General features: G+C 43.0%; 2 protein-coding genes and 2 long non-coding RNA genes across 10 annotated transcripts in view; 3 read left to right on the top strand and 1 right to left on the bottom strand.

Moving 5' to 3' along the window:
• C1QTNF7 (C1q and TNF related 7) overlaps positions 1 to 113,707 on the top strand; it is a 135,017-nt gene extending 21,310 nt beyond the window's left edge. For 2 of the 3 annotated variants that reach the window (XM_081596219.1, XM_081596137.1), the window contains exons 2-3: positions 105,515 to 105,760; positions 112,722 to 113,707. In XM_081596219.1, coding sequence (XP_081452345.1) covers positions 105,515 to 105,760; positions 112,722 to 113,353 — 878 coding nt within the window. In that variant the 3' untranslated portion in view covers positions 113,354 to 113,707. Of the gene's footprint in view, positions 1 to 93,087; positions 93,554 to 105,514; positions 105,761 to 112,721 lie in introns of those variants that run through there. The other variant, XM_081596316.1, reaches the window with a different exon arrangement.
• LOC145547267 (uncharacterized) lies at positions 15,220 to 25,274 on the bottom strand. Its single transcript, XR_014083692.1, has 3 exons — positions 24,917 to 25,274; positions 23,313 to 23,475; positions 15,220 to 15,587 (listed from the first exon to the last, which is right to left on the bottom strand). It is a non-coding gene; the product is annotated as an uncharacterized LOC145547267 (long non-coding RNA).
• On the top strand, positions 37,872 to 45,773 carry LOC145510056 (uncharacterized). Its single transcript, XR_014056652.1, has 2 exons — positions 37,872 to 38,061; positions 43,151 to 45,773. It is a non-coding gene; the product is annotated as an uncharacterized LOC145510056 (long non-coding RNA).
• A 34,457-nt stretch (positions 113,708 to 148,164) lies between the features above and the next one.
• On the top strand, positions 148,165 to 281,607 carry CC2D2A (coiled-coil and C2 domain containing 2A). 5 transcript variants are annotated; one of them, XM_081593803.1, is made up of 39 exons: positions 148,165 to 148,327; positions 156,691 to 156,750; positions 159,209 to 159,292; positions 160,215 to 160,309; positions 160,701 to 160,794; positions 161,934 to 162,057; positions 185,067 to 185,155; positions 185,486 to 185,587; positions 191,012 to 191,113; positions 191,825 to 192,001; positions 195,851 to 196,013; positions 198,913 to 199,049; positions 200,919 to 201,050; positions 208,493 to 208,702; positions 209,772 to 209,878; positions 212,558 to 212,698; positions 212,820 to 212,976; positions 214,179 to 214,420; positions 216,286 to 216,463; positions 228,643 to 228,799; positions 231,926 to 232,073; positions 235,404 to 235,542; positions 238,682 to 238,885; positions 241,610 to 241,702; positions 243,824 to 243,915; positions 247,389 to 247,556; positions 250,419 to 250,524; positions 250,881 to 250,990; positions 251,885 to 251,981; positions 253,448 to 253,546; positions 257,595 to 257,771; positions 262,308 to 262,511; positions 265,842 to 265,931; positions 267,470 to 267,583; positions 270,911 to 271,045; positions 276,026 to 276,148; positions 277,620 to 277,678; positions 278,485 to 278,659; positions 281,287 to 281,607. In XM_081593803.1, exons 2-39 carry the CDS (start codon positions 156,712 to 156,714, stop codon positions 281,473 to 281,475), a joined length of 5,052 nt encoding a protein of 1,683 aa, XP_081449929.1. In that variant the 5' UTR covers positions 148,165 to 148,327; positions 156,691 to 156,711; the 3' UTR covers positions 281,476 to 281,607. The 5 variants fall into 5 exon arrangements, with proteins under 5 accessions (XP_081449929.1, XP_081450125.1, XP_081450027.1 ...); XM_081593999.1 differs by lacking the exons at positions 160,215 to 160,309; positions 160,701 to 160,794 and having other exon boundaries at positions 191,825 to 191,989; XM_081593901.1 differs by lacking the exons at positions 160,215 to 160,309; positions 160,701 to 160,794.
• Positions 281,608 to 288,358: the final 6,751 nt, after the last annotated feature.

Genomic DNA, 288,358 nt, shown 5'->3' with positions numbered 1-288,358 from the left:
TGTAGAGATGTGGGTGAACCTAGAGTCTGTCATACAGGAATATAGATGCAGTCATAGAAAACAGACTTGTTGACACGGGGAGAAGAGGGCGGGATAAACGGAGATAGTAGCACTGATGTTTATACACTACCATAAGTAAAACAGACATAGTGGGGAGCTTCTGTATAGCACAGGGAGCACAGCCCGGTGCTCTGTGATAACCTAGAGGGGCGGGATGGGGAGGGGTGGTGGGATGGAGGCCCGAGAGGGAGGGGACATATGTATACTGATAGCTGATGCACACTGTTGTACAGCAACAACTGTACAACCCACTCCAGAAACCTTTCCTGGAAAATTCCATGGACAGAAGAGCCTGCTGGCTACAGTCCATGGTGCTGCAAAGAGTTGGATGTGACTGAGTGACTAAACAACAGTATCAACAACTGCAAAAACTAACACAACATTTTAAAGCAATTATGCTCCAATTAAAAAATAAAAACGTACAGTTTTTAAAAGTGAAATATAAATTTGGGAAAATAGTGACAAAATGTTTACATTGACCCAGTAGATTTGACTTTGATGATTTCAGATACATCACAGGCTCTTGACCAAGCATGCCCTCTGCTTTATACCTCATAACTCCTCTCATTTTCATTGTCATTTGTTCAACTTTCTGCTTTCTGGTCAAACATGTCATTTGGTGGCCTCTCTTAATCCTCACAAGATCCCATTAAGAGGCTGCCTCCCACTTTTCAGATGAGGAAGCTTTCTAGATGAGGAAATGAGATTCAGAGAGGGCCCCTGGTTTGTCCAGAGTCAATAAGTGACAAACAGATTCACACCTGAATCTGAGTGACCCCAAAGCCCACAGCCTTTGTACCTTGCTTTTGTACAAATTCAATCCTTGGAGAACTGCATGCTTCCTTTGAAACCTGCAAAATGACAAAAACTATGCCCTAAAAGACTCTTGTGAAGAGTCTGGAGAAGACTCTTGAGAGTTCCTTGGACAGCAAGAAGATCAAACCAGTCAATCCTAAAGGAAATCAACCTGAATATTCATTGGAAGGACTGATGCTGAAGCTGAAGCTCCAATACTTTGGCCACCCGATGCGAAGAGCTGATTCATTGGAAAAGACCCTGATGCTGAAAAGATTGAGGGCAGGAGGAGAAGGGGGCAACAGAGGATGAGATGGTTGGATGGCATCACCAACTCAATGGACATGAGTTTGGGAAAACTCCGGGAGATGGTGAAGGACAGGGAGGCCTGGCGTGCTGCGGCTCATGGGGTCACCAAGAGTTGGACATGACGAGTGACTGAACAACAACAATGCCCTGAAGGGTGGTTCCCAGCACCAGGGCCTCTGGATGAAATCAGTGAAAGATGGAAAATGTATCAGAGGCTGCAGAAGCACTTGAGCAAGGTACAAAGCATTTCAGAGAGAGCTGGGCATGAGGTCTGTGTCATCACTGACGCAGGTGCCCAGGAAGATAGCTGAGGGGCAGCCAGAACTGGAGTTGCCCACAACTGGCACTAACCTGAAAGCACCGTGCCCTGAGCCCTGTGCTAAAGTGCAGCAGGGTTTGGGCAGGAACGGCCACTTTCAACATCATTTTCCTCCACCATCTGTCCACGCCTTCCTCCTCCCCTGGACTTGTCAGCCTTGCTAATTTCTGCCTACCCGATCATCCAACTTGCGCCCACTCATTTGGCCACCTCCTCTTGCTGAAACTGAATCTCCACATCCCCTGATTATCCTTGGAAACTGATTAGCATGCATTTGCAAACAATATTTTCCTCCTAGTACATCCAGGGGCTTTCCAGATGGCTCAGAGGTAAAGAATTCACCTGCCAATGCAGAAGTCTCGGGTTCTACCCTTGAATAAAGAAGATCCCCTAGAGGAGGGCATGCAACCCACTCCAGTATTCTTGCCTGGAGAATCCCATGGACAGAGGAGCCTGGTGGGCTGCAGTCCATGGGGTCGCAAAGACTCGGACTGAGTGACTATGCAACAACAACAATACATCCAGATATATGGGGTCCAGAGGACTGCTTTGATTTCTGGGATCTTAGCTTAGAGGGGAATGAAATGTAATAAAAACTATAATATGAGTTCCAAATAGCTGCATCATCTGTGTCAAAGAGATGCTTTCCATTTGGGCTGCCATCTGTAGGTATTATTACCAGTTATCCTTACGCTCAGATGAGGGAGTGAGCAAAACATTGTTTTTCCTTCCAATCCAAAGGCCTGGAAATTGCTGATGCAATGTCCGGCAGGAAAGAGCCAGCAACATTTTGTGTTGCCTTTTAAAAACATATTTTAATATTGTATTTTAAAGGAAACTGGCCAGCAAGGTCATTCTAGGACACGTTTTAGACTCTTTGAGAATCAAGTTGGGCAAGACCATAACAGACTGTTTAGTTTGGACAGACAAATTGCCAACATGCCCATAAAAGGAAGGGAGGGTTGGCTGAATATTTTCTTTTGGCTCTTATTTTCAGATTTTCTTCAAAAGTTAGTCTGACAAAAATTGAAGAGAAGCCATGCAATATACCCATGAAAACAAACACTTCAAATAGAACTTGTATCTCAGAACAGATCAGTCTGGGGAATTTGTGCTAATTTGGATGAGATTCCTGTCTATGAAGTACCAGGTTGATTATAAAATTCACTGATAGGAAAGATGGGGCATTTGCTGGGTGTCCACTGTGTGTCTAGAATGTGCCCAGCATCCTAACAGGTACTAGACAAGCATTATATCATTCAGTCTTCACAATTACACCTTCAGAATGGTATAGTCCCATTTGTGTGCATGCGTGCTCAGTTCAGTCACTCGCTCATGTCTGACTCTTTGCAACCCTATGGACTGTAGCCTGCCAGGCTCCTCTGTCTATGAGATTATCCAGGTAAGATCATTGGAGTAGGTTGCCATTTCCTCCTCCAGGTGATCTTCCCAACCCAGGAATCGAACCCACATCTTCTGTGTCTCCTGCATTGACAGGTGGATTTTATACCACTGAGCTACCTGGGAAGCCCCATTAGCTCCATTTATCAAGAGAGAAAAATAAGTAAAAATATGGCTAGTGTATGGGGGAGATATGAGTTGAAGAATGAGATTGAAACTATTTATTCAAAATGTGTCAGAATCAATAAATGAATGAACCTTACAAGGTAACAAAAAAGAAGAGAAATATGCAAGGAGTCTAGAAGCCCTGTATCCATTTCAACCCTTGGAAACTGGAAGCTGATGTCTCCTGTGAATCTAAACCTTCGGTCAAGGCACATCCCAATATTCATGCATCTCCCTGAAGAAGAACCACCAGCTCCTCTTCCTCCACAGCTGTTTTGTGGTCGACCAGTTAAGGGAGCTTAATCCTCATCACAACGCACTGTGCAACTAGGGCCAATGAGCGTCCGAAGCCTTAAACATCAGAAGAGAGAAGGTTGGACGAGGTCTTGAAATGATACGGACCCACACACCCAGTGGAGAACAGGAGAAAAAAGATTTACAGATAGAATCCCTTAGCCATGGACAAGTAGCCCTGTTTGATCAGAGAAGAATGTTCCAGAAGGAAAGTAGTCAGATGCAAGTCAGACAAGGGCTGGATAGGGTTCAAACCGTGAAGGACTCAGAATGTAGTAAGCCCCCTACATACTAAAAAATTTCATTCTGAAAGCGTGTTTTTAAGTCCCATTTGTTCATAAGTCCAACCAAGTGAGCCCAGGTACCCAACTAATACAATCAGCTACAGAGTACTGTACTGTAATAAGTCTATAATACTTTTCACACAAATAATACGTAAAAACACAAAAAATAAAGAAAGCATTTTTAATCTTGTAGTACAGTACCTTGAAAAGTTTGGTAGTACAGGACAGCAGCTGTCATCCCGGGGCTGGTATCCAGTGAACAGGCAAGAAGAGTTACTGACCAGAGGAGGGAGAGGAGAGGGGAGATGGTAGAGCTGAAGGATCATCAGCAATAGGAGACGGAGGGTAAGCTGCGATTTCACTCATGCCTGATGTTTATGAAATGTGTGTTTGAAAGTTCACGACTTGAAGGTTCGTATGTAGGGAACTTACTGTATGGGAGAGGTGATTTTGACTTTATTTTCAAAGAACTGAGAACCCATCAAAGGCTTTTGAGTGAAGGAGGCACGTGGGGAACAGAGTTTGAGAAGAATTAAGCTGGCCATATGGGACTTCCCTGGTGGCTCAGACAGTAAAGAATCTGCCTGCAATGCAGGAGACCCAGGTTCAATCCCTGGGCTGGGTAGATATTCTGGGGAAGGAAATGGCCACCCAATCCAGTACTCTTGCCTGGAAAATTCCATGAACAGAGGATCTTGGTAGGCTACAGTCCATGAGGTGGCAAAGAGTCGGACACGACTGAAAAACTTCACTTTCACTTTCTTTCGCTTTCAAGCTGACCATATGGGGCTTCCCTGGTGGCTCAGACAGCACAAAGTCTGCCTGCAATGCAAGAGACCCAGGTTCGATCCTTGGATCAGGAAAATCCCCTGGAGAAGGAAATGGCTACCCACTCCAGTATTCTGGTCTGGAGAATCCCATGGATAGAGGAGCCTGGCAGGCTACAGTCCACGGGGTCGCAAAGAGTCAGACACGACTGAGTGACCAACACTAGCACTTCAAGCTGGCCATGGTTTGATAGAGGGACTGGAGGTGGGGAGGCCAGCTTGGGGACTTTGCAGAGAAGAATTCCGTGACCCTCGGGGCCACAGTCGTCCGGAGGCTCTGCGTGCCATGCGGGCTGCGCCATGTGCTGTATGGTCCTGGCAGGCATCTTTAGACTGTTTGTCCTCTAATGTGGTCCCATGGAAAGGTCTAATTACCCAGGCCTTTGATGTGGCAATGTCATCCTGACAGAGAGTGGATTCCAGGAACTCTTCCAGCAGAGATCACCCACTAAAGGCAGATGACCCCGTGACCAGCATGTTAACCTTAGGAAACAAGGAGACGGTGATGAGAAGCAAACTGCTTGGGGGAAAAAAATGTGCTTGCTTCTTTTTTTTTTTTTTGTAAAATATGTATTTTCATTTATTTATCTGGCTGCACTGGGTCTTTGTTGCAGCACATGGGATCTTTCTTAGCTGTGGCATGCAAACTCTATAGTTGCCGCATGTGGGATCTAATTCTCTGACCAGGGACCCAACTTGGGGCCTCTGTGTTGGGAGCTCAGAGTCTTAGCCACTGGACTACTGGGGAAAGAATTCTTTTCCATAGAGACACTGTTGCTTCACCACACCCCTGCTCACATCTGCACCACTGAATTCTTGCCTTTATCAGAGCTATCTCCAGAGGCCATTGTACTAGGAACATCCTAACTAAGCCTTGCTTTGGGGGGCTGAGTGGATCTATGCATCTTACAGATTGTAAAAATACAAGAAAACAGTGTGGGAGAGAAGTCTGGAGAAGATTGCATCTCAGCTCACTTAGATATCTGATCTTGGGCAAATTCATTTGGCTGCAGAACAGTCATAAAAGCATAAATATCAGATGAAATAATACAGATGACAGCATTACACAGTAAGGGGCTGACTACAGAGATCAGCCCGTGCCTCCCTCCAAGGCCAGGCAGGGAATGCAAACGAATGCAGTGGGCTGAGTGAAGACCTGAAAACCAGAGCTTCCATGACCAGCCCAAAGAGGGTACCAGCTTCTCAGTCACACTCAATTTACTCCCGAATGTATAAATAATAACTAATTCAGATCATCTGTAAAACCCCAAACAAAGCCATGGATCAAACTTGGCTGCCAGTTTGCAGACATGGATCAGCTGATTGCAAACCGTTAAGCGCAAATCCCAGCTCTGCCACGTGCTAATTGTGTGTGTTTAGACACCTTTCGCACCTTCTCTAAATCTTATGTTTCTCATCAAAGAAACGTGGATAAGAAGGGCAATGCAGAGAGCAGCAGTGGAGATGGACTGAGAGGGTACACAGGGCTCTGCAGGTTGGAGCTGGGTATGGAAGCCCCTGCTGTGCCAGTCATTAACCCTTTAGTTACAGGTCTGCAGGGAGGTCTAGTGGGTGAGAGGCTGGCAGAGCAGCTTTCACCAAAGGCTGTCGTCCAGTGTTCAGCCTCTTTAATGTTCAACAAGAGACCACAGTTATTTTTAATAACTGAAGTATAGCTGATTTTCAATGTTGTGTTAGTTTCAGGGGTATAGCAAAGTGATTCAGTGTTCTTTTTCAGATTCTTTTCCATCATAGGCTATCACAAGATATAGTTCCCTGTTCCATAGAGCAAGTCCTTGTTGTTTATCTATTTTATATATAGTAGTGTGTTTCTGTTAATCCTAAACTCCTAATTTATCCTTCACCCCCTTTCCCCTTTGGTAATCAGAAGTTTGTTTCTTCTGTCTGTGAGTCTGTTTCTGTTCTGTAAATAAATTCATTTGTATCATTTTTTTTAGATTCCACAAATAAGTAATAGTAAATGATATTTGCCTTCCTCTGTCTGACTTTCACTTAACATGATAATCTCCAGCTCCATCCACGTTGCTGCAAACAGCATTATTGCATGCTTTTTACGGCTGGGTAATATTCCACTTTGTACATGTATCATATCTCCTTTATCCATTCATCTGTTGATGGACACTTAGGTTGCTTCCTGTCTTAGCTATTGTAAATAGTGCTGCTATGAACATTGGGGGGCATGCATCTTTTCAAATTAAAGTTTTGGTCTTTTCACAGCAGTTGTTTTTAAGGCTCCATTAAGGTTCACTCTGCTCCCCATCCAGAAAGATTTTTGTGTCACTCAAAACTGTGCTCTGTGTTAAGGGGGATAAAATATGAGGAGAACACAGACAGTGACTACTAGAGGACAGACAATATTTAAATGTCCAACTCTTTGCGACCCCATGGACTGTTGCCTGCCAGGCTCCTCTGTCCGTGGGATTCTCCAGGCAGGAATACTAGAGAGGGTTGACATTCTCTTCTCCAGGGAATCTTTTCGACCCAGGGATCAAACCCATACCTCTTGCATCTCCTGCATTGACAGGCAGATTCTTTACCACTGTGCCACCTCAAAGCCCTCCATCACAGTAAAGAGCAATGTCACTAGACTTGGACTGTCCCTGAGCCCTGACCTGGTTGGGTTTGGCCTCCTTCCTCAAGGTCTGGCAGATGTAAGAGGGTGGTCTAGACTCTCTGAAAAGCCTCCGGTATTCCACTTGGACAGCCAGCTGTCCTCTGAATAATCAGGGCTTTGGGGCTGAAGTGGGTGACCAGGCATCTGAGAGTTGGGTTCTATGAACAAAAGCTATCCATCAGTCTTTTATGAACACAGTATAGTCAATTCTTGCTGTTCACAGTAGCTGTTTTCTATTTAAGGTCATTCCAAAGACTGAATTAGCAAGTTCATTGCTCCTCGGGGAAAAACAGAGTTAGATTCTTGCAGCCTCTGGTCACAGCATTTTCAGCAATTGACCTACACATACCCTGGTGTGACATGTGTTTCTGCTTAAAGACACTTTATTTAGTACATATTGTTGATTCATTAGCATTGGATGCACAGCCACAGAACTGTAACTCATGCCTGAAAGACAATTACCTAACACACATATTTTCCCCATAAGGCATATCACAGCCTTCCTGCATTTAGGAACCACCAGACAGCACTCCTCTGCTCGGGGGCCATTTTAAACAGCAAAATCACCAACAAAAACCAAAAAGTGCAAAAAATGTGGCAGCCCACAGACTGTGAAACAGATACTCGTTAATAGTATGAGAGCTGACCTCAGCTGGGAACATGCATGTCAGGTGACTCAGATATTTTGCAGTTTTGTGCTTGTCCAAAAATGACCAGGAAAGCACTCTGGGTGTTGATTTGTGGGTTGCAAACAAGTTTCAGCAAGTTGGTGAATTTGCAATTGAGGAATCCATAGACAATGAGTATTGACTGTATCTAAAAGTTATTCACACACTTACCATTTGCATTTAAACTCAGCCTGGCAAGACTGGTCAATTTCTAACAACTCAATTTATTTTTAAGACCTATGGGTACTAATAGCCTGGAGGACATCATGGGTGTTGTAAAAGATAAAATGTTTGCATTGTAGAATTGGTTGTTGTTGTTTTCCTTGAAAGGACACAGACACCAAACAAAATTATCTCTGTAACATTTTGGCAAGATGCAACATCAGCCCCTTGTTAACTTTAGCATGAAATTGATTTAAAAAAAAAAAAACCTTCTTCCTATTATGGCAGACTCTCTCCCTGGAACTTCTACATATCGATCCTAGTCCTGGTGGCTCAGAAGGTAAAGAATCTGCCTGCAGTGCAGAAGACCCAGGTTTGATCCCTGGGTTGGGAAGCCACCCTGGAGAAGTAAATGGCAACCCACTCTAGTATTCTTACCTGGAGAATTCTATGGACAGAGGAGACTGGAGGGCTACAGTTGGTGAGGTCACAAAGAGTCAGACACGACTGAGCAACTAACACTTTCACTTTCACTAGTTCTGTCCTTGAGAACTACATAGGATGGGGCCAAGCCTCCTTCTACATGGTGGTGTCTCAAATACCTGAATATACAACCAATTCCCTCTTTCAAGATGCACTTTCCCACTGTTGACATCTCCATTTCTCCCAGTTACTCCAATTTCACCCTCTCTGTTGTTTTCTTAGAACAGTATGTCTAATCTATCAGAAATTAACTGCCATGTCCTGCTTAGGCTCTAGAGTGAAATGAGCAGCCTAAACTCTGCTGTTAAAGTTGTTAATTTACACAGCTTCACTGACGAGTACTATGGCAGTCTACGTGAAACTTTTCAAAATTAGCGCACTATTCCACGTCTTAAAATTTATACCAAGGAAATTGTGATGTGTATGCTCAGTCACTAAGCTGTCTCTGACTCTTTTGCAGCCTCATGAACTGTAGCCCACCAGGCTCCTCTGTCCATGGGATTTTCCAGGCAAGAATACTGGAGTGGGTTGCCATTTCCTACTCCAGGGAATCTTCCCAACCTAGAGATCATACCCAGGTCTCTCGCATCTCCTGCATTGGCAGGCAGGTTCTTTACCACTGAGTCTAAGGAAATTGTTGGGAGTCTAAGCAAATTATTATGGATATGTGCTAAAATTTAGTTATAGGGGATTCCCTTCAGTCCAGTAGTTAGGACTCTGCACTTTCACTGCCAAGGGCACGGGTTCAATCCCTGGTCAGCGAACTAAAATCCCATAAGCCATGCAGCGGGACCAAAAACACACACATAAAAAAAATTAAAAATAAGGTAAAACTTAGTTATGAAAAGATGTTCATTACAGGAGCCTTTATTATCCCAACATACGGAAACATCCAAGAATAGGACAATATTAAAGAAATTATGGCATATTCATACAACCATTGAAATGACAATATGAACAAATCTACATTGACTTACATAGGTATTTATATAATTGTAATACAAAAGATTGTAAAAGAGTGGTTATAATCTGGTTACATTTTATTAAAGCATCCATCTATAAGAAAGGAAAATATTCCCAGGATTTTAGTAAAAGCTCTTGAAATTCAAAGTATTTCCCTTGTTCTTTATTTCTTCCTACAATATGTTACTACATTCATAATAAGGAAAAACAATTCTGTCCAGTGTTCCAAAAGACTGCAATTAAAACAACACTTTGGTAGTTCCCTGTTGCTTTCAGAAAAAGGTCCAAACACCTGGCTTGAGACATAAGACTTCTTATGATCTTACCTCTCAGGTTCCATCAACTACCTGGCCTTACAAGTATTGATACTTTTCACATTGACCATAATGAACCACTTAAATTATGCCCAGTTTTTAATCCCTGCTTTCCACCTTATACGTTCTGCTTTGAGATATCCTCTATGCCCCGTTTCCCCAACTGGTTTCGGGAGACTGGCTTCCCTGGTGGCTCGGATGGTAAAGAATCTGCCTGCAAGGAGACCTATGTTTGATCCCTGGGTCAGGAAGATCCCCTGGAGAAGAGAAAGGCTACTCACGCCAGTATTCTTGCCTGGAGAATCCTCATGGACAGAGGAGCCAGGCAGGCTGCAGTTCACAGGGGCTCAAAGAGTCAGACATAACTGAGTAACACTTGAGCTTTCTTTCTTTGGCGAGATTACCCAAATATTTTACTGGCAAAACCAGTCCTGGCTGCCTGACTCTGAAGCCCACGTTGCCTCCTCTGGATCAGAATGAAAAACTGAGACAGTCAATATGATATTTTTCTAATTATCTTGGTGCCATATGTAATCTCAGCATTGGCAAGTGAATTATTAATACTTGAGCATCTACAATGTTATTCGGAAGAGAAAGAAAATCCTAACATACAGTCCATTCCATTGACATATATACAGAGAGTTAAAATGATTTTTAAAATGTGGACTTTTTCCTTTTAAAGACAAATGGTCCAGGGTATTTGGAGCTATGTTTTACCCAGACATTAAAGTCTAGTTTTCAAATCTATGCCCTGTGTGTCGGATTTCCCTAATCTGGCCCACTCTGACTCCTTTGTCTCTTTTCATTATAAGAAGTTAATATTGAATTTCAAAACCCAAACAGCATAAATAAATTCCAGATGCCTTCTCAAATCCCTAAATCTCCCATTAGAATATGGAGAAACTTTGCTGTATGTGCGTAGTGGGTTACATTTTAATTCACTGAGATGCTGAAAGGATCACTGAGCAATTCTTCAGCCTTTATTTCACCAAGAAAACACATGAATTTTTTGGACTTTCTTAAGAAGCAGAGTCCTCAAGATTCACAGCCCAGCTGTCTGACATATGTTCTACTTTATTTCTCCCCTGAAGAGGTAAAATAACATCATCATGAAAGGCAGGGCCCCCAGAGCCAGGCTGCCTTGATTCCAATCCAACTGGGTGAATTGGGGCAAGTCTTTTAACCTCTCTGTTCCTCAGTTTTCTCATCTGAAAAATGGGGATAATCATCATACCCATCTCACAAGGTTGTTGAAGAGATAAGTGACTTAATAATTTAAAGTATTCAGCACAGTGCCAGCCACACAGCAAATGTTTGCACCCGTTATTACCTAGAGGTGTATGGCAAGCTGATGGAACAGGTCTTTATGGCTAGAAATTCTTTCCTCTTCTTTTCCTCCAGATGAACAGGGCTTAATCCAAGGTTAAGGAGGCTCTCATCTTTCCATGAGTGACTAATAAGCTAACTTCAGATCCCAGACCTTTCACCTAAGCCTGGTCCACACCCAAACCTCCTTACTTGTGTCCACATCCCTGAACCTTGTGTCTTAGTCAAGTTATCCCACCAAATTTGCATCCAGGATAACGCCATTTTTGTAAATGTGAAAGCTCTGTACTAATGAGAACCTAGCGTATAGCACAGGGAACTCTAGTCAATGCTCTGTGGTGACCTAAATGGGAAGGAAATCTAAAACAAAGGGGATATATGCATAACTAATTCACTTTACTGTAGAGTGAAAACTAACCGCATTGTAAAGCAACTATATGCCAATAAAAGTTAATTTTAAAAACCTCTGTCCTCAGAGGATTTGTAGATGCAGCTTCACATCTCCAGTTCATTATAGGAGATCATATATGTAAAACACCAAAGGGCAGTGTGTGTGTGTGTCACTGTGCACTCAACCACTTTAGTCATGTCGACTCCGCAACACCATGGACCATAGCCGACCGGGCTCCACTGTCCATGCGATTCTACACACAAGAATACTGAAGTGGCTCTGACATAAAGCACAGCAGGATCCTCTATGACCTACTTCCCAGAGTAATGGAAATAAAAGCAAAAATAAACAAATGGGACCTAATTAAACTTAAAAGCTTTTGCACAACGAAGGAAACTATAAGCAAGGTGAAAAGACAGCCTTCAGAATGGGAGAAAATAATAGCAAACAAAGCAACCAACAAAGAATTAATCTCAAATATATACAAGCAGCTCATGCAGCTCAATACCAGAAAAAGAAATGACCCAGTCAAAACATGGGCCAAAGAACTAAACAGACATTTCTCCAAAGAAGACATACAGATGGCTAACAAACACATGAAAAGATCCTCAACATCACTCATTATCAGAGAAATGCAAATCAAAACCACAATGAGGTACCATCTCATGCCTGTCAGAATGGCTGCTATCAAAAAGTCAAACAATAAATGCTGGAGAGGGTGTGGAGAAAAGAGAACCCTCTTACACTGTTGGTGGGAATGCAAACTAGTACAGCCACTATGGAGAACAGTGTGGAGATTCCTCAAAAAACTGGAAATAGAACTGCCATATGACCCAGCAATCCCACTACTGGGCATACACACCAAGGAAACCAGACTTGAAAGAGATGCGTGTACCCCAATGTTCATCGCAGCACTGTTTACAATAGCCAGGACATGGAAGCAACCTAGATGTCCATCGGCAGATGAATGGATAAGGAAGCTGCAGTACATATACACAATGGAATATTATTCAGCTGTTAAAAAGAACACTTTTGAATCAGTTCTAATGAAGTGGATGAAATTGGAGCCTATTATACAAAGCGAAGTAAGTCAGAAAGAAAAACAGCAATAAAGTATATTAACACATATATATAGAATTTAGAAAGATGGTAACGATGACCCTATATGCAAGACAGCAAAAGAGACACAGAAATAAAGAACAGACTTTTGAACTCTGTGGGAGAAGGTGAGGGTGGAATGATTTGAGAGAATAGCATTGAAACATGTATACTACCATATGTGAAATAGATCACCAGTCCAGGTTCAATGCCTGAGACAGGGTGCTCAGGGCCAGTGCACTGGGATGACCCTGAGGGATGGGATGCGAAAGGAAGTGGGAGGGGAGTTCAGAATGGGGGACACATGTACACCCATGGCTGATTCATGTCAATGTATGACAAAAACCACTACAATATTGTAAAGTAATTAACCTCCAATTAAGATAAATTAATTTTAAAAAAAAAGAATACTGGAGTGGGTTTCCATTTTCTTCTCCAGGGAATCTGTCCAACCCAGGGATCGAACCCAAGTCTCCTGTGTCTCCTGCATTGGCAGCCAGATTCCTTATAGCTTGAGCCATCAGGGAAGCCCCACCAAAGTGTCATAAAAAGTGCTCAAAAACGGTCGTTTTCTTCCTTCCTTTCCCCACTGACATTAATGATTGATGCCTATGTTTGCAAGAAACATTTAATTATAACCATGCAAGATCTGCCTGCACTGCTCACATTCAACAGAGAATCTACACTCAATATATCCTTCAGCATCTCAGCTTCACTCCTCTAGAACTTGCATCCATGCCAGAAGGCAACTAGACAATTTTGGTGCTATTCCACACTTAATATATCTTTTCACCTCTCAGTAGCAATGAAAGCTTGCGTCATATTTTAGTACATACACATACCTTTCACATACTTCCCCTTAATTTTATATCAGCTCTTTACAGAGGTATTTTTGTGGTTGCTATTGTCATCACTATTATCGCAATTTTGCAATACAGAAAACTAAACCCTAAACAGGTGAAAAGTGAATGTGAAAGTCGCTCAGTCGTGTCTGACTCTTTGTGACCCCATGGACTATACAGTCCATGGAATTCTCCAGGCCAGAATACTGGAGTGGTAGCCTTTCCCTTCTCCAGGGGATCTTCCCAACCCAGGGATTGAACCCAGGTCTCCCACATTGCAGGAGGATTCTTTACCAGCTGAGGCACAAGGAAAAGGCTTATGTCAAATTCTACAGCTGGTAAGTGACTCAGTGGGGATTTGAACCTGGATTCTCTGCCCTGAAAGTCTTTGCTTTTCTTCTACCAAATTTTACTGCTGAAGTTATAGGAGTGCAAGTCTCAAAAGAAGCCACATGAATTCTTGGCTTATATCAGTTCCATTGGATGTCTTTTTTATTTTAAATTCTTTTTTTTGTTTGTTTACTCTGATGTTGCCATGGTTGGCAAAACCAAGCTCAGCACAGTCATTTAGCCAGGTTGGAGCTGTTTTTGTAGGCTATTGTGATTGTGTATTGGATGGCTGGTTTTAAAAAAAAGATGTGTTTAATTGCTGTTTTCTTTCAAGCAGAATTCTGTTATACTGGCAGCCAAATAATGCCTCATCTAGAAAGAAAAATGAGCTATTGCAGAAAGTTTGTTCAAAAAGAGGCCACATCTTTTGCAACTATGAAGTACAATACACAAATGTGAAGATCGTCCATATTCAGAACAGGACAAGGAGGGGCAGAACAGTTGCGCCATTAATGTTTGATTTCATGTAGCAGAAACACAACTTCAGTGACCTGACTCAATGCTTATGCTTCTCCTCTTTTTAAACAGAAGTGAGTTTGGAGATATGCAGTCAAGGGTAGGTACAATGGCCTCACAAGGTCATCAGAGACCCAGGTTCCTACTACCTTTCTGCTCTTCCATCTTGGCCTATGGAACTCTTTATCATGATCACAAAATGTCAAGTCTACATCAATGTCATGACTGCCTTCTGTGTGAAGGCAAAATACAAAGAGCAAAATCTGAACAGGTGGCACCAGCTGTCTTTCTCCTTTAGGAGGTTTCCTAGCAACCTTTTCCATCAACCCCTGCTTATGCATCATTGTTCCTGCTGGGTGGGTCACATGACCTTCCCTGGTCACAGAGAGTCTGGGAAGATGGGTATTACTGGGTGCCATTGCCTCTCTCAAACAGACAAGGCCTCTGTTAGTAAAAAAAAAAAAAATAGCAAAGTCAACACTGAGAATCAACTAACAGAGTTTGTCAAGAGGACTACCATTTATCGGAGACCTGCAGTGTGTTAGACCTAAACTAAGACAATGCTGATGCTGAAGTTCCAATACTTTGGCCACCTGATGCAAAGAGCCAACTCATTGGGAAAGACTATGATGTTAGAAAAGACTGAAGGCAAGAGGAGAAGGGGGCCACAGGATGAGAGGATTGCGTAGCATCACGGATTCAATGGACATGAATTTGAGCAAACTCCAGGAGATAGTGAAGGACAGGAAAGCCTGGTGTGCTTCAGTCCATGGGGTCACAAAGAGTCAGACACAATATAGCAAATGAACAACAGCAAGACAATGCTAAGAAAGAAAGAATGCTATTCTTGCATTAAACCTAAAGAAAATGATATCCAGAGAGAGGTAAAATGTGAAATGATATGCATTTTCCTTAGATGATCTCCATGTGAATTTTTCTTGTGTGACAATGCCTGGCACAGAAGAGATACTCAAAAGTGATTTCAAATATTTCCCTTCTCTTTGTCCTCTTTCGCAAATTAGAAATGCAGTACGAGCTTCCTCTTGGAGTGCTTTAATATTTGCATTGTCTGATTGTTCTTGCTATGATCTAACTTGGGCTGCTGTTCTGGCCAGTGTGTCCATATCCCCAATCTCTGGCAAACACAGCACTTCTGACTTTATTAGATCATGTCAGATCTTTTCCTGCTTGATATAGTCTCTCTTTTTCATTTTCTCTCCAGAGCTGTCATGATATTGTTTTCACTTGTAACTTCATCATCTAAGACATAAATAGCTTTTGGTTGGGTTTTTAATCAGCATCTTCTTCTGACTGGCACTTAGTAGGAGCTCAATGTTATCTGTTGAACCAGTGGATCTCAGTTTCACCGTCTGCCAGCTGTGTGAGCTTGGGCGTTTCAAACCTGCTGTGATGAGAAAAAAGAAAGGCTTGTTTTGAGGGTGCTTATCGTGCTTTAGCATCATAGCTGCAGTATCTGACGACTACAGCCCCCAGCCAGGTAGTGGTACTATCACCCAGTCGTGTCCGACCCTTTGCGGCCCCTGGACTGTAACCTGCCAGGTTCCTCAGTCAATGAAATTTTTCAGGCAAAAATATTGAAGTGGGTGAGCATTCCTTCCTCCAGGGGATCTTCCTGGCCCAGGAATCCAACCCGCATCTCTTACGTCTCTTGCATTGGCAGGCGGATTCTTTAATATTGGGTGCCACCTGGGAAGTACCAGGTAGTCAGGAAGGGAAATTCATGCAAAAGAGATGATCGGCAGATAATGTCAAAGACAGTTACTACAGAATAGCTTCCATCCTCTAAGAAGTCTTGTTTTCTGTAATTTGTTAAAATTAACAGACAATCCTGAATTGTGATAACCTTACATATAATAAATGCTAAAAAGTGACACAGGAGCTTCTCCAAATCCTACTGGGAGGTTTTTAGAGCATGCAGAACACCACCATGGAAAGAAACATTTTCCAAGCAAGCATTGTTCTGTTGTACCAGCAGGTAAATACCTAGGGTGCCTACGATAAAAGAACATAACCAGAATGCTTATCTCACTGACTAGTCCATGACAAATGCGTTAGGTTTGAGTTATGGGAAGCAATTAAGCAACCTCTGTAGAATAGGTAAAGAATTTTTCCTTTGTCAAAAATTGCGTTTCTTGATTGTCAGTGAAAATCAAAGCTGGAGTAAATTTGGAAATCTGATATGTGGTCTCCTGGAGCTTTATCCATACCAGAATGTAAATTCACACCAGTATAGAACGGGATTTCTATCTTTCTTGATATATTGAGGTATCTGGCCTCTCTTTACAATACATTCAGTGAAACTGGAACTTGGGACGCAGCAAATAGGTGTTTGGCACCATGTACAGCTTCATACACACAGGGTATGAGTCACAGCACAGTGTCTTTTCAAGGCATTTGTTAGGTAGCAAAGGGCAACTCTCTAGAGATTTCTTTTTGTCTGGCAGCATAAACAACTGGAAATGTATTCATGTACTTTAGAATCAAGCAGACTTGGATTTGATTCCAGGTCTGCTAAAGAATAAATGTGCAACAGGAGGCATACTACTTACTTACAGATGAGTTTTTTCCTTCTCTGTAAAATGAAAATACTTAAATTGAACCAAGTGAAATTGCCATATTTGAAGCCAAGGGAAGTCAAATATTCATGATCTCATATGGTTCATCCTATACCTGTGTCACAGGACCGAGTCCAGAATAGAAGATTAAGTCTATGTAAGTTTATGAGTCACAAGTCTATTGTTATATGTGACAGGCACCCAACTCAGACTAGCTTTATAGAAGGAAATATATATATCAAATCACCGCAGTGTACACTGTAAATGTCTTTTGATTTTATTGGTCAATTATACATCAATAAAGCTAGAATGTCTTTAAAAGGGGAGAGAATAGATTAGCTCATAAAACTGGACAATCTAGGAATGGTGTCGGCTTCAGGCATGGCAGGATCCAGGGGCTCCAAGGATGCTCTGTATCCCCATTCTCTCTGCTGTTCCACTTCCTTTGCATCTATTGACTTTGTCAAACATGATGGGCAGGATGACCAAGATAGTCTTCATGAGAAGCAAAAGGAACTGTTCTCTCCCAAAGGCTGTCTTTCTTGTGTGACGTGTTCAACCCTCAACTAATTACCATTTCCATTGTGTCAGGTGCCAACTACTAGGCTTGGTCCAGCCTGGTTGACTTTCTCACTTCCAGAGAGATGATAAGAGCAAAGGGACCAATACACGAAGCCTGATTAGAGCCACAGTATTCCCAAAGAATACTGGAGTGCTAGGCAAGCAGGGGAGAAAAGTCCACTACAGTATGTACAACATTTAGTACAGATGCTGGCAAGCAGATGTGCTAAAATTAACTGAAGAGTTTCCTACACTGTAGTCAGAGACGTAAGACAAAGTGACCAACTTTTCTCAATTTGCCCAAGACTATCTTGGTATTAACACTCTAAATTTCACACCCTGGAAAATTCCTCAGGCCCAGGAGAAACATCTCATTTCATCTGGACTATCCTTGGTTTAAGAGAGAAAATCCCACATCTAGGGAATCTCTGCAGTCCCAGGAAAACCCAGACAGCTGGTCAACCTGCTCCAAGATGGCACTTGTAAAGTGTAAATCTTAGCCGCAGTTGAGGTCTTGTTGGTACATACAAAGTGGAATATTGCCTGTTTGTATGCATGCTCAATCACTCAGTGGTGTCCAACTCTTTGGAACACCATGGACTGTAGCCCACCAGGTTCCTCTGCCCATGGAATTTTCCAAGTAAGAATACTGGAGTGAGTTGCCATGCCCTCCTCCAGGGGATCTTCCTAACCCATGGATCGAACCTGAGTCTCCTGCACTGCAGGTGGTCTCCTGCATTGCAGGCAAATTCTTTACCATCTGAGCCATCAGGGAAGCCCTGGAGGTCTTGTTAGGTCAGTTTATTAGTTCTTGCATCAATAGAAGAATGATGTGCCGTGACACAGCCAAAACCATTGAAACTGTAGGTAGATAGTCCCATGGAAAAATGCAACTTTAAACTTTATTTGAAGTTACAGGATCTGTCCCCTTTTCTTGGCCTTCCCCTTCTGCTTTCTTCATTTTCTTTTAGTGTTTTTCTTTCCCCTTTTCGTCTTCCCTTTCTTTTTTTCCTTTGTTCCCATCTTCCTTCTTTCTGATCTTCCTCCTCTCTATCTCTTATTTTCTTCTTTTTCTTTTCATTTCTTGTTTGACAATATAGTCACCTTTCAAATAACATGTGATTTAGATTTTGCTCCTGATCTTCAAAGGAGCTGCTATGTGTTGTTTGACTAAAACACGCCAGCCTCAGTAAATACATTTATTGTGGTTAATTCACTAAGTAAGTGGAAATTCACTATTGATTCAGACAAGAAGTACATGTGCAATTACCGTGGACTGGCTTAGCCAGCATGGTCATGATGCTGAATGTGAAGAATGAAAAAAATCAGGGGTGGGGGGAAGCAAAGCAAAGGAGAGGGTGATGCTTGTGAAATAAGGAACTTGAGATTGAATTCTTTCAAGGGACATTTTGGTTTATCTGTTTACACAGGGGTTACATCTACCACTATTGGAAATTGCTGAGATTTGGGAACTCTTTCTTCTTTTATATCAATATTATCATTAATTAACCAATGTAAACCAGGAAATCCTTCTTGGTTACAAACTATGCTTTGAAGCCAGGCCTGCAATTGAATGTCTTCAATCAAAACCTTAAAAGTAAGCTTAGGAAGAAAGCAATGTCTAGTCTTTGAAGGAGAGCTATCATTGGGGAAAACAGAGCCTTCTCAATTAAACTTTGGCAAGGAATGAGAGTTTTGTTGCCTTATTAAAGTGCTGAAGTTCTAAACAATTAACTCCAATTTTGGAAGCAAATCCAAATAGTCCCTCGTGATAGGGCTTCCACCTACAGATCAGGATCATAGCCTTGGGACTTCCACTACATTTGGGTTTTCCAGATAACAGCCTTCACATCACTTTCACAATGTTTGTCATTATGTAGTACCACTCGTACCATTTATTTACAAAACATTTTCCTACAATTTTTCTTATAATTAGTTAGACTAAGATGATGTAGCCAATGCAGTTCATTAGGGCTCATGCATAGCAGCGTCCACTTAAGAAGGTTTTCCTATCTCTCCTCACTATTATTTGGAACTCTGCATTCATATGGGCATATCTGTTTTCTCCTTTGCCTTTCATTTCTCTTCTTTTCTCAGCTATTTGATAGCTAAAAGTTCATTGCAGTAAATGATGTAATGTGACAATGCCCTGGGCAAAGACAAAGGATAGAAAAACAGGCAAGAAAAAAACTACCATTGAGCAATATGAAGTATGGTTAATTTGCAATGCTGTGTTACAGGGAGCCCAGCCAATGCTCTGTGATGGCCTCAGTTCAGTTCAGTTCAGTCGCTCAGTTGTGTCCGACTCTTTGCGACCCCATGAATCGCAGCACGCTAGGCCTCCCTGTCCATCACCAACTCCCGGAGTTTACCCAAACCCATGTCCATCGAGTCAGTGATGCCATCCAACCATCTCATCCTCTGTCGTCCCCTTCTCCTCCTGATCCCAATCCTTCCCAGCATTAGAGTCTTTTCCAATGAGTCAACTCTTCGCATGAGGTGGCCAAAGTATTGGAGTTTCAGCTTCAACATCAGTCCTTCCAATGAACACCCAGGTTTGATCTCCTTTAGGATGGACTGGTTGGATCTCCTTGCAGTCCAAGGGACTCTCAAGAGTCTTCTCCAACACCACGGATCAAAAGCATCAGCTCTGCTGTGCTCAGGTTTCTTCACCGTCCAACTGTCACATCCATACAGGACCACTGGAAAAACCATAGCCTTGACTAGACGGACTTTTGTTGGCAAAGTAATGTCTCTGCTTTTAAATATGCTATCTAGGTTGGTCATAACCTTCCTTCCAAGAAGTAAGTGTCTTTTAATTTCATGGCTGCAATCACCATCAGCAGTGGTTTTGGAGCCCAAAAAAATAAAGTCTGACACTGTTTCCCCATCTATTTCCCATGAGGTGATGGGACAAGATGCCATGATCTTAGTTTTCTGAACATTGAGCTTTAAGCCAACTCTTTCACTCTCCTCTTTCACTTTCATCAACAGGCTCTTTAGTTCTTCTTCACTTTCTGCCATAAGGGTGGTGTCATCTGCATATCTGTGGTTATTGATATTTCTCTCGGCAATCTTGATTCCAGCTTGTGTTTCTTCCAGCCCAGCGTTTCTCATGATGTACTCTGCATATAAGTTAAATAACCAGGGTGACAATATACAGCCTTGATGTACTCCTTTTCCTATTTGGAACCAGTCTATTGTTCCATGTCCAGTTCTAACTGTTGCTTCCTAACCTGCATACAGGTTTCTCAAGAGGCAGGTCAGGTGGTCTGGTATTCCCATCTCTTGAAGAATTTTCCACAGTTTATTGTGATCCACACAATCAAAGGCTTTGGCATAGTCAATAAAGCAGAAATAGATGTTCTTCTGGAACTCTCTTGCTTTTTCGATGATCCAGAGGATGTTGGCAATTTGATCTCTAGTTCCTCTGCTTTTTCTAAAACCAGCTTGAACATCTGGAAGTTCACGGTTCACGTATTGCTGAAGCCTGGCTTGGAGAATTTTGAGCATTACTTTACTAGCATGTGAGATGAGTGCAATTGTGCGGTAGTTTGAGCATTCTTTGGCATTGCCTTTCTTTGGAATTGGAATGAAAACTGACCTTTTCCAGTCTTGTGGCCATTGCTGAGTTTTCCAGATTTGCTGACATATTGAGTGCAGCACTTTCACAGCATCATCTTTGAGGATGTGGAATAGCTCAACTGGAATTCCATCACCTCCACTAGCTTTGTTCATAGTGATGCTTTCTAAGGCCCACTTGACTTCACATTCCAGGATGTCTGGCTCTAGGTGAGTGATCACACCATCGTGATTATCTGGGTTGTGAAGATCTTTTTTGTACAGTTCTTCTGTTAGGTCCATACCATTTCTGTCCTTTATCGAGCCCATCTTTGCATGAAATATTCCCTTAGTATCTCCAATTTTCTTGAAGAGATCTCTAGTCTTTCCCATTCTGTTGTTTTCCTCTATTTCTTTGCATTGATCGCTGAGGAAGGCTTTCTTATCTCTCCTTGCTATTCTTTGGAACTCTGCATTCAGATGGGAATATCTTTCCTTTTCTCCTTTGCTTTTTGCTTCTCTTCTTTTCCCAGCTATTTGTAAGGCGTTCTCAGACAGCCATTTTGCTTTTTTGCATTTCTTTTCCACGGGGATGGTCTTGATCCCTGTCTCCTGTACAATGTCCCGAACCTCTGTCCATAGTTCATCAGGCACTCTGTCTATCAGATCTAGTCCCTTAAATCTATTGGTGAAATGGTGGGAGGGAGGTTCAAGAGGGAGGGGATATAACTATATATACGTAACTGACTCCCATTGTTGTAAAGTGAAAACAAACACTATATTGTACAGCAATTATCCTCCAATTAAAAAATTAATTAATTTAAAAAAGTGTTAATTTCTGCTGTACAGTAAAGTGGTTCATATACATATGTGTATGTATATATACGCACACACACACAGTGAATAGAGATGTTATGAATATAGGGGTATATGTATCTTTTAGATTTATAGTTTTGTATGTATGCATGCAAGAAGTGGGGTTCTTGGATCATATTTTTAGTTTTCCGAGGAATTTCTATACAGTTTTCCATAGTGGCTGCACCAATTTACATTCCCACTAACAGTGTAGGAGCGTTTCTTTTTGCCACACCTTATCCAGTGTTTGTTATATGTAGACTTTTTAATTATGGCCATTCTGACCAGTGTGAGGTGGTACCCCAATGAACAACATTTTAATTGAGTAAATGAATGAATATAATGGAATGTAAGAAAGACAGCTTAACCACAAGGCTTTAAATATGAAATAAAGCCAGAAAATTATCCATCAAACCAATCATGACCGATTGGGAAAAATCACTCCAGGTAGGAATTTAGGATGAAAAATCAAAGTCTTAAACAATCATTGAAAGAAGTGTAGAGAATCTATATGTAGGATCAAATTTCATTGGACTATACAATATGCAAACGAATCCATGAAAAAAGTTATGGTCTGAGTAAGTTCTGTAGTCTAGTTAAAATTATTGCACTGATGTCAACTTCTAGCTGTGATATCCTATTACAGTGATGCATGGTGTCCTTGGGCTTCCCAAGTGGCTCAGTGGGTAAAGAATCTACCTGCAATCCAGGATATGCAGGAGATATAGGTTCAATCCCTGGATTGGGAAGATCCCCTGGAGGAGGGCATGGCAACACCTCCAGTATTCTTGCCTAGAGAATCCCCATGGACAGAGGAGTCTGGTGGACTACAGGGTTGCAAAGGGTTGGACACGACTGAGCAGTTGAGCACATATGCATGCAAGATGTCCCTATTGAGGGAGGCTAGTTTTTGTTTTATTTGGTTTTTTATGCAGCTTTTTTTCTAACTTCCTCTGAATTAAAATCATAATTGTAAATGATTGCTTTACATTCATTGTTTATCATAACATTGATTATTATATAGTATATTATTATAGTATATACACTGATTTGTGTATAATTATTTCTAAATAAAAAAACATTTTTTTAAAAGGGGGCTTTGGATCCAGCTTGGAGAAAGAATATGCTGTTTTGCTGGAAACCCAGAAGGGCAGGATTGCCAAGAAGCCACACTGATGTATGAATAGAAAGGTCCAGGGGTGGATGATGCCAGGCTGAAAGCACACATTCCAGACCACTGATATTTATAATAACAGATACCATAGATTGATAATCTAGTCTTTGAAAAGAGGATTAGAAAAAGGAAATTAGACAACATTTTCAGTTTATAAATAAAATAAATTCATAAATAATTCAAGTTCCCATCATAGTTTCTTGGTATCTCTTCTAAGCTATCTTGGCCCCAAAAAATTTATAATAAGCAAGTTTTCATAGGATTTTTCCAGTTTATAAAACAATTCCACATGAACACAGTCACTCACCCACCAAACCATGCTGAAATAGAAATAGATAATAATTAAAACACTGAATATTCATCTAACTCTTTCATTTATATTATCACATTTCCATGCACTCACCAGTAAAAGTGTGCTCCTTGTAATTCTTTAAAGAAAAAGCACCATCTTTTCCTGTCTTCGTGTCTATGGCTTCTTTAGCTGGTATAAATTTCTCCTGGAGCACCCTGTGCCTCTTCATACTCTGTTCCACCAAGATGTTGCTTCCTCTTTTTCCTGAAAGAGACTGAGTCTGATAAGATATAAACAGGCATCCCCAGATGTGCTGCCTTTGGGAGAGTCCAGAGTTGACCAGCACACCCAGCTCTGTTCCTCAGCCACCTCTCCCTACTCTAAGAACTTAATCCTTAGTCAGCCAAATCTAGTGCCCCCATACAAAATATAAAGGAGAAGAATCAAGTTGGTGGTAGGCAGAGGACTTAATAAAGGTCCCAAGTAGAAGGAGCTCTCTCTCAGGCATATATGTGCCACACAACTGTAAATGATTCTGGTAGCTTCTTTCTACCATTAACTTTCCTTGAGTCACCTTTTCCTACCCTATAGGTCTTCATGTCAGTGTTCTAACAGCTATAGATATTTCAGTGGGCAAAACCTTGCTGCTCTCAGGGAGTTTACAAACCAGTAGGAAGACAAACGTTGTGTAGATTATCTTAAAACTACTACATCTATGAAGCAACATTTATGAAGTTTTACAAAAGGAAAAGGGTAATATATAAGAGAGTAAGGGAGAGCTAAGACAGGTGAAGGGCAAGTCAAAGAAAGCATCCTTGAGGGAGGAACACAAGTTGAGTTTGAAATGATGAGGAAAAAAATGTATCACTCTAGGGACTTCCCTGGTGGTCCAGTATTTAAGACTCTACACTCCCAATGCAGAGGAGCCAGGTTCAAGCCTGATCAGGGAACTAGATCCTGCATCCACCAACTAAGACCTGGTGCAGCCAATTTTTTTTTTTTTTTTTTTTTTTTTTTAGTGTATCAACATAAAGGAGGCTGAGAAGAAAGAGAGAGAACCTTCTGGGCGGGCTTTCCAGAGCTGTCAGTCTAAACTCCATGGGGACCCCGAGGGAATCCTCAGAGCTGCCTCTACACTGTTGTCCTTCTCAGAGTACTATGGGTGACAATGTCGTCTTTACAGGCAACTGAGCTGGGAACTAGCAGGAAGGGAAAATGGAGGCTCATGGCTCTGAATCAAGGAGAGAAAAGGAGATGGAGGCAGAATGTGTCATGGAAAGAGCAGGGCTTTGGTTACCAGAGTTCACACTTGGGCACGGCCAGTTATTAGTTTTGTGACCTTGGAAAAGGTGCTATGACATCTTATACTTGTTGTGAGGATTGACTGAGAATAGAAACAAGCAGGACACTGTATCCAGTATTGGAAAAATTTGTACAACGTGAGAGTTGCAAGTTAAGCTTTATTTGGGACAAAATGAGACCTGAAGCCCAGGAGACAGTGTTTCAGACAGCTCTGAGAAACTGCTATGAGAAGGTGAGGGGAGGAGTTAAGATATATAAGAGTTTTGCAACAAAGGGTAAATAGTTGGGAACATCAAAAGATTACCGTTAATTAATCAGAAACTAGATATGTCAGGTTAAAGGATTTAGTGCTTACCTATGTATGGGAAGATGCAGGAGTCTGGGCTCACTGAAATCATTCCTTGGATACTCACCTCAGCTTTCTGGGGCCAGCATCCTGTATTTTCTCATCCTGAGTTCCCTCGGGGCTCATCACTGGGAGTGGCTGCAGTCTGACGGCCGCCAGATGGCAGGTGTTCTTCTCCTCCCTGAGTTCCCTCAGGGCTCACCAGCTCACACTGATGACAGTGACATCCTTGTTTTCTGGTACGGCAGGGAATATTTTATTTCTTGAAATATTCCATTTCTCACCAGTAAGGACTCAATAAATGTTCGCTCTCTTCTCTCACTTTCTCCAGGTTCCATATGCACTGAATATATCCACCACTCCCTGCCCCCCACAATTCACACGCTGAAGCCCTAACCTCCAATGTGGCTGTATCTGGTGTCTCTGGAGATAGGTCTTTAGGAGGTAATTAAGGTTAAATGAGGTCATAAGGGCTGGATGGGGGTGGGGGGGAGGCTGATCCAAAAGTACCATGGCCTTATAAGAAGAGAAAGACAGAGCAAGGTCTCTCCCTCTCTCTTTTGTGAACAGACACAGGAAGAGGCAGCCATCTTCAACTACCCTTGGGTTCCCATGAGAACCTGACCATGCAGGCACCTTGATCTCAAGTTTCCAGACTCTTGAGCTGTGGAATGTCAATTTCTGTTGCTGGACTTCCCTTGTAGTCCAGAGTTTAAGAGTCCACCTGCCAATGCAGGGGACACAGGTTTGATCCCTAGACTGGAAAGATCCCACATGCCTCGGAGCAACTAAGCTTGGGCACTGCAGCTGCTGAAGCCAGTACACTTAGAGCCCATGCTCTCTGAAACAAGAGAAGCCACCTCAATGAGAAGCCAGTGCTTTGCAACTAGAGAGTAGATCCCGCTTGTCACAACTAGAGAAAGCCAGCACACAGCAATGAAAACCCAGTACAGCCAAAAATAAATTAATAAAGAATTTTTTTTTTAATTCTGTTGTTGAAGCCACTAGCCTATGAAATTTTGTTACAGCAGCCAAAGGTAACTAAGACAAGGCTCCATTAGAAACTTGGTCTTAACAGATCATCAAGTGCAAATCATAACTGCAATGACATTTGAAGAACGGATTTATGAAAGGGCAAAAGAAGTGAGTGTGATTATTAAACTTGAGCTGGTTTCAGCCTTGAGCATTTTCAAAGGTAAACACGAAAGTGAAAGTCGCTCAGTCGTGTCCTTCTCTTTGTGACCCCGTGACTGTATGTTCACGGAATTCTCCAGGCCAGAATACTGGAGTGGGTAGCCTTTCCCTTCCCCAGGGTATCTTCCCAACCCAGGGATCAAACCCAGGTCTCCTGTATTGCAGGCAGATTCTTTACCAGCTGTGCCACAAGGAAAGCCTCAATTCATCGGGTATTTTGCTGGAATGACTTCCAAAATAAAGACCCAATCGGGGTCAAGACTACAGATGCTTTCCTATGTGGTTGAGCAAATATGTTTTCTCCTTGTTTTTATTCTTACTGTTGCATGAGAAATGGAAGGACACTTAGACTCTAAGAAACCAAGTAGTGGCCAGCATGGGGAGACGAGTGTCAAGAGATGGGACGATGGGGGCAAAGGAGAAACATACTCCTTAAAAGGAGAAAAACAAAAAGTCAAGGGCCCAGGATCCCAGGCACTAAGGAGTGTGACCTGATCCCACAGATGAATGGGGCCTGACTGTGGGACCACACCATTGTCAATGTGTTCTCTGTGAAGTGCTGTGTTGGACACTGGCAAACACTGCTTTCCAATTTCAAAGCCTGCACAGGCTGCTATGTAGCAACTCAGTGAAGACCTCATTTGAATCTCACCACAGCCTACAGAGGTGAGCACAGCAGAGAGGGACCATGTCCTCAGGGATGGAACTATAGTTTGGAATATTTAAATGAGGCTCCCATGGCTAATAAGGCTTCCAGGGTGGCTCGATGGTAAAGAATCTGCCTGCCAAGCAGGATGTATGGGTTGGATCCCTGGATTGGGAAGATCTCCCCAAGAAGGAAATGGCAACCCATCCCCAGTATTCATGCCTGGAAAAGCCCATGGACAGAGGAGCCTGGCAGACTAAAATCCATGGGGTCGCAAAGGGTCAGACACAACTTAGCAACTAAACCACTACCACCACCCATGGCTGGAAAGTGTGAGAGGCAGTGGCCAAACCCTCTTTTCTGATCCCCGAACTAGTGTCCTTTCCATGGCAAACGTTAAACTTTCCCCTACCTTGCCATCTGATCTTGACCTGATTTTCCGAATCGAAAGTTTTCTCCATGCTCCATCCCATTTTCCAACCTATATTCTCCTCCCTCCAAGTCACTTGATGGCTTCTTCTAGCACAGAAAGTAATATTGGTGAAACATGAGCATCTCTAGAAGAGAAGCATGTAATTTGGGCCAGGTTGGTAAAGATCCATCATATACTGTAATTGCTTTCTTCCTTGATGAAGCTTATTCACAGCAATCACCATACTACTGGGTTGACCAAAAGGTTCATTCAGATTTTTCTGTAAGATGTTATAGAAAAACCCGAACAAAACTTTTGGCCAGCCCAACATATGACCAAGCAGGGAGAGCTGTTATTAGGATCCCCATTTTACAGCTGGGAAAACTGAGACACAGAAGAATTAAGGACAGAAGTATCCAGTGATATGTGTGCTAAACATCAAGAAAGTGAAAATGCTGGTCTTTCAGTCTTGTCTGACTCTTCAAGACCCTGTGGACTGTAGCCTGCCAGGCTCCCCTATCCATGGAATTCTCCAGGAAGATTCTCCAGTCTCCGTGGTGGCTTCAAAGGTAAAGAATCTGCCTGCAATGCGGGAGATCCAGGTTTGATCCCTGTGTTGGGAAGATCCCCTGGAGAAGTGAATGGCTAATCACTCCAGTATTCTTGCCTGGAGGATTCCATGGGCAGAGAAGCCTGGTGGGCTACAGTCCATGGGGTCTCATGGGAAAGATCAAGAGCCAGATTCCAAACCTTTGTGTCTTCACCTCCAAACAGGAGACAGAGCTTTGGTTTGATGACCAGGAAGTCCTTTGGTTCCAATCCATTCCCTCACCACTCGTGTGGTCCTAGTTTAGGTTTGTTACCCCTCAACTTGATCTCTTGCCTCTGTGAACTGAAGGGGCTGGGTGGCCTGGTCTCTAAGAACAATCTCTAAAGAGGGTCATGAGAAAACAGTCACGACCCTCCCCGAAGACCTGTCAAAGGTGCCCCTGGTTTCCCCCAGCAAGAAACATGAGACACCGTTTCACGTGAATTTTACACTTTCAGAGCAAATATCATCCAGACTCTTTGTGCTGCTTCTCAAGTGCGATTCAGGGAGTGAGCCAATGAAGAGAGGAGGAGATTTGTTTTTGTTTGTGAGGTTCACAAACCCTTCTTTCAGGCTCAATCAAACCATTGGGAGGTCTGCGTAGGCCGCGGCACCTCCGTGTTGCGTGGAGCTGGCTGGTCCCTCTCCCTCCCTGCCTCTGCTCAGTCTGGGAAGATGCTTTGGAAATAAACCAAGAAATTACTTATCAATCTAAAGCCCCAAAGAGCTATGCGTCCTCCTCACTGCCAACGGGAAGAGGATTTCACGGGAAAGCTCCGCATCTGTGTGCAGTGGAGTTCAAAGACACCGGCTGCCAGAAGGTCTTGTGAGGGATGTAAGTACAGCGTCCACTCTCGCGACTGAAACGAACAACTTCAGGCTTTTTTCTCCCAGAGATGAGTATTTTTGGCTCGCGCGGGTATTCCTCTTTCTCTGCTCTAATCTGAGGGTGAGGGGGTGTTTACTGACCCGGACTTACTCAATGACACATCTCCTCTGAGGGCTGCTCCTGCGGAACAGAAGAAAGAAAGCAAAAGCCGTCAGAATCGGCTTTGCTGGGTTCATTTTGCAAAAAGCCCTGGACTGTGTAGACATGCTCCCTCGTGGCTATAGATCCATAAACAAGAGGAATGTGAGGTTCGTGTGTGCACTTGTGGAGCAAACGGAAGGGGCTCCATCGCCTCCCACAAAACACAAAATTGTCATCACGTCTGAGCCTAAATAATTCAAGTGAAAGGTGTTCCCTTTGTATTGTAGGCTTTTGAGTACAGGAGAAAGAAAATATTACCACTCTTATTCTCCTGTGGAGATTGCCGTGTAGCAGTATAAACTGTGTGCTCAATTTATTTTTGCAGTCAAATGCTCTACCACTGAGCTATACCCCCCTCAATTTATTTTGGGCTAAGGATGCTGATTTATTAACTTTTATTTGTATATTTACTTTTATTACTTTTATTTTATTACTAAAATAAATAATAAATGCATTATTATTTATTTTATTAAATAAATGTGCCTGTCCCTGCACGCGGCTGTAAGGGAGATAATACATTCATTGCAATATACGAATGTAAATATCTAGACCGTGTGCGTAAAACTGGGTTTGTATAAATGGTAATTGTATGAATGGATCGTGTAGTTTCATAAATAACACATGGCTCTGGAGCATGTGTCTTTTACGAGTATTTTCAATCAGACTGTGGTTAAGGGTTGGGAAGTCATTGCTGGAATGTAGTTCTTTTAAAAGAAATAGCTCTGTTCTGATGCACCTCTGTTCCACGGCTTTCCCCGGGACTTCGTGTCCTCGTGTCCTTTTCCAGGGTCCCTCATGAAGAACCCCATGGCTGCGGGAACACATGTGGTGCAGGGAGTCATGAGATGGAAGGATGCACACTTGGAATGTGAAAGGAAATTCTTCAAATATGGGGAACCATGTACTGAGCCTTTGCCATGTGTTTGGCGCGCTGCTTGCCATGTGTCGCGTGGTCTGCAGAGCAGGTGGCTTTTGTTCCAAAAGCAGCGTGTTTGGAACCAGAGCACTTGGAAACATGTCCCCAATTAGCCTCTGTGTGACCCAGTGTCAGTTATTTAACTCCTCTGTGTGTCAATGTCCTGTCCATAAAATAAAGGTAATGACAGTGGGGAACCCAAGTTTGATCCCTGGATCAAAGGAAGATCCCCTGGAGAAGGGAATGGCAACCCACCCTAGTATTCTTACTTGGAGAATTCCATGGACAGAGGAGCCTGGTGGGCAATGGTCCATGGGATTGCAAAGAGTCAGACAAGACTGAGTGACTAACTTTAATTGATTAATTAATTAGCAGCATTCACGTGAATCTTGAGAATTAATGGAAGTATTGTTTTCGGTTGTGTCATACATGAGCTACTGTTTTGTTGTTGTTGTCACTCAGTTGTGTCCAAATCTTTGTGACCCCGTGAACTGTAGCCCTCCAGGCTCCTCTGTCTATGGGATTCTCCAGGCAAGGATACTGGGGTAGGTAGATCCCTTCTCCAGGGGATCTTCCCAACCCAGGGATCGAACCCAGGTCTCCCACATTGCAGGCAGATTCTTTACCAGCTGAGCCACCAGGGAAGCCCAGTGAAGGATGGTGATGGTTATCCTCCAGGAGACCCTCTTTCTATGCCTACTAACCAAAGCAGGTCCCCAGGTCCCTGTGCTAATAGTTCTTCAGAGGGTTTGGATGTGCATCAAAGCTGAGCAGTTGCTATCCTCAACATGTTTTGTAAACTGGACAAAAATGGATCATGACATCTCATACAGACTTCACCTGAAGAAGGTGAAAAGTTCTGTTAAGGACAAGAGAGCTCTTTTCCCCATTCAAATTTACGGATTACCCTGTGGTCAGAATCAATGTTATTTCAGAGTTATTTACTGTCTTGTTTCTATCCCAGTGTTTTCCTCATCTCTTGGCACACATCACCTTCTAAGCCGTGACCATCTGAACTGCTTGTCATCAACCCCTCTGATTGCATCAGTCTCCGATGATCAGCAGAAGATAACATTTCTCTCCCTTAGGAGGCTTTTTGTCACAAGTCAGTACAACTTGGTGGAATTCACCACCATATTCGAATAGCATGAGCTGTGTCCCTAATATGAGAAAATGACTCAATCAGCTTTACACAGAAAACCAGCAACATAGAATGTTTACTGTGCTGAATAAAGTATCATCAGATTGATTCCTCTGGAGACTAAGGCAGCACAGAAAGATACAAGCCAACAACAGGGGGATGTCATAACCCAATCTGGGAGCTTCAGATGCCTCAGAAAGAGGCCGCGGAGGGTGTGGGAGAACAGGAACCACTGAACGTTGAAAATAATTTCTGGTGATTCTGGTGAATAACTTCAGGGTGTGAAGCGACATATCCCTGGCTTTGTATTCTGGCTTCACCACTTTCTACCTCCAAGACTTTCTGGTGTGTCACCTCTCAAGTGTGTGTAACAGGCACAAACGTCTCAGCATAGAACCCAGCATAGCAGGTGCTCAGCAAACAGGGGTTCCTTTCCTCTCCACTGTGGTCCATTCAAGCCACAAATATTTATTGAGCACTTACTATGTGCCAAGTATTATTGTAGATAGAGAAGTAAAGAAGCACCTAAGACTATCCCTTCGTATCTTTAGATGAGGAGACAACAGAATTACAAATCATAATGTAATTTGGGAAACTGAAAAGTGCTATGAAAAAAATAAAATCTGATCCTGAGACAAGAGTGACTAGCAAGTGCAGAAAAGGGGATAGTTCTTCAATTAAGGTGGTCAGGCATTGCCTCCAAGGAAGTGGTAGTTAGCACAGTCTGGAATCATAAGGAAAACACCAAAGCCATGGTTAAGCCACTAACTCACCATGTGATGCTAAACAAGTCACTGAAACTTGTTAGGTCTTGGCTTCATGACCTACAAACTGCAGAGCTGGAGAAAACCTCCGGGGCTTCTGTTAGTCCTGAAAGTGTGTTTTCACATTTCCTTTCCCTGTCTTGGGATCCTATGCCATGAGTAACTGTATGAGAAAAAAAAGTCCTTGAACTAAACTATACTACAGTTATTTCATTCTTTCATTCCATCTCCTGGGGATTTTTTCAAAAAGTTTTTCCTAGTATAGATAAATGAGTAGGTCCTCAATGAATGAAGATTAATTAATGATTCTTTTCATAAAGCTCAAATCATCACAATTCCTAGGGATTACATTGCTGGAAAAGACAAGAACCACCGTATGGCAGATTTTTAGGGATGAATTGTGTAGCTTCCCAATGACTTCATGTGTGGCTTCGAGTCTGAAATTGCACATATGTCAGCTCAGCCAAGACTCGAAGCTGCCAGAAGTTGGCTGACCCAGCGCTCTACTAGCCAAGAGTCATGTGCATGGCTTTAAAAGCCAATGCCTGGTCTGAAACATTTCCTTTCTTAAAATGGTGCAGCAGACCTCCTGTGGGGCTGATTCGGCATCCATCCAAAGTGAAGGTCGCAGTACAGATAACCTGTACTCGAGGAGTCTTTGTCTCTAAATTCGCCAAATATTTGTGGCCAGAGTATTCTTGGCTGTGATGATCCAGATGACGGTCTAATTCCTCCACTTTAGTGTGAGCACCGTGGGGTAAACCCCAGTCATGGGTCAACAGCTTAGAACAAAAGCTTTGTGTGCATGGCAACCTAAAATGGCCAGGTCAATATTTTCGATTCTCAAACACTGATATTTGGCGCTTAATTTATAAAATTGTGATCTCTCCAAATTGCAAACACATTTTTAAAAGTTGTTTTGAAGACACAGCCCAATGTTAGAAAATTCAAAGTTAGAATCAAAAGGCTGAAGAGTTAGAGCAAAGAGGATGAGACTGGGACACTGGAGTTAATGAACCAGCAGTAGAGAGACAGAAAGTCGCTCAGTCGTGTCCGACTCTTTGCAACCCCATGGCTATCCAGTCCATGGAATTCTCCAGGCCAGAATACTGGAGTGAGTAGCCTTTCCCTTCTCCAGGGGATCTTCCCAACCCAGGGATCGAACCCAGGTCTCCCACATTGCAGGCAGATTCTTTGCCAGCTGAGCCACAGGGAAGCCCTTGTAGCAGAGAGAGTTGTGGGCAATTCCGTGATGTTCCTTGAAGCTCTAACATGATTGTAAGCAGTGAACTGTTATCCAGTAGGGAGAGCAATGGGGTAGGGAACTACTATTGTGCACTTACTTTTTTTTATTAATTTTTATTGGAGTATAGTTATTTTACAATGTTGTGTTAATTTCTGCTGCACAGCAATGTGAATCAGCTGTACATGTAGATATATCCCCTCTTTTTTGGATTTCCTTCCCATTTAGGTCACCATGAAGCGCTGAGTAGAGTTCTCTGAGCTATACAGTAGGTTCTCAGTAGTTGTCTACTTTACACTGTTGTTGTTTAGTCACTAAGTCTTATCCGACTCTTTTGTGACCCCAGGACCTATAGCCCACCAGGCTCCTCTGTCCATGGGATTTCCCAGGCAACAATACTGGAGTGGGTTGCCATTTCCTTCTCTAGGTGGTCTTCCTGACACAGGGATCAAACCGGTGTCTCCTACATTGGCAGATGGGCTCTTTACCACTGAGCCACTGGGGAAGCCCTATCTATTTTATACATATTAAAGATATCAGTAGTGTATATGGTGCTTCCCAGGTGGTGCTAGTGATAAAGAATCCACCTGCCAATGCCGGAGATACAAGAGAGGAGGGTTTGATCCCTGGGTCGGGAAGATCCTCTGGAGTATGAAATGGCATCCACTCAGTATTCTTGCCTGGAAAATTCCATGGGCAGAGGAGCCTGGCAGGCTACACTCCATGGGGTTGCAAAGCATCAGACACAACTGAGTGACTGAGTGCACACACATGCACACACACACACATACACACACACACAGTAGTGTATATATGTCAATCCCAAGCTCCCAATTCATCCCACCCTCCCTTCATTTCCTTGTGCACTTATGTTCGATGCAAATGACATTTCAACCTTTTACATACATTAGCTCCTTGCCATGATCCTATTGTAGTGTGGCTATGTCTCTGCTTATTTTACAGATGAGACTCTGAGACTCAGTGTAGTTGAGTAACAGTAGTTAAGTTCATCAGCCAGTAAGTGGCGGAACTGCAAGTGGAATCTAGGGCTGCCTTAGTCCGCAACCAACCATCATGCCACTTGACTACTCTGCTTCAGAAAGGTAAAGGACCTTTTAATTCCCACATGCACTACACATCCTATTTAAGTTAAAAAACAGAATTTACTGCAAGTTTTTACATGTTGAAATGGCCTCCTGAGGGAAGAGGCAGAAGATTTGTGTTCTTCGGAAGACTATTAAAACCAGATCAGTTATCATATACATCTGGTATGACTCCAGTGTGGTCCTTCCCCAAAGTGAAAAGATAACAAAATGATTTCCCAAGTTTCCTTCTAGTTTTCCCATCTGAAGAGGAACTCTATCGCTGCAAAGCAGAAATGAGGGTGACGGGTTTAGTCCCCACTTCCTACTCTCCCTCTCCTGCTCCAAGCTGATTGCTTTGGCTGGAGGGACGGCTAGACTACTTTCTGGAAGAACTGTAGCCACCGTAGCCACTCAGTCACTGCTAGTCATTTTCCCACAATTAGGGATGGATCTGAGCTCTCTCCTACTTTGTGCCCAACTAAATGAACACCATTCCAATGAATCTATTACCTAATTTGAGCCTATACTTCAAATGCTTCAGAACTATAAATCAGGACAAAAGTTGCATTAAAATGGAACATTGTTGGAAAGCAAGAATGTCTTTTAAAATTCTAGCTATTATGTGTATCAGCTAGGATTGCATTTGTGAGTATTAGAAAGCCCAGTTTCTTTCACATGGAAGAGGTTTTTCTCACATAAGAAGAAGTTGAGAAGTAGGGGATCAAAAGATGGTGTGACATTCTCTAATCACCAAGAAACCAGAGTCCTTTTATATTCCTATTTCACCAGTGTTAGCATGTGGCTTTCATCCTCATGAGAACAAGATGGCTGCTGCAGCCCCAGGCATTGAGTGCATATCCCAGACAAGAAAGCAAAAACCTTCTTGTCAAACTTTGGCTTTTATTTGGGAAAGAAAACCCTCTTCTGGGACTTTCCATATGCCTCTTATTGTCCAAACTGTGTCAAACTGCCATCACTAGCTGCAAGGGATCTGGAAGTTTGTACTGTTTCCAGTCTTCCATATAGAAAAAAAGGCAGGGGAGAAGTGGATTGGGATGGGTTGCAAGTGAGCCAACCTACAGTATTTGTCAAAATATGCTATAAATATGTTTGTAATTTGATACTACATTACATAAAAAATTTTAGCTGCATCTATTTTAGTACTTGATTGGGAGCATGAAAATAGTTTTTGAAAAAACGTGATAAGAAGTAGGGACAAAATTCTATCTGAAGTACTACAAAGTAATGGAAAGAAGTGGATTGGATGTCAGATCAAAGTGTGAATCCCAGCTCAATAAATAATTAGGTGTGGAATGTATCTGGGCCTCAATTTCTTTTATTCAAAATAAGAGTAATAATAGCTACCCATAGGATTGCTTTAGAATTAAATTAAATAATATATAAAGAGTCTGATAGGTAATAGATATTCAAGAAATAGTCATTCTCTTCTCTTTTGCTTTGCATCTTTTATTCTGCAAGTGCAAAAACCTTTATAAAACCCAACTCAGCCAAGAGCTGACAGTTGAAGGCTCAACCCTTTGATTGCAAGAAATTAGAACAAAGCCACTAAATGGTATGTAGGCTTTCTCGATCAACACACGCCAAGATTCTTTCATTTTGGGCTTCATCACATTATCTTAGCAAACCAGACAAAAATGTCTAAGCAATTTTGTTTTTCAAGCTGCCTCGTATGCTTCAAAGTGCCATCTGCTTGTGACATGTTACAAAACCGAGTCAATAGAGCCATTTGGTGACCTTTTAAAAAGTGACTTCAGTGTTTGTTACCAAGGGATATGGTTCCTAGAATTTGTGCAATTTGTTCTGTGTTGTTGAGATGTGAACTAAAACCTTCACAGAGACATTCAGCTGTTTCAATACATTATCTTCATCTTACCCCAGGAAGCCAGGTTTTAAATTGACTTTCTTTCCATTTTAATTATCTCCCCATGTCACTCCGACCTTTCCAGTCAAAGATGGATGATTAGAGCTTATCACCTCATAGTCACCGCTGTGAAATTAGAAAGAGGAAGCAAAACAAACCGAAAAGAGCTCACAGATTTGCAGAGCTGAATCCAGCCATCAGCCAAAAGCTGATTTCTGCACTATCTTAAGGTGGAGAAAAATGAGAGAACGCAGTTCAAAGCCATGGGTTCTCGTTCACATATGAATTCTGTGACTTTTAACAAACTATTTCAATTTATTCTTTGGACCCTTAGCTGGAAGAAAAGGTGAACATGCCTGCCCCTCCTCTCTCACGTGGTTGATAGGAAGATCATTGAGGCAACATGCTAGTCCTTGTTGTTTAGTCACTCAGTCGTGTCCTACTCTGCGACCTCGTGAACTGTAGACCAACAGGCTCCTCTGTCCATGGAATTTCCCAGGTGAGAGTACTGGAGTAGGTTTCCATTTCCTTCTCCAGGCGATCTTCCAGACTCAGGGATCAAACCCATGTCTCCTGCATTGCAGGCAGATTCTTTACCATCTGACTCACCAGGGAGAGGACCATGTCCACACGTTGAGTCACCTGGCCCCAAAGTAGCTGTGCTTGTACTCAAAGACGCAAGTCTTTACTGGAAATGTCCTCCTGAAAAGTTTTCCTGGAAACACTCCTTTCAAACCCTCCTGATATTGATTATTCTGTCCATAAAAACCTCAAAACCAGAACAGAAACCATGGAGACACTCCATTGTCCTTATATGTTTCTTGCCCTATTTAGACACTTCTGCAGACACATCCTCCAAGCCTCTCACCTTTAATGGTCAGTCCCTAATTTCTAGCTGGTCTTGGCTAGAACACTGTAGAAACCAAGGAGATCTTGGAAATCTATCACAAGGTTTTGGCCTTCAACTTGGTGCAGCTTGGAAACAGTCATCACCACCTACTCCCAAGCACAGGATGGCTGGACATACACAGATGCTTTTAGGGAGTAACCTCTGAAGAGTGGATTTGCCTCCTTCACCCCTTCTGGTATTGTTCAGTCGCTAAGTCATCATCCTCTTAGGGTCTACAGTGTGCCATTAACCAACAAATTTTATTTTCTTTGAAAGAACAAAGAGCACGGTGGTTAGAGGTGGGTCAAGGGAGCCAGGTCAAGGTTATTTCAAGGACAGAAAGAGACTTGCTCCTTAGTACAGGCTGAGAGCAACCAGCCAGTGGTGGAGGTTGAAGATATAAGAGAATGAGAGAAGGTCATCCAGGTGAAGTGAGAGGTGAGTTGAAACAACCACCCCTGAAAGGTTTTCCTGTTGTTGTTCAGTCCCTAAGTTGTGTCTGACTCTTTGTAACCCTATAGACTACAGTATGCTAAGCTTCCCTGTCCTTCACTACGTCCAGGAGTTTGCTCAGATCTATGTCCACTGAGTCGGTGATGCCATCTCATCCTCTGACACCCCCTTCTCCCCCTGCCTTCAATCTTTCCCAGCATGAAGATCTTTTCCAGTGAGTCAGCTCTTTGCATCAAGTGGCCAAAGTATTGGAGCTTCACTTCAGCATCAGTCCTTCCAATGAATATTCAGGGTTGATTTCCTTTAGGATGGACTGGGAAAGGCTTGGGCTTGAACAATCATGAGTCCTGAGTCACACCTGTGTCCACGGAGAGAGGCAGGAAGTGAGAGAGGATGGATGGGAATGTGAGTAAATTAAGGATGGTTGTGTGTGTGTGTGTGTGTGTGTGTGTGTGTGTGTGTGTGTGTGCGCGCGCACATGCGCTTAGTCACTTCAGTCATGTCTGACTCTTTGTGACCATGTGGACTGTAGACCAACAGGCTTCTTTGTGCATGGGATTTTCCCAGCAAGAATACTGGAGTTGGTTGCCATGCCCTTCTCCAGGGGATCTTCCTGACTCAGGGATCAAATCTGGGTCTCCTGCATTGCAGGTAGATTCTTTACCACTGAGCCACCAGGGAAGCCCAAATTAAGGATAGGAGGGAAATTGAAGGAATCATGATGATGCTCTTTGTTCCTTCTCTAGAAGGTTGGAACTGGGACCATTGCTTAAGATCAGGACAGTGAGCTGGTTAAGTGTGTATTGCAAGCATCCAGAAGAGAGTAAGTAAGCACTAGAAAAAAAATTATATTCCCTTCTTTCTGCTTGGTAGGTTGAAATTGATAGCAAATGTTTGTCTCCAAGAAGCCTCGTATAAAAATAGCCACCATGACACCACCCATATATTTTGCATTTTAAGTGAAACACGTGAGCCTTCCCGACCGAAGTTTTATTTTAAACCCTGAACCATAAAGACCTCTCTAAACTCATCTCAGTTTTGGAAATAACTTGTCCCAAGCGCAGCCTGTGTCAGAGAGGCCCTGACCACACGTATTCTTTCTCCGTGACCCACGAGTCTGGAGAATGTTCTGGAAATTCTCCAGCAGAGAGGTGCGCGCAGGAGGAGACGTGCTTTCTTGGAGCTTTGGATTTTAGTGCTGTGGAAGTTGCTGCCGACATGACAAACGAGAGGGAGATAATTTAAAACACGGGCTGTTCGCCTGTTCGGCCTTTGAAGATTTTAATAAGCATCAGCTTTCCCGAGCGGATCAGGTTCTTCGCTCCCAACGTTTCAGATTTAGACTGTCTCCCTTGGATTATTTAAAATCGTAAGGGTCAGTTAGGGAAAGTTTTGTGCTCAGACTTGAGGGGAAGCTGGTGGAAGAAATGGAGCAGGCGGTGGCGTCTGGTGGGAGTTCTGGCTTCTCCTTTCCTGGCCCGCCCTCCCCTCGCCCACGTTATGATGGGAAGAGCACAGACAGCAGTGGACCAGGTCTAGATTCAGTCAGGGTTTCAGAAATCCCAGGAGGAGAATTCTCTCTTGAGAACAAGGGAAGGAGTTTGGGGATTCTTGAATAGTGATTTTCTCACTCTCTCTCTTTATTTCTTCCTGTCTCTCCGTCCATGCATCTCAGTCTCCTTTTCTCTCTCCCTCCCTCTCTCTTTTTCCTTTTCTCTATTCCCCTCTCTTTCATCTCCTTTTAGAATTTTTGTTTAATTTATTTTTGGCTGTCCGTGATGGCTTCCTCCGATCGCGGTGAGCAGGGGCTACTCTCTAGTTGCAGTGCGCATGCGTCTCATTATGGCGGCTTCTCTTGTTGTGGAAACACGGGCCTTCGGGCTTCAGTAGCTGAGGCGCACAGGCTCAGTAGTTGCAGCCCGCAGGTTCTAGAGCACAGGCTCTGTAGTTGTGAGGCATGGGCTTAGTTGCTCTGTGGCACATGGAATCTTCCCGGATCAGAGTTTGAACCCGTGTCCCCCTGTATTGGCAAGTGGACTCTCCACCCTCCATCACTGAGCCACCAGGGAAGCCCCTCTTTCATCTCATGTAACTGAGTAATTACTGGTCTCTTTGGCTTTCCTATTAGCTCCTGTATTAGCTCAGACGGTAAAGAATCTGCAATGCAGGAGACCTGGGTTCAATCCCTGGTTCAGGAAGATCCCCTGGAAACAGCAATGGCAACCCACTCCAACATTCTTGCCTTGGAAATCCCATGGACAGAGGAGTCTGGTGGGCTACAGTCCATGGGGTTACAAAGAGTCGGACACGACTGAGCAACTGACACTTGCCTTGCCTGTTGGGACTCCTGGTTACCACAAAACCACTACAGTCGTGGGGAAACAGGATTAAGAATCCACAAAAGGCTGGCACTAGTCTAGGCACTTGGGACAGAGCTGTAATGAAAACAAACTCCCTCCTGGCAGAGCCCATTTGAGGGACAGACAGACAAAGAAAACACAGGGGTGTGTGTGGGGGTGTGTGTGTGTGTGCGCGTGCATGTGCGCGTGCCACAAGTGATGAGGACCATGAAGAAGAAAGTGAAACGAAAGAAGGCAGGTGTGTTGTTTAGACAGATGGGTCAGAGAAGCTGCTGCTGCTGCTGCTAAGTCGTTTCAGTCGTGTCAGACTCTGTGTGACCATAGACAGCAGCCCACCATGCTCCCCCGTCCCTGGGATTCTCCAGGCAAGAACACTGGAGTGGGTTTGCCATTTCCTTCTCCAATGCATGAAAGGGAAAAGGGAAAGTGAAGTCGTTCAGTCATGTCCGACTTCCAGCGACCCCATGGACTGTAGCCTACCAGGCTCCTCCGTCCATGGGAATTTCCAGGCAAGAGTACTGGAGTGGGTCGCCAGTGCCTTCTCCATCAAAGCAGCTGGGGCCATGGAAAGCCACCATCTGAGCTGAGACTTGAAGGCAGAGGAATGAGCCACACCAGCACCTGGGCTGGGCTGTAACAAGCAGGAGAGGAGGCAGGACTGATGATGCTTGGCTTGTTGCAGGAACAGGAGGATGCCAGGTGACTGGAAAGAAGCACGTGAGGTGGACATGTGAGGTCAGAAGGGAGTGGAGGTCCAGAGCATCTCAGACCTAGGGCTTTGAGCTTCATCCTGAGGGATGCTCAAAGCTTTTCCCGGGCTGTGAACAGGAGAGTGCTGACAGGTTCGGATTTAAATTCCAAGACCACTAGGACCATTGTTCTGCAAATGGACTGTCAGGTGGCCAGGCTGCTCAGTAGATTTGCCAGGATGCTTATGGTTTCAACACCGATCGCAGGCTCCCTTGACAAACAATTCACAATAAAGTGGACATACATTGAAAGTTTGACAATCTTCACCTTACAGATTACATCTTTTTTTTTTTTTTATAAATTTATTTATTTTAGTTGGGGGCTAATTACTTTACAATATTGTAATAGTTTTTGCCATACATTGACATGAATCAGCCATGGGTTTACATGTGTTCCCCTTCCTGGACCCCCCACCCACCTTACATTAAGCCGTTCTGCCTAACGACAGACAGACCCCATCGTAAGACCAATCAAAAAATGTAATGAAGTTGACTAAGGACATTCTATTTGTGGCATTTTATTTCACCAGCCAGAAAGCTTGAATACCAGACTGTTATGTTCAAAACCAGACCTAGAAGCCAAAGGAAAAAGCTGTCTGTTTGTTTTTGTTTTCCCTGGACCTGCCTTTGCTGGCAATGGCAGTAATATCCGCAGAGAGCACGAACCATGCCTGAGTCCCAGCCCAGCCCACCAGGGTTCTGGGGTCCTTCTTCCGTGTTTGTGACCCAAGAACCAGCTCTAACAAAATGTTCCTTTGCTTGGCCTCTTTCACTTGAGACTCCTCCAGGGCCCCCGTGGAGGGAGGCTGACTACAGAAACTGTGTAATTAAAGACTTAGATGTGTGTGAGCACTCATGGGCCCCCATTAAATAGTGTTTATCAACATTGCTAGCTTTTTTAAAATTAACTTTCATTGGAAAGACCAATGCTGAAGCTGAAGCTCCGATACTTTGGCCACTTGATGCAAAGAACTGATTCACTGGAAAAGAGTGACGCTGGGAAAGATTGAAGGCAAAAGGAGAAGAGGGTGACAGAGGATGAGATGGTTGAATAGCATCACTGACTCAATGGACATGAAATTGAGCAAACTATGGAAGGTAATGAAGGACAGGGAAGCCTGGCACGATGCAGTCCATGGGGTCACAAAGAGCCAGGCAGAGTTTAGCGACTGAACAACAATGGTTGCTTTACAGTGTTGTGTTAACTTCTTCTGTACAACAAAGTGAATCAGCCCTATGTAGACATACAGCCCCTCTTTTTTAGATTCCTTTCCATGTAGGTCACCACAGGGCATTAAGTAGAGTTCGCTGTGTTGTACAGTAGCTTCTTGTTAATTATCTATTTTATGCATAGTATCAATAGTGCTGGACGGAGGAGCCTGGTAGACTGCAGTCCATGGGGTCGCTAAGAGTCGGACACGACTGAGCGACTTCACTTTCACTTTTCCCTTTCATGCATTGGAGAAGGAAATGGCAACCCACTCCAGTATTCTTGCCTAGAGAATCCCAGGGACGGGGGAGCCTGGTGGGCTGCCGTCTATGGGGTCGCACAGAGTCAGACACGACTGAAGCGACTTAGCAGCAGCAGCAGCAGCTTTAATTATTTCATCAACCTGTACACATCCCTCATACTCGCCAGATATTATTCTAAATGCTCTGTACTCGGCAACCAAAAGCATGGATGAAAATACCTACCCTCAATCATCTTTCATCTTATGAGGAGAAAAGGTGATACAAAAATAAATAAACACGCAGTGTCAATGAAAAAAACGCACAATGTAAGAGTTGCAAGTTACATTTTATTCGGAGAACTTGCTAAGAACTAGAGGCCAAGAGACAAACTCTCAGATAATTCTGAGGAACTGTTCAAAGAGGGAAAGAGGGAGCCAGGATAGATAGGAGTTTTTGCTGTAATCAAACATCAAAAGATAACTGCTAATCACAAACAAACAACTCAAGTTAATGATTTTACTGCTTTTCTATGTTCGGGTAGATGCAAGTGTCTGTCCTCATTGAAACCATTTCTGAGCTATGCATCTTAACTGTCTAGGGCCAGCGGCCTGTTTTTCTCCATGCTGAATCCCCTCAGGGTGCGCCGTCTGGGGCGGCTGCAGTGGCTGAGAGCTTGTTGACCACAACATCCTTTGTTTACAGGAATGGCAGGCAACCTTTTTTGTTTACTGAAGAGGCAGGACACATTTTTTGTCCACAATAACGTGTTAGATGACACATATGATGGAGAAAATAAAGTTTAAAAGGGTGTGGAATGGTTGGATTTGCAATTTTAAGAATAATGGTCCAGAGAAGCCTCATTGACCAACTGCAGCTTGAGAGCAAATCTTTAAAAAGTGGTGGAAAATGATGATACAAGTGCAGATACAGGTGTAGACGTCAATGTAAGTGTTGGTATAGGTATTGGTATAGATGAAGCTACAGGTAAGTACAGATGATAAACAGAAAATAAATGTAAAAAATTAATAAACAGAAACCTCAATTAAATAAAATTAGGAGACGAGAAGGGGAGGCTCTCATGCCATGTGATCAAAGACTCCTCTTCCTTTCTGGCAAGGGCTCAGCCAGTTAAAAGCCACCAACTCTGTACCAGAGCCCTCCCAACTTCCTCTTCCTCTGACCTGTAGACTGTCACACAGAGGGAAGTCAGAAAGAGAAAAGCAAATGTCCTGTATTAACACATATATGTGGAATCTAGAAAAATGATACAGATGAACCTATTCACAGAGCAGGAATAGAGACACAGACGTAGAGAACAAACATGTGGACATCAAAGAGGGAGAGGGAGGTGGGATGAGTTGGGGGATTGGGATTGACATATATACACTACTATGTATAGAATAGACAACTAATGAGAACCTACTCAATGCCCTGGGCTGACCTAAATGGGAAAGAAATTTTTAAAGAGAGGGGATCAGTTCAGTTCAGTCGCTCAGTCGTGTCCGACTCTTTGCGACCCCATGAATTGCAGCATGCCAGGCCTCTCTGTCCATCACCAACTCCCAGAGTCTACCCAAACCCATATCCATCGAGTCAGTGATGCCATCCAACCATCTCATCCTCCGTTGTCCCCTTCTCCTCCCGCCCCCAATCCTACCCAGCATTAGGGTCTTTTCCAATGAGTCAACTCTTCCCATGAGGTGGCCAAAGTATTGGAGTTTCAGCTTCAACATCAGTCCTTCCAATGAACACCCAGGATTGATCTCCTTTAGGATGGATTGATTGGATCTCCTTGAAGTCCAAGGGACTCTCAAGAGTCTTCTCCAACACCACAGATCAAAAGCATCAATTCTGCTGCGCTCAGGTTTCTTCACCGTCCAACTGTCACATCCATACAGGACCACTGGAAAAACCATAGCCTTGACTAGATGGACTTTTGTTGGCAAAGTAATGTCTCTGCTTTTAAATATGCTATCTAGGTTGGCCATAACCTTCCTTCCAAGGAGTAAGCGTCTTTTAATTTCATGGCTGCAGTCACCATCTGCAGTGATTTTGGAGCCCCCAAAAATAAAGTCTGACACTGTTTCCACTGTTTCCCCATCTATTTGCCATGAAGTGATGGGACCAGATGCCATAATCTTAGTTTTCTGAACGTTGAGCTTTAAGCCAACTTTTTCACTCTCCTCTTTCACTTTCATCAAGAGGCTCTTTAGTTCTTCTTCACTTTCTGCCATAAGGGTGGTGTCATCTGCATATCTGAGGTTATTGATATTTCTCCTGGCAACCTTGATTCCAGCTTGTGTTTCTTCCAGCCCAGCATTTCTCATGATGTACTCTTCATATAAGTTAAATAAGTAGGGTGACAATATACAGCCTTGACGTACTCCTTTTCCTATTCGGAACCAGTCTGTTGTTCCATGTCCAGTTCTGACTGTTGCTTCCTGACCTGCATACAGGTTTCTCAAGAGACAGGTCAGATGGTCTGGTATTCCCATCTCTTTCAGAATTTTCCACAGTTTACTGTGATCCACACAGTCAAAGGCTTTGGCATAGTCAATAAAGCAGAAATATATGTTTGGCATAGTCAATAAAGCATAAATAGATGTTTTTCTGGAACTCTCTTGCTTTTTCGATGATCCAGTGGATATTAGCAATTTGATCTCTGGTTCCTTTGCCTTTCTAAAACCAGCTTGAACATCTGGAAGTTCACGGTTCATGTATTGCTGAAGCCTGGCTTGGAGAATTTTGAGCATTACTTTACTAGCATGTGAGATGAGTGCAATTGTGCGGTAGTTTGAGCATTCTTTGGCATTGCCTTTCTTTGGAATTGGAATGAAAACTGACCTTTTCCAGTCTTGTGGCCATTGCTGAGTTTTCCAGATTTGCTGGCATATTGAGTGCAGCACTTTCACAGCATCATCTTTGAGGATGTGGAATAGCTCAACTGGAATTCCATCACCTCCACTAGCTTTGTTCATAGTGATGCTTTCTAAGGCCCACTTGACTTCACATTCCAGGATGTCCGGCTCTAGGTGAGTGATCACACCATTGTGATCATCTGGGTCATGAAGATCTTTTGTGTACAGTTCTTCTGTGTATTCTTGCCACCTCTTCTTAATATCTTTTGCTTCTGTTAGGTCCATACTATTTCTGTCCTTTATCAAGCTTATCTTTGCATGAAATGTTCCTTTGGTATCTCTAATTTTCTTGAAGAGATCTCTAGTCTTTCCCATTCTGTTGTTTTCCTCTATTTCTTTGCATTGATCACTGAGGAAGGCTTTCTTATCTCTCCTTCTATTCTTTGGAACTCTGCATTCAGATGGGACTATCTTTCCTTTTCTCCTTTGCTTTTTGCTTCTCTTCTCTTCCCAGCTATCTGTAAGGCCTCCTCAGACAGCCATTTTGCTTTTTTGCATTTCTTTTCTGTGGGGATTGTCTTGATCCCTGTCTCCTGTACAATGTCCCGAACCTCTGTCCATAGTTCATCAGGCACTCTGTCTGTCAGATCTAGTCCCTTAAATCTATTTGTCACTTCTACTGTATACTCATAAGGGATTTGACCTAGGTCATACCTGAATGGACTGGTGGTTTTCCCTACTTTCGTCAATTTAAGTCTGAATTTAGCAATAAGGAGTTCATGATCTGAGCCACAGTCTGCTCCCATCTTGTTTTTGCTGACTGTATAGAGCTTCTCCATCTTTGGCTGCAAAGAATATAATCAATCTGATTTCGGTGTTGACCATCTGGTGATGTCCATGTGTAGAGTCTTCTCTTGTGTTGTTGGAATAGGGTGTTTGCTATGACCAGTGCTTTCTCTTGGCAAAACTCTATTAGCCTTTGCCCTGCCTCATTCTGTACTCCAAGGCCAAATTTGCCTGTTACGCCAGGTGTTTCTTGACTTCCTACTTTTACATTCCAGTCCCCTATAATGAAAAGGACATCTTTTTTGGGATGTGTGTATCCATATATAAGAGGGGATATATGTATACAAATAGCTGACATATAAAAAGAGGGGCTATATGTATACAAATAGCTGACTCACTTTGCCATACAGTAGAAACTAACATAACATTATAAAGCAACCATACTCCAATAAAATTTTTAAAAAAGAAGAAAAAAGTTCTTCCCCTGCCATACCGGGGCTTGCACACAGTTCAGTGTGGTTTTGCAGAGCACAAATTGCAATTCTCTGCTGATCCTGAATAAACCCTTAGCTACTAAACAACAACAATAAGATAACAGAAGATACCTTTATGAGTCTCATCACCTAGGAAATTCCAAGAGTTTTAGAAGCTCTGTGTCAGAACCTAGTGGAAGAGCAAATGTATATATATCACAATATCACAATGACATAGAAACAGAGATTCAATAGAGACAGAGACACACATCTGAGGGAAATCTTTCCAGGAAGAAGAATGTAAGCAATCTTTCTGTGACAGGAATATGCTTCAGAAGCAGCACAGGGACAGTATGGTTGGAGCCACAAAGAGTGAAGGAGAGAGAAATAGACTATGAGGTAACGTGGTGGAGAAGGGCAGACCTGTGGTTCATTCTAAGCCTTTCATTTTCACCCTAAGAAGGGTCATATGGACCTCCCATGAAGGATCAATCTGGGGATCATAACAATATTTCTCTGTTGAGTGTCTTCCCCAAGAGCAGGAGCAAGAAGTCCAAATCGATGTGGTTGTACTAATTCAGGCAGGAGATTCTGTTGATAAGGGCAAAGGTGGCAGCAGTTGGAGATGCTGAGCACTGGTGAGATGCTTGAGATAATGTTTAAGATGCTTGAGATAACATTTAAGGAGAGTTGGAAGCATTCATGGGAAAGAAGAGAATCAAGGGGTCTCCAAGTTATTTGGCCTGGACATCTGAGTTTGTTATCATCTAGGGATCTGAAGAAGCAGCAGCGATTGGGGAAGCAGACGTCAGGAGCTCCTTGTTGAACACGTTAGGGTCATGGAATCTATTAGACACACACGTGGAGATGTCTAGGGATGACTGGATGTGAGTCCAGAGTTCAGGAGGAAGCTCTGAATTGGAAATAGACATCTCAAGTCATGAGACTGGATGGGCTCACCAAGAGAGAGAATGTCGATAGAGAAGAGAAAGGATCTGAGGACAGAGCCTGGGTTTCCAACATTTATGGGTTAGGAGGAGTAACAGACCCAGGAAGGCAGGCAATGAAAAACAAAAGGCAAGAGGAAAACCAAGAGACAGAGGTTCCTCAGGATGAGTGAAGGAAAGAAAGGAAGAGAAGTAAGTCAAGTACCAAGAGGACTGAGAAGGGACCACTGATTTAGACACGTGGGATTGTTGATGACCTTGACAAAGGTGATTTCAGAGGAGTGGTGGGCTGAAGCCAGATGGGGTAGGCTTAGGAGAAGAAGGGATGGATGAAACTGTAGATAGGGGTAGAGATCATTTATTCAAGGAGTTTACAATAAAGAAGACCAGTGAAATGGGCCAGTGACTGGAGGGAAAATGTCTGAAGAAGGTAACATATGAGTAATGTACCTAGTATATAGAGTAATATGTATTACTACATATATAAAATTTACTTTATATATTTCTATACATTATTGTATGATTATGTATGATAATTTCCATTCCTATACAATATATGTTGTGTGTTTATTACACTCCCACAGAAACTGTGAAGCCAGGGTAGGTGACGGGTTTTCTAAGTAGAAGATACAGAAGTCACTGAGAATTATGACAGTGATGTTGGAGAGAGTCACGGGGCCAGGAGCCAACATATCCAAAAGTGAGGCATGCAGTATAGATCAGGAGATGACTGGTGGATGGCATGGACTAATGACATGAGACTCACTGCTGGACGGATACTAGAAGGAGGAGAATGAATGATCTGGAAAGAGCAGGAAGGAGCAAAGAGGTGACCTACTTCACGTCCAGGCCCAGTGGAATGAGGAGTGAAGTAGGAAGCAGCTACCACTTGAGTGGGCTGCAGGGACAGCGATGACTGTAGTGGAGACCCAGGCTTTGGTCAGAGCAAAGAAGTGAAAGGACATCCACAAATGAGGAGGAGGATACAGAGGACTTTGCTGGCATGAATGGAACTTGAATTCCAAGGGAAACCAGGGGAGGACATCTGGTCTACCCCTGGAAGGGGTGGAAGCTGAGCTGAAGAAGGGGCTGTCAGAATGAGAGTCCATGGGATGAATGCTGACCTGGGAGCATGACGGACATGAACTTGCATAAAGGACATGATGAGGCTTCCCTGAGGGTCTCAAGGCAGAGTGGTGGTGAGTGAGGCTGACGAAGAAAGGAGAAGCAAGAACCTTGACAGATCCACAGAGGCTTGGAGCTGAGAGAGTGGGAAGCCTTACCTGATGCACTCAGGAAGTTCTGAGGTGCATTCCTTTCTCCCAACATAGACTTTCATGAACCCTCTAGAGAGGCCCAGGTGTTTTGGTAATCCTGGCTGAGATATGAAAAGGTTGGGGAGGCAGGAAATCAGGCTAATGGGGTCAGCAGAGGCAGGTTATGGAGAACTGTGCATCACGTTAAAAACTTCAGGCTTTATCCCACAGACTTAGTCTTTGTGATGGGACAAGGGCCCTTATGAACATGATGGTCTTATTTCCCCTCCCACCTGACTCTTTGGGGAGTGACAGGTTTACCAGTTGTATACGTCAGTGTTCAACCAGAGAAACAGAACCAGTTGGAGGTAATGTATATTAAGAGATGTACTGTGAAACACTGGATTACATGGTTGGGAAGATTGTCTGGAGAGTCTGAAATCTGTCAGGGAGACCTCCAGGAAAGGCAGACTAGAATTGTCAGGGATGAGCTGATGTTAAGGTCTGCAAGTGGAATGTCTTCTTTCTCAGGGAAGCCCCAGCTCTGTGCTTAAGACCTTTAAACTGATTGAACTATGCCCACCCAGGTTATCTAGGAAACCTTCCCTTACTTAAAGTCAACCAGTTACAGATTCTAATCACATCTACAAAATACCCTCTCTGCAAAAGCTAGATAAATGATTGGTGAAAAACTGGGAACTGAAGTGTAACTAACTTGATACATCAAGCTGAGCATGACATCAGGGTGTTTGTTAAAATCTATAGATCCATTTTGGGAGTTCCTTCTGTAAACAAGAAGAATTCATGGAGCATTATATGAAGAGGAGCGAGATGGTCCACCTTGTACTTCAGAAAAATCAGATCTTTGGGCTTAAGTGGTAAAAATTCTTAGGAAGGAATTTGAGCACACAGTACTAAAAATAAAATATGACTTTCTCCAGTGTAAATCCATGTGAATTATGGTTGATCTCAGAGGGAAATAAAGCAAGTTGGAAAGAACCCCAAAGAAAAGTTATTCCAAATTTCTCTGGATATTTCAAGAAAGGTCATATTTGCCCAGTGTGCAAAGATTTTTAAGCAATAGTTCAAAATTCTCATCTTCTACTAAGCTTATGATTAATGAATTGACGAATATTTATGGGCACCTAATCAGTACCAGGCATTCTAATGAAAATAGGGGAAAAATAATTAAATCATAAAATTAAAAATACCCTGAGAAGCAATTTCTCTGGAAAGGCTATTAGCTAGCACTCTCTCAACTTAAAGTGAGAGAAGACCCAATTCAAATGCTTCAAAGCAAAAAAAAATGGGGAGGAGGAATTCATTAATGCATAAGTCTGAGGCTGAACATCTACCAGGTTCGGTTGGATCCAGGTACTCTAAGGAACACAGTCTGAACTCCTGTTCTTTCTGCATCTCTCAGTTCTGCTTTTCTCTGAGGTGGTTTTATGGTTGATCAGGTCTCTCCTGAAAGAGACAGAAAGGGTCACCAACAGCTCTAGGCTCACATCTTAAAGTCATCCCAGCGTTGAGGTTCCCTAGACTCATGTAAGTCACTAGCCCTTCCCCACTCCCAAGAATGAATCACTGTGACCAGAGCAATGTAATAACCTGGAAAGGCTGGAGCATGGGTGGAGAGAGAAAAAGGTCCCCAGTGGAAAATCAAGAGGCCCTTCCAGAAGCAGGAACAGATAGCGGGTAGACAGTAAAAAGCAGGGCTCTCTGTAGGAACATTACAACGCCCAGTCCAGAAACCAGTGCCAGTCAGAAGAGAGCTGAGAATCCCACTGGGTGTCCTGCCCTAACTTTGAGGCTACATTTCCTCATCTCCATATAGGGGCCCATAACAACACTTACTGTGTCTCATGGCTACAAGTGTTATAAAAAATCAAGTGCAATATATGCAAATATGCCTTATAAATCATAAACCATTTGAAAATAAGATATGGAGAGAGCTTTATCCATGTGGTGAGGCTTAAGGTTGTATGGCAAAGAGGAAGCAGGAAGAAAAAAAGCTAACAGGAAAAAGTATCACCATCTGGGCAAAATTACCCACAGGTTAAAAGAGACTTATTCTCTTCTATTAACATAGCCAATACAGGTGCATCAGAATTTTCATCTGAGAAACCAAGTTGAAATAGTGAGAACTGGGCTTCCCAGGTAGCTCAGTGGTAAAGCATCTGCCTGCCAATGCAGGAGACACAGGTTCGATCCCTAAGTCAGAAAGATCCCCAGGAGGAGGAAATGGCCATCCACTCCTGTATTCTTGCCTGGAAAATTCCATGGTCAGAGGAGCCTGGCAGCCTACAGTCCATGGAGTTGTAAAAGGTCGGGCACGACTGAGCACACACACTAGTGAGGATTGTAGATTTGTTCCTTACTAGCTGTCTGACTTTGGGCAAGTTTTTTAATCTCTCACTCTCTCAGTCTTCTCATCTGCAAAATGGGATCATAGTAGTACCTGCCTCATAGGATAACTATAAAGACTAAACGTGTTAATACAGGTAAGGCACTGGGCATATACTGGTGCTCAGTCACTAAGTCATGTCCGACTCTTTGCGACCCCATGGACTGTAGCCCTACAGGCTCCTCTGCCCATGCGATTTTTCCAGGAAAAAATACTGGAGTGGGTTGCCATTGCCTTCTCCAGGGGGCATATAACTAAGTGTCTTATAAATATCAACAATTGTTATTGGCCCTCAAAATCATCTGGATTAGTAGGTATTTTAATTCTCATTTTTTTTCTGGATTAAAAAGCTGACGCATAAAGAAATTTAGTAGATAAGGTAAGATTTGAACCCTGATCTTTCAACTCACAACTTTACCAGGGTCCCACAAACACAGGGAGTGAGGGAGGCAAGAGACCACAGAGGGAAGGAGGGATGGGAGAAAGCATTCATGATATCTAGGTTATTCCCTGGACTTACTTTAAGCAAGAGTAAACCAACTTTTCTAGAATATTTCTTTAGCCTTGGATTGAATGATAGTGTTTGAACAGCTTTGTTGGAGAAAGTTTTCAGTTCAGTTCAGTTCAATCGCTCAGTCATGTCCGACTGTTTGCGACCCCATGGACAGCAGCACACCAGGCCTCCCTGTCCATCACCAACTCCTGGAGTTTACTCAAAATCATGCCCATTGAGTCGGTGATGACATGCAACCATCTCATCCTCTGTCTCATCCACATGGCATTTAAATGCTCTTCTTATCAAAATCCCTAGACTCTCCACTCCAGAGATGGAGAAACCTGGCTCCATTTTCTCCCAGGAGACTGAAATTGCACATTCATCCCATCGCAGTCCATGCCATGTGTATCTGTGTGTCTAGAGGCACTTACCTTACCTTGACTCATTCACTTTTCACCACAATGGCCCAGCATGGACACAACCTTCGTGTCAGCCCCACAGGGCAGAAAAGGGTGGAGAGACAGCCCTGTAGGTGAACTGAACCTTCTCTCCCAAGCCCAGCGCCCCTTCAGCTCTGTTACAGGCATCTGACCCAGAAAGCCGCCCAGCCCAGGGGTGTGAGCCCTGCCTTCCACACTCCACGAGTCCTGAGGGACCTCCCTTAGAGGCAGGCTCCTTTCTGGAGTGTGAACTGAGCCCATGAGGCTCCCAGGGAGAGGAGATTAGAGGGTATAATGGGAGAGGTGCCTGAGCCAGGAATTCCTTATGAAGTTGCTCTGTCTCCTTATCAGCATATGTCCTTTCTCCATCTCCTAGCAAGAAACTGCAATAATTCTCGTTCTTTAAAAAAAAAAAAAAGCATCAAGGGCATTTTCAAGAGGGATTTCAGTGAAAGTGTAGGGTGAGAGAAACCAGGAAGAGAGGTGAATGCCAAAGTCTGGAAGCCTGCTAACCTCCAGCAAGGAAGTATCATATGTGAAAGTCGCTCAGTCGTGTCTGACTCTTTGCGACCCCATGGACTATCCAATCCATGGAATTCTCCAGGCCAGAATACTGGAGTGGGTAGCCTTTCCCTTCTCCAGGGGATCTTCGCAACCCAGGGATCAAATCCAGGTCTCCCGTATTGCAGGCGGATTCTTTACCAGCTGAGCCACAATGGCAATAAAAGCTCAGAAATAGACTGTGAGTTTGCCTGAAGAAACAGTCTCCCTAACTGGACACTCATCCCTCGGGGCCACTCTGCAGGATTCTCCCACAGTGTCTGCGAGAGGGGGCGAGGGAGCAGACCCTCTGGGAAAGCTAACATACGTTTTAGAGGAGTGGGTTCCCAAACAGACCGTCCCCAGAATCACCTGGGAGCTTGTTAAAATGCAGGCTCCCAAGCCCTACCCCTAAAGATCCTGCTTCTGAACTGGTGGGGTGGGGTCTGAGCCTCTGTGGTTTTAAGAGGGTCCCCTGAAAATTCTGATGAGCTTGAGAACCATCATTCCTGGTCAATCCCTTGCTGTGTGACCTAGAGCAATGGAGGTCACCTCTCTGAGCTTGGGGCATAGAGAGAGCTCATAAGAAATCACTGAATTCCATAAAAAGAATGAATTTGAGTCAGTTTTAGGGAGGGGGCTGAACCTAGAGCCTGTTATGCAGAGTGAGGTAAGTCAGAAATAGAAAAATAAATACTGTGTATTAATACACATATATGGAATCCAGAAAGAAATGGTCCTGATGAACCCATTTGCAGGGCAGGAACGGAGACACAGACACAGAGAACAGACTTGTGAACACAGCGGAGGAAGGAGAGGGTGGGACGGATTGGGAGAATAGCATGGAAACATATACACTGCTGCTGCTGCTGCTGCTGCTAGGTCACTTCAGTCGAGTCCGACTCTGTGTGACCCCATAGACGGCAGCCCACTGGGCTCCTCTTTTCCTGGGATTCTCCAGGCAAGAACACTGGAGTGGATTGCCATTTCCTTCTCCAATGCATGAAAGGGAAAAGTGAAAGTGAAGTCGCTCAGTCGTGTCCGACTCCCAGCGACCCCATGGACTGTAGCCTACCAGGCTCCTCCGTCCATGGGATTTTCCAGGCAAGGGTACTGGAGTGGGGTGCCATTGCCTTCTCCGACATGTACATTACCATGTGTAAAACAGATACCTAGCAGAAAGTTACTGTATAACGCAGGAAGCTCAACCTGGGGCTCTGTGATGACCCAGTGGGGTGGGAAGAGGGGGTGCAGTGGAGGGAGGTTCAAGATTGTTATTGTATGGGGACATATGTATTCCAATGGCTGATTCACATTGTATGGCAGAAATCAACACAATGTAAAGCAACTATCTTCCAATTTAAAAAAAAAAAATTTTTTTTAAGAAATCGCTGAATTGACAAAACTTGGCAGCCTGATTTATATCCTTAGGGGAATGTCCAGATGACTCAGACTCCTCTTAGACCACAGAACCTCAGACGAGCAGGGACGGACACTCACTGAACACCATGGAGAGAAATAGCAAGTTGTAGGAGACAAGCACCCAGCTTTTTAAAGAAAATTATCATAGTATGTGCACGTGTTTATACAGAGTTTGAAAAAAAAAAAAGTGTGGAGTGTTGTGCCTATGGGTCTGTTAATGGGAATCTTTGAGAACTAGGATTCAAAGGAGGGGGTTTGTGAAAAAGGGATTCACAGTTTTCTTTGTATACCTCTATATTGTTTTAATTTTCACAACAAAAATGCTTATCTTATAATTTTCTAAAAATACTCCAGATACAAGTGTTTGGGGGCTTCTCAGGTGGCTCAGTGGGTAAAGAATCCACCTCCAATGCAGGAGTCATAGGAGTCTCGAGTTCAACCCCTGGGTCAGAAAGATCCCCTGGAGGAGAGCATGGCAACCCACTCCAGTATTCTTGCCTGGAGAATCCCATGGATGGAGGAGCCTGGTGGGCCACAGTCCATGGGGTGGCAAAGAGTCAGACACAACTGAAGCGACTGACTACACACGCACGCACGAACAAGTGTTTGATCCAAACCGGACAGGAATCTGCTCCTCCCATTTCAGCAATCACAGAAGAGATGGTGAAGAACCTCACTGCTCATGAGACCTGGTTCTAGCACTGTCTTACCTAGAACCACCTAAAGGGCCTTGGGAAAGAAATCTGCACCCAAGGGGATCCTACGCATTAATAACAATCTGAACACTCCATCAGTTTCCCCAAAGTAAGAGTGCCTCAAAATGGACCCGCGGAATTTTAAGTTATGGATGTTTTTGATGATGACACAGAGAGATCATGACCCCAGGGCCACCTGGGGAAGCCCCTGGCTAGTCAGGAGGCAGAAGAAGAGAGAGAAAACCCTAGACCAGGACCTTTAGTGCATTTTCCACAGGAAAGGTGAGAGACAGGGCAGGGTAAAGAAGATTGGCTGGTTTCAAAACTTCCAGCCAGTTTAGGGGCCTAGGGACTGCCCCCAGCTGCCTGGCACCTGTCCCTGGGTGATTTGGGGCAGAGAGAGCATTGGCTTGGTGTGTGAGCTGGATAAAGGAGCTGCTTAGGGTTCTGGGCTCTGAACTGCACTTTGCATGGAGAGGCACCTTCCCAGGCCAGCCCTTTGCTATCTCCACAAACTGGGGAGCCTTGGGAGGAGCAGGCTCTCCCAGGGCAGTGAGACCATCAATACCAGAGCATCAAGAATGTAGGAAATAAGTTGACGCATACAGTTGGCTCTTTGATGAATGAATATCAAAGAGAGAGAGTCAGAATTGAGGAAAACAGCTAGGACAATGACGCTAGGACAATGACCCAGTTAAGAGGCCAGTGTCCTGGCTCAGACCTTCTCTGCAGGAGGCATGATGGGGTGGGCATTGAGATGGAGAAAGAAAGGGGAGGCAGGGTCAAGGCCAAGGGACCACGGGCAGCTCCAACCACCCAAATGCCACTGAAGAGACAGCAGAAAATTATGGGGCCTACTATGTGCTGAGCCAATACAGAGCACGCTGAATATATTATCTTTCTCTAACCCCTTGAAACAGGCATTACTAACACCATTGCACTGATGAGAAAACTGAGGCTCAAGAAGGATAAATATCTTGCCCAAATTCTTGCAGCCAGCAAGCAGTGGAGGGAGGACTTAAACCTCAGACCATGTGACTCTAAAGTCCAGTTCCTCGTAAGTCTGGCTTGAACCTGGGCAGATGCTGCTCTGAGGGGATGGATGCCGGTGAGTCAGGGGAAGGATGAGGACTTGCAGCAATGGAGGCTTCTGATTAGGACGCAGCCACATGAGCTGCCAAGCAAGAAATTCAGAGCCCCTGAGATGCCCACGAGGATCTCAGGGCAGATGTTACTCAGTCCTGGTGAAAGTGAAAGTGATAGTCGCTCAGTCATGTCTGACTCTTTGCGACCCCATGGACTGTAGCCCCCCAGGCTCCTCTGTCCATGGGACTCCCCAGGCACAAATACTGGAGTGGGTTCCCATTATCTTCTCCAGGGGATCTTTCTGACCCAGGGCTCCAACCCAGGTCTTTTGCACTTCAGGCAGATTCTTTATCATCTGAACCACCAGGGTAGGCCCCAGTCCTGGGGGGCAGCAGGCAAGGAGGAGGGTTTCAGCCTGACGACATCCAGATGTGGGCACCCAGCCACTATACTTGCCTCCTGGACCCCACAGGTTCAGATCCCCATGAGCGGGGCCTGAGCCAGCCTTGGGCAGGTTTGGAGATAAAACTGGACCATCTGTGGATGGGAGGGGAGCAGTGTCTCCAAACAGGGGGTCCTGGTGCACACAGGGACTGACCCAGAGAGGTCCCATCCAGAGGTCAACTGAATTAGCACAATTGTGCACCAACTCCTCTGCAAACCTCCATGTTAACTGTGGTTTGGGGGAATTGAGCAAAGCTCATCCATTCCAGCAATAGTTATTGAGCACCGGCCATGTACATGATACAGGGCATCATAGTTTGGTTATCTCTAAGCAGACCCTAGACTTCCCAGGCGACTCACTGATAAGGAATCTACCAGCAAATTCAGGAGATGAGATTCAATCCCTGGGTCAGGAAGATCCCCTAGATGAGGGAGTGGCAACCCACTCCAGTATTCTTGCCTGGAAAATCCCATGGACAGAGGGGCCTGGTGGGCTACAGTCCACGGGGTCGCGAATGAGTTGGACACGACTGGGACACTAAACAACAACAAGAGCAAAGCCTAAGACAAAGGTTTGGCGGCATAAAGCAGGAAGTGAGGGAGAAAAGGGATAATAAAGCCGGAAAATAGCATATTGTTGAATAGATTAACCCTGTGAGTAGCTGAGGCTCCATCCCTCTGGGGACCTTAAGGAGTCACACAGAACACAGTTCAGAGTGGTCCCGTCAAATATGGGAGGCTAGGCTATTTATTAATATCCAACATCCTGTATCCTACATGGCTGAGGTTCTCCTCTGGGCCTCCTATCTCCAGCACCTCCTGGCAGCCCACAGTCTGGCTGAACATGCCTGAAAGCAGGCCCCTCAGGCAAGGAAGCAGAGCCCCACGGGCAACTCCAGGGCAGTTGTCAGTGTGGGTGGGGACCTCCCACCACAGCGGCGAATGGGTATGAGGTTTGGTCGAGGGTCATGGGGAAGGGCAAGCCCAGTTTCTGATCCTCAGAGAGCCCTTGCAGACTCTGTGCTTCCACGCTGACCTGTCTGCAATTACCTGGCACACCAGCTCGGCACCCAGGCCCCCATCTGATTGGGAATTCCTTCATCGCACTTCAGGACGGATCTCAGGCATCCGTTTCTCCAGAAAGCCTTTGGCGACCATCCCCTGTCAGGTGACAGTCTGCTCCCAGTTCCTCCAGGCATCACTAGAGGCTCCACAGATAGTAGTCAAACACACGTGCTGTGAGCCACAATGGGTTTGAGGACACCAAGGCATGGCCCTTACCTTCAAGGGGCTCACAGTCATGAGAGGGAAATAATCTCAGGCCTCCACTCCACGAACACGCACAAGAGTCGTGACAGCTTCATAGGCTGAGAAATGTGCTTCCTGAGAAATGAAAACAAGTAGCATTCTTTGAAATCAGCTTTCCTCCAGATCCTAGATTGTCATAGGGTGCCTAATAGCCCACCTAAAAAAGCCCCACCCATATGGTGACTCAGACGGTTAAAAATTGCCCCAGTGACTAACACACCACTATCATTGGTCTCATAAATGTCCAAGCTCCTTTATTTGATATCTTGATCAGATTCTTGCCTACTATTTCAGGCTTCTCCTTCAAAGCTGACCTTTGAAAATTCTGTGCTTTCAGCATTTCTGTTCCATGACCATCTTTGCCCAAACTCAGGTATCCCCTGAGTGGGCACCTCCTACACACACTTCAGGGCTGAGTTCACCCAGCCATTTCTCCAGAAGACCTCTGGTGAGATCTGCCCATTCACCTGGAGGCAGCGGTCAGCTTCCAGGGTCTGTGGTATCTCTGTAAGCGCTCTAGAGAACACACACATTCGGAGTGTCCCTGCCGGCACTGACCATCCCAACGCTGCTTCCATGCAGCCTGCACATGTTCCTTTGTATTCCTAAGCTTTAGTTTCCTTCTGTCTAGAATGAAGGGGCTTCCCTCATAGCCCAGTCGGTAAAGAATCTGCCTGCAGTGCAGGAGGCCCGGGTTCGATTCCTTTGTTGGGAAGATCCCCTGGTGAAGGGAATGGCAATCCACTCCAGTAGTCTTGCCTGGAGAATCCCACGGACGGAGGAGCCGGGGGGGATACAGTCCATGGGGTCACAAAGAGTCGGACATGACTTAGAGACTAAAAGAAAAAAGAATGAAGATTATGATAGTAATCGAGTTGTCATATGGATTGAATGAAATGGTCCACATAAAGATTTAGCCTGGAGCTTGAGCACAGAGTAGTCACTCAAACGTTAGCTGCTGGAATCTCAGAATACATACCCTTGACTTCAACTGGTACCTTAATTTGACTATCACCTCCTTTCGTGTGTGCATGCTCAGTTGCTCAGTCGGGTCCAACTCTGCAATTCCATGGACCGTAGCCTGTCAGGCTCCTCTGTCCATGGAATTTCCCAGGCAAGAATACTGGAATAGGTTGACATTTCCCACTCCAGGAGATCTTCCTGACCCAGGGATTGAACCCACATCTCAAGTATCTCTCGCACTGGCAGGCATATTCTTGACCACCTGGGAAGCCTCCATATGTTACTATAAATAATTATGTAGGTGTTGAGTACATAAATGAATGAATTGATACACCACTTGCAAAACTTGAAAGATGCTTTCAAGTAATCTGTCCTGAGTACCCACTTGGGACCAGGCACTGTTCCAGGGGTTTTCCCAGGTAACAGCTCATCTGCTCTTCTCAATAGTCCTGAGGGATGAAAAAGTCCACTGCTGTGATCACATTGTTACAAATGAGAGAAATAAGCCCAGAAAGTTTATGCGATTTTTCCAGGGCTGTGCCATTAAAGAATGGCAAGACAGGAGTTTGAGCCCAGATTGCCTTGCTCCAGGGACCAGATATGACTGTGGTCTAACATGCATGCTGGAGTTTAGAGAAATGAGACTGGAGCCAAGATCATCATCTCTAGGCACAATAGTAAATCAAATCAAAGATGTAATGCTTTCTTCTTAGAGAATGTCTAGGATCGCACACTCATTTTTTAATTGTGGCAAGGAGAAATACTTTATTAGAAAAAAAAAAAGAAGAAGAAGAAGAAAGTATTTACAGAAGGTAGATGGCAGGAAGACTTGAAGACAACAGCTCCCATGGCTCTTACAGGGTGAGATGATCAGGGGAGCCCGTCAGAAATGATCCGAGTTTGTTCAGAGGTAGTAAATATTGCTGTCAACGGCACTAAATTCAGCGCACAAGAAGATATATGAAAGTAACCAGAGAGAAACAGAAAAGGGCTAGATTCTATTGTTCCGTTTCCTGGTGAACACGGGAAATCCGAAACCCTCTGCAACAAGAAACGTCCCTCTAGAGAGTCTACAAAATTCCCCCTCTGACACTCAGGGAAACCATGAAGCTGATCAGAGTCCAGGACGGGTGATGAATGGTGTGCTGTGATGCACACCTTTCCAACCAGCCCTTCCAACCTCTTCAGTGTCTGCACTTCCTAACATTCCATGCAGAAATTGCTGGCTTTTCTCTCCCTTTATTAGTCAAAGAGGCTAGGTTATGCGGGAGTAACAAATCCCAAATCTCAGTGGCTTAAGACAGCAAAGTTTATATGTCGTTTATTGCTGTTGTTATTATTGCTACATTTTGTTGTTGCCACAATACGGTAATGGCTGCAAGCTCAAGGGAGATTGCAGAGTAGGCAGGCAGGGACCTGCCCATCTCCACCATCCTCCGGTATCACCATCATATCACGAGTCTTCACAGCTCACGGTGGAAGGGGAGGAGGGCATGTAGACTTGATTCATGTCCCTTCCACTCACATTCTGCTGGCCAAGCAATCCACCTGGCCATGCCTAGCTTTGAAAATGGAGGAAGAGGGTGTCTCCGAAGAGGATAGAAATGGAGATACTGGTGGGCACCAGTGCTGTGTACCTCACAAAGGAGAAGTCAGAGCATCTGTGTAAATATACAGTGTGAAAATCTATCTCCACATTGCAGACAGCTGCAGGGGAAGGGAATGGCAAATGAATGAAGAGGAACCGGGAAGACGCACCATGTTTGTTGTTTAGGAAAAGTCTCTGGTTAGGAAATCCTGGTTGGCATGCAAAGGGGTAAGTAGGACAGAGGAGAGACAATCCTGGAGTCATAGCTGTAAGTCTTTCATTATGAGCTACACTGACCCTCTGGAGACCAAAGACAACTCACCAAGACAACTCTTGGGTAGGAGGGCAGAGACCATAACCAAATTTTGAGCCCAGTTCACCATGCTCCCTGTTCCCCTCCACACTACTGTTGATCAAAAAGCTGGGTGCACCTATTCCTGTTTGAGTAACACCAAGAAATAAACCAGGCAGCAAGGACCCCAGCACGGGTATTGCAAGAAGGAAGAAACAAATACAGAACGCAGATGGCAAACATATACAACACAAATGATCTGTTCCAGACAACACAGTTTAGTTCTCTTCTGTCTTAAAGGAACAGACAGTATAATTTTTCAGAAAAGAAAGTTCAAAGAAGCAATAGAAATGATCAAACGAGAACTAAGAAGGAAACCAGTGGAAAAGTGAGCTGGCAGAGCTCAGGAAATAAGTGGAAGATGAAAAATAAAGCAATTAGAGAGATGAAACCATTTAGAAGTGACAGAAACTAGATAAATACTGTTGAAAGCACAGGCCAAGTGAAAGAAATCACACAAAATGAAATAGAAAGAACGATGAGATATAAATGATGACAGACGAGACAATACAAAACTGATGGACACAAATTGATGCTCTAAACAGGGGGAAAAAAGGAACAGGAAAAAACTTAAAAGACTCTTGAAATTAAAAAATATATATATGTCTCTAGATTTAAAGCATACACCATATGCTCGAAGGAAAAATGTAGAATTGGCAATGCAGGGATACGCACTGTGAAGACAGTGACATTCAAGGAGAAGTGTTCCATCTGCATCATGCAAAGAACAGAAATCACATGATTTTTCTTAGTCCCATACAACGCTCGACACAAGAAAACAGAATCGCATCGACCCGTTCTAAGGGGAGAGGGGTGACCCACAAGCTTTGCACTCAGCCAAATTCTGCTGTGACTATAAAATAAACAGGCAAATGTTCTTAAGCATTCAGGAATTTAAGGACTATGGTAACAAAGCACTTCTTGAGAAATAGCTGATGATGAAATCCAGAGTACAAGGCTTGATTCAAAATTAAACACACAGCCGTAGAGAAAAGGACAACAGTAAGCACTGGCTTCATTTAATCATGGAACTGAGGCTAAGAAACAGTGGGAATCCGCTAGCAGAACAGAATATAAACTTGATAACTCCAGGCAATCCAAGAATAATAATGAAACTAACTAAAAATCAGGAGACTGAAGATAGAAGGGAGCAGGAAGTACATAAAATCCTCCCCCTTCATGGCAGAAAGTAAGTATATATTATATAAAGTGGAAACACACAAGAGTTTGTTTTTCTTTAAGCAAAATAATATTAAACTTTTCATATTTTCTCAAATTTGTCTTTGATCCTTAGAAATATCTTTTAGGAATTAATCTCAGTCGTTACAAACAAATGTTTATTGGAAGTTCGACATTCCTTCAGTTCAATCCTAGTTTATTTTTCTTTGGGTCATTTCAAGTAGACAGTAAGTTTAGCATGGAGATCACGGACTCCAATCCACGGCACTCAGGCTTCCCAAGTTGGGTTCGGTAATCATCTCAATTTAATACGCATTGAGTTATTTGGAATTTTAATGATTTGCATATTATTCTGGGGAATTACTAATGGAGTCAGCTCCCACTTTTTCTCAGTGATAAATGCATCAGTTAGGAATGCGTTGGCTGCAACCAACAGAATATCCGAGGAACCAGCAGCTTAAACTAGTAAGGGTTTTTATTTTTTTCACATAACAAAAAGTCAGAGGGTCGCTGGCATGAGTTCAGCTGCTCATTAAAGTCACTGAGACCCAGGCTGCTTCTCTTTTCCCACCATTGCACCCTTAACATGTTATCGTTCATCCCCGAACTTGTCATCAAGATGACTCTACACTTGAGACATCACCTCTGTGCTCCTCACAGGACAGGCAGAGGAGAAAGTGAGGAGGCACCAATTGTGTCCAGAGCTTTCATCAGGAAAGGAAACATTTCCAGAATTCTCTAATCAATGTTTTCTTATACCTGATTGGCTAAAATCATGTAACATGTCTCCCAAGGCCAGCTGCAAATGAGACTATGTAATGGGCTTATATTGCCATCTGACAAAATTGGAATTCTGGCAGCAAAAGTAGATGGGGAACAAATATTGATTTCACAACAGCATCAGCCACAAAAAGAAACGTGGAAAGCTCAGGAAACTGAAAATTCAGTAATCCCTGTTCCTTTCTCCTAGCTAATATCTGCTGAGGAATTATCATTCTCCCTGCTGAGTGTTTTGTCATCTGGGTAATGACAAAATTGGTGTAGGATACATTTTGAACAGAGAGATCTTTTGAAAACAAAACCAGATTGTGTTTCTCTCCTGTTTCCTTCAAGATCTTGCCATTGAACTTCAAATATGATTTAACTCCTCCCTGTGACCTCCAAGTCTCAGCATGATGTAGTCCGGCAAAATCCAGCTCATCTTCAACACCCTTGTTCTTGTTCTCGCTTCCGGTCATCTTGTGTCCTTCCTGCTGCAGTGTCCTGATAGTGGCTAATCCTCTGCGTTGCTCATCCACTTAGATTCATAGGTCTCATCTTTGCTTCATTTAGATCTCTAGTCTGTCACTGCCTCCTCGGGGAAGCCTGCTTGATCTCCTCCCCAAGACATGCCATCCTCCTAAGAGTTATCTAGTCTTCCCAGCCCTTCCCGCTATTTGAGGTTATCACTGAATTGGTTCCATCAGCGGATGTCTGCCTGCCACTCTACCGCGCCCCTCCCTGAGAGCCAGACCATTTTCTGTCCTATTGGCCCTGTTTCCCCAGTGTCTGGATCCCTGCTTTGCACATCTTAGGTTCTCAGTTGATCTCTATTAGTGAGTAAAAGGATGGACCAGAGTTAAGAGTCCAGACAACAATATTGCCAATTTATAAAAAATACACAATGTCAGAGTTGAAGGTTAAGTTTTTGTTTTTAAAACTTTTAACTTTTTATTTTGTATTGGAGTATAGCCAGTTAACAACGTTGTGGTGGTATCAGGTGGACAGCAAGGGGACTCGGCCATACCTATACCTGTACCCATTCTCTCCCAAAGTCCCCTCCCATCCAGGCTGGCACATAACATTGAGCTGAGTTTCATGTACTCTACTATAGGTCCTTGGTGGTTATTCATTTTGTGAGTTAAGTTTTATTGGGGGAAATGAGGACTATAGCCTGGGGGACAGCCTCTCAGATAGCTCTGAGAAACTGCCTCAAAGAGGCAGAAGGGAAGGTCAGTATAGAAATGATTTTGGGGAATACATGCAATCAAGCACTTATTTTTCCAAAAAGTTTCTACTAGTCTTGAGAAGCTTTGCTAGTCATGAGGAGCAGTTGTCACTGTGAAGTATTTTGGTGCTTTTCTAGATATGACAGGATGCAAGAATCGGGCTCATATAATCTGCTCCTGAAAATATATAACTATCTGAAGATTTCTTCTGCCAGTTTTTCCCAGAGCACAAAATGCCTCATTTCTGCTTCTCCACCCTGAACTTCTTTCAGGGAGGGCTGAAAATCAGCAGCTACAGCAGCACACGATTTAATCTTGGAGCAGTAGATGCCAGGTGCCCATGGCAAGTGCCAATTTGTAGTTGACATTATCCAGGCAAAACCAGCAACAGTGACATGCATTCAGGGTAGCAGATCGGGTAGGAACACAGGGAGAGCCCGTAATGGTGCCATAAAGAAGAAAAGAAGAAGATGAATAACATGCTGACTACCCTCAAAGGAGCAAACCTCCACTGCACGCATAACAAACCACTCAGGGGACTCTGCAGATGGAAGCAAGAGGAGAGGAGGGTGTGGGCTGAGTATGACAGCTGCCAGCTTCAAATTTCCAAACTGGAGAATGGGGCACAAAGGTCTCACCAGAAGGATGTACTGCAATTTCACTGGCAAAAGCCAAAGTTAAAAACAACAAAATCACCCAACAATGGGGAACGAGTGAAGACCATTTCCATACATAATTATAATATAATTTTTAATTACATTGCAGAATTATATCTATTATATGCAAATATGAGTAAATATAGAGTATGTGACACAAAGATTCCCCCCAAAAAAATTATGCATAGAGTAATGGCAATTTAAAAGAGAGAAAGAATAAGTATTTTTCCAGATGTAGATGCCAAAATGATAACAGGATTACTTCTGGGTGGTCTGATTAACAGCTGATTTCTATTTTCTTTTTTGTTGTTGTTTATCTGTATAGTCTAATTTTCCCACAATTAATAGGTATTAATTGGGCAATTTTTTCCTATTTTCAAATAACCAAATTAGGATGCATGTTTTAAAGCCCATCTTAACAGCATGAAGAAGCATTCAGTATCAGAAGGCCTTTCCTTGGAGCAGAGAACAGCCTGCTGTTAAATATTCTTCCAGGCACATGCACACTTTGAAAAGGCTCGGCTGACACGGGGGCAGGAGTGTCAGGAGGGCAACACCAAGGGTACAGCCAGGAGGTGGCCTTGCAGCACTAAAATTGAGGACCAGGAGCACCACATGGACCTGGGAAATAGCTCGCAGACTCAAAATGTCACTTAGAGTTGCATCTTGTGCCAGACTCCCTTTATCTTCAGAATGTGCAACTTAGGTGTTACTCAGTTTATAGATGAGAATTCTGGAGCTCAATGAATTGTTCAATATCTTCCAAGAGTAAAAGCTAGACTGATTCCAAAGACCTTGCTTATTTCTGCACATCAGTTCATCTTCATACATGTCAACCTCAACCCCGAACAAGTGGAAGACACCTAGTGAGTAGTTTATCCAGTGGAGATCAAATATTTCATGTTGCTATTCTGTTAATCTTAGTTTGAATAAAATCTAATCAGAAACAAAATCAAATAAACAATAACTGCAATGTGGTATCCTGGGTTGGGTCCCAGAAAAGACAAAGACCGTTAGAGATAAAATCTGAATAATCTGGAGTTTAACTTAAACTAGCTTCGCTGGTGGCTCAGTTGGTAAAGAATCTGCCTGCAATGCAGGAGACCCGGTTTCAGTCCCTGGGTCAGGAAGATCCCCTGGAGAAGGAAATGGCAATCCACTCCCGTATTCTTGCCTGGAGAATTTCATGGACAGAGGAGCCAGGCAGTCTACCATCCATGAGATCGCAAACAGTCAGACATGACTGTATGACTAACTTTCACTTTTCAATTTTCAAAAAGATGATAGATAGATAGAAAAAAGATAAATGGAATGATGATTAGCTAGCTAGCTAGATGATAGGTAAATGATTAGATAGATAATCGATGAATGTGCTAAGTCACTTCAGTTGGGTCTGACTCTTTGCGACCCTATGGACTGCAGCCTTCCGGGCTCCTCTGTCTGTGGGATCCTCCAGGCAAGGATACTGGAGTGTGTTGCCATTTTCTCCTCCAGGGGATCTTCCCAACCCAGGGACCAAACAAGCGGGTCTTATGTCTCCTGCACTGGCAGGCAGGCTCTTTAGCACTAGCACCACCTGGGAAGCCCAATAGATGGATAAATGATAGATTAGATAAATGATAGATAAAAGATTAGACAGATATTTAGATAGATAGGTAGATAATAGATAAGAGGATAGATGATAGATGGATAAGTGGATAGGTAGATAGATAAAGAGGGCTGTGCTCTTGAGCAATGATGAGGATGAAGAGGCGGCTAATCTAATAAGGTAGAAATCTACCTACTCAATTACCACCACTTCCCTCCATCTCAGCCTCAAAGAGAGCTCCAGGTCTCCCTCCAGACCACTTTGGAAACTCTTGAGTTGGTCTGATCAGCTTACCTTATAAATGAGGAAACAAGCCCGACAATCAGAGTAACTTGCTTAAGAGCCCTCGCCCGGCCATTGGCAGAGTGAACTGGAAGCCTAGTGTGCTGGACTGAATGTTTATGTCCTTCAAAATTCATAGGTTGAAGGCCTAATTCTCAGTGTGATAGCATTTGGAAGTGGGGTATCTGGGAAGTAATTAAGTTTAGATGCAGTCACGTGGATGGGACCCCCTTGCTAGGATTAGTGTCCCTATGAGAAAAGGAAGAGAGACCAGAGCTCTCTCTCTCTCCATCATATGAGGACACAGCAGGAAGGCATCATCTATAAGCCAGGGAGAGGCTCTCACCAGGAACAAACTGTCTGGGATCTTGACTAGGGGCTTCCCAGTCTTAAGAACTGTGAGAGATAAATGTCTGTTCTTTAAGCAACCCAGTGTGTGGTATTTTGTTACCCAGCAGCTTGAGCTGACCAAGACACCCAGTCTCCCGCAGGTGAGTGCTCCTCCCAGGACGCCAGCTGGGGTCTGAGGACACCTGGCATCCTGAGATCATTTTCAATTCCACTTCTGCTCAGAAACATTTCCAACGAAAATGTACCACTCTCTAAAATTGCTGGATGGCACAAATCCAAGAAAAGTTGAACTCGTTTTTATCAAACATCTATATTCCCAAAAGGCTGTATGCAAGTGAAATATTATTATTTGCTATTAGCTTTTTGTATTTGATTAGGCATCACTGCATCAATGGAACAATAATCCTTAGCCCCAGGCCCTGCAACCAGATTACCTGGAAAACTTGCTGAAAATCCAGGTTCCTGGGAAAACCTAGGTTTTACAACATTAAAACTTAAAAATGTGTCCCTGATACATATATTTATTTAGTGCTCCCCATTTGCAATGATTTTCTCAGAAAAAGACAAACTGGAGAATGAGGGATGAATGTGGAAAGGAGACATTGTCATTATACATGCTTTTATTGTATGAATTTTTCAAACAGTGTTGCATGTTGCCTATCTGAAATTAAACTTAAAAATTCCCCTTGCATAGCCACACTATGGAACTACAGATCTAGTGAGACACCATTGCATCTCTTAAAACTAGTGGGAAGCTGCTGTATAGCACAGGAAGCTCAGCTCAGGGCTCGGTGATGACCTAGAGGGGTATGATGGGGGGTGGGAGAGAGGCTCAAGAGGGAGGAAATATATGTATACATATAGTTGATTCACTTCATTGTACAGAAGAAACTAAAAACAACATTGTAAAGCAATTATACTCCAATTTAAAAAAAAATTAAAAATAGGGCCTTATGTAAAATCATCTTAAGGGTCTTGGGCAGCCTAGTTTGGTCAAGTCCTTAGTTGAGCTAATGAGCTTAGGAAGCTTAGGAGTCCGACAGCCCAGGTCTGAACCTACCTCTGACCCAAAGAATATTCACTGTTCCAAGCATCTCATCTGTAAAATCCATGTAAGCGGACCCACCTAACACACCTGTGAGGATGAGTGAAAGCAACAAATGGACAGTGCTCAGCACAGACCTTGGCACATAGCCAGACCACAGTAAATAATAGCTATTCTTTCTCTTTCTTTTCTCCACAACCCCCGTGCTGGAATAGGGATTACTGATATGATCAGAACTGAATTATTTTGGAAAGAAAAGCCCTTCTTGGTTTCATGAAACCAAATCAGTTGCCCTTAAGCTAGAAATCTAGTGTATGTGCCAAAAAAGGTCTCCACCTGCCCTGCTTAGTGCTAATGACCAAGATTTCTCACCCCACGTTTCTTGTCATCAGCGCTGATCTAAGAAATCAGAGCTCTTGAGGCATTTTCATTTGGATGAACATGAGTATTTATAATTTTCCTGGACCTCCTCCATACTGTTTTGAGGTTTTGGCTTATTACTTTTTTAAACCAATTCTTTCCCTTGGATATGTAAACAACTTTTATTAGATATTTGGAAAATAAAGAGAAGAGGGAGAAAAAACCAATTCAAAATTTTACCACCTTAACACAATGGATGACAATATTTTGGTATCTTTCCTGCTAGGCTGCTAATGTGTGAGTTGTAATCATAAAAAGTGTTATATTCACACCAAACAAACCTCATCTTCTGATTTTTCTTTTAACAGTATGTTCCAAATATTTTCCTTATTATAACCATACTTTCAACTAACTGCCTGGTATTCCCCTGAGTGACTATCCCATAACACATTTAACAATTCTATTGTGTTACACTACAGTTTATTCTGATTTTTTTTGGTTGTTTTTAATGCTACAATGAACATCTTTCTATGTAGATATTTTTATTGAATCAAGAACTATTTCTTTAGGCTAATTTCACACAAACGGTACCTTCTGTTTTTCCAAAATAAAACTACATTAAAGAACAGTATGAATTTAACTAGATAAACCTAGAGAAATCACAACCATTTCATGTGAACGTGCTTTCTCCCTGGTTTTCAGAGTTATCAGGGGAATTAATTTTTGCAGAGCAGAAACGTGGCAGCCTGTGATCTACCAGAGACAAACGGAATTGCAAACAGTTCAAAGGGCAGCATTTTATTTGGTTGTATTATCTTCAACATCAATTCTGAATTTAAGCAAGAGACAAAACAGAGTTTTGAGAAGTATCAGCACCTGTCACCAGTTTGCAACCCCTTCCATACGTGAACAAGAAGGGAAAGACCGTGCCATTGGCCCCTGTGGAAAGAAACTCGCTAAGGAAATGAACACGTGCACGTGCTGTTACTAAGTTGTATCTGACTCTCTGTGACCGCGTGAACTGTAGCCTGCCGGGCTCCTCTGTCCATGAAATTTTCCAGGCAAGAATACTGGAGCAGGTTGCCATTTCTTCCTCCAGGGGATCTTCCGGACCCAGAAATTGAACTCAGGTCTCCTGCGGCTCCTGCATTGGCAGGCGAATTCTTAACTGCTGAGCCACCTGAGAAGCCCAATGAACATATATACTAACTAAAATCATTTTTCATACCATTCAAACAGCTGGAGAGTTTCAGCTAGCACCTTGAAAACAACAGTTCATTCATCCTCCACTATTCCAGAGAGACAGTCATTGATTTCAGTAGGAACTCATTTATTCTAACAATTTTTGTTGACTGAGCACTCACCATGTACAAATGGGCTAATATATCTTCTAAACGAATGCTAACTTTCATCCCATTTTATAGAAGGCACACTGAGGCTCAGCGAGACTGTCACATTCTCAAGACCACACTGTTAGTGGGTGGTAGGGTTGAACTTCAAATCATACATTCTAGCCTCAGAAACCATGTTAAGAAGCCCAGCCCCAGAGACCCCTAGTCTCGCTGTTGCCTGGGGCTCAGGCCTGGTCTGCTGGTGTCACTTGTGTTTATTTTCTGTCGCTGCTGTGACAAATTATCACAAACTCAGTGGCTTAATACAACCGGTTATCAGTCCTACAGTCTGGAGGCCAGAAGTCTGAAATGGATTCATGGCCTGTGTTCCTTTCGGAGGCTCTAGAGGAGAAGCTGTTTCCTTGCCTTTTCTGTCTCCTCTAGGTCGCCCCCATTTCTCCTCTCCTGGTCCCCTCCTCCATCTTAAAAGCCATCAAAGCATGTTCTCCCTCCAGTTCTACTTCCCTCTGCCTTTGTCTTCACATCACCTTCTCTCTACATCTCTGACGCCCCCTGCCTCCTTCCTCTCAGGACCCGTGCAATGAATGACTCAGTGGCCGATATGATCAATCGAGGCTCCTCTTCCCTCTCTCAAGACCCTGAACTTAATCACATCTGCTAAGCCCCTTCTCTGTATTCACAGGTTCAGGGGGTGAGAACATGAACATCCTTGGGGGACATCATTCAGCTTATGACCAGTAATGAAAGCTAAATGATGGTTGGAAAAGCTGCCAGTGTACCTGCAGAGTTATTTCTCAGGAGATGACACACTAGAGGAAAGCTATCCAATGTAGGATTCCAGTGGTCCCGACAGAACCAACAATAGGAGGTGGAGAGAGTATAAAAAGAGCAAGTATCACATTGCTGTGTGTAAAACAGATGATCAACAAGGACCTACTGTATGGAGCAGGGGACTCGACTCAGCACCCTCTAATGACCTATATGGGAACAGAATCTAAAAACGAGTGGCTACACATATAACTATTTACTTTCCTGTATGGCAGAAACTAACACAACATTGTAAATCAACTATGCCCAATAAAAATTAATTTCCAAAAACTTTTTAAATAAAAAAGAGCAGGTATCTCAGTTTTGAGCAGCCACTATGATCTATGTACTTCACTTCCCTTAACGTATTTCATCTTCACAACAACATTGACAAGGGAGTATCCTTGTCCCCGAAATAGAAGTGAAAAAAACTGAGGCTCAGAGTAGTTAAGTAACTCTCCTGAGGTCACACAGCTAGCAGTGGTGTTGGGCATCAGACCTGTGATTAGGACTCAGGTGACTCTGACCCCAAAGCCCAGGTGTTGTCCACTCTGCCCTGACAGTTGACACCAAAATGTATCAAAATGAACATCACCAGCAATGAGGATCTAACAAGGGCAGGCTTATGCGCACCACCCCTCCATCACCCATTTCCTTATTTATTTGTTTATCTATGTCTTTATTATCTATCGCTCCACAAAGGTAAGGATCTTGTCTGTTTCTGATTGCTGTGCCCTCAGCTCTGTGACAGGCCAGGAACAAGGCAGACACTAAATAAATAAATTAGTAACAGTCCTTTGATGCAGAGATAACCAATGTGAGAAAGCTCAACCACTTACAACATGGATGGGATGCTAAAAATTAACCAAAACCCCCCAAAAGAGTTCTAAACAGCCAAAATAAACAGCTCTCAATTCAAGTTAATGCCCTATCTCTTTGGGAAACCCCTGGAGACCTAATGCAGATCCTGTGCTCTTGTTCTGAAAAGTGATTTCTAACTAGTTTGTTGAGCTCTTTATCACTCTACTTCCTGCTTAAAAGGATATACTTCAGTTATAGTTAAAATATTAAAGGAAGGTTATCCATTTAAAACACAGGAGCCAAAGGAGCAAGGTAACTGTACTTCAATGTTATAATATTCAAGAGACACATCATTAAACTTACAGCCTCTGTAGATGGAGATACAGATCTGAAAGACTAATTCATGACATTTTCCTCGAACTGACAAGTTGCCAAGCTTCAGCTCCAACATTTGTGTGACTCACTCAGCCCCCTGCAAAATGGACCACCTTAGACATGAGATTCCATGCTCTCAAATACACACAACTAGAATAGCCCAGACTCAAAGAGATTATATTCTTTCACACATAGAGAACTATATCTTATGGTCAAGTCCTGTGCATTCATTTATTTTAAAATTTTGATTCTGCACACAAGTATAATGGCCACTGCTTTCATAATTCACACTTTGACCTCAAATATACGTCCTTCATGGCAGCTGTTCATTTCTTTTCTATTGGTCTCTTTCCCCAAGGGTGCGACAAACTTATTCATGAAAGATCCATGATTTAGTTATCTTTGAATTTCTAATCTTAGTGATTGGCATTTGTCTGTTGGCGATGGATGAGTCTCTTATTATTAAAAGAAGAAAAAAGCTTGAATTAGGAATGTCAGAAAACAGAGAAGGGTAGAGAGCAACAAACAGTTCCAGATCATAAAGAAAACACTTTTTCTTATGTTTCTCTCCAATCTTTTTTAAAATATAGACTGTTTCTTCTTTCTTTGTATTTTTTTCCTATAAAATCCAATGCATGCATTTCTGTGTCGGGATTTTCTTACTAAACATTACAACATCAGCATTGTTACATGCCATCTCATACTTCTGAACCCTGATGAAGATAAAGAATGGTCTAACATGTTTCTTGAAGGCACAAAAGAATTTAATGTCATTGAGCACATTATTAACCACAATTCTGATGTGATCCAAAGAGAATTTCACCTGCATTCCAACTATTATAAAGCAGGCTTCAGTTCTTCAGCTCTCCTGAAAAATCCCTTTGTCCTCCTTCCTCTACCTTTCAGTAGAGGTAATCCATGACCCAAATGAAAATGCTGTCATGTTTTCTGGGGGTGGTGAGCAGAAACAGCCATTCAAATCTATCCCTGAAACCCTCCAGCAGGAGTTTTTTGGTAAAACACGGTGCTGGGCACTTCTGGTTCTAGTGCTATTCTATTGAGGTTTTTCCTATTAAAATAAACGTTTTCATGAACTCACAAAATGTGTTAGTCATAACCATCACAAAGTTCCAGTCAATGATTAAAAAACAAACTAGGTTTGGGAAAAAATTCAAGATGCCTTCCATACTCCAAATTTGTTCCTAGTAAACAGAGAACAGGCGCCAATGCCTTGAAACCAAACATATTTTTATGAAACCAAACATTGTAAAACATGAGTGAGCGTACCCTTACATCACTCAGGCCCCTAAGATTAATAGACACGCTGAAAGCGTTTGCTTCACACTTGCTCAACTGAACAAACACATCGTTTCACAAAACAAATCCAAAATCGTGGCCTTTCCCAGATGCCTAAAATTCAAGACCCTTTGCTCTCAAATTCATCAATGAAGAAGTGTAGAAGAGAATTTGAGACTTTAATCAAATGTTTAAATCTGGTATCATGAAGAGAAAAAGTTAAAATTATACATTAAGTACCCCCCCAAAAAAAAGAGGAAGAAGAGAAAATACACTGAGGTAAATATCTGCAAATAATCTTTTATATTATCAACTTTCTATTTCTTTGAGAAAAAGGACTTTCTTATCATCTACACAGGATACTGGACATTGTGTGGGTAAATTGAGTTTGTTTTGTTTCTATGTAGTGTTTATTGACTTTGTAAAAACCAAAAGGAATATGCTTATTGCCCCTCATGGAAAGCCTGAAAAACACACTAGAAATAAAAGTAGAAAATACAAATCATCCATAAGCCCTCCACAAGGTACATTAGTATTTCAGAACTGAGGCATCTCATGTTTTTGATACATATATTATTTCACAAATCAAAATGAGTGTTCTAACACTAGAGACAGTATTTGGTAAATGAGCTCCCTGTAGCTCAGACAGTAAAGAATCTGCCTGCAATGCAGGAGACCAGGGCTTGAGCCCTGGGTTGGGAAGATCCCCTGGAGAAGGGAATAGCAACCCACTCCTGTATTCTAGCCTGGACAATCCCATGGACAGAGGAGCCTGGTGGGCTACAGTCCATGGGGTCGCAAGGAGTCAGAAACAACTGAGCAACTAACACTACACTACTCTTTTTTTCCTTTTAAGTAATAGATTGTGAACATTTGCCTTTGTCATTAAATGTTCTTGCAGAACATAGATTTTAATGGCTGCAAAGTGGTCCTTTTGTTGATGTGCCATTGACTTAATCAATCTATAATTATAGAACAAGTAATTTATAATGACGAAAAAGAAAGGTAACTCATTCTATGATCATCATCATTGTATGTATAGCTTTGCCTACAATTTTTTTAAATTAAGTCCTAAGAGTGGAAATGATGAGACAAAGGTTGTAAAATTTCAGACTCTTTGTATATATTTGTCAATATAAATATGGTACCACTAAGTGTATCACTTCATATTTGCACTAACAACCTATGAGCAACCCTGCCTCATGGCAGGTTTGGATTCTTTGCATCTTTACCAAGCCATTACACCATTAGAAAATGTATCTTGTTTTGCTGCCATTCATTTATTCATTGAACAAACACTGACTCAGCACCTTCTTTGTGCCAGGGGTTTTCTCAGGCTGGAGGCACTGCAGTGAACACAGGCTCTCACACCAGGTAGACGGGCTTTGAATCCCATCCCTGTCTTGTTCCCCTGTGACCCTGAGAATGGTTCTCATCCGAACCTCCATCTTCTCAGCTACAGAATGGAGGCCAATGCAACCTACCCAAGAGGTGGCTCTGAAAGCTAACCATGTTGGCACATCTTCAGTGATGGGGTCCAGGAGGGGTCCTGGGGGCTCTCAGTAAGTGTTGGTGCCTGAACCCGGCTCCCCTACAAGCCTGAGCAGCACAAGCTCTTTCCACAACATTGGATTTGGCTTCAGCTGGGGAGACTCAACCTTCCACTCATGTGCCTGGGTGCCTCGACAACTCCTCTTCCATTGGAAAGAAGAGAGACTAGAGTATCAGTACTCTATCCCTTTTAATGGCTGAACAATATTCCATTGAATGTTGACACTGTCTAATTAGGTTTGATTGAGTACCATGCTTCCCCCAATGGCTCAGCGGGTAAAGGATTCATCTGCAGTGCTGCAGACACAGGAGACACAGGTTTGATCCTGGGTCAGAAAGATCCCCTGAGGAGGAAATGGCAACCCACTCCAGTATTCTTTCCTGGAAAATTCCATGGACAGAGGATCCTGGGGGGCTACAGTCCCTGGGGTCACAAAGAGTCAGACATGACTGAGCATATGGCACATGCATTGAGTCCCATGCACACCTACTTGCTGCCTCTTGCCCAGGGCCATGATGTCTAATGTGATGACAATCCAAGAAAGGATCCTGCTTTCCTGATGGGCACACCTGGTGGGAGGTGCAAGCAGGAAGCATAGCTGGGTGACCCACACAGGGTCTTTGCCTCCAGAGTAGGGGTACAGCAGCGAACAGAACAATAAACACTAGATAGTTCATAGTCCAGAGAGGAAGCAGAGGAGATAAGATGCAGATCTTCACCCCTGTCACAAGAGGCTGAGTAGAGAGTGAGGTCCCGTGGGAGCAGAGAGACAGTGCTGGAGCCAGCTGGTGTTGAGGAGCGCAGAAGGGGCTCCCCCCAGGACACCCTGTTTGATCCTCCAGGACTTAGGCATATGTTCAAAAATCTCTCCTATTCAAAAATCTCTCCTTTTCTCTATCTCCTACCACCACAGTGACCAACATGACCATCTCTTGCCCGCTTATCTGCATCAGCCTCCCAAGTGATCAGAAATTTCCCCTGCCCAGTCCCATTGGACCCATTCTGCACACAACTAGAGCATCATTTTCAGCATGATAGAGATTATGGTTCCCCCTGACTAATGGCTCCCACTGCTCCTATAATAAAAGTCAAGCTTTTCAAGCTCTGAGATGACATCACCTTGCCTATTTCTCTGACCTTATCTCTTGTAGACTATCTTATCCCATAAGCTCCAACACACTGTCCTTTTATTTCCTAGAGTTCCCAAAGCCCTCTCCTGCCACAGGACCTTTACATATGCTGGTCTCCCTTCCTGGAAGGCTCTTTTCCTGTCTTTACCTAGTGAAGCCACTCCTAAGAATCCTCTTAGGTGTTAGAGTTGTTTGCCTTGATCCCTTGAACTAAAGTAGTTTCCCTGTTTTTCATCTCTATCACCAGCCTCTCCTTCTGCTTTGTAGCTCTTCCTATCTTCAGCATATATAGCTACTAAAAAGGGGCAGTAAAATATAGTTCACCCTCAGATAAGAGACTCACCTCTTGTAGCTTTTCCTTGTATAAAGTGAAAATACTGGTAATAGTAACTACCTTCCAAGGTTGTAAGAAGAGGAAGCAACTGAGTGTTGACCAATGCTTGGGCACAAAGTTGACTATTAATGAAGATGTTTTGAATGAATGCGAGGGTGAATCAGGTAAGGAAACAGAGAGAAAGATCTCACAGGTTGAAAGAGAGGAACAATGTGCAAAGTCACAGAGCACGGAGAGAATGAAGGGTGTGCAAGTACTAGTGCAGGCTTGTCTCCCCGCCACCCTGAGCACATGGCCAGTGGCTGGCCCTGGGGCTGCTGGATAGATCTCCATGGAATGAGTCAGCTGCCTGGAGTCGGCAGAGCAGCTTCCAGCAGGATCTAGAAAAGTGATGAGTCCTAGATAGCCTGTAGGCAGAGGGAAGGGCAGGTTGAAAGGCCTGACCCGGGTGAAAGTCATGGGTAAGTCCAAGTCAGGATAGTACCTTGAGGTGAGGGCCAGGAAGGCCTGACACCTTGAGTGCAGAAGACATAGAAATGGAGTCTACCTCCCTGGTCACATGATTCCTTCCTGATCATGTGACTCTTTGAGCAAGGATCCCTAAAAAGCTTTTTAAGAGTGTCCCACACTACCAAGACCCCTTAGAAGAGGAGTCTTGGGGACTGAGGGTGTCTGGTGCCCTTGAGCTCTGGCCATACCAGGGGCAACTGTTCAGTCCCAACACAAAGCTGCCGCTCGTATCTTGCTGGTGCTGTCTACCCAGGGGGATAGTGAGAGGGCTTCAATCAGCCCGTGAGCCTCATCATCTACATCTGATCTGCCCAGATGAATGGAGTGCCCACTGTATGTCCATCATGGGACTCAGTTCAGTTCAGTTCAGTCCCTCAGTCGTGGCCAACTCTTTGCGATCATGGGACTAGTTCTACAAAATTACAAAGACTCTGGGGCCACCCAGCCCAGAGAGTTACCAACAATGCTGTGAAACAAACTTTGACTTTCTCTCCACAAAACACACCTCTATGATCAAGTATCAGTGGAGGTCAGACTTGCTGACCTTTAGCATTACTTCCAAATGAGAGATTCTTGGCTATGCCTGTGTTTCAGGGACTATCATCGCCTGACTGTTAACGGGCTTACATTCCCGTGCCTTTGTTTTCATAAAGGGATGGGGCAGGATAAATTCACACAGCCTTTTGGAAGGCAGTTTGTCAGCATGTACCAAGAGAGACATAAAACAGCCAAATTTTTTGACCCAGTAATTCCACTTCTGGGAATCTATCCTAAGGAAATAACCCTAAATAGGGATGAAGGCTTTTGCACAAAAATTTTCAATATAATCTCATTTATAATAGGAAAAAATGGAAACAGTTTAATTGTCTAATAAAAGGGGGCAGAGATTAAATGATGGTACAATTTCTTGATGGATATTGTTTGGCTGTTAATGGTTCCAAAGAATAACAGAGGAGAAATGCTTATGATGTAATATTGGGTTAAAGAAAAAACAAGTAGATGACCCAGCAATCCCACTTTTGAGTATTTATCCAAAGGAAAGGAAAACAGGGTCTCAAAGAGAGATCTGCCTTTGCATGTTCATTGCAGCATTATTCACAACAGCCAAAATATGCAAACAACCTAAGTGCCCATCAAAGGTTGAATGGATAAGGAAGAGATGGTATGCATAATGAAATATTATCCAGCCATTAGAAAGAAGAAAATCTTGTCATTTGAGACAACACGGATGGAACCTGAGTGCGTTTTGTTGTTGTTAAGTCGTTAAGTCATGTCTGACTCTTTGCGACCCCATGGACTGAAGCTCACCAGGCCTCTCTGTCTTTCACCATCTCCCAGAGTTCGCTCAGACTCATATCCATTGAGTAAGTGATGCTATCTAACCATCCTATCCTCTGCTGCCCCCTTCTCATTTGCCTTCAATCTTTTCCAGTATCAGGGTCTTTTTGAATCGGTTGGCTCTTTGCATCAAGTGGCCAAAGCATTGGGGCTTCAGCTCAGTCCTTCCAGTGAATATTCAGGGTTGATTTCCTTTAGGATTGACTGTTTTGATCTCCTTGCTGTCCAAGGGACTCTCAAGAGTCTTTTCCAACACCACAGTTCAAAAGCATCCATATTTATTGAGGACTCTAATAAATAGTACCCACGTTCCCTGCCAGAGCTTTATGGAAATTGAGAAATAAACAAAGCATTGTTGGCATCCACACTGTAGAAATAAATGAAGACCAACTAAATGAGTACAAGGACAGGCTATTTATTCAGAGCTTGCTCTAGCAAGGAAGTCAGCCACCGACACTTGAATTTTGGCAGAGATTCAAAGGCTGGCAGAGAAGTGGAAAAGTTTATTGTGGAAGACAGAAGGGGCTTCAGGCATGCTGTGATTGGGACAAACTGTCATAGGAGAGTTGTAGGTAGGGTAATCAGAAGTGGGGCATCCTAGGTGACTGGTTGGAGCATATGTTTGGCTTTCTCTGGTTGGACTTAAGTTGGAAGTAGAGGCAATAACTAGGGAAGCTGTCAGTTGCTAATCAAGTTCTGGACATTTGAGGCTGACTGTTGCAGAGGTTATTGTTTGACTTCCTGGATTGTTACTGGAAATAGCAGTCTGATTTCCTGTGCATCTAGCATATAACAGACTGGCTTTCTTGGCTGTCATGGTAGGTAAGAGGGTTGGTTTCCTGGGAAGTTTGCCTCGGGTTGTGGGTCAAAGTCCATCATAAATATGGTCTGGCCATTGTCTGTGTATTCACAAAAAAATTAAAACTTGACCCTTAATATGCAAAGAAATAAAAACTTGGCCCTTGCCTCACCCCATATAAAAAAATTAAAAGGGATCATAAACCTAAATGTAAAAGCTAAAACTATAAAATTCCTAGGAGGATACATTTGTGACCTTGATTTGGGCAAAGATTTCTTTAACAGGATATATAAACACTAACTACGAAAGAAAAAAGTTAATAAACTCTATTTGAAATGCTTCTCTTCAAAAAACATAGTTAATAGAAGCAAATCATGGACTAGGGAAACTATTTGTAAAACACACATCTGATTTATATCTAGATATATAAATTTTTACAACCAATGATAAACAGATAACCCAAAATGAACAAAATATTTTAGATGATTCTTCAACGAGGAAGATATACAGATGGCAAATAAGTACACAAAGAGATGTTCAACATCATTAGGGAAATGCAAATTAAAACCACAGCACAATGCTGTTTGGACACACGTGCTAAGTCACTTCAGTCATGTCCAACTCTTTGAGACCCGGTGGACTATAGCCCTCCAGGATCCTCTGTCCATGGAATTCTCCAGGCCTGAACACTGGAGTGGGTTACCATGCCCTCCTCCACGGGATCTTCTCGACCCAGGGATCCAACTTGTGTCTCCTGTGACTCCTGCATTGCAGGCGGATTATTTACCACTGAGCCACTGGGCAAGCCCAGTGCAACACTATTGCATACAAATTAGAATAGCTAAAATTTGAATGCAAAACCAGTAATACAAATGCTGGCAAGGATGTGGAGATAAGAACTCACATCCATTGCTGCTGAAAATACAAAATAGCATAAGCTCTTTGGAAAACAGTTCGGCAGTTTCCTATGAAGTTAAATATACATTTAAGGTTCAGTTCAGTTCAGTTGCTCAGTCATGTCCGACTCTTTGTGATCCCATGGACTGCAGCATGCTGGGCTTCCCTGTCCATCACCAACTCCTGGAGTTTACTCAAACTCATGTCCATAGAGTCAGTGATAACATTCAACCATCTCATCCTCTGTTGTCCCCTTCTCCTCCTGCTTTCAATCTTTCCCAGAATCAGGGTCTTTTCCAATGAGTCAGTTCTATGAATCAGGTGGCCAAAGTATTGGAGTTTCAGCTTCAGCATCAGTCCTTCCAAAGTATATTCAGGACTGATTTCTCTTAGGATTGACTAGTTTGACCTCCTTGCTGTCCAAGGGACTCTCAAGAGTCTTCTCCAACACCACAGTTCAAAAGCATCAGTCCTTCGGCGCTCAGCTTTCTTTGTGGTCCGACTCAATATACTTAATACACCGAAGGTATTCACCAGCAATCTAGGTATTTCGCCAAGAGAAATGGAAATGTGTGTCCACACAAAGACCAGTGAAAGAGAAATGGAAAGACCATACAAAGATCAGTGCATGAATGTTTATTGCAGCTTTAATTTAGAAGAGCCAAACACTGGAAGAAAGTCTAACGTCCCTTAGCTGGTACATAGACAAACCACCCGTAGTACCCGCATAGAGCAGAATAGTCCTCTGCAGGGAAAGGAATGTGAATGACTCTCAAAAGCTTATGCTCAGTGAAAGAGAGAATACAGACTCGAGAGCCCACATGTTGTATGACTCCATTTCTATGACATCCTGGAAAAGGCAAAATTGTAGGGCCAGAAATAAGATCAGTGGCTGCCAGTGGCTCGAATGGGGGAAGAGTTCTTACTACAGGGGGACATGAAGAAACATTTAGGAAGGGATGGAAATGCTCTGTCTTTAATCTGTGACTTACACAACTGTATGCATTGGTCAAAACTCTTTGGACAGTACATAGAAAAGAGTGACTTATACTCTTTATAAATTATACTTTTTTAGGAATATTGCTTTGGTGTGATGGCAAAGGAGCTTCTTAATCAAGATTGCCTGAAATTGAGCAGATTTTCATCCCCAGTCAATTGAGCAGAGTACAACCTAGCTTTTCCCAAATGTTCCAGATCCATCTATACCCCTCCTGTGGGGTAGAATAAATGAAGGAGTGGAGTGTTTTGGAAAATCCTTCCTCCCAAAGACAAAAGGAGCAGCGGCAAGGCTGTCTCCTCCACCATCACCCTGTCTCCTTTCTGTGTTAACTTCGAAGTAGCACATTTTAATAGAAGTTTCCCATTCTCATTGCTGTTGAGTGTGTTGAATGTCATGAAAGACAGACTCCTAATCCAAAATTTGAGTAATCCTTGGATTTTACCCATATGAATGAGGTGATCACTAGTGAAGGTGAGGGTTGTGGAGTCCAGCTCTGCCCCTTACCAGCCTTGCCCACCTGTCCCTAACCTCAGCCCTCCTACCTTATCGTGGGCAAATCATAGTTGCTACTTCATGTGCTCTTGGTAAAGAATAAATAAGAAATGCACAGAAAGCACTTAGGACAGTGCCTTGCCATAATAAACTCTCGATGAATGGTAACTATTTTTTATTGTCTATTGCTCAAAGATATGGCATCTCAGAGTCAACGTTGAGTGTTCATCAATGAAAGAATGGATAAAGAAAACCTAGTGTATATACATGCATTTATACAATGGAATATTATTTAGCCATATAAAAATGAAGGAAATCATACTGTTTGCAATAACATGAATGAAATTTGAGGACATTGTGCTAAATTAAATAGGCAAGACAGAGAAAAACAAACACCTTATGACCTCGTGTCTATGTGGAATATTAGGAAAAAAAAGGTGAGATCATAGACACAGAGATCAGATTGTTGGTGGCTGGAGGTGGGGGTGGGAGGTAGGTGAAATGAGTGAAGATAGTCAAAAGGCACAAACTTCCAGTTATAAGATAAATAGGTCCTGAGATATAATATATAACATGACAACCATGATTAATCATACTGTATTGTATATTTGACAGTTGCTAAGAGAGTAAAAAGATTGAGGGCAAGAGGAGAAGGGGACAACAGAGGATGAGATGGTTGGATGGCATCACCAACTCAATGGACATGAGCTTGGATAAACTCCAGGAGTTGGTGATGGACAGGGAGGCCTGGCGTGTTGCAGTCCATGGGCTTGCAAAGAGTTGGACCCAACTGAGCAACTGAACTGAACTGAAGAGAGTAAATCTTAAAAGTTCTCATCACAAGAAAAAAAAAAAAAACAGTTTGTAACTACATGTGATGCTAGATGTCAACTAGACTTGCTGTGGTGATCATTTTTCAATATTGCATATATGAAACCATTATTCAGTACATCTGGAACTAATAAAATGTCATATGTCAGCTATATGTCAATTTAAAAAAGAACACACACACACCAGAATATAAAAATTAAAAAAAAACAAAAACAAAGATACAGAATCTCTCGTATGCCCAGTCTTTCTCAGGGAGGTGTGCGAATTGAAGTCAGTGCCCCAGGAAGCACAAACGTGGTTATGCAAATGCGCGGAGTTCTGGTTCCTGTGGTCCGCCTTCCAGGTTAGCGTTTCCCTGGTCTCTCTTTTCTGTCTGCAGCACTGCAGGGATGGAGCAGGCCTGTCCAGCCCCGCTGAGATCCTTCCCCAGGGCTGACAGTCTCCATTCTGTGCCTGCCAACTCTGATTAAACTCCCCAGGCAATGCACATCACTCTGTTGGCCTTCACATCCCAAGATTCCAGGACTCCCTAACATGTAAAGACGGCGCTAGTTCTCATGTGTTTCCTAAACAATCTTCGGACTGCATGACAGGTTATATTAGCAAAAGCCAAGACCCAGAGCAGCTGGCAGCAGCTTCGCCTGTCCTGCACGTGCAGCAGGACCGAGGGCCAGCCCTGCACCGTGCTCTTTCCCAGAACCCACGGGCCCACAGACAGGCCTTTAAAGATCTCAATCTTTCTTGGAATTTCTGTAACAAGACATCAGAGAGCTCCCCGTGAATTCTGAAAACTTCACTGAGAAAGCCTGAGAATTGCATAAAATTACATTTTGGAACTTTTAGTGCACAGTCTAACAGTTTGTGTGTAAAGTGCTTTTAAGACATTTATGAACTGCCTAGAGAATGCCCATTATTTTTTGGTTAAAAGGTCTCCAGGGCCAACGAGGCTGCATGGTGTCAATCGTTCTATTATTATCCAAGATGATAAAAATTCCTAGGTTTTCCTGAAATAGTTCTGAAATAGATAATATGATATGTGGCATTTGCTTCCAAACATACCAAATGCAGGGGTGAAGGACCAGTGAGTAGGGGTGTGATGAAATAATATTCCCCCTGGGAGCTGTTAAGCTGGAGCAGTGGGTGCACAGCAAGTTATTTTCCATTCAATCTCTTACTTTTCTGTATGTTCAATCTTTTCTGTAGTTTTTAAGAATTTTCTTATGACTTAAAATGTAAGAAGTGATGTTTGGGGCAGAAAGGTGAGAATCAAGTATTATGATCTGGGATAATATCATTATGTTAATTCTCAGTTATCCATAGTAATAGGTATTTATGTGTATGAAAGATACTGCCGTGTCTTCTCCAGTCAGGAACTCAGGAATCAGGTCCTGGTGATCAGCTATGCTGTCAATGCAGAGGAGTTATTGTTGTTCAGTTGCTAAGTCATGTCCGACTATTTGTTACCCCATGGACTGCAGCATGCCAGGCTTCCCTGTCCTTCACTATCTCCCAGAGTTTGCTCAACTTCATGTTCATTGAATCAGGGATGCTATCTAACCATCTCATCCTCTGACACCCTCTTCTCCTTTTGCCTTCAATCTTTCCCAACATCAGGGTCTTTTCCAATGAATCAGTTCTTCTATCATGTGGCCAAATTACTGGAGCTTCCACTTTACCATCAGTCCTTCCAATGAATATTTAGGGTTGATTTCCTTTAGGATTAACTGGCTTGATATCCTTACAGTTAAGGAACTCTCAAGCGTCTTCTCCAACACCACAGTTCAAAAGCATCAATTCTTCAGCACTCAACTTTCTTTATAGTCCAACTTTCACATCCATACATGACTACTAGAAAAACCATAGCTTGGACTAGATGGACCTTTGTCAGCAAAGTGATGTCTTTGCTTTTTAATATGCTGTCTAGGTATGTCATAGCTTTCCTTCCAAGAAGCAAGCGTCTTCTAATTTCATGACGGCAGTCACCATCAATGATTTTACAGCCCAGGAAAACGTCACTGCTTCTACTTTTCCCCTTCTATTTGCCATGAAGTGATGGGACCAGATGCCATGATCTTAGATTTTTGAATGTTGAGTTTTAAGCCAGCTTGCAGGAGAGAGGATCTTGGAAATGACATACAGGGGACCTGAGTTCTAATTCTGATCTTATGTATAAATGTAACCTTTGGAAGTGTCACTTTTCACTGAAGCTGTTTTCTCATCTATAAAATGGGAAAGTCAGGCAGATGGCATTGGAGCCACCTCTCTTTCCTGGTAACTTGAAATTCCCACTAGAGTGAGCTCAGCAGCATTAGAATCCTGTCTTCCTCTTTCAGCCCCTCATCTCCTGAAACAGCCCCTGGCACATTGGCAGAGGTCAATGTCATTTGTTCATTCAGTGCATACATGAATTGTCTTTTTTTTAATATACAGACCGCTTTTCTCACAAGAATTTACAACTTTTGGAGGCTTCCCTTGTGGTCCAGTGGCTCAGATTCTGCACTTTCAATGCAAGAGGCTCAGGTTCCATCCCTGATCAGGGAACTAGATCCTCCATGCCACAGCTAAGACCTGGCACAGCCAAATAAATGAAGAAATATTTTTTAAAAATGAACTTACATTTTTTAGTAATGAAAGCAATTCAATTCAGATGCCAACTAAATTCTCTTTAGTTTATTGACATCACTGGAAGAGCCAGGAAAATGACAGTTAGCATCACCTCTATTTGCAACAACTTCATATTGTAACCCACTCCAGTGTTCTTGCCTGGAGAATCCCAGGGACAGAGGAGCCTGGTAGGCTGCTGTCTATGGGGTTGCACAGAGTTGGACATGACTGAAGCAACTTAGCAGCAGCAGCAGCAGCATATTGTAACAGGGGTTGATGGACAGTTGACAGCCTGCCCCATAAAATCCCATTCACAGCCCTTCAGGATAAAGATCAGAACCTTCAAAGGCCAGCAGAGCCCTGCCTGTTCCAGGCACATCCTCCCTCCGAACACATGTTCTCCATTGCTCCTTTCAATGGCCTTCTTTCCAAACCATTCTCTTCTACCCCAGGGCCTTTGCACATGGCATTCCCACATCTTAGAAGTGCTTTCCACTGCTCCTCCTGGTTAATTACTGTTCCCTTTTTGTATTCCAGATCACACATCATTTTTTCAGATAAACTCAAGGTCTCATGGAGGTTGCCTTGCTAAATATTCCCATAACACTCTTTAATTTCCCTTCAGAACACTCTCTAGAGTTTCATGAATTTATCAAATGATCGTCTTTGTCCTAAATGAGATATAGCTTCATTTTTCTTCTGTCACTTCTTCGAATCAAATCCTGCTGGATCTTTGCCTCTCCCCCTTCATGACAACTCAAGCCAATTCCTTAGCTTTCTGGCCACTTTGAATAACGCAAACCTTCTTGTTAAGTCAGTTGTGACTCATTTTCCAACATTAAAAAGACAAATCAAAATCAATACCCCAATATCATATCCAGTGCAATGCTTGTCCCTTCTAAGGCATCAGCTGATAATATGTTATACTTTTCAATCTTCCCCCATCTTCTACCTCTCCTTCTACTTTGGGCATGCCTAGAATCAGAGCAGAGAGAAAAGGGAATTAGAAAAATGTGACCAAATTATTTTTACTTAATAGATGTTACTTGTATGGTTTTATCCCGGTTGCCAATACATCCTCAGGGCCCCAGGTATTCAAATGCTGTCTTTCTCTGGTTAAACGTTTCTCAGAGCCGTCAGAGGTTTTCTGAAGCACCTTCGTGCTGCACAGGTTTCTTTTTATTTTTTAATTAATTTTCTTGTCATATAACTGCTTTACAATGTGTTAGTTTCTGCTGTACAAGAAAATGAATCAGGCATACATACACATATACATCCACCCCCCCTTTTTTGGATTTTCTTTCCACTTATGTCACCACAGAGCTTGAGTAGAGATCCCGGTGCTATATAGTAGGTTCTCTTTAGTTATTTATTTTATACGTAGTTATCAGTAGCGTATAGGTTTCTGATATGGGTGATAGCATCACGGACTCAGTGGACATGAATCTGAGCAAACTCCGGGAGACAGTTAAGGATAGAGGAGCCTGGCATGCTGCAGTCCAGACCCTTTGCTGGAGTCGCAAAGAGTCAGACAGGACTTAGGGACTGAACAACAGCAATGGTGATAAACTTCTGGAAGGATGCCCTGAGTTGTCCCCACACCAGCCTCAGCTTCTGCACTTGGTGACACACTACATGGCTTCTTGGCTTCCTCATCCCAGGAGGATACCCTCCTGGCTCAAGAGGTCCCGTTGAAGCAGTCCAGTTCCAGCTGCCATCCTCAGTACCATGTGTCTCTAGGGAAATGCATACATCCTTGCCTCTTCAATAGCTGCTTCTACAATGCTCTCTCTTGTCCAAATAGCCTTCTGCCTTCAGAATTCCCTAGTTTCTGTGTTCACATAAGATATCAAACATTGGGAGGTGGGTCAACCTCCCCCACATGTCTCTGATCCATAAGAGCTGAGCAGCTTTCACGTTCACGGCTCAGTACACATCCACCTGGAGAACAAGATAGTTTCTTTCTTGTAGTCACCTCTAACACTCTCAGTGATTTCTTGGGGACCATGCCACTAGGTGGATGAGACAGAGGATGAGATGGCTGGATGGCATCACTGACTCAATGGACATGAGTTTGGGTAAACTCCGGGAGTTGGTGATGGACAGGGAGGCCTGGCATGCTGGGATTTATGGGGTCTCAAAGAGTCGGACACGACTGAGCGACTGAACTCAACTAACTGATGCCACTAGGTTAGGAGCTGGACAGTATTATTCTTCCCTCCCCTCCCACATACAAAGGGAAGGGAGAAGGCATTCCCTTATCAAGTAATAGATCTCTACCTTGATGACTTGCTTCAACTATTCGTTCAGTTTGAACGTCTAGTTTTCTCTTATAAAAGTGGTAAAAGTGGGCGATGACTAGTATCAGATCCAGCTAGGTTTTGGCAAGTCTTAAATGAATGTGTGGGCACAGATTGCCCATTATTCACTGCCTTGAGTCCTCAACTGAGACTCCGAGAGGATGAAAAGTCCCAGTTAACATCTGTTCAACACAGTCTTGTGATTATTTGATGAATGTCTGTCTTTCCCACTAGACTTTTTCTCTCTAAGGGCTCCATGCTTGCTCGCCATTGAATACCAAGATCAAAGACTCAGTATCTGGCATAAGATAGGAGCTCAATAAATATGTGATGAGGTCATGAATTAAAAAAAAAAAACAAGATGAAAGAGTGAGAAGACCAGATCAGATTTATATCACTAACACTCCTGGCTTGGAAAGACTAACAGAGGAGGCATCAGTTGAGCAGAAGTAGATAATGGAAAGATTCCCAATGCCTGGCCTTTGAGACTTTCAGAATTGCCCATACAGCCTTTGAAAAAAGTTAAGTACCTCCACCTAATCCACTGGTGTGCTGATGCAACAGATCTAGTTAAGAATCCATGAGTTAAGATGCATAAGAGAAATCTAAACAATATGTTAAGTGAGTTCAAGGGAAGGAAAGGCTGCATCTGCTGAGAGCATCAGGGAGACTTTCTGGAGAACATGATGTGTACGGAGGACAAAAGCGAGGAGATGAAGAAAAGGACATGGGACAGACATGGCTAGCAGGGACTTGCAAGCCAGAGAAGGTGATATAAGCAAGGTCCTGAGGCTGGAAAGACAAGATTCCCACCCGAACCCAGAGATGTGGGGAGGTGAAGAGGGGGTCAGGAGAGTCAGGTGTGTAAGCCACCGACTGCCAGCTATGTGTGTGGATGCAGGAACCTGGTCTTGTAAAGTCAGCAAGCCCTTAGGGCACATGGCAGAAGGGTTAGGTGGGCCCACTGTGGGTCAACCTGCCTAAATTCCTCATCCTCAAAAGACGGATGATAAAATTAATCTCCTTAAGAGGTTATGGTGAACTTCCCTGGTGGTCCAGTGGTTAAGAATCTGCCTGCCAATGCAGAGGACACTAGTTCGATCTCTGGTCCTGGAAGACCCGACGTGCCCGTGGGGTAACTAAACCCCTGCATCACAACTGCAGAAGCAACAAGAGAAGCCACCGCAATGAGACGCCCACGCACAGCAACTAGAGAAAAGCCCGCACGCAGCCCCAAAGATCCAGTACAGCCAAAAGTAAATGAATAAATAATTTTTAAAAAGAGGTCATGGTGAGGATTAAAGGAGAAAATGATGTAATGTCTTCACACATAAGCTGAGAAAGTGAAAGTCGCTCTGCCATGTCCGACTCTTCGTGACCCCATGGACTATACAGTCCGTGGAATTCTCCAGGCCAGAACACTGGAATGGGTAGCCTTTCCCTTCTGCAGGGGATCTGCAGGGGATCTTCCCAACCCAGGAATCGAACCTAGGTCTCCCATATTGTAGGCAGATTCTTTACCAGCTGAGCCACAAGGGAAGCCCTAGCACATAAGCTAGGATCTTCTTTTTAAAATAAGTCTAGTACCTAGAACTGACTTATGTCAATTCTATTTATTTATGTATTTATGTATTCTCAGTGTTGTGCTGAATTAACTGAGATCAGCAAGCAATGGGCAATTCTTCACAGCTTTGCTTTCAGTAAATCAGGTTGGTAGCTTGAAACTGGCTCTGATGGGAGTTATTTACACCAAGGAAATTGACAAAGCTACCAATCTGAGCCATTTTCTTGAGAGCTGTTTCACCAGCACACTGTGAAATGCTGCATGAACATTGATTGGACTGGTCTAGACTGAACAGAATTCAGTTGAAAAGTGAGTTAAGCCTACAGGAAAAACAAAATCACAACCTGAAAGGAAAAAAAAAATCTGCCTTAGGAAAGACAGAATAAGACCTCAGCCTGAGCATGAGTGGCGGGTGAAAACAGAACCTCGCTTCCTACTCTCAGTCACTCTGTCCTCCGCGGCTCATCAGTAAAGAATCTGCCTGTCAATTCAGGAGACTTGCAGGAAACCTGGGTTCAAGCCCTGGATCGAGAAGATCCCCTGGAGAAGGAAATGGCAACTCACTCCAGTAGTCTTGCCAGGAAAATCCCATGGACAGAGGAGCCTGGGGGGCTATTGTCCATGGGGTCGCAAACAGTCGAACACGACTTAGTGACTAAACAGCAACAACCATACTCCCTTCAGCATATTTTTCTACTCATTATTTTTTTTGCCACTGTCTAAAATTAGTGTGAAAATAGCTGAGTGAAATAGGCAATAACAAGCTTTAATTCCGTCAGGGTCTGAACACTAGGAGCTTATTTCAAAGAATTGTTCTCTCTGTGAAGAAGCGTTAAGTCCAGGAAAACACAGATTATAAGAAGTTATCTGAGATGAAAAATAATGAAGAAAAAATCATATATTGCAGAATGAAAAAATACTGTGATTTTAATAATATAACAAACTTTGCCATCAAACACTATAGGGAATTTAAGGAAGTTATGAATGATACAGAAAAAGCAAATATGAACACCCATAAATTGTATCAAAACTTGGCCAAGTTAAAACAGATAAATAAGAACACATCTATCTCTCTGGTAGTCAACGAATTTATCCATTTCTAAGCTCTTTGTCAGAGATGGTGCCAACACAAAGAGAAGTAAATGAGAAAAGCCCTTTAAGAAATCATCACTTACGTGCACCCCAATGTTCATAACAACACTCTTTGTAATAACCAAAACATAGAAGCAACCCAAGTGCCCATCAACTGATGAATAGATAAAGAAGATGTCATGCATATATACAATGGACTATTACTCAGCCATTAAAAATGAAGGAAATAATGCCATTTGTAGCAACATGGATGGACCTAGAAATTATCATATTAAGTAAATCAGAGAAAGACAAATATCAGAGGATAGCACTTAGTTAAAATTCTAAAAATTTTTTAAAATTTTTTAAAAAGATACAAATGAACTTATTTACAAAACAGAAACAGGCAAAAAATAGAAACAAACTCACAGATAAAGAAAATAAACTTATGGTTATCAAAGGGGAAAGGGAGGGGAGGGAATAATTAGGAGTGTGGGGTTAGCAGATACATACTCTTTTATATGAGGCTTCCCAGGTGGTGCAAATGGTGAAGAACCCAACTGCCAGTGCAGATGTAAGAGACATGTACTCATTTATGTACAGAGTACATCATGTGAAATGCCTTGCTAGATGAATCACAAGCTGGAATCAAGATTGCTGGGAGAAATATTAACAACCTCAGATATGCAGATGATACCACTCTAACAGCAGAAAGTGAAGAGGAACTAAACAGGCTCTTGATGAGGGTGAAAGAGGTGAGTAAAAGCTGGCTTGAAACTCAATACCCATAAAAGATCATGGCATCCAGTCCCATCACTTCATGGCAAATAGAAGGGGAAAAAGTGGAAGCAGTGACAGATTTTTCTTTTCTTGGGCTCCAAAATCACTGTGTATGGTGACTGCAGCCATGAAATTAAAAGATGCTTTCTCCTTGGCAGGAAGGCTGTGAAAAACCTAGACAGCATATCAAAAAGCAGAAACATCACTTTGCCAACAAATGTCCTTATAGTCAAAGCTATGGTTTTTCCAGTGGTCATGTACAGATATGAGAGTTGGACCATAAAGAAGGCTGAGCGCCAAAGAATTGATTCTTTCAAATTGTGGTGCTGGAAAAGACTCTTGAGAGTCCCTTGGACTGCAAGGAGATCAAACCAGTCAATCCTAAAGGAAATCAACTCTGAATATTCATTGGAAAGATTGATGCTGAAACTGAAACTCCAATACTTTGGCCACCTGATGCAAAGAACTGACTCATTGGAAGAGTTCGAAAAAAACTCATGGGAAAGTTTTTTTAAAAAAAAGAGGAGGAGGCAGCAGAGGATGAGATGGTTGGATAGCATCACCAACTCAATGGACATGAATTTGAGGAAACTCCAGGAGATAGTGGAAGACAAAGGAGCTTGGTGTGCTGTAGTATGTGGGGTCAGAAAGAGTCAGACATGACTTAGCAACTGAAAAACAACAACTACTTCATATAAAATGTTTTCATAGATGGACAACAAGATCCTACTGTACAGCACAGGGAACTATATTCAATATCTTGTGAGACACCAGTCAGAATGGCTGCTATCCAAAAGTCTACAAGCAGTAAATGCTGGAGAGGATATGGAGAAAAGGGAACCCTCTTACACTGTTGGTGGGAATGCAAACTAGTACAGCCACTATGGAGAACAGTGTGGAGATTCCTTAAAAAACTGGGAATAGAACTGCCATATGACCCAGCAATCCCACTGCTGGGCATATACACCGAGGAAACCAGAATTGAAAGAGACGCGTGTACCCCAATGTTCATCGCAGCACTGTTTACAATAGCCAGGACATGGAAGCAACCTAGATGTCCATCAGCAGACGAATGGATAAGGAAGCTGTGGTACATATACACAATGGAATATTACTCAGCCATTAAAAAAAATACATTTGAATCGGTTCTACTGAGATGGATGAAACTGGAGCCCATTATACAGAGTGAAGTAAGCCAGAAAGAAAAACAACAATACAGTATACTAATGCATATATATGGAATTTGAAAGATGGTAACGATAACCCTATAAGCGAGACAGAATAAGAGACACAGATGCATGGAACAATTTTATGGACTCTGAGGGAGAAGGTGAGGGTGGGACGTTCTGGGAGAATGGCACTGAGACATGTGTATTGTCATATGTGAAACAGAGCACCATTCCATGTTCGATGCATGTGACAAGGGCTCAGGGCCGGGGCAATGGGATGATCCAGAAGGATGGGATGGGGAGGGAGGTGGGTGGGGGGTCCGGGAAGGGGAACACATGTAAACCCATGGCTGATTCATGTCAATGTATGGCAAAAACTATTACAATATTGTAAAGTAATTAGCCCCCAACTAAAATAAATAAATTTATAAAAAAAAAATAAAAAAAATAAATAAATAAAATAAAAAACAAACAAACAAAAAAAAATATCTTGTGAGAAACTATAAAGAAACATATATGTATAACTGAGTCAATTTGCTGTGTACCAGAAGCTAATACAGCATTGTAAATCAACTATATTTCAATAGAAATTAAGTCATCACTTGTCTGCAAATATATATATACATATCCACAGGCTGGCATTCTGGTAATTAAGATTATAAGGACTGCAATTCCAGTCCAGGCTTTTAGAAGGCCTCAGAGGGGAATGTGGGGAGATTCCTTTAAGTCAGATGGTCAGGATTTTCTTACACATGATAGCGAGTTGTTTTGTTTTGCGACCCTAGGAGTGAACTAATGAAAACATTCAGCCTCTATGATCTATGTGCCAATTCAAGTTCAAACACAGTCATGCCATTTTTTTCTTCCAATTGCTTTTCAGGTTCCGGTTTGCTCTTATTGGTAGGTAGACTAGTCAAGGAACTTCCCAGGTAGCTCAGCTGATACAGAATCTGCCTACAATGCGTGAGACCCCAGTTCGATCCTTGGGTCAGGATGATCCCCTGGAGATAGGCATGGCAACCCACTCCAGTATGCTTGCCTGGAGAATCCCCATGGACAGAGGAGCCTGGCGGGCTACAGTGGACTACAGTCCACGGGGTTGCAAAGAGTGGGACACGACTGAGTGACTAAGATCACACACACACACTAGTCAAGATCTAAATCCTCTCCCTCCGTGAACAATTTAAGAATTTTAGGGGCTTTCTTGGTTTGAATGGGGTCATCTCTACTTCTAACTCAGGCAGAAAGTGAAGAACAAAACCTCTGATGGTCCACTTGCCTTGTTGTTTTAGCTTCTACCAAACTGCCTCACTCTGTGCAGAGTCTGGTAGATGCTTGTCCGTTTGCAGGAGATGTTCTCGCTGACCTCATTATTACTCACTCACCAGGCTTCAATTTAATGACCCTCTTAGTTCACCATAGTGTGTTCAACCACTGTTTCCTAAGGGAGAGCCACCGTGACAGAATGACTGAAGACAGATGAACAGTCAGCCTCATCCCCGTATTCTTCCAAAACCAGCCAACCACAAATCCTTTAGGCTTTATGGCCCAGATTCCCACACACCACCAGCTTAGTTCCATCCTGTGGTCCACAGTGGCCTTTCTTCACAGCAGACTTCGGATCAGGCCAATCCTGTCATCCGTGACTGCTCCTTAAATTTGCATCATGGAGAGAAGGATCTGGGTCCTTGATTCCTTCCTTTTCGGAAGGCGTTGGAGGCTTTAAGTAGACAATCTCAACCCCTCTCCTTCCAAGGATCCCTGAGAGGCAAGTCTTCATCAAGCCACTATCAAGTGCATCCCTTTATGCACTAACAGGGTTACCTGAGGGACTTCTCTCAATAACAAGTATCTCCTTCCAAGTGACCTGTATCTCTACTTGCAAATATGCAAGAGCTGACATTAGTTTTTAAGTTCGACCTCATTAATCATGGGATGAAACAATTTTAAGAACTATGAGAAAACTTAGGAATAATCAAACACAACCATCTTATTTTGAGGATGAGAAAAATAAACCCAAGGATTCTCTCTGGTTAACAAAAACTCTGCCTCATGTCTGTGCTCAGGGCCTTGGTTTTGCAACCCTATGTTGGCCCTCAGATTTTGCACAGCCAACAAATTCAGAAGACTATTTTCTCCAGATTGGGGGTGGTGGTGGAAGTGTGTGTTTGCTTAGTCACCCAGTCATGTTCAACTCTTTGCAATCTCAAAGACCTTAGCCCGTCAGGCTTCTCTGTCCGTAGGATTTTCCAGGCAAGAATACTGGAGCAGGTTGTCATTTCCTTTTCCAGGGTATCTTTCCAACCTGGGGATTGAACCCGTATCTCCTGAGTCTCCTGCATTGCAAGCAGATTCTTTACCCACTGAGCAATTAAACCAAATATGGGAGGACAGATAGCCAAGGCAAAATAAACCTTTTCAGAGTTAGGAGTCCACCAGTCTTCTTGGTCAAATTTGTGACTTGTGCCCACTTCCCCAACCGGAAGTACTTCTTCCAATTTGCATTCTCAGTAGCTTGAAAAGTATGGTGGGGAAAGCAAGATAAAAAACAAAATTTTTCAGTGACTTCATTTCCATAAATGCCATCATAAATTACATACTACTTTTGCTAAGGAGATACGTGAAGTTTGTACCAAAAGGACAAAAGGAAACTAATTGTGCTGACAATGGATCGTCATAGGGTTTGGAGAACCATCTGCCTTTTGAGTTGTGATCAGTTCTCTACAGGAACAAAGACCTATTCGTCTTCCAAAAATACCCAATCATTTACCCATTCAGCAGAGAACAAAGAAAACAGCAGTACAGGATTCGTCCCCCTCTTTCACTTTCCAGCACATAGAATGAGGCACCATTTTACTGCCGTATTTACCCAGAATAGGGACCACTCCCCTTGCTATCCCAAGAGACACAAGCCCAAGTCCAGAATCTGAAGATTCTACATTGAAAATGCTCAAGTAGGACATAACTGTTCTAAGTTAACAGCTAATTTCCAGTCAGTGAGTAATTTTTTTCCTGAAACATCCACTCAGTGGAAAACAAATGAAGAGGGGAAAAAATTAAGTAAACAAATCTGAAAACGAGGCCACGACACACAAGAGATGGAGGTGCCTCTGCACTTTACGGCAGAGAGAAGACAGCGCTCCCAGGTTTATCTCAAACAAAACCGTGGTTTCAACTGGCCCTGACTGAGCCTCACCCGATGAATGACTTCTGGCTCTTTGGGAGGAAAGGAGAGAATTATTTTTAGCACAACTATTTGGAAATCTCTGAGAACTTGGATCTGTTTTTCTGTCTGGTACCAAAGCAAGATTTTCTCTGAGCTCTCATGAAAGATCCTCAGTCTATTGTGGATTTAGAATTCTGGAGCAACCCCCATCCCAGAGCAAGGTATGGTGTTTACTCTTTTTTCAGAATCTTGGCAGATGGCAGCTGAAACATCCTGTTTCATTATGGCAGCTTTTAAATTTATGAAGCAAATAGCTCTGGAAGAAGAATCCTTGAAACCGAAGACCTGGGTACAAATGTCTGGTGTAGCACTAGCTTTGTGACTGCAGACAAGTCACCTGACTTCTCTGCACATGGGTTCCCTGTCTGACCTACCAGGAGAGGGTCTTTGGGAAGACAGGGCTTCATGTGACAAACAGACAACAAACTGTTTGACAAATGTCAGCACTGATTATTGCTGTACCATCAATGCCTTTTATATAAAGCAGCCAGAGCTTTATAAATCAGCAGCTGTTGATAAGAATAAATATCGATTAACTCTTTTTCTTCACTCCACCCTTGTTGAGCCTCTGCTGTGGATCAGTCTTTGCCCTAAGTGTCAGGGATGGAGTTTACATTCTGGTGGAGAAAAGGCAATAGTCAGCCATCACACCATGTGGCTGCGTGGTCATGGAGGGTGGAGTAGAGACAGGAGAGGGAGGGGCTTCATGGTCAACAAAAGAAGGCAGTCTGAGAAGGAAAACCCAGACCCCCAAGGCAGAGCTGAGGAAGCACAGACAGAAGGCACTGGGGTGTGAGCACCTCAGTTCCCATCCTGTCCTGCTCACAGCCCAGAGGACGACACAGCCCACTGTTATGAAATCCCTTCCCCTGTAAGCCAAGGATGTGTCTCGCTTTGGCACCCATGCTTACCTATCCTTCTAATGACTTCCAGGCAAAACACATTTTCAAATTGAATTAGTAATCAAGCCCTTTGCCGTGAAGTCATGCTACAGTTTCCCTCACATGATGTTGGGAGAAAGCCCAAGAGTTCAGAGACAAAAGAGCTCGGTTCAAATCCTACCCACCTGGGCTGTTTTTAGGGCTGTGTGCACGTGAGCCCTCAGGCTCTCCATGTTGTCGCAAATGGCAGAGTTTCCTTTTTTGTGGCTGAATAATATTCCACTGCATATTTTATATATTTCCTTTATTCATTCATATATTTCCCTTCTCCATTCATCTGTCATTGGAAACTTAGGTGGCTTCCATGTCTTGGCTGGTGTGAGTGATACTGCTATGAATGTTGGGGTGGATATATTTTTTGAATTAGATTTTTTGTAGGAATTCAGATATCTCTTCAACGTAATGATTTTCATTTCCTTCAGATATATACCCCAAAAGTGGGCTTGCTGAGTCATATGGTAGTTCTAATTTAAATTTCTTGAGGATTCTCTGTACTGTCTCTTCTAATGGCTATACAAGTTCATATTCTCATCAAGGGTGTACCATATTCTTTTTCTCCACATTCTCACCAACACTTGTTTTCTCTTTTCGATGCCAATCATTCTAACAGATGTGATAGCTCAACGTGTTTCTGATCCGCATTTTCCTAACGACTGGTGATGTTGAGCATTTTTCATGTACCCGCTGTCTATTCATGTTTTCTTTGGGAAAAAAAAAAACTGCCTATTCAGATCCTTTGCCCATTTTTAATTGGATTATTTGGTTTTTACTACTGAATTATACGAGCTTGTTATGTATTTTGGATATTAACCCCTTATCAGATACATGATTGGCAAATATTTTCTCTCCCATATTTGCCTTTTCATTTTGTTTATCATTTCTTTTGCTGTGCAGAAACTTTTTAATTTGATGTAGTCCCACTTGTTTATTTTGGCTGTTGTTGCTTATGCTTTTGGTGTTATATCTCGAAAACTGTTGCCAAGACCAATGTTATTGCGCTTTTTCCTTGTGTGTTCTTCCAGAGGTTTTACGATGTTCAGCCTTACATTTAAGTCTTTAACCCATTTTGAGTTATTTTTCTGAGTGGTGTGAGACAGAATTCCAGTTTCATTTTTTTTTTTTTTTTGCGTGTGAAAACCTAGTTTTTTCAACACCATTTATTTATTGAAGAGACTATATTTTGCCTTGTGAGTATTCTTGGCTTCCTTGTCAAGTATTAGTTGACCGTGTATGCATGCGTTTATTTTATTTTACAATAAAGGAAAACCGTACTATTTACAGAAAGATCTCAAACTGTGGACAGATGTTCTAAATGTTGAGCCTTTGCACTAATTTATCCAGTGTTTTTCCAAGTATTTTACATAGCTAGTTTAACAAAAACAAAGGGTTCTATGACCAAGAAGATTTGTAAAACACTGTATACTATATTCCTACATTACAGATTCAGAATACACATTAACATGACGTTTTTGAAATCTACAGTATCCACAGAGTAATTTAAAAACTACACATTTATAAGAATTAAAGTTCTGTTATTTTGTAACCCTTACAGAAAAATTGCATAGAGAGTCATTTACAATCAATATCCAGGACAGATCTGTTCAACTTAACAATAGTTCCAGACCTTTGATTTTATAGCTCCAAAGGAGCACAATAGTGGGGAAAAAATACATTTTAACACAAGTTCTACATAAATTTACATAATTCAATGCAATCTTTCAGGATATTTTGTATGAGGAGTGAGTGCTAATATGTATAAGCTTTCCTTTTGTAGTTTTGAAAATGTTCTGGAGTTAGATTGTGGTGTACATTGAGTATATATTTTAAATTGGTCAGTTTTATGATGTTCACATTAAACCTCAAAAAACTTTAAAAATGTTGTAATGTGTATAGAGTCATGACTCACATAGTTTATTCTCACCCAAAATAACCAAATTCATTGCAAACCAACGGGTGAAGTATGGATCATTTAATACAAAGTGTTGAAAATATAATGGTGCATCCTTACCTCACACTTTTTATCAGAAAAATTTCCAGTAACTCAAATTTTAAACATGAAAAATGAAACAAAGAGAAGGAAATAGCAACCCACTCCAGTATCCTTGCCTGGGAAATTCTGGTGGGAACCTGGTAGGCTACAGTCCATGAGGTCACAGTGAGTTGGACACGACTGAGCACCTAAAATTTTTAATATGTAAATGAAACAAAAACCTAAAACAAAAGGAAAATTATTCTTATTACCTTGAAATGGGAACGACCTTCTAAGCACAAGAAATTGAAACTCAAAAAAGTACTTTCACAATAAAAAGACTTTTAAAAATACACAAACAAAGTGAAAAAACAAACTAGGAAAAGCTATTGCTACTCATGTTATAAACCACATGCAAAGAATATCAGTTCAGTTCAGTTCAGTCGCTCAGTCATGTCCAACTCGTTGTGACCCCATGAATCGCAGCATGCCAGGCCTCCCTGTCCATCACCAACTCCTGGAGTCCCCCCAAGCCGATGCCCATCGAGTCAGTGATGCCATCCAGCCATCTCATCCTCTGTCGTCCCCTTCTCCTCCTGCTCCCAATTCTTCCCAGCATTAGGATCTTTTCCAATGAGTCAACTCTTCGCATGAGGTGGCCAAAGTATTGGAGTTTCAGCTTCAACATCAGTCCTTCCAATGAACACCCAGGACCAGTCTCCTTTAGGATGGACTGGTTGGATCTCCTTGCAGTCCAAGGAACTCTCAAGAGTCTTCTCCAACACCACAGATCAAAAGCATCAATTCTTCACAGTCCAACTCTCACATCCATACATGACCACTGTAAAAAACATAGCCTTGACTAGACAGACCTTTGTTGGCAAAGTAATGTCTCTGCTTTTAAATATGCTGTCTAGGTTGGTCATAACTTTCCTTCCAAGGAGTAAGCATCTTCTAATTTCATGGCTGCAATCACCATCTGCAGTGATTTTGGAGCCCCAAAAAATAAAGTCTGACACTGTTCCCACTGTTTCCCCATCTATTTGCCATGAAATGATGGGACCGGATGCCATGATCTTAGTTTTCTGAATGTTGAGCTTTAAGCCAACATTTTCACTCTCCTCTTTCACTTTCATCAAGAGGCTCTTTAGTTCTTCTTCACTTTCTGCCATAATGGTGGTGTCATCTGTATATCTGAGGTTATTGATATTTTTCCCGGCAATCTTGATTCCAGTTTGTGTTTCTTCCAGCCCAGCGTTTCTCATGATGTACTCTGCATATAAGTTAAATAAGCAGGGTGACAATATATAGCCTTGACGTACTCCTTTTCCTATTTGGAACCAGTCTGTTGTTCCATGTCCAGTTCTAACTGTTGCTTCCTGACCTGCATACTGGTTTCTCAAGAGATAGGTCAGATGGTCTGGTATCCCCATCTCTTTAAGAATTTTCCAGTTTATTGTGACCCACACACTCAAAGGCTTTGGCATAGTCAATAAAGCAGAAATAGATGTTTTTCTGGAACTCTCTTGCTTTTTTGATGATCCAGTGGATGTTGGCAATTTGATCTCTGGTTCCTCTGCCTTTTCTAAAACCAGCTTGAACATCTGGAAGTTCACAGTTCACGTATTGCTAAAGCCTGGCTTGGAGAATTTTGAGCATTACTTTACTAGCATGTGAGATGAGTGCAATTGTGCAGTAGTTTGAGCATTCTTTGGCATTGCCTTTCTTTGGGATTGCAATGAAAACTGACCTTTTCCAGTCCTGTGGCCACTGCTGAGTTTTCCAAATTTGCTGGCATATTGAGTGCAGCACTTTCACAGCATCATCTTTCAGGATTTGAAATAGCTCAACTGGAATGCCATCACTTCCACTAGCTTTGTTTGTAGTGATGCTTTCTAAGGCCCACTGGACTTCACATTCCAGGATGTCTGGCTCTAGGTGAGTGATCACATCATCGTGATTATCTGGATCATGAAGATTTTTTTGTACAGTTCTTCTGTGTATTCTTGCCACCTCTTCTTAATATCTTCTGCTTCTGTTAGGTCCATACCATTTCTGTCCTTTATTGAGCTCATCTTTGCATGAAATGTTCCCTTGGTATCTCTAATTTTCTTGAAGAGATCTCTAGTCTTTCCCATTCTGTTGTTTTCCTCTATTTCTTTGCATTGATCGCTGAGGAAGGCTTTCTTATCTCTCCTTGCTATTCTTTGGAATTCTGCATTCAAATGGGAATATCTTTCCTTTTTTCCTTTGCTTTTCGCTTCTCTTCTTTTCCCAGCTATTTGTAAGGCCTCCTCAGACAGCCATTTTGTTTTTTTGGATTTCTTTTCCATGGAGATGGTCTTGATCCCTGTCTCGCGTACAATGTCACAAACCTCCATCCATAGTTCATCAGGCACTCTGTCTATCAGATCTAGTCCCTTAAATCTATTTCTCACTTCCACTGTATAATCATAAGGGATTTGATTTAGGTCATACCTGAATGGTCCAGTGGTTTTCCCTACTTTCTTCATTTACGTCTGAATTTGGCAATAAGGAGTTCATGATCTGAGCCACAGTCCGCTCCTGGTCTTGTTTTTGCTGACTGTATAGAGCTTCTCCATCTTTGGCTCCAAAGAATATAATCAGTCTGATATCGGTGCCGACCATCTGGTGATGTCCATGTGTGGAGTCTTCTCTTGTGTTGTTGGAAGAGGGTGTTTGCTATGACCAGTGCATTCTCTTGGCAAAACTCTATTAGCTCTTTCCCTGCTTCATTCTGTACTCCAAGGCCAAATTTGCCTGTTACTCCAGGTGTTTCCTGACTTCCTACTTTTGCATTCCAGTCCCCTATAATGAAAAGGACATCTTTTTGGGGTGTTAGTTCTAAAAGGTCTTGTAGATCTTCATAGAACCTTTCAACTTCAGCTTCTTCAGTGTTACTGGTCAGGGCATAGACTTGTCGGGGCAAAGAATATATATATATATATATATATATAAATATCCATTGCACTATTGTTTGTAATAGCACAAGGATAAAAATATCCCAAATATTTATCAATAGGTGACCTGTTAAATATAATACACTTTTATGATGGATATTCTATAACCACTAAAAAAACAATGAGGCATCTTTATCTATATACTGATATGGAAAGATCGCCAAGCTAAGTGAAAAAACAAGGTGCAAGAATTTGCATACAGTACTTTTATAGGGGGAAGGACATAGAAGTCACAAGCAACAGGAATTGCCTCTAGAGAGGGAACCTGGATGTCTGGGAGACAGTGGGGAAAGAGAAGAGATTTCCTTTTTATTGCACATCTCTTTTTTTTGAATTGTATGAATGTGCATGTTTTAGCTATACAAAAAATGAATATTTTAAATACTCTAGACTATACACAATTAAAACAAGTCCTTTATCTGTATTCCTCAAACACTGAGAAAGGAACCCATAGACTCCAGGAATATTTCTTTAAGTCCTCTCTTTCCTCTTCTTTTTGTAATATTCTCATATTCTATAATTCATCTCTAGTCTTTTTCCCCCCCAAAATTACACCTCCCTCCCAAAACTATCTCCTCTGTCCCAATCTGAGTTTGTTTTTGTGCCAAGCACTATTCTAGACATCAGTGACTAAGGCAAAGATCCTTGCCCTTGTGGAGCTTGCATTCTATCAAAAAGAGATATTAAAAATATTTTAATAAATAAAAATAAAAATGTTAATAAAATATTTCATATAATAATCTATTGCTAATAATAAATAAAATAAGAATATTTAAATAAGAATAATCTAATAAATTAGGGGATGATGAGAACAATGGACAAGAGAAATATTAGAGCAGCATGAGGCAGTTCAGGGAGTAGGAGATGGTTTGTGATGTTAGATAAGGAGATAGGGTTGTCTTTAATGAAAGGGAAGCATCTGAGCAACGTCAGAAGCAGATGAGGAGATGAGACGTGTAGGCATCCTGGAGAAGAGACATCCAGACAGAGGGAAGAGACAGTGTGAAGGTCCTATGGCAGAGCATACCTGGTATCTTCAAGAGACATCAAGCAATACAGTGTGGCTGAAGCTGGGGACGTGGGAAGGAGAGTGGAAGATGAGGTCAGGGAGGTGAGGAAGGTGGACAAGGTAGGACCTTGTAGACCATGCACCACAAGGCTTTTGCCTTTTAAATGAAGGACAATTACAAGGTGATCCCACTGTGTGTGTGTGTGTGTGTGTGTGTGTGTGTGTGTGTGTGTGTGTGTGTTAGTCACTCAGCGGTGTCTGACTCTTTGCAACCGTAGCCTGCAGGTTCCTTTGTATCTGGAATTCTCCAGGCAAGAACACTGGAGTGAGTAGCCAGTCCCTTCTCCAGGGGGATCTTCCTGACCTAGGGATTGAAGGCGGGTCTCCTGCATTGCAGGGAGGTTCTTCATCATCTGAGCCACCAGGGAAGCCCCTGTAGTTTTCTGTTATAACCAACGTTCCCTTGTTATCCTGATGACTCAAGTCCCAAGCCTTGACTGGTCACTCATCATTGTGTTATTATCATTCACCAGGTACCACAACACCCATCCCTCAATTTTGATGAGGATTTATTCTAACTGGGAATGCTTTAGGCATTTAGACTATTGTGCAAACAATATTCCAGTGCATTTGCCAATGAGTGACCATTATTTATTCATTGATTACATCAGTTTGGGTTTTAATTTATCCTTCCTTTGAGCACCACGGTCTGGCTTGTTGTATTTTGCTGTTGTTTAGTCACTCAGTCGTGTCTGACTCTTTGTGACCCCACGGAGTGTAGCCCCCCTGTCCCCTCTGTCCATGGGATTTTTCAAACAAGAATACTGGATAGGGTTGCCATTATCTTCTCCAGAGGTCCTTCCTGACCCAGGGATCAAACTCACATCTCCTCAGTCTCCTGCACGGCCAAGAGGATTCCTCACCATTGAGGAAATATTAATATCCTTTCTTCTGAGCACATTTTTAAAATTTCTACACCCTCTATCCATCATCACCTCAACTTTGACCACATGCTCCTCCATAGACTGATCCCCAGTGATGGGCATGTGTGTTTCAGCATCTCCACCAGGATCTGAGATGCCATAGCCCAAAACATCTTCCCTGCAGATCATTTCAGGTCCCTCCTAGGACCAGCTGCTGGGCTCAGCTACAAAAATCCATTCCAGGTCTGATTAAAAGCTTCCTTAGAAGTACCTGTTCTTCTCTTTCAAATCCCTTCTCAAAGCTTCCTCTAGTCAGTTTTCTACCAAGGGAACGAAAGTAGCAATTTAATAACCATGTCTTGTTTTAACTGACAAGGGTTTGGATAAAAGATTCTTTCCATTTTCTCTCATCTGAGGCACCTTTGGAAAGACTGGCATGTTTATCTGATCTGTTGGGGTTTTCAGAAAGTACCTGAATTCCAGTCAAGTAATAGGATAAATAATTTTGAGTTTGTGCTCTAAACAGAGCATAGCAAAAATATTCGCTTTCATTATCTTTTTTTTTGATAAAGGGCAGGAGCACCGGGAACATGGAGATTTGGTCAAGGATACAGAGCCTATACTTGGATAAGTCGCTTCAGTTTTTCACTAATAACATTTCTAGGAACCAGACTTATTTTGAACCACACGTGCACTCTGTGTTTCCTCAGTTTGTCATTCCTAGGCTCTGGCAAATTTCTGGATCTGATTCCAAGATGTTGCAATTTCCCCATGGGCGCCATAAGAGTGGTACAGTGTGCTGGTTAATTTTCTGATGTGGCTGTCAAAAAATAAAGTAACTCTATCCAGTTGCTTTTCTCACGTTATGATTATTTCCTTTGGACAAGTATATTCCAGGCATAGACATCAAGCATTGTACAGATTTCTTATTAAAGCGCAGGTCCAACCATGCAAAAACAAATCATTTACACCATTCCAAAACCACGTGTATACTTTCCGCACCCAAGAGGCTGACAGCCCTAAGGCCGTAAGCCTAGAAAATCAACTGTGCCCAGCCTAACTACCCACCACTCCGTCTATATGCCAAATGCGATGCTAATAGATGATCCATCATTGTCAGCATCCAGGCTCTGTGGAGAGCACAAAAATCCTATTAGATCAGAGCTGATGAAATCTGTTGCCTATTTCACTCAGGGCACGTGGCAACTTGCATGGTTTAATTTTACTCAGCTATTTAATTGAACCCCAAGACTAACAGCTTAATGGGACACTATAGTATTCTATCCTGCAGATTTTAAATTAAAGTTTGAGACATCCCCCACTCAGGACATGCAAATAACTCCAGTTAACACTAATTGGCATTACACATGATTAGCAAGTGGAAAACATGATTTTCCTGAAAGTGTCACTTCCCTTTGCTTACTTTAAAAAGTCTATAAATTCTAAGAAAATGACCATGGATGCATACAAAGATTAGACATAAAGATGTCTATCTAGCATGGTGCTTATCCTGGAAAAAAACAAAACAAAACACAACTGGAAACAAAGACCCATAAGGGGAAATGTTGTACATAAAGGACAATAGAGACAAATGCAAAAATGTTTTCAATGTTATGAAAATTTTTGACATGGGGAGATACTCCTTACATATTGCTCAGAGAAAAAAAAAGTTAAAACACTTGCAGGAATGTCATAATATCAGTTTTCTTCATAGTACAGAAAAAAAAAAAAGACCAGAAGAACATATACATGGAAGTATAAGCAGTAATTATCTCTGGATGGTGAGAATAATGTTGATATTTATCTTATTCATTTTCATCTCTTTTTCTTTTTTAAAATATGCATGTTGTTGTTTGGTCACTCAGTCATGTCTAACTCTTTTGCAACCCCATGGATTGTAACCCACCAGGCTCCTCAGTCCGTGGGATTTCCCAGGCAAGAAGACTGGAGTGGGTTGCTATTTCCTTCTCCAGGGGATCTTTCCAACATAGGGATCATAGGGATTGAACCCAAGTCTCCTGCTTGGCAGGGAGATTCTTTACCGCAGAACCACCAGGGAAGCCAAAAAAATGCATACTTTTGCAAAAAGATAACATTATTTTTCAAAGTCCATCATTAATTCCTGCAGGGAAAAAATGCAACAAAGTGATTTATTTTGGAATTTTAAAAATCAGTGCTTCCAAAGATAGAAATATAGATCAATGGAACAAAATAGAAAGCCCAGAGATAAACCCACGCACATATGGACACCTTATCTTCGACAAAGGAGGCAAGAATATACAATGGAGAAAAGACAATCTCTTTAACAAGTGGTGCTGGGAAAACTGGTCAACCACTTGTAAAAGAATGAAACTAGAACACTTCCTAACACCATACACAAAAATAAACTCAAAATGGATTAAAGATCTAAATGTAAGATCAGAAACTATAAAACTCCTAGAGGAAAACATAGGCAAAACACTCTCCGACATAAATCACAGCAGGATCCTCCATGACCCACCTCCCAGAATATTGGAAATAAAAGCAAAAATAAACAAATGGGACCTAATCAAAATTAAAAGCTTTTGCACAACAAAGGAAACTATAAGCAAGGTGAAAAGACAGCCTTCAGAATGGGAGAAAATAATAGCAAACGAAGCAACAGACAAACAATTAATCTCAAAAATATACAAGCAACTTCTGCAGCTGAATTCCAGAAAAATAAACGACCCAATCAAAAAATGGGCCAAAGAACTAAACAGACATTTCTCCAAAGAAGAAATACAGATGGCTAACAAACACATGAAAAGATGCTCAACATCACTCATTATTAGAGAAATGCAAATCAAAACCACAATGAGGTATCATTTCACACCAGTCAGAATGGCTGCTATCCAAAAGTCTACAAGCAATAAATGCTGGAGAGGGTGTGGAGAAAAGGGAACCCTCTTACACTGTTGGTGGGAATGCAAACTAGTACAGCCACTATGGAGAACAGTGTGGAGATTCCTTAAAAAACTGGGAATAGAACTGCCATATGACCCAGCAATCCCACTGCTGGGCATACACACCGAGGAAACCAGAATTGAAAGAGACGCGTGTACCCCAATGTTCATCGCAGCACTGTTTACAATAGCCAGGACATGGAAGCAACCTAGATGTCCATCAGCAGACGAATGGATAAGGAAGCTGTGGTACATATACACAATGGAATATTACTCAGCCATTAAAAAAAATACATTTGAATCGGTTCTACTGAGATGGATGAAACTGGAGCCCATTATACAGAGTGAAGTAAGCCAGAAAGAAAAACAACAATACAGTATACTAATGCATATATATGGAATTGGAAAGATGGTAACGATAACCCTATATGCGAGACAGAATAAGAGACACAGATGCATAGAACAATTTTATGGACTCTGAGGGAGAAGGTGAGGGTGGGACGTTCTGGGAGAATAGCATTGAAACATGTATATTATCATATGTGAAACAGAACACCATTCCATGTTTGATGCATGAGACAAGGGCTCAGGGCCGGGGCAATGGGATGACCCAGAGGGATGGGATGGGGAGGGAGGTGGGTGGGGGGTCCAGGAAGGGGAACACATGTAAACCCATGGCTGATTCATGTCAATGTATGGCAAAAACTATTACAATATTGTAAAGTAATTAGCCCCCAACTAAAATAAATAAATTTATAAAAAAAACCCAAAAAACATCAGTGCTTCATCTCCACCAACTGAGAACTATCAGTAATGTGCTAATTCAGACAATGTTTTCTGAGTCACCAGGAATTTTAAAAAAGCATAGCACCAAAGTAATTTTGTTCAATAAATACATTTTTCTTCCTTCTGATTTAAGATAATATTGTGCTTTTACAATAAAACTTACTAATAAAAAGAGTAGTATGTGCCATATGTAAAATACATAGCCAATGGAAATTTGCTGTATGATACAGGGAACTCAAACTGGGGTCTGCAACAACCTAGAGGGGTGGGATGGGACGGGAGGGGGGAGGGAGGTTCAAGAGGGAAGGAACAGAGGTATCCCTATGGCTGATTCATGTTGATGTTTGGCAGAAACCAGCACAATAAAGTTAAGCAATTATCCTTCAGTTAAAGATAAATAAATTTAATTATAATAAAGAATAATGTGCTAATAAACCTCAAATGGAATGATGAGGGCAAACACGATATTTAGACACCCATGGTGAGGTGGTCCCTGGGGTGAATTGTTGAAAATGCCCTCTCTCCTATTCCTTTATCCTGAAACCCCCACCTAAGAGGGTGCACTGATGTCCATGTGTTTCTCTTTCAGAGCCAAAGATGTTTGTCTTGCTCTATGTTACAAGTTTTGCCATTTGCGCCAGTGGACAACCGCGGGGTAATCAGTTCAAAGGAGAGAGCTACTCCCCAAAATATATCTGTAGCATTCCTGGACTGCCTGGGCCTCCAGGCCCCCCTGGAGCGAATGGTTCTCCCGGGCCCCATGGTCGGATCGGCCTTCCAGGACGAGATGGTAGAGACGGCAGGAAAGGAGAGAAAGGTGAAAAGGGGGCTGCAGGTAATGAATGAAGTTCCATAAAAACCCCTCTGTCACCCCCACCTTAAAATGACTCCCTTGCTTTGCTGCTTTTTCAAACGAGGAGCACCCTTTCAGCCCTTTCCCGACCTCACCTTCATTAATCAGAACCATTTATTGAGTCCTTGCTATGCTGCAGTTGCTGCTCTAAACCCTCTAACTGCATTCTCACTGCATCCTAATGACAGCTCTTCTGAGGGGACGTGGTCCCGTTTATAGATGAGAACACAGAGCGGTAGATGATTCAACAAGTTAAGGAAGATGGAAGGGCAGGCTCATGCCTGGCAGAGCTGAATTCACCTGGAACATCTGATACCCACGACCTCTGGGCTGGTACAGTGGCTGCCTGTGAGAGGGGGCATGGATGGATAGACAGACAGATGGATGGGGAGGAAACAGACAGATGAAGCAGGGGGCAGGAATTAGGAGCCAGAAGCACGGGGGCCATCCTCTGTGAACTCAGAGCCTCAAAAAGACACAAAAGGCATCTAGATTTTACTTCTCAAACAGGTGAAGTGACAGTAGTACTGTATAACCTTTGCTGATCTTTCTTAGTTCAACACTCTCCCACCTTTCCTATAGCAGCTAAAAATCTAGATTTCTTACAGCTCTATACAGCAAGACAATTGTCCCCTACTCTTTCAATAATTGTCACTTTTTCCCCCCACAAATAAGTTGGCTCATGAAGCTTGCCAGCTTCTGCAATGCTTCAAAGTAAACTAAATTAAAATTCTAGTGAGGCTGTGTTAATGGTAAAAGAGGAAGTTTTGGATGAAATCAATCTGTGAAAACAAGTTTCCGAGTGTAAAATGTGTGACAAAGATAGGAAGAAAAAAATCAATAGGTCTAAGAAATATGTCTCTCGTCACTACATGTGATTTACTGATGTTATGGAAAACAATATCATAATACATATATATATATATATATATTCAAGTGATTAGATAATAATTCATTGCTGAATTTCTTATGCAGAAAACATTTGGCAAATCGGCAGCTACCGAATCCATGGCCCTTAATCAACACTAGATAAAGTATCTTTAGGTGAAGTTTCAACATCAGATAAACTTTCATTTGGAGCTCTCATCTCATCTTTCAACATCTTCTATTTGGTAACACCTGTGAACACACCACTGTGTCATGATCATGAATATGCTTGAAATTCTATAATAACACCATGATCATAGTTAGATATTACTGGCCTTTTTAGTTTACTGTGTCTGGAAGCAATAATGTAGTGGTCACACAAAAATGCACTGGAGTCAGAAAGATATGATTCCTTCAATTACTAACTTGGCATCCTTGGGGGAGAAAACAACTTTGAATCTCAGTTTCCTCTTGGTAAATTGGAGTTAGTAAGTGTGATTGTGAAGATTAAGAAAAAGAATCATGTAATATAAAAATATACATTCTCATATTCTTGAGAAAAATGCTCAAGAATAAGTGCTATGTGATAAGCATTCTGTTAAATGTTTGTTGTTATTATCTATTACATTGTGATCTGCAAATATTAGTCATAGCTATGTTTGTGAATATCCAAAGCCATATAATAAACTAGAAATGACCTATCTGTTTCATGAGGTAATTATAATGCTATTTAAAGATATGGATATGCATTCAGAGTAAATTGAATGTTAGTAATTGACCTTGGTGCTGAAATTGAATGTTAGTAGTTAGATCCTGGGGGCTTCCAAGGTGGCATAGTGGTAAAGAATCTGCCTGCAATGCAAGAGATGTAAGAGATGTGAGTTCAATCCCTGGATCAGGAAGATCCCCTGGAGTAGGAAGTGGCAACCTACTCCAGTACTCTTGCCTGGAAAATTCCATGGACAGAAAAGCTTGGCAGGTTACAGTCCAGGGGGCTGCAAAGAGTTGGACATGACTTAGTGACTGAGTAGACCCTGATGCTGGGAAAGATTGAAGGCATAAGGTGAAGAAGGAAGCAGCGGATGAGAAGGTTAGATAACATCACCACCTCAGTGAACATGACTGTGAGCATACTCTGGAAGATAGCGGAGGACAGGGGAGTCTGGTGTGCTGCAGTCCATGGGGTCCCAAAGAGTCAGACATGACAAGTGAACAGCAACAACGACTGCTACAATTTTAACCATATACGAGATCGGGTAACCCCCATATTCAACCATCCATTCACTCACGCATCCATTCATGCATTTTTCATTCAACAAACTTTTTGGACATCTCTTGCTCTCCAATATTATTCTAAACTAAGGTTCCTCAACCTCCACACTAATAAGATTTGGATCCAAATAATTGTTGCCATGGGATGGCTATCTCATGCCCTGAATGACATTTAGTCACATCCCATTTGATGCCAGGGAACCCCCCACCAGTTGTGACAACCAAAAATGTCTCCTGGCATTGCCAGTTTTCCCTTGGTGCTGAATTGCTCCTGATTGAGAACCCCGTTCTAGGGAATGTGAACACAAACTCGACATTGCCGCCATCTTGATAAACATTTGGGTGGGGGAGGCCAATATGGAAGCACATGATTCCATATCATATGAAATCATCATCATCATCACTATTAATTAAGCATTTACTGTAGCAGTGATTTTTACATTAAGCACTTAATTACAACCATAACCTTATCTGCAAAAATTATAATCAATAATGCTGCTGCCAAGTCGCTTCAGTCATGTCCGACTCTGTGCGACCCCATAGACGGCAGCCCACCAGGCGCCCCGGTCCCTGGGATTCTCCAGGCAAGAACACTGGAGTGGGTTGCCATTTCCTTCTCCAACGCATGAAAGTGAAAAGTGAAAGTGAAGTCACTCAGTCGAGTCCGACTTTGTGCGACCCCATAGATGGCAGCCCACCAGGCTCCTCCGTCCATGGGATTTTCCAGGCGAGAGTACTGGAGTGGGGTGCCAATAATAATATGTTAGAAAAGACAAAATTGATATTCAAAAGTAAAAAGACTTTCCCAATTTTATTTAAATCCAATGTATACATACACATAGGTAAGGACATACACCAGCTAAGAAAAGCAAGAATGTCTTTGTGGTCAGTGAAGGCACATCTCATTTACAAACAATAGGAACAGAGCCCTGAGGCTTTGAGGATTAGCTTTTAATGTGTCTGGAACTGGACACAACTAGGCTGGGAGCTTCTGGTTCCTGTTTCCCCTTTAATACTGTGAATGTCTTCTCATTTATCCCCACCACATCCACCTCAACCCCCTGGCAAGGTCAAGTATATGCTTTGTCCGGCTTCCCTATTCTAAATTACAGAGTTTGAATTATTAACTTGCCATAAAAATATCTGTCTCCCTCACTGTGAACTGAAAGTGTTAGTCCCTCAGTCATGTCTGATTCTTTGCGACCCCATGGACTATAGCCCGCCAGACTCTTCTGTCCATGGAATTCTCCAAGCAGGAATACTGGAGTGGGTAGCCATTTCCTTCTCCAGGGGATCTTCCTGACAAAGGGACAGGTCTCCTGCATTGTAGGCAGATTATTGACTATCTGAGTCACCAGGGAAGCCTGTCTCCCTCACTGGTGTATAGCAATTATTGTGGTAGCATGTTTTTTTAAATTAATATAATGTGAATCACATCCCCTGGAGGAGGAAATGGCAACATACTCCAGTATTCTTGCCCGCAAAATTCCATGGATAGAGGAAACACTAGAAGCACCTTGTGAAGAGATCATTCTGTTTTATTATACGGTTTTGGATGTTTATAACCTTAGTTATGACCCATATTTGCATATCACAGTGTAATGTCATAATAGCTAACTTGGGGATAAGACAGTTGTCATTCACATCAAGGGCACTCAGCCCCAGCACAGCACCCAGCATGTAGTGGATGATCAATCAGTATTAGATGGTTTAGATGGATATATGCATGTGCACATACATGTATGATGAGTGCATGGGTGGATGGATGGATGGAAAAAAGAAATGCACTAAAGAAAAAAATCCTTATAAGCTCATTTCATGGAGAACCAAGAAGAATTCCATTCTCTCCAAGTTTCAGTATCTAGGCATAGACTAACACTCCATAATTCTCCTTTCTACCCAGCATATGTCTGACTGAATAGGGAGGAGAGAGTTATTTATCCCTTCATTCCATTCTTCATTAATTGGCCCTTATCACAGGGCAAATCCTTCAAGCACACAGGAAGAGTTACTATAAATTATTACAGTTAGTCCCTGGTTATCTAACTCCCAGCAGTTCAAAATATTCAACAGCTATAGAGATCCAAGTGTTAAGATTACAAAGACCTTTTCATGGCATTGTAAAACTACATCTTAGTATTTATGGTCTGGTCTCTAAGAATTTTCAAGAGAATAAGACCTCAAGCAATCTAGTCCAAAACCTTCATTTCAAGGACTGAGACACTAACGTTGGAGAGATAAAGTTCTTTCTTCACACTCACCCAACTAATCCACAGCTGAACAAGAGCTTATCGGGTCGCTGAGTCACTGTTTACTACTTTCCCCACTGGGTTTAGAGTGGATTTAGATCCAATATTTTCATAGTATAAATGTGACATTTGAAATTCAGACAAGAGTTGACCTGCCCAAAGTTATAGGGGCAGAGGAATTTTAGTACATAATGAAATTTAATGATAGAAATTGCTACTGATGCCAAAATGTTTTTTTATTGATACATCAAAGTCATGGATAAAGACAGCTCCTACTAAAAATAAAATAGCAATGTTTAAGTTGTAGTCCTTGATTCGAAAGTTAATTTCACAGTAAAATAGTATTCATATTCCATTTCTACCAAAAGGAAACAAACATCAAATATCAGACTATCATGGCCTTATTTCAAGAAGTAAAGGCCAGTTTGTTCTGGCTGGGACTAGTGGAATTGTTACCAAGTCCAAGCTTGCTCTGCTCACCATACAACAGACCAGTGAATCGGAGATGAGGTGTTGAGGCAAGAAATATGACTTTATTTGGAGGCCAGCTGATTGAGAAGATGTTAGACTAATGTCTCAAAGTAACCATCTATGGGGTCTGGATTTCAGGTTCTTTCATAGATCAGAGATGGGGAAAGGTGAGGAAACAAAGTAAAAAGGCCATTAATCTTGCAAATATCTCCTGGAATGGCAAGCCTCAGGCAGGGGATGTGTTAATTTATTTTTCCTGCCATCTACAGATGTCCAGGGTCCTAAACATGGCACTTTAGTTTAACATTCAGGCACAGGGGCAGGATTGTCCGAGATGGGCCATTATGTATGATTATAATAATAAAAGTGATAAAAACAAGTCAGAGAAACAGTTCCAACATGGAGTCAGAATTGGCTTTTCCCTGCAGCAGAATTTCAACTTAACAGCGAAGGTCATCTAGAGCTGGAGAACAGCCCTATGATCAGTAACAATGCTGTTACTGTTGTCAGCTGTGTTGTTGCTGTTGTCAAGTCACTAAGTTGTGTCCAACTCTTTGCAACCCCATGTTGCCAAAAAAGGGTTGCATTCATCATTAGCATTTTTCTACACATCATAAATTACTAAACAACTTCTTTGTCAAATCATTGAGACAAAATATTTGATGTTTTAAGGGTATAGCTTTAATTCTCCTGAAACTTGTATTATCCAGAACACTTCATTGCTAAATTTGCCAAATAACTGAAAAAATAATCAAAACTCATAAACTGATGTATGTGTAATAGCCAAATAAGTGATTTCAAAGTACTATCAAGATAAAAGACTTAGCTTAATAAAATTCCTGAGAACAGATACATAGTTAAGAGTAAAATTACACAGTATAACAACAATATACTTTCCCTGACTATAAAAGTGTATTACAAATTACCAATAATCTGGATACTTTTCAAGAAGCTATTTATGAAATGGATTTGGCCATAACACTGAATGACATTTTTTATACTTTTAGGTCACTGTTATTTTTCACAGCCCTTATGTCTTTCCTACATATATGGAGACCCAGAGAAGTTAAAGGACTTGCCTAAAATAATATATCCACTTAGCTGTAGAGTCAAAAAAAAGTTTTTTTCTTTTAATTTCAGCCCCAAAGGTAAAAGGCATTTTGATGAAGGGAGAACATCATTAAGCTCGACATCCAGTCCTAGTCTTGCTACTGACACAAGTTTCCTTACCTCTCTGGGACTCCGTTTTCACCTCCAAAAAGAACCCCCACACAGTGGTGGCGGTCACCGTCATCTGGCTATCATGACATATTGAAGAGCCCTCTCTGTTTGGTATTGTGGCATATTGAAGAGCCCTCTCTGTGTTGTACTTCACAACTTACACATCTCTCAAGAGATGTTCAGGTGCCAGAGTCAGGCAGGCTGGAGTGCAGATCACCTCTCCATCCTTCACTAACTCTGTTCCTTCGAACAAACTAACTTCTCCATGGCTCAGTTTTTTCATCTACAGTTAGAAGTAATAGCAATTCCTAGTTAACAAAGTTGTTGCAAGACTTAAAGCAGATGACGCGTGCACATAAGGCATTGCCGCTGGGGCACTGTAAATGTTTAATAAATATGAGCTAATCTAATTTGAATTAACTTTTTATTAATAATACTGATAAGAGCTAAATGGGGCATGCAACTAAGTAGCCTCTAGGATGATTCATCTTGTCCTGTCCTGCCTACCCCCATGACCCCACTCTAGGGAATAATACCATCATGCTCTTGAATTCCTCTGGTAATGATGAGTGTCTGTGTGTGTCTGATTTAGCAGCAGGTGATTCATCATCAAAATGATGGTTAATTTTTTTAAATTAGTTAAGTTTTAGATGATTTCTCATATATTCAGGAAAATTTTCTTGATATTTTGATGAGATTTTTCTGTCTTCATTGCAACACATCAGTGATTTTTTTTAAAAAATATGAATTATTCAGTAGTATACTGTTGAAAGTTGAGAAGACAAACTTAGGGTATGTGGGCATGTTGTTTGTGATGCTATATTTACAGGAACTATGAACTAAACTTTAAACTCTTTTTGAAGGTTTGAGAGGTAAGACTGGACCCCTGGGCCTTGCTGGAGAGAAAGGGGACCAAGGAGAGACTGGGAAGAAGGGACCCATGGGACCTGAGGGACAGAAAGGAGAGGTAGGTCCTCCTGGGCCTCCTGGACCAAAGGGCGACAGAGGAGAGCAGGGGGACCCGGGGCTGCCTGGAGTGTGCAGATGTGGAAGCATCGTGCTCAAATCTGCCTTTTCTGTCGGCATCACAACGAGCTACCCGGAAGAAAGGCTGCCGATTATATTTAACAAGGTCCTCTTCAACGAGGGAGAGCACTACAACCCTGCAACGGGAAAGTTCATCTGTGCCTTCCCAGGGATCTATTATTTTTCTTACGATATCACATTGGCAAATAAGCACCTGGCCATCGGGCTGGTACACAATGGGCAGTATCGGATAAAGACCTTTGATGCCAACACAGGAAACCATGATGTGGCTTCAGGGTCCACAGTCATCTATCTGCAGCCAGAAGATGAAGTCTGGCTGGAGATATTCTTCACTGACCAGAATGGCCTCTTCTCAGACCCAGGTTGGGCTGACAGCTTGTTCTCCGGATTTCTCCTATATGTTGACACAGATTATCTAGACTCCATATCAGAAGACGATGAGCTCTGATGAGGACTGCTGGCCTAACTGTCCCAAGATCCTTGTGGCAGACACTTTGATTTAATCCGGGGCCCTGGAAGTTGGAAGGAGCAGAAATGAGATCCAAAAAGACTCCCACTCAGATTCCAGAGCATTTACAGAGAGTTCTAGCAGAATCTATTAAAACAAGTTGAACCACCAAACCATTGAAACCACACCAAAATGAATTATGTAAAACAAAAACCCCAGATATGTTCTCTCAAAAGTGATATTCGTAAATATTTAAACAAATTAAAGACAATGTTACAAATTTTCTATTAAATCCCCTGAGTGCTAAAACCAGCTGGCAATGATATTGTCTCATTAAATCTTCATAAAATTGCATTTTTGCCTGTTATTTAAGAGAATCGAAACATCCCAAAGTCCTTGACAATTCTCAAAAGACTGTAATAAGTAAAAACACAAAGGTGAGAGATGCCAAGTAATTTCAAACAAACTAAAGTGATTATTTTGCTGTATTATTTTTTCCTTAATGCTTGTATATATTCACTCAACAATTCTTTAATGAGCCTGTAGGATCCAGACACTATATTGCTGGGTCAGATTTAATAATAAGTTAAGACAAAATCCCTAGGCTAATGTGTATTGAGAGCACTGTCACAGTTCAGGATATAAGTGCCATGGCAAATAGGTTGACTCAATGCTGGAGCCACACGGGACTTGCTATGCCTGGGAGTTGGAACCAGAGAAGATTTTACACCTGGAAGAAAACTGTGTGTGCTAAGATGTGTATTTTTAAATAGGTGGGAGATTCGCAAATAAAACAAGGAATTCAACAGCTATAGTCTCTCCCATCTCATCCTCAAAACACCATTGGTGTTTGCAATCAGGAAGGGGTGAAAAAAATCTAGAGATGCCCTGGGAGTGGTAATGGAAGTGAAGAGAAACAGGTTTCGGAGATTAGTCAGTAGGTCATTTTCCTAAATTCTTTATCATGATAGTGTCTCAGGACAAACATTTGTCATTTTAGTTTTAACACAGGTAAGGACACAGCTTTCCGTTGTAGATATTGTTTCTCATGGGTTTCCCAGGTAATGAATTCTAATAAAGCAAAGCATATGACCACTGATTTATGAATGAGTTAACGAAAGGGGTGAACAGGAGGAGGAGAGGGCATGGCCAAACAGCTGAGCAAATAACTGTCCCCTCGAAGTCTCACTCACCCTTTAGTTCCACTGTTTCTCAGTGTCAACCTCGTTCCCCACTGAACTGCAATTCCTCAGGTAATCTCACCCATAGTACTCTCATGCCCACTCGCCTGGCCAATAGTAACGGCATTCCCTAGCTCCCTCCTTTTCTGGCATCCTGTCCATTCTTCCACATTCTTTGCTCATTGATATAATAAATATCACTCAATGTCTCTCTGCATGAATCATTACACTGGGCTCTGTGAAGATAATACGACGCCACGATGAATTTGGTGCAGCCCCCGTCATCCACTTTCTAAGGAAATAAGAAAGACAATGACACGCATGCACACACAGAATACCTCAGTTCAGTTCAGTCGCTCAGTCGTGTCCGACTCTCTGCGACCCCATGAATTGCAGCACGCCAGGCCTCTCTGTCCATCACCAACTCCCGGAGACTACCCAAACCCATGTTCATCGAGTCGGTGATGCCATCCAACCATCTCATCCTCTGTCGTCCCCTTCTCCTCCCGCCCCCAATCCTACCCAGCATTAGGGTCTTTTCCAATGAGTCAACCCTTCACATGAGGTGGCCAAAGTATTGGAGCTTCAGCTTCAACATCAGACCTTCCAATGAACACCCAGGATTGATCTCTTTTAGGATGGATTGATTGGATCTCCTTGCAGTCCAAGGGACTCTCAAGAGTCTTCTCCAACACCACAGTTCAAAAGCATCAATTCTTCAGTGCTCAGCTTTCTTCACCGTCCAACTCTCACATCCATACATGACCACTGGAAAAACCATAGCCTTGACTAGACGGACTTTTGTTGGCAAAGTAATGTCTCTGCTTTTAAACATGCTATCTAGGTTGGCCATAACCTTCCTTCCAAGGAGTAAGCGTCTTTTAATTTCATGGCTGCAGTCACCATCAGCACTGATTCTGGAGCCCAAAAAAGTAAAGTCTGACACTGTTTCCACTGTTTCCCCATCTATTTCCCATGGAGTGATGGGACCAGATGCCATAATCTTAGTTTTCTGAACATTGAGCTTTAAGCCAACTTTTTCACTCTCCTCCTTCACCTTCATCAAGAGGCTCTTTAGTTCTTCACTTTCTGCCATAAGGGTGGTGTCATCTGCATATCTGAAGTTATTGATATTTCTCCCGGCAATCTTGATTCCAGCTTGTGTTTCTTCCAGCCCAGCGTTTCTCATGATGTACTCTGCATAGAAGTTAAATAAGCAGGGTCAAGAAACACCTGGCGTAACAGGCAAGTTTGGCCTTGGAGTACAGAATGAAGCAAGGCAAAGGCTAATAGAGTTTTGCCACGAGAACGCACTGGTAATAGCAAACACCCTATTCCAACAACACAAGAGAAGACTCTACACGTGGACATCACCAGATGGTCAACACCGAAATCAGATTGATTATATTCTTTGCAGCCAAAGATGGAGAAGCTCTATACAGTCAGCAAAAACAAGACCAGGAGTAGACTGTGGCTCAGATCATGAACTGCTTATTGCCAAATTCAGATTTAAATTGAAGAAAGTAGGGAAAACCACTAGACCATTCAGGTATGACCCAGATCAAATCCCTTATGAGTATACAGTGGAAGTGACAAATAGATTTAAGGGACTAGATCTGATAGACAGAGTGCCTGATGAACTATGGACAGAGGTTCGTGACATTGTACAAGAGACAGGGATCAAGAAAATCCCCATGGAAAAGAAATGCAAAAAAGCAAAATGGCTGTCTGAGGAGGCCTTACAGATAGCTGGGAAGAGAAGAGAAGCGAAAAGCAAAGGAGAAAAGAAAAGATATTCTCATCTGAATGCAGAGTTCCAAAGAATAGCAAGGAGAGATAAGAAAGCCTTCCTCAGCGATCAGTGCAAACAAATAGAGGAAAACAACAGATTGGGAAAGACTAGAGACCTCTTCAAGAAAATTAGAGATACCAAAGGAACATTTCATGCAAAGATGGGCTCGATAAAGGACAGAAATGGTATGGACCTAACAGAAGCAGAAGATATTAAGAAGAGGTGGCAAGAATACACAGAAGAACTGTACAAAAAAGATCTTCACGACCCAGATAATCACGATGGTGTGATCACTCACCTAGAGCCAGACATCCTGGAATGTGAAGTCAAGTGGGCCTTAGAAAGCATCACTACGAACAAAGCTAGTGGAGGTGATGTAATTCCAGTTGAGCTATTTCAAATCCTCAAAGGTGATGCTGTGAAAGTGCTGCACTCAATATGCCAGCAAATTTGGAAAACTCAGCAGTGGCCACAGGACTGGAAAAGGTCAGTTTTCGTTCCGATCCCAAAGAAAGGCAATGCCAAAGAATGCTCAAACTATCACACAATTGCACTCATCTCACATGCTAGTAAAGTAATGCTCAAAATTCTCCAAGCCAGGCTTCAGCAATACATGAACCGTGAACTTCCAGATGTTCAAGCTGGTTTTAGAAAAGGCAGAGGAACCAGAGATCAAATTGCCAATATCCGCTGGATCATTGAAAAAGCAAGAGAGTTCCAGAAAAACATCTATTTCTGCTTTATTGACTATGCCAAAGCCTTTGACTGTGTGGATCACAATAAACTGTGGAAAATTCTGAAAGAGATGGGAATACCAGACCATCTGACCTGTCTCTTGAGAAACCTGTATGCAGGTCAGGAAGCAACAGTTAGAACTGGACATGGAACAGCGGACTGGTTCCAAATAGGAAAAGGAGTACATCAAGGCTGTATATTGTCACCCTGCTTATTTAACTTATTTAACTTATATGCAGAGTACAGAATACCTAGAACCCTGGAAATAAACATGCTAACATACGACAAGCACTAAACTGCAGATAAAGACAAAATACCTCGGAAGGAATGCCGAGGGGAAAAGGTTAACTCCAAAATTGGGATGTGAGAGAAAAAACAACTGGGGAATCTCTGCCCCCTTGGCCTGAAGTGACAGATGGGGCTTGGAAGGGCCAAAGTGGAGGGAGGACACTTCCATAAAGGAAACAATGGGGACAGAGCATGGGAGTGAGTGCAGAGACCCCAAAGAGGAATCCATGAGCCACATCTGCGAGAGTCTCGAATAGCACCCTGAGAACTGGAGACTTTATCCATGAGAAAGTGTGAAGCCCCGGTGTGTTCCAGAGCCGGACGCTACTGTTATCAAGGGTGAAACTTACAATGATCAAGCAGCTGTACCTGTGGGCAATACTTCCGTCTCTCATCTTGCAGATCTATCTTGCTTTCACCCTTTTCCTCTGCCTGACATGCATTTTCCACTCGTGGTTCTCCTTCTGCGTCAGGATATGGGTCTGGGAGGCCAAGGGCAATAAAGATTAGACAGAGAAGAGAGATAAGAGGTGGTTTGAGATAGTCATCTGCCTCTAAATAGCAGCTGTACCTGGAATTCCAAGCTATAAAGTTTTTTGTGTTTTTTTTTAAGAAAAAAACAACAACCAGCCAACAGGAAAAGTTTATCTGGGGAAAAACAAAATACAGGCCCTTTGAAGACTATGGGATTTTCTGAAGAAAGTTAAGATGGAGAAGTCATGGAAGCAGTCATGACCCAGAAGAGTATTATGTAATTTAAATTTTCTCCTCATCATGACCCTTTAATGCATTCATTTTTTGGACTCCGTTTTATTTACTTATTTCTTACATGTTTCTTGCAAAGGCTATTTTGAGTAACTTTTTAAACTGAAGTTTCTTTAGCTGGAGTCTTGGTTCTAGGCCAAGGAATGAATCTTATTTTGAAATATCTGGCAGGATTGTGATGGGGATCAGAGAGCTAAAGTGGAAAAGGAAAGGCAATTTTGGTTTTAAAAGGATAAACTTTTAAGCAAAAGCAGGTGTCTTTTACTCCTAAAAAAATGACAGATACAATTTATTCACTTTTACTGATATTTGTGCAAAGAAAGAAGAATGATTTTGGTTTAAAAAACTCCAAGTCCCATTCCAGTCATTCTTCATAAGAGCTGACTTGTAATGAATATGTATCAAGAAATGTTAGTTGACAATGTACTGTCTCATTCCATAAGGATTTAAAGCCACTTGGAAAGATTGATAAAATACAGAAAGGACACATAGGTCAAAAGAGGATGGGAACAAAAGGGCAAAACAAATAAAGAAAAATGAAAGGATGAGATTAATACAAAAGTGTGTCTGCATGAACATGCATGTACCTCTGTTGTACATTTACAGAATACGTGTGTTTCCTCATGCAGGGGTATACAGAAGAGCATTCTCAGGTCATTCATCATTGCGAATGATGTTTGTAATGGAAAAAAAAAAAAGATTCCATGAACTTTAAATATACTTTTTCTCAGCCACTGAATGAAAAAGATCACGGACGTTTGTATTTAAAATACATTTTAAATATTAGTTATTGTTGCTTTGAAGAAGAGATTCTCCAGTATTCAAGCTTTGGAGAAGAGATTCTCCAGTATTCATGGACGAAGGAGACTGGCAGGCTACAGTCCATGGGATTGCAAAGAGTCAGACACAACTGAGTGACTAACACTGTTGTTAGTTTATACCTTCCTTTCTCTCTCCTTCTGTAGTTCTGCTATCAATAGATGACATCGCTACTCACCCTGTCACCAAAGCCAAAACCTAAGGGACATCCTGTATGTCTTCCTTCCCTTCCCCTGTGAATTTCATTCACCGTAAGTGTTTATGGTTCTAGCCCCTAAGAGTACATTTCTGAACCACTGTAACTTTCCATTGCCAATGCCAAGGTTTCAATCATACATTTACCATCTCTCCTCTGAACTGGTAAAAAAAAAAAATACTTTTAACTGAATCTTGGCCCCTAGCCACAATCCTCCAATCCGTTCTCCATATTAAGCTTGATCTGTCCTTCTATATTACATACATGGTCAGATCACTCCACAGCCTGAAAGCCATCAATGGCCCTCCAATCTCTACAAAATAAACTGTTTGAAACCTAGACTTCGTATTAAAAAGCAGAGACATCACTTTGCCAACAAAGATCCGTATAGTCACAGCTATGGTTTTTCCAGTAGACAGGTATGGATGTGAGAGTTGAACCATAAAGAAGGCTGAGCACCAAAGAATTGATGCTTTTAAACTGGGTTCTGGAGAAGACTCTTGAGAGCACCTTGGACAGCAAGGAGATCAAACCAATCAACCCTAAAGAAAAGCAATCTTGAATCTTCATTGGAAGGACTGATACTGAAGCTTAATTACTTTGGCCACCTGATGCAAAGAGCCAACTCATTGGGGAAAAAAACCCTGATGCTGGGAAAGATTGAGGGCAGGAAGAGAAGGGGACAGCAGAGGATGAGATGGTTAGATAGCATCACCGACTCAATGGACATGAGTTTGAGAAAGCTTTGGGAGATATTGAAGGACAGGGAAGCATGGTGTGCTGCAGTCCATGGGGTCACAGAGTCGGACACAACTTAGTGACTGAACAACAATTTGAATTTATTTATTTGCTACCTGACATGCATATCATTTTTCTGGTATTCATACCCAGTGTCCTCCTAAAGGACCACCTTCCTTCACGTGCTACATCTTTGAGCTTCTAGGTAGAATCGACTCTTGCAGTTTGTAAATCTCAGGCCTGAACGATCAAAGCATAGCATCTGTTCACCAAAATAATTCATTCAAGTAACTCAAACAGAACTGTCAGACTTTGCTGGTATGTCTGTAAAAAAAAACAACTCTCTTTCTTTCCCATTGAACTTGACCCTGTGAGACTCTAACAACCATATTACAATCACAAAACATAAACCACATGAGAATGGAACCATGCACAGATGGTGTCAGAACACAGAGATAAAGGGAGAAATTTAAGATCAATTGGATCTTGATCTAGACATGTCTATAATAACCAGCTCTTCCTTTGGACTTTTCAGTTATGGCTGCCATTAAATGCCATTTCACTTAAGTCTTTTTTGAGGAGGGTATTCAATCACTTGAAAAAGATGTTATCCTCCCTAATATTATTGCAAACAGCCTTTAGTTAGGCATTAGACTCTTTGGGATCTAGCCTCTGCCTACTTTTTCCTGAATATTTAAAAATTAGTCATTTATTATGTGTTAACCAATAGACAATTCACATTTTCATCTCAACCAACAGATTATATCATATGATATAAAATGTGTGTTTATATTTCCTTTTTAATGATTCTTATTGTGATAAAAGTCACATATATAAAACATACTATCTTAATCACATTTAACTGTACAATTGGTGGCACCAAGTACATTCACATTTTTGTGCAACTCTCACCATTATCCATCTCCTGAATTTTTCACCTTCCTAAACTGAAACTCTGTCCCCATTAAGCACTAAGTCCCTGTTCCATCTCCCCACCCCACCTTCCATGCCCATGACATCCACCAATGTGCCTTCAAACTCTATAAATCTGACTATTCTAGATACCTTGTATGTGAAAGTGAAAGTTGCTCAGTCATGTCCAACTCTTTGTGACCCCGTGGACTGTACAGTCCATGGAATTCTCCAGGCCAGAATACTAGAGTGGGTAGCTGTTCCCTTCTCCAGGGGATCTTCCCAACCCAGGGATTGAACCCAGGTCTCCTGCATTTTAGGCAGATTCTCTACCAGCTGAGCCACCAGGGAAGCCCAAGAATTATGGAGTGGGTAGTCTATCCCTTCTCCAGAGGATCATCCTGACCCAGGAATCGAACCAGGGTCTCCTGCATTGCAGGTGGATTCTTTACCAGCTGAGCTACCAGGGAAGACTTATACCTCATATAAGTGAAGTCAAACACTATTTTCTGCACCTGCTGTATATTGGAATGCATTTTAAGATTCACTTAATATATGTCCTACAAACAGACTGTACCTTCTTTTTTTCCCTCTGCTATACAGTGAGTCCTCATTAATTATCTATTTTATACATAGTGGTGTATATATGTCAATCCCAGTTTCCCAATTTATCCCAAATTCTTGCAGGTGAAGAGAGAGTAGTACACCAGAAAAGCCCTGTGACCATCCTGTGCATTAATCAAGACTCTTAAGATTATAATGGACAGAATCCAGTTCAAACCAGCTCAAGAACAGGGAACTCAATGAAGTAACATTAAATTCTCAAGCCATCTCTAGGTTCTCATTCATTGTCATCTGGACTTCATCTCTCCCCATCTCACAGATGGGTTCTCCCCAGTGTAGATTTCACTTTCAGGCAGACATCTGCCATTGTGACAAAGACAGCCACCAACAGCTCCAGGTTTGCACCTTGCAGTCTCGACAGAAAAAATATATACATTTTCTCTTTCTCTTTCTCAGTACTCCTAACAAAAGATCTAAGAATGACAGTCCTTTAGTTCTGATTGGTCCTGCTTGAGTCATGAGTATGCCCCTTAATCAATGATTGGCTAAGGGAAGGTGGCGTTCCCATTGGCTAGGCCATGTCACATGTCCATTCCTAGAGAGAAGGACAGAATCAGCCACACCTAAGTCATATGGAAAATAAAGGCATCAGGTCTAGAGAAAGAGAGCTTACTGATGGTCAGTCAAAAGCAACAGGTGACCTCTGTAGGCTGATTTCATATAAAATCAAAACCAGATTTATTTTGTCTGCATTATACAAAATCAATCTGTTGCCAGAATGGCTTTTCTCTGAGATAATCCAATTTTGCTCCTCTGTGCATGGAATTCTCCAGGCAAGAATACTGGAGTGGGTAGCCACTTCTTTCTCCAGGGGATCTTTCTGATCCAGAGATCAAAGCCAGGTCTCTGACATTGCAGGCAGATTCTTTACTCTGAGCCACCAAGGAAGACCGATATTTTGTCAGACTTGCTCAATATCGTGCACCCTACAAACTTCGCATCTGAGATGATCACTCGCTACAGGCTCTTAATGCCAGCTCCCGGCTGACTTTTAATGAAAGAATGGATTGTCCTCAATTGAAATCTTCTTCTTCCCCTCTAATCTTCTGATTTTTTACATCAATACCCTAATATGTACAAAAATCTATGCAATTATCTTTGATAATTATAAAAAAGAAGGAGGGAAGCATCCTTGGAGATTAGTCTCTTTGTAGAATCAAAGAAGAGCCAGTAAATCCAATGCCTTCCTTGGCCGACATAGTAACAGCACTGCTATGAGGCGCTGAAATGCTATCCTAGTTCATCAACTGGCTGCATCACTATCATCACGTTTTCCTTCTTGCTTCTTGAGAGATCATCCATTGATGCCTAAAGGCACCAGCAGCTGCCATTTGCTCTGTGTCTTCTTTGTAACCGGTACCATCCTGGGTCCTTTTAGCTTTGCACCTTATTTCTTTCTCAGGAAAAGCAGTGCCTCTCCCACCTCCACCTCCCCCTTGAAGGAGCAGCATAGTATGGACATGTCAGGACCCTCAATGCTGGGGTGTCACTTAAGAATGACAAGGGATGAGATCAAAGTTGCGACCACCTACCACAGTCTCTGTGGGGTCTTCTCTCCTTTGAATGTGCCACTCAGCATCCAAACAGGACGCACTAAAAAGGATTTCACTATAGAGAGGTCGGTGGAACAACTGGATTCAGAAGGGCAGGTAGGGTGAAAAGAAGCAAGCAGAAGTGTTAAGGTCCAAGCACTCACCAGGGCCGGAACCATCACCGCCTAAGGTCTGGAGGGGAAGGGTGTGACAATGGACGCTGAATGCAGCAGAGAGTGGGAGACTTGGAAGAAGACCTTCCTCCAGGAAGCACGCCTGGAGTAGCACCTGGCCATGACTAGAACCAGGCAGAAGTGGGGAGGGAGCCAAGGCAGGAAACTCTGACCCTGCTCTCCTCCACCCTCCAGTCTCCTCTCTCTCTCCTTCCCCAGCCAAACCCAACAGCTCCAGGAAGAAAGGGAGGCTGGGCAATGCTGTGTGCAGAGAGGGGCTTCTTGGGGAAAGAACTGTGCTAGGAAGGATAGACAATCCAAAAGGAGCCAAGAATTGGGGTGGGAGCAAGTGGAAATTAAACAGCACAGGATAATACACATCGGGTTGGAATTCTTGCCTACTTCACCCCTGCTCTGTCATGAGCACACCTTACTCCCTGCCTCTCAAGAAAACTTCATGGAGACCCTGTTTCATAGACAGATCATTGCACTATGAGGGAAAAGCTCCATTCCTCAATTGTCTTCCTTTCATGCTGGTTAATATACTTCCCACTTCAACTGGTAACTAAGCCTGTCACTATCAGAACATGCTCAAGCATGACCAAAATATTCACTGTGGCTAGACCATGCAAATTGTAATTAGCGAAAGCTGCAGCCACCACCCTTGCTCTGCACACGGAACAAAGACTGGCCCTAAGAGACTGGGGCCGGGTCCATGGGTCTGGTTTAGTTCTGCCAAGGAGAACCCAGGCAATCTTTTACCATCATTATTATATCACAGGCTTAGAAAAACCAGGCAGCCTGAATGCCTCTTGGCTTTCTTCACCAGACAGTCTCTACCGTACATACGGGCTCACACATGCACATGCGTGCGTGCACGCGTGCACACACACACACAGCCAGGAGCATATAGGACCACACTTTCCATGGGCTTCATGCGTCCCTCAATGTGGGACCAAAATCAAGTGTAAGATGTACTGAATATGTTGAGTAACCAAAGAGTTTTTTGGAGAAGAAAATTAAAAAAGAAAAACATGAAATTTGCCATGAGGATTGCTTAAATTCTGTGCCATGGTTTCCAAAAGACACATTGAAAAAAGACACTTCTTTCTTTTCTACATCAGCAATAATGACATTTGAAGACAGAGCATCTTTGTTCTGTGGTCTGTCTTGAGCATCCTGGGACATGTAGCAGCATCCCTGGCCTCTACCCTGGGGGTAGTAGGAGTACCCAGCTCCCCTTCAGTGGCAAACAATCAACAATATCTCCAGACACTGCCAAATGTCTCTGGGGTCAAAATTCTCCCAGCTGAGAACTTCTGTACAATATGTTCACAGTGACAGAGTCTACTCAGTCCCCACAATCTGTTTGCCAACAACCATTTTCCAAATGATCTTTTTTTTTCACAGACATAACCACACGGCTAGTTACCATTTCAGGTAAGAAACTGGCTCCCTTCTGAGAACCCCTAGCTGAACTGTATCCTGTCTTGAAAGCACGCAAGAAGCAGCCAGAAACTATGCCCTCATCCCCATTCCTTCTCACCACAGCCAACATATTTCCTTTTTGTTTTGTCTAGAATACAAAAATTACAGAGTCTCTAACTTTGAAGCACGTATTCCAAGAAAATAATTGATCGTGTGTACAAAGATTTAATTATAAGAAAGAGCCTGCAGCAAGGTTTATAATATGGAAAATTGGGAAATGGCCTAAGTGTCTGCTGATAGAATCGTGGTTAAATGAGCTGTGATACATTCATCCAGTAGAATATATACAGTGTCATTAAAAGTGATGAGGATGGAAATGCCTGGGCACCATAAGATGTTCAAGAAATATTAACAGAACAAAGTAGGTTACTACAGACTCTTCAGTGGTCATCCCATTTTTAAACTCTTCTCAGTGATTATCCCATTTTTAAAGTCTGTTTGCATGTGCATAGACAAAGTCTGCATCAAAAGTAGTTAACAGAGTTTTTTTTTTAATTTCTACCCTTTTGATCTTGAATTTCAATTTTTGTAATAAATATATTTTCATTTCAGTTCAGTCACTCAGTTGTGTCCAACTCTTTGTGACCCCTTGAACCACAGCACGCCAGGCCTCCCTGTCCATCACCAACTCCCTTAGTCCACCCAAACCCATGTCCATCAAGTCAGTGATGCCATCCAGCCGTCTCATCCTCCGTTGTCCCCTTCTCCTCCTGCCTCTTCTTTCCCAGCATCAGGGTCTTTTCCAGTGAGTCAGCTCTTCGCATCAGGTGGCCAAAGGATTGGAGTTTCAGCTTCAACATCAGTCCTTCCAATGAACACCCAGGACTGATCTCCTTTAGGATGGATTGGTTGGATCTCCTTGAAGTCCAAGGGACTCTCAAGAGTCTTCTCCAACACCACAGTTCAAAAGCATCAATTCTTCGGGGCTCAGCTTTCTTCACAGTCCAACTCTCACATCCATATGTGACCACTGGAAAAACCATAGCTTTGACTAGATGGACCTTTGTTGGCAAAGTAATGTCTCTGCTTTTCAATATGCTGTCTAGGTTGCTTTACATAAAATTTTTATATAAACTCTTAGATAGTCAGGGTCAACACACATGATTACACTCCTAAAGGACTGCAGAGAAAAAAGTCTAAGGAAAAAAAGTCTCGACACTATAGGCTGAAGTATGCACGAACACCATCATTGAAGTTTTCTGGTGACACAACTGCCTGTCCAATCCAGAGGATTCTTTAAAGCAAAAATAAAGCAAAACAATCCTAGTTTATATATATTTTAAATTATCCCACCCTAACTTAAACAGGGAAGGAAATGAGTCTTGAATTGACATCATTTTATTGTATTTTTATTAGTCAGGAACTATAAATCCAAAGGGTTACCCATGGTATGAAGTCATTTAGAACCAAAGCGTTTCCTGGCTGGCAAAGGTGTTTATGAGCAGCCATATGAAGAAGACTGAATCATGGCTCGGCTCCAGGACCATCATGGAGGTGGTAGGATTTATGGAACTTAAGCCTTGCTCAATCTGGTCAGAATTCCAAGAAATGATCTGAAATCACTGAATGCAGAAAAATCATAAATTCTAAGATGTTGCAGCCATCCTATTAAATTACAGCACTATCTTTTATTGCTTGTGAGATACTGCCCCCACTGAAATAAACAATGGGAAAAAGCTGTCTCTACAATCTCTCCCCACCACAGCTTCAGACAACATTCTTAGCACGGCAGTGCATCTCTATTATTACTGAAATTACTCTGAAACAATGACAGGGCGTTGCAAGGATTTTCTGCAGAAAACCCCCAGGTTTAACTGTGCAGTCAGTCCTTGGTATGCCCATTCCGCTTCAGCTGGTACTACAGGCTGATCGGAGGGGCTCAAGCATCCAAGGATTTGGGTATCCGCAAGGCATCTGGAAACAACCCCTCGCTATACTGAGAAACAACTGTATTCAGAACTAAAATTAAAGTACAGCTGCCTGAAGTGCTCCCGTGGTCAGATTACTGGCAGATAATAACCAGATGGTTGGTAGGTGAGATGGTCAGAAACCCGGATACATATGTTGTTTAATTGCTTAGTCATGTTCCACTCTTTTGTGATCCCATAGACTGTAGCCCTCCAGGATCCTCTGTCTGTGGGATTTCCCATGCAAGAAGACTGGAATGGGTTGTCATTTCCTTCCCCAGGGGATCTTTTGGACACAGGGATCAAACATGCATTGGTAGGTGGATTCTTTATCACTGAGCCACATAGGAAACCCAAAACCAGAATACATATACGTCCATATATAAAGTTAAATACATATACAAGAAGTCCTTATCCACTTGACTCCTCCTAGGCACAAAATTCAGATTAAATTCAGGATGTCCAATCAAATTTGAGTTTCACCTAGTGCAACAAATAACTGTTTAAGAATAAACCAAACATTTAACTGGGTGCCCTGTATTCTTATGTGCTAAATCTGGCACCTCTACCCCACTAGAATTCTCCTGCAAAGGCATGACATGAATCCAAGTGACCTCCAGAAGGGCTACACATTAATTTCTCCTATAATAAGAAGCAGCTTTTCTTACGAGAAGGGATTCTTAGATTCCTGAAACAGCACCAAAGAGTCAGATTTAACTGAATCAGGAAGACGTAAGAAAAGTTGGATGGTAAGTCAGGAGACAGAAGATCTAGTCCCGACTGTTGAGTCCTGCTCCCCAGGCCACAGATGTGAGACCTTACACCAAGGCCTCAGAAGTGGAGCCCAGAACCAAGGTCACCTTCGAAGCTGACTGAGCCCCTTTGTAACCATCACTAAAAGCCCCCTGATGATCACTAACAAGTTTCTGGTCTCCCAATTAAGCAAAAATACCCACTCAGTAAATACACTATAGTGTCTCAACCAATCACCTAATGCCAACCATCCAGCAGGAATTTACTTTGTCTTGAAGCTATAAAAATTGGCTATTAACCCATGAGAACTGTCAACTCTCTCTGGTCTGTCGGAAGGTCAGCCCACTGAGCTCACAGTGCTCACATCATCTCTGCTTTTTCTTCTTAATAAACCTGCTCCCTTCTGAAATGCTTTGTATCTGGAAATGCTTTTCCAACCCGTGCTCAGACTCCCTCAGTGTTGGCAATTCCAATAACCAGCTTTGCATGACTTTGAGAAAAGTCCCCTAAACCCTGCAAGTCTGTTTCCATAGTACATCCAAAGCACAAAATAAGTGATTGCCATCCTTTCTCTGAACTCACAGCAGACATTGCTTATCAATCACAGTGTTCCTCCCCACTGTGTCCAGGGGCAGCCACAGAATTCTGCTTGGCAAAATCTCCAGGAGGCCACCATCCATGGACAAGACTACACCGTTGACAAGAAATCCACTTGCCTTCCTTGAAATAAATGAGCCAGCTCCAATGAAAATTTGGAATCCTTTGTGTTCCAAATTCAACCCTAAATGGCAAGATCATACCTAGTTTCATACTATTAATTAGAAGCAAAACTTGACAACTACCTTCTGATATAGATTTTTTTTTGCCTCATTTATGTATTTTTTTCTTAAACTCTTTATTTCATATTAGGGTATATCCAGTTAACAATGTTGTGATAGTTTCAGATGAACAGCAAAAGGTCTCAGCCCTACATATACATGAATCCATTCTCCCCCAAACTCCCCTCCCTTCCAGGCTGCCATATAACATTGAGCAGAGTTCTGTGTGCTGTGCAGTAGGTCCTTGTTGGTTATCCATTTTAAATATAGCAGTGTGTACATATCCATCCCAGCTCCCTAACTATCCTTAACTCCCCTCCTTCCCCTGGTAACCATAAGTTTGTTTTCTAAGCCTGTGAGTCTGCTTCTGTTTTGTAAGTTCATTTGTATTATTTCTTTTTAGATTCCACCTATAAGGAATGTCATAGGATATTTCTTCTTCTCTGCCTGATGAAGCAGATTTTTCTTAATTCAGCACAAAGAAATGGTCAAGGAATCCAGCTTTGATCAGACCTTGTAGGAATTGTCCTTGAGGACCTCGGTGGAGGATGTGGCAGGTCCTGATTGCCTCCTCAACATTGCCCTTGATTTTTCTCCCCTCCCTCTACATTGACCTTGATCCCTCTCCCCTTCATGTCTGTTTCCTTCTGCTCTCACGGGCTCCTCATGCGACCCCTGGCTTCGTCACCTCTGTGTGTCTTTTCTACCTTGCGGATTCTCCTTTCTCATCACTTCAGCCTCTCCTGGCCATTCCTGGTCCAGGGCAATGTCGTGGTATCTTTCTTCCTTCAGGTCCAAGTGCCCGATCTCTGGCTGATTCTCTCCCCATTTCCCAGTTCAAATGCTCCAGAGGGAGGGTCTCACAGCTTAGCTGGTCTCTGTTTGCCAAGGGGCCCGTCTGGGGATTGGCTATGTGCTGAGTCAGAGCCCTCCCCTGGTCCAGCCAGCCAGGACTGGAAAGACCTGGTATAAAACATGACTGCCTGGGCAAAACCTGTCAGCAGAAGATGTTAGTGTCTTTGTATGTTTGTTTGTTTTTCTTTCTTTCTTTCTTTTCAAAAAGGTCTGAAGGGCAGACACCATGATGTACATAACATCATAGGATTTCTTGAAGACCAGAGTTGACCATCTATGTGAGAAGTGACTGTTCTAACTGGTTTCTTTGAAAGCAGGCCCTGAGGCAGGGACCTGAATGTAAGTAGTTTATTTGGGGGGTGCTGGAAACAGCAGTAAGGTAGTGAGGAAGTGATGGAGGGAAAGGAAAACAGCTCATATGTGTGTGTTACTAGGCAATGACCACAGTAGCTGACAGAAGTTTATTCCACAGGGAAGCTGGGGAGATGGGAGAAAACACACAGCCCAGAATGAGCTCACCCCCAAAAGCATGGAAGCTGGAGGGTTTAAAGAGCAACTCCCAGGAGCCCTTGGTGGGTGTTGTTTTCCCAGCACTGTGGACGTGCACCGGTGGTGCTGCAGCATGGTGGGTTCCCAAGGTTCTGGGAAGGCTCCTCCGGTGGCTCAAATGGTAAAGAATCTGCCTGCAGTGCAGGAGGCCCAGGTTCAATCCCTGGGTCAGGAAGAACCCCTGGAGAAGGGAATGGCAACCCACTCCAGTATTCTTGCCTGGAAAATCCCATGGACAGAGGAGCCTGGTGGGCTACAGTCCATGGGGTCACAAAGGGTCGGACAAACTGAGCGACTAACGCTTTCACTTCCAAGGTTCTGGGAAGAGGCCCCAGGCACAGAGAGGGAGAGAAGACAAATGGACAAGCTTCCTGAACTCATTAAGGTCTGAGGACTAGAGGAGAGGCACTGCTATCACCTGCTGTAGCCCTCTGTCAACTCTCAAATCAATGTCACCTCCGTGAGGAGGGGGAAACAGTGCCTGGCATGCAATAGATGCTCAATACATATTTAAGGGATACGTGAATGAATGATAGAAAATTTTATATAAATGAACGTAATTATTATTGGGGCCATTTTGTGGATCCTTCTTGTTTGTTTGCCTTCTATCCTCCTTGGAAAAAAAGTTATGACCAACCTAGACAGCATATTAAAAAGCAGAGCCATTACTTTGCTAACAAAGGTCCATCTAGTCAAAGCTATGGTTTTTCCAGTAGTCATGTATGGATGTGAGAGTTGGACTGTAAAGAAAGCTGAGCGCCAAAGAATTGATGCTTTTGAACTGTGGTGTTGTAGAAGACTCCTGAGAGTCCCTTGGACTGCAAGGAGATCCAACCAGTCCATCCTAAAGGAAATCAGTCCTGAATATTCATTGGAAGAACTGATGCTGAAGCTGAAACTCCAATACTTTGTCCACCTGATGAGAAGAACTGACTCATTTGAAAAGACCCTGATGCTGGGAAAGATTGAGGGTGGGAGGAGAAGGGGACGACAGAGGATGAGATGGCTGGATGGCATCACTGACTCAATGGATATGAGTTTGAGTAAACTCTGGGAGTTGGTGATGGACAGGGAGGCCTGGCATGCTGCAGTCCATGGGGTCACAAAGAGTTGGACACGACTGAGCAACTGAACTGAACTGAGCCAGAGAGGGCTTCCTTTGTGGCTCAGCTGGTAAAGAATCCACCTGCAATGCAGGAGACCTCAGTTTGATCCCTGGGTAGGGGAGATCCCCTGGAGAAAGGAAAGGCTACCCACTTCAGTATTTTGGCCTGGAGAATTCCATGGACTCTATAGTCCATGGGGTCGCAAAGAGACGGACACGCCTTAGAGCCTTTCACATCACATGTAGCCAATGAAGGGATTAATAGGGTGCGAGCTGGGTAAAGGGAGTGTTAAACAGGGACAATGGACCAGCAGCTGGTACCAGAAAAGGCCTGGCTTTTAATACCAACTCTTCTTCCATCACTACCACGACTTGGACAAAGCAGAAGAAACATCTTCCTCCTACATACTCTTCAAGTTGTATTTTAATGACTTCTTTTCTGTTATCTGTCCTTTGTTTCCATTTCAGTTTGATTTCAGCTGAATACAACAGCGATCGAGGGAGGAGGGGCGTATCTGGCTTCTCCCCTCAGTCCTGCATTCCCGAGAGCAACCTGGAGCCCTGCTCTTGCTTAAACCCCAACCCAGCCAGGTGGCAAACAAGACTGCAGTAACGAGTGCGAGGGGACAACACAAACCCACCTTCAGTGATAGCGGAGGTGTTTCCGTGTGACCCTGCTTCCCTCTTTGGACACCACTAACCCGATTGTAAAATATGCTCACAAGTCACAAATGGAACAAAATACCGGCTTTCCCACTGGTAGCGCACAATCAAAGAATGCAACTTGGATATGAGGCTGAAACAAACTCTCCAATGGTTGCCCCAAGGTCCAGACCTTGGGGAGCATTTGCCCCAGAGGATCAGAAACTTCTCTGGTCCTCAGAAAGGACCAAGCTCAGCTTCACCCCAGGTCAAGTTCATCGAACCCCACGTTGTCCATACCTGCAAGTGGCCCTTTACACACAGCCCACTCCCAAGAGTGACACAAAGGCCATTGGCTTGTAGACTCTTGTCATCTCACCAGACAGAGAAGTCAGTCCTCCTCCCTCCACCCTTTGGAGTCATTGAAAGATAAAGATTGGCAATCTTAAGCCAGTAAGAGACTCAAAAGTTCCTGTTTTTCAAGATGGCAGGAACTTAGGGAGAAGGAGAAAACTGATGTCTTCTCCGTGTATCTAAGGGCTGAAAATTTATGTCCTATCAAAAGAGCTGATCTGAAAACCTATTTCCTCTTTAACTGTCAGTGAATGGATGTGAGCCATCCCGCCACTGGATATGCAGAGGGAATTGCTCTACAGAAGAGTCGTTTTCAATTTCTCTTTTGTCCTGTTACACATCAGTGCGTTTAGGTCTGTACAGAAACCGTCAGTGCTTCTATAGCTACAACTGCACCTTCTGTTCATTCCATCTCTCACACTAGTATTAGTAAACTCTGCAGTCAGCGTTTAGCACAGGAGTTTAAGGATGTCAAGACGGAGGCTTGAATATGTCAAAAATAAATGTTTGGAAATCAAAATAATCAAATATAAAAAATAAATATAAAATATAAAAAATAAAAAATAAATCTTTGGAAATGTTTCTTCCTTCCCAAAACAGGGGGAGAAAATACACTTGTACTTTTGCTTCAAGGCTGACTTTGATGGCAGAATAGAAAATGGCCAGCTTACTTTTAAGGGACTGACCTCTAGTGGCCAGCAACGATAACTCCTCTACTAGAAAACAACAAATTTTCTGACAAAATCCGAGAATGAGCTTGGAGAGACTTTAAAGATCATCTTTCTCTGTCCACTTCATTTCTCAGTTACAGAAGAGGAAACAGCTATCCATGAAAGATCGGGAACTTGTCAGTGGCTACTAAGGCTGGACTGGAGGCAAAGTCTTCTATATTTCATTTGGTTCATCTCCTCCCATTGCCCAGCACATATTTAAAAGCTACCCTTCCATATATTCTGCAATTAAGAGACAAATAAAACTCTTTCAAAAAACTAAAAACAGAGTTACTGTACGATCCAGCAATCCCACTCCTGGGCATATATCTGGAAAAGATAAAAGCGCTAGTTCAAAAAGATACACACATATAATAACCAAGACATGAAGCAACCTAAATGTCCATCAACAGATAAATGGATAAAGAAGATATGGCATATATATATATATATATATATATATATATATATATATGAATACTACTCATCCATTAAAAAAAGAATGAAATAATGCCATTTGCAGCAACATGGATGGACCTAGAGATTATCATACTAGGTGAAGTAAATCAGAGAAAGACAAATACTGCTATCACTTCTATGTGGAATATAAAAAATGATACAAATGAACTTATTTACAAAATAGAAATAGACTCACTCACATAGAAAACAAAATTATGGTTACCAAAAGGAAAGAGTGGGGAGAGATAAATTAGGAATTTGGGATTAACATACACATACTAGTACATATAAAATAGATAAACAGCAAGGACCTATTATACAGCATGTGCTTGCTAAGTTGCTTCAGTCATGTCTAACTCTTTGTGATTCTATGGACTGTAGCCCTCCAGGCTCTTCTGTCCAAGGGAGTTCCCAGGCAAGAATACTGGAGTGGGCTTCATTTCCTTCTCCAGGGGATCTTCCTGACCCAGGGATCGAAGCCAGATATCCTGCATTGCAGGCAGATTCTTTACCATCTGAGCCACCAGGGAAATGGTTATTGTATAGCACAGGGAACTATATTCAATATCTTGCAATAACCTGTAGTGGAAAATAATCTGAAAAAGAATAAATATATATGTATACATATATACATATATGTTAGGCTTCCCTGGTAGCTCAGATGGTAAAGAATCTGCCTGCAAGGCGGGAGACCCAGGTTCCATCCCTCGGGTGGGAAGATTCCCTGGAGAAGGGAATGGCAACCCACTTCAGTATTTTTACCTGAAGAATTTCACGGACGGAGGGGCCTGGCAGGCTGTAGTCCATGGGGTCACAAAGAGACATGACTGAGTGACTAACACTTATACATATGTGTCACTGAATCACTTTGCTATAAACCTGAAGCATTGTAAGTCACCTATACTTCTTTCAAAAAGTAAATTACATAAATAGAACAACAACAAACTCTAATTTCAGGCAACCCTTCTATGACTTGCCATAAATCTAGTTGGATAAAAGTGGTTAGATATTTCAATCCCCTTCTAGGTGGTAAACACCTAGAAGTTAAGAATTTTTTTTTTAATTATCTTTAAATCTCTAGTACTTTTCACCATACTTGTCACATGGCATATATTTAATAGATGTAGATAGATGGACAGTTAGATTTTAATTTGTAATTAGACATCAACCAAAACCAAAAGTCCCTTGCCTGTTTCTCCAATTAGCAAGTGGCAGATCTAAAGTTTGAGACCAGCAGTTCAGTCTTACACTAAAAGCCATCATCCCAACCACTTGCCCTAGAGCCCCCTGCTACTGAGGATGGCCTTCCTAAATTTCACAGAAGCAACTTTTCTGACTGTCTGAATCAACACAGCTGATTCAAGAGGAGATAGTATTTTTCAGACGTTCAGGCAAATGTTTTTGCCCTCAGATAAGGACCCAATGAAAATCATCCTTCGTATGTTGGTTCATTCCTTCAATCATTCAACCTATATTTATTGAGTGTGTACTATGTGCTGGGAATTTCCCTTAGTAATAAGAACCCACTGGGAGAGACTAAATGATGTCCCAGCCACTATGCTAGCAGTAAGCCCTGGGAGAATAAAGGAAGAAGGCAGTCTTGATACTGATGACAGAGCTTTCCCCAGGGTTAATGGAGATGTGAATTAGGACACAGCCCTGCAGCTTGTGAGCATAGATCAAAATCTTGAAGAATTTATGAATAAATGTCAACATCCCTTGATAAAATAACCCAGGTTGGTGGCGAAGAGAGAGAATCTTCAAGGGGAAAACTCGTGTTTCTTTTCGCCAACCATCATTCTTAGAATTCATTTGGTTTTTGAAGATCTAGCAAACTCTACCAATACCATCATACTTGCTCCTGAAATTATTCTTCATCTCCTTACCCTTCCACCCCAAGCATGGGTATAAACCCTTTCTTTAATTTCCCACAGCCCAGATGAGGCCGTGTAGGAATCATTGCAAGATTTTACTGAAGTCTCAGGGAAAACAGAGAGGAATCATAACAGTGTTTTTAAAAGATAGCAACTGTACACGGTGGCACCTGAGACCTACGGGCCACCCTCCAGAGGTTGGCCAGACTCCTGCAGGATTGCTTTCCTGTCTAGCCTTGGTTAGGTGGCATATGGTCGTATCTAAACTTCCCTACCACCCCAGGAAATTCCTCAAGTGTGTCAAAACCCCTCAGAGTCCCAGCCCAAGAAAGCAGAACGGTGCATGATGACACGAGTCCCTTTTCCCTTTTCCCCTAAATTCCATCTCTCACCTCATGAGAACACCGGCAGCTTCCTATTTACAAATGATTTTTACTCCAGAAATCTATTTGCCAGGCAGTTTTTTGGAATCAGCCATGCATTTCCAAAAACATCAACAGTTATTCAAGTCAGAGGCAAGTCCCAGAAAGTGCTATTTATATCCTGGCCCATCCAAGGATATAATGGACCAGCTAAGGATGTTGGAAATACAGCTCTCCAGTTTGGCAGAAATCGGGAAGCTAACATAGATGCTCCTGTGTGTGTGCTTGCTAAGTCGCTTCTGTCATGCCTGATTCTTTGCAGCCCTATGGACTGTAGCCCACCAGTCTCCCCTGTCCATGGGATTCTCCAGGCAGGAATACTGGAGTGGGTTACAATGATCTCCTCCAGGGGATCTTCCCTACCCAGGGACTGAACCTGTGTCTCCTACATTTCCCGTATTGGCAGGCGGTTTCTTTACCACTATTACCACCTGTGAAGCCTATAGATGCTCCTAGGCACTCTGTATATCCATATATCATTTGTACCAATATAAGGACCCAGATCTCCTACCAAATCCCCCACATCAGGAGAGAAAGTGTTCTCGCCTCCACATGGAACTGTGGCTGCAGAAACAAGAAAATTCTTGACCTGGAATCAATCGAGTAGTCATTCCTAAATTGAGTCCAGTAAACTCCCTCTGTTTCCTGAGTATCTTTAGCATTTGGGGAATCTGAAGGGAATGCAGTACAATTTGTGCCACCATAGGACATGAGAAAATAACAGATGGATCAGAGTGCAGAGTGAAACCAAATACAGTATTTTTTATCAAGAGATATTGACAGCCGCTCTTCTATCGAGTGATCCCAGCAACTTTCCCTGGATAAGACCTTGTTTCCATGAAGGGTCATTTGAGCAGCTCTTCTTGATTATGCAACGAAAGACAAGGGGACATCCATTGTCCTGGGAAAAGGGGACATCACAGGATTTTCTCTGACATGACGGATGCTGCCCTTTCCAAGTGCCCCTTGCATCCTTGACATCAGTGAATAAATTTGCAAAATATCCTGGGGACAAAAGAGATTTAGACACTGACTTTCCTGCTAAATTTTGACAGTACTTAAATCCCTCTGATAGAAGACCTAAACAGATATTTCTCCAAAGAAGACATACAGAGGGCAAATAAACACATTAAAAGATGCTCAACATCATTAATAATGAGAGAAATACAAATCAAAACTACAATGTGGTATCACCTCACACCACTCAAAACGAGCATCATCAAAAGATCTACAAGCAATAAATGCTGGAGAGGACTGGAGAAAAGGGAACCTTCCTACACTGTTGGTGGAAATGTAAACTGATAGAGCCATTATGGAGAACAGTATAGAGATTCCTTTAAAAACTAGAAATAAATCTACCATGTGACCCAGCAACACCACTATTGGGCACATACCCTGAGAACACCACAGTTCTAAAAGACATGTGTACCCCAATGTTCATTGCAGCACTATTTACAAAAGCAGAAACATGGAAACCACCAATATGTCTATCAATAGATGACAGGATAAAGAAGATGTGGTACATGTACACAGTGAAATATTACTCGGCCATAAAAAAAGAACAAATTTGAGTCAGTTCTACTGAGATGGCTGAACCTAGAGCCTGTTACACAGAGTGAAGTAAGTCAGAAAGAGAAAAACAAATATTGTGTATTAACGCATGTATGTGGAATCTAGACAAATGGTATTTATGAACCTATTTGCAGGGAAGCAGTGGAAACACAGATGTAGAGAATGGACTTGCAGACACAGTAGGGAAGGGAGAGGGTGGGACAAATGGAGAAAGGAACATCAACACACGCACACTATCAGGTGTAAAATGGGCAGGTGGTGAGAAGCTACAGTATAACACAGGGAGCCCCGTCTGGTGCTCTGTGACGTCCTACAGGGATGGAAGGGAGTAGGGAGGCTCAGGAGGAGGGGACGTATACACATAATTATGGCTGATTCACATTGCTGTATGGCAGAAACCAACATGGCATTGTAAAAATTAAAAAACAATAGATAAAAAAAACAACCTCTCTGATGAACGTGATGGTCTTAATTGGGTTGATGAAGCAGAGGGGATACTTGGCACCATGAGGAGGAAGGCAACAGGAGGAGAGGAGGGTTTGGCCTGGACTGGTGATGCGGGTTCCAATCAGAACGCAGATGGCTGCGGGTGCGGGGAGGGGAAGGGTGGGGGAAGGAATATAGTTGCTGATTTAGGCATAGCTGTGATTGAGGGATAAAACCTCTCCAGAGGCTGCACCGTATTGGTGTAAGCCATATTGGAGAGGCCAGAGCTCTCTGCACCCCCAGCACTATTAACATTTCGCAAGAGATCATTTTTCCATCGGGGAGGTGGCCGTGAGGGAGGGGCTGTCCTGTACGTTGTCACTGTAGGATGTTCAGCAACATCCCTAGAGTCAGACATGACTGAGCAACTCACACACACACACACACACACACACACACACTGGCCTCTACCCACTAGACATCAGTAGCACCTTCCCCAAGCTGTGACAACCAACAGCGTCCCCAAACTTTGCCAAAGGTCCCCTGGGATGGGAAAGCCAGCACTGGTTGAGAAGCACCATTTGGAGCAGAAGAAGGTAACTTGGAAGCTGAAAGGTGAGGAATCTAGGCAGAGTGTTTGGACCATCAGACACATCAATGATGCTGAAGGCAAAACTGCTCTGACTTCCTGGGACCCTTCTCCCGTGGTGACTGGCTAGATGCTTCTGTCCCCCATCCACTGGCTCCTGGACACAGGACAACCATTTGACTCGAGTCAGAATTTAAGGACTTTGTCAGAATTTGTCCTCAGAATTTAAGGACAACTCCAAGTGAAAATGGGGTTTCAAGGAAGACCTTCTAATAAAAGCAAGCATTCTCAAGAAACTAATAAGAAAATGAGAATCTCATGGGACTTCCTTCATGACGCAGTGGATAAGAATCTCCTGCCAGTGCAGGGGACACAGGTTCACTCTCTGGTCTGGGAAGATCCCACATGCCGCAGGACAGCTGAGCCTTCAGGACTATGGAAGCCCACACACCCTGGAGCCTGTGCTCACAACAGGAGAAGCCACCGCAATGAGAAGCCCCCGCGCCGCAACAAAGAGTAGCCCCCGCTCAACACAGCTAGAGGAAAACCCATGTGCAGCAGCAAAGATCCAGCCCAGAAAAAATAAATAAAATTTAAAACAAGAAAACAAGACTGTCCTGATATTTGTACCCTAAGCTGATGACACAAGTAAGACTAGCGAGATGCACTTAAGGGAAGTAGCTAGAGAAGAGAATGTAAAAATTGTAGGAAAGTAACTTTTTCAAGGCTTCCCACGTGGCTCTAGTGGTAAAGAATTGAAGTGAAGAAAAAGTCGTATCCATCTCTGCAACCTCATGGTCTACACAGTCCATGGAATTCTCCAGGCCAGAATACTGGAGTGGGTAGCCTATCCCTTCTTCAGGGGATCTTCCCAACCCAGGGATCGAACCCAGGTCTCCCACATTGCAGGCGGATTCTTTACCAGCAGAGCCACAAGAGAAGCCCCAATGGTTAAAAGAAAGAAAAAAAAAAAAACACCTGCCAATGCAGGAGACACAACAGACACGGGTTCGATCCCTGGGTTAGGAAGATCCCCTGGAGCAGGGCATGGCAACCCACTCCAGAATTCTTGCCTGGAGAATCTCTTGGACAGAGGAGCCTGGAAGGCTACAGTCCATGGGGTCACAGAGTCAGACACAAGTGAAGCAACTTAGCACTCAAGCATGCAACATTTTCAAAGAGGAAAATACTCAGACTAGAGCACTAGTTTTCTCTATGTAAGAGCATCTCCAGTCATTTCAAATTATGACATGAGTCTCTAAATAAAATTAATCTTACAGCATTTTATTCTCAATGGCTCAGACAGCTCTCTTAGGAAGTGGGAATGTTGTGAAATGAAGCAAATGAGAAAAAAAAAAGTGTTGCAATTCAACAAAGTTTGGAAATCATGGCCCCGGAGGAACAAAATTAAATGCTTTAATATCTATAAAATAAAAATAGGCCACACAACCAATATATCTGAGTCAGTAAATGTTTTTCTCCATTTGCTATAGAAACAAGAGGTTCAAATTTACTGGAGTTCAAGTTGTATTTCAAGGAGAGATGTATATAATTCAGCAAATTGGAAAATATAAATCAAATGTTGAAGAACGCAGTTTTATAAAATTTATGATTCAAAGGTGATTCTTCAGCTTCCAAGTTGAGCCTTATTCTAGTGATGTATTTTCCCTTGTGAAACATTTTTCTTTCATGGAGAATAAATCAGCTACAATCAAAAATATTTTAAAACTCCAAGACCCAAGTAAGAATGACACATTCATCTGAAGTTGAAACTGTGTTCCCCATGTCCAGGTGCATAAGGCATACTTGAGCCACTTATTGACGTAAACAGTGTGCTTCCCTATATAGCATAAGACTTTCATCTCAGGTACTATAATTTCTCCATGCTTATTCTAGTGTTCTAATCTCCCAAAGGGGTTTCTAATGCATCATGCTTTAGTGGCATTACCCTTGAAGGCAGTGAATGCATTTTTCTAGTTTCTTTTAGGTATACATGTAGAAATTATGTATCTCAGAGTCCCATGTAAAAAAATAATGACTATATTTCATTCTTAAATTCATTCATTCATCTACTTATTTATTTAAAGCTATGACTGCTACAGTTACTATTGATGCATAACAAATGAGCCCCAAAATGCAGTGACTTAAAAGAGTAATTTTATTATGCACATGGATTCCATGAAACAGGAATTTGAACAAAGCAGAACTGATTAACTAATCTCTACTCCGTAGTATCTGGGGCCTCAGCTGAGAAAACTTGAACTGTGGGAGGTGAGTCAATGTTTAGGGGCTGGAATCATCCAAAGGCTTGTTCAGGTGCATGTCTGGAGCCTTGACTAGGGTGACTCAAATACTAAGACTGGAAATGTAAAATGGCTCAGCTGCTATGGAAAGCAGTATGGCAGTTCCACAAAAAGTTAAACATAGGATTACGATGCAACCCAACAATCCACTGTTAGGTATATACACCCAAAAGCATTGAAAATGGGGCTTCAAACAGATTCTTGTATGTGACTATTTATTTTAGCATTATTCACACTAGCCAAAAGGTAGAAACAACCAAGCGTTCATCAGCAGATGAACAGATAAGGAAAATGTGGAATATTATTCAGCCTTCAAAAGGAATGACGTACTGATGGGTGCTGCAACGTGGATGAAACTCGGAAACCTTATGATAAAAGGAAAGTCAGACACAAAGGGACACACATTCTATGATTTCACTTATACAAAATATCTAGAAGAGGTGAGTTCACAGAGACAGAAAATAGATTACAGGCTGCCCGGGGCTGGGGGGAGGGAGAAATGGGGATTTATTGCTTAAAAAGTAAAGAGTTTCTTTTTTGCTGTGTAGGTGCTATAGTCTTTTGTTATTTTGGGTGGTCCAAAATAAGTTTTGTTTCCTTTAACTAAAAATAATTTGTAGTCAAATAATATAATTAATACCAGACCACCTGACCTGCCTCTTGAGAAACCTGTATGCAGGTCAGGAAGCAATTGTTAGAACTGGATATGGAACAACAGCTGCTGCTGCTGCTGCTGCTAAGTCGCTTCAGTCGTGTCCGACTCTGTGCAACCCCATAGACAGCAGCCCACCAGGCTCCCTTGTCCCTGGGATTCTCCAGGCAAGAACACTGGAGTGGGTTGCCATTTCCTTCTCCAATGCAGGAAAGTGAAAAGTGAAAGTGAAGTCGCTCAGTTGTGTCAAACTCTCAGCGACCCCACGGACTGCAGCCCACCAGGCTCTTCCATCCATGGGATTTTCCAGGCAAGAGTACTGGAGTGGGGTGCCATTGCCTTCTCCATGGAACAACAGACTGGTTCCAAATAGGAAAAGGAGTACGTCAAGGCTGTATATTGTCACCCTGCTTATTTAACTTATATGCAGCGTACATCATGAGAAACGCTGGGCTGGAAGAAACACAAGCTGTGATGAAGATTGCTGGGAGAAATATCAATAATCTCAGATATGCAGATGACACCACCCTTATGGCAGAAAGTGAAGAGGAACTAAAAAGCCTCTTGATGAAAGTGAAAGAGGAGAGTGAAAAAGTTGGCTTAAAGCTCAACATTCAGAAAACTAAGATCATGGCATCTGGTCCCATCACTTCATGGCAAATAGATGGGGAAACAGTGGCTTATTTTATTTTTCTGGGCTCCAAAATCACTGCAGATAGTGATTGCAGTCATGAAATTAAAAGACGCTTACTCCTTGGAAGAAAAGTTATGACCAACCTAGACAGCATATTAAAAAGCAGAGACATTACTTTGCCAACAAAGGTCCGTCTAGTCAAGGCTATGGTTTTCCCAGTGGTCGTGTATGGATGTGAGAGTTGGACTGTAAAGAAAGCTGAGCACCGAACAATTGATGCTTTTGAACTGTGGTGTTGGAGAAGACTCTTGAGAGTCCCTTGGACTGCAAGGAGATCCAACCAGTCCATCCTAAAGGAGATCAGTCCTGGGTGTTCATTGGAAGGACTGATGTTGAAGCTGAAACTCCAATATTTTGGCCACCTGATGGGAAGAGCTGACTCATTGGAAAAGACCCTGATGCTGGGAAAGATTGAAGGCAGGAGGAGAAGGGGACGACAGAGGACGAGATGGTTGGATGGCATCACCGACTCAATAGACATGAGTTTGGGTAAACTCCGGTAGTTGATGATGGACAGAGAGGCCTGGCGTGCTGCGGTTCACGGGGTCACAAAGAGTTGGACACGACTGAGTGACTGAACTGAACTGCATATAATTAATGTATTAATTAATTAAATATATTAATCATTTGATTACAAATTAGAACTATTTGTTTTAATTGGAGGATAATTGCTTTATAGTATTGCCTTAATTTCTGCTGTATACAACGTGAATCAGCTGTATGCATACATATATCCTGTCACCCTTGAGCCTTCCTTCACCCACCCCCAAGGCACCGCTCTAAGTCATTACAGAGCACCAAGCTGAGCTCCCTGTGTGATACCGCAGCTTCCCACTAGCCATCTATTTTACACATGATAGGGTATATATATGTGAATGCTACTAAGGAGTCAAGAGTTTCTGTTTGGGGTAATGAAGTCTTAGATAGTAACAATGGTTGTGCAACATTGTGAATGTAACTGATGCCACTTACTTGTACACTTAAAAATAGCTAAAATAGAAAACTTGATGTCACATTTATATTTGTCCTATATATGTATTCATAACAAAAATGTCTCACCAGACACAAACAGTTTTATGGACAAGTTCATAAAACAGATAATGTGTGTGTGTGTGTGTGTGTGTGTGATAGAGAGAGAGAGACAGAAGCAGACAGACAGAGAAAGACAGGGAGAGAGAGAAAGAAAACCTATCAGTCTTCCTTTTTAATATTAGAATATCCTCAAGATATCTCAAGAACAATACAGGAAAAATAATAGGCCAAACTCAGTAAGGAACATTTAGGCCAAAAAAAATCTAAATATTAGTAACAAAATCCCAACAATTAATTTTTACAACATCTTTACCAAGTTTAGTGCATCCTAGGAATGAAAGAAAAGTTTGACATTGTCATTGCAATAACAACATTAAGAGAAGAAAAATGTCGTATATGATTACCTCAAAAGATTCAGGAAAAACAAATTTGCGATGTGTGATCCAACACTCATTCATGATTAAAAGCTCTTCAGTCAAATAGGAACACTTAACCTAAAAGAATGAGATTTTTGCATTTGAATTTAAAACAAGTCTGCTAGATTCATCTATTTTGCTTGCATAAGAATTTTTGCAAGAAATGTCTTTTTTAAGCAATGCTTTTTAATGATTTTAGAATGTAATAGGAGATGGATAATTCTTAAGAACTGTTTCAGTTTAGGTAAATAAAAGATAAGGGAAGATTTCCCTGGTGGTCCAGTGGCTAAGGTTCCACGCCCCCAATGCACGGAGCCCGGGTTTGATCCCTGATCAGGGAAGTAGATCCTTCACGCTGCAACTATAAGAGCTCATGTGCCACAGCTAAGACCCGATGCAGCCAAATAAAAAGTATTTAAAAGAAAAGGGAGGTCATAATCAGAAGGGTAGTTAGCACAAAGGTAGTAAACAAATCCTACCTGTTGTAACAGTTGACCACTTCAAATAGATGATCTTTTATAATAAACATCTACTACGTTCCCCCAGATTCTTCTGTTTGCAGCTAACCCTCAATGTGACTGTATTCAGAGATAGGGATTTTAGGAGGTAATTAAGATTAAATGAAGTCTTAAGGGTGGGACCCTAATTACATAGAATTCGTAGATTTATTTCAGATCAGTTCAGTTCAGTCGCTCAGTCGTGTCTGACTCTGCGACCCCATGGACTGCAGCACACCAGGCCTCCCTGTCCATCACCAACTCCTGGAGTTTACTGAAACTCATGTCCATTGAGTCGGTGATGCCATCCAACCATCTCATCCTCTGTCGTCCCCTTCTACTCCTGCCCTCAATCTTTCCCAGCATCAGGGTCTTTTCAAATGAGTCAGTTCTTCGCATCAGGTGGCCAAAATATTGAAGTTTCAACTTCAACATCAGTCTTTCCAGTGAATATTCAGGACTGATTTCCTTTAGGAAATCCAAGGGTCTCTCAGGAGTCTTCTCCAACACCACAGTTCAAAAGTATCAATTCTTCGGCGCTCAGCTTTCTTTACAGTCCAACTCTCACATCCATACACGACCACTGGAAAAACCGTAGCCTTGACTAGACGGACGTTTGTTGGCAAAGTAATGTCTCTGCTTTTTAATATGCTATCTTGGTTGGTCATAACTTTTCTTCCAAGGAGTAAGTGTCTTTTAATTTCATGGCTGCAGTCACCATCTGCAGTGATTTTGGACCCCCCAAAAATAGTCTGCCACTGTTTTCCCATCTATTTCCCATGAAGTGATGGGACCGAATGCCATGATCTTAGTTTTCTGAATGTTGAGTTTTAAGCCAACTTTTTCACTCTCCTCTTTCACTTTCATCAAGAGGCTCTTTAGTTCTTCACTTTCTGCCATGAGGGTGGTGTCATCTGCATATCTGAGGTTATTGATATTTCTCCCAGCAATCTTGATTCCAGCTTGTGCTTCATTCAGCCTGGCATTTTGCATGATGTACTCTGCATATAAGTTAAATGAGCAGGCTGACAATATACAGCCTTGATGTACTCCTTTCCTGATTTGGAACCAGTCTTTTGTTCCATGTCCAGTTCTAAATGTTGCTTCAGATCTGTTATTTCAGATCAGCACATGGAATTCTCCAGGCGAGAATACTGAGTGGGTATCCTTTTCCTCCTCCAGGGGATCTTCCCAACCCAGGGATCGAACCCAGGTCTCTCGCATTGCAGGTGGATCCTTTACCAGCTGAGCAATGAGGGAAGGTGGCTTTACATGAAGAAAAAGAAGGAGTTCTCTTTCTCTCTTTTTTTCTCTCTCTCTCTCTCTTTCTCTCTCTCTCTTCTTCAGGCACCAGAAAAGGCCATGTGAGAACACAGCAAGAAAATGGTTGTCTGCAAGTCAGGAAGAGAGTCCTCACCAAACACCAAACCACTAGCAACTTGATCATGAAATTCCATCCTCCAGACCTGCGAGAAAATAAATCTTTATGGTTTAAGCCACCCAGTCTATGGTACTCTGTTAAAGCAACCTAAGCTAAAATAGCATCCACATTTTTTTTTTCAATTTAATAAACCTTACAGCATTTACTGGGCTTTTCCAGGTGGCTCAGTGGTAAACAATCTGTCTGTCAATGCAAGAGACGTAAGAGACACAGGTTTGATCCCTGGGTCTGGGTCTGGAAGATCCCCTGGAGAAAGAAATGGCAACCCACTCCAGTTTTCTTGCCTGGGAAAACCCATGGATAGATGAGCCTGGTGGTCTACAGTCCATGGGGTCACAAGGGAGTCGGATGGGACTTAGCAACAGAATAACAACAGCAGCATTTACTGTGTGCTTGACAAATATTGCCTCAAAAGGCCTTATCATGACCCTATGGAGTAAGTACTGTTATTAACCTCGTTTTACAAATGAGGACACTGAAATCTTGAGAAGTTAAGGAATTTGACCAAGATCCCTCAGCTCCAGGATCCAACATCCAGAGTCGGTCTCTTCTCTGCTCTTGAACTGCACTGGACATGGAAGAGCTCATCAATTTCTCCTCCATGTCTGTCATCCAAACTTTTCCTGGTTTCCATCTCTCTGTGCCAACTTTGAATTTTTAAATCTATCTTTTACATCACTCATTTTCCGTCCAGCTCTCTCATCCATATGTTAACCCATCCTTTGTTTTAAATTAAAAAATTAATATATATACGAATATATGACTCATACATATACAACATTGTAAATCAACTATATCCCAATAATTTTTTTAGATTCATGGCTTTATTATTCACTTCTAAAAGCTCTAGCTGGTTCTTTTTCCCCTTTTCCTGATCTTTTGGACAGTACCGCCCTCTTTTTTCATAGTTTCAAAGCCTCCTTTTAAGTTCTTTAACGGTCCTTGTGTTTTTCTGATTCTCCCTATGATCGCTGTATCATCAGAAGTTCTTGGGTATCTATTGCACCCTCTGACTGTCGGCAGACTCCTGACTGTTTCCTTCTGTGTGTCTGATTTTGGATTGTGAGTTCACCTTTGGAAGATTTTTTCGTCATCATGCAGTCATGTCTGCCTCTTTGTGACCCCATGGACTGCAGCATGGATCGACTGAGTTTCTCTGCAGCGATTCTGAATGGACTACTTGAAGATGTGTCTCTCCAGAGAAGTTTTGTATCTGCCCTTGGGCACCTGACAGGGATACAGTAGCCTGAGCCCATTTTTAAAATGTGTTCCCTGGGGAGTTCCTAAATGCTGTAGGTAGCATAAATAAGGCATTTCAGCAACCTGGTGCAGGCCAGTGGTTATGAATTCCCTGGAGAATATTTCTCCTGCCACATGCAGAGTCGGTGAACCGAGACAGAGCAGTTTTCTCCTGGTGTCCCTGCGCCAGCACTGAATCACAGTCCCTTTCAATTGAAAGACTTCTTTCAATTCTGAGAGTCTTCTTTGACACACTGTACTTTTTTGTTTTCTTGACTCTCTCTATATATAACTGCGAGTTGCATTTCTTAACCTGTGACCCTCTCAGTTTCTCTGTATTGCCTTTCTGTAAAGGCAAAATGCTGCTTCTTTCATTGAAGGAGCCAAAAATGCCTGGGACCTGCTGTTTGTGACCACTCAGTTCCTCCAGAAAATAACGTTCTGTGTTTTCCAATTTGATGCCAGTGAAGGTGGGACTATACAGTCCATGGAATTCTCCAGCCAGAATACTGCAGTGGTAGCCTTTCCCTTCTCCAGAGGATGTTCCTAACCTAGGGATCAAACTCAGGTCTCCCGCATTCCAGGTGGATTCTTTACCAGCTAAGCCACAGGGAAGTTCAAGAATACTGGAGTGGATAGCCTATCCCTTCTCCAGCGGATCTTCCCGACCCAGGGATCCAACCCAGGTCTTCCGCATTGCAGGCGGATTCTTTACCAGCTGAGCTACCAGGGAAGGCCCCTACTTGATTAGGGCCCAGCTTAATGACCTCACTTTAAACTGATTACCTCTGTAAAGACCTTGTCTCCAAACAACGTCACATTCTAAGGTTCTAGGGTTTAAGACTTGAACATATCTTTCTAGGAGACACAATTCAGCTCAGCACACTGCATGGCAAAACCCTGAGCCTCTCTGAGGTGCTGCTGAGCAGACCAGCTCAAGTCCTCATTCTGGTGCCTACCTGACTCACCCCACCCCTCCTATACACACACACACAGATGCACGCACACATGCATAAATACACACACACAGATACACACACACACACTCATAAATACACACAGATGCACACACATATGCATAAATACACACACAGATGCACACACATGCATAAATACACATGCACAGATACACACACACTCATAAATACACACACACAGATGCACACACACACACACGCATAAATACACACACAGATGCACACACATGCATAAATACACATGCACAGATACACACACACTCATAAATACACACACACAGATGCACACACACACACGCATAAATACACACACAGATACACACACAGATGCACACACATGCATAAATACACATGCACAGATACATTCACCCAGGCACACATACACGCATAGTCACACACACAGACACCTAGACACAGACTCTTAGACAGACACACACACAGAGACACACACACAGAGATGCACACACACACATAAATACACACATACAGATACCTACACCCAGACACATGTATACACACACATAGACACTTGGACAGACACACATACACATATACGGAGACACACAGAGACACATAGATGCACCCACATACATATACAAAGATGTACGCACAGAAATACAAACACAGACACACACAGATATATACACACACAGAGACAGATAGACCCAGAGACACATGCAAACACACACAGACACAGATCCCCAAACAGGGACACACAGAAGGACCCAGATACACACATACACATGTCCTAGCATACTTGGCGTGTGGCTTTCTTTGGTCAGTCATGCTAGTCTTCAATCATTGGCTTTGCCTCTTTTTCCATTTCCTTTGCTTTTTGAGCCTTCACAGTGATCTCCTTTTTCAGTAAGTTCAGGGTGATTCAGAGAATAAGCAGAGTCATCTCGCACATTCAGTTTTCCGTGTTAAACCAGGGAACAGTCCACAGCAACCTCAGGGAGCATGCAAGGCAGGTGAGTCAGACATCCTCACCCTGTAAGGAGGACCTGTACTGACTGTAAGCCACCCGCCTCTGAGCACAGCCTGTCATTGATCAGAAGTGCCCAGTGATCAATAATGTGAGGGAGGGGGCTGCTCTGAAAACTTGGTCTCATTTCTGCCCAGCTCCCCCAGGCTCGTTCTCTTTGTGCCTCTCCTGTAAGCTGTGCTCCTCTGCTCACTGTGAGTGTGTGCCTCTCTGCTAGAAGTAACCTGTCGCTTTAAAAGAAAAAAAAAAGCTGCGGAGTGACCTTCCTTAGGAACGGGTTGCTAAGCGGGTGTTTTTGCTGAGACGTGGCTGCAGCTTCCCAGGGAGCAGCCCAGGAGCCGCCCCAACACTCTGCCTTTGCCCTCTGGAATTTTTTAGAAGCATCATCAGGGAGAGCTGTCTTGCTCCACTTTCAGCCCAGAAAGCGGAATCTGCAAAGTGCCCTGAAAAGTTCCTTAAGGTAAATCAGTTCTTTCTGGGAGCAGGGCTGGAGCAGTGAGGTCCTGCTGGCGGCTAGCAGGCTCCGATCTCAGCCTCTCCCCGGGATACCCTGAGCCGATTTAATGAACTGTAAATGTAGGAGTCCTTGTCGTTATTATCTACGCTTTACTTTCTGAGATGAAAACATAGAGCATGACTCGGGCTGCTTTGATTAGAGCTACTGCCTGGTGCCTAGCTTGCAGGAACTGTGTGTCCAGCTCATGACAGCCCCTGGGGGAGAATGCCTTCTAAAATCTCCCTCTGCTTCCTTCCTGGGACGTGCACGCCATCCTGTTGCATTCCAGTCTCCCGGAAACACTGGTCGCAGGCTGCGTTTCTGGGTCTTTTCGTGCCAGTCGGTTCAAGGGGCGAAGTACTAGTTACTGCAAGCTTCACTTTCCTCAGCATTAGACAGAGGAAGGGCCGCTACAGACAAAGGCTGACTGTTCTCGCCAAGAGACAAAGAATTCTATCAGCTGCGAATTAAGCTGATCCTTTCCCTTCGTTGCAAAGAGGGGCTTACTGGATGTTCGTATAACCTTTTCTGCAAGTAAATTCAGCACCAGAAAGAAAACTCTGGCAAATGAAGCTCCTAGAGCTTATTTAAGGAGTCATTCAACCAAACATGCATTGAACAGAGCCAGGGCACTAGGCTTCAGCAAGGTGCTAAAGTTTAGAGTGTGTGAAAATGAGCCAGACCAGGTCAGGAGCTCAGAGTTTGCTGGAGAGACAGACCTATAAACAGATAATAACAGCGCAGGGAGATAACTTCCATAGGAGGTTTATGAAAGGCTCTGAGCGCTCAAAGCACAGCAGGATGACCCCCAGGGAGGGCCTGGGAGCACTTCGTTCATCCAGTGACTGCACTGGCCGTATATCACATCCCACAGCTCAGATGCGGTGTTTATATGTACTCTTTGAAGACCGTATTCACTATACTGAGCTGATAAAATGATTCTATAAAGCTGCTTGTCACTCACGTTTTACTATAGGAAGCAGTGGCTGGAAGAACTTGGAGAATTAGGTAAAGAAATCAAACAGGGTGTGTTTGGACCTGCCCAGAGGTCCACGCTTTAACAAGAAAAGACAGAAAAAGCTAAGTGCTGTCCATGGGTAGAAAAGGCTCATGGGCTTGAAGACAGAGGAAGGTTTCAGAAATACCCTAAAAGGAAACAGAAAGGAACCTGCCCTGGGCCCAGCTGAGGTATGGGTGAGCAGGGTTATTCATTCCATTGACTCAAAGTTGAGAACCAAAGGTGGTCTTGGGAGATTTGACATCACCTAAGGTCTTTCTTATGATTCTATGCCGCCCCCCCCCCCTTTTTTTACCCTCTCTATAAATTTCTTCTACTTTCCCCCTCTAAGATCACCTTTTCTTAAAAATAACACTTTTCAGTATTGACAGCCTGGTCCATGATAGGCAATTTACTACATATATTCTATCATTTGAAAGAAAGTGAAAGCGAAAGTCTCTCAGACATGTCCAACACTTTGCGACCCCGTGGACTATACAGTCCATGGAATTCTCCAGGCCAGAATACTGGAGTGGGTAGCTTTTCCCTTCTCCAGGGAATCTTCCCAACCCAGGGACTGAACCCAGGTCTCCCATATTGCAGGCAGATTCTTTACCAGCTGAGTCACAAGGGAAGCCCAAGAATACTGGAGTAGGTAGCCTATCCCTTCTCCAGGGTATCTTCCTGACCCAGGAATCAAACCAGGGTCTCCTTCATTGCAGGCAGATTCTTTACCAACCGAGCTATCAGGGAAACCCTGAGCCATGGAGATTTTATCATTTAGCCCTAATAAAACAATAACTTATCAAGGTAAGAATTACAATCACAAGTTTGCAGATACAGAAATGTATCTCAAAGGGCTGAAGGCATTGCTCCCACATCACATAACTGATAAATAGAGCTAGAATTTGAACTCAGCTCCATACAGTTGTTTACAAAGTCCTCACTCTTTCTATAAAACCATGTCTTCAGTGTTCTGGAGTAGGGTGCATATATTATATTATCTTTCTTTCTTTCTTTCTTGCTTTCATGGAGATATTAGAAGATCGAACCTATTATGTTATCTTTTAAGCAGCCAAGGTTGGAATGCCTCGCATACAATGGCACCCTTTTCGTATATTTTCAGTCCTTTTTCCCTGCATTCTATAGAATCTACCACAAGACGCTCTGGGTAGGACTCTGATCACTTGATGGCTCTCGGAGAGGGTCCCATTGTTTGGGTGAAGGTGTCAGTACATTCCTTGAAAAATATCTTTGGTTTCCTGCATTGAGTTAAACTAAATAAATCAGTGACCTAAAGTAGCCAAAGCCTTTGACTGTGTGGATCACAATAAACTGTGGAAAATTCTGAAAGAGATGGGCATACCAGACCACCTGACCTGCCTCTTGAGAAACCTGTATCCAGGTCAGGAAGCAAAAGTTAGAACTGGACGTGGAACAACAGACTGGTTCCGAATAGGAAAAGGAGTACGTCAAGGCTGTATATCGTCACCCTGCTTATTTAACTTATATGCAGAGTACATCATGAGAAATGCTGGGCTGGAGGAAGCACAAGCTGGAATCAAGATTGCCAGGAGAAATATCAATAACCTCAGATATGCAGATGACACCACCCTCATGGCAGAAAGTGAAGAGGAACTAAAGAGCCTCTTGATGAAAGTGAAAGAGGAGAGTGAAAAAGTTGGCTTACAGCTCAACATTCAGAAAACTAAGATCATGGCATCCGGTCCCATCACTTCATGGCAGATAGATGGGGAAACAGTGGAAACAGTGGCTAACTTTAGTTTTCTGGGCCCCAAAATCACTGCAGATGGTGACTGCAGCCATGAAATTAAAAGACGCTTACTCCTTGGAAGACAAGTTATGACCAACCTAGATAGCATATTAAAAAGCAGAGACATTACTTTGCCAACAAAGATCTGTCTAGTCAAGGCTATGGTTTTTCCAGTGGTCATGTATGGGTGTGAGAGTTGGACTCTAAAGAAAGCTGAGCGCCAAAGAATTGATGCTTTTGAACTGTGGTGTTGGAGAAGACTCTTGAGAGTCCCTTGGACTGCAAGGAGATCCAACCAGTCCATCCTTAAGGAGATCAGTCCTGGGTATTGATTGGAAGGACTGATGTTGAAGCTAAAACTCCAATATTTTGGCCACCTGATGGGAAGAGCTGACTCATTGGAAAAGACCCTGATGCTGGGAAAGATTGAGGGCAGGAGGAGAAGGGGACGACAGAGGATGAGATGGCTGGATGGCATTACCGACTCGATGGAAGTTGTTTTGGGTGGACTTAGGGAGTTGGTGATGGACAGGCAGGCCTGGCGTGGTGTGGTTCACGGGGTCGCAAAGAGTCGGACACGACTGAGTGACTGAACTGAACTGAAAGTAGCCGAAGTCCTTTCATAAGGGGGTAATGCTCTGTGCTTTTCTGTTGTAAATATTTCCGGAATAGTGGACTAAGAGAGACCAGTTACTGACATTGCAAAACAAGAGTGAATGTTGGGACAGAGAGGTAGGGGGCCATTGGGGAGGACTGTAGGGGTCAAGTTCTGAACATGACATTTAATAATCATAATGGCATATCCTGGAGCCTGTCCAAGCTTAGCCTCAGAGGAGCCCTCCATTGCCTCCTATGCAGAGGCCTTTACTGCTGGCTGGAAGTGTTACTGTGAGCCCTAGTGATAAGGTACATCTAGAAAGAGCACAAATAAGTCTACAGTGACCCACAGCTCTCATTTTGATGTTGCAGGAGGAATATATTATTAATGACACACACTCAATACGCATGATGATGACAAGCTGCATATTAACTTTAGGGAGTATTGATTTGTTTTCTCAGCAACAGTGTTCATAACAAGATAAATTTTGATGTCATTTGATTTCCTTGGAAACTCATTCAAAGGTAATGATCAGGAATACACGAGGAGGAAAAAAAATCAACCCCATTACGTTTTTCATGTTCTGCTTCTATTTCTTTCATCTGTAACATTTTAACTTATGGAGGATCTTTTTTTAGCTATTAAAACCGGTTCTTTTGTTTCCACTTCATAATTATCAGAGTTGTGGTTCAGAGAGTTCTCATGTCCTGTAGCATTTTATGTTGATTGTCTGCCCTCTGGTTCTCTCTAGATTACCTCCTCACTCTTTTATTTTTCTTTGCTGCTTGCGGCATTTCTCTTCCTCCATTTTTTGTAGGCTGTGAGAAGATCTGGACAGGAGACAATAGAATTTCAGATGTTTTATTCCCCTTGAACATTCTAACTCCTCGTTAGGGTCAAAGAAAGCTTGAGTGCTTCACATGAGCTGCTTACTACCCAAGTCCAGTTAAGATTCCAATTGCACAGCCATTAAGAAGGGCTTATAATATGTCAGCCCTGCCACTTCTCCTGTGTTCTCTCCTGTGATCTTCTCAGCAGCTCAAGGATGACAATGATGTGCTGAAGGGCTCCAGAATATGGCCAAGGAAGACTCGGCCAATAAAGAATGACTTAGTCATTCATTCAACAAATATTTATCATGTCTACTGGGTACAATAGTCCTAGGCCCTGGGGCTAAACAATGAGCAAACATTCCTGACCTCCTGTAAGTTGTGTTCTAATGAGAATGGGCAGATGGGAACAAATAAATATATATGCCAACAGGTGATAAATACCATGGAAAAAGAAATCCTTGTAAGGTGGTTGGGGAGCTCCAAGGGGGTGGTGGTGGGGGGTTGGTTATTGTAAGCATTCAGGGAGGATCTCTCTGATAAAATGAAATGTGAGCAGAGCCTTGAGGGAAATGAAAGAGAGAGAGAGAGTCAGGAAATGCTTTGGAAAGCGAGCTCTAAGCAGAGCCAGTGTGAAGGCTCAGCCAAGAAGATTCAAGTGCAGATCCTACAAGGCGTTATAGGCCATTGAAGGATTTTGAGCTTAACTCTGTTAAGAGAGGGAGGTCACTGGAGAATTTTGAGCAGAGGAATGACATAACCTCACTTACACATTAAACAATTCACTCTGGCTTCAATACAGAGAATGGATTGTGGGTAAGTGAGGCTGGAAGCAGAGAAGTCAGGAGAGTGTTGCTCAGTCATGTCCAACTCTTTGTGACCCCATGGACAATAGTCCATGGAATTCTCCAGGCTAGAATACTGAGTGGGTAGCCTTTCCCTTCTCCAGGGGATCTTCCCAACCCAAGGATCAAACTCAGGTCTCCCACACTGCAGGCAGATTCTTTACCAGCTGAGCCACAAGGGAAGCTGAAGTCAGGAGACTCTTACAAAAAGGCCCTGAGATACAACAGTGCTGGACCAGGGTGGCAACAGTGAGGTGTTTAGAGCTGGCTGGACTCTCAATATAATGTGAAGGTGAAGCAGGCAAGGTTTCTGATGGATTGGATGTGATGTGTCATGTAAGAGTCACAGAGGACTGAAGGATGACTCCAAAGTTTCTGGCCTGGCGGGGGAAAAATGGAGTTCTGTGCATTACAGCATGCAGGTGACACCACCCTTATGGCAGAAAGCACAGAAGAACTAAAGAGCCTCTTGATGAAAGTGAAAGAGGAGAGTGAAAAAGTTGGCTTAAAACTCAGCATTCAGAAAACTAAGATCATGGAATCTGGTCCCATCCCTTCATGGCAGATAGATGGGGAAACAGTGGAAACAGTGGCTGACTTTATTTTTTGGGCTCCAAAATCACTGAAGATGGTGACTGCAGCCATGAAATAAAAAGACACTTACTCCTTGGAAGACAAGTTATGACCAACCTAGATAGCATATTAAAAAGCAGAGATATTACTTTGCCAACAAAGATCCGTCTAGTCAAGGCTATGGTTTTTCCAGTGGTCATGTATGGATGTGAGAGTTGGATGGTGAAGAAAGCTGAGCGCCGAAGGATTGATGCTTTTGAACTGTAGTGTTGGAGAAGACTCTTGAGAGTCCCTTGGACTGCAAGGAGATCCAACCAGTCCATCCTAAAGGAGATCAGTCCTGGGTGTTCATTGGAAGGACTGATGTCGAAGCTGAAACTCCAATACTTTGGCCACGTCATGCGAAGAACTGACTCATTTGAAAAGACCCTGATGCTGGGAAAGATTGAAGGCAGGAGGAGAAGGGGACGACAGAGGACGAGATGGTTGGATGGCATCACCAACTCAATGGACATGAGTTTGAGTAAACTCCAGGAGTTGGTGATGGACAGGGAGGCCTTGTGTGCTGCAGTCCTTGCACTGAACTGTGCATTATAGCAAGGAAGACTGCAGGACATGCAGATTCAGGGTGATGACAAGGAGCTTGTTTGGGGCATGTTAAGCCAAGAGATCATCTTCCCAGGTAGTAGAGTGGTAAAGAATCCGCCTTCCAATGCAAGAGATGCAGGTTCGATCCCTGGCTCAGGAAGACCCCCTAGAGAGGGAAATGGCAACCCAATCCAGTATTCTTGCCTGGAACATTTCAGGAACAGAGGACCCTGGCGGGGTCACAAAGAGTTGGACACGACTAAGTGACTGAGCACACACAGAAAGGAAGGTGTCTGTCGAGCATGCGCATGCTTGAGTCTGGAGTTCTGGGGAGATGAGTGGACCTTGGTTTAGATATGGGGAGTGTCAGTAGGCAGACGGTATTTAAAGCCGAGAGACAAGACAAGCTCACAAGCGAGTGAGTTGAGGGAGGCTCTTCCCCAGACACTGTCCCGTGTGGTGCTCGCCAGACCAGCAGTTTGAGCGGGAGAAGCGGTGGGCAGGAGGAGAGCCGGGAAAGAGTGTGCCTGAGACGCCAGGAAAAGAAGGTATTGCAAGAAAAAGAAGACAATGGGTCACTTTCCTTACTCAGCGCCTCTGATGGGGCAACTAAGCTGAGGGTTGAGGACTGAACGTGAGACATGGTGATGTGGAGGTCCTCATGAAGAGGAAAAGCTAAAATTTTACATAACCTCCTTCTCCTTCTGCCTCTGTAATTCAGCTTGCCCCTTGCAAAGTCTGGATCACGTAGGTCATGTAGTCTCAGAAAGTGGGGACTCATAACACTAGGAACTGGAGTTTTATCTCACTCACCCTTGTCCTGCTCTTTGCAACTGCCCAGCCCCTGCAAACTTGTTTAATCATGCCTGTTCGTGTAAAGGTCAGGCACCCCTCTCCCCATCATAACTGCTGTTTCCACGCATGCACGAAACCCCTTAGTTTAAACAAGCCTATTAACAGCTAGTGTTGCCCACTGTAGTCTGTCTATAAAAACTCTCTAATCCCTTTGTTCAAGGCTCAGAGCTTGGAGTATTAACTCCTCTGAGCCTGCCAGCATAATAAACCTGAGTTCTCCAACTCTCCAAGTGTTTGGTTTCTCGAAGACTGGTTTCTGCAATACTCAGAGATGCTGGCAAGAGCACCGTTGGGGAGTGCTGGGCTCAGAACACTGATTTGGAAAAAGAGGGTCTGAGGAGTTCCTTGTAGAGGGCTAAACAATTGAGCGATGGGTAGAAAGAGACATGAAACCCAGAGAGAGTTTTTTTAAGGAAGCAGCCTTTGTACATGGATAGGAATGAACCCAAAAAGCAGGAAGAATGGATTATGCAGGTAAAAGGGGGAGACCGTCTGAATTAAGGTCCCGGACGGGGAGAGGGCGGAAGCGGTACCCAGGCAGAGACCCTTGTCCAGATGGGAGCAGGACAGACCACAGGAGCTAGTGGAAGCAGAGGGGATGACATGACTCAGTGGGGTAGGCAGGGGAGGGGAGGGGGCCTCTCTGGCCTCATCTCTTTGCTCTTGAAATGAGAACCAAGGCCAAGAGTAGTGAGGAGGGACAGGAAGGTGGACATTTGAAGGGAGAGGAAAGTGAAAGTCACTCAGGTGTGTCCGACTCTTTGTGACCCGATAGACTGTAGCCTGCAAGGCTCCTGTGTCCATGGAATTCTCCAGGCAAGAATACTGGAGTGAGTAGCCGTTCCCTTCTTGAAGGGATCTTCCCAACCCAGGGATGGAACCCAAGTCTCCTGCCTTGCTGGCAGATTCTTTACCATCTGAGCCACCAGGGAAGGGAGAAGAGAAATAATCCTTCCAGAGCTAGATTTCCACCAGGGTCATCGGACACCAAGGGCAGAACCCTCTCCTGTGCCCTGCCCCCTGCACAGGAAAGCCAGGTTCCTTGCCAAGCTCGTGGGGACAGAGGGTCCAGCCTCCTTCCTTCTCCTCTGGGGTTAGTGTCCATCAGGCCTGGGGCCTAAGAATGCATTCCTTGGGGCTGGACCGTCTACTCAGCTCAAACACTTCCCTAGCCATCAAGGTCAGCTTCAGAGTTGTCAATAGTAAGAAGAAAGATGTTTTACTGAGTTCAAAGGGCCTGACTTCTTCTTTGTTCTTTGCCTGTCAGGGAGGAGCCACCACCAAGAAAATGAAGTCCAAGGAAGAAAGAGTGAAAATAATTACAGAGGTGAGTGGTGGCTTAGATGCACCTGATGGATGTGTGAGTGTGTGTATGCACATGTGTGTCACACGTGTTGGTGAATGAGGAAGTCAGGCCAGCAACAAGCATTTCTTGCACGCCTACTGCATGTATAGGGCTTCCACAATGGCTCAGAGGTAAAGAATCCACTCACAATGCAGGAGACACAGGAGATGTGGGTTCGATCCCTGGGTCAGGAAGATCCCCTAGAGGAGGTCATGACAACCCACTCCAATATTCTTGCCTGGAGAATCCCATGGACAGAAGAGTCTGGCAGGCTACAGTCCATGGAGTCACACAGAGTCAGACTTGACTGAGCACACTTTGTCATCATTGCATGAATTCCAAGACAGCAGTTCTGTGTTATCACCTACGACAGGGCCCAGTTCTGCTGAAACACCTGGTCTCTAAAGAAATTCAACATGAATTCAACATGAAAGAAATTCAATCTAACAATTTTAGATTATGACCGCTAATAAAATCCCCATAGAGTCCTGCAATTTCTAACTCTTCTTGTGCAAAACATCATTAAACACCGTCTGGAGCAGAGGAGGAAGGCCAGCTCCAGTTTGGAGATTATAGACCACCAAACAGAAAAGAAAGTATTCCTCTTAGTCTTTGCATCTCTCTTGGCTCCAGAGCTCAGTAACTTGAGATCAAAGAGGCAGAAATGGGACAATATGCTGTTTTCAATAGGTACTTCAACAAGCCTGAAGGAATTCAGATCAGACCAGGAAGACTCACTTTAAGCAAGATAAGTACTAACAACTTACCTACATCTACCTGTGTTCATTCATTCATGCAACAAAGATGGCTTGTGCCTCTGGTCCCTGGCCCTACAACACTGAACAAAACCCTGAGTCCTCTTGGAATTGACATTCGGTCTAATTTGAGGTCCTACTGCACAGCTTTCCATTGATGGATGATCAAAACCTGATTGGAAAGCCAAAAAAAAAAAAATTATGAAGATGTCTCACAAGTCCATTCTAAGTCAATAAGAACTTTGACTTGAATTAAGAGCCACAGTTGCACATTCAACATTAATGTCTTATAATCCAGGTTCTTGAATTAAGAGCCACAGTTGCACATTCAACATTAATGTCTTATAATCCAGGTTGGTGAATTACTGGTAGGCACTGAAGAAGAAGCCTTAAAAGAGGGTAGGGCTTGCACCCAGAGGATATCAGTTCGATCAGGTCCTATAGACAAAGGGCAAGCCCAAGCCATGCCCCTTCCCTGGCTGGGACCTCAGTTCCCTCCTCTGCATTTAGGGCTCAGGTCTCCTCTAACCTGATGGCCAAGGACACTGATGTGTGGTTAGAGCCTAGCCCAGCAAACTGCATGCCATTTCTTTGAAACCTTACATGATTCAAATCCATGCTTTGTGTTCCAAATTCCAGTATAAGAATAGAAATTTTCCAATTTTAGGACAAAAATGTCAAATAAATGTGGTATAGGAGGAGAGGTTCTAGATTCATTTTGCAACCTCTTTTACACCCAGAGGTGCTTGTGCCCTGGTTTGAAAAACTCAGACTAGAAAACTTTAAAGCTGGAAACTAGAGAAGCTTCAGCTTTAAAAGCTTTTGACTACAAATTTAGAAAGCATCATGTGGAAAAAGAAACCAAATTGGTGCTGTTATAGGATTTCTCCCTTTTCAAAAAGACCTGCAAAAATTTCCATTAAGTCCAAACATCCATGGTGATTTCACATGTATCTTCATTAACCTCTACCTCATTGTAAGGCTGGGAGCAGAGAAGCCCAACCCTGGAAACCCTTAGGGTGATTCTGTCTTCTTGGGCTAGCGGCCTCCATCTGGGTCAGAACATCGGTCCTGGCAGATCCACTTGCTGGTGGCCTTCATGACATTATGACTTTTGAAGGAAGTCACCAGGCACCTCTGTGCCCACAAGGCCTGGAACACAGTGAAAGTGAAAAAGTCGCTCAGTCATGTCTGACTCTTTGCGACCCCATGGACTATATAGTCCATGGAATTCTCCAGGCCAAAATACAGGAGTGGGTAGTCTTTCCCTTCTCCAGGGCATCTTCCCAACCCAGGAATCGAACCCAGATCTCCCGCATTGCAGGTGGATTCTTTACCAGCTGAGCCACAAAGAAAGCCCCCTGGAACATAGTAAGCATCCAGTTAATGCCCCAGACCTGAATGAGCACCTGTGGCCATGGAATCTCCAACACCATCTCATTGACCATCTTTCCATTTGGATACAACTTTTCAAGAACGTGTGTCTTTGGAGCAAAGCAGATGGTGGCTGTGTAGCTCTGTCAACTGCCCCTTCACCCACATTCAGCATTAGTGGGTATAGGGTCCAGGCCAAGGTGGTCATTGGAACAGCTATGAATCCCATCCCTCTTCCTTTCTTGAGATTTTTTTTCCCAATTTACACACACACACTAAGTGACCACACTTCCATTTGCATTTTCACAAAGGAGTTCGTTGACAACGGTGAGGATGCAGAAGAAGAAAGACAGAAGAAGCCCTTGAAGGTTCCAAGACAAAAAAGAAAGAAGCAGGTAGGGACGGCAGAAGCCTATGTCTGCCTACTGGGCTGTCGGTTAACAGCCCACCGCATCCGGGGGGGCCACACGGCCTCCCGCGGGTACCAGCTTGGGCTTCTCTGGAGGAGACAGGGATGCGGGTGGGTGGTCCAGGTGAAGGACCCTGTGTAGGGCCTCATGGGTGACCCTCACCATGGAGCCATGGGCAGTGTTTGGAGCATCTTTCCCCTAAGGTTTCTCCCATCCCTGGAGAGTTAGAAATGCTGGAAAGAGGCCCTTCAGTACCGTCATTGTCAACCACAAATCGGCACTTGCCATGGCTGCTTGCCATCTGCCTCTACCAGGATTAAATCATGTGCTGCTGTAGCCACTGACCTCCAACATCCCCTAGAGGAGTTCAGGGTGGAGAGCAGACATGCGGCGCTCTGTCCTCTGGGAAATTGGCAGGATAGGTCTTTAGAAAGTCAGATGTTCTCAGGAGCTGATTTTATGAGCCCACTTCTTACATCTCCTCGTATCTAGAAAAGCACTAAACTCCTTCATGGTGATGATTGTTTCTCATGACTAGCAGAAGCTTCACGAGACCAGCAGAAACTTTCTACCAAAAAAGATGTGCTTGATTGCATGTACCCCTTCTTTACTAAAACCAAGAATATACCACCTTTTCCCCATCCCTCTTTGGAGCAGCTTCTCAGACCTATCTGAGGTGCTGTCTCCCACGCTGCAGTCCTCATTTTGGCCCAAATAAAACTTAACTGGTAACTCCCATATTGTGCATCTTTTTTTTTTTAAGTCGACATCATCAAAGGCCATAAACTAAGATGTGCAGTAGAGGGCAGTGCAGGATAACAAATCCTGGGATCTCCCACTTTCTCCAACTCCAAGCCCAAATTCCGCCTCGGTCTAAACCAGAGGCCAATCCCTTTCTCCCGGGCAGAGTGCTGGCTGGTGGTCCTGCCCCTGGCCCTGCTCTCCCTCAGAAGTTGCCCTCCCTGGCTTGGAGCATCCCGGAACAAGGTCCACCTTCTCAAGGTAAATAGATGCCCTTGCAAAGGAGTCGTGCCCTGCGGAGGGAGGCAGGAAAGATCTCGTGGAGGGGCGGTTTGCTCGGAAAAGTCCAGATGCCAGCAAGGGAGGATGAGGGAACGCCATTTTGAGCCAGGCATCACGTGACGGGGCTGCCTGGAGGTGGGGGGGCCAGGGAGGTGGGGAGGGCAGCGTGAGAGCTGAAGTCTGGAAAGAGACCCCGTTTTCAGCCGCCTCCCCTCACCCAGCACCATCCCATTGGGATAAACTGGGCCGAGGCGCCTCCTTCTCTGCTGGTGGATGGAGCTGGCCGGTGGGGGTGGCGGGGGGAGGGAAGTGGTAGCTGACCAGAGAGCTGGTCCCTTGGCCACTCAGGGAGCTTTAACCCTTCCTGCAGGGCCAGCAGGGGGCCAGGGAGCCCCAAGGAGGCAGCAGATGAGCCTGTGCAGAAGCAAAGAGCTCAAGTCCCCAGCTCCAAGTCCACGGGCACAGTGAGCAGGGGTGACCAGGGTGGATGTACAGCTTAGACTGAGCCAGAGGAAGGCATGGAGATGGAGAGAAGGCAGTCCCAGCTATGCGCTTTCCAGAGATATGTCTCATTCCTCCACTGCACCGGAGCCCTGATCACAGACCACGTGCAGTCTTCCGGGCTTTGTGAGAAATCTGGGGGACAGTTTCCAACCCCGGGGGCACTTCAGAATCACTAGGGGATTTTTTTCTTTTTTAAATCAGATGTCTCAGGTCTACCCCAGGACATTTATTTAAGTCAGAATGTCTGTGGCTTACCGAGTGCCTGATAGGCAGCAGCATCTCAGTGAATGGGCTTTTTATTTCCCTTCGTTTACAGTGAGGAAGGATGGTAGGCAGTTCACTAACTCACCTAGAGTCCCCACTGTACATAGGGGTTCAGAGGCCAGCCTTTGGCTGGTCCAAAGGCCGTCACTCACCTGTGGCCTCCGTTGCTCCTTCTGCTCACCTGCCCACCCTCCTCTAAGAGTCTGGGGGAGGAGTCAGAGGCTGGTCTTTGTCTTAGATTAACCCAGGACACCCTGACTGCTTCTTTCAAATGCGCTTCCCTGGTGGTTCAGTGGTAAAGTATCCGCCTGCCAATGCAGCAGAAACAGATTAAATCCCTGGGTCAGGAAGATCCCCAGAGTAGGAAATGGCAACCCACTCCAGTGTTCTTGCCTGGAGAATCCCCTGGACAGGGAAGTCTAGTGGGCTGCAGCCCATGGGATCCCAAAGAGTCAGACACAGCTGAGCATACTCTCACCAAATGAGTTGGCGCTGGGATCAAGTAGTCTGATACTGATTTTTCTAGTTTCCTTTCTTCCATATTTCTACAGAGCACTCCGCATTGTACCTAGAAAAAGTGAAAATGCTCATTTTATTTTAGGATGCCTGGGTCGCTCTCTCCAACAAGAAATCTCTTAGAGAAAGTCAGGATCACCACTGCTTCCTGTGTGGTGAGGGGGTGAGGACCACAGCGACCCAGGTGACAGAGACCAGGATTATCTAGATCTGAATAGGATCGAGGCCTGTCCCTTTGCCAAATGACCCACCTCATCTGAGACAGGATCCGAGTCAACCAAAGCCCTGGGAGCCACAACCTCTGACCCTCTGCCCACAGCTGCCAGCTGCCGGCCGCGAGGAAATGGTGTCCGAAAACTCCCCTGTGGACGACCAGCAGGAGCCTGTGCAAGAGGGCTCTGACAGCCGCCTCCTGGGCATGACGAGCCGACGGGGCCCCCGGAGTAAGTGTCTCTGCGTTCAGTTCATTCAGTATTTATCTGCTGCCTCCTGTGATCAGCACAAAGCAACACGGGGACTTGTCATGGGAATTGTTGTGTTTTTTTTTTGTACATGTCCACCACGCTCCACAACACTTCACCTCAGTTCTGAGAGTAAATTTCTAGGTTAGCATCTGTCTGGGAGACAGGACACAACCACAGGACATAGTCAAATAGCTACAGAATTTTGGAAGCACTCACTGAAATAGAAATGGTGCAAATAATCAGATAGGTAGAAATTCAAAGGCAGGTGAAATAGCAAGGCATATTTTTCAATGATGGGACTGGAATCAGGTGTTGGAAAATCTGAGGATGTCTCTGAGGCTCTCGGAGACCTTGCCCCTTGAGGACCCCTTCTCTTATCCCTCCCCCAACCCCTCTCACAACAGATACACACTCAATTTCCCTTCCAGGAACCGTGGCCTGTATTTTACCACAGGATTACTCTTCCTCATCACAGTGACCATCATTCATTATCTGCTCATTGTAGGGAAAAGTATTACCCCTCACTTGTTGCTTTAAAAAAAATCTATTTACTTAGTTATTTGGCTGCTTCAGGTCTTAATCGTGACACGTGGGATCTTAGATCTTTGTTGCAGCATGCAGGATCTCTAGCTGTGGCATGTGGGATCTAGTTCCCTGACCAGGGATTGAACCGGGGTCCCTGCATTGGGGAGTCTTAGCCACTGGACCACCAGGGAAGTCCCTGTTCCTTTTTTCGAACATGGATTAGACCAGAGAAGAAAGTGTGTTACACTTCTTAACTGTTACATAATTATTACTCAGTTTTTACCCTATTTCCCTGTAGCTGAGGGGTAAAGTACCTACTGGAAATTAGAGGGCTTTTGGAAGCAAGCTCATCTGAAGTCCGACCCTAAGAAAAATGCGCTTCCCATCCAAGAGCAATGACACCATAGGACTGGTACACATTACTAGAGCAGAACCACGCTTTAGCTCACGCAGATGCTTCTGTTCCTAAATGCACAGAATTATTCATTACCAAAGATTACAGTCATCTTAGTGCACTCAAGCTGCCCTGATTTACTATACCATAGACTGGATGGTTCAAAAAAACCAAACTTTTATTTTCCTACAAATTCTGGAGGCTGGAGGTCCACGACCAAGGTGCCCACAGGGTCAGTTTCCATGAGGCCTCCCTTCCTGTCTTGCAGGTGGCTGCCATCTCCCTGTGTATTCCCTCTGGTGTCTCCTGCTAGAAGGACACTAACCCTTTTGCATTAGGGCCCCACCATATAACCTCTTCATGACCTCTTTAGAGGCCCTATCCCCAAATACAGTCACACTGAGGGTCAGGGCTTCAACTTATAAATGTTGTGGGGACAGTTCAGTCCATAGCACAACTATGGAATATTTAATTGTTTTAAATATTTTTAAGCTCAAGGGGGGGAAAATGTCTGAATGTGTCCAGGAATAAAGGTTCTGTGAAATGTGAATTCTTTCCTTCTTTCTAAAATGGGGGAGATAACGCTTCGGAGTAACCATGGGGTTGATTGTGAGGATCAAATCAAGAAGAGGATGTGCAAACATTTTAAATAGTGTGTGCTGTTTTAAATGTTTAAATAATATGCATTCAGTTCAGTTCAGTTCAGTCACTCAGTCATGTCCGACTCTTTGCAACCCCATGAATCTCAGCACACCAGGCCTCCCTGTCCGTCACTAACTCCCGGAGTTTACTCAAACTCATGTCCATAGAGTCGGTTATGCCATCCAGCCATCTCATCCTCTGTCATCCCCTTCTCCTCCTGCCCCCAATCCTTCCCAACATCAGGGTCTTTTCCAAAGAGTTGGCTCTTCGTATCAGGTGGCCAAAGTATTGGAGTTTCAGCTTCAACATCAGTCCTTCCAGTGAACATTCAGGACTGATCTCCTTTAAGATGGACTGGTTGGATCTCCTTGCAGTCCAAGGGATTCGCAAGAGTCTTCTCCAACACCACAGTTCAAACGCATCAATTCTGCGGCACTCAGCTTTCTTTACAGTCCAACTCTCACATCCATACATGACTACTGGGAAAACCATAGCCTTGACTAGACGGACCTTTGTTGGCAAAGTAATGTCTCTGCTTTTTGATATGTTATCTAGGTTGGTCATAACCTTCATTCCAAGGAGTAAGTATCTTTTAATTTCATGGCTGCAATCACCATCTTCAGTGATTTTGGAGCCCCAAAAAATAAAGTCAGCCACTGTTTCCACTGTTTCCCCATCTATTTGTCATGAAGTGGTGGGACCAGATGCTATGATCTTAGTTTTCTGAATGTTGACCTTTAAGCCAACTTTTTCACTCTCCTCTTTCACTTTCATCAAGAGGCTCTTTAGTTCTTCTTCACTTTCTGCCATAAAGGTGGTGTCATCTGCATATCTGAGGTTATTGATATTTCTCTCAGCAACCTTGATTCCAGCTTGTGCTTCTTCCAGACCAGCATTTCTCATGATGTACTCTGCATATAAGTTAAATAAGCAGGGTGACAATATACAGCCTTGACGTACTCCTTTTCCTACTGGGAACCAGTCTGTTGTTCCATGTCCAGTTCTAACTGTTGCTTCCTGACCTGCATTAGTATTCTAAATTGGAGATTGAAATGGCAACCCACTCCAGTATTCTTGCCTAGAAAAATCCATGGACAGAGGAGCCTGGCGGGCTATAGTCCATGGGGTCGCAAAGAGTCAGATACAACTGAGCGCTTGTCAGCAGCAGGATTCTAAATAAATACACAGTAAATGAAGGGGTTCAGAGGGAGATAAGGGCTTCCCAGGTGGCACTAGTGGTAAGCAACCCATCTGCCAATGCAGGAGACACAAGAGATGTGGGTTCGATCCCGGGTTGGGAAGATTTCCTAGAGAAGGAAATGGCAACCCACTCCAGTAGCCTTGCCTGGAAAATTCCATGGACAGAGGAGCCCAATGGCTACAGTCCATGGGGTCGCAGAGTGTCAGACACGACTGTGCACACATCTAGTAGTACAGTGAAAAGTGAAAAGGAAAGGGAATTCTCCAGGCCAGAATACTGGAATGGGTAGCCTTTCCCTTCTCCAGGGAATCTTCCCAACCCAGGGATTGAACCCACGTCTCCCGCATTGCAGGTGGATTCTTTACCAGCTGAGCCACAAGGGAAACCCAAAACAAACACGACCATCATATGGTGCCTTGACCGGGAATCGAACCAGGGTCTCCCGCATGGGAAGTGAGAACTCTATCACTGCACCACCACTGTGATAGTGTAGTAGAGAAAGATAAAAGACAATCTATACATTAGTCCAAAAGAAAAAAATAAAAAACACTATTTATGATTTGAAGAAGGAAGGGACGATCCAATGCTAAGGTGTGCCTGCCTGAGCAAGGTTGTGACCAGCCGGCCACTCAGGGCAGAGCTGGAGGCTGATGCTGATTCGGCAGCACTGGTGAGCAAGATGTAGAGAAAACCCCGAGTGAGCTGGGGGCACTGGGTGGATGAGCTGCCTGAGTGGACAGGCATCCATCAGAAATGAGAGGTCAAGACCAGCAGGAAGTCAGTCAGTGGCCAAGAGAGCAGATCAGGTCTCATTCACTGTGTCAACGCACGTCAGAGTGAGAGGCAGATGCATTCAGGAATGAGGAACCCCAGGAGTCTCTGCCTGAGACAGGCATGCATCAGAAGCCATAGAGGACGTGCAGGAATCTCCGTGGGGGGATCCTGGGGACTGAGGGCTCCAGGCAGAGAGCTCTGAAACACAAAAACGAGTGCAGAAAACAATGCATCCGAAAGCTACTGTGTCTTTTTTTTTAAATTAATTTTTACTGGAGTATAGTTACTTTACCACCTCGTGTTAGTTTCTGCGGTACAGCAAAATGAATCAGACATATGTGTACATATATCCCCTCTTCTTAAGTGTCCCTTCCCATTCACGTGACCACAGAGCATTAAGTAGAGCTCCCTTTGCTATACCCTGGAGGAGGGCATGGCAACCCACTCCAATATCCTTGCCTGGAGAATCCCGTGGACAGGGGAGCCTGGTGGGCTACAGTCCATGGGGTCGCAGAGTCAGACACGACTGAGCAACTAACCACGCACGCACGCCTGTGCTGTACAGTAAGTTCCCATTAGTTTTCTATTTTAAGTTGGCTTCAGTCATGTCTAAGTCCTTGCGACCCTTTGGTCAGTTGTCCACCAGGCTCCTCTGTCCGTGGGATTTCCCAAGCAAGAATACTGAAGTGGGTTGCCATGCCTTCTTCAAAAGGATCTTCCTGACCGGGCATCGAACCTGTGGCTCCTCCGTCTCCTGCCTAGCAGGCAGATTCTTCACCACTGAGCCACCAGGGAAGCCCTATCTGTTTTATACATAGTATCACTAGTATATGTGTATCAACCCCAATCTCCCAGTTCATCCCACCACTCCCTTGGTGTCTGTACATTTACTCTTCTCTACGTTTGTGTCTCTGTTTCTGCTTTGCAAATAGGTTTACCTGCACCATTATTCTGAATTCCACATATGTGCATTAATATGCAGTATTTGTTTTTCTCTTCCTGACTTGCTTCACTCTGTATGATAGTCTCTAGGTCCACCCATGTCTCTACAAATGGCACGATTTTTTAGCAAAAGGGATTTCCATCGTGCAAGCATGTTTTCTACTCAACCCCTTTTCTTATTTTCTTCCCAATGAAACTGGAAACATGACTTTATTTCCTGTACTAACAACATTTCAGCTCATCTGTTAAGGTTTTATATGTATGGTTATCAAATGAACTTGGATATTCTCAAAGTAAATCTGATGTCACCAAGGCAACGGCCAAGAATCCTAAACATAGTACCCTTGGGGGACCCTATTTTTTCATTATGGAAATCCAAATCTACACAGAAGTAAAAAGTATAGTGAAGCTTATCTTATCCAAGGGTTAGCAAGATTTTGCCACATTTTTGTTCTTTCCTGTCTTTGCCAGAGTATTTTTAATTATTAAAAAAATACATAAAATATTCCATCTCAATCGTTTTTAAGATACAGTTCAGTACAATTACCTATATTCATGCTGTCTGTGCAACAGATCTCAAGAACTAGTTCATTTTGTAAAACTGAAATGCTATCCCTGTTAAAGAGTAACTCCCCCTTTCGCCTCCCCTGAGCCCTGGAAACCACCATTCTACTCTCTGTCTCAGTGAATTTGACTACTTTAGATACCTCTTGGGCTTCCCTGGCGGCTCAGGGGTAAGGAATCCAGTTGCAGTGCAGGAGATGCAAGAGAAATGAGTTTGATCCCAGGGTTGGGAAGATCCCGTGGAGAAGGAAATGGCAGCCCACTCCGGTATTCTTGCCTGGAGAGTCCCGCAGACAGAGGAGCCTGGTGGACTCCATTCCACAGGGTCGCCAAGAGTCAGACCCAGCTGAGGCAACTGAGCATGCGCACACAGATGCCTAGGTAAGTGGGATCATACGGAATTTGTCTTTGTGACTGGCTAACTTCACTTGGCATCATGTCTTCAAAGTTCATCCATATTGTAGCATGTGACAGGGACCCCTTTTAAGGCTGAATAATATTCCATGTATAGAAATTGGCTTATACATGTATCCTTCGTGGACATTTGGGTTGCTTCTGCCTCCTGGCTATTGCTAATAATGCTGCTTTCAATATGAACATGCAAAAACCTCTTCAAGATCCTGCTTTTAATTTTTTTGGATGTATACCAAGAAGTGAAATTCCTGGTTCCTATGGTATTTCTGGTCCTCCCAGTTGTCGCAGTGGCAAAGAATCCACCTGCCAATGCAAGAGACATGGGTTTTATCCCTGGGTTGAGAAGATCCCCTGGAGAAGGAAATGGCAACCCACTCCATTATTCTTACCTGGAGAATCCCATGGATAGGATTTTCCATCCTATAGTGTCACAAAGACTTGGATATGACTAAACACAAACAAGAACAAACATGGCATTTCTATTTTGAATTTTTTGAGAAACCATCATTACTGTCTTCCAAACTAGGTGCACCAAAATTTTACATGTCCACCAATAATACACAAAGCTTCCAATTTTTCCATATCTTCACCAACACTTGTTGTTTTCTATTTGTTCATTTGTTTTTTAATAGTTTGTTTTCTAATAATAGTCTAATTGGTGTGAGATGATATCTCACCGTGGATTTACTTTGTGTTTTTCTAATGAGTAGTGATGTTGACCATCTTTTCATATGCTTGTTGACCATTTGTATATCATCATTGCTGAAAGGCCTATCCCTTGCCCATTTTCTGATCAGATTACTTGCTTGTTATTACTGTTGAGTTCTTTACATATTCTGGGCAATAATCCCTTATCAGATATGTGATTTGTAAATATTCTCTTCCAGTCCATACTTCATCTTTTCACTTTGTTGACTGTGTCCTTCAAGGCACAGAAGTTTGAAGTATTTTAGCCTTTGTCTATCTTAGTCTTTGTTGCCTGTGATTTTGGTGTCACGTCCAAGAAATCATTACCAATCTCAATGTCAAAAGACTTCCTCTGTGTTTTTCTAGAAGTTTTATAATTTTAGGTCTAACATTTATGTCTTCAATCCATTTTGAGTTTGTTGTGTAAGGTAAGGGTCAACTTCATTCTTTTGCATGTGGATAGCAAGTTTCCCATCACCATTTGTTGAAGATACTGTCTTTTCCCCAATGAGTGATCTTCACATCCTTGTTGAAAATCATTTGACCATATCTGCAAGGTTTTATTTCTGAGTTATCTATTCTATTCTATTGGTCTATATGTCTGTCTTTATGCCAGTACCACACTGTTTTAATTGCTGTAGCTTTGTAATTCTTTGAAATCATGAAGTCTGAGCCTGCAATTTTGTTCTTCTTTTTCAAAATTAGTTTGGCTATTTCAGGGTCCCTTAATATTGCATATGAATTTTAGGATGAATTCTTTTATGAGAGAAATGCCATTGAGATTGTGACAGGGATTGCATTAAATCTATTGCTTGCCTTCAGTAGTATTGATATTTTAATAGTATTAAGTTTTCCAGTCTATGAATATGAGATGACTTTCCATTTATCTGTGTCTTCTTTAAATTTCTCTCAGCAGTGTTTACAGGCTACAGTGTACAAGTATTTTCCTTCTTTGGTTAAATCCATTCCTAAGTGTTCATTGTTCTCATGCTATCGTAAATGCAACTGTTTTCTTAGTTTCCTTTTTTAGGTGTTTCATTGTTAGTGTGTAGAAACACCACTGATTTTTTGCATATGGATTTTCTATGCTGCAACTTTGCTGAATTTGCTTATTTGTTTCCACAGTTTGTACATGTATACCTGTGTGTGTATGTGTGTGTATTTGTGTGGAATCTTTAGGATTTTCTCTACATAAGATCGTGTCATCTTATACCCTGAGGAAACCAGAATTGACAAAGACATTTATTCCCCCAATGTTCATTGCAGTATTATTTACAATAACTAGGACATGGAAGCAACCTGATGTCCATCGGCAGTTGAATGCATAAGGAATTTGTGGTACATATACACAATGGAATATTACTCAGCTATGAAAAGGAACACACTTGAGTCACTTCTAATGAGGTGGATGAACCTAGAGCTATTATACATAGTGAAGTAAGTCTGAAAGAGACAGACAAATACTGTATATTAATGCTTATATATGGGATCTAGAAAGATAGTACTGACGATCCTACATGCAGAGCAGCAAAGGAGACACAGATGTAAAGAAGAGACTTTTGGACGCAGTAGGGGAAGGAGAGGATGGGATGATTTGAGAGAATAGCATTGAAACATACACATTACTGTATGTAAAATAGATAGCCAGTGGGAGTTTGATCCATGATGCAGGGAACCCAAAGCCAGTGCTCTGTGACAACCTGGAGGGATAGGGAGGGAGGGAGATGGGGGAGGGGTTCAGGAGGACACAGTATACCTATGGCTGATTCATGTTGATATATGGTAAAAACCATCACTATATTGTAAAGTAATTATCCTCTAATTAAAATAAATAATAATTTTTTTTTTTTTAAATACCATGTCATCTGCACACAGAGATAATTTTACTTCTTCCTCTCCAGTTGGATGCCTTTTGTAACTTATTCTATGTTAGTCTGTTGGCTCTGTTAGTACTCTAGACTGGGGAGCTTATTAGCAGCAGAAATTTATTTCTCACAGTTCTGAAGCCTGAGAAATCCAAGATAAAGACACCAGCAGATATGGTGTCTGGTAAGGAGGGTCTCCTTCTTGGTTCGTAAGTGGCTGTCTTCTTGCTGTGCTCTCACATGGTAGAAGGGGCAAGGGAGCTCTCTGGGGTCTTTTTCATAAGGGCACTAATCCCATTTGTGAAAGCTCTACCCTCTCATGACCTATCACCTCCCAAAGGCCCCGCCTCCAAATACCATCACACTGGGGATTAGGTTTCAACATCGAAGTTTGGGAGGACACAGCCCACAGCTCTTGTGAAATGCTTGGGTCTGGATTTGCAGCATTGTGTTGAACAGAAGTAGAGAGGGGGGCTTCCTAGCCTTGTTCCTGATCTTGGAGGCAGCGCTTTCAGGTTTTCACAACTGAGTATAATGTTAGTTGTGGGCTTTTCATGTATGACCTTTACCATGTTGAAGTAATTTCCTTCTATTCCTAGAATGTTTTTATCATAAAAGGATGTTGAATTTTGTCAGATGCTTTTTCTGTATCCATTTAGATAATCATGTGGTTTATGGCCTTTGTTCTGTTAATGAGGTGTGTTGCATTGATTGATTTTCATATATTGAACCATTCTGGAACCCCTCCCCAACCCAGGCTGGGACTAATAAAAGGTTCAAGAGGCTGTTTCTCATGACTGATTTATAAACACTACTAGGCAAAACCTCAGATTCAGTGGTTTCCCTCTTCCAAAAAGGTTTACACTAAGAAAGTTGTAGAACTATTTTAAGCTCATATGATTTCATTGTATTTTTCCTCCTTAAACACTTACTTGTAAGGTAAACCCGAACCATCCTCCTCTCCCCCAGAAAGAGAAAAAGAGACAGAGGGAAAGTGGAGGAAGGGAAGGACAGAGGGAAGAGACAGACAAACAAAGGATAAATCTGGTAACCTTGAACTCTGAGAGTGAAAGAGGAAAGAAAGGAAGGAAGAATGAAACAAAGAAAGACAAATAGGTCCTAAATCTCTTGAACTCAAAGAGAGCGAGAGAAAGAAAGAATGCAGACAAACAAACAGATGATAAACCTGACAGCCTTGAGCTCTGAAAACTTAATACCGTATGCTAAGCCAGGCAGCAAGCTTTCTGATGAGATTTCCATCAAGATTCCTCATTCTCTTTTCTTACGCTTACTCCATTATGTTGCCCAAGATTAAGAGAAATAAACATTTCAAGTCCACAAACATGCCCTGACACCAGAGACACTGAAATCAGGCTCACTACTACTTGTCACTACTTTTGGTCATGGGACCTGGAGCAACAACCTAGACTCCTTCAGCTGCAAGAGACTTGTTTATAAAACGGAGATCATAAAAGCCTTGGCTTCATGCAGCTGTCATGACGATGAAATCAGACGATACACAGTAAGCGCCCCGCAGAGGGGCTGGCACCAACATCGTCACCTTCTCCAGCTGGAAGTAACCAACACAAATAATTCCCTCTTCTGAGGGTGAGGGTGATCATACAGCAGGCACCATCTTTATATGCATTACGTTACTCCGAGCAGCCTCATCATCAGGCATTGTTTTATAGTTTAGGAAATTCAGGTTCAAAGAGAACTAGCCGCTGTAGATGGTAGAGCCAGAACTGAAACTCCAGTCTACAGACGTCAGGAAAATCTGTTCTTTTTGGTTTTGCTATTGCTATTGTTGTTGAAGGGTAATTGATTTACAATGTTGTGTTAATTTCTGCTGTACAGCAAAGTGATTCAATCATACAAATATATACATTCCTTTTCATATTTTCCATTATGGTTTATCACAGGATATTGAATATAGTTCCCACAAATTATCTCATTGATAGTAAATGAATTTGTGTTACTAATTGCCGCACTACAGCCTCATTCTACACCTGCAAATCTTAAGTCTGATTGGTCTTTAAGGATAATGGTTTACAGCTGCCCAGGGAAGCTACAGTGCTGCCTGTGTTTTACTCACGGCCTTGCTCTGGTTCCGTGTGTTCACTTACTACCCTATGGCCACAGCACCAGCCCACACATCCTGCCAGCCAAGTCTGCGTGCTCTGCTGTTGTTCTCTAAGTCATGTCTGACTCTCTGTGACGCCGTGGACTGCAGCACTCCAGCCTTCCCTGTCCTTCACCATCTCCCGCAGTTATTTCAAACTCATGTCCATTGAGTTGGTGATGCCATCCAACCCTCTCATCCTCTGTCGTCTCCTTCTCTCCTGCCTTCAATCTTTTCCAGCATCAGAATGGGTCAGCTCTTTGCATCAGGTGGCCAAAGTATTGAAGCTTCACCTTCAGCATCAGTCTTTCCAATGAACACCCAGGACTGATTTCCTTTAGGATGGACTGGTTGGAGCGCCTTGCTGCCCAAGGGACTCTCAAGAGTCTTCTCCAACACCACAGCTCAAAAGCATCAGTTCTTCAGCACTCAGCCTTATTTACAGTCCAACTTTCACATCGATACATTACTACTGGAAAAACCATAGCTTGAACCTGCTCACCTAGGTCCAAATCTTTGACTCCCTCTTGATGGTTCACTCCCCAAACCTCTTATGGGTCTGGCCTGTCGCTCAATTCTACTACCCCAGCTCCTGACTTTGAACCTCTGACCTTCTCTATACTGTAGCGTCCCTACAGGCTACAGGGCTCCAAGTGTTGTCAAGTCCAGATTGTCTTTAAATACTCAGATACGAGCATCCTGGATGGTCTGGCGTCCCCCACTGCCCCAGGCACATGCCCACAGGGGCCACCTCCCTGATGAACAGCAGTATAAACCCATGCATTGAAAGCTTTGGCTTCTAATGTAATTTGGCATATACATAGTCAACGACATAGTCAATGACATTCCAAATAAAGATAGCATTGCACTGAACGGGCACTTGTTCCAAATCAAATAAACATTTAGGAAAAAAGTACACATTTGTGCTGCAATTCCAACTTGCACCATCTCTTAAGGGTGGAACTATCAAATGCTAAGTAGTTTCTTATGAACCTAAATTTCTTCATTACTGACATCTGTTTTCCATTCATTCGTGTTGATTTCTCTGATTAAAGCATCATTTCCGAGCCAATTTTTCAGTATCGATTGCAAATAAAGTTCAGAATCCAGTGAAATTTGATGCAAATGAAAGAAAAACAGATCATTTGTTTTAGGCATACTTTTTAAAAGTCACCAAGACCTGGAAAGACTGACCCAGGAAACAAATGTTATAAAGTTCAGTACAAGACAAAGAGAACTGCCAGAGGAGCTACTCTTGGGAGTTGCCTTGGAGCTCAGCAGCTGGAAAAGGAAAGAAGATTCTAGTCAGAGGATGCACACTGATGTAGGAAATGTCAAAAGTTCATCCATGCTGGAGTTCATGACCTCACAGGGTACTGAGGGGGTTGAATTACAGTACTAAGTAAAATATTTATATAAGTAAAAATAAATAGTACGCTATATTCGATAACATTTTTTTCTGAATATTATGTTTGACATCTTAAAAGAAAAAGAAAACTTTCTGGTTGGGGAGACACTAGCCAATTGTTTAGAAATATAGAGACAGCAAAGACCCCAGACTGGAGCATGCCTGAAATGCTAACTAACCAATCCAGAGCCCTACCCCTTCGGTCTGGCCAGTCCAATCCCAGGAAGCAAGAGGTCTCTGCCTGGATCATCGCAGGGCCAGGTACCCAGCAACCAGGGCCCACCCCGGACCTCAGAGCCCATCAGAACTGCTCACACTGGCCCATCCTAACCTGCTTAACCCGCCCTGCCTTCTCTTTCCCTCAGAAGTCCCACAAAAGCCATGGTCTAAGCCCTCACCCCTTTCTGACCCCCTTTGCCTCCTGACCACCTCATTGCTTTTCCACGTGTCCTGCATGGCACGCCCTGCCCCCTGGCTACAGAATCTGAGCCTCTCCTCTGTCTCCGGTTGTGGCTACACCTGACTGCCCATCTCTTAAAAGAACTCAAAGAATATTAAACAGACCCATTTTTATTATTGGGTTTCCCAGGTGGTCCTAGTGGTAAAGAACCCACCTGCCCAATGCAGGAGACATACAAGATGCGGGTTTGATCCCTGGGTTGGGAAGATCCCCTGGAGGAGGGCATGGCAACCCCTTCCAGTAGTCTGGCCTGGAGAATCCCATGGACAGGGGAGACTGGCAGGCTACAGTCCATAGGGCTGCAAAAAGTCAGACATGACTGAGGGACTTAGCATGCACACATCTTTATCATTAGTTATCAAGAAAGGCATTTTCCCAAAAACTCCTTCATAGCAAAATTTCTCCAGGGTCATTGATTCCCATTCTGTCTGCAATCTTGAACTTTCTCCTCTAACTGAGATCCCCACCCCCTGTCAACCCTGTCCTTGTTGAGGTCCCTGTGAACCGCGCATTCCCTCAATTCTAGGGTCAGCTCTTCATCTACCTTCCTTGACCTTCAGCCGCACTCCCCGCATCTCGCACTCAGCTCCTGACACCACTCTGCTGCGTCTTCCTTCTCCCTCACTGGCTGGACCTCCCTGCCTCCTCGCGGGTTCTTACACCCCAGCCTCTGACAGTTGGAGCCCCTAAGCTGGGTGCTCAGCCCCCTTTCCTTAATCAACATTCATTCTCTCTGTCATCCCAAGACTTTAAATTCTAGCATCTAGATACTGTAGGTATAACTGATCAGTCCCTGATTTTATCTCCAGTCTGGAGGTATCTACTCAAAGCCACGTTTGCATATCACATAAGACAACTCGCATTTTAATAGACTTGTGGAAGTATAACTTGCCTATCGTAAAATTCACCCATTGTAAGTATACAATTCAATGACGTTTAGGAAACGGGTAGATCTACGTAACCATCGCTGCAATCCAGATTTAGGGCATTTTCATCACTCCAAAAAGTTTCTTGATGCTTATTTGCAGCCACTCTCAGCCCCAGCCCTAGACAAACTCTGATTTGTTTTAAATATATTCCTGAAAATATGCCTTTCCTAGACATTTCATATAAACAGAATCATACTATATGTAACACTTTGTGTTTGACTTCTTTCCCTTAGCATAAGGTTTTTCAAGATAATAAATGCGGTAGCATATATCCAGGCTGTGTTCCTTCTTATGGCTAAATTCTATTCCATCATCTGGATATGTGTGCAAACATTTTATTTACATTCAACTGGTGATGGATATTTGGATTATTTCCAGTTTGGGGCCATTATAAATCATGCTTCTATGAACCAGGTCATATGATGAATGTATATATTTAACTTTATGCTGCTGCTAAGTCTCTTCAGTCATGTCCGACTCTGTGTGACCCCATAGACGTCAGCCCACCAGGCTCCCCCGTTCCTGGGATTCTCCAGGCAAGAATACTGGAGTGGGTTGCCATTTCCTTCTCCAATGCATGAAAGTGAGAAGGGAAAGTGAAGTCACTCAGTCGTGTCCGACTCCTAGAGACTCCATGGACTGCAGCCTACCAGGTTCCTCCATCCATGGGATTTTCCAGGCAAGAGTACTGGAGTGGGGTGCCATTGGCATCTCTGATTAAAGTTTATAAGAAACTGCTAATCTGTTTTACAAAGGGGCTGTATCATTTCACTTTCCCACCAACAGTTTGTGAGAGTTTCTGTTTCTTCACTGCCTAAAAACAACTGATTTTATCTGTCTTCCATTGTAGCCTTTATAATGCATGTACGGTGATATTTCATTGTGCTTTTAACTTGTATTTCCCTAGCGATTAATGCTATGGAGAAATTTTCAGATGCTTATTGGCCACTTGTATATTATCTTAGTAAACTGTCTATTTAATTTTTTACACATTATTGATAGGATTCTTCATCTTACTGAGGAATTGTAAGAGTTCTCTATATACTCCGGATACAAGTACTTTATCTGGTCTATAGTTAGCAAATACTTTCTCCAAGCAAATGTCTGACCTTTTGATCTTCATTGGTTTATAACATTTATTTGTTTATTTTTGGCTGTGCTGGGGTCTCGTTGCTGCATGGGTTTTCTGTAGTTGCATTGAGCAGGGCCTTCTCTCTAGTTGTGGTGTGCAGGCTTCTCATTGCAGTGGCTTCTCTTATTGCGGAGCATAGGCACCAGGGTGCACAAGCTTCAGAAGCTGTGACTCAAGGGCTCAACAGCTGCAGTCCCCAGGCTCTAGAGCCCAGGCTTATTTGCTCCACAGTATGTGGGATCTTCCTGGACCAGGGATCGAACCCGCGTCTCCTGCACTGGCAGGCAGATTCTTTACCACTGAGCCACCAGGGTCGCCCCCTTTTTCCAAAACTAAGGTTTTTAATCGTGGTGAAGTCAAAGTTATCAGTTCTTTTCTAGTATGGATGGTAGCTAAAAATTCTTTGTCAAACCCAAGGTCATGGACATTTTCTCCTACATTTTCTTTTGGAAGTTTCCTGTTTTTAGGTCTTACATTTAGTTAGGTCCATGAACTATTTTGAGACAACCGAAATTTTACTCAGCTGAAACTGAGCTTCTGATCTCCTTCTTCCAACCCTGATCTGTTTCTCCTACAAAACTCTTCCAGTTTCAGAAGCTTTACCTACTATTTCTCTGCTTGGAAGTCTCTGAAGCTTGTTAAAGCTGATCATGAGGGTGAGAAAATCCTGGTCATCTCCATCTCACTAAATAAGACATTTCATCTTTTCTGCTGTTGCTGCTACTCACTCAGTTGCATGTCCAACTCTTTGCAGCCCCACGCACTATAACCCTCCAGGCTCTTCTGTCCATAGGATTCTCCAGGCAAGAATACTGGAGTGGGTAGCCATTCCCTTCTCCAGGGGATCTTCCCAACCCAGGGATCAAACTTGGATCTCCTGCATTGTAGGTAGGTTCTTTACCATCTGAGCCACCAGGGCAGCGTTGGAGTGAAACTGGTGTGGGTTGCCATGCCCGCCTCCAGGGGATCTTTCCAACCCAGGGATCGAATCTATGTCCCTCGTGTTTCCTGCATTGGCAGGCGGGTTCTTTACCACTCATGCCACCTAGGAGGCCCCAGGGAGAAAGATTTCTTAGCTGATGCTTGAGCTGAATTCTCTAAGCCAGCGGTCTCAAGAGTGGGTTGGGTAGAATGTGTATTCATACCCTGTCAGAGACTAACTGCCACAAAAATATTTCAAGCTCAGAAGCTTTACCTACTGTTTCCCTTTTATAAATTTGAGAAGCTTGTTTGTGACGGTCACTCTGGTGTCTCCCACACAGCACTTGGCCCTCCTGATGCCTCTGTTGTCTTTTCCACTTTGCCCAAGGCAATGTGGAAGGCGCAACCCGAGGCGAAATGGTCGGGTCAAAGTATATCTATGACATTCTTTACCACTTTTCAGAGTCTCAGGCCTGTTGGAAGCCCCATTGTCCTGTGAAATCACCACGATGATGCCAGAGCACAGGGACAAGTGGCAACGCTGGTGGAGCTGGTCTTGCCCAGACAGATGGTCCCTGTACCTGCTGGCTGATGCTGCTATAACGAAATATCATACATGGGTGGCTTGAACAGCAGACATTGAGTTCTCACAGTTCTAGAGGCTGGGAGGGTGCTGGGAACACTTCCAAGATTGTGGATGGAAGACCTTAGAAGCCTGCCCACCTGTCCATAGAAACAACAAGATCAGTCACATCAACTCAGGGGCAGCAGATGAGAAGATTGGAAAATTATTTCAAAGGGCAATGCCTTTTTTATTAGAAGGTGGTGTGTGTTTTCTGAGGAGTCAAGTATCATGGAAGTGGTTTAAAGAAAAATGGACTGTATTCATCATTTGATGAAGTCTGTAAAGAGAGAGATGCGGGGTGCGGTGAGTGTGGGTGACAGGAGATGGTGACGGCACAGAGAATATCTGGAAGCCACTTGCAGACATGAGGCTGATGAAGCTCTGAGGCTCACAGGTCTGATGGACAGCTGGGGAAGTGTTGTCAAACCTATTAATATAACCCCTGCTGCCCCTGATGGAAAACATCCCTTGGCCAAAGAATCCATATTTCATACCAATGGACATATGCATATATGTTTAACAGAATGTCTTGAAATTCTCTCACTGTCCATAAGCTCTTCAGTTCAGTTCAGTCACTCAGTCGTGTCCGACTCTTTGCGACCCAATAAATTGCAGCACGCCAGGTATCCCTGTCCATCACCAACTCCTGGAGTTTACCCAAACTCATGTCCATTGAGTCAGTGATGCCATCCAACCATCTCATCCTCTGTCGTCCCCTTCTCCTCCTGCCCTCAAATCTTCCCAGCATCAGGGTCTTTTCAAATGAGTCAACTCTTTGCATCAGGTGGCCAAAGTATTGAGTTTCAGCTTCAATATCACTCCTTCCAATGAACAACCAGGACTAATCTCCTTTAGGATGGACTGGTTGGATCTCCTTGCAGTCCAAGGGACTCTCAAGAGTCTTCTCCAACACCACAGTTCAAAACCATCAATTCTTCGGCACTCAGCTTTCTTCACCATCCAACTCTCACATCCATACATGACCACTGGAAAAACCATAGCCTTGGCTAGACAGACTTTTGTTGGCAAAGTAATGTCTCTGCTTTTTAATATGCTATCTAGGTTGGTCATAACCTTCCTTCCAAGGAGTAAGTGTCTTTTAATTTCATGGCTGCAATCACCATCAGCAGTGATTTTGGAGCCCCCAAAAGTAAAGTCTGCCACTGTTTCCACTGTTTCCCCATCTATTTGCCATGAAGTGATGGGACCGGATGCCATGATCTTAGTTTTCTGAATGTTGAACTTTAAGCCAACTTTTTCACTCTCCCCTTTCACTTTCATCAAAAGGCGTTTTAGTTCCACTTCACTTTCTGCCATAAGGGTGGTGTCATCTGCATATCTGAGATTATTGATATTTCTCCTGGCAATCTTGATTCCAGCTTGTGCTTCCTCCAGCCCAGCGTTTCTCATGATGTACTCTGCATATAAGTTAAATAAGCAGGGTGACAACATACAGGCTTGACGTACTCCTTTTCCTATTTGGAACCAGTCTGTTGTTCCGTGTCTAGTTCTAACTGTTGCTTCCTGACCTGTATACAGGTTTCTCAAGAGACAGGTCAGGTGGTCTGGTATTCCCAACTCTTTCAGAATTTTCCACAGTTTATTGTGATCCACACAGTCAAAGGCTTTGGCATAGTCAATAAAGCAGAAATAGATGTTTTTCTGGAACTCTCTTGCTTTTTCAATGATCCAAAAGATGTTGACAATTTGATCTCTGGTTCCTCTGACTTTTCTAAATCCAGCTTGAACATCTGGAAGTTCATGGTTCACGTATTGCTGAAGCCTGGCTTGGAGAATTTTGAGCATTACTTTACTAGCGTGTGAGATGAGTGCAATTGTGCGGTAGTTTGAGCATTCTTTGGCATTGCCTTTCTTTGGAATTGGAATGAAAACTGACCTTTTCCAGTCCTGTGGCCACTGCTGAGTTTTCCAAATTTGCTGGCATATTGAGTGCAGCACTTTCACAGCATCATCTTTCAGGATTTGAAATAGCTCAACTGGAATGCCATCACCTCCACTAGCTTTGTTCATAGTGATGCTTTCTAAGGCCCACTTGACATCACATTCCAGCATGTCTGCCTCTAGGTGAGTGATCACACCACTGTGATTATCTGGGTCATGCAGATCTTTTTTATATAGTTCTTCTGTGTATTCTTGCCACCTCTTCTTAATATCTTCTGCTTCTGTTAGGTCCATACCATTTCTGTCCTTTATCGAGCCCATCTTTGCATGAAATGTTCCCTTGGTATCTCTAATTTTCTTGAAGAAATCTCTAGTCTTTCCCATTCTGTTGTTTTCCTCTATTTCTTCGCACTGATCACTGAGGAAGGCTTTCTTATCTCTCCTTGCTATTCTTTGGAGTTCTGCATTCAAATGGGGATATCTTTCCTTTTCTCCTTTGCTTTTGGCTTCTCTTCTTTTCACAGCTATTTGTAAGGGCTCCTCAGACAGCCATTTTGCTTTTTTGGATTTCTTTTCCATGTCTCCTGTACAATGTCACGAACCTCCATCCATAGTTCATCAGGCACTCTGTCTATCAGATCTAGTCCTTTAAATCTATTGGTCACTTCCACTGTATAATCATAAGGGATTTGATTTAGGTCATACCTGAATGGTCTAGTGGTATTCCCTGTTGCTGCTGCTGCTAAGTCGCTTCAGTCGTGTCCGACTCTGCGACCCCATAGACGGCAGCCCACCAGGCTCCGCCATCCTCGGGATTCTCCAGGCAAGAATACTGGAGTGGGTTGCAATTTCCTCCTACTTTCTTCAATTTAAGTCTGAATTTGGTAATAAGCAGTTCATGATCTGAACCACAGTCTGCTCCCGGTCTTGTTTTTGCTGACTGTATAGAGCTTCTCCATCTTTGGCTGCAAAGAATATAATCAATCTGATTTCGGTGTTGACCATCTGGTGAGGTCTATGTGTATAGTCTTCTCATGTGTTGTTGGAAGAAGGTGTTTGCTATGACCAGTGCGTTCTCTTGGCAAAACTCTATTAGCCTTTGCCCTGCTTCATTCTGTACTCCAAGGCCAAATTTCCCTGTTACTCTAGGTGTTTCTTGACTTCCTACTTTTGCATTCCACTCCTCTATAATGAAAAGGACATCTTTTTTGGGTGTTAGTTCTAAAAGGTCTTGTAGGTCTTCATAGAACTGTTCAACTTCAGCTTCTTCGGCGTTACTGGTCAGGGCATAGACTTGGATTACTGTGATATTGAATGGTTTGCCTTGGAAACGAACAGAGATCATTCTGTCGTTTTTGAGATTGCATCCAAGTACTGCATTTTGGACTCTTTTGTTGACCATGATGGCTACTCCATTTCTTCTAAGGGATTCCTGCCCACAGTAGTAGATATAATGGTCATCTGAGTTAAATTCACCCATTCCAGTCCATCTCAGTTCGCTGATTCCTAAAATGTCGACATTCACTCTTGCCATCTCCAGTTTGACCACTTCCAATTTGCCTTGATTCATGGACCTAACATTCCAGGTTCCTATGCAATATTGCTCTTTACAGCATCGGACATTGCTTCTATCACCAGTCACATCCACAACTGGGTATTGTTTTTGCTTTGGCTTTTGAACAGTATGAACAGTTTTAAAAAAGCCATAAGCTCTTGCACACCTTCAAATCAAATCTTTCAAAATTCGAAGAATTATTTGCATGGCACTCTTTCGGTCTAATATCTCTCACACCTTCATATTCCTCCATGTGTTTTCCTTTTCATTGATTTAATGCTACAGGGTGTCAGGTACAAAAGTCACCAACAGAGTCCTTGCCATCAAGCAGGTCACATTCTAGCTGGGAAAATAACATCTCACCACCTAGTGGTACAGATCGGATTTAGAAATCTTTATACCCTCCAAATGTCTTTCACTAACACTGAGTTTATTTTTAAAAATCGAGAAAGAACTACTTTTACCCCCTCAACATTTTCAAGACTTTTTAAACTAATACTTGCTAAAGAAGCCCCTTCAGTTTCGTTATTCAGAGCAGATGGTTTTTAAATAAAATGTCTTGTCTCTTTTAAATAATATAAAATTATTCTAATGAACTCCACGTTTGTTGTTTTGTTGTTGCTTAGTGCTAAGTCATGTCCAACTCTTTTTGCAACCCCCATGGATTGTAGCCCCCCAGGCTCCTCTGTCCATGGGATTTCCCAGGCAAGAATACTGGAGTGGGTTGCCATTTCCTCCTCCAGAGGAACTTTCTGATCCGAGGATCAAACCTGCATCTCCTGCATTGGCAGGTGGATTCTTTACCACTGAGCCATCAGGAAAACCCCATGGAGTTCATTAGAACAATTTTATGAATTATATTTTGCCTCTTTTAAAGAATAATTCATAAAATTATTCTAATGAACTCTATGTAGGCAGCAGCTATTTTAAGTCAACTTGAAAAACTAGATCTCTTTTAAAAATAAAAGAGGAGGGGTAGTAAATAAACGAGTTTTTTTTCTTGTTCAAAGACATTGCTTCTTTCTGGGGGCCAAAGGAGGGGCGTGATCAGCCAGAGAGCAGGATGGGAGTGATCAGCCAGAAAGCAGGGGTCCAGTCTAGAAATCCTTCTTTATCCACCTAGGTGGTCCACACACACTTACTGACACTTAACCTGTGCCCACGTTCTGTGGCTGGAGACCACAGAACCCTGGGGAGGAAGAAGGTATTAATGCAATAACCACACAAATACATAAATTTAAAATGTGACAAATGTGAGATGGGAAAAGTTTTAGGACTCTGACATGAGGATATGATCCACCATGGATAGATGGCCTTTAAAATGAGAAACAATTACTTGATTTTTAAAGTTGGCTTTTAAAAAATGCCAAAGGCCTGTTCATGGAGCTGAAGGAGATTCTTGTAAAGAACTTGAACCTCAGCCCGCACGTGCAAGACGTGATCTTTAAGATAATTATTTCAGGCCTTCCACCAGGCATGGAGGAAGCCTCAGCCAGGTGGTTGGCACCTGATAAAGTAGGATTTTACATCCTTCTGTCACACGAAAGGAAGGACACCTGGCCTTGGCACTGAGTGACCAGGCCACAGAAATAGCTGCCTCTTCTGCACAAGCAGAGGCGAGAGGTCAGCACGGTGGGCTCTGCCCAGCACAGCTTCCTCCCTCCCCACTGTTCCTTCCACCTGCTAACAAAGCATCTTGCCTTCTCTCTTTTTCTTTCACTTGTTAGTCTTCTTCCTTTAACAGGGCAGATGGCTACGGGGTCAGAAAACTCCTCTCTCTGCACTCTCTCGCTCAGGAAATGTTTTTCTCAAATGTCAGCATCACCAGGGTAGACACACTTCCTCGGGCTCCATCTCGGGCGCTGGACCCCTTCCTGGAGCTCAGCATGCAGGACCAGTATACATTTCTATATCCTGCCGGCCTCTCAGACTTGTCCCAGCTCCAGTTTACAGGAGTGAACCAATCCCTCTCCTCACCACTACCTCCCAGGCTGGCATGCCTCCACTTTTTCTCTCTCAGGAGCCCCAAATCCATACTTACCTCAGCCAAAACCTCAGACACTTTCGCCTTCTCTAAACTGAGGGTCCTCCGACTTGAGTGTGTCTTAAAAATCACCCAGATGGTGGCTCCACCTACAGGTTCTGATTCAGTGGATCTGTCTGGGGTCAGGCCTGAGCATTTGCTGGTCCACCAAGTGCCCAGAAGGTGCTGCTACTGGGGGAATTAGTGCTCGCCTTGGGCTTCCCTTGTGGCTCAGCTGGTAAAGAATCTGCTGGCAATGTGGGAGACCTGGATTCGATCCCTGGGTTGGGAAGATCTCCTGGAGAAGGAAAAGGCTCCCCACTCCAGTATTCTGGCCTGGAGAATTCCGTGGACTGTATAGTCTATGGGGTCGCAAAGAGTCGGACACAACTGAGTGACTTTCACTCCCCATCGTCACTAGGAACCACCGTATCATCTTCCTGTAGCCTCTTTGCAACCATGCCCACTGGCTCCCTCTTTATTATCCCAGCTGGGGTCTCTGCATCTCCACCCCAACCATTCTGTGCCTGCAGCCCTAGGAGCAGCTCCAGAAAATGCTGCTTCTCCTCCTCTGCTCTCCACGTCCTTCAAGGTATCCCCACCACATAGAGAATATATTCTAGACTCTTTCATGTGATGCCAGAGGCTCCCCATGACTTGACCCCAAACTCCTGCTGCAATCTTGTCTTCTACTTCCTCCCAGTAGAGGCCCCTCTCCTTTAAGTATCATAACATTCTATTCCCCAAGCCTTTTGTTGTATTTCTACCCCTTTCATAATGGTGTAGAGCATTTAGGATCAAATCCTAAGCATTGTACCTCCTAAGTATGCGATTATTGTTCCAATCACTTTTTTGAAGGCTTTTTTAAATATTTATTTTTATTTATTCATTTGGCTGTGTTGGATCTTACTTGCGATACATGAGACCTTTTAGTTGCAGCATGTGGGATCCAGTTCCCTGAAAAGGGATCAAACCCAAGCCCCCTGCACTGAGAGTAAGGAGTCTTAGCCACTGAACCACCAGGGAAGTGCCACAATGCCAGTTAGTCCAGGGTCTTCATCTTCAAGATGCCTGGTGAGTGATCCTTCCTGGCAGGGATGGCATAAAGTTGATGAGAAGATGCAGTCAGTCAACACATTATCACAGAGCCTGGGACATAATAGCTAAACAACATTTCATAGTATTTATGTATAGGTTTGTGCTAAGTCGCTTCAGTCGTGTCCAACTCTTTGCAACCCCATGGACTGTAGCCTGCCAGGCTCCTCTGTCCATGGGATTCTCCAGGCAAGAATACTGGAATGGGTTGCTATGCCTTCCTCCAGGGGATCTTTCCCAACCCAGGGATCTAGCCCAGGTCTCCTATGGGTCCTGCAATGCAGGCGGATTCTTTACCGCTGAGCCACCAGGAGTTTATGTACAGGTTTAATACTATGTACAAAATAAATGTTGTCTGTACAATATAGCCCAAGGCTATGGCTTGAGCCTCTAGGAAAACTTTCTCTGATTGAAGCTATCAGCACTGTTGAAAATTGAACCCCAAAATCAATAGTCATTCATTCATCCAAGGAGCCTATTGTCAAATCAATAAATTCAAGAGGCTCTTCCCAATGGTAATTGAACTGGTGTGCTTGCACCTTGAAAAATCAAGTGGCATTTGTTCAACTCTTAGTTAAGTCCATGTGTCATCCCTGGTAGGACCGAGATTGTCACTGTCCGTCTTGAAGCCAAGGCACGTCCTTATGTCAGTTGGGGGGGGGGGGGTTGTTCAGCTTTATCCCATGATGGCTTATGTAAAGTTCTAAATTTGCAAAATAAAATAACATTCTCTTGTTATTTTTTAATCTATTCTTCCCTTTGGAAGAAAAAGATGTTGTTTTAAAGTAATTTTCTTGTATTGTTTTAGGCTTGCCTCCAATCCCTTCAGCTTCCAGAACAGGCTTTGCAGAATTTTCCATGAGAGAACGCATGAGGGAGAAATTACAGGCTGCAAGGGTGAGAGAAACCACTGGGATATTTTACTCGGCGCTGATTACCTTGCTTCCAGTCTTGTCTAGCTTGATTCGTTTGCTCAAAACTGCATGGATTTGAATACTGTTAAATTTGTTTTTCATGCTCTAAAGGTTAATGCAGCATTTAACTAGGAGCACAGATGAAAATTACACTTAAGAAGAATGTAATGTCCTTTTTCTAAACCATTGTTTTTACCTCTTAAAGAAGCATAACATGCATATTTTACTGATTGATTTCCTCCCAAGATGGTGACTGAGTTTTTCATAGCATCACTGACATTATTTAGCAGTAATTTTCTGTTTGACTTTTTAGTCCAAAGCAGAAAGTGCGCTGCTGCAGGAAATTCCCACCCCTCGGCCCAGGCGCTTACGAAGTCCCACCAAGAAAGAATCGGAGACTGAATTTGGCACAGAGGTGAGAAATGGGCCATCCTTACTTTATGACCAAAGACAGTGATGCCAAATAGAAATGTTCCAGCAAAAGTTCTAGAACAGAGCTATGCACAGAGGGGCTGTTAAACATGTATTAATAATAATAGCTGCTATTTATAGATGCTACTGGGTGCTGGGCATTTGCCAAGCCTTTTCCCCCATGTTATCAGATACCCTTATCCAAACACCTCTATGAGGTGGGTAACATGATTTTCATTCACATTTGATATATGAGGTTCCAAGGGGCTGCAAAGCCATCCCCAGGTCACAGAGCACATATGTGGACCAGTCAGTATTGGATTCCAGCTCTGTCTCATTCCCATTGTGTCTCATGGGTCAGCATTGGTGGGTCCATGGATCTTGCTGGGAAACAGAGAAAGAGATAAGACTAGAATCCAATCATGGGGACTTTTGAGTGTTGTACCCCGATGGTTTTTTCTAAGCCATGGAAAGCATGACAGTAGGATTGGGCGGTGGTTTGAATGTTTGAATCTGAGATGCTGGTGAGGGATCTCAGTACGTGCCTCTAAAGATACACCGAGAGGAAGGGACTCAGCCTGGAGACACAGATTTAGGAAGTATTTCCACTGCGGTGAGTTTTGAAGTTTTGAGGATATGAATGACGGTGGTCCTACACTTGGAGGAAAACTGACAATAAAGGCCCATGAGGCAAAGAGGAAGCCAGTTAAAGACAGAAGGATGTATCAGCGCTGTGGCTGAAGGACCAACACATCTAGATGGAAGGAGGAACAGAAAGAACCGGGCATGTGGCTCAGTGAAGTGTTTGCAAGTCTAACCCAGTGGTGTGTTGATGATGATGGTTTTGGTTGTTTTTAAAGTCTAAGCGTTAGGGATATTTCTTTAGCACAGTCACAGGTTTCTTAGATGATGCCTTTTCTTTTTCTATGATGAGATACATGTTACAGATCTTCATTTACCTATATTAATCTGAAACAAGCCAGAGAGATTGCATGATTTCAGGGAAAGTGGCAGTCATGCTCACGGGTTTCCAGAGCACTCAGTTGGTCCCCTAAAATGGCTTTATGACAACTGGCCACTCCATTCTACAGAGGACACATTTCTTTTTCTTTATTTCCAATTTATTTTCTTCCATGAGAGCCATAATTGTAAGAGCCGTAGTGCTCAAGTATCGGAAAATAAAGACAAAGTACCAAGACTTTACTGGTGAGCCAGTGGTTAAAACTTCATCTTCCAATGCAGAGGGTGAGGGTTTGCTCCCTGCTCGGGGAGCTAAGATGCCACATGCCTCTTGGTCCAAAAAAACCCCAAGACATAAAAACAGAAGCAATATTGTAATAAATTCAGTAAATTCAATAAAGACTTTAAAATAGTTCACATCCAAAAATAATTTTTTTAAAGGAGAAAGTCCCTAAAATCCCATCATTATGACACAAACACTTTGGCTGTTTTGGTAGGTGTGTGAGTCTCGGGTAAGCGATAGGAGGGTCTGGTCTCCCATGTCTGGCGTTGTCTGCATCTTCTTGATGGATAAGCCTTTCACACAATCATCGTAGTCCTTGCTTGTCCAATAGGCCATGAATACGATATCCAAATCAAGTTGGAAGTTTTACAAGTAAAAATATACTCCCTTGGCTCACAGAGTTGTTTATTTCTCTTTGTCAGCAGGAGCTTGACCTTTTATCTAACAGAGTGCATATCCCCTAAGAACCATTCTCTGAAGGTAAAGCAAACACCACCTGCCTTGTCCTCAGACCTGATCTCAGGTTTCCAATGGGACATATCACTCACAAGCACACTTATTCATGTACATATTTTAGCCCAGAAGAAGTATATAAAAAGCAGTTGATTTTGGTCCTATGGGGCAAAGAGCACATAAAAATGCCAGGTGTTGGACTTCAGCTGCCCAGCACTAAATTCTGGCAATCGCACTCACTAGCTGCATGACCTTGGATGTGTAACTTATTCCTTCTCTGGGTGATAAATATAACCCCCTTCCCTACTTCCCATCTGTTTCTTTTTCTTTTTTTTTTTCCTGCGTTGGGTCTTATTTGAAGCATGGAGGTTCTTTTTTTGCAGCACATGGCCTCTCTAGTAGTGACGTGCAGGCTGAGTTGCTCCATAGCACGTGGGATCTTCGTTCCCTGACCAAGGATCAAACCTGCATCCTCTGCGTTGCAAGGCAGATTTGTAACCATTGGACCACCAGGGAAGTTCCCCTCGCCTCTTTAAAATAGGGCTACTACCAGAACCTAATCCTTGGTATTGTTTTGAGGATTAAAGGAGTACATACACGTCACAGGGTTTCACACAGTGCCTGGCTCATGGGAAGCCCTCTCTCCATAGGTAGTAGCTAGTGTCAGAGGCTGTAGGGTCAGAGCAAAAAGAAGCCGCTTGGGAATACCTGGGTCGGGAATCTAAATCCATCAGCACAAACCTGTGCTAAACTCTCGTTTCCATTTCTCTTTATCCTCAGCAGATTTGTGATAAGGGAACAAAGCCAAACACACATCTCCAAGAACACGTCAAAATAGAAGTGGGAATAACACAGAACATTTCACTCCTTGGTCTCCACTAGGCATGACCAAAACGTCTCTGTTTTGTGGACCTGGTTCATTGTCCCAGGTGCCTCAGGTTCTGATCCCTTGACACACTCCACCTGTTGCCAGCATCTCTAGGAGGCTCCTTCCCGCCAGGTGTCCAGTGGACTCTGAACACATAGCAGTGACAGGCACAGCCCACTCTCAAGGAGCTCGGTGGGGATGACAGACAGGAGATCAGACAATGGAAGTGCAGGGTGGTTAAGATCCACGGTGGGTGCCTTGAGGAAGCCATAGCAAGGGCACTACCCTTGGAGTCAGGTTATGTAAAATATGAAGTGTCTTGCCTTAGGCAATGGTTTCTTGCCTAAGGTATTGCTTTCTTACCTGTGACTCAAAAACACAAGTGGCAAAAGAGTAAATCAATACACTGGACTTCATCAGAATTAAACACGTTTCCATTTCAAAGGAAACCAAGAAGAAAGTGAAAAGACAACAAACACACAGAATGGGAGAAATTATTTGCAAATCATATGTCTTGATTAGTATCATGCCTGATACTGAGAGTATATAAAAATCAGATATATCTGAAAGACCTTCCAGATTAGGATGTCTTTAGGGAATTAAAAATATTGACTAGTAGTTAGAAGAGAGGTCAGGGCTAGAACTATTATATTTTGTAATTATGCTTTGGGTAAAAGTAAGGAGACTTGAGATTGTCTAGTTCAAGCTAGAAGAGGGTCATAGAGCCTTCTTGGAGGTTACAACAAATTCAAGGATGAGAAAGAATCCTAGCTGGACACAAGCACACATCATCATAGGCATTCACTTGAAATTGAATATTATTACTTTAACCTTATAAGAAGATATTATAGATAACAGTTCTTTAAAATTTAATTCTGCACACACAATCATTTTAAATATATTTAATGGCTTTTCTTATGCTAATATAATTTACTTTTAAGTACTTTGAGATTTTGATAAAAATTAAATTACCACTGTTTGATCAAGTCCATACCTATCATAGTAAAACTGTCAATCTTAAAATTTTAAAAGATACCAATGAAATTATATTGTCCGAACTTACTGTCCTCTGTGTCAAGCAAATACAGAAAGAGATGGAAAGAAACAGAAAGAATAAAATACTGATCTCCACATAAACATATTTGCCAAAAGGAATTTTATCTATTTATTTTATTTTCTAAACTGCTAATGTCAGACTTTCTGCCTGGTCTTCTGTTTTATTATCAGTCTTTAGAAGATTCTAAAACCTAAGGCTTGCCTACACAGAGCTAAGCTTCTCGTCTCTCTGATCGGTTGACTCCTTGGCTTATTTCTGTGTTTTCAAATGTGTCGGTCTCTGTCTTGGGCTCTAGGAGGTGGGGGATTCTGAGGCAGACAGGAGCAGAACGGCATCTTCAACAGTGGGCAAGAAAGGTTTAGCCTTGTTTTATGAGAAAGACTGAACTTAGCAGACCCTTAGAAAGCCTTCCTGGCCCTTCCCTGGTGGCTCAGTGGTAACGAATCTGCCTGCCAAGCAGGAGATATGGTTTCAATCCCTGAGTCGAGAAGATTCCCCTGGAGAAGGAAATGGCAACCCACTCCAGTATTCTTGCCTGGGCAAGCCCATGGACAGAGGAGTCTGACGGGCTATGGTCCATGCAGTCACAAAAGAGTTGGACATGACTTAGTGACTAAACCAACAACACCAATTTTTAAATGTGTTTATCCTTACATTACATAATACTCATCTGCTTCTTTCCTTGTCTTCAAAAGAACCACTTAAAATTCTGGAATTTACCAAGACAAATATTAACTCTGCATTGCACTGTGATATTTATTCTTTAGCACTGCTTCAACTTTTGCATAATTGAATGCTAGTAGTTAACTATTTGGGCTTCCCTGGTAGCTCAGCTGGTAAAGAATCTGCCTGCAATGCAGGAGACCCCACTTTGATTCCTGGGTCAGGACAATCCCCTGGAGAAGGAAGAGGCTACCCACTCCAGGATACATGGGCTTCCCTGGTGGCTCAGATGGTAAAGAAGCCACTTGCAATTCAGGAGACCTGGGTTTGATCTCTGGGTTGGGAAGATCCCCTGGAGGAGGGCATGGCAACTCAGTCCAGTATTTTTGCCTGGAGAACCCCATGGACAGAAGAGCCTGGCAGGCTTCAGTCCGTAGGGTTGCAAAGAGTCAAACACGACTGAAACAACTTAACATGCACGCACAGTTATCTATTTAACCTACTACTGCAAAATGAGAAAATGGAGGAAAAGCATAGAATCCTACATAAATTGGAATTGTATGTATTCTCTTGATATCATGAAAATTGTACCCAACTGATGCCCTCATTTTTATTCTGCCCATTGCTGGACATTTATCTGCACTTACATGGAATTTCATAGCACCTTAGCTTGCTGTTCCAAGTATTTCTAGCTTTCATCACAGAATGTCTCTGGATAAATGCCTGAGGAGACCCACTCAGCCATTCTGAGATTCAAGGTTGCCCCAGGGCCTGGGGTAACCCTTACCCACTTGGACTTATTCACAATCAGACGTGGTTGACGCTCTTCATCGTAGACTGTTTGAGACGATCCTCTGTGAGCTGGATAATCTATTGAACTTTAGGGTGAAATAGCATTTCCATTTGGGGATTTATTGACTGTAAAATTTTGTATTCATTTAGTCATGAGAGAGACAGAGCTAAGGAAGAAAATAATCAGCCACTTTACCGTTCAAGTATGTTTGTAAACATTTCATTCCCTAGAAATGGTGAGATGCATCAATGGTCAGAAGATAAGGCTTTTGAGGGCTAATGCTTGTTTTTTTAAATATCCTCAGTTTCTTGATTTAAATGATGTATCTGTTATTTTTTTCCACTCATATAGCTGGATAGAAAGGTACAAAGGACTCAACAGGAAAGTGACTCCCAAGGTTATTCAAGAGTAAAGTTCCACGATTCTGTACGAAAAATCAAGTCTAAACCCTCGGTGAGAAATCCTGTCTTTTAAAATCATGCTAGCTTTAAATTATGTAGGCTTTAAATCATGTATTTTATTGATTTGTTTCTGTTTTTTGAAAACATTCAATGAGAGATAACTATACACATAAGCTGACTCCTACTGCATGAAATATGCAAGAAAAAAATATGAGGAATGATTCCTACTTTTAAATCCTAGAATCTTATGGAGATTAGAAAGCTGCCTATTGTGGGGAGAGAAAAATGCCTGGAAGGCAGGAGATGTTCTTGATAAGCTGATTTGTTCAACTGTGAAGTTGTTACCAGCTATTATTATGGGAAAAAGGGAGATACTAATTCAAGAATTAAAACAAACCAGAAATGGTATTTTTTCAAAGTTTAACAAACCCTGTATTGCTCATAATTAAAAGTATCTCAGCACTGGCCTATAAATCACTTTTTGGCATTTAAATCATGTTTTCTAAAGCTTTTAACTGCTGTAAATAATATGTTTTTGTGTTTGTAGGAAGGTAAATAATTGCTGATTTATATTTTTAAAAAAGTAACTCATTAAAGTTACTTAACTAAGGAGGGCTGTTGCATCTGTTAAAGTTCATTACCATCAACAGGTAATGTGTTTAGGAAGCCTGGAATGCTCTTGGCATCCAGCCAGCTGTCAGTGAACTGTGCAGAGCTTATTTCAGACCAGATAATCTGAAATTCTATTGCTTCCTCTCTGAAGGTTCCACCTGGCTTCCCTTCTGCTGAAGAAGCATATAACTTCTTTACTTTCAACTTTGATCCTGAACCAGAGGAATCAGAGGAAAAACCAAAAGCCAAAAACAGACATGGAGCCAACCAAGAGGAAAAGGAAGGAGAGGAAGAAGAGCCACCTGTGCAGGAAGGAGTAAGCAAAACAGTATTTAGTATAAAAATAGTGATGAGGAGAGGGAAGATGTTAATGGTGATGGCAGAGGTGATGGTGATGCTGATGGTGGTGGTGGTAGTGGTGATGGTTGTGATGGGGATGATGATGGTGGTGATGGTGGGGATGATGATGGTGGTGATGGTGGTGGTGTGATGATGGCAGTGGTGATGGTGGTGGTGGTGGTGGTGGTGGTGATGGTTGTGATGGTGGTGATGATAATGGCTGTGATAATGGTGGTGGAGAGATGATGATGGTGGTAGTGATGATAATGATGATGATGCCCTAACTAGGAAGAAAGTGGCTGGGAGCAAACACACCACCACCACATAGAACAGCCCATCCACATCCTAACTGGGCTCTTCAGGTGATTCAGATGCAGGATACAAAGGGCTCTTTTAGAGGGTTTGTTACAACAGATGGCTGGCCATCTTTTCACGTTCCCAGTCTAGTAGGTCTTCACTGGGACGAGAGATCTTACTTTTTGGCACCAGATCTAGATACAGGAGATCATGGAGAAAAGAAGAATGATCAAAGCTTAAAAGAGCCTGGAATGAACTTAACTGGAAAAGAAGAGAGAGTGGGTTTAAAAACAAACAGCTAGAAGGGATAAAGCCCTGAGCCTTTGGAGTGGGAGCACTGACTCCAAGACCCTAGACTACCAGAGAAGTAACCCCATGGAGTATCAAATAGTGAGAACTCACACAAAGGAAACCACCTGAATACAAGACCTGGCATCACCCAGCCACCAGTAGCACCCTGTGCAGGATGCCTCATCTAAACAACAGACTAAACAAAAATACAAACCCAGTCACCAGCAGACAGGATTATCACCTCACTCAGCCTTGCCCTTCAGAGGAAAAACAAACAAATAAACAAACAAAAACAAAAATTCAGCACAAATCTCACCCTATAGGAAGCTTACACAAACCACTGAACCAAACTTAGGAGGGCAGAAACCAAAAGGAATAAAGAATTCAGCCTTGAAACCTGGGAAAAGGAGACCTCAAACACAATACGTTTAAAAAAATTAATAATAATAACAATAATAATAATGAAAAGGCAGAGAAATACTACACAAATGAGGGAACAAACTAGAAGCCCAGAAGTTCATATAAATGAAGAGGAAATAGGCAAACTACCTGAAAAAGAATTCAGAATAATGATAGTAAAGATGATCAAAAACCTTGAAAACAAAATGGAGAAAATGCATGAATTGATTAACAAAGACCCAGAAGAATTAAAGAATAAACAGAGACAAACAGCACAATTACTGAAATTAAAAATACTCTAGAAGGAATCAATAGCAGAATATCTGAAGTAGAAGAATGAATCAGTGAGCTGGAATATAAAATGGTGGAAATAACTTCTGAAGAGCAGAATAAAGTAAAAAAAATGAAAAGAACTGAGGACAGTCTCAGAGACCTCTGGGACAATATCAAATGCACATCCTAACTGAAAGTGGTGTGGATATTAGGTTCACATTACTTTCTATAGCCCTGGATTTCACCCCATAATTTGGGGAGTAGGGGCCTTGATTAAGTATGTTCACCTTTCTCTTGTGGGAAAAAAAAATTGGAGCAATACAGTTTGAAGATTTTTCTTGCTAGACTCCACACAAGGATTAGTATTCATTTCACGTACAAAAATGTCTGCCTCTCCAAGGCAAATGAAACCAGAGCTCTCTCCTCTCAGCCTTACAGGTGAACGGTTTTTTGTGCCCCGTACCACACCCAAGCTACAAGCCAGACTCTGTAATTGTGGGTGGGATATGTGAGACCAGAGAAAACACACCATGAAAAATGGGCAGACTTGAATAGCCATCTCTCCAAGGAAGATACATAAATGGTCAATCAGTACATAAAAAGATGCTTAGCAGCACTAATCATTAGGAAAATGCAAATCAAAACCACAATAAGATACCACCTTACACAAATCAGAATGACTATTAAAAATAGATAGGTGATAGATAGCTAGATAGATAGGAAGGAAAGAAGGAAGGGAGGGCAGAAAAGGATTGGCAAGGATGCAGAAAAACTTGTGCATTGCTCATGGCGATGCAAGGTGGTGTAGCTGCTGTGAAAAATTCTAGTGGTTCTTCAAAAATTTATACATAGAACTACCATATGATCCAGCAACCCCAATCTTGGGTATATACCCCAAAGAATTAAAAGCAGGGACTCAGATCGCTATACACTCATGTTGAGAGAAACATTATTTACAGTAGCCAAAAGTGAAAGCAATCTAACTGCCCATCAAGAGAAGAATGGATGAATAAAATGTGGTATATACAAGAGAATATATTCAGCATCAAGGAAGGAAATTCTAACATATGCTAAACATGGATGAACATTAAAGACATTATGCTAAGTGAAATAAGCCAGTTATAAAAAGACAAACTTTGTGTGAGTATTTTCACACTCACTGTGGATGCAGTCTTTCTGGTGGACCAACTACAGGTCCTGGCTATCCTCTGCTGTCTTCTCCAAAGTTTTCTCAGCCTGTCTTTGCTCAAAGTAGAGCTGAGGCAGGAACAAAAAAGATCACACACTGATACTACAGGATATTTCTCTTTTCACTTTTTGAAGTTTTTGACATTCTCTGCCTTCAGCTCATACTGAGAGCTTGGTTACTGTGTAGATTTACCTTACTTTTCTTATTGTTTTGTGTATTTAGTGAGGAAATATTAGGTGGCTAGGCTACAGCCATTGTCTTCAGCTACCTGGCAGCCTCCATACCATTTTAAAGGGTGCTGCTCAGAGATGGATGTCAGGTTTAAACTTTAGAAAGAAGAACAAGACAGAAAGAAAAGAAGGAGAAAAGGAGAAGGAAAAGAAAGAAAAGGCAGAAAAGTTTGGAAAATATTCGAGCTACATTAAAATACTTCAGCTGGCATTTGTGATTACAGATTCTGTGCTTAGAATTTTTACATGCATCATTTAATTTTTATTCTCACAAAACCCAAGGGAATAAGATCTATTAATACCCCAATCTTGCAAATAAGAAAACCAGGGATCAGAAGAGTAGGTAAATTCTTCACAGTCACCCAGGCAGTACAAGGTGAAGCTGGGAGTCGAGTCCTGGCGATCTGAGCAGGGTGTGGACCCCACACTTGGTGCCCTTCCTGTGGGGTCAGTGCCAGGTAGAAGGTTAAAATATGCATAACTCATGAACCCAAGTTCTTTAAGTCATTGTCAAAGAATAGACACCCTCAAAAGAGGACACTCTCATTGAGATTTCACTTGCCTTGCTTACCACATCTCTTCTGACCCTTCTGATTTTGGCATTTTCCAAGTATGTGGAATAGTGAAAAAACAAAGCATATTAAATCAGAAAGTCAGTGTAGTTTTATGCTTCCTTTCAGGAAAGGATAAAAGGAAAAGGTAACTTTATTTTAGGATATGTTGTTTGGTGCATTTAGTATCATGGATTATATTTCCAAGTACATTAATTGTCTTTGGGACTTCCCTGGTGGCTCAGTCAGTTCAGTCGCTCAGTTGTGTCCAACTCTTTGCGACCCTATGGACTGCAGCATGCCAGGCTTCCCTGTCCATCACCAACTCCTGGAGCTTGCTTCCCTGGTGACTCAGATGGTAAAAAAAAAAAAAAAAAATCTGCCTGCAGTGCAAGAGACCTGGGTTCGATCCCTGGATTGGGAAGATGCCCCAGAGGAGGGCATGGCAACCCACTCCAGTATTCTTGCCTGGAGAATTCCATGGACAGAGGAGCCTGGCGGGCTACAGTCCGTAGCGTCACAAAGAGTCAGAACTGACTGAGCGACTAACACTTTCACCATCACTATCTTTGTGGGATTGTTCCTTCATGTTCTTTAATGTGACACAGGATGAGGAAGAGTGGCTGGATGGCAAAGATGCTGAAGATCTTCTCTTGGGCTTAGATCATGCGGTTGAAGATTTCTTGGCAGTCAGACCTGCTGATTATGAAAGTGTCCACATTCGGCTGCAGAAGGAGAAAGAGCTCCTGTTCGTACCCAGCAGACAGACAGGTACTTTCTCTCTTTATCTTCCTGCCCAGCTTCGGCATCCTCATTTTCCTTCAGATGAAATAGAGTTGGTGTATAAAGTTAAAGTGAAAGTGTTAGTTGCTCAGTCGTGTCTGACTCTTTCCGACCCCATGGACTATAGCCCCCCTGGCTCCTCTGTCCATGGGGTTTCCTAGGTAAGAATACTGGAGTGGGTAGACATTTCCTTCTCCAGGTGTATAAAAATGCCCAATTTCCACAATCGAACCCAATTTCTAATCTGACTTAATAATCAAGAAACAGGTTCAAATCATCGTACTCTTTCCTTCTCCCACTGTGTCCACAAGTCTGTTCTCTATGTCTACATCAATTTGAGAGAGTACCATGGAAGCATACATATTACCATATGTGTAAAATATATCAGTTCAGTTCAGCTGAGTTGCTCAGTCATGTCCGACTCTTTGCGACCCCATAGAATGCAGCACGCCAGGCTTCCCTGTCCATCACCAACTCCCGGAGCTTACTCAAACTCATGTCCATTGCACCGGTGATGCCATCCAACCATCTCCTCTCTGTTGTCCCCTTCTCCTCCTGCCCTCAATCTTTCCCAGCATCAGGGTCTTTTCAAACGAGTCAGTTCTTCTTATCAGGTGGCCAAAGTGTTGGAGTTTCAACTTCAGCATCAGTCCTTCCAATGAATATTCAGGACTGATTTCCTTTAGGATGGACTGGTTGGATCTCCTTGCAGTCCAAGGGACTCTTGAGAGTCTTCTCCAACGCCACAGTTCAAAAGCATCAATTCTTTGGCGCTCAGCTTTCATTATAGTCCAACTCTCACATCCATACATGACTACTGGAAAAACCATAGCTTTAACTAGACGGACCTTTGCTGGTAAAGTAATGTCTCTGCTTTTTAATATACTGTCTAGGTTGGTAAAATAGATAGCCAGTGGGAATTTGCTATATGACACAGGGAGCTCAAATCTGGTGCTCTGTGACAACCTAGAGGAGTGATTTGGGGTGAGAGGTAGGAGGAAGGTTCAGGAGAGAGGGGACATATATATACCTATAACTGATTCATGTTGATGTGTGGCAAAAGCCAACACAATATTATAAAGCAATTATCCTCCAATTAAAAATAAATCTTAAAAAATTAAAATAAAAAAGAAATATGTTCAGACACAAAATATAGAATATGGAAAAATATCCATTCAATAACACTTATCAACAGACTAGCAGAAAAGATACCAGGATGCTGTGGATGTGACTGCCACTTCACCAAATCCATGACCAGGTCTGGGGGCTGAGGGCACCTGAAACTCTGAGATTCCAGCTATAAAAGGAAAATTTCTGTGTCATGCTCTACTCACCACTCAACACTTCTAGAACACTCCAGACGTGCGGGTTTCTTCCCACACCAACCAATTCTCCAACTCTTACAGTTTAGTTCTGACATCATCTGCTGGGGTCAGTGCAGAACCCACAGACAGAGAGCTCAGGCATTAAACAATCTGTCTGCAATGCAGGAGACAAAGAAGATGGGGGCTCGATCCCTGGGTTGGGAAGATACCCTGAAAGAGGAAATGGCAGCCCACTTCACTATTCTTGCCTGAAAAATCCCACAGCCAGGGTCAAAAAGTTAGACATGAGTGAGTAACTAAACAGACAAACGGACCCACAAGACGGCCCCCAATCTCCCATGCTAACCACAGGAACTGGGTCCCCAGGTCACTCACATTTATGTTTTTTGTTGTTGTTTTTATATCAAATATTCTTAAACTTTTAATATTTTTTATTTAATTAAATTTTTTTAAGTTAAACATTTTTTAATTAATTTTTATTGGCGCATAGTTGCTTTACAATGTTGTGTTAGTTTCTGCTGTACAGCAAAGTGAACCAGTTATACATACATATATATATGTATGTATATCCCCTCTTTTTTAGATTCTTTTCCCGTGTAGGTCATTACACAGTACTGAGTAGAGCTCCTTTTTAGAACTGCAAATATACTCTGTCGCTCCCCAGCACAGAGCCCTCAGCGACCCCAGCCCTTGACCAGAACCCAGGCCCCTCTGAGCCCTGCAGGGCTGTCTGGTCTCTGCCGCCTGCCCCCTGCTGACGTCATATCCGGGCGCTGCCGCTGCCCACGGCCCCACGGCATTCTGGGGGTTTCTGCTTCCCACTCGGTGCACACGGTTTCCGTGAGGAGACGCTCTTGCTTGTCGCATCACCAGCTCCTTTCTTCTCAACCTTCAGGAGTCAGTGCAGACGAAAACCCTTTCTTCACGGCTTCATCTCAAGCCTATCCCCTCCCCGCGCGGAGTGACTATGACCGGCATATTTTCTCGCCTCACTGACCATCTCTGAAATCATCTTCCTCGGTCCTTGGCGGGCTGTTGCTGCCTGTCACTCCCACGGACCCCGCAGACGTCCTGCAAAGATCTGTTCTATGAACAGATCAAAGAGTGAGGACGTAAATGCAGTCACGTGGACTCCAGCAAACTTTGTAATTTACAGAGCGCTTCCTCATCCTTCAGCCCATTTAATTCTCCCAAGAGCCCAGAAAGATAGATATTTCCATCCCTTATGTACCAGAGGACAGAGTTCAGAGAAGAGGCTGGCCCAGATTCACTCCACCGATGAGGCCAGCAGCCTCCCCTCTGATCTGGGTACCATACTCCTCTTGGTGTGTGAAGCCACGCAGCCGGGTAGGTGTGGGATTATTTCATCATTCTCCAACATGGTGCTGCAGGTAAACACGTTCACCTTCCCCTTGGTCCTGCTTCTAGACATCGGTTTGGGGCATTTGCACTTTCCAAGAACAAAAGTAAAATCTCTGGTGGTGGCTTTAATTCACCAGACCGCAGTTTGAAACGTTTAGGTTGGCACTAACGTGGCTCGTGTTTATGTATGAACTGTCTAGTGCCTACGTATAAAAAGCTTCCTGAGAATGTGCAGCCCAGGTACCTGGAAGACGAAGGCCTTTACATCGGGGCAAGACCGGAGGTGCCGCGAACCAACCAGAACATCATGGAGAACAGGCTGCTGACCCAGGAACCGGTGAGCTCTCAGCCTTGTTCCCGAGTGCAGACCTGGAGGGATTCACAGAGGGTCTTTATCCTGACAGGCCATCACTGCAGAGTGGGGCTCATTTCCTCCTGAGGGTGTCTGCAGACTGGTTCATTCTGTTGCTGTTTTGTTGTTTTTTTAATTTGTCCTCAATACCTTTAGTGACCCTCAACATCACCCCTCTCCGCTCAATCCTACCTTTCCCAAGTGGGATTTAGGCTCTTTCTAAAAATCAGATATTGGCAAACCTTTTCCCAATTCACAGAAATTTTTAATTGTCCCAAGATAGAATGTTCTCAATAGTTTTTTTTCCATGGTCGTCTGTCTTGAAATTTTCACGAATACAATTTCCCTGGTGGTCCAGTGGTTAAGAATCCACCTGCCAATGCAGGGCCATGGATTCAACCCCTGGTCCAGGAAGATCCCACATGCCATGGGGCAAATAAGCCACCGCACCACAACTACTGAGCCCAGCTCTAGAGCCTGGGAGCTACAGCTACTCAAGTCCGTGTGCGTAGAACCTGCTCTGCAATAAGAGAAGCCACCGAAATTAGAAGACCCAGTACTGCAGCTAGAGAGTAGCCCCTGCTCACCCCAACTAGAGAGAGCCCCTGCATAGCAACAGAGATGCCAGTGCAGCCAAAAAACTTAAAAATAAAAATAATTTTTTAAAAATTGTTTAATAGAAAATAATGTTTTTCTTAAGCACTCCTTTGAAAGTGAAAGTGAAAGTCACTCAGTTGTGTCCGACTCTTTATGACCCCATGGACTGTAGTCCATGGAATTCTCCAAGCCAGAATACTGGAGTGGGTAGCCTTTCCCTTCTCCAGGGGATCTTCCCAACCCAGGGATCGAACACAGGTCTCCTGCATTGCAGGTGGATTCTTTACCAGCTGAGCCACAAGGGAAGCCCAAGCACTCCTTTAGCTTTTTCTTAAACTTTTTTTATCAGGAGGGGGCTGAAAGCTATATCTTAATTCTGGGGGGCATTAGTGAAGTCTCAACTTTTAAAATTTTTGTTGGAATACAGTTGATTTACAATGTTTTTGTTGGTTGCAGGTGGATATACATATAGCCACTCTTTTTTTTTTTTTTTTCAAGATTCTGTTCCCATATAGGCCATTGCAGAGTACTGAGTAGAGTTCCCTGTGCTATATGGTGGTGGTGGTTTAGTCGCTAAGTCATGTCCGACTCTTGTGACCCCATGGGCTGTAGCCCACCAGGCTCCTCTGTCCATGGGATTCTCCAGGCAAGAATACTGGAGTGGGTTGGCATTTCCTTCTCCAGGGGATCTTCCCAACCCAGGGATCGAACCCCAGTCTCCTGCATTGCAGACAGATTCTTCCCAGCTGAGCCACGAGGGAAGCCCATGCTATATAGTAGATCCTTATTAGTTATTTATTTTATATATAGTAGTGTGTATCCCCTGGAAACCATAAGTTTATTTTTTACAACCACAACTATATTTCTGTTTTGTAATAAGTTCATTTGTACCCTTTTTCTTAGATTGCACATATAAACAATATCATATGATATTGGTCTTTCTGTGTCTGGCTTAGTGAAGACTCAATTTCTAAAAGAAGTAGAGACTTTAAAATGTCTAGGGAGTGGGAGGTGAGAGAGAGGTTCAAGAGGGAGGGACACATGTATACTCATGGCTAATTCATGTTAATGTGTGGCAGAAACCAAAACAATATTGTAAAGCAATATCTTTAATTTAAAAAAAAATAATTTTTTTTTTTTAATGAAAGATCTACTGGACCAGGGGAAGGTGCATGAAATACACACGGTGACAGAGAATTTCCCCACAAATGCTGTCTATTTTTGTAAACCATTTTCTGTGCTTCTGCCTAATCCCAGGGGAGGAGATGGTTCGGAGATGACGGCAGGACCCTGGCGCTGCCGAACCCCATCAGGCCGGTCCCTTCACGCCCGCCCATCCTGACACAGGAGCAGGACCTTAAGGCAGAACTGGAAACACTGTATAAAAAGGTAAACCTTCCCCTCCCATTTTTAATACATGAGTTTACTTGAAAGTGCTTTGCTTTTTGAAGGACTTGGAGTGATGAATTTGCAACACCCTATTTTGACTTTTCTTCACTAATTCACTATTTTGCACATAAAGAGCAAACAGCAAGCCTGTTACATAAGACTGAGTCTCCTGCCCACACTGAATCCTTTCTTAAGCCCTTTCTTACATCAGCAACAAGCTTCCCAGGTAGGAAGGGGTGGGTCAGTGTCTTTATTCCCATATCCAGGTTAGCTGCCCCGGTATTTTTTCTTTTCTGTCTGTCATCTCACACATACTGCAGAGTTATTTCCCGCACTGTCTCTGTATTATATCACTGGAGATTTTCTGTCCTCCCAAATCCTTTCTATGGTATTTTTCTCAGCTCTGTTACCAGGCTGCCTGGCTTGAGTCCTCACTTGTTTCGCTCGCTTGACCCTCCCTCCTCTCTGGGCTGGTGTTTCTTCCTTTGCAACATGAGCTTAATCATGGCATCCGACTACTAGCATTGTTGTGCAGATGGTTGAGATAATACATCAAAGTGCTTAGAACCGGGCTCAGTGAGAGCTGACAGGCTGGTGTTGAATAGACAGTTGCCTGCCTTCACTTTTTTTTCCCCCCAACAATAAATGATTACATTTATTAATTATCCTTTTTAAAAAAATTATCAAATAAACCTATTCTGGGGGAAAGAAGCTATATTAAAATTGAAAGAATTGCTAGGCTTTGGTTACATATTACTTTAATATCAGATACATTCTTACTAAAAGTTCAGATAAATCTATGAACAAATAGTGACATTAGAGATTAGAATAATTATTTTTTAAATGTTTCCAATTTGGGTCAACATAGAATGACTTTTTACTATGAAATCACTTCTAAACTTTCAATCCATGTCCCTTAAACATCATATCATGGTTTTTGTTTGCTGTATTATCATTACATTATCAAAGCTTACAACTTACACGTCTTGTCCAGGACCACAATTTCCAATATTCTTTAGCTTTAGTTTTGTACTTATATGGACTTAATGATGCAATTTATGCTTTTTTACAATCTTTCTGTTCCTCAAGGGTTTCTTTTTTTGTAATTTAGCAGACAGATATTTTGTTTCTATGTCTTGGAGCTTCTGGTGTTGTTTCCTTGTCTTCCTAAGATACATCCATATGTACTTGGGCTTCCCTGGTGGCTCAGACATTAGAGAATCTGCCTGCAATGCCGGAGACCTGGGTTCAATCCCTGGGTCAGGAAGATTCCTTGGAGAAGGGAATGGCAACCCACCCCAGTGTTCTGGCCTGGAGAATTCCATGGACAGAGGAGCCAGGCCGGCTACAGTCCCTGATGTTGCAAAGAGTCAGACACGACTTAGCAATTCACACCCCCACACACAATCCAGATGTACTTATTCCTTAAATTCTTGTGTATTAAGAAAGACCTATCTTATTTTTTCTTGTTTGTTTTTATTTCCTTCCTTCACATTGAATTATATTGCTGTTGCTCTCCTGAAATGTAGCAAAGATCACCTTCTTCAGAAACTGGCATAGTTAGAAATGTGTAGCATTTTGACACTGCTAAAGCCAAACAGAATAAGAGGATAAGGTCACCCTATAAAGCTGTCGAGCTATCGAGTTGGGTGATGAGCAGAGAAGACATGGACCCAAAGCAGAGAATCTGAGCAGAGTCTGGGTGTCTACTAAGTTGTGGCTTTGGGCAGCTCCCTTGACTGCTCTGAAGCTGTTTCCTTAATTAAAAAATCACCATCATCTCTACCTCATATGACCATTATGAGTTTTGAGATGATGTATGTGTTTGCCCTTTTATTAAATTGTGAATTTCTATAAAATAATGTTATCAGAGACAAATATTAACGAATGGCTACTCTGTACAGAAATGTGGACCCTAGGAGTAGATTTACAAAACAAGCATAAACCCAAGCCCCAGGCCATGAGGGCTTTACCATCTACTTGCTTATATGACAAAGACACATGATATAATTAGTGATCTAGACAGTATCAACTTGTGCCTAATAATCCATCAGTTTCCCTCTCCATCCATCTACTTCAGCATGAAACACTGATATAACGAAGCACAAATTTATGGGCTAAAATTAGAAAATAGAAGAGTCATTACTATGGAGAGTAGGATCTTGAGGGAGGCCATTGATGTTATCTGTCTCCTTCAGAAGTTCTGAGCTAACTGGGAAATGCACAGGAATCAGAGAAGGATACAGATCTCAGTTACAGCTAAGGGCGAGGCTGGATAGGAGAATGCGGCTTGGACCCAAGACGGATTGGGCTCCCTGCTCCCTCTCCCATGAATTATGTCCCCCGTGTAGAGAGTTTACCATGTGGAGTGCCTGCCGCGAACCCACGGGGCCAGTGAGCAGGCCCTTAGGAGATCGCTGAGTAAGGACAGCTAGATGCCACCAGTGACTCTGTCCAGCCAGATGCCATCAGTGACTCTGTCCAGCCAGATGCCATCAGTGACTCTGTCCAGCCAGATGCCATCAGTTACTCTGTCCAGCCAAGAACTTGGACTAATGGAACCTGGGCTTCAATTAAATCTCCACTTAGACACAGTCTTCCTTTTCTTTGGGGAAGGAGCCGGTGGGGAGAGCACAGAGGGTTTCCTTCCAGTCCTTTTGAGAGGGGAGAGCTTCCTAGCTTTGGGCAGAAACAGGCAAGTAGAGGAAGATAAGAGTTCCACTAAGAGGGGCTGGTTGTCCTGCATTACAGAGCAAAGAAGGTAGAGAACAGAGAGATCTAAAGGGGCTGAAGTCTTCCAAGATCATTTCCTAGAGGGTTAGGCTGCAAACATAGCAAAGCATGGAGAACATGCCAGACTTCCACCTACAAAAGAAGCAAAGGTTATATTAAGGGAATTGTTCTGTTTAGTTGCTAAGTCGTGTCCAACTCTTTTGCAAACCCATGGACCATAGCCCACCAGGCTCCTCTGTCCATGGGATTTTCCAGGCAAGAATACTGGAGTGGGTTGCCATTTCCTACTCCAGGGGATCTTCCTGACTCAGAGATGGAACTGCATCCCTTGTGTCTCCTGCATTGGCAGGCAGATTCTTTACCACTAGCACCACCTGGGGAGCCTCTGGTCCCCTACTAAATTAGAAGAACTGTAGTGGTCAGCACTCTTTGAGTTGCAAGTGACAGAAACCCACTGCAAACTAGCTTAAGCCAGGAGAGAACTTAGTGACTCGCAAAGCTGGAAGGACCTTGAGATGAATCACAAAATGAATGCGGGGCTTTAGGAACCAGGACCCTGGGACCAGGGACTCATAGCAGTCTGTCTCTCTGCCTCTCTTTCCTCTGGTTCTCCTTGAATGGAGAACCTTCTCTCCTGTGGAATGGAGAAAGTTCTCCCCTGTTGTACACAGTCCAGAATTTTCCATGGGTGAGGACACTTGATAATGTAAGCTCAGAGATGCCAGAGGAAAAGGATCGTATCTTGTAGCAAGATTCCCATTATCAACACCAAGGACAAACTAGTCAGTTTTAAGAGGAACATACACTCCCCGACCTGATGTCCTGGAGACACACCCAGAAGATGGAGAATGAGAAAACTGCCCAGCGAAGACCAGAACAACAGCTGTAGAATCTACTGCCGGCTCTGGGCTGGATTCAGGTTCTGTTGCTATTGTTTTCTGAGGGAGGGCAAATACATACATTTTACTTTCATTCCACCAATGATTGCTCTTTCTCTGTACAATCTTAAAATGTTTCTTTCATCGGCATGCAACCCTGCATGCACTGAGAACGTCAGCAGATAATCCACATACATCACCTCTGATAGTTTAGGTTTTCAGTTTTCCACCGAAGACTGAAGAATCAAACAATTTCAAAATGAAAATAATACCCCTTGAAATAGTATTGGCTCAGCAGTAAAGAATCCGCCTGTCAGTTCAGGAGATGCAAGAGACACAGGTTTGATCTCTGGGTCGAGACGATTCCCTGAAGTAGGAAGTGGCAACCCTCTCCAGTATTCTTGCCTGGGAAACCCCATGGACAGAGGAGCCTGGCGGGCTACAGTCCCTAAGGTCACAGAGAGTTGGACTGAGCAAGCAGCACACACATAGGACCATGCCGCCGACATTACTTACTCATACCAAGCAGAGTAGAAGACAGAACCCGAGGGCCACACTCCGAGTGAGCCCAGAACTCTGGAACCTGTGGGGAGCCCAGCAATTGGGGAGGAATGTTTCCATTAAGTCTCTGGACTGATGCTCAGGGGCACAAGTCTTTGTGAGGTGGAAATATTTTAATTAATCCAGGTGGCCAGAGGGATCGTAAGACACATAGTCACCACCTGCAGGTTCAAAACCCTTAACACGATGGCAGATTGTAATTGAATGCTTGTACCCAAAAGAAAGAGAAAAGAGATAGACCTTTGTTGTGGCAGCATGATGGGTGAGGATATTAATGTCAGAACTAGGGCTTTCAGAAGGTACGAAATATTGGTGGAATGTGACCCCTGTGGGGATGGGTTTCCCTCCCTGTAAATCCAAAGGGAGATTTGACTCAGCATATTTTGGAGCTACAATACTTTGGCCATCTGATGCAAAGAGCCGACTCATTGGAAAAGACTCTGAGGATGAGAACGATTGAAGGCAAAAGGAGAAGGGGGTGGCAGAGGATGAGATGGTTAGGTAGCATCACCTACTTAAAGAACATGAATCTGAGCAAACTCCGGGAGAGAGGGAAGGAGAGAGTAGCCTGGCGGGCTGCAGTCTGTGGGGTCACAAAGAGTCAGACATGACTTAGCGACTGAACAACTGAGGTATAGTTAATCCATTTTTTTTCAAGCCTGCCATATTTGTAAATACATCCCAGTTTTACAAGAACATTTTTTAAAATAATAAAATCTGTATGTAGGTCTTCTCATCAAAGACAGACTGACTTATTTTCTAAGAAAGAAAACTTGTTATTTTATGAAAATGGAGGGTATACCATATTGGAGGCCTGTAGGAAATCACAAATCCTAAATATACATTAAGAGTCTACTAATCTTTTAGGGGGGAAATAAGTATGAAATTGAAAGAATAAAAAGAAATACACTCATATATCCTTACTCATGAATATCAATACAAAGAAGGTAACACAAAACCCAACAACAAATTTACTGGTAAATGAAGACTCATCTGTGTACGTATTACTGTCATATATTGGTACTATTTCAATGACTAATAGTAACTGAAAAGCAGATCACACTGTATAACAAGTGTGAATGCCTTTTTGTCCATGCCCACATGCACGTCCACACATATACACACAGTGTGACCTCCAAGCTTAGTCCGATGGGGAGAACAGTAGGATGCTGTGAGCTAGGATTCTAACTCTGGAGTCCCCTCTCCTGCTTCCCATCCCTCCCTCTGCCCATCTCAGGCTTCATCCTTCCTGCTCCAGGCTATAAAGCTCATATCCCAGTTTCCCCCTCTCAATCTACGGCTGCTCACAAACAGGTCCCACTACGTGTAGGTAACCACTCATCTCTTGGAGTTATTGCAGGAAGGTGGACCCCTTCCAGGGCCCATGAGTAGGATCTTGTGTAACAGTCCGTGGTTCCCTAACAGAATGACCGAGGTGATACACATGAAGTACTTTGTACAATGCCTTGTTGTTGTTGTTGTTGTTCAGTTGCTCAGTCATGTCCAACTCTTTGTGACCCCATGGACTATAGCTTGCCAGGCTCCTCTGTCCCTGGAATTCTCCAGGCAAGAATACTGGAGTGGGTTGCTATTCTCTTCTCCATGGGATCTCCCCAACCCAGGGACTGAACCTGGGTCTCCTGCATTGCAGGTGGATTCTTTACCGTCTGAGCCACCAGGAAGCCTTATATGATGCCTAGTAACCTACAAAATGCCAGCTGGATCTTTATCCTCAGAGGTGCAGCTGGAGCTAGAATCCAGGGCTTCTGTCCCTAGATCAGCATCTTTACATGATACCATGAAGAAGGTTGAATGAAGAGACTCCTGAACACGTTACCCACAGCCAAAGAAGGATGAAAGCTTCACTTCTGAGTAGAGTAGCTTCCGTTTAACCTCGTAACTTGTAAATAAAACATTTGGGCCACATAATCTTTTCAACCTAGACAGTACATTAAAAAGCAGAGACATTACTTTGCCAGCAAAGGTCTGTCTAGTCAAAGCTATGGTTTTTCCAGTAGTCATGTATGTATGTGAGAATTGGACTATGAAGAAAGCTGAGCACCAAAGAATTGATGGTTTTGAACTGTGGTGTTGGAGAAGGCTTTCAAGAGTCCCTTGGACTGCAAGGAGATCAAACCAGTCCATCCTAAAGGAGATCAGTCCTGAATATTCATTGGAAGGACTGATGCTGAAGGTGAAATTCCAATACTTTGGCCACCTGATGCGAAGAACAGACTCTTTTGGAAAGACCCTGATGCTGGGAAAGATTGAGGGCAGGAGGAGAAGGGGACAACAGAGGCTGAGATGGTTGGATGGCATCACTGACTCACTGGACATGAGTCTGAGTAAACTCCAGGAGTTGGTGATGGACAGGGAGGCCTGGCATGCTGCATTCCATGGGGTCGCAGAGTCGGACACGACTGAGTGACTGAACTGAACTGAATTGGCTGAATCTTTTCCAGATAACATAAATAGCTTCCAGAAGTTCCTCTCTGCAAAGGGGAGGCTTGAGTGAAGTGTGAAACCCCACATCCTGACTGTAGTCAGTGTCCACGACAAGGAGAGAACATGAAGACACAAAATCAAAAAGGTCACCTCCCCATTTTGGAACTCCCAACCTCCAAAACTGGATTCCCCCAAGAGCAGCAGTGATCGACATAGAGCATCTTAATGAGTTTAATGAAGAAAAATAGAGGTTGATGTAACACACTGTACACCAAGTGATCCAGGAGAGTCCCAGTGGAAATTTCCACTCCTGTTTTCTACACACTCAGCTGTTCCACCTCCTTCTTGCTCTTGTTTTTCAGGCTAATTTTCTTCTTCCCAGGAAAACGAGGGCCAGCACGAAGCTCGGTTCAGTAAGTCAGTCTCTGGCTATTGTCTGCAAACTAAAAACTTGTCCACATAGAGAGAGTGTCTATGATCCAAGTAATGATCAGTTTGGGCTAAAATCCATGCTCCTCTCATTAAAAGAATTTCAAGGTCACCAGCTGCAAAACCCAAGAGTTCCAGGAAATGAGATAGTCGCATGACAGAGATTAGGGCTATGACTCAGTAGAGATAAACGCTGAAAGACCTAGGAAAGCAAGATTGAAATGGTGTTCAGAAAAGGGCAGGCCCCAAAAGCTCCAGGGAACAGGGACTGGAGTGTGGTTCTCCTGGCTTGATCAGGGTAGAAGGGACTTTGCGCCTGGCTTTCCCAGTGCTCATTAGATCAGGAACTAGGAAGTGCCTGACTGTGTTTCCCCTACACTCTGCTCTCTTTGGCAGGCAGTAAAATACATCCACAGAAGTCAGCATCTGATTGGATCTGGGGACTCTCCTGGGCATTTCCAACTGGACATTGATATTTCAGGGTTAATCTTTACGCATCACCCCTGTTTTAGCCGAGAGCATGTGTTGGCAGCCAAGCTGGCCCAGCTGTATGACCAGTACCTTGCAAGACGCCAGAGAAACAAGGCAAAATTTCTCACTGATAAGGTACCTGTGATCTCTTGCATGCCAATTGTTGATGGGGTTGGTTCTCCCAAGGAGCCCAAACAATGCAAATACCTACCAGCAGCAAAGGCTCACATGCCTCCTTCATGTTCCCTCTGTCTAGGATGTGATGTGTTGTCCTACCTAGAGGCACAAGAAAGCCTAGGACAATGTACGTTTAACGTGTGCAAATTCACTTGGCTTAGAGAACCATTTGTGCAAACCGAGCAAATGATCTCACCCACTTTGAATGGATATTAAACGGAAGATACGAGGCTGCGTCTTGCCTGTGTGATCTCAGAGGGTGAGATCGTTCACAGTTTGAGGATTTCTTGGTCCTCAGAGACATTCTCATCATTACACGTTAATTTCCCCCAGTACAATACCTAAACAAAAGTCACTTGTTTCAACTGATGCTCAAGGCAATGGCTATCATTTTGGATTTACTTCTAATGTGACACTGTCCCATGGAATTTTCATGGGTAGTCTTGATTATAGACAATTTTAGTCTTAGGCCCTGACATTAAAAAATTTACTGCCCAAATAAGAGAGAACGCCACAATGCCTGCTCCTATGAGTCTGTAATTTTATGTTCTGTATTGTAAGAATATCATTCTGTGTCCAGACTTCAGAAAAGACTCCTTCTCCCTTGAAAGAAAACTTGTTTTTGAGACACTAGAGTAAAGGAAGTACCTGTCATGAGCAGGTGTGTTTGGGCCACAGAACAAGAATGGACACACATGGTCCAAAAGGGAGGGGACATATGTATACTTGTGGCTGATTCTTATTGATGGATGGCAGAAATCAGCGCAATACTGTAAAGCAATTATTCTCCAATTAAAAACAAATAAACTACACAAATAAAGACTAGAGGCAATATTTCTGTCAAAGTTCACTTCGGTGGAAGCGTGAAGATGTCTGAGTGCTTGCGCATCCCTTGCGTCATCCTAAATGATGCCTGTCTGAGCGTGCAGGCCTCATCTCACCCTGGAGAAGTGGGTGGGTCCACGCACAGCACTTGTGGTGAGGAGTAGAGCTTCTAACTCAAAATTTGTATCCACGCCTTTTTAAGCTCCATGCTCTAAGAAACGCTGTTCAGATGGGCCTTAATCCAGCAAAAACGCCTAAGCCTCTTGAAACAACCCCAAAAACCATCAATGAATATAAATCCGAGATTCGGTGAGTAAAGTCTAAGATTATAACTGCTGCTTTTTTCCCTGTACTTGTTGAGAGCTTATTTTTTCCGAGTTTTTCCTGAATGCACTGAATACATGATAGCCAAATGGGCTTCCCAGGTGACTCTAGTGGTAAAGAATCTGCTGACAGTCCTGGAGACCCAGGTTTGATCCCTGAGTGGGAAAGATCTCCTGGAGAAGGAAATAGCTACCCACTCCAGTATTCTTGCCTGAGAACTCCATGGACAGAGGAGCCTGGTGGACTGCAGTCCATGGAGTCACAGAGAGTTGGACACAACTGAGCAATGAGCACTTTCACTGTCAAACGAAATAATGAGATATGTTCATCGTATTAACACCAAATTTGAAGCCCAATAAAAGGATGAGGATGAAGGTGGGGTCATGGAGGACTGGGGAAGGTGGTTGAGGGAGCGGAATATGATAACTTGCACCGTCTGTTGGTGTAAACAAATATTGCTGCAGCCACCACTTCTGAGAGAGTGTCTTGTCCGGAAATGAACAGAATTGAAGATGCCCATGAGTTAGAACCTGCACTTCTGCTTAAGACACTCCAAAAAGCTGTGGGCACCTGTACCCTGGAGACATGTGCAAGGGTTCCACAGTATCACTTACAAGAGCAAGAAGCTAGAAATAACCCCACACCAGAGTGAACCCATCAGCTTCAGTCTTATAATGAACGTCCATACTACAGTTAGAGTGATTGAATTAGACCTGTGTGTATCATGGATCCAGTAGTGTGGAATGAAAACATCCAGTTGAAAGAGGATACTTGCTGTGTGATACGGGTCATGAAACCTAAAGACCACGTGAAATGATACTCACGTCCTCCAGGTACACACACATCTGTGTCACATAGGGATACAAAAGACACACGTGCCAGTTACTTCCTCCAGGGAGGGGAAGAAAGGGATGAATGGAGAGGTCTTCAAACGTAACTCTAAACATTGCAAACAAACAAAAACCCTGAGTAAATGATCACTGAAGACAGATGATAGCATTTTTCAGAAAGGAAGTAGTTTTTTTTCAGGTTTTTAGGTTACTTCTTGAAGTACCTTTATTTTTTTTTTTTGACTTTTGAACTTTTTGTTTTATATTGGCATAAAGGCTTCTCAAGTAAAGATCTGCCAACACAGGAGCTGTGGGAGACACCGATGCAATCACTGGGTTGGGAAGGTCCCCTAGAGGAGGAAATGGCAACCCACTCCAGTGTTCTTGCCTGGGAAATCCCATGGACAGAGGAGCCTGGAGGGCTACAGTCCACGGGTTCGAAAAGAGTCAGACACAACTGAGTGATGGAGCAAGGACACACACACAGCTGATTAACAATGTTGAGATAGTTTCAGGTGCACAGCAGAGCGACTCAGCCACACATACACATGCACCCACTCTCCCTCAAGCTCCCCTCCCATCCAGGCTGCCACATAACATGGAGCAGAGCTCCCTGTGCTGTACGGTAGGATCTTGTCGATTATCCATTTTAAATATAGCAGTGTGTGCATGTCCATCCCAAACTCCCTAACTGCCTTCTAGCTTTTCTAACGTCTTCCGAGAGTCCTCAGTCTTGGCTACCCAATAACTAACTGGCTGTTATCTTCCACCATCTTCCTTCTCCATGATACCGATGGAATGACTTTCAGTCCTTTTTCTCTATGTCTGTCTCTTGAGCTGAACTATAAACTCCTTGAGGACAGAAAGTAAAAGTGTTAGTTACTTAGTCATGTCCAACTCTTTGTGATCCCATGGACTGTAGCCCACCAGGCTCCTCTGTCCATGGGATTCTCCAGACAAGAATACTGGAATGGGTTGCTGTTTCTTTTTCCAGGGGATCTTCCTGATCCAGGGATCAAACCTGCGTCTCCTGCACTGCAGGCAGATTCTTTACCATCTGAACCACCAGGGAAGTCCCTTGAGGACAGAGACACCTCCTATCTCCTACGTTCTTCTGAATCTCCTGGAATGACATCGGGTGCTTGCTCAAGAGGAAAAAAAATTGAATTAATTAATCTACTAACTAATTAATAGCATAATGAAGCACATTTAGGTTCTGGATTGGGCTATTATGTGTAGAGGGGGCAAAGTTAGGCATTAAATAATCCCCAAATAAATTAAGTATTATTTTCGTTCAATAAGAATGAAAGCATTTTCAAATGATGCCTCTACAAATCAAGCCAAAATTTTGCTAATCTAGTCAGCACTGAAAACTCGCCAAGGCATGTAGTAACATTACTTTATCTCCTAAATGTAGAACTTGTGATTTGTGCTAACACAGACGGACTTTAATATACTAGTTGTTAACTGGTTCAGCAACACTTTCCTATTTACAATAATTTAGTCCTTGAGAACTATATTTACTGGGCCCTTTATTTTCACAACTTCAAAGCTGGCTATTTAAGCCTGCACAGTATGAATGAGAATTTTGAATGGTAATTTAGTCTAACTGAAGTCAGATTCTCCTAAAGAAAACAAAATCAAATAACCTCTCGAAACAGACCAGCATCCTATTAACCAAATTTGCATTCATATTTCTGTTTTTCTAGTACATAATAAATGTCATAGTTATTAAATTAATTATCAATAACTATAGTGTTATTAGTTTCTATTTTTAATTTGCAAACACACCTAAATAACTTTTAAATACATATCCATGTATTATATCTCCTAGGCAAACAAGAAAACTGCGTGATGCTGAACAAGAGAAAGATCGAACGTTGCTTAAGACCATCATAAAAGCCTGGAAAGAGATGAAGTCCCTCCGAGAATTCCAGAGGTTTACAAATACTCCCTTGAAACTTGTTTTGAGAAAGTAAGCTTTTTTCAAACATTGTTTTATTGGGTTATAGCATCCATAGAAAATGTATTTGCTGTTATTATTACTCTGTCACTTAATTTCAAGAAACACCTAGGGTGTTGTAAATTATTTTAAGGGAAAAAGTTGACCAGAAAGCAGATGAAGAAGCATATGAAGCAGAAATTCAGGCCGAGATAAGTGAATTGTTGGAAGAGCACATGGAAGAGTATGAACAGAAGATGGAAGCGTACAGAGTCACACAGCAGCAGTGGAAAGCCTGGAAGAAAGCCCAGGTCTGTGAACAGCCTTGAACAGAGCTGCCCTGGAGGACAGGGGGGTCTGGGAGGAGGCGGCTTGGGGCAGGAGGAGGGAAACTGGGCAGGCAGACCGGGGTCCCCTGCTCGCTCTTCTCTGTCTCCTCCTGGCCCTCTTGCTAGGGAACAGACAGATGAGAGAGTGAACTGGTTGATGCACTTGCTGAAAATGTCACCCACCCAGCGGATGCCAGAGCCAGCTTTTCCCAAAGACTGGTCTCTGTGTCAGGCTGTGACTATCTGAGTGAGCAAATAAGTAAAACATAGTAATCACTCATGAGTGTGTCAAGCGCTGTGCTAAGCCCTTTGCACGCCTTACACCAATGAATGTAGGGTATTGGTGCTTCTGGGTTTCTGTCAGAAAATTGTGTAACTTTGTACACATGTCCCTGCAAAACTGAGTCCAGGAGCAATAAGTAAAAGATCAGGGTGTGTAACAGGGGTAAGTTCATCCGCCTCAGTACAACTGACTCACATTTTTCTTTTTCATGGCTCAGTAATAGTCCATTGTATACATGTACCACACTACCTTTATCTATTCATCTGTTGAATAGATAGATATCCATTCATCTGTTGGACATTTAGGTTGCTTTCATGTCCTGGCTATTGTAAATCGTGCTGCAGTGAACATTAGGGTACATGAGGGGTAGGAAGGAGGTCCAAGAGGAAGGGGATATATGGATATATATGTGTGTGTATATATATATATGCTTACAGTTGATTCGCATTGTTATGTGGCAGCAACCAAAACAAAATTGTAAAACGATTGTCCTCCAATTAAAAATAAAAATTAAAAAAAAGATCAGTGTGACCTGCAGGACCAGTTCTGCTCACAAGCCTTACTTTAATTTCAAGATGTATCCTTGGTCTTTAGAACTGATCACATGAATAACCAACTTTTTTAGGCTCTCTGTAGGGACCAGGCACTGTGATAAGTGCTTTCCAGGCATGATCTCATTTCGACAGCTCTGGAAAAAAAATCTCCTTTGATTGTTCCCATTTTGTAGATGAGAAAACTGAGGCATAGAGAGGTCAAGTGGCTTCGTGAGCTGCCCAAGTGCACACAACTGATTGGGGTGAAGCTGGGTTTGCATCCCAGGCCTATCTGATCCTGAAGACTGTGCTTTTCAAAGAAATTCCAAAATTTCTACTTGAGATTAAGTTTGCCTCTTACCCGACAGAGGGTCAAAAAGAAGAAAAAGAAACAGGAAGTCGAAGAACATCCCTCCGATGAGGAGAGGGAGGAGCCAGGTCCCGGGGAGGAGCCTGAGAAACCCGTCCCTCCAGAGCCCGTGGACAGGGCCATGATAGAGCAGCAAGTGAGGGAGCGAGCAGCCCAGAGCCGGAGGAGGCCGGGGGAGCCCATGCTGGTCCCGGAGTTGAGCCTGGCGGGGAGCGTGACGCCCAACGACCAGTGTCCCAGGTGAGCAGACGCTCCGAGCGTGAATGACGTTGACATGTGACACACACATGCACATGCCCACCATATGGGGTATGCATCACCTGGACAACATGGAATGATCGGGAGAATCCTAAACTCTCTATAGCCAGATACTAGCTTGGACCATATGCAACTGCAGGCATTTGTCCAGATTTTGGTGATTTCCTATGGTTCACACACCCAGTACATCCCCACTGGCCCCACTACCCCAAGCTGCCTATAGCCAGTGCTCTGCATGGCGCCTGCCTGCATGGCTTCTGCTTTGGAGCCTTTATCTGGAACCTCAGTGTGCCCTTTCTGATCACTGCTAGCACATGCCCTCTCCCTGGCTAAGTGGATTCCTATCCATTGTACCACCAGGGAAGTCCCCACTGGGTGTCTTTTAAATGGAAAATTTAGGTTTGATTTTACAATCTTTGATGATGAGTCCCATTTTGACCAAAAATGTATACCTCCGTCTGAAGTTTCTGAGTTTTCACTGGGTTTGTGGACTATAAACCAGGTTGCCCCGAGTCAGTGATCATAATCCACCCCCTTCATCAGGCCATCAGGTGAGGGGGCCGTACAGAAGAAGGAAGTGTTTCAGGTCTGTCAGTGGCATGAGGTTGTTGGAAATAAGCCCTTAAAAACACTCAGAGTGAAGTCTTTGGGGGCCTTGGATACTTCTTGAGATGGTGTCAAATGTTTTTGATAGGAAAAATAATTGAGCAATTTCACGCCTGGGATGGGCCTAAATTTAGTTCAGTTCAGTTACTCAGTTGTGTCCCAACTCTTTGCGACCCCATGAACTGTGCCACGCTAGGCTTTCCTGTCCATCACCAACTCCCGGAGCTTGCTTAAAACTCATATCCACCGAAGCCTAAATTATAGAGATGTAAAAGGTTAAAACTGCTCTGCCAGTTTAATGGGTACAGAATTTCTTTTGGGATGATGAGAACATTCTAGAGAAGAATAGTGGTGTCAGTTGCATCACGTTGCAAATGTACTTAAGGCCACCGAATGGTTTACTTAAATAATGTTAACATGGTAAGTCTTATGCTGTGTGTATATATAAATATATATAACCATCATATTAAAAAATAACACTCAAAAAACCCTGAGTATGTTTTGGATTTTTCTGCTCTCACCTTTTCGAATCCTTAACAAGACTGAGTTACTGTTGACTTAAGCAATAACTGGCATTTGGGGTGGGCATCTCTACAAAGAAATAAAAAGACTTGAAGACTACTCTTGAAGGGACTGACTTTTTTTTAACTTCCTGGCTGTAAGAATGATATGCTTGCAAGGATACCTCCTGTCTTCTACTGAGATTCAAACGACCTTTAAAAATAAGGAACCTTTCTTAGTTCCCTACAGCCAAAGAGCAGGGATTCACTGCTGGAAACTGTTAAGAAAAAGTTTGGATCTTGGAAAAGCTGACTTGACCCAACTGCTACAAAACGCTATGATATTTTTTTAGGATAAAACATTGTATCTGAACATAAACTACTATTAGCCTTTATGGTCTGAATTCACCCCATTTGATAAGTAATATGATTCTGTTTACTTAAAGTGTTGGGATGCAAACGTAAGGCTTGTTTGGAAAAAATTTAAAAGACTGTAGCACAGCGATGCTTGGACCACAGTTCTAAATCACCAGTAGGCTTTCCATTACGTCTTATTTCACATCACATGTACTGTTATATCAAGCGCTGCAAGACCTGTGGCTGCCTTGGTTCAGTGAAGACTGAAGTAACTGGAGCGCCACCTCCAGTGCGTCTTACTCTGCTCAGCACCCTTGTGTCAGCCACTCCACTTATACTTAGTACACAAATACTGACCCACCCGTGGATGGTCTCACTCTGCAGGGTGGAGGTCTTGCGAAGGGAGGATGTCAAGAGACGCTCGCTGTTCCTAAAGGTGACCTTCAACAACAAAGAGGTGTCCAGGACAGAGAGCCGGCCGCTTGGGGCGGATTTCCGAGTTCACTTTGGACAGATTTTCAATTTGCAAATATTCAACTGGCCGGAGAGTTTAACATTGCAGGTACCTTTTAAAAATTTTCTCTCTATTTTTTAAAATTAATTTTTATTGGACTGTAGTTGCTTTATAATGTCATGTTAGTTTCTACTGTACAGCAAAGTGAATCAGCTCTACGAATACAGATATCCCCTCTTTTTCAGATTTCCTTCCCGTTTAGGTCACTGCAGAGCATTGAGTAGGGTTCCCTGTGCTATACAGCAGGTTCTCATTAGCTGTCTATTTTATACATAGTAGCAATAGTATATGGGCTTCCCAGGTGGCTCAGTGGGTAAAGAACCCACCTGCCAAAGCAGGATACACAGAGAGATGTGGGTTCGATCCCTGGGTTAAGATCTGCTGGAGGAGGGCATGGCAACCCATGCCACTATTCTTGCCTGAAAAATCCCATGGACAGAGGAGCCTGGTGGGCTACAGTCTATGGGGTCGCAAAGAGTCAGACAGTTGAAGTGACTGCGCACACACGCAACAATAGTGTATATATGTCAGTCCCAATCTCCCAATTTTTCCCACCCCGTATTTTAATTATAGTCACTGTCCCAAGAATTTTTGCTCATCACAGGTGCTAGATGGCTTTAAATCGTCCATTGGTTACCCTGGTGTCCTGATAGATTCTCAAAGGCAACAGAATGTTGAGGCATGTCTTAAGGTCTTGGCAGAGAAGATCCGTTACCCTGCTTGGCTCCCAAAAATGCTGGCAGAGTAACTGACCCCAGTGCTCAAGTGTGTGTCTCAGGACAAGATGGGGGGATAAGGGAGAGGGGGAGAGTAGAGAGATCTCGCTCATTCATTAGAGAACTTCAGCCTCATGCCGTACCAAGGTTCTGGCATGATATACCAGAGAAATCAATTTCTGTAATCACAGGTCATTTTAATAGGGGTGGTGGTACAGGTGCTAGGACCCCCCACAATAAATCAAGCTCCCCACTAGCTTAAAGGCCAGTGTTAGCAATATATTTATTTGTGTCTGTTATCGTTTTCTAAAGCTGCCATAACTAAGCACCACAAATTTGGTGACTTTAAACAACAGACATTTATTCTCTCGCAGTTCTAAAGGCCCCAAAGTCTGAGATCAAGGTGTCAGTGGGGCCGTGCTCCCTCCAGAGGCTCTAGAGAAGAACCTTTCCTGCCTTTGCAGCTCCTGGTGGCTCCAGGTGTTCCTTGGCTTGCAGCAGCATCACTCCAAACTATGCCTCCGTCTCCAGGTGGCCTTCTCATGTCTGTGTGTCCTTTTTTGTCTCTTACAAGGACACTCTTGTTGGATTTAGGACTCATCCTAATCCAGTATGTATAGTATACTGGATCTGTATAGTATCTGGATCTGTAACTAATTATATCTGGAAAGACTATTTTTTCCAACTAAGGTCACATTCTGTGATCCCAGGTAGACATAAATTTTTACAGGACACTATTCAACCCACTGGGCTTCCCTGGTAGTTCAGTGAAATCTACCTGCAATGCACGAAATGCAGGTTCAATCCCTGGGTCAGGAAGATGCCCTGGAGGAGGAAATGGCAACCCACTCCAGTATTCTTGCCTAGGAAATCCCATGGACAGAGAAGCCTCATGAGCTACAGCCCATGCGGTTGCAAAGAGTGGGACACAATTTAGTGACTAAAAAACAGCAATGAAAAACAAGACAAATTCAACCCATTTCAGTGTCTTAGGCTTGCTGTTCTTCTGGCAAAGCCTCTCATGTTGCTGACAGATTCTGTTTCATGATACTAATAGGCACGTTAATTAGGCTTGCAAGTACATGGCACATGTACGGTTGTCTGCCATCTACCACCCTTGCAGAAATCACTAATCCTTATCCACCACTTGTGCAGAAATTTCTCATTTTTTTTTAATTGGAGGATAATTTACAATGTTATGTTAGTGTCTGCTGTACATCAACACGAATCAGTTCTTTGTATACATATATCCCTTCTTCTTGAACCTTCCTCCCAGCCCCTCATCCCACCCATCTTTGTTATCACATAGCACCGGGCTGAGCCCCCTGTATTATACAGCATAGCTATTCCCCCAAGCTATCTGTGTTACATATGGTAATATATGTTTGTCAACGCTACTCTCTCAATTTTTCCCTTCGCGCCACCCTCTCCTTCCTCCACTGTGTCCACAAGTCCGTTCTCTACGCCTGTGTCTCTATTCCTGCCCTGCAAATAGGTTCATCAGTACCGTTTTTCTAGATTTTATATACATGTGTTAATATACAATATTAGTTTTTCTCTTTCTGACTTACTACTCTGTGCAACAGACTCTAGGTTCATCCACCTCACTACAACTGACTCAGAAATTTCTCATTCTTATCCACCAGCCTTGCCAGAAATGACAGCTGAACATGCTAATTTTCCCCCACTGAGCCTGGATATAACTTCAGACTCCTCCTCAACATGGTACTCCAGGCAGCCAATATTTATTATTGTAATTGACATTAAGTCCACAGATAAAATTACAGCTGTGTAGTTATTAAAATATTTTTGTATTTCTCTACTTAATGATTGAGTACCAGTACAGATACAATTAATTGAGAGAATATTGTATTTTGACTGTCTAGAAATAATATTGTACCATTTGGAAATTTTCCATATGATTGCAGGTTTTGAATAAGGGAAGGTTCAACAACTTCAGGAGGGTAAGAAAAATCACCTTAAAAGCATCTATTTATGCCAGTGCTATCAAACGCTTAACTTTAGAGGGTAACATGCTTCAGAAAATGTTACGAGACTCTCAGAATGATAATGTACCCCTTGATGACTCAACACCAAGCTCTGAATGTTTGTTGCTTGATTGTGGAGAGCCAACTGAGAGTCTGATGCTGAGCCAGGAGTTTAGTGGAACGCTGGAAGCCGTGTGTAAAGAGCGATGTGTACAGCCCTGCCTGCGGGAGCTTTAAATCCAGCTGGGAGATGAGAGAGACAACTATTGGGGTGGCCCAAAAGTTCATTCAGGTTTTTCTACACGATATTACAAAAAAACCCAAATGAACCTTTTGATCAACCCAATGCAAAGAAATAACACTAAGCAGAGTACAGATACACGGGATATTGAAAGGAACAGTGTCGATTGTGATGTTTTATTTTTTTGCATGTTTTGAACCACAGGACTCAGTATTTCCTAGCCAGGCTTGAGATAGCATGCCAGGGCAACCCTACAAAGCAGAAGAGAAGTCCACTAACTCACCCCGAAAGCCCAGGAAGGAGGGGATGGGGCTGGGGACTCACAGAGGAAATGGGAGGAAGGAATTAATTAAAGCAACACTGCAGCCTTGAGGGCTTCCCAGGTGGTGCTAGTGGTAAAGAATACTCCTAACAAAGCAGGAGACGTAAGAGACGTGGGTTCAGTCCCTGGATTGGAAAGATCCCCTGGAAGAGGATATGGAAACTTATTCCAGTATTCTTGCCTGGAGAAGCCATGGACAGAGGAGCCTGGCGGGCTATAGTCCACAGGCTCACAAAGAGTCAGACCCGACTGAAGTGACTTAGCACACACATACACACACACAGCCTTGAGAGAAGGGATTGGCAGGACTTGATGACGGCTTGATTTGTTGTTTTTCATTCGTTAAGTTGAGTCTGACTCTCTGCGACCCCACGGACTGTAGCCCGCCAGGCTCCTTTGTCCATGGGGTTTTCAGACAAGAATACTGGAGTGGGTTGCCATTTCCTTCTCCAGGGGATCTTCCTAGACCAGGGATTGAACCCACATTTCCTGCATTGACAGGTGGATTCTTTACCACTGAGCCACCTGGGGAGTCTGTGATGGTTTGACTAGAGAGAGTAAAAAGAAAGAGCATCACAGTTGGCCCCAGGTGAAGACTGAGATGGGACTTCACAGGATGGAAGCTGAAGCAGGACCAGAGTCCTTCCAGAAAGGTCTTGAAACTTCGGGATTCTGAAGTCTTTCCAAAATAAATGTTTGTTGTTGTTCAGTCGCTCAGTAGTGTCCGGCTCTCTGCAACTCCGTGGACTTGGTCTCTCACAAAAAATGAAGTTTGACTTAGAAATAGAGAAAGCTTTGTGATAATGACCTTCACTCCTTTATCCTGCACACCTGTCATGCCACCCCATACTCATCAGCCTGACTCCCCAAAACTAACAACAGTTGTGTAATATTGCTGGGTGGCTTTTACGCATCTTAGCGTTATTGTTTTTTCCTTATGAATCAGTCCTGTTGAGCTTTTATATTCCTGGCACGTGGACTGAGATAGGGAACTTTCCTTTTAGCCCAGCTAGAAGTCACTTGACTCTCCCTTCCAGACTCTCTCCTGGTTTCTCTGGCTTTTCTGTTAGAACCACACTCTCAGGGTGGGGACACAAGTCCTATTTGGAGATGTGTCCTGGATGACCCTTCTTCATCTCCCTGGGACGAGGGGGAGAGGGAATGGAGATACCCAGAGGAGGCTTCCTCCCAGAAGCTCAGCAGGGAAGGGATCGGGGGTTGACAGGGGACCGTGGTTTACTTTAGGGTGTGGTTGATTGGAGCACATTTGTCAGCTGTGGGAAAAGCGGCCAGCCCAGAAAAGATTGATGACTTGGAAGATAAAAGGGAAAACTGTGGAGGGAGCGGGTGGAAGAGGGGAAGGAAAGAGAGTGGGAGTGTTGCGAGATGAGGGGATGGGATACTCCATCCCATCAACCACAAGTGCTCCAATCAACCACACCCTAAAGTAAACTGCGGTCCCCTGTCAACCCCCCATCTGTTCCCCTCCTTCCCTTCCCTGCTGAGCTTCTGGGAGGAAGCCTCCTCTGGGTATCTCCATTCCCTCTCCCCCTCGTCCCAGGGAGACAGAGGAGGGTCATCCAGGACACATCTCCAAATAGAACAGTTGTCCCCACCCCGAGAGTGCAGTTCTAACAGATAAGCCACAGAAACCAGGATACTCATGAGCCTGTAGTATCCCATAGGGTCATGAGAGGTGAATCAAGACAGAATAGTTGGACTTCCCTGGTGACCCAGTGGTTAAGATTTCGCCTTCCAGTGCAGGGGCTGGGGGTTCGAACCCTGGTCGGGGGCTAAGATCCCACATGCCTTGCATCCAAAAAAAAAAAAAAAACAGAAACAAGATTGTAACATTCAAAAATGATCCACATCAAAAAAACTCTTTAAAAAAAATACAGAATTGGAAGGTCCTTTGAATTGGGAGTGGTGACACAGAGGAGGGGGGGCCTCGGTCACCCACATCCCTTCAGGGAAGGAGGGGAGTCTCTGGGTGCAGGAGTAAACAGTGTTTGATCCAACATTGAGGGGAAGTGGGGACATCAGCCTAACAGACTGAACCACGGCGTCACCGCGGCTGAGACCTCAGGGCGGCCCCTTGTACCGAATCCACCCCTACCACATGTGAAGGATAAGCTGTGCAGTGTTTTGTTTTGCTTTGCTTTGCTTAGGTTTTAAGATCAGAGAAACATAACTTACAACCGTGCAATATAAACTACTTCACGATGGACTCTTCTTTTATCTATCTTAATGCCCCTACATTTTTCTGAGATTTGTCTTATCAACACTATCCTAAGCACTGTTGTTAGCAGGCAAATTTGCACCAGAATGTTGACTTAAAGCAAACTTCATTCCAAATGCAGCGAACTTAATAATAATCTCACATAGTCCCAATTTGGTAACAGTTGATCTAATTGCTATTCTGAATTCACCACTGCCTTTTTTTTTTTTAATACAACAGGAATTTTTGAACCGTTGAACATAAATCAAATTATATTTCTTGTCTTGTTTCTTCATTAACATTTCACCTTCAAGCAGACACACGCAAGCACTCGTTTTGCTTAGAGCAGTGCTTCTCAGTGAAGATAACATTGCGCCCCCGAGGGACACCTGGCAATGTCTGGTGACATTTTCATTATTACGGGTGGTGAGGAGCTACTGGCACCTCTCATGGGTCGAGGCTGGTGATCCTGGTGAACACCGTACAATGCACAGGACAACACACCGCAGCAAAGAGCTGTTCAGCCCCAAAGTCAGTCGTGCTGAAGCTGAGAACCCCTGACTTAGAAAGAGAACAAAATTTCAACTTAATTATACATAAGGTGATTTACAAATATTTATAAAGCCCAATGACTCGATGGACATGAGTTTGAGCAAGCTCTGGGAGTTGGTGATGGACAGGGAAGCCAGGCATGCTGGCGTCCATGGGGTCGCAAAGAGTTGGACACGACTGAACGGCTGAACTGAACTGAACTGACGAAGCCCAAAGTGTCCACTCTCTGATTTTTAAAAATAGCATTCTATTCTAGCATTAAATAGAGCTGCAATTTTAAAAATTAGGGAGTCTTGAAAAGACAGATCTTACTTATTAAAGTTTAATGTAAAGAAAAGAAATTCTTATTTTATAAAGCTTTTGTTGTTTAGTCACTAAGTTGTGTCTGACTCTTTTGAGACCTCATGGACTGTAGCCCGCCCAGCTCCTCTGTCCATGGAATTCTCCAGGCAAGAATATTGGAGTGAGCAGCCATTCCATTTTCCAGGGGATCTTCCTGACCCAGGGACCCAACCCGGACCTCCTGCATTGCACGTAGATTCGTTACTGTCAGAGCCACCAGGGAAGCCCAAGAGTAGTTGAGAGAGATACAAAGTAAGAAAAGGTTTAACTAAATGCTTAGTACTGCATTTATGTCACCTTCTGAAGCATTTTACCAGCATAAATGGTATTTTCTGACTGTTGGTATGGTTTCTATTCCCTTAACTTGAAGTAATACCAAAGTTTTCTTAGTCCCTCATGTTTTTAGGCATTTGAGATGATGTAGTTTGTTTTTTACCTCCTTATTTTTGGGTACCCAGAAATATAGATGATTTAACTCTAAATATGGAATATGCCATAACATTCCTATAGATCCTCAGAAGCTTAATATCTTCCTTGGAAAAAGTTAGGGTATCTCGAAAAGACATTCTTACAAATTAAAATCTAATTTAAATAAAAGGAATGCCTAGTTCATAAAACTGAATAAAATCAGTTGGCCAACAGGATTTAATGAGATACTTTGGAAATGTAATCATGTTTATGAGAGACCTTTGTAAACTGCAAAGTATTATAAAAATGCACATGTTCGTTGCCAACTGTATGCCCCAATGAAGAAGAAACGGCATTTAAATAGAAGGAAAGAGGTTTTTCATCCATCTTAGCTAAGCGGCACCACTGCCTTCCTGCTGAACTTTGGGTAACATCCTTATTTTACAAAGAGAGCAAAAGTGGGGGGATGTCACGCCCAAGATCGAGTTGCAGGGTCAGGGTTCAGATCCAGACCAATCAGACCACAAGGCCACCACGTCCTGTCCACCACACCGCCCTCTGCAGGCAGTGGAAGGAGCTGACAGTCCAGTGGGGAGCGAAACAAATCAGGTGAAAAAATCTGAGAGCAAGGCAAAGCTCCCAAGACTACCGGCGGTTCAGAGAAGAGAACAATTCCATTCCACGGATTTATTATCTAACACCTCGCTTCTAGTAAGAGTTAACATGCTCCTTTCTAAAGATATGAATTCACAGAGGAGAGGTACTGAGCAATCAAAGGGAAATCAAACAAGGTCCCCACCCTCAGGAACCTCACCCTCCAGTGAGACAAATGATAAACAAGGAATTGCAGTAGAGGGAGTAAGCATTCCTACAGGAAAGGCACAGGGATTGGTGGGGCACACAGTAAGTGGCGGTGGGCGTGTGACAACTTCGTGCAGTCCTCACGCGGGGAGTTCGAACACCCTCACAAAGTGGACAGTGCACCCTTCCCTGGCCAGGAGAGCCAGTCCCTCGAGAACCTGAGCAACCAGAGAGTCAGAGACAGGAGGAGCTTGGTGGACGTTTGATCACAACTGCCCATGCTAAAAGTTGGGCTTTAATCTTTTGTCACTGTTGTCATTGTTGTTTAGTCACTAAGTCGTGTCCGACTGTTTTGCAACACCATGGACTGTAGCACACCAGGCTCGTCTGTCCATGGGATTTCCCAGGCAAGAACACTGCCATTTCCTTCTCCAGGGCATCTTTCCAACCCGGGAATTGAACGCATGTCTCCTGCATTAGCAGGTCATTTCTTTAACACTGAGCCACTTGGGAAGCCCAACCTTTGGTTTTAGCCATTGTTCATACAGCATTTCCATGTTTTGTCATTCTTTCATTTAGATTTTAAATTCTCTTTCAATCATTATTTCTCACCAATCTGTCTAAAGTAATTATATTTACTTTATAAATCATGGATTATGGTTATGGCTTTAAAAGATTTCTTAACTTTTATTCACTTTTCTGATTTTCCTTGACCCAAGAGGAAAACATGATAAAAAGTGAATGCATCCTGAAATGCGACAGTGGTAGATTCACATCCCAGCTTTGTGACTCATAAGATGAGGGACCAGGAGAAATTTCTCCCCTTCACTGAGCCCCACATCCATCATCTAGGATTGTGGGGTCTGATATCTTGGTTAATCTTTACCAGAAACCATCCTTTATAGGACTGTGGTTAAGATTAAGCACGATATCAGACCTAAAGCTCTTAGTGGCTTCACACAAAGGCCTATCTGGATAAATAAAAATTCAAGGAGAAGTATAAAAAGAATTTTAAAGAAAGAAAAATGTGCCATTCTCTCAGGCTGAAACTTTATGCCAGAGAGTCCATAACTAAACAGGTCAAACCAAGGTCTCTTGAGCAGTAAACAACAAGCTGCTACATGTTCTTTCCAGTCTGTGATATTATAAAACTGCAGGCTCTAACGAGAAGTTGGGATAAGCCAAAAAAAATGACCTTTCTTTTCCCATTAGAGCTCTAAACCAATAAAAGTATAGAGAAAATGTGTAAAAAAGATACAAAGAGAGAGGGATCATTTATAAATTAATAGAGGCTTGAGGGACATACCAACCAGTTGCCATGTATGAAATAATTGTCATCCTGATTCAAAATATTATAGTAATTTTTTGAGATTCTGACAGACATTTGAAACTTACATTTGGCATTATTCAGGAATTGCTGTGATAATTGTATGGTTATTATGCCTTTTTAGATCCTCTTTTAGAGATACATATTGAAATCTTTACAGATGAAATGATTTATAAGCTCAGAATACTAACAAAGAGGCAAATAGTTGACAATGTAGATAAAACCAGACTGACAATAGCTTAATGGTAGTTGAAGCTAGGTAGGTGATGGGTTCATGGTATATTATTCTTCTAATATTACATATATTTGAAACTTTCCTTAAAAGATCTTTTTAATATAGATAAAAATATCACCTATCTACTGATAAAGATGAAGTTGGAGAGTGTGGCTTAAATGTGCAACTCATGGGCTCCCCGCTGAGCCCTTGAATCAAGCAGGGGTAAGCCCTGAACAGTCACAGGTCTCCTGGTGCACCCAGCCTGTTAGAATAGCTCACAGTGGTACTAAATCTGGGGTCTTGAGTTCAGTTTCTATGGAGCCTCTGCCTTTGTCTTTGTCCCAGTAGCCCCTCCAAACTCAATCAGCCATGTTGCAAATGCGAGCTGGTGAATACCAGGGAGATGAGGCCAGGACAGCAGGCCACACAAACCCATCCTTCTCATCCTTGGGAAAGAATTCACAGCACAACACATGCTGTGTTAGGGAGGGCGGGCAGAGGGGCTCCATAGCGTCATCTGTGCACATTCAGCTGTGAGTGGAAAGATAATCAGAGGGGTATCGATTACATCAGAAGAGAAACAGGAACATTTCATCGAGAGATGAATGGGTGAAGAAGTCGTGGTACATATTACAATGGAACATTCAGTTCAGTTCAGTCGCTCAGTCATGTCCGACTCTCTGCGACCCCATGAACTGCAGCACGCCAGGCCTCCCTGTCCATCACCAACTCCCGGAGTCTACCCAAACCCATGTTCATCGAGTTGGTGATGCCATCCAACCATCTCATCCTCTGTCGTCCCCTTCTCCTCCCGCCCCCAATCCTACCCAGCATTAGGGTCTTTTCCAATGAGTCAACCCTTCACATGAGGTGGCCAAAGTATTGGAGTTTCAGCTTCAACATCAGACCTTCCAATGAACACCCAGGATTGATCTCTTTTAGGATGGATTGATTGGATCTCTTTGCAGTCCAAGGGACTCTCAAGAGTCTTCTCCAACACCACAGTTCAAAAGCATCAATTCTGCGGCGCTCAGCTTTCTTCACTGTCCAACTCTCACATCCATACATGACCACTGGAAAAACCATAGCCTTGACTAGACAGACTTTTGTTGGCAAAGTAATGTCTCTGCTTTTAAATATGCTATCTAGGTTGGCCATAACCTTCCTGCCAAGAAGTAAGCGTCTTTTAATTTCATGGCTGCAGTCACCATCAGCAGTGATTCTGGAGCCCAAAAAAATAAAGTCTGACACTATTTCCACTGTTTCCCCATCTGTTTCCCATGGAGTGATGGGACCAGATGCCATGATCTTAGTTTTCTGAACGTTGAGCTTTAAGCCAACTTTTTCACTCTCCTCCTTCACCTTCATCAAGAGGCTCTTTAGTTCTTCTTCACTCTCTGCCATAAGGGTGGTGTCATCTGCATAGCTGAGGTTATTGATATTTCTTCCGGCAATCTTGATTCCAGCTTGTGTTTCTTCCAGCCCAGCGTTTCTCATGATGTACTCTGCATATAAGTTAAATAAGCAGGGTGACAATATACAGCCTTGACGGACTCCTTTTCCTATTTGGAACCAGTCTGTTGTTCCATGTCTGGTTCTAACTGTTGCTTCCTGACCTGCATACAGGTTTCTCAAGAGACAGGTCAGATGGTCTGGTATTCCCATCTCTTTCAGAATTTTCCACAGTTTATTGTGATCCACACAGTCAAAGGCTTTGGCATAGTCAATAAAGCAGAAATAGATGTTTTTCTGGAACTCTCTTGCTTTTTCAATGATCCAGCGGATATTGGCAATTTGATCTCTGGTTCCTCTGCCTTTTCTAAAACCAGCTTGAACATCTGGAAGTTCACGGTTCAAGTATTGCTGAAGCCTGCCATAAAAAGAAATGAAACTGAGCCAGTTCCAGTGAGGTGGATGATCCTAGAGCCTGTTATACAGAGTGCAGTAAGTCAGAAAGAGAAAAACAAATATATATTAGCATATACATATGGAATCTAGAAAAATGGTACTGATGAGCCTATTTGCATGGCAGGGGTAGAGGCAAGATGTAGAGAATGGACTTGTGGACACAGCGCAGGGGAGGGGAGAGTGGGCCGAGCTGAGAGAGCAGCACTGACGTACATACACCATCATGTGTAAGACAGACAGCCAGTGGGAGCTGCTGAATGCTGCAGGGAGCTCAGCTCAGGGCTCAGTGATGACTTGGAGTGGCAGGAAGCGGGTAGGTGTAAGGAAGGGTCAAGAGGCTGAGGACATATATACACCTATGGCTGATTCATGTGGATATATGGCAGAAACCAGCACAACAATGTAAAACAATCATCCTCCAATTAAAAGTAAATTTAAAAATAAAAAGGACGGTGGGGATATATGTATACTTAGAGCTGATTCCCGTTGTTGTACAGCAGAAACTAGCAAGCATTATAAAGCAATTATCCTCCGATTAAAAATAAAAATATAGAAATGTCCATGGTGATGGCATGATAATGAGACACACCACAGGAATTAGCATCAGAACTATAGGTGGTCCTTTTGACCCCATTTTGGGAGAAGGTCTGTGAAGGGCTCAGCAACTAACAAAAAAAATGAAGGTCCTAAAGGAAAGACTTTGAGAGATTCACCAAATAATAGATTTGACCCAATACCCTAGAGTAGTTCGGGGTATAATGCTTTTCCTATTGACTTCAAAGTTGGTGCAGATAATAAACCATCTGGTGGCTTGTTCAAATTATCTCACCTTTCTACCTGATACTGTTGCTCTCTGAAATAACTTGAACCAGGAAAAAGAAGAAGCCTATTCTCCAAAACTAATGTGTATTAGCTTGAAATAGAAACATTTGCAGTACCCTGATGCTTTGTAATCAACCTCTCTACCACAGGTGATTGGGCCAGGCAAGAAGACAGGATGCTGATAACTTGCCAAATAGGCTATGATCTGGTCTCCATGGGAACCAGAGCAACACAACTCAACCCTCCACTCTGACATGGATGCTCTGGACTAGAACAGTGACCAGCAAAGACAAAGGGACTGATTATCTGGAAGCGAGCACCCTTGTTGCTGTTTTGATTTGGCTCTTTCTCTTCCTCAATTTCAGGTCTATGAGACAGTTGGACACAGCGGTACCACCTTGCTGGCGGAAGTATTTCTGCCTATTCCTGAAACCACTGTTGTCAGTGGAAGGTCTCCCATTGAAGAAGTGGAGTTTAGCAGTGACCAGCATGTGACCCTGGACCACGAGGGAGTCGGAAGTGGTACGGAAGGCCTCAGTGGCTCACAGAATCACTGTCAGATTTGAATATCTTTTTTTTTCCCCCTTATCAGACAACCAGACAGTTACAAAATTGCTATAAGAAATTCAAATGAAAGCAGTAATCACATTTGATTTTTTCAAAGTAATTTTTACACACTATGGGCAGCCAGTAAATTCATGTAACTGTACAAGTGTAAAGTAGTTTGGCCATGTGCATTAAGGGCCTTTTAATTGTCTTTGACACCTTAATTCAACTTCTAGGAATCTTTCCTGAAAAAATAGTTCAAAATGAAGATAAAACTTCGTGCATTAAAAAGAAAAAAGTACATCATAGTGTTATCTGTAAGGTGGAAAAGTTTGAAATCAAATAATTGTAATGGGGATATTATTAAATAATATTCTATCATTTCTCATTCTCTCATGGACTTTCTCACTCTGTCAACCATGTTTTTTTAACCTCTCTTTAATATACTTGACATCTCTTTCTTTCACTTCTATATTCTGTGTAATTTCTTTAAATCAGTCTTCCAAACCATGAGTTCACTTTCTGGCTGTGTCCAGTCATTGAAATTCATCAGTGAGTTCCTCATTTCAATGACTGTATTTTTCACCTCTAGAAATCCTATTTTGTTTTTTTTTACAGTCAGTTCTGACAGCCTTTTGTCATTTTCTGGTACTCTCAATCATTTATTTTATTCCTTCCTTCCTTCCTTCCTTCTTTGTGTGTGTGTTAGTTGCTCAGTCGTGTCCAACTCTTTGTGACCTCGTGGACTGTAACCTGCCAGGCTCCTCTGTCCATGGCATTCTTCAGACAAGAATATTTTTCAGTATTCTGTATCTGGCATTCGTTCAACACCTTTCTGCTTATTGGTCTGATTCTGTTTACTCGCATGCCTGGTGATTTTTTATTGTGCGTGCATATCTGGATGCAAGAATTCCTTGAGTCCCAAATCCAGTCACCAGTCTAAAAGTCTAGAGACCTAAAGGTTTTAGTTCCAACTCTGTTACTAACAAACTGTGTGACCCTAGTAATCAAGTAACCTCTTTGACTGTCATCTTCCTCATTCATAAGAGGGATCTAATAATACCTCCCTTAAATGTCTTATGGGGTTATTTTGAAGATCAAGATGCAGTGTTCAGTATGAAGGAAAGATTTTTTTAAGTCATAAAGTAAAATAAGTACACTTTATTTACTTAATTACTTTTATTTTGGCTGTGCTGGGTCTTCATCGCAGCATTCCAGCTCTGCATTGTGACACACAGGCTTAGTTGCCCTGTGGCATATGGGATCTTAGTTCCCTGGCCGGGGGTCAACCCGTGTCCCCTGCATTGGAAGGCAGATTCTTAACCAGTGTACCACCAGGGAAGCCTCTGAAGGAAAGCTCTTTGGAAAACACAAAGGTGCTATCAGAGGATTAACAGGGGTGGTGTTTTGTGTTAATATCAATAATATTAACTGGGACTCCAGAACAAGTAGTTCCTATGAAAGTGAAAAAGTGAAAGTCGCTCAGTCGTGTCCGACTCTTTGTAACCCCATGGACTATACAGTTCATAGAATTGTCCAGGCCAGAATAATGGAGTGAGTAGCCTTTCCCTTCTCCAGGGGATCTTCCCAACCCAGGGATCGAACCCTGGTCTCCTGCATTGCTGGTGGATTCTTTACCAGCTGAGCTACCAGGAGAGCCTATGTTTCATGCTTAAAAATCTTTTCTTCTTTTATATGATTAATGTCCTGTCCGGAGACTTTTTGTCATTAATGTCGAATCAGTGGGAGCCCAGTCAGTGAGACTTTAAAGTCACTCGCACAGCTGAGCAACAGCTTCTGTGGAGTGGTCAGCGCCTGCCAGGTCTGTCTGAGTCTTTGCAGGTTTTTCCTCACTTGGCACGCTGTTTCTCATTCCAGGCACGCTCTCACCTGAGGGCGTTTGCATCATTCCTTCTGCCAAGAAGGCTATTTCCCAAGATACCCACATGCCTCCCTTCCGCTTTCTTCAGGCCTTTCATTATTCAGAAGGGACCTCTCATGGAGCCTTCCCTTGCCATTTAACATTGGAAAGTTCAACCCCTGCCTCCTCCTCAAACATATATTTTCTATACACTTTTCATAATTTGTTTCTCTTTTGCACTTACCATTCTCTAGCATAGGGTTTCCCTGGTGACTCAGCAGTAAAGAATCTGCCTGCAGTGTAGGAGACACAGGTTCGATCCCTGGGTTGGAAACATCCCCTGGAGAAGGAAATGGCAACCCACTCCAGTATTCTTGCCTGGAGAATCCCGTGGACAGAGGAGCCTGGTGGGCTACAGTCCATGGGGTCGCAAGAGATGAACACAGCAAAGCAACTAAATCACCACCACCACTCTCTAACATACTACCCTCATCTCTTATTTATCATATCTATAATCTGTCTTTCTTACTTGAATGTAAATTCCGTGAGGTCAGGGATTCCTATCAGTTTTCTTTACTGCTGTCTTGGTGACTAGAATAGTGCCTGGCAGGAAGTATGGGCTCAAATAGGTATCTACTGAACGAATGAAGGAGTGTCTTCACAGTAATTCTTAAAAGGGGTACTATTATTATTATTATAGTATGGGCTTCTCAGATAGCTCAGTTGGTAAAGAATCCACCTGCAATACAGGAGACCCCAGTTCGCTTCCTAGGTCGGGAAGATATGCTGGAAAAGGGAAAGGCTACCCACCCCAGTATTCTGGCCTGGAGAATTCCATGGACTGTATAGTTCATGGGGTCACAAAGAGTAGGACATGACTGAGCGACATTCACTTTCATTATTATTATCTCCATTTTATACATAGTGAAACTAAGGTTCAGAGACGTTAAGCAATGTGTCCATGGTCACACAGCTGTTAAGTGGCAGAATGTATATGCAGTTGGCCCCAGTGCAGAGCGCATCACTCATCATAACGCTACACTCTGCTGTCAGAGATACAGCCGAGGGGCCCACTGTATCATCGCCTGAAGTTCAAGGTTGTTGGTCTAAATGATGTGCTCCGTCCCCACCACCCCCACCCACTCTGTTCCATGTGTCTGCTCTCTGCTTTGTCTTCTCACTAGCACGGAGCTCACTCCCTCTTTCTAAACAGCATCCTTTTTCATCCGCTGCTCCCTCAGGAGTGCCCTTCTCATTTGAAGCTGACGGTGGTAATCAACTGATTCTAATGACCTCGGGGAAAGTGTCCAACAGCGTGGCATGGGCCATTGGAGAAAATGGGATTCCTTTAATTCCTCCATTGTCGCAGCAGAATATTGGATTCAGAAGGTAACGTGTGGCTAGAACCGTTGATGAGGAAGGACAGCATTGGCGTTAGCATGATTCAGTGGGGAAAAGGCTTGTGGGGTCACAGGCTTCCCTTATATTGTCATGTGCCAGTATTTTCAGAGGTTTTTTTGTGTGTGTTCTTATGATAAAAACTCAAGTGTTAATATCCTAGAAAATATTGGATGTTTGTCAGCATCAGATACCAGTAAGCCTGTGAAATATTCTTTTCGCAGTTTTACAGATGGGCAAAGTACATGGTATGTATTGTTGCTGTTCAGTCTCTCAGTCGAGTCCCACTCTTTGTGACCCCATGGACTGCAGCTCGCCAGGCTTCCCTGTCCCCCACTATCTCCAGGAGTTCACTCAAATTCGTGTCCATTGGGTCAGTGATGCCATCCAACCATCTCATTCTCTGCTGCCCTTTTCTCCTCCTGCCTTCAATCTTTCTGAGCATCAGGATCTTTTCCAATGAGTCAGCTCTTCGAATCAGGTGGCCAAAGTATTGGAGCTTCAGCATCAGTCCTTCCAATGAATATTGGTGTGGCATATAGTTGTATATATTTGGCCCTCAGTCAGAGATCACTGTAAAATATGACTGATGTAGAAACTTCCGGGTATATGAAAGGCCCTATTCTCAGTCCCCTTCCTTTATTGGTAGCTGTTGGTCTCACTCAGAACAGCAGGAAGGGACTCATTCCAGACGGGCGGCCCAGCCCCTCTTAGTGGTTGATGCCCATCCAGGCGGCCTAGACTGTGGAGCCAAGTGCCTGGGGTCCAGTCTTGCTTCAGTCATTCCCCAGTGGATGTGTCTTGAGTAGATTATCTTACTGTCGTGGCCTCAGTAGCCTCCATAAAGTGAAAGGACTTATCTTTTTTTTTTTTCATTTATTTATTTGGCTTCACCAAGTTCTCCTTGCAGTGTGCAGGATCTTAGTTGTGATGGAATCTAGTTTCCTGACCAGGGATCGAACCCAGGCCTCTTGCCTTGGGAGCAGGGAGTCTTAACCACTGGACCACCAGGGAAGTCCCAAAAGGACTTCTCTTGATCATCAAGAAGGTACATTCCAAGTCACAGCCTGTCATTTTCAACACGTGGAAAAACAGGGGAACAGGGCTGCTTTTGTTCTCCTTACGCCCTCTCCTTCCAATGTAAACACCTGCATCCTTGTGATGATAATAACAATAAGGTCTTTCTCAGCCAGGAGCCTGGCAGCATTTCCAGGGGAGGCTTGTTTATGCCTTTAAGTACAAGCCTCCTGTATTTTGTCTCATTGAGTTTCCTGCTGAGGTTAAAGCTCCAGCTCCTCTGGAGAGGAGGAAAAACAGTGTGAGTGACAGGAGATGCAGCCCTGTTAATAAAGGCCCAGCTCAACTGTGGTGACCGCCTGGCCCCCTTGGAATTCAGTCGTGTCCAAAGTTGGAGCTTAAGTTAGTTGCATAAATGTTTGTTTCTTCTGTTTTGTTTTAGCCTCAGCCCCAAGTGGTCCTCAGTTACCTGGGAGGTGGGACCTTTGGGGCATCCTACACCAGGTGCCCTGATATGGACCCAGTGACTCAGGACACTGGTGCACAGGGCACAGTTGCAGAAATGCAGGGTCACATTTGCACTCCTTCTGCTTATGCTTCTTTTTCTCCTGGTTGTACTGAGATCTAACTGACATATAACATTGTATAAGCTTAAGGTGTACAACATAATGATTTGATATTTCTTGATATTGCAAAATGATTTTCACAATAAGTTTAGGCAACATCCAGTAACATGCATAATTACAGTTGTTTTTTTTTCCCTTGGGATGAGAAATGTTAAGATCTACTTTCTTAGCAATTTCTAAGTGTACAACAGAGTATTATTAGCTATACTCACATAGTCATACATAGATTGAAGGCAGAAGGAGAAGCGGGTGGCAGAGGATGAGATGGTTAGATAGCATTACCAAACTCACTGGACATGAATGTGAGCAAACTCCGGGAGATGGTGAAGGACAGGGAAGCCTGGGGTGCTGCAGTCCATGGGGGTCGCAAAGAGATGGACACGGCTGAACAACTGAACAACCACAACAGCTATAGTCACCACGCTGTACATTAGAGTCCCAGAACTTATTCATCTTGCAGCTGGAAGTTTGTACTCTTGAGTGGCTTCATCCATTTATCCACCCGCCTGACCTCTGGCTCCACCAATCCTTTCTCTGTTTCTATATGTTTGGTTATTTGAGATTCCATGCAAAAGTGAGATCATCTCACTTAGCATAATGCCTCAGTGTCCATCCATGTTGTAGCAAATGGAAGGATTTCCTTCTTTTTTGACTGAATTATATATATATATATAATATTTTATTTATCCATTCATTCACTAACAGACACTTCAGTTGTTTCCACATCTTGGCTGTTATAACTACTACCAAGTCACCTCAGTCGTGTCTGACTCTGTGCGACCCCATAGACGGCAGCCCACCAGGCTCCACTGTCCCTGGGTTTCTCCAGGCAAGAACACTGGAGTGGGTTGCCATTTCCTTCTCCAATGCATGAAAGGGAAATGCGAAAGTGACGTCACTCAGTCGTGTCCAACTCTTAGCGACCCCATGGACTGCAGCCCACCAGGCTCCTCCGTCCATGTGATTTTCCAGGCAAGAGTACTGGAGTGGGGTGCCAATACTGCAGTAAACATGGGGGTGCAGAGACCTCTCCAGGACACTGATTTTGTTGCCTTTGGATGTATCCCCAGAAGTCAGATTGCAGGAGCATGTGATTGCTCTACTTTTAACTTCTTGAGCCTCCATACTGGTTTTCACAGTGGCGGCACCAACTCACTTTCCCACCAGCAGTGCACAAGGAATTCCCCGCTCACATCCCTGCCAGCGCTTGTTATTGGTTGCCTATTGTGACAGCCATTCTGACAAGTGTGAGGTGACATCTCATTGTGGTTTTGATTTGAATTTCCCTGATGATTGGGCTTCTTTTCATGTGTCCATTGGCCATTTGTATGTTTCTGGAAAAATGTTCATTGAGATCCTTTGCCCATTTGTTAATCAGATTATTTGTCTTGTCGCCATTGAGTTGAATGAGTTCCTTATATTTTTTGGATGTTTTAACCCCTTTTTAAACATATGCTTTGAAAATACTTTCTCCCACTATTCATGCTTTTTTATTACCCTTATAACATATTTAATAGCAACCATCAAGTAAAGAAAAATGGCAGAAATCCTTCCTGCAATCAAACTTTCCTTCACAGGCAGGAGCCTCCTAGAGCAGGGCTGGCCCTGGGGTTCCGTGGTCCTGATGCAGACTGCTCTGTGATGAAGTGTGTCTCAAGGAATCAACTTGTGTTTTCAGTGCTTTGAAGAGAGCAGATGCCATCTCTTCTATCGGCACGTCAGGACTGACAGACATGAAGAAGTTGGCCAAGTGGGCGGCAGAGTCCAAGCTCGACCCCAACGACCCCAGCAATGGCCCCCTGATGCAGCTGATCTCGGTAACGTGGCAGGAGACGTGGGTGCACACCACTTCTCCACTCGGTGTGGTAACCACAGAAAGGGCAGGGGTTTTTACACAGGTCTCCTTTCACACCACATTCTCCTATGCCAGAGTGTGTAAGAACGTGAGGGCTGGGTTGGATGACAGGTTTAAATTCTAGCTCTGCACCTGCTGACTGTGTGAGCCAGACAAACATGGTCTGAAGCCCGTGATGCCCTCACAGTGTCGTTGGGAAGGAATGAGCTGCTGGGTGTCAGCCTCTAGCTGTCCACACAGTCAGCAAGCATGCAAAGAACACCAGGTGCTGCTGAGGTTCCTGGGCTTCCCAGGTGGCGCTAGTGGTAAGGAGCCCTAAATGGTAATCTAATTAATCATCCAGCCAGAAACTAGCAAAACCACCATTTCTGAAGACACCCCAGTACAGGAGAAATAAGCGATGCAGGTTTGATCCCTGGGTTGGGAAGATCCCCTGGAGGAGGGCCTGGCAACCCACTCCAGTATTCTTGCCTGGAGAATCCCATGGACAGAGGAGCCTGGTGGGCTACAGTCCATGGGGTCCCAAAGAGTCAGACACAACTGAAGTGACTGAGCATGCACGCATGCACATTGTGGCTACTCTTACTTCTGCTGCTGCTGCTGCTAAGTCGCGTCAGTCGTGTTCGACTCTGTGCGACCCCATAGACGGCAGCCCACCAGGCTCCCCCGTCCCTGGGATTCTCCAGGCAAGAGTACTGGAGTGGGTTGCCATTTCCTTCTCCAGGGCATGAAAGTGAAAAGTGAAAGTGGAGTCGCTCAGTCGTGTCTGACTCAGTGACCCCACGGACTGCAGCCCGCCAGGCTCCTCCGTCCATGGGATTTTCCAGGCAAGAGTACTGGAGTGGGGTGCCATTGCCTTCTCCAACTCTTACTTCTAACCTCCATAAAATCCCTAGGGAAAAGTTTCCCTTCGCCCCTTCCATGGAGAGACACTGATCCCAGACTCTCGGGATTCCTTTCTCCAGGGCACATAGCCGGCAAGGATGCAGCTCCCAGTTGATGTGATTTCAGGGCATTTGCTCTTTCCATGTCACCTTGAAGGGCTGATGGGGCGTCTTCAGAAATGGTGGTTTTGTTTGTTTTCTTGTTGGGTGATTAATTAGATTACCACTTAGGTTTCATTTAAATATTTTTGAGATAAATTGTATCTGTCATAACATTCAAAATTCTTTCTTTGGTGAATTTATGCATAAAATGGCACATTAGTTAGTAAATGATTTCTCTTGGTATCAAAGACAATTGCTTTTGCTCCCAAGTTCATAGTTTCCACTGAAACCTAATAAATAAGTATTTGATCCAGAAAGTGTCCATAGCAGCACATTCTGTGATCACATTTCTTAGTTCATCAGGTTAACTCTAACCAGGATGAAAACTTTCATTGCTCCTCTAGTGATTCTAAGATAAGTCCCAAGGCAAGCTTCGGCTTACTCTGATTTTTATCTTTATAAAATCTCCTTCCAACATGATACTTAGTGCAGATAAAGAACTACTAGAAAGAACAGGTCATATTACCTGAAGTGTAGCCCATTCCATGTAAAACTCTCAAATTATGTTTCAGTGACTTGCCTTAAACTGACAATAATAGAGTGCATATGGCCCCTTCATTAGCTTTCCTGATGGCTCAGATGGTAAAGAATCCATCTACAATACAAGAGACCCAAGTTCAGGCCCAATTTGGGCAGCCCCAAGGCAGACTCCTGCCTACAATACAGGAGACCCTGGGTTGGGAAGATGCCCTGGAGCAGGAAAGGGCTACCCACTCCCCCAGTATTCTTGCCTGGGGAATCCCATGGAGGGCTGCAGTCCCCGGGAGCACAGAGTCGGACACACCTGAGTGACTAAACACTCGTCCCCTTCAGGTTTCTTCTTGTTAACCATTTGCTTCCCAGAGAAGGACAAAACACAAGGCTTGCTTTCCTGTTGGTCAGTCACTCAGTCATGTCAGACTCTTTGCGACCTCGTGGACGGCAGCACGCCGGCTTCTCTGTCCTTCACCATCTCCCAGAGTTTGCTCAAGCTCATGTCCATGGAGTCGGTGATGCCATCCAACCACCTCATCCTTGCCTTTCTGACTAGCCTCTTTCATGAACTGGGATTGTTCCCATTGCAAAGCCCCAGCGGATCTCTGCTCCCTGACTCTCTCTGCAGGTTGAGGCTGCAGCTGACAATGCTCCCAGCAGAGGAGCAAGTGGACCTGGGGGCAGAGTGCAGCCCAGACCTGCTGGTCCTCTCGGGCTTGCGGAAGCTGTGCTTTCTATGCTGGTGCCTGGGTCCGTCCCGCGTTCATGTTTCTTAACGACCAAGGCCGCAAAGTGGTGTCCAGGGACAAGACAACACGGCTGTGGAGCCAAGAGAAGCTGCTGACTGACTCTCGGGCCCTTATTTACGTGCAGAAATATAGTCTAAAAATTATATGCTAAACACGTCTTAAAATGTATGGAAAATATTGAAGTGTAAAAAGTTAAAATGTTTTAAGTAGTAGTAGTTTAATCGCTTGGTCGTGTCTGACTCTTGCGACCCTCTGTCCATGGAATTCTCCAGGCAAGAATACTGAGTGGGTTGCCATTTCCTTCTCCAGGGGATCTTCCTGACCCAGGGATTGAACCTGAGTCTCCTGCGTATTTTTCGCAGTAGGCATTTGGTAATACACTGATATAATTTACTCATTTATCAGTCTGTTATATTTTCATAACACCTATTAGGGGAGCATGTGTACCAGAAATGAACCATTTGCTTTTAATTTCTCTGGAAAAATGATTTAAGATCCCCTGGAGAGGGAAATGGCAACCCACTCTGTTATTCTTGCCCGGAAAATCCCATGGACAGAGGAGCCAGGCAGGCTGCAGTCCATGGGTCACAAAGAGTGGGACACGACTGAACAACTTCACTTTCCCTTTATAGCTACTCAATGAATATAATAGAATCTCCCACATTGCCATTATATTTGACTGTGTTTTCTCTTTAAATGAAATAGTGGATGTTTCAAGTCTCTCCATCTAAAACTGTTCAACGTTCAACATCATTCCCAAAAGCTGAATGCCATGTTTCCTTGGATGAAATCTGCCTGTCACCTAGAGCTTTGTATTTCCTGATTTTTATAGGTTGCTACCAGTGGTGAATCCTACATCCCTGATTTCTTTCGACTCGAACAGCTACAACAGGAATTTAACTTTGTTTCAGATGAGGAATTAAATAGATCCAAACGATTCAGGCTTCTTCTTCTTAGAAGCCAAGAGGTGCCAGAGTTCCGAAATTATAAGCAAATTCCCCTGTATGACCGAGAAATTATGGAAAAGGTATTTCAGGTAAGAGATTGCCTTTAGGGGTTAATAAAATAATCAAATATTTACGGTGCCATTTTGTATACCATTATATATATGTAGCTGTCATTGCGGTGTTCTCAGTAGCAATATTGGTTTCTTCTTTATCACACTTTACATAGCCTTTTCATTATTTTTCTTGAATCCAATGTTTAAATAATCTCTTTGTCTCAGTCTGATGACATCTAAACTACGAAAAATTGGGGTCGTAGGGCTAAAGAATCTCTTAAGTGTTAGTGTGGCAAATGGTCCTGCCTTAGTCAGGAATTTGATGCCATTTTTTTCAAATTAATTTATTTACTGAAATGGCTGCGTTGGGTCGTTACGGCCCGCAGGATCTTTAAAATTAATTTATTTACTTAAATGGCCGCGTCGGGTCGTTACGGCCCCGCAGGATCTTCGTTGCATCACGAGGTGTCTTTCATTGCACTGCAAAGGCTCTCTAGTTGTGGCTTGTGGGTTTAGTTGGTCACATGTGGGATCTTAGTTCCCTGACCAGGATTCAAACCCACGTCGCCTTCATTGCAAGGCAGATTCTTAACCACTGGACCACCAGGGAAGTCCCTCCATGCCATTTTAATCCAATAAGTATTTACTAAGCACAAAGCACAGTGGTAAGTGCTGCAGGGAAGATAGATGGGTAGGATTTGAACAGCCCGGTTGGAGGGGTAGGAAGTGGGGAACAGGTCTGGTCAGGATGCTGCAGGCAGCTGGAGGCAGAAAGCCTTGGGGGAGGATGGGGTGGGGCAGGGAGCCTTTGAGGAGTTACAGGGAACAGGCCTGTGTGGGGGGCCAGGCCAGGGAAGGCTGGACGAGTTTATGTTTGATGAGGTCAAGAAATAGCCACTAGAAGTGAGTATCAGTAGGACTTCTTTTGTTTGTTTGCTTTCACTGCCATTACTCTAGGAGGTGGATCCGAAAAGACACTGCTGCAATTTATATCAAAGAGTATTCTGCCTTACGTTTTCCTCTAAGAGTTTTATAGCGCATGGCCTTACATTTCGGTCTTTGATCAAAAGCAGTATGATTTTTCATAATTTTGGAGAGATATTTTTGGTTACTTGGTTCTTCTTCGTATCAGTTGGGACTTGTGATTATAAGTGATAAAAACCCAATCTGAACGAGCTCCTGTACCAGGGGGAGTTTTATTAGACGATGAAATCACAAAATCGAGTTAAGCGTCTAAGACGTCTGCCCCTCAGAGCTGCCCAAGGATTGCCAGGCTCCGTCTCCTTCCTGCATGGGCTTCATGGTACAGTGGCTTCATTTTCCCCCATTGCAGACAGATTTCTCTGCTTGATCATTTGGTCACCACTATCACCCAAGTTCATACCTAGGAGCCTCAGCCAGGAGGGGGAGGTGTGTCCTCTTGTCCCGAGTCTAACAATCCTGGGGACAGGGTCTTCTCCGGTGTCCAGTGAATAAGAATCTCCTTTGCAAGGCAGGGGATGAGGGTTCGATCCCTGGTCGGGGAACTGAGATCTCACATGCCACAACAAAGACCCCATGTTTTGCAACTAAGACCTGATAATAAATAAATATTTTTTATGCAGCCAAGTAGGAAATAATTAAAAAAAAAAAATCTTGAAGGCAGCTCTTAAGCCGCCCAGGCTGGGTTAGGAGCCATCCTGGGCGTCAGCTATGACCAGAGAAGGACTGAAGGAGAACATGGCAGCTCCCTGGGGCCCACATGGAATTTTCTTGATAGAAAAAGAGAGGAAAGTACAGCTGCCTAGGAAGAGAAAGCCAAAGGCACCCACTACTCTCCTCCAAGTAGGTGACCCAGGTCAACTGCAACCAGATGTTAGTTACTCTTTTTGTAATTGCTTTACTTGAAATAGAAAGACAAAAAATTAAACAGGGCCTTTGGCTAAGTCATTTGGGTGAGCTTAGTATCTCGATCTACAGTGACTCGATTATCTCTATGGCCTCTATTTCTTTCTGCATGAACTCTAACTTCTAAAAACAAATACCTTATATTATACAAGGAATTTAGAAAAATGGTACTGACGAACATACTGGCAGGGCAGAAATAGAGACACAGACCTAGAGAATGGACTTTGGACACAGATAGGGAAGGACAGGGTGGGACGAATTGAGAGAATAGATAGCTAGTGGCAAGCTGCTATAAAGAACAGGGAACTCAGTCTGATGCTCACTCTGGAAGAGTGAGATGCGGGCTGGGGGGGGATGTTCAAAAGGGAGGGGATGTATGCATACATATAGCTGATTCACATTGTTGTACAGCAGAAACCATCACAAATTGTAAAGCAATTATACTCCAATTTTTTTAAAAAAAACTTTTAAAAAGCATTGTAATTTGTAACTAGTTGTAAAGCAGTTCAATCAACTGTTTCCAAATCCTGGATGCTGTATCAAAAATCAACTCTGAACCTGAAGTTCAGAGGGAAGTAGAAGGAAGATTTAGAACCACAATTTGTGACTTAAACTACACATGACAAATAATTCTCTAATCTGGACTGTAGCCACCAGGCTCCTCTGTCCATGGAGTTTTCCAGGCAAGAGTACTGGAGCGTGTTGCCATGCCTTTCTCCAGGGGATCTTCCCGACCTAAGAATTGAACCCTGGTCTCCTGCATTGTAGACAGATGCTTTACTGTCTGAGCCACCAGGAAAGCCCAATCTCAAAAAAGGCATGAGAGTACCAGTATTTTAAAATCAGAGAAGTATTGTTTCCTTTTAATTTTAGGACTATGAGAAACGGTTACGAGACAGAAATGTAATTGAAACCAAGGACCACATAGATACCCACAGGGCCACAGTGGCAAAGTACCTCCAGCAGGTAAGGAAAATCATCTTAAACAGTCCTCGTGGGGGACAGACAGGCAGCATCCTGATGTTGGAGAAGGGAGGTCTCTATCCTCAACCCTTGTCGGCTTATTTTCTCATAACTGTTGTTGTTGTTTACTTGCTCAGTCGTGTTCGACTCTATTGCGACCCTATAGACTGTAGCCCATCAGACTCCTCTGTCCATGGGATTTCCCAGGCAAGAATACTGGAGTGGGTTGCCATTTCCTTGTTAGGGAGTCCCTCAAAGAATATTCTAAAGTGCAAAATTCTAAGGTCACAATGGCAACATGAATAACCTCTCTCTTACTTTTAAGACTAGACATAAAGTCACTTGTCCTATAGTAGTCTGTAATCCTTTATGGCTTGCCAGGATCCTCTGTCCGTGGGATTTCCCAGGCAAGAACACTGGAGTGGGTTGCCATTTCCTTCTCCAAGAGATCTTCCCGACCAGGGATCAAACCCACATCTGCATGGGCAGGTGGGTTCTTTACCACTGAGCCACCAGGGAAGCCCTTCTCATAATTACAGATATAAAACAGATTAGCAACTATCTTCATCTTTGTAACACAGCTACTTGGTTCTCCTTTGTATTAGCTCAGATTCATGATTATAACTGATAAAAAGTCCAATTTGAACTAGCTCAGGCACCTATTCAATGATGAAACACTGAAAACACTAAGATATGTCTCAGTTTATTATCAGTGGTTATCTTAAGAGGGGTATGATTAAACAAGGCACCTACTTTCTAAATCATGATTTTTTTAAAAATATTTGAATGTTTGCTGTGCAAAAACTTGCAAATTTGATTAGATCCCGTTTGCTTACTTGTGTTTTTATTTCTTGCCTTGGAAGACTAACTAAATATAGAATTACCATATGAATGTGTGCATCTTATTACCTTTGTAATAAAAAAGTTTTATAAACCACATACTCACTGCCTTTCTGCACTAGAAAATCAAAATATTCTTTTGTCCCTCCTTTAATTCATTTAACTTGTAAGAAATGCTACAATGACTACGGTACGTTTTCCCCAGCCAGTTAATCTACCCTGTAGTTCTTGGATAAAAAAATAATTTATGACATTTAAGAGAGCCTCCATTTAAAAAATAATTACGAACCAGGTCAGTCTGAATAGGGGAAGAACTTAATCAGTTCTGAATTGTGTGTGCTTCGAAGTATGTTAGTCGCTCAGTCGTGTCCAACTCTTTGTGACCCCATGAACTCTAGCCCACCCAGCTCCTCTGTCCATGGAATTCTTCAGGCAAGAATATTGGAATGGGTAGCCATTCCATTCTCCAGGGGATCTTCCTGACCCAGGGGTCAAACCCAGGTCTCCTGCATTGCAGGCAGATTCTTTACTGCTTGACCCACCAGGGAAGCCCAAAAGTGAAAGGTTTAGTCCCTCAGTCCTGTCCGACTCTTTGTGACCCCATAAACTGTAGCCCACCAGGCTCCTCTGTCTATGGAACTTTCAAGGCAAGAATACTGGAGTGAATATCCATTCCCTTCTTCAGGGGATCTTCCTGACCCAGCGGTTAAACCCAGGTCTCCTACATTGCAGGCAGATTCTTTACCATCTGAGCCACCAGGGAAGCCCTTGTGTGTTTCAAGACAGGTCCTATTTTTTGTAGTTGTTTATTCATTTTTGTTGTTGTTCAGTTGCCAAGTTGTGTCTGACTTTTTGCGATACCATGGACTGCAGCACGCCAGGCCTCCCTGTCCATCACTATCTCCCAGAGTTTGCCCAAGTTCCTGTTCATTGAATCGGTGATGCCATCCAACTATCTCATCCTCTGTCACCCTCTTCTTCTGCCTTCAGTCTTTCCCAGCATCAGGGTCTTTTCCAAAGAGTCATTCATTCATTCAGCTAAATTTTACTGTCTTATCTGCCAGGAATTTGTCCAGATCCTGAGAATACAGCAGTGAACAAAATAGAATGCCCCTGCCTTAGGGAGCTTGCGTTAGTGAGGAAAGCTGGTTGATTTAATGTAGGAAGGGGTCAGAGCTGTGATGGAATGTGACAGTGCCACCGCACCACGGTGACATTCGAGCAGAGAATGGTACAGTTCAGCAAACAAGAACATTTTAAATAAAACGTCTTTCTCTCCCTCAGGTTAGAGAATCTGTGATAAATCGTTTCCTCATTGCAAAACACCATTTTCTTCTTTCGGATTTGATAGTAGAAGAAGAAGTTCCCAATATCAGGTAAAAAAACAAACATCTTTTTGTTATTTCTTATAAAAATAATTTGTATTGTATTATATTAAATATTCCCTGTAAATGTAAGATTTTTATCAGTGTATGATATGCATGTGGCCCCCTAACAGTACTGGAAACTGGTAAAGCCTGATGAACACCTAATATCACATTTTGGGGGGTTCTGTTAGCACAAGTCTCACGAGACCCTCTCCATCACATTCCAGTGGACCCCATCTCACCTCCCACCACCCCCAAGGGCACTTCCCCAGCCTTGGCCATCTTCCCATTCCAGTCACGTCAAGAGTGATAGCATCCTTTCCAGCACATCCTTCTCCTGCCTTCATCACCTCCCCGCGCCAGGGTCTCCCCTACCCTCCCTTATCACAGGGCAGTTGGGTGGCAGAGAATTATCCCGCTGAGATTCTGAATGGCAGGGAGAGGCCTGGTTCCAGCATTGCCGCTGGGAGGCACAGAGCTGCCCTGTGTTTGGTGATGGGTGGGGGGCTGCAAGGGAAATGGATTTACATAGAAGTTGGGAATTGACTCTCTTTGTTTGCTACATCGGCTCCCTATCATTTAGAATAATCCTCAAATGGTCTCAAGTCGAGACGGACGCACGAAAGAGGAAAGAGAACTTTCTATATCGGTGGGCTTGTGCAGTCCATTAACTTCATGACCCTTCCTGTGGTTAAATCTCTTGGTCTCCTGAAAGGGCTTCCCTGGTGGCTCAGCTGGTAAAGAATCGGCCTGCAGTGTGGGAGACCTGGGTTTGATCCCTGGGTTGGGAAGATCCCCTGGAGAAGGGAAAGGCTACCCACTCCAGTATTCTGGCCTGGAGAATTCCATAGACTGTATAATCCATGGGGTTGCAAAGAGTTTTTGCGCAAAGCTACAAAAAGTCTTTGGACATGTGTCACAAAGTCGTTGGACATGACTGATGGTCTCCTGAAAAGATTATTTCCTACGCATGGACTTCCTCTCTACCACCAGTTGGCAAGGAGACAAAAAACTGGTGTGCCCCATGGTAGCCCCTTTTGCTGGCTTTGTCTCCCTCCTCATACAGAAGGGAGGCTGTGCCCACAGAAAATTCATGCAAACCCTCTCTCTATTCCAGGCCCAGAGTCCAATCATTGAATGTTTTCTTTTTCAATCATGAAAATTATACTTTAGAATAGATGATGATTTTTCATGCTGTTTTTCCATTTCTTTTCTTTCTTTTTCTTTTTTCTGCTTTACTTTTCTGCATTAAGTTCTGAAGGCTCAGGGTATGTTCTTTCTTCTTTTAATTTTGGTTTGTTCTTGGCTTTAGATTAAGATATTTCTGTTATAATGGTCCCAGCCACCAAGATGTTCTCATGTTGACTAAGGGGGCAGCTAAATCTCGTGACAGGAGACATCCCTCGGGGAGGGAGAAAGTAGTGAGGAAAGAAGGAATGTGCCTTGTTACACCCTCCTGGCAAATGTTTTTCTCTGAGGTCCGCAAGTCTGGGTTAGGCAGGCATCCTGGCAGAGTGATTAAAAAGATATAACTTGTGACAGCTGGATGGACTTTTGAGGGCATTCTGTTAAATGGGATGAGTCAGAGAAAGATAAGATCTCTGGGATTTTCACTTATATGTGGAATCTAAAAGAGCCAAGCTAATAAGAACAGAGACTAGATTGTTGGTCACAAGGAGCTGGGGACAGGCGAGCTAGGGGGATATTTAAGGGTAGAAGGGTATAAGCCTGCAACCAGTAGATATAAGTCCTGGAGATCTAATGCACAGCATAGTGATTATCATCAACGGTATAAACTTCAAGGGTGCTAAGAGACTGTATCTTAATCCTTCAAACCACACACACCAAAAAAAACAATAATTACCTAAAGTGATAGATAGAACTGTTGGCTAATGCTACCTACAGTGGTAATCATAATGCCGTATATAAATGTATCAAACCAATCTACTGTACACCTGGAACTTATACAGTGTTATATGTCAACTATATCTCATTAAAATTCTAAAATTACAATGTACAATAAAACCAAAAAAGGCATTTGCAAAAATGTAAAATAGTGTCACTCTCCTCACACTCTTGGTTTTGGAAAAGATAGTTATTTTTCACAATTTTACATCACGTTGTTATATAACATGCTTATTCTTGTCCCAAATGAGTTAATGAAAAGATATATGCAGATATTCAAAGAAGAAGTTGGGCTGTGAAGTCAGGGTGATCTGAGCTTGAACCCCAGCTCCTTCTCCTCCTATTTAGGAGCCTCCAGCAAATTCTATCACCTCTCAGAGCCTCCAGTTTCTTCATATGAAAAATGGGGTAATACCCTTGTAAGGATTAGAAAGAGTATACATAAGGCACCTAGCACTCTGCTTGAACCGTAGAGGGGCTGGTAAATGGTAGCTCTTCTGTGCTCCCTTAGAAGGCCCTGGGGGGCTCACGGAACCACAGCCCCCTTGGGAGTCACCTCCCTGGGCTCGCACGTGCCTCTTGGAAGGAGGGCTCCAGTCCAGCCGGCCGCTTGGCAGCCTCCATACGCACAGGGAAGAGCAGTGTGAGTGTTGCCAGCCTGAGGCCAGCTCTGCACAGCTGGCATTGCTCTGTGGCTCTCGGGCATAGCCATTCACATCAGCTTCCCGATAATGAAGTCTCCACTATGTTCTCTTTAGTCTCTGGGGCAGAATTAAACTATCTGTTCCCTGGCCCTTCTGATTCACAGATTGTGTTGCTTTGACCTTCCAGGAAGTGTTCATGCGTGTCATCTCAGTGAGAGGCAGAAAGATACAGAGGTAGAGAGACCCCCCCTGCCCCCCACCCCGCCTTCCTCCTGTCTCCATCCCCTCCTTTCTCCAGCATAATCACCGGCATCGTGACCATTGTCATCATCTCAACGGTCACTGTGTTAGGGCATCTGCTAATGCTAGACCCATACTCAGGGGCTTTGTGTACGCCCCTCACTTAGTCCTCTCAACAACCCCAAGAAGTAGGTGTTAATATTCCATTTTACAAATGATGAAACAGAGACTGCAAGAGGTGAAATGATTTGCCCAAGGTGAGCAGGACACGCTGGCCTGGAAATACAGGCCCCGAAAAGCGGTAGAACTGCAATGAAGTGGGTGACGAGGAAGGTGGAAGGAGGCATTCAGTGTTGCAGGATTGGCAGGAGCAAAAGTGGACAGTTGGCAAGCTCAGGCCACGTTTGAGGGGCCGGGGATGAGCAAGGCAGAGGGCAAGCAGGAAGTGCGGGGCGTGGCCCAGGACCTGAGTATCTGCCTCGGATCAGGAGCTGCTAAAATATACGTTCATCATCTACACAGTAGATCTCCCCCATCTTGGGAGAATGTCTTGACAATTCCTACCCCTCCTCAAGGAGACAGAGTTTTTCAGGAGCCCGTGAGGGACCTTGGGGCAGAGTGTGGGAAGGTGTCTCGTGAAGTCTCCCGATCTTTCTTTTCCCTCGAGTCCTAACTCTGTTCTGTAATCATTAGCATTTTGGGCCTAAGCCTTTTCAAGCTGGCAGAACAAAAGCGACCACTGAGGCCAAGGAGAAAAGGCCGGAAGAAGGTGACAGCCCAAAGCCTGTCTGACGGAGATGTAAAGCTGCTGGTGAACATCGTCCGGGCTTCCGACATTCCGGTGCGGAAGCCGACGGCAAGGTGAGAGCCCTCGAACCGGCCTGGGATGGAGGGCGCAGGACCCCACCTCCTTACGGGGTGTTCACTCTCATCATTAACAGAGTTGTTACTCTGTTGGGGGCTGAGGGAAGGGATGGGGGTGAGGGAGGGCGTTCCTGATGAGGTCAGGGCCCCATTGGTTCCAAGTAACAGAACCAAAGTGGCGCTAGAGGTAAAGAACCCGCCTGCCAATGCAAGAGACGCGGGTTCGATCCCTGGCTCTGCAAGATCCCCTGGAGGAGTCATGGCAACCCACTCCAGTAGTCTTGTCTGGAGAATCCCATGGACAGAGGAGCCTGGCAGGCTACAGTCCATGGGACTAAAGAGAGTCAGACATGACTGAGCAACTGAGCACAGCACAGCATGACAGAACCAAATCAGTCAGTTTAGGGTAAAGAGGGGTTTTGTTGGCGTGTCTCACAGAATGAGAGGACGGTAGATATGGTGGAACCACACGGGAGACTGTAAAGATGAAGGTGGCATCTTCAAAGGCCCTTCGTCTCTCTTGCTCGCTTCCTTCTGTGAATTTGCTTCATTCTTTGTGTGATGGAAGTGATTCATCCTCTCTGGTTCCACCTCCAGTCATCAACTCCCCAAAAGGTCCTAACCTGGGTCAGCTGTTGATCCACATCTAGTTACCTATAGTCAGAGGTGGGTTCACAGGGACCAGTCCTGAAGATGGGGGACAGTTCTCAGAGAAGTGGGTGAGAGCTGAGTAGTACTTCAAAGGTGCATATTCTAGATTCTGAAACATGTGCTGTGAGCACGAAACGGTGACTTCTTCTTTTCTATCTGCTCAGAGAAAGGAATTATACCCACTGTATTTCATACACTGGGGCAATGGGGAGTCCTCAACCATAAGAAAGTATTAATCGATTAGTCGTATCTGACTCTTTGTGACTGCATGGACTGGAGCCCGCCAGGCTCCTCTGTCCATGGGATTCTCCAGGCAAGAATACTGGAGTAGGTAGCCATTCCCTTCTCCAGGGGATCTTCCTGACTCAGGGATCAAACCTGGGTCCCCTGCATTGCAGGCAGATTCTTTTACTGTCTGAACCACCAGGGAAACCCAACTATAAGTAAGATGAGCCTAAATTTCTTAGCCCCTTGGAGAACAGAGACAGAAGGACCAAGAATTACTTCTCTTTGCTGGTGCCCTTACCAGTGTGATGAGGGAGGCTATACTTTATTGTACATTCACAGTGTTATAGGCACTATGCTAGGCACTTTCATATCTATTATTTCACTTACTTCTCACTACTATTACTGTCTCCATTTTACAAAAGGGTGAATGGAAGTGAAGAGCATGTCGTGGCTTGCCCAAGGTCATCCAGCTGTCTGATTACAGAAGTGCCCTGTTCTAGCCTTGGCATCTTTCCCCCTAGGTTCTTCCCTTTAAATAATCTACCCAGTTCCACCCCTCTTATTTTGCCCTACTTTTTTCTTCTGCTAACTCTTTTACCCATCACAGAACATCTGATCATCACCAACTATTCCCAATGTTCTGTCACATTTGTTTTGTAAATGTCTGTCTAAGCTCTTGAATCTGTGCCATAGCATTGCTTCCCTAAGCCACATCCCGGCCTTTTCATCTTGATTGCATTAAAGCTCAGCTGTGGGGTGAAAAGCTGTTTTTTAAAAAGAATAGGCAATAGGTAGGTGTTTCTCTTACTTTTTGTTTCTATGAAGTATCTTAAGATTTAAACGATTTCATTCAAATGATTACAAAGAAACATAATTGATCCTGTAGTTTTACATTTAGTGTAGACTCATCAAGTCAGCTCGAATATCAAATCTTGTACTAAACTCACCCAAATCTTAACCCTCTCCCCTTACAACTGAACTAAATAGGACTTTCAGTGCTCGCTCTGCTCTCTTATATCCCATGCCCATCCCTCTAGTCTAACACACATCCCACGATATTATGACTATTTGTTTATCTAGTCTGAGCTAAAGTGTATCTTATTTGCCTTTGCAGCCCCAGAGTCTAACAGATTGCTAAAGTATAGCAGGTACTTAACAGGTGTTTGTGTAATAACGCAATTGACAGTGTTCCAAACAGGAAACGGTTTTCTCTGATAACTGTTGTGTTGAATGTTCCACTTTCCCTGTCTCATAGTTTGTCTGAAACCCTTTCTGTGAAAAGGTAAGACGGTCTGGTGGAAAGAGACAAAGTGTACTTTGCCAATGAACGTGAAATGCTAGATACACCAGAAAATTCAAAACAACTATGCAAGTGGGTTGTTGGGATGAGGGGGAAGGTATCTGGGAGAGGATCTCTGGACATGACCTTCATTTCTTCCTTTACGAATGGCAGTTCAAAAGGGAAAGAGGACAAGACTCGCAGATCCTAACTCGAGCTAGGAATCACTGACCACCTTTTGCCAGTGATGCTTGGCAGGCCCAGAGAGAGATGTCTTACCTGGGATGTGTAGCTCAAGGCGTCTGGAGAATGAAGGTTCAAAGAACATACAGTGAGAGAGGACCTGAACGGGATGAAGGCCGGACAGGCTGGTTAGGAGGCTCAGGATTCTCTACCTGAAAGGGACTTGCTGCTCTCAATTATGGGGAAGGCACCCGTGAGAGCGTAGAGAGAAGAGGTCCTTTCTTCTATTTCAGCCAGACATGCAGAGCTAAGGAAGAACGCTGGAAAGGTTCTAGGAGTCACTAGGTGAGTAGGGAGGACCAGAGCATATGGAAAGACTTCTAAAGCATCAGCAAGCTTCGCAAGAATGTCTGCCAGGAGAAGTATCAGCATCATACATCTTTGGAGAAACCATCTGCCCAGTAACATAATTAGACTTTCCGTGTCATTTATTTCTCCTGTTCATTTTTCCCTCCTAGTAAATTCCACCAGACATCAAGATCTTCAAGGACCTTCAGTGAAAAGCACGCTGCTTCCCCGACAGCAGACAGCCCAGCCCACAGCGCCGACTACCCCCTCGGCCAGGTGAGATACCCAAGTGCTGGATCTCTGCTGAGAATCTTGCCCCTTATGTTTTTAAGAACTGCTTAGAAAGTTCATAATCCATTTTCTGTCTCATTTTCTTTGGAAATACATTATTTAGAATCATGTTTTTCCTCTGCTCAGAACAAAATAATTCTACTAACTTTACAGACTGTTTTCTCTTGATTTAAAAAAAAATAGTATAGAAATTTATTAAAAGTATATGCATAAACTTCCAAACTTCCAGTTTCTGCTCAGGATTTAGTGAGCTGAAAAGGATTTCAATCCTAAACTGAAACAAACCAATAACAAAAAAATCCAGCTACACAAAAACTGTACATGTTCTTTTTTTTTTTAAGGTTTTAGTACGTCCTTTTGTAGAAGTTTCATTTCAGCGAACAGTCTGCCATACAAGTACAGCAGAAGGACCAAACCCGAGCTGGAATGAAGAACTTGAACTTCCATTTAGGTAGGCATATTTTCCTCATACCACAAGTGATTCCAGTCAAGGAAAAAACAATGGGAAAGTGTCCAGCTTTTGAAATGTGGGTTCATTGTTAGGGTAGCCCACCCCGCTCCAGGCTCTGGTCCCTCACAGCCCAGGCTTCCCGCCCCCTGGACCCCATAGGCCCTACACTGATTTTCTTCTCTTCCCTGTCTCCCCAGCTCTGGGAGACTTAAGTAATTTCAAACCCAGATCTCCTTCATTGCAGGTGGTCTCCTGCATTTTGGGTTGTTTCTTTACCAACTGAGCCACCAGGGAAACAGAACTAATTAAGTCAGAAGAGAAACAAGAAAAAAAAAAAAACAGAGAAAGATACCACTGTCCTACATAGTATAAGCAAAAGGAAAGCAAAGTTCAAGGCCAGCGCTTAACCAAGCAGATGCAGTGGCCTGGTTTGGAGCCATGCCATGAAGAGGCCTGCTCTGGCCAGGCCTGGGCCTCACCTCGGCCTTGGTTTATCGGTGGGGAAAGTGAGCGAGGGAGCTTCCCCGGTGGCTCAGTGGTAAAGAACTCGCCAGCCAATGCAGGAGACACGGTTTCAATCCCTGGGTGGGGAAGATCCCCTGGAGGAAGAATTGGCAACCCACTCCAGTATTCTTGCCTGGGAAATCCCATGGACAGAGGAGCCAGGCAGGCTACAGTCCACGAGGTCACAAAGAGTCAGAGAAGACTTAGAGACTAAACAACAACAAACTGCGCTATCGGGTCCCCATGCTGGGGAAGTCCTTTAACTGGAAGAGCTGCCGTTAGTCCTCATTTCTTTCCCATGTTCAGGTGTTTGTCCTGTTGGGACATTTGAGTGCTCATTATTTCCCTTTTGCTCCTGCCGTGTTCTCTGATCGTGGTATGCATTCGCAGGGCCCCCGACGGGGATTACAGCACCACCAGCTTGCAGTCAGTGAAAGAGGACGTGTTCATCAACATCTTTGATGAAGTGCTGTGTGATGTCTCGGAGGTGAGCTCGCGCTGGTGAGGGAGATGCCTATGCTAGTTTTCACATCCTCTACCCACCATGCAAGTCCTGTCAGGGAGGAGACATTTTCCCCTTATTCTTGTGGGCTCTGTTGGCTGGTCTGATAATTAATTTGACACAAGACAGATTAACAGGGGGAAAAGAAACCCACCTTTAATTTTGTACATACAGAAGTCTCATAGATATAGGATCTAGGAAGTGGCCAAGGCAGACAGCTTTTATACCTTTTAGACAAAGAAATAATAAATATGTGAAGAGTTGACAGGACAGGACATTTGGATTCCGTGTGGTAAATTAGTAAAGGCTAACAAGGTGTGTTTGCGTAGCCTCCTCGGCCCTGGAGTCCCTGTCTCTGCTGACAAGGTGTCTCTCTACCCAAGACGCAGGGAGGGTACCTTTCCCTGGGGGGTGGGGGGGTGGGCGGGGGCCGGGGGTGGTGTTATTTCCTGCTTTCTGGAGACTGGAGACAAAGGGGTGTCCGGGGTTTCTTGCATCAGCTGTTTTTCAAGTAACTTGAATTCAAAATAATCAATATGCCACTTTGGCAGATCTGGGGGCAGCCTGCCCTGAGTACCATCAGTCCCCAAATTCGGGATATTTGAAACCTGACATGTATGCGTGAGGAACGGGAGGAGGGAGGAAGAGGAACAGCTTTTTTAAAAAAATAATTTTATTTCTTTATCTTTGGCTGTGCTGGGTCTTTGTTTCTCTGAGGGCTTTCTCTAGCTGCAGTGTGAGGTCTTGCTGCTGTGGCTTCTCTTGTTCCGGTTCACCGGCTCTAGGGCACTTGGAGCCCTAGAGTAGTTGCTCCACGGCATGTGGGATCTTCCGGGACCAGAGATCAATCCTGTGTCTCCTGCATTGGCAGGAGGATTCTTAACCACTGCGCCACCAGGGAAGCCTGAGAACCAGCCATTTTATTTTTAATTTGAGTGTCTGCTATGATCCAGGAGTTGTGCTAATTCTTTATTGGCACATTGCCTTAGTTCTTTATAAGCACATTGTCTTAATTCTAAAATAACCCTATGAAGTAGATTATCGTTTTTGTTGTTGTTCTGTTTTTTCTTTTTTTAAATATTTATTTATTCATTTGGCCGCACTGGGTCTTAGTTGTGGCATGTGGGAGCTAGTCCCCTGACCAGGGATTGAACCTGGGCCCCCTGTATTGGAAGTGCAGAATCATAGCCACTGGACCACCAGGGAAGTCCCCAAAGTAGATTGTTAAACTCCCAATTTATTGATGGGGAAACTGAGGTCTGGAGAGGTTAAATGACTTTCCTAGTTTTTATATAGCTCTTAAGTGTCTCGACCAGAATGTGACTTAGATCTGTTTAACCTAAACCTACCATGCTTTCAGCTAAAATCCTGCTGCTTTCCTGCTGCCGAGTTACTTACTAAATGACTGTCTGGAGTTGTTAAACAATTATGACTTCCCGCCCCTCCTTTAGGACGACCGTGAAAGAGGAAGTGGAATCCACACTCGTATTGAGAGACACTGGCTGGGGTGTGTGAAAATTCCGTTCAGCACGATATATTTCCAAGCAAGGGTAAGCGTCTGAAGTCAGAATTCCATGGCAATGGGGAACTGCTCTATCCAGTTTTCCTGTTACAGCTTTCTTTGTGGAGGTATACCCTTAACACTGGGGCTTCCTTTGTGGCTTAGTAGTAAAGAATCTGCCTGCCAATGCAGGAGATGGGGGATCGATCCCTGAGTCGGGAAGATCCCCTGGAGGAGGAAATGGCAACCCACTCCAGTATTCTTGCCTGGGAAATCCCATGGACAGGGGAGCCTGGCAGGCTACAATCCATGGGACCGAAAAGAGTCAACTGGATACAACTTAGCGTCTGAGCCAGAGCTCCCTTAACCCTGAGAGAACTAATGTGCAAGGTCACTATTGGAAAGATGAAAACCACTATATAGAGCCAATTATCTTCTGTCATATTTGCATGACTTACTCAAACATCTGTCTTCCTGACATTTAGTAGTTTGTGTACTGACTGCTTTTCCAATCTGATGGTTTTTTTAAACACTTACATAGATGCGAAGAAGGTAGGACAAAGTAGAAACTTGTCAAAAATGACAGAAGTGGAGTGGATAGATGCCTGAGAATAACCTGAAGGAAACAATCAGGCCAGCTGACGGCCCCTTTAATCAAGTGCATTCATGTTTCCAGAGTCCTCCCTATTTCAGAAATGAACAACGGTTGACTCACTCAACTAAGTATCATTCTTCAGAGTTTAACAATTTTGTGTAAGAGGATCAATCCGGTTAACAATTCTTGAATGGCACAGTAGCTCTAATCTGGGACAGTTAAAGGTTTTGAAATGGCTTTAACATCCCAGTATTAAACCCATAGCAACAGGAAGCTTTGAGGCAAAGTCGTGCTAATCTCACACAGCTACAGAAGAGACAGTTTAATTCCACACGTGATAACCACATGGAACAGATGCTGCCTTGGTCACAGCCTCAGGCAAGACCCAGAACAAAACTCTAGTCGGAGAGGCTTGAATTGGTTGGAATATCAGGAATCATTTGGGATTGCAATCTTCCCTAGACCAAAGGGACTGTCTGTAGGTGATGCTGCAGTTATATGCTTGCCAGAAACTCTACACATTCCTCTTGGACTAGATTTGAAATGAAAAATAGAATTTAAAGAGCACATCATTTTGCAAATCCTACTGCCCATGTTATTTGGCATCACACTAGGAAGGGTACTAAGAAGTAGTTACTCCAAACCCCTTCTCGATAAAGGAGTAAACTTCTTTACCATATTCTGGTAACAGTCACACTCTGGTGGAGCCCCCTAGCTTGCTCTCTTTCCAACAGCTCTGTCATCAATTTCTTCTTTAAACTGTGCCATAGCCAAGTTCCTCCCCGTTGTTGCTGCTACCTAGTCGCTAAGTAGGACTCTTTGTGGCGCTAGGTACTGTAGCCAGGTTCTCTGTGGGATTTCTGGAGTGAGTTGTCATTTCTTTCTCCAAGGGATCTTCCCAACCCAGGGATCTTCCCACATCTTCTGCATTGGCAGGTGGATTCTTTGCCACAGAGTTGTTTTGCCTATTGAGTTGTGAGGTTTAATTAAGGTGACAAATAAACTAGCTGGAAATGCTATATGATATGTGCCTGATAAATACAGTTATTTCTGTTATTATTGGGCTTCCCTCGTGGCCCACTTATTTTCTATTATTATTACTGAATCAGAACTCTGTTCATTTTGTGTGGCTCCAAACCAAGACCTATGAATAATGGGTTCCAGGGAGGAACTTGGGTTTCCCACGTGGCTCAGTGGTAAAGAATCCGCCTGCCAATGCAGGAAATGCAGGCTCCATCCCTGGGTCGGGAAGATCCCCTGGGATAGGAACTGGCAACCCACTCCAGTATTCTGGCCTGGAAAATTCCATGGACAAAGAAGCCTGGTGGGCTACAGTCCATGCGGTTGCAGAGTCAGACATGACTAAGCTACTGAGCACACACTCATGCACTAGTAGGGACACAACTGGTATCTAGTGTATTGAGGCCAGGAAAGCTGCAGATGCCCTACAATGCCCAGGCCTACCTCCATAACAGAGCTATTCGGTCCCAACACTGACAGTGCCCAGGGTGAGAAGCTCTGTCTTAAGTTCTTACACTTCAACTATTTGGAGATGGTGCCCATTGCCTCCTGACTCATCTGTTGTTTCAGCTGAAGTTTATACGGCGCTGTGTTTACACTCTTCTTCCCCCTGCAGCCTCTCATCTGCCTGGTGCAGGCTTGAGGGAAACTCCACCAATGTAAGTGTTAGTCACTCAGTTGTATCTGACTCTTTGTGACCCCATGGACTGTAGCCCACCAGGCTCTTCTGTTCATGGGATTCTCCAGGCAAGAATAATACTGGAGTGGGTTGCCATTTCCTTCTCCAGGGGATCTTCCCGACCCAGGGATTGAACCTGGGTCTCTCGCATTGCAGGCAGACTCTTTACCGCCTGAGCCACCAGGGAAGACCCACCAATGCAAGGAGGAAAATAAATAAGAACTTATTTCATTCCTCTCTAGAGGGCACAGCACTGAAAGTTTCAGTTCTTTCTGTCTTCTGAGAAATAAATGTCACAAAAGACTGAAATAAAAATTGGATTCTTTGAAAATCTATGAGTTTCAAATTCTAGCCCTGAGTAGTTTTTTGGTACCAGACAGTCTTTCGTAAACTTGATTGTTTTGACTACAAAGGTGTAAAAATTTCTGCCTTTTTGAACCTCTATGGAAGTTAGGTCATTTTATGTAAGTGGTTTATAATTCATTCAGCCTGCATTTATTGAGCGCCTCCTGTGTATATACACAAAACACTTCTATATATTGGAGAAGGGTGATACAAAAGGGAACACAATACAGGTTCTGTGTGCAGAGAACAATAATCTAAAAGTATATGATAAATACACAAACAAAGTCTGGCAGAAAGTGTCAATGCAATAAATGAAAGAAGCAAGCTACATGTGAGGCAGGTGGAGATGACAAGACAAACCACGAAGGAGATAATATCTGACCTGAGCCTGAAAAATGATTCAAATTCTAAAATGTGGAGAAAAGGGGACTGGCTGCCAGCTAACAGTTGCCATGGGACAGGCATTTTTCTTAGTGTTTTACATCTATTAATCCACTCAACATGCATAATTACCCTACAAAGCAGGTACTATTATTGTTTCCTTTTTACAAATGCACAAGTTGAGTCACTTGGGGTTTAACCCAGGATTTGAACCCAGGCAACCTAGTGTGGAAAAGATTGAAGGCAAGAGGAGAAGGGGACAACAGAGAACGAGATGGCTGGATGACTTCACCGACTCAGTGGATGTGAGTGTGAACAAACTCCGGGAGTTGGTGATGGACAGGGAAGCCTGGTGAGCGGCAGTCCGTGGCATCGCAAAGAGTGGGACACGACTGAGCGACTGAACAACAACAACAGCCTAGAGTTGGTATCAACTTGCACAACTAGGACACGCTCTGCTGAGCCAAGCAAAGCAGCCAAGGAGAGAGCGACAAGCCTGCAGAGACGGGCGGGCCGTGAATACCAGCCTGAGCAGCTTCTACTGAATTCATCACATCACGGGGAGCTGACACTTGCCTTTGAACTTCTGCTGGGAAATCACCAGGATGCTTCAGTTCAGTTCAGTCACTCAGTCTTGTCTGACTCTTTGTGACCCTATGGACTGCAGTACACCAGGTTTCCCTGTCCACCATCAACCTCCAGAGCTTGTTAAGTGCTTTGAGTCGATGCCTTCCAACCGTCTCATCCTCTGTCATCTCCTTCTCCTCCTGCCTTCAATCTTTACCAGCATCAGGGTCTTTTCAGATGAGTCAGCTCTTCACATCAGGTGGCCAAAGTATTGGAGTTTCAGCTTCAGCATCAGTCCTTCCAATGAATATTCAGGACTGATTTCCTTTAGGATGGACTGGTTGGATCTCCTTGTAGTCCAAGACTCTCAAGAGTCTTCTGCAGCACCACAGTTCAAAAGCATCATTTCTTTGGTGCTTAGCTTTCTTTATGGTGCAGCTCTCACATCCATACATGACTACTCTCTCTCACTCTCACCAGGATGCTTACTGAGTTGTATTTTCTTCACAGATCGATGGAACATTTAAGATCGATATTCCCCCAGTACTCCTGGGCTACAGTAAGGAGCGAAGCATGATTATGGAGCGGGGTTTTGACTCTGTCCGAAGCCTGAATGAAGGCTCTTACATCACCCTGTTCATTACCTTGGAGCCTCAGCTGGTTCCCGGGGAGTCGGTTCGAGAAAAGGTAACTGTGTACTCTCTGGAGTCCCATATGAGACACGGACGAAATGTGAGAGAGGCTTGCTAGGCTATGCTTTCGTAAAATTGGACTGAACAGACAAGCAGAAGTTTCCTTACTTGAGCATCTGTTATTACATTCAGAGGGGAGCTTCCAAACCATGAGAGAGCAGACCATGACTGGGGCCAGCAGGCCGAGAACAGAGGGTCCTTTGCACTGGGCATTCTTCCCAGCCACTGACCTCCTATTGCAGGAGTTTTAAGAGCACTGAGGCCTTCCTTCCTTAAAATGAGATGTCTAAGCTGTCAGCTGCTGCCTTCAGTGGCTTTTCACTGCCCCACTGTGGCTGTAGGTGGCATTTCTCTTAGACCTCCAAAATTAGGGCTTAAGAAAATCCCTCTGAGATGCAAACTCAGCCGCTCCTTGTGCACTGACAGGACCCTGGCGTGCTAAACACACAGCAGCAGAAATGACCACTCAGGGAGCCCCCTGCAGGTTTTTCAGGAGAGAGGTTCTTGCCTTAAATAAGTGAAAGTGAAGTCGCTCAGTCGTGTCTGACTCTTTGCGACCCCGTGGACTGTAGTCTACCAGGCTCCTCCGTCCATGGGATTCTCCAGGCAAGAATACTGGAGTGGGTTGCCATTTCCTTCTCCATAGGGACCATAACCTGGAACCTGGAATTGCTTTTCCACTCAACAGTAACTGCCAGGATTAGCAGATTAGTCTTCCCTCCACCATCATCCCAAGCTGAACCATACCATGCAATTTTTTTAAAGGGATTTACTCATGGAATTGTCTAAGAAAATCAGTAGTAACTCCTGAAACTCTTATTTTAACATCCCCTACTTTGTCTTGGTAAAAACGAAAGTGTTTTAAAGTAGATTATTTCTGTTAATGAAGTCTTCCTCTTACTTTCTTTTTTTCTTTCTTGCTTCTATAGATGGGTGACATGCTTAAAAAGGTACCATGTATTTTGTTTTGCTGCTCACCAGTCAGTGGTTATTGGGCTTTAATCACTTGCTTCTGTCCTCTGCCTCGTTATGGAAGCTGCTGGGTCCTAATGTATGTGTCATCCCTTGGCCATGAACTACAGATGTCTGCAGTTCATGTCTAGTTTTGTCTCTGCGCCCATTTCATCTTGTCAGAAAGATTGTTATTTAGCTCTGAATCTGGAAGTCACATGTCAGAATGTCACCTGCATACTGGGAGCCATCTCCACCGTTTCCAAGCTCATAAAACCCATGAGCTGCTTCTTACAGAAATAGTGTGGCTGTGACAGTTATTTCTGGCCAGTGGAGCTGTCATAGTGTAGGTATTCAAAGAGAGAAAAAAAAGAAAACATTCAGTTTGCTGTAAATATTCACATTAACCTAAGAAGTTAAGGAATTGAGCCAGTTAAGAATCTCCCAAATTTCATGTTGAATCAATCGTGAATTTGTTGGTTCTACCTTTATTTGTTTTATAATAAGTGACCCCAATCCTTTAGTGTTTAGCTTTCGCTTGGCACTTCTTGGATTACCAACTTAGCATTTGTTGTTGTTTAGTTGCTCAGTTGTGTCCTCTTTTGCAACTCCATAGACTGTAGCCAGCCAGACTCCTCTGGCCATGGACTTCTCCAGCAAGAATACTGGGGTGGGTTGCCCTTTTCTTCTCCAGGGCATCTTCCTGACCCAGGGATCAAACCTGTGTCCACTGCACTAGCAAGCAGATTCTTTACCACTGAGAAACCAGAGAAGCCCTCACCAGTTTATCATACTACTCCTTAAATTACTGCTTCAGTCCATTAAATGGTATCCTGGTAATCTAAACAGGTATTAACGACCATTATGAGATACCTGTTAAACGTTTACCTTATGCATGCTCAGTGCAGAGAAGAACAGAAAATGACTCAGACCTGGGCCCTGCTCCCAAGAAGCACTGGCTATGGAGTCAAAATGCACAGCAGATATTCAGGTCCAAGTGGTAGAAAAAGTTTTATATTGGGTTGGCCAAAATGTTCGTTCATGTTTTTCCATAACAGCTGACAGAAAACCCAAACAAACTTTTTGGCCAACCCAATACATACTTGTTTCAACGTGGAATGCCAGCAGTCAGTGCTGATTCCAGATTTTCACTGTTCTCTCTGGACAGTGCCTATGAGTGCCTCTCTCGAATGCTTCCCTGGCACACGGTGTCTGTCCCTATAGGATCTCTGGTCAAGTGTTAGTATTTTAAGCCCCTGATTCCTTATTGATGGTCTCCTCTAGACTAGAAGTCTCTTGAGGGGTCTGCCTGATGTACATTTATCCAGACTGCCTCAAACCCTTTAGACTTTCAGCAAATATTTTTCAAATAATTGGATAAATGGATAAATATATAAATTAATGAGTTTAAAGGAAGCAGGGATGAATTCAAAAGGGTGCTTTTTTTCACATCACCCTTGTTTCATAATTCTCGATCTCTTTAAGGTTATGATTATTTCTACCCTAAGCGTCTGTGACACACCCATACCAAAGTTTTATAAGCTCACTTTTTTTCATTTACTTATGAATTCATCATGATACCTATTTGGTAGCTACCGAGTCTTGGCACTGTGCTGAATACGTGGCCATAATGACGATGGTGTAATGACAATGTTAAGATTAAGATGTAAGCGGATGTCCCGTGAGAATACCCAGGAGGTTTTTGGAGATGCCTCCATCCTACCTCCCCCCGGTTTCTTAGAGTACAGCCATCAAATCAGAAACAGGAACCACAGTCCAGCTCCAATATAAGAGAAATCAAGAACAATCCAAGCTCATGAGGGAGGGGATATATGTATACTTATGGCTGATTCATGTTGTTGTAGAGCAGAAACCAACATAATATTGTACAGCAATTATCCTCCAATTAAATTTTTTAAAAAAAAAACCAAACTTATGGAATAAAAAAAGAACAATTTTATATTCTAGGTCCTATTAAAAGTCATAAAATAGTAATGGGATATTTTTTGCGCTCTCATTCATTCATTCAGTAACACTTATTGAACACTTTACTATGTGCTGGCTAGTATCCTCGATACTGAAGATTAAAAAAAAAAACTAGATCAAAACAAAGTCCCTGACTTCAAGAGTCCTATTCTGTGAGGGAGACAGAGTAATCAAATATATCTGTAGCTTTAAATGCTAAAATAAAGAAAGTATGAAGGGGATGTCTGGAGGTATTTCCCTACTCAAAAAAAAAAACTTTCAAGCACTGCCTGGAATGTAAACCTTACTTAAAAGTTGACTTTCTAGTAAAATTTTATGCTTGTCAAACTAATCAACCATACATAAATTTTTTTACTAAACAACAAAAATCTTGTAAGAACACTTAAATATCTGCTTTATTCATGCTACTTTTTAGCAATGCCTTTAAGGAAAAATGACACCATATGTCCAGAGACAAGTGAAAACTTTTGTTTCATCTGCTTGAGTTACTTTAAAAAGTCTGAAATTTGGCTCAGCTTGGATCAGAGAACCACTTTTAAAAGCATTTTATAAATGTTTATTATACATTTCACATTTCTAGTTCTGCTTCCTTTTACTTCAGGCTCATTACTGTTATTTATTACATTGGCTATGGATTAAAACCTTTTAACACATCCATATATACTTGTTGCTTCCCAGTGGCTAAGCAGTAAAGAAGCTGCCTGCCAATGCAGGAGATGTGGGTTCGATCTCAAGTCAGGAAGATCCCCTGGAGAAAAAAATGGCAACCCAGTCCAGTATTATTGCCTGGGAGATCCCATGGACAGAGGAGCCTGGCGGGCTACAGTCTATGGGGTCACAAAGAGTTGGACGCAATTGAGCACAGATGCATGGATATATACTTATAAATCTGTTGTCCTTTTAACATGAGCTGCTTTAGCTTTGCACTTGAGACATTAGGTTTCTGAGTCCCTCTAATACCAACATCAAAATACACATAAAACTATTGCTTGGACTCATCAATCAGAATTAGTACATCATAGCTTAATTTTTATGTGTGCCTAGTGACTACTTTCTTGTTGTTGTTCAGTCACTAAGTTGTATGTGACTCTTTGTGACATCCTGGACTTCAGACCACCAGGCTTCCCTGTCCTTCACTATCTCCCAGGATTTGCTCAGACACATGTCCATTGAGTCAGTGACGCTCTCCAACCATCTCATCCTCTGCTGCCCCCTCCTCCTCCTGCCTTCAATCTTTCCCAGCATCAGGGTCTTTTCCAGTGAGTCCGCTCTTCCCATCAGGTGGCCAAAGTATTGGAGCTTCAGCTTCAGCATCAGTCCTTCCAATGAATATCCAGGGTTGATTTCTTTTAGGATTGACTGGTTTGATCTCCTTTCGATGCCATTGAATATATTTTAAGTATTTAATGAGTCCATCTGATTTTTAGATTATAAATACAATTAAATAAGGCTTCAGGAACACCGGGGCATTACAGTGTTGTTAAGGGGTCACCGAATCACACCTCCTGAAGCACATGTTGAGTCCACGTTGACTGCGGGATCCGAACAGTTTCCACCGTATCTCCTGTAATCATACACTTCTTTCCTTTTGAAGTTTGATTCTCAGGAAGATGAGAAATTGCTTCAGGCAACAGAGAAGTTTCGAGCTGAGTGTGCCTCGAAGTTTCCCAGCCGGCAGTGCCTTACCACAGTGGTTGACATTAGCGGGAAGACCGTCTTCGTCACTCGTTATCTCAAGCCTTTAAACCCTCCTCAGGAGCTCCTTAATGCTTACCCCAACAACCCCCAGGCAACAGCGGTAAGCATTTCATTGTGAATCAGTCTCCGCGCTTAAAAGGTTTTAAAATTTAATATGTGAATGTCGCTCAGTTATGTCTGACGCTTTGCGACGCCATGTACTATATGTAGCCTGCCAGGCTCCTCTGCCCATGGAATTCTCAGGCCAGAATACTGGAGTGAGTAGCCATTCTCTTCTCCAAGGGATCTTCCCAACCCAGGGATCGAACCCAGGTCTCCCACATTGCAGGCAGATTCTTTACCATCTGAGCCACTAGGAGAAGCCCAAAATTCAGTATGTTACCCTCTTAATTACCATATTTCATGGTACATAGGATAGTAACTATGTCAAGAACATAAGTGATTAATGATTAAGATTTTTTTAGTACCATGAGGCTTACTTTCCTTACAAAAGTCTGAAGGTACCAACAAGGATAGTAATCCTTGCTCCATTCATTCAGTGCATTTATTAATTATTGAATGCTTACTGTGGCCCTGACATTACACTGGGTGCTAGAAAATTAACACTTGGAAGACACTTCCCATGAGTACAGCAGGTAGGACATCACCACAAAGCACATCCCTACCAGGCTATTAAATGCGCATCGTTCTCTGCCTGTAAAGCACCACACCTATCACAGTCTCACATGAACAGAACTGTATGTTGAACAGGCTACTCTTTTTTTCCTTTCTAGCTTATTATCTTTATACATAAACATGTTGCACCATCTTTTTTTTTAACTTCTTTTTAAAATTTTTTCAAATTATGAAAATATGATAATACATTTATAGGAGACTTGGAAAATACAGAACGTATAGTTCCACTATATATTACAATTATTTTTTAAGTAGATACATTAAGATTTTTAGTTGGAGTTTCAATATCAAACTCTCAAAAATTAATAGAATGAATATATAGAGACGTAGAAGGATATAGTAGACCTGAAAAGCACAATGAATCAATTCAAGATAATTAAGATTTATACAATTTTCACACAACAGTAGGATACAAATGCTATTCAAGTTCCCATAGACTGTAAACTAGGAGACACTGGAACATATCCAGGGGCATAAGACCAGGTACAAAAATTTCATGATCTAAAGGTATTAAAATCATACAAAGTCTTGAACAGGCTATTCTTAAGTGAACACTGTAACTCATAACTGTCTTTGGAGAGTGGATTGTAAGAGAGTAACTCCTGCCAATGAGTTATTAATATAGCAATTTAGGGACAGAGAAGGAAGGCTCTCAGAAAATCCTAGATGCAACACATAATGACAGGTAAAGAAAACAGGAAATCTGTGGAGAATTCAACAAGTATTTGGGTTTCCCTGGTGGCTCAGATGGTAAAGAATCCACCTGCAATGCAGGAGACCTGAGTTCAATCCTAGGTCAGGAAGATGCCCTGGAGAAGGAAACAGCTACCCACTCCAGTATTCTTGCCTGGAGAATCTCATGGACAGAGGAGCCTGATAGGCTGTAGCCCATGTCACAAAGAGACATCACTGAGCGACTGACACTTTCTTTCACTTTCCACAAGCATTGTCTTCATAGAAATAATATAAAAGCTGTGTGGTTGAAAAATCAAGATAAAACAAAAATCCTGAAAAAAATGTATATATGTCAGGATGGATTGATGAGAGTATTTTAATGCCCTATATTTTCCAAGGGCAAAGATAAATGTTTTTAACTTTAGAAAGTGAAAGTGAAGTCACTCAGTCATGTCCAACTCTTTGCGACCCCATGGACTGTAGCCTACCAGGCTCCTCTGTTCATGGGATTTTCCAGGCAAGAATACTGGAGTGGGTTGCCGTTTCCTTCTCCAGGGAATCTTCCCAACCCGAGGATCAAACCCGGGTCTCCCGCATTGCAGGCAGACAAAGCCCAACTTGAGAGTTTAAGTTAAATATTCATATTGAAATTTCTAGATTAACAACTTAAAAGAATCTTAAAAATTGGGTATAACTTCCAAACTATCAGAAGATAAAATAACAAAATGGGGTAAAGAGAGTGAGGAGGGGAAAAAAACACAGAAAAAGTGTGAAAACTAAAAAGCACAGAATAAGATAGTAGAAATAGTCTAAATATTTACCAGTAATCACAGTCAAAGTGAAGGGATTAAACTTTTCAGTTAAAACACAAAGACTGTAAAGCTAGATTTTTTAAAACAGTTTGTAGTGGAACTGGACACACTGATTCTAATATTTATACAGCAGCTCAAAGAGCCAAAAATAGCAAAATAATCCTGCAGAGTAAGAAGAGCTCAGTGGGAAGATCTACCATGTCATATAGTCACTAAGGTAAAATCGTACTAACACACAGATAAAGAGAAAACTGGCAGAGAATTTAAAAATCCAGAATAGGGCTACACAAATATGACCCACTCAAACCTGATGTATGACAAAGCTGGCACTGGAAATTAGTAAAGGAAAAACTGACTATTACATAAGTTGTACTGGGATCACTGATTTTACATATGGAAAAAAAGATAAAAATCAATTCCTGCTTCACACCATTCAGCAGATAGACTGAGAACTTAAATATGAAAGGCATTTTTATCCATAAGACCTGATATAGGAAGATCCTTAAACAAGCCAGAAAAAAGCACTGACTATAAAGAGAAAGAATAAATTTGACCACATTAAAACTGAGAACCCGAGTTTAACAAAAAACAACACAAAGGAAATGAAAAGACAAGCCACAATCGTGAGAGGATATTTACAGCTTATATAATAGACAAAAGAATAGTAACTAAAATATATTTTTTTAAAACTACAAATCAAGTTTAAAGTGTACAAAATACTTAAATACGAAGTCACAAAAGTGGAAACATGAAGGGCCAATAAGCATATAAAAAGATATTCATGCTCCCTAGTAATTACAGAAATATGAATGGCAGCCACAGCGATGTACCAGTCTTTGTTTCTAAATACCAATGTCCTCTAAATGCAAAGAGTTGGACATGACTTAGCAACTGAACAACAGCTATCTAAAAGGAACCAGGACTTATTAGAGAAACGGGTACTCAGGAAAATAAAAGACAATCCTGGAGAGTTCTAAGAATAAGGAGAAAGGAAAAAGAAGATGAGGACATTTCAAAAACACACAAGAGCCTTCTGTAAACAGCTTTCTTCGTCTGTAAAAGATGGATAATAACAATAGTCTTCCTTGGGATGTTTGGAGAGGATTAAATGAGATAATATTAACACAACACTTAGTTAGCACTTGTGAGGATTCATTTTGTTCACATAAATGTCTGTGATACATGAAATTTTCTTGCAAGAAATGAGGTAGAGGATCAAGCTTTCTATTTTATTGGAAAAATAGTGACAGCTAATTTTGTTTAAACAGCAACTGGTGGCCCGATACGTGTCTCTGATTCCTTTCTTGCCTGACACCGTCTCCTTTGCTGGTGTCTGTGACCTGTGGAGCACTTCTGATGTAAGTATTCTTCCTCACAGATGTGCTGACTTGAGCTGACTTTATGGAATATCAGTAGATGGCTTGCTTAATTTTAAATTGCAACACCCGTTAGTCATTATAAAAGTCTACACGGCCATCTGTTTAACAGAATGAACTAAATTCATTCTGAAGTACTTTTTTCCTCCTGGTTCAATCTACCCAAACTTCAGCAGTTAAGCAAAAATTAATTATTTGTGCATACACACACACACACACACACACACCTACTTCAGATGTCTTAATGCTGATTTGTCCCCCCAAAGTTATCTTAATGACACCCCACTTTTATTCATAACATAATCAAAATCACATTTATATTACATTTGGAAATTGCATATTCCTTAATTTACGGGGGCTTCTTACGGCATGTCATTCAGTAAGTATTTCTTGGTCCCCGGTCACGTCAGACACTGTACAGAGTTCAGGCTATGAGCAAAATAAACATGGCCTCTGACATCTTGGCACTTACAATCAATGTATGCTAGCTACATAAACTTCCAAATGAGTCTTCAATGGTATAAACATGTATTATCACTGGTATTCATTTGGCTTCTGGATCTCAGGTACTGTGTTGGCCTAAAGCTGAACTGTGATATACAACTCCCTTTGAAGGATAGCTCTAAAAGGAAGAAACTGAAGTAACGCTTTAAATTATTTGTTCCCCAATGTGTTTTGGAAACCCATTGTTGGCAATTTTAGAGAGAAAATTTCACAACCTTAAGATACTTAAAAGGAGACATACAGTGAACAGAAGAGCCACGTGCTCTAGAGCCAGACTGGCTTTCCACTTCCTAGGTATTGCTTCATCTCTCTGTGCCTCCACTTCCTCATCTGTAAAATGGGAAGATGAGAGTATGGCCTTCAAAGGTTGATTCCAGGATCCAGTGGACTGACTCATGCAGTGTGCTTAAAAAACAGTGTGGCGGCTGGGATGGGAGGACAGGATGTGAACAGGCAGAGCACAGAGGATTTCCAGGGCAACGAACCGATTTGTCAAACCCACAGAATGCACAACACCAAGAGGGAGCCCTGCATGTAAACTATGGTCTCCAGGTGATTATGGTGTGTCAGTGTGGGTTTATCAGCTATAACACGTGTCCCGCTCTGGTTGGGGATGTTGATGGGGGGAGAGGGTAGGCTGTGCATGTGTGGGAACAAGAAAACATGGGAAATATCTGTAGCTTCTTTCCAGTGTTGCTGTGAAGCCAAAACTGCTCTAGAAAATAAAGTCTTTAAAAAGAAAGTGTTAGCACATAGGGAGCTATCATATATAAGTTCAATATGAAAACTGAAACTTTGAAATTTATCTCCCTGACCCCACCCCATAATTGATTCTAGAAATTCATGTCATTGAAATGTCAGAGAAAACACCATGTCCAACTAAAATTGGGTGTTTTTTTTTAACAATATATCTTATCCTTTAAACCACTAATTTTAAGAGTGACTTTTAAAAATCCTATACAGCCTGTCTAGAGTGAAGCAGTCAATGAACATAATTTTTCTTTTCTTTTGTTCAGCAATTTCTCGATCTCCTGGCAGGAGATGAAGAAGAACACGCAGTTTTACTATGCAATTACTTCCTCTCCATGGGAAAGAAGGCCTGGCTGGTGATGGGCAATGCTATTCCTGAGGTAAGACCATTAGGGTGGCTCTCACCAAGAAGGTCATTGTCTAACATGGTGCTGTTATGTTCCAGGTCATGGGCAGGCCTTATTTTCATAGCAGTTCTTGGAGCTGCAAAGAAAGTAGCCCAGAGAAGCCACAGTAGGGAGAGAGAACCAGTGATGAGACATGACAGGGTTTTCGGGGTACTCGAGCCCTATACGTTTGAGGATGTTCTGGGCAAATCTGAGCCCTTTTCCACCCATCACCCCCTACCTGGCTCTGTCCTCCCGCCCATCTTACAAAGAGTTCTGATTCCCTCAGTGATCAAGTGTTATTCATGCCAAGGAATGAAAGGATCTGAAGAAGTGTGGCAAGGGTAGAGATCTTTTCACACCTGCTTCTTCCACAAGCAGGTGCTGTTAAGCTGGAGCGGAACAAGGCAGATAACCACCGGGGCAAAGAAAAGGATGTTCACGCTGTATGCTGGTGTCACTGTTGTTTTTATTAGCCGGAGATAGAGACTTCTAAAATTTGTTTCCCCAGCTGACTGCAATACCCCTAAATTGGGGGCATGTTGGGGGTGATTTGGGGGTACAAATTTTAAAAAGTCACATGGACTGAAGCAGCTTATCTAAAAAGTGTTTCAGAAAACAGGCTCCCAGGCTCTGGGAATCCTTGGTGATTAGACAGCACAGGCTGCTGCTAGACAGGCAATGTCACAACTGAATCCTAATTCATTCTCAATAATTGTCTTCCAGAGAGCCTGGTACCAGGAAAAGGGTACAGAACTAGGAAGTTCCAAGGCCCGGGTTCAAGGCTCTGCCCACTCCTTATGAGCTGTGTGACTCTAGGCAAGTCGCTTCACAGCTCTGAGCCTCATAAAGAAAGTTGAGTGATAATTTCTACCCCACCTTCCCTAGAAGCCTAGAGTGAGCATCAATGAAATCATACACAAGAAATAAATGAATGAATAAATGTACCCTGTAAAAGGAGAATCAAATAATATACAAGTATTCTGAATAAACAGTTAACATCCCTCCTCAGGTTCTCACTCCCAAGCCCACCCCTCCTTGGGTATACTCACCGTCAAGAGTTCTAAGTATCCTTTCACAGTACTTTGTATTCATTTACGTAATTATAAAAGTATATCAAATGTCAATTCGTGTATTAGAAACAGGAATTTTCTAATTCTGTTTAGAATTTTCCTTCTAAACAGGAATTAGAAGTATTATTCAGATATAATCAGCCTTCTGAATACTTAAAAGGCAAACTTGCTGACTCTAAAAAGAAAACCCAGTTACTGTTTATTTCTATCAATAATCATGCTTCAGCCAGTCTTAAGATGTCTTGCGATTTTCAATACCATGGATGGACCTAGAGGGTACTATGCTAAGTGGAGTAAGTCGGAAAAGACAAATACTGTAATGTGGGATCTAAAAGCCAAAGTAAATTAACAAAATAATGAGACAGAAACAGAGTCAAAGATACAGCAGAAAACACAGGTGATCGCCAGGGGCGGGGGGTGGGGGGGGACACAGGTGATCGCCAGGGGCGGGTGGGGGGGGGGACACAGGTGATCGCCAGGGGCGGGGGGTGAGGGGGGACACAGGTGATCGCCAGGGGCGGGGGGTGAGGGGGGACACAGGTGATCGCCAGGGGCGGGCGGGGGGGGGGGACACAGGTGATCGCCAGGGGCGGGGGGTGGGGGGGGACACAGGTGATCGCCAGGGGCGGGGGGTGGGGGGGGACACAGATGATCGCCAGGGGCGGGGGGTGGGGGGGGACACAGGTGATCGCCAGGGGCGGGGGGGGGACACAGATGATCGCCAGGGGCGGGGGGTGGGGGGGGACACAGGTGATCGCCAGGGGCGGGGGGTGTGGGGGGGACACAGGTGATCGCCAGGGGCGGGGGGGGGGGACATAGGTGATCGCCAGGGGCGGGGGGTGAGGGGGGACACAGGTGATCGCCAGGGGTGGGCGGGGGGGGGCACAGGTGATCGCCAGGGGCGGGGGGTGGGGGGGGACACAGGTGATCGCCAGGGGCGGGGGGTGGTGGGGGCCACAGGTGATCGCCGGGGGGGGGGACACAGGTGATCGCCAGGGGCGGGGGGGCCACAGGTGATCGCCGGGGGCGGGGGGCAGGGGGGGACACAGGTGATCGCCGGGGTGAGGCGCGGGGGGGGGGCCACAGGTGATCGCCGGGAGCGGGGGGGGGGGGCCACAGGTGATTGCCGGGGTGGGGGGCGGGGGGGCACAGGTGTGGGGGGGCACAGGTGATCGCCGGGGGCGGGGGGGGGGGACACAGGTGATCGCCGGGGTGGGGGGCGGTGGGGGCACAGATTATCGCCGGGGTGGGGGGCGGGGAGGGGGACACAGGTGATCGCCAGGGGTGGGGGGCGGGGGGGGACACAGGTGATCGCCAGGGGTGGGCGGCGGGGGAGGGGACGGTGGCAAGGAGAGAAATATGTAAGGAGGGTTAAGTACAAACTTTTAGTTACAAAATAAATGAGTTACAGGTACTCATTATGAAATGTATAGCGTGGGAAATACAGTTAATTATGTAATGTCTTCATGTGGTGACAGATGATAACCAGGCATCACCATGATCGTTTTGAAATGTACAGAAATATCAAATCTCTATATTGTTTACCAGGAACTAACATAGTGTTTTTAGGTCAATTATACTCCCAAACAAACAAACTCATAGCAAAGAGATCAGATTTTTGGCTACCAGAGGCAGGGGGTTGGGGAGGGGGTTGGAATTGGATAAGGTAATCAAAAGGTACAAACCTCCAGTTATAAGACAAGCTCTCAGGATGTAATGTACAATATACTAAAGATAATTCACACCGCTGAACATTATAAATTAAAACTGTTAAGAGAGTAAATCTTAAGGGTTCTCATCACAAGAAAAAAAATTTTTTCTTGTTTATTTAAACATATGAGATGATGGATGTTCACTAAATTTATTGTGGTCATCATTTCATGATGTATGTAAGTCAAGTTATGTTGTACTCCTTAGACTTACACAGTGCTACATGCCAGTTATATCAATAAAATTGACAATATATGTATCCCATTTAACTTTTTTAAAAAAGGTATGTTAGTTCAATAACATGACCACTACTCCTATTCGGTCACCATACTGAAGTAGTTGCAGGTGCAAGAATTTTGCAAGAGTAAAATTTGATTTTATTAACAACATAATCTAGAACTTCAAACTAATTTTCACCATTAGCCATGGGATTTAGAAATTCGGTGTCCAACTAAAATAATGAACTGTCTGTGCAAACTCCTCTTGGCCCTGATTGCTTAATTAATTGGAAACTCATTTAATGGCTGTTTTCTTTCAGGGTCCAACTGCCTATGTGCTAACTCAGGAACAAAGTCACTATTTAATATGGAACCCTTGCAGTGGACATTTCTATGGACAATTTGACACATTCTGCCCCTTAAAAAGTGTGGGCTGTTTAATAGGTCCCGATAATGTAAGTATTACCATTTCCTCTGAAATATGGTTGGTTGACTTTTTTTTTAACTGACCTATTAATTTTAATAATATTTTATGTACCAGAAAATTTACATATATATGTATATGTGTATATATATATAAAATTGTTGCTGTTCAGTCGCTAAGTCACATCCGACTCTTTGTGACCCCATGGACTGCAGCACGTCAGCCTCCTCTGTCCTCCACTATCTCCTGGACTTTGCTCAAATTCATGTCCATTGAGTTGGTACTGGAACTGGTGGCTCAGACAGTAAAGAATATACCTGCAATGCAGGAGACCCAGTTTCAATCTCTGGGTCGGGGAGATCCCCTGGAGAAAGGCACGGTAAACCACTCCAGTATTCTCGCCTGGAGAATTTCATGGAGTGAGGAGTCTGGCGAGCTACAGCCCATGGGGTCGCAAAGAGTCAGACATGACTGAGCAACTATCACTTTCACTTTTCACACTCAATTAATTATTGAGTTGGTATTGGTAATTAAAGAAATATAGTGTCAAGCAAAGGTATTCTATAAGGCACTGGTTAAAAACATGAGTTATTAGATCAATTAAGCTTTTCCTTTCATGCATTGGAGAAGGAAGTGGCAACCCACTCCAGTGTTCTTGCCTGGAGAATCCCAGGGACAGGGGAGCCTGGTGTGCTGCCGTCTATGGGGTCGCACGGAGTCGGACACGACTGAAGCGACTTAGCAGCAGCAGCAGCCTGAGTTTAAACTCCATTGTCAATGTTTACCAGTTATGTATGCTTAGGAAAGTTTCTTAATCTTACACAGCATCAGTTTCTTCCCTGGTTAAATGAAGGTATTTGCTATTAACTACAAAGTAGATGTGAAAAGTAAATGAGTTAATCAATACAAAGAAGCTAACACACAGTAGCAACCCCATGTTGGCTCCTGTGACTGTTTTTGTAATAATCATCTACCTTAGGAATCTCTGAACTTAATCTGTCAGAAGAATCATTGGAACAGGTAGCCCCAATATATGTATTCTTATTTGTAAATTATATACTTACTTATGTATCGATACATTATTTACATTACACACAGAGGAGTTATATCTTTCTTAAAGAGGAATAATTAGAGGGTCTACTATTTCTTCCCAAGTCACTGTGATGTGCACCCTACTTTGAAGGCCTCTGGTCTGTGCGTTACTGGCAAAATTAGAGACAAGATACCCGGAGCACCCAGCGAAGCACCTGTCTGCTGTAGGTATTCAGCAAATGGTTAACTGTTATTAACCACAAGTGTGAAAAGAGAAGTGCAGCATCCCGTGTGCACATTACCATTTTTAATTAAAAGCATTAGGATAATCACAGATGATCTGCTAAGCTCCATCTACGTGTAGAGAACCACTTTAAGGTCCGGTCCTATTAGTCGTCAGGCAGTCAGTGGGTACTGGAAAGGCCTTCAAAGAATCCCATTCTCTGTCAGAATTATTAGTTCTCAAAACAATTACCGTATGGCTGAACAATTCACATAAAGCCCAAGTATTGTGAGCAAGAAAGAACCCTTTCCTCCTCTTCTGTCAAGATGGACAGCAGTGGCTCAGGGTGCCGGCAGCTGCTGGGAGGGAACCTGCTTGAAGCCTCAGTAGCCCCCTAGAGAGGACCAGCCTGAGGTTCCCTCTCTGAGTCTGGCCCTCTGAACCCTCTGCCGCCTCTGCCCCACTTCCTCTTTATAGACTGTCAGCCTTTCTCCTCCTTCACTCCTTTGCTAAACAGTCAGTCCTTTCGGTCCATGTTTGCGTTTCCACTCCTGCTCCAACACTTGCCTCTGGAAGTTTTCTCTGTCGTTCTCTATTGATAGGCTCGGAAGTCCAACAGTCCTAAAATATGCTGCTCCCAACCCAGCTATACCCTACCACTGTCCCTCCTTCTCTTCCTTCCAAAATTCTTTAAATTCTATTTATATGCCCTGCTTGCACCTTCTCAGACTTTGTTGTTAAGTCGCCCAGTCGTGTCTCTTTGCGACCCCATGGACTGCAGCACATCAGGCCTTGCTGCCCATCACCATCTGCTGGAGTTTGCCCAAGTTCATGTCCACTGCATCAGTGATGCCATCCAGTCATCTCATCCTCTGATGCCCTTTTCTCCTTCTCAGACTTTAATCCTCTATAAGCTAGTCCTCTTCCCTGATCAGTCTACAGAAATAACTCTGAGAAGTACCATTGTCTTGCTAATGGATAAATAAGTCCAATGGTTTTTTCTCCTTTCTCACTCATCTCTCCTTTTCTATGGCATGTGACACAACTAATCACCTCTTCATGAAAAAAAAGAAAAAAACAAAAAACAAAAAAACACTTGCCCATCCTTGGTTTACTGGTAAAGGACTGTTGGTTTTCATTTCTCTGCAATAGCTTCTCAGGTTTCTGCCACTAACTCTTCTTTCCACACCCTAAAAGTAGATTTTCCTGAAAATTCTGTTTTTAGATTTCTTGCAGAACCACACTTATTATTAATTACAGCTCTATCTAGTTTATCCTGGGCCCCCACCCCCCAAAAAGTGTCAATAATTCTATCACTAGCTCAAGAATCTTTGGGACCTGAATTTTCAACTGTTTGCTAGACAGCAAGGTGCTTGATCAGAATCTCAAACTCAGGACATCCAAAACTCAAAACATTTTTCCTTTACCTCTGAAAACAGCCCCTCCTCCTGGCCCTCCCACTTCTACAGATGTCAGTCGCTCAGATACAAACCCCAGAATTGTCCTTGAGTTTCCCCCTCCCCTACTTCCTCCTACTTCAATCCTATTAACAGATATTAGTACCAAATGATACAGATACCACTCCTTCTGTTTTCCAGGTCATGTCATTATTATTTCATCCTGCATGACTATAAATAACCAACTAAATAATCTGTCTCCAGTTCAGTGCATCATTTGGTCCACTGATGCCTGGTTATTTCCAAATGTTCAGCTTTCCTCATGCGATGGCTCAGAAAGTATTGAAGGCACCTTACTGTATATAAATTTAAGAATAAACGTCTCACCTTGGATTCTAATCTGACTTCAACTCTCTTCCCAGTGCTATTTCCGACTGCTATTCTGCACATTCCCTACCCTACAGACAGACTGTAGTTCTTAAAAACCTTGCCGTCTTAAAACTACCTGGCCCTATCCCTGTCTAATCTCCAAAGAGCAAATAATATTCCTGTTAAAACAGAAGGTAGATTTTCATCCCTCTGCTTAAAATACTCCAGTGACGTCTTGGCTCACTCCAAAGTCAGAGCCTCAATCTTTACAATGGCCCACGAGGCTTCTATGATCTGACAGCTTGCCTAGCCCCACCATCTTCACTGATCTCTTTCTTGCTTCTACGTGCTCACTCCTCTGAAGTCACTTTGTTCTCTTTGTTGTCCCTCAAACACTCTTTGCATTTGCTGTTTCCTCTACATAGATGACCCGTCCCCTTACCAGGCAGCTTCATTAATTCTTCCCTCACTTCACGCTCTCTCCAGTGAAAACATCCCTCCGTGTGTGTGTGTGTGTGTGTGTGTGTGTGTAGTCAGCTATGTCCCTGTCCGTGTGTGTGTGTGTAGTCAGTTATGTCCGGCTCTGCGACACTGTCCAGGGATTCTCCAGGCAAGAATACTGGAGTGGGTTGCCATTCCTGATTCCTGTTTAGCCTCCAATCTCACCTCTTACTGCATAGCTTTCTCTATAACCCGTGTAAGTTTAACTGTTGCCACAACACACTAAAAACTCATCCCGAAACTAAATGGCTTCAGACAATTATTCTCATGGACCCGTGAGTCAGCTGGGATGCTTCTGCTGACAAGGCTGGGAGCGCCCTGCTGCACGCGTTTTAATTCTGGGACTTGGGAACAGTCGGCAGGGGCACGAGAGGGCAGGTAGGAACATGCAGAGCTTCTTAGGAGGCTGGACACAGAACAGCGACAGTGCTATCCCCCCTACTTACCAGAAGTCAAGAGCCAAGGAAATACATCTCTACCCTTTTAGTGGAGGGCTTCCTGTGTGGTTCAGCGGTAAAGAATCCACCTGCTAATGCAGGAGATGCAGGTTCAGTCCCTGGGTCGGAAAGATACCCTAGAGAAGGAAATGGCAACCCACTCCAGTATTCTTGCCTGGAAAATCCCATGGACAGAAGTACCTTGACAGCTACAGTCCACGGGGTCGCAAGAGTTGGGAGACTAAACTTAACGACTAAACAACAACTGCCAAGTAACAGGGCAAAGGCTGTGGGTATAGGCAGGGGTGCAGAACTGGGCCAGTGATACACTCTCCACGTCATGTGCCATCTGATATCCCATGTATTTGTGTGCACTGGCTTCTCATTAGCTACTACATGCCAGTAGAAACTGTTTCATTTACAACTTTATCCACGACTGTATTAGCACTGAGCCTAAATATAAGACACTTGACGATTATGTTGAATGGGACAAATTCACCACTCATGCGCAGTTACAGGTAGGTAGTTATGCCTGTCACATGCCAACCAGGAGCTGTGCCAGATGCTAATGACACAATGGTGAATAAGGCACATGACAGAAGTCCTCAGGGAAACATCTCAGTCTAGTGAGACAAACAATGATAAATACGAACAGTAGTAATAAAATAGCTAACAACTTGTGAGTATTTAGTATGTACCGGGCATTTTTCTAAAGAGATATAAATAAACTCAATCTTATGAGGTAAGTACTATTATCCCACTTTTAAGAGGTAAGTTTCTAATCACCAGGAACTACCTTATTTCAGCAATTTACACTCAATAGTAAGGTGCACCTTGACTGCAGGTATACAAAAATGTAAAAAAATGGCCCATGGCAACTACGAGCTGCTGCTGATTGTAAAATGCTTGTCAGTGTTAAGAATCAAAACATGACAAAAAATGGGCAAAGCTGTATGTCGCCTTGCTGTCTCTCTGCTGCCGCTCTCTAAACACTCACACGTGTATACACATACATCTGCTACCATATACACTAATGTAGTCGTCTTTTTTAGATTTGGTTTAATATTCAACAATATGATTCCCCACTACGGATAAATTTTGATGTCAGCAAGCCCAAGCTATGGAAATCTTTCTTTTCAAGAAGTCTTCCATACCCTGGCCTTTCCAGTGTTCAGGTATATATATATTTTTTATATAACAATTAAATGTAGACAGACAGGTCTTCCCTGGTGGTTCAGATGGTAAAGAATCTGCCGGCAATGGGAGAAATGCGGGTTCGATCCCTGGGTCGGGAAGATCCCCTGGAGAAAGAAATAGCAATCCACTCCAGTGTTCTTGCCTGGGGAATCCCATGGAGAGAGGAACCTGGTGGGCTACAGTCCATGGGGTTGCAAAAGAGTCAGACACAACTGAGCAACTAACACTTTCACTTTCAAATGCAGACAAAGAAAGGGAGGAATTTGACATCGTTATACTGGGTAGCCAGATATTTTTTGATCCTTACTTTCACTCCTAGGTATTTTAGTCTAGGATAATACTTCATTTTCAAACTTAGTTAAGCCCAATTCCCAATAAGAAAGAGACCATCATATGATGAACCCACTATACATATACATAAAAGAATAAGGTTTATAGAGTCCTGTGACCTAAAAAAATACCACAAAATATATATTTACTTTTTTAGATGCTGGTCTCAATTCACTAAATTAATTTCATCACGTTTCATGTTGAAACAGGAAATCAAAGTTCAGGGCATGATCCAGGAGGGGCTCATTAATTTAAAGGGTACTGGACATTAGTAGATTATCAATAGTAAGCCTGAGACTGACTAAAACTTTAAATTTGATAGCTATAGATATATACAAACTGTATGTGTAATATAAAATGTATTTCTTGCTGTGGATGAAATCTTTCCAAAAGACGTTTTAAGAAAAATCACTATAGAGAGATTCTTCATGGATACAAGGTAACATAAGAGTTTTCCAAGGAGAACTATTTGCAGAAGCCTAAGGATTCGGAGGACAGAAGGAGTAAATTGTGGCATATAGTGGATTATTTTATAGTAGTTACACGAATGAATCAGTATTTATGAATCTTAGTAAGCACACTGAAAGTACGTATTTGCTATCCTAAGTATGTTAAAGGGGAAAATTATATGTTCACAGGATAAAATTACTAAAGTTTAGAAAAGTGAAAAGCAACACAATATACTGTTTAGGGATATGTATATCTGTAGTTAAATCACGAACACATTTCACTAATTTGCCTGTGTCCACTGACTATAATGTAAACACCACAAGGGCATGGATTCTGTTCATAAGTGCTACATCCTCTTCACCTGTATAAGAACCTGACACACAGTAGGTCTTCAATACACATTAAATGAAAGAGTGCTGAAAAACCAAATTCAGATCATGGTTACTTCTGTGAGAGAAAGGGTAATAAAACTGAGAAAGAGCTACACAGCAGTGTGATTTATTTGTGACGCTTTACTTAAAAGATCTTGGGTACATTGGCATCTGTGATATTATCCTAACTCAATGAAGAGTTCACAATTTAAAAAAAAGATTTAGAGAAGGATGTACAGCTATTAAAATAAACTGTAACTGATTCCTAAAAATTTCTCAACTGTTTTTTCTTTTATAGCCAGAAGAGCTTATTTACCAGCGCACAGACAAGGTGGCAGCAGCTGAACTACAAGACAGGTCACAGTATAACCCGTAAATCCACATGCAATCAGTCACTAGGAGTGTTAATATCAAACTAAACAGTTCTCAGCCTGGATCAGTGTGAATGGCAATTAAACTTTAATTCGTGTTTACAAAGTTCAGATGTGATCTCTAAATCCCAAAGCTTTGGTATCAGCATGGTGCGAGCCACAGAGCAGTGACGTCCAGCACCAATAGGCAGTTCTCCAGAAACTTCACCCCAGATTAGAGCTCAGCAGCATGCTATGTATGGGTCCTGTTCAGTAATCTCACAGTCCTTGGCTTGAAGACACCCATTTTGTCCCATCAGTGGTTCAGAGAACTTCAGCTATGTTATAAACCTAGTACATGGGATTAACAGAAGGCTGTAAGAGCCTGTTTGAGCCCCATAATCCTTACTACGAACCCTGTAAAACAGAACTTATTTTCCCAGTTTCACAAGGCTCACAGAGGTCCACGTACTTGTCGGGTGTTTAAGGGGCTTCTGAGCCCAGCCAGACCTTTCTGGTTCCAAAGCCTGTGTGTCCTTTCTGCTGTCTCAGGCCACAGGAAGAGGTGCACGGCAAACTGTACAAGATCACAGTGAGCCTTTTTATGGTATTATTACTAAAAAACACCAATTTACTCTCAACTCCAAATTTAAAATAAAGCTGTGAGATCCTGAGAACAACTAATTCCTGAAAGAAGAAAAAAAAAATCTTGTTTCTTCTAAAAGTTTCAAAATGCCTTTTTTTTGGTACTTTTTTTTTTACAAGGGAAAAGTCAAGTCACCCAAAAAAATGGAGCTTATTTTTTATAAACAGGATTGAAAAAATACTAAAAGAAAAAATCATGGACTGGCGGCCACGCCATCTGACTCGGTGGAACAGATACTGCACCTCTACGCTGCGTCACTTCTTGCCTCTCTTAGAAAGGAACCAAGAAGATGTGGAGGATGACCACAGAGCAGAACTGCTGAGACAGCTAGGAGACTACAGGGTAAGCAGTCCATCTCAAACTGGGAACTGCTCAGTACGGTGGGCTTTGGAGTCAAAACGCCTAGACTACTTCCCCAACTATACAGATGGAGCAGCAGAGACTAAAAAGTGTGATTAAAAGTTCAGAGCTCAAGAATGAACCCACCGTTAAATAGCAAACTGTCTCTATAAAACGGAAATATCACCATTGTTTGGTAGGAGGATCCTATGAAAAATATCTCTTATAAAACCGCAAGAGTATTACATAAAAGGAAAATATTTGGCTAAATCATGTTAGACTCAACTAAGCATAAAGGTGAAGCCAATCATTCTTGAGCAGACTTTAAGGATGTGACTATTCTGATTGCTTTTTGTTGCTAAGAAAAATTTTCATTACTAGGCAATATATATTCTCTGTCAGTAGTGCTGTGTTCATACCCTGTAGCTGGATACTAAAACCTGGAAAGCTGTGGCAAACTGAAACAGTAAGCCTCACTGGTCAAACACTATGAAATCAAGTTGGACATTTTTTAAATTGATTTCTGACTGCACTGGGTCTTTGTTGCTGCGCATGAGCCTTCTCTAGTGGCAGCAAGCACGGGCTACTCTAGCTGCGACTCGTGGACTTCTCACTGCAGTGGTTTCTCTGGTTGCAGAGCACAGGCTCCAGGCATGCGGGCTCAGTTAACTGTGGTGCATGGGCTTAGTTCCCCACAGCATGTGGGATCCTCCCGGACCAGGGATCAAACCATATCCTCTGCACTGGCAGGCGGATTCTTAACCACTGGACCACCAGGAAGGTCCCAAGTTGGACATTTAATTCTATTCAGTGACTAAAACTTACCCTTAAGGCTAGGTTTCAGCTGGGATGTTTTCAAGTAACAGAAAACTTACTTCAAACAAGCTTGAGCATTAACAACCTATGGGCTTATTAGGGTAAAAGTTAGGGGTGAGTAGCTACTGGGGCTGTACCACGTGTCTGCGTGTCTCCCCACTCTGCCCTCCTCCATGTGATGGCATCATCCACAGACTGGTTTTCCTCATGGGAACACAGGAATAGTTCCTGGTAGCACTCACATATGGACACACATTGCTCTAAGCAGCAGAGAACATCTGTATGACATTATTCCTTACACGTTTCCTAGATTATATACTCTCTTTCCTGTAGATCCACACTGAGGCCAGGTAGAATCCATTCATCTCTCAGTTCAGTTCAGTTCAGTCGCTCAGTCATGTCTGACTCTTTGCGACCCCATGAACCGCAGCACGCCAGGCCTCCCTGTCCATCACCAATTCTCGGAGTTTACCCAAACCCATGTCCATCGAGTCAGTGATGCCATCCAACCATCTCATCCTCTGTCGTCCCCTTCCCCTCCTGCCCCCAATCCTTCCCAGCGTTAGGGTCTTTTCCAATGAGTCAACTCTTCGCACGAGGTGGCCAAAGGATTGGAGCTTCAGCTTCAACATCAGTCCTTCCAATGAACACCCAGGACTGATCTCCTTAAGGACGGACTGGTTGCATCTCCTTGCAGTCCAAGGGACTCTCAAGAGTCTTCTCCAACACTACAGTTCAAAAGCATCAATTCTTCGCTTCTCAGCTTTCTTCACCGTCCAACTCTCACATCCATACATGACTACTGGAAAAACCATAGCCTTGACTAGATGGACCTTTGTTGACAAAGTAATGTCTCTGCTTTTTAATATGCTGTCTAGGTTGGTCATAACTTTCCTTCCAAGGAGTAAGCGTCTTTTAATTTCATGGCTGCAATCATCTGCAGTGATTTTGGAGCCCCCCAAAATAAAGTCTGACACTGTTTCCACTGTTTCCCCATCTATTTGCCATGAAGTGATGGGACCGGATGCCATGATCTTAGTTTTCTGAATGTTGAGCTTTAAGCCAACTTTTTCACTCTCCTCTTTCACTTTCATCAAGAGGCTTTTTAGTTCCTCTTCACTTTCTGCCGTAAGGGTGGTATCATCTGCATATGAGGTTATTGATATTTCTCCTGGCAATCTTGATTCCAGCTTGTGCTTCCTCCAGCCCAGCATTTCTCATGATGTACTCTGCATATAAGTTAAATAAGCAGAGTGACAATATACAGCCTTGACATACTCCTTTTCCTCTTTGGAAGCAGTCTGTTGTTCCATGTCCAGTTCTCAGTGTTGCTTCCTGATCTGTACACAGGTTTCTCAAGAGACAGGTCAGGTGGTCTGGTATTCCCATCTTTCAGAATTTTCCACAGTTTATTGTGATCCACACAGTGGAATGGCAAACCACTTCAGTATTCTTGCCTTGAGAACCCCATAAACAGTAATCTACCCTAGGTTTCTGGGATTGCATGGGTTTCTTTCTATGCAAACTCGGGGCTATGAGGAAGAAGGAAGGGAACAATGGAGGGTGGCTGGGTGACTAACAGTTATCTTGAACATCAAGTCAGTGTGTAAACAATTCAAACACTTAGCCTTTCTCCATTTTCTGTAATGCTAATATATAGCTGTTGAATAGAAAAACAAAGCTAAATAAATGACTTTAAGACCCAAAAGGAAGACTTCCTATTTAGAACTGCACATATTTACTTAGGGAGAAAATATAGTGAAAACTTCACATTCAGTAATGATTAAAATGTTGGTTGTTTTGTTTTCCTGCAGTTCTCTGGATTCCCCCTTCACATGCCATACTCTGAGGTGAAGCCTTTGATTGAAGCTGTGCACAGCACTGGAGTACATAATATTGACGCTCCTAATGTTGAATTTGCTTTAGCCGTATATGTTCACCCATACCCCAAAAATGTTTTGTCTGTCTGGATCTATGTTGCCTCCCTTATACGCAACAGATAATACTTCCCTGTATGTTTTATATCATGTAAAATTTATAATTAAGATACAAGAATTTTTTTTAAGTGCTCTTGATCTGTCAGAGGAAAGAAAATACTTGCAAATAATGAAATAAAATTATCATGATTTTCAAAATGTGCAAATTTTATTTAGTAGTCTGCCTTGTCTCTGCCACTCTGACCCTAAATTCAACTGTGACAACTCAGAGTTCCTATGACCTGTATGCCTCCATGCTTTTGTACTTGCTCACCTTCTACTGAGAATGATCTTCGCCAGTAAGATGTCCTGTGCTCTTAGATAGCAAGAATTAATATTGTTAAAACAGCCATACCACTCAAAGCAATCTATAGATTTAAGGTGTTCCCCATCAAATCACCCTTGACATTTTTCAAAGAACTGGAACAAATAATCCTAAAATTTATATGAAACCTCAGAAGATCGAGGATTGCCAAAGTAATCCTAAGGACGAAAACAAAGCAGGAGTAGCAGCCCTCCTAGACGTCAGACAACACTGTAAAACTACAGTCATCAACACAGCATGGCACTGGCAGAAAAACACACACACAGATCAACAGAACAGAACTGAGCCCAGAAATAAACCCACACACCTATGGACAACTGATCTTCAACGAACAAGGCAAGGATATACAATGGAGAAAAACAGTCCCTTCAGCAAGTGGTGCTGGGAAAGCTGGTAAGCAGCAGGGAAGTTAATGGATTTTGCACACATACTCACACCATAAACAAAAATAAACTCAAAATGGCTTAAAGACTCAATCTAAGACATGACACCATAAAACTCCTAGAAGAAAACAAGGTAAAACATTCTCTGATTTAAATCATAGCAATTTTTTCTTATGACAGTTGCCCAAGACAAAAGAAATAAAAAATAAATGGGACCTAACCAAACTTATAAGATTTTGCACAACAAAGGAAACCTTTAACAAAACAAAAAGACAACCTATGGACTGGAAGAAGACATTAGCAAACGGGGTAAACAACAAGGGCTTAATTTGTAAAATCTACAAAATAGCTCATACAGCTCAATATCAAAAAACCAATCTAATCAAAAAGTGGGCAGAAGACCTAAATAGACATTTCTTCAAAAAAGACATACAGATGACAAACAGGCACACGACGAGATGCTCAGTATCACCAGTTGTAAGAGAAATGTAAATCAAAATTACAATGAGAGATTACCTCACACAGGTCAGAATGGCCATCATCAAAAAGCCTATGAATAACGCTGAAGAGGGTGTAGAGAAAATGGAACCCTCCTACACTGTGAGATACAAAGTGGTGAAGCTACTATAGAGGTTCTTTAAAAAAAATGAAAGTAACATTATCATATGATCCAGCAATCCCCAGAAGAGATGAAAACTCTTAATTTGAAAAGATAGATGCCCACTTATGTTCACAGCAGCACTATTCACAATAGCCATGACATGGCAACAACCTAAGTGTCCACCAACATATGAATGGATAAAAAAGATGCGGTACATACATACAATGGAATATTACTCAGTCATAAAAAAGGATGAAATTTGCCATTTGTGGCAACATGGATGAACCTTCAGATTATCATGTTAAGTAAGTCAAACATCATATCACTTATATGTAGAATCTAAAAAGTAAAACAAATGAACTTATTTACAAAACAGAAACAGACTCACAGACATGGTTATGGCTACTCACAAACTCATGGTTACGCAAGGGGAAGGGAGAGAGGGATAAATTAGGAAAACAAGATTAACAGATACACCCTATTATATATAAAACAGATGAAGAACAAAGACCTACTGTACAGCACAAAGAACTGTATTATCTTGTAAAAACCTAAAATATACTATTAATCTGAAATTAACAATGCTGTAAATCAGTTATACTTCAACTTAATATAAAGAGGTATCCAGGAAGGGTAATTAGGTTATAGGGCACTCAGGACAGAGTCCTCAAGTTGGGATTTAGTGCTCTAAGAACAGACAGGAGAGTTTACTTCACCTCTACACCATGCATGGATACAATGAGATGTCTATCAACAAACCAGAAAGAGCCCGCATGAGACACCAGATCTGCCAAAATCTTGACTCTGGACTTCCCGGCCTCTAGAAATGTCAGCAATACATGTTATTTAAGCCACGCAGCTTATGGCATTCTGTTTTAACAGCCCAAATCAACTAAGCAAAAGTCAGGTAATATTAAAAGAAACTAAATATATGTACTGACATGGAAGTGGTACACAAAATAGAAACATGTAAAACAGGATTTCTCAACAGCAGCACTAGACTTTGCTTTCTTCTATGCTTTCTTCTTTGCAATCACCCTGTTTTTTCTGTCTTCTAAAGGTTGAAACCTTCTTGAGGCTTTCAACAGCCAAGTCAAATATCTCTCGGCAAATGTCACATTGCACTTGAAATTATATGGGTTATTTTCAAATACCTTTTGATACCAATTTCTAAAGTAAGAAGACTCCTTATGATTTCAATCTTTAGACCAAGAAATTTTTGCTCCTTGTTTTCAGCCCCAGATATGTTCCAGGGTCTCCTGGTTTACAGTCTATGGGACTTGAATAGAATTTGTATCCTGCTGTTGTGTGAACTGTTTAAACCTTAATTATGTTGAATTGGTTCATAGTGCTTTTCAAGTCTACCATATCCTTCTACTTTTCTATCTAATCATTCTATTCATTTTGGGGAGTTTGATACTGAAAATCCAACTAAAAGTCTTAGTTTATCTACTTAAAAAAATACTTGTTAGAGCAGACCTATATGCAATTTTGTCCCATATTTTCCAGTTCAGTTCAGTCACTCAGTTGTGTCCAACTCTTTGCGACCCCATGAACTGCAGCATGCCAGGCCTCCCTGTCCATCACCAACTCCCGGAGTTTACTCAAACTCATGTCCACTGATCAGTGATGCCATCTAACCATCTCATCCTCTGTCATCCTGCTCTCAATCTTTCCCAGCATCAGGGTCTTTTCAAATGAGTCAGCTCTTCGCATCAGGTGGCCAAAATATTGGAGTTTCAGCTTCAACATCAGTCCTTCCAAGGAACACCCAGGACTGATCTCCTTTAGGATGGACTGGTTGTATCTCCTTGCAGTCCAAGGGACTCTCAAGAGTCTTCTCCAACACCACAGTTCAAAAGCATCAATTCTTCGGCACTCAGCTTTCTTTATAGTCCAACTCTGACATCCATACATGACTACTGGAAAAACCACAGCCTTGACTAGACAGACCTTTGCTAGCAAAGTAATGTTATCATACTTCCATAATTTAAAAATGAAAAAAAAACAAAACAAAACAAGGATGCCCACTCTTGCCACTTTTATTCAATATACTATTGGAACTCCTGGTCACAGTATTAAGACAAAAAAAAAAAAAATCCAAATTGGAAAGGAAAAGGTAAAAGTGTCCCTGCTTGTAGATGACATGATACTATATATATAGAAAGTTCTTAAGGCATCACTAAAATACTATTTAATAAATTAATTCCACACAGTTGCAGGATTCAAAATTAATATATGTCGCTCCATAGTATCCACAGGAGATTGGTTCCAGGACCCTCTTTTGGACACCAAAATTTTCAGATGTTCAAGTTCTTTACAGTTGGTCATATGCATTTGCAGGTTCTATACCCACAGATCCAATCAACCACAGATTGTGAACTATTCTCCAACCGTGTTTGGTTGTATCCGCACGTGCAGAAACCACAGATATGGACGGCCGACTGGACAGAAATCTGTTGCATTTCTATATGGTAATAACAAGCTATCAGAAAGTGAGATTAAGAAAACAACCCCATTTACAACTGTATCAAAAAGAATACAACACCTACGAATAAATCTAGCCAAAGAGGTAAAAAGCTTGTACTTTTCCAAGTGCAAGCTGTAAGACACTAATGAAAGAAACTGAAGACAACACAAATGAAAAGATACACTGTACTTGTGAACTGGAGGAACTAACATTGTTAAAGTAGCTGTACTACTCAAGGCAATCTACAGACTCAACGCTCTCCCTACCAACATACCAAGAAAACCGTCACAAAACTAGAACAATAAATTGAAAGCAAACACAAAAGACCTTGAACAGCCAAAACAATCTTGAGAAAGAACAAAAAAGTTGGAAGTATCATGCTTCTTAATAAAAAACAGACACACAGATCAATGGAACAGAGTACAGAAGTAAACTCAGACTAAAATGGTTAATTAATCTATGACAAAGGTGGCAAGAATACAAAAAGGAAAAGGAGAGCCTCTTTAATAAACAGTATTTCGAAAACTGGACAGCTATATTATAAAAATAATCAAACTGGACTAGTTTCTCACGACAAATACAAAATAAACTCAAAATGGATTAAAGACCTAAACCTGAGACCCAAAACCATAAAACTCTCACAAGACAAGATAGGCAGTATGCTCTTTGATATTGGTCTTACCAATAGCTTGGATATGTCTCCTCAGGCATGGACAATAAAAGCAAAAACAAGCAAATGGGGCTGCATCAAACTAATGAGCTTTTACATGGAGGAAAAAAAAAACTCTCAACAAAACAAAAAGGCTGCATACTGAATGGGAGAAGACATTTGCAAAATGATATACTTGACAAATGGTTAATATCCAAAACATACAAACAACTCATACAACTCCGCATCAAAAAAACAAATCAAATTAAAAAATGGTCAGTAGATGACTTCGCTGGCAGTCCAGTGGTTAAGATTTTGCCTTCTAGTGCACAGAGTGATTTGATTCCTGGTCAGGGAGGTGATCTCACATACCTTGTGGCCAGAAAAACAAAACAAAACAAAACAAAAGCAATACTGTAACAAATTCAATAAAAACTTTAAAAATGGTCCACATCAAAAAAAAAAAAAAATCTTTAAATGAAAATGGTCAATGGACCTGAACAAGACATTTTTTCAAAGACATACAGCCAACAGATACATGAAAATATGCTCAACATCATGACTAGGAAAATGCAAATCAAAACTACAATCAGATACCACTTCAAACCAGCCAGAATAGCAACTAACAAAAAGACAATAAATAACAAGTGTTGGTGAAAATGTGGAGGAAAGCGAACCCTCATGCACTGTTGGTGGGACTGTCATTAATGTAGCCCCTATGGAAAACAGTATGGAGGATTCTCAAATTAAAAAAATAGAACTACCTGCAATTTCACTTCTGAGTATTTACCCAAAAAAAACAAAAACACTAATTTGAAAAGTTAAATGCACTCAGTGTTCACTGCTACATTATTTGTAATAGCCATGGTATCAAAACAACCTGCGTCAATGGCAAGATTTATGGATAAAGAAGATAAGATGTGCGTGCATGGGTGGGGGTGGGGTTGTGTATGGAAGACTCCTTAGCCACAAAAAAATCTTGCCACCTTAAACAACATGGATGGATCTAGAGGATATTAAGTAAAATGTCAGACAGAGAAAGACAAACATGACATGATTTCACTTATATGTGGAATCTAAAAAACAAAACAAAAGCAGTCTCCCATAAATACAGAAGAAAAACCAGTGGCTATGGGAAGGGAGTGGGGGGGTAATAGGGAAAGGGGATTAAGAGGTACAAACCCTGTTATATAATAAACAGGTGTCAAGTCATCATGCAGTACACTGAAACAACACTGTACGACAACTACATTTTAATCAAAAATAAACGAGAAATTTTAAAGCATTAATTATCCTCAATGATGAAACAGCAGTGCTATTTAAAAATTAAATGCAGGTTATGCTATCTTCCCATGGAACAGATTAGGAGGTGACAGAAAAACAGCGAGTTTCCATATGACAATGTGTTCATATACTGAAGTCCGTTCGGCTCAAGACTGCCAAGTCCTGTTCAATGTTTTCTAAACATCAAGTAGCACAGGACAAAGCAGAAGGGGAGCCCCTCAATTACCTCAAACTACTGGGAAATGAGTTGCTCAAATTAATTACTTTATAAAGAATAACATTTAAGCCAAGTCCCCAAATACCATTTAATCATTTTTTCCATAAGTATTATCAAAACTTTTACTCCTCAAATGTGACAGTTTTCCGATTAAATGGGGTATCACCTTAAGTCCTCCTGTGGTGACTCATGACCTTAGTTACAGATGACTAATTTCATGCAGTTTAATAGGACTCACCCCCAGAAGACTTATTTGTTTGTTTTCTTGAAATTGTCCCTAATGTCAACTTTTCAGACGAACTTTATTAAACACTTAAGGAAATAAAAATACAGTAACCACAGAACAGTCAGCCTACAAAATAAAACTTCTGACCCTGTAACTGCTCACCAAACTCAGATGTCCTCTCAAGTTCTCTAAGGGAATCAGAGTGATTCCCTTTGCACTTAGGCCAGACGTTTCAAGGAGGCAGCTAGGTGCAATGTTCCCACAAGAGGCGTGAGGACTTAATAAGCTAAGAGACACACACTCAAAGGATAAGATGGTCTGATCGTTCAGCTGCCCCACCCTACATACAAGAAACTACAGGGGTTCCATCTTAACGTTTCACAAATGTTAACCGCAATGGAATCAAAATCACAGAATCCTCAGAGGAAAGTGAAACTTCAGAGTCGTTAGACATCCTTCCTTACAGGTGATCTTCTCTCGGAGTGTTTAATTCAAACGACAGTTAAACTGAAAAGCAGAGTGACTTCTCCTGATTTATATTCTCATCAGTTGATTCTTCCTTCATTTTAGACAACTCTGTGTAAAGTAGTTTCCCTTTAGCCTGAACTGCAATCTGCCCACCTCTAGTTGGTATCTTTCCTACTCCCTCTCTTCCTCAATGAAACAAAAAAATACTTGGGACCACAAGAAACATGACTGCAAGATTAGCTTCTCTTCTACAGCCTTATAGGTATGTATAAAAATAAGATGGTATG

This window comes from Giraffa tippelskirchi, chromosome 1, assembly GCF_054371585.1.
Source record: "Giraffa tippelskirchi isolate mGirTip1 chromosome 1, T2T-mGirTip1v1.2.pri, whole genome shotgun sequence".
In the NCBI taxonomy this organism is placed as follows: domain Eukaryota; kingdom Metazoa; phylum Chordata; class Mammalia; order Artiodactyla; family Giraffidae; genus Giraffa; species Giraffa tippelskirchi.
Note: the sequence above shows the minus strand (reverse complement) of the source record. Positions and strands in the feature narration are given on the sequence as shown.

Coding starts and splice junctions, on each gene's coding strand:
- CC2D2A (XM_081593803.1), top strand. CDS start 156,712: ATGAAGTCCAAGGAAGAAAGAGTGAAAATAATTACAGAG. Junction 162,058..185,066: donor GAGCCGACGGGGCCCCCGGA/GTAAGTGTCTCT, acceptor GTATTGTTTTAG/GCTTGCCTCCAATCCCTTCA. Junction 212,977..214,178: donor AAGCCTGGAAGAAAGCCCAG/GTCTGTGAACAG, acceptor CTTACCCGACAG/AGGGTCAAAAAGAAGAAAAA.